The 288,358-nt window shown below is 41.0% G+C and overlaps 1 protein-coding gene and 1 non-coding gene across 3 annotated transcripts; one reads left to right on the top strand and one right to left on the bottom strand.

Annotated features, from left to right (window-relative positions):
* Window positions 1–2,265: 2,265 nt before the first annotated feature.
* LOC148043540 (U6 spliceosomal RNA) lies at window positions 2,266–2,373 on the top strand. The gene has a single exon (XR_015698127.1). It is a non-coding gene; the product is annotated as a U6 spliceosomal RNA (small nuclear RNA).
* Window positions 2,374–49,732: 47,359 nt separating this feature from the next.
* On the bottom strand, window positions 49,733–283,053 carry TBL1XR1 (TBL1X/Y related 1). Of its 2 annotated transcripts, none has more exons than XM_087725218.1 (16): window positions 282,933–283,053; window positions 172,117–172,180; window positions 93,899–94,001; window positions 78,158–78,303; window positions 71,809–72,031; window positions 68,967–69,099; window positions 68,016–68,157; window positions 66,106–66,169; window positions 65,889–65,986; window positions 65,301–65,361; window positions 62,948–63,069; window positions 61,314–61,388; window positions 58,906–59,033; window positions 56,375–56,540; window positions 55,374–55,475; window positions 49,733–53,216 (listed from the first exon to the last, which is right to left on the bottom strand). In XM_087725218.1, the coding sequence occupies exons 3-16, from the start codon at window positions 93,954–93,956 to the stop codon at window positions 53,190–53,192; spliced, it is 1,545 nt and encodes a 514-aa protein (XP_087581344.1). In that variant the 5' UTR covers window positions 93,957–94,001; window positions 172,117–172,180; window positions 282,933–283,053; the 3' UTR covers window positions 49,733–53,189. The 2 variants fall into 2 exon arrangements, with proteins under 2 accessions (XP_087581344.1, XP_087581345.1); XM_087725219.1 differs by lacking the exon at window positions 282,933–283,053 and adding an exon at window positions 282,039–282,201.
* Window positions 283,054–288,358: the final 5,305 nt, after the last annotated feature.

Here is a 288,358-nt window from a genome sequence, read left to right as displayed (position 1 = left end):
GTCACTGTGGGTCAGGGGGAAAGGTGGAAGAGCTCAATTATAACAACAAAGACCTGAGTATGAAACACATCAGGAATCACTCATGTTCAAGGTTTGAGCCAAATTCAAATGGAAGGTCAACCAGTTTCCATGATATGATCATAAGCATATATAAATCCTGATGTTCATCAGGGTTCACTTTGAAGACCTAAAGCTTGTCGGAATATTCATGAACTGGCAGAGACATGGTAACAAGGTCAGCCAACCAAATGGAACTAAGAGATAGAGAGGAAACGGAGCACTACAAGACATGGAATAGGTGATGTAATTGGCTTGAAAAGAGATGTAAAGTTAATGCATAATTAATACACAGAAAATATAATAAAAGGAGATGGTATATATTCAGAAAGTAATAGAGTGGTAAATATTGTATATACATGTATGTTGTGGCTCGACTGGAGCCTTTGGAGCTGTTATCAGACTCTGACAGCTAGGGGTCCTATGAGTCATGCATGGAAGAGGAGGAGGGCTCTGGACAGGGGTCTGACTCTGAGCAGGGCTGAGAGAGACTAGTTGGTCCCCAGGTAATGACTGAGCCTTGGATCAGTGGGGAGGAGGCAAGAGAGGCTGACAAAGAACCCTCCTATGAGTTGCTTCGGGATGCACATAGGAGAAGAGCTGACCGACGTAAGGAACAATTGTGGACTCATAGGAGGTGATACAAGCAGCTGTTGCTCGTTAGGGTCTTCTCCTGCGGATAAAAAGACTGATGGTGCCACGCCCTGGTTGCAGAAGTCAATGTTCTCCATTCGTGTGTAACCATTGAGGAAAGCATTTAGCTAAGTGTCTTGATTCACGTAATTCTGTTTGGTATTTAGTTTGAGTGAAGACTTTTTGCCAGAACCTATTATCTATGTTTATTTTGGGCTCGCAGCCAGCTCGAGCCAGGACTGATAAAGACATTCCTTTGCAAGCTTTGTGTGGCTGTAGTTTCTGAATGGGCTAAGTGGGGGCCAGAACACATGTACATATTATAAAAATGAGAAATTATGAAACAAAGAGGAATATGCATAAGACAATATGTTGTAGAATGGAAAACACTAAATTAGAAAAAAAAATACCGATAACGGAAAGCTGTAAAAGTGTAATTGTGATTTTAATGTTTGGAAAATGCTGAATAATTTTTTTTTAAAGGTCAGTCAATGTATAGGCGTGGCAAGGGATCAGCCAATGGGAATTATTTGGTGATTGAGAGCCATGCCAGATGGCTCAGAGTCTGGGCGCGGCTTAGAGCCGAGGTGGCGCAGTGGTTAGAGTGCAGTACTGCAGGCCACTTCAGCTGACTGCTATCTGCAGTTCGGCGATTCAAATCTCACCGGCTCAAGGTTGACTCAGCCTTCCATCCTTCCGAGGTGGGTGAAATGAGGACCCAGACTGTGGGGGCAATATGCTGACTCTGTAAACCTCTTAGAGAGGGCTGAAAGCCCTATGAAGCAGTATATAAGTCTAACTGCTATTGCTATTGCTATTAGGCTTAGCTTAACTTCTCTGTATAGAGAAGGTTCTCTTTGGCTGTATTAAGCTCTGAACTCTGAACTGAAAACTGTTCCTTCTCCCTGTGAACCAGCTGTTGGTATTGTATATTTACTTATGTGTTATATTGTATATAAGGAGAAGTTAATGAATCCTGCTGAATCAGTTACCTGTGTGTGCTTTCTGGATTTGATTTCTGCAACCAACTCTGATAAAGCTCATTGAGGGGAAATCAAAAGAAGTGTAGGATGAAATAAAAGAAGTATAAAATGTGGATGTGAAAAGAGACTGCCAAAGACCCAGAAACAGAAGAAAGCAAGCTGGATGTCAGAAAAAGAACAGAAGACAAATCATGGCCAAAAAAAAAAAAAAAGTTTCAAGAAAAAAACATAACAAAGAATTTCAGAGAGCTGTTAGAAGAAACAAGAAACAATATTATAGTGATATCTATAAAGGCACTGAAAGTGGGAACAGATATTGAAAAACAACGAAAGTCTTCCAAAAGATTTCTGAATTCAGGAAGAAGTTTCAACCTCCAATTGCATGTTATTTTATTTATTTATTTGAAAGATTTATATGGCTGCTCATGTTAAGCAGCTCTGAGCAACTCACAACAGCAAATCGAGATGACAAAACATGCCAATGTACAGATAGGAACTGATTCTATCAAACAAAAACGGAAGGAGTATACTAAAATACTGTACTGTGTATTCGCTTCGAATACACAGTACAGTATTTTATATTACTGTATATGTACTCGCTTCGGCAGCACATATACTAAAATTGGAACGATACAGAGAAGATTAGCATGGCCCCCTGCGCAAGGATGACACGCAAATTCGTGAAGCGTTCCATATTTTTCCCTCAGTTATTCTTGTTAGGTATAACTACTGATTGTACTGTTATAGAGACTAACTTGATTTTGTATGTAATAACGGCAGCAAGACTGTTGGTGGCGCAATACTGGAAGAAGGAAGATTTGCCTACTATTCAAGAATGGACATTAAAAGTAACAAACCTTGCAGAGATGGCTAAAATATCAGCATATCTCAAGGACCACTCAAATGAGAGATATAAACTGGAGTGGAGAAGGTGGATTGACTATACTCAAAATAAATATGGGACTAAGAAATTCCAGATAGTTTATGACTGAAGAAACAAGGAATGATTTAATCTGTTTAGAGTTAGCTTAGCAAAGAGGGGTTCCACCACAAAACCGTGCTTGACTAAACCGCGCCCGACTAAACCGTGTCGCTGATGTTATCAACAGGGCGACAACAGCGCGGAGACAGAAGCACGCTGTAAACCCTAAACCTAATCCTAACCCCCTAAACCTAATCCTAAACCTAACCCTAACCCTAACCCTAAACCTAACCCTTAACCTAACTCTTAACCTAACCATACACCTAACCCTAAACCTAACCCTAAACCTAACCCTTAACCTAACCCTAAACCTAATCCTAACCCTTAACCTAACCCTAAACCTAACACTAACCCTTAACCTAACACTAAACCTAACCCTTACCTTAACTTGAATCGGCTTGCTTTCAAAGCGCTATTTAAAGCGCCCTTCTTTCTCCGCGCTGGCTGTTGTCGCCCTGTTGATGATGTCAGCGACGCGGTTTAATCGGGCGCGGTTTAGTCGAGCGCGGTTTTGACGGGTCACGCCAAAGAGGAGTTAAAGCTCAAATGAAAGATGATACTAATTTTCTTTAAGTTTATTTTAGAACATCTTTGTTAAAGATTTATACCCTGTATTTGTTCTGGGAAGTCGGGGTGGGGGGTAGGTTGGGGGGGGGGGTTTAAGGGGGGAGGGCAGGGGGGAGGTAAATATTTGCAAAAGTTTTTTTTTTCTAAAAATTTTCAATAAAAATAAAATAAAATACTGTACTGCAAAGATATCAACCCTGACAGTATCTTAGAAATGACCTTCTCATACTAAAAGATGAAAATATGTTCAGTACTTTGCTCATTACCAAATAAAAAGGTTACAGGGATTGTTAGAGTATCTGCAAGAATATCAACAGAGTAGAAATCTCACACCCTCCCTTATTCATTCAACCTACATGCTGAATGTACTGTGTCTAGAGGGAAGCTCCACTGAAAGAGGATGGATATGATCTTAAAATTGGAGGAAGGAACATTAATAGCCTGCACTAATCTGATGACACTATTCTGATAGTTGAAAATGCAAAGGATCTTGCAAGGCCAAGTCATGAAAATCAAGGAGCAAAATAAAGATTAGCTATAATGAAGACCAAACTCACAATGACAGGCACAGCAGCAAGCCTTAGAATTCACAGGGAAGAAGAAATTGAAGTTGTGGACAGCTTCTGCCTTTCAGGATTCACTGTTAATGGTAAAGGTGGCAACAATCAATAACTATACGATAGACTAGCACTTGGTAGAATAGCAATGAAGGCATTGATAAAGATTTTCAAACGCTGTGAAGTACACTTACAAAGATCAGATTGTGCAGGCAACGGCTTCGCCTGTAATTCTGCATCGAAGGGAAGGTACCTTGAAGAAGCAGGATAGGAAACTGTTCTGACCCCTACCTTGTTCATTCACAAATGACAGGCAAACAGAACTTCAAAGGAAATACTTTTATCAGTCCCGGCTGTTGCTGGCTGCGAGCCTAAAATAAACATAGATAAATTCTCTGGCAAAAAGTTAAACAGCAAATGCAAAAACAAACCACTTCTCCAAGTTGGTTTCTTGGAATCATGAACACAAACAGGGAACCTTGACTAGAACAGGAACGGAACGGACTAACGAACAAACAAACGGAACGTTGACTTCAGCCACTAGGGCGTGGCACCATCAGTCTTTTATCCGCAGGAGGAGATCCTTAATGAGCCACAGCTGCTTGTTATCTTCTGTGAGCATCCTGAAACCACTCACAGGAGGTTTCTGTGTCAGAGTCTGATAGCAGCTCCAAAGGCTCCTACCGAGCCACAACAGGAAACTATGTCTCCCGCTCACAAGGAATGGCAAGCCAGGAATCATAGAGTCTAAAGCAGGGGTGTCAAACTGGATTTCTTCGAGGGCCGGATCAGCATTGCAGTTGTCCTCTGCAGGCCTGCAGTGGGGTGAGTGGGGTGGGGTTGGGAACACACCTTACAGAGGTGTGTTGCTACCGGTTCGGCCCGGTTTGGCCGAACAGGTGGCAACTTGGCAGCCTGGGTCGCTGGAACAGGCAGCGACCCAAGCCTGCCATGCCCCTGAACAGGTTCTCTCGGTGGTGCCATAGGCGCCATCTTGTCTTTGCCTTCCACGCATGCGCAGAGCAATTTTCATTGCACTGTGCATGCGCGCACAGCGCACAAGTGTGTGCTTATGCGTAGCGCATCCCTGAGTAAACTGGCAGTAGCAGCAGCTGGAACCTACCCCTGCTCCTGTAGCACCTTGCCAGCCAAAACGGGGCCCCCCTGCACCTTGTTTTCACCCTCTCTAGCCGCTTGCAGACTCTGCTGGCCATTTTTGGCCTGTTTTTGGCTTTATTTTCAGCCCTCAAAGTGTTGCAAGAGGCCATGGAGGGTGAAAATGAGGCATGGGGGGGATGCATGCAGCCCATTTTAGCCGCCAGAGGCACCGCGGGCCAGTCCTTTGATATCTCCCGATCTGGCCTGCGGGCCTTGAGTTTGACAACCCTGGCGCAGGGCGCAGGGCACCAAGGTGGCACAGTGGTTAGAGTGCAGTACTGCAGGCTACTTCAGCTGACTGCAGTTCAGCAGTTCGGCTGTTCAAATCTCACCGGCTCAGGGTTGACTCAGCCTTCCATCCTTCCGAGGTGGGTAAAATGAGGACCCAGATTGTTGTTGGGGGCAATATGCTGACTCTGTAAACCGCTTAGAGAGGGCTGAAAGCTCTATGAAGCGGTATATAAGTCTAACTGCTATTGCTATTGCTATTGCTATGGTCTAAAGAGAGTTTTACCCACTTCAACTCAACCTTTTCAGGAAGTTTTTTTCAACAATCTAATAAAGTTGCCATAGTATTCCAATAATATGGAATCTGGATCCATATTGTTATCCCTTGTGTTTTCGTTTCTGATATAAAGAAATAGATACATTTTTTTTTGTTTGACACTAATAGACTTACACAAAAATAGAGAAAGTAGGGTCCTTGGTGCTCTCCGAGCTTGTTTTCTTGCAGGCGTTTTGTTACCAACTAGATAACTTAATCAATTATCTTGAACAGACCCCACTTCCTTCTAGCACTGATGATGTTACCAAGTTGGGTAATGGAACATCTGCAGGAAGACAACCAAGCTCAGAGAGCATCAAGGACCTCACAATTCAAGTATGAACTGTCAATATTCTCTTCTGTTAATGGAGGAAGTATTCAGTTGTCCTTGGCTGATAAGTGTTCATCCTGGTTAGCACTTGAAAAGAATACCAGAAATCCCACAACTGTAGAATAGACAGCAAGTCAACGAAACATGTCAGAAGAAGATAATAATGTCAGGGTTCCAAGTAACACCCCCAACGAAAGAAGACTCTGAGACTTGAAGTTCCTCAATGTTCCATTTTCTTAGAGATGTCATATTGGCACATCTGAGAAAACCCGAATCTGAAAGCTTCCAGGTTTTCCCCACCCAAATGAAAGTACAGGTCCCTTCACCTGCACCCACATGTCCATCACATGATCCAATCAGGCACTGTCCAAAACTGGAGATGCCTCCCAGTCACACCAGAGCAACTGCAGGGCAAAGTGTCCTTGATTGTCTGAGAAAGTAATGTTATTTTGACTATATCACACACATACTCCATATAACCTCCCTCCTATTTTCCCACAGCAGAAAATGTGGCAGGCCTGTAAGCCCAATGTAAAAGATGGCTTTCAGGTCTGACAGGCTGCCCCCCTCAGCAGAAAATCGTGTCCTGTAATGAGAGTAATACAGGGAGTTAAAATCATATACCTAACCACCTCCCCCCGCCCCCCAGGGGGACTCTTTGGCTTATCAGGATACTTGCCATGAAACACTCTTTACTGTTGCTAAGAAAACTACATGGAGTCATAGCTTAAAGTAAGTAAGGAGTCAAACTTAAATCAACAGACATATGTTAGAGAAGGTAGAGATGTTTTTTAGGCCTACACTCCCAGAGTACCTTGTGAAATGCAAGGAGCAGCTCTTTGGAAATAGAGACGGGATATTGAGAACATGAGCAGATGGTGTTTTTCTCTCACTGCTAAACATTCAACATGCATTGCGTAGGTTTTATAATATCAATCTCTGATCTGAGACTTGGCTCAAAAACCATCACTGAAAATAAGCACGGAAGACACACGGTGCTGCAAAACGTGGAAAGGGAAAGAGAGAGAGAGAGAAGGCATAAAAACAAATATTCATGCCATTCGGTTCACACGTTTAGGCAGATTTTCGCATGCAGCTATGTATCACTTAAATTATTTGGCGAATCTCAGCTGAATGTGTGAAACTGATTTAACTGAAAATTGTTGTGGAGGTAGTGATGGGAAAACCACAGGAAGGTCACTTTGAAATGCTAGGGCTCTTCTTTTCAACTGTGACAGCAAAGTTTGCGGATCTTCATTCTGTCAGCCTTGCAACAGTTTTTATTTATTCATCTTACAGGTGCCTTTAGCCTAAAATAGCACACAGAATATAGAATAATAGTTGGAAGGGATTGTTCTGACCTAGGCTTCCTGAGAGCATGAAGCAAACTCTTTGTCCCGACAAAAAACCCTTTTATTAATTTACTGTGAATTCTGCTCATTCATATCCAGCAAAGGCTTTCAAGGGAGGATTTACAGTCACAGACCTTATCTGGCTTGGAGAGCTGCCAGGCCGATATCTGCAAAACTTTGCAAGGAGTCTCGGAGAGTCACAAACCAATTAAGCAAACTAATTGTTTCCTGCAAACTCCACTCCCCTTTTGCTCCTCTTTTATTTCCTCTGGGAGGGGCCATTCATCATCCACCTTACTCCCAAGTCGACCCCTGTTCTTTAGCTGTTCCCTTTGTCTGGGAACTCTTCGCATGCGCACACTGGAAACAGGCTTCAGCTGTTCTGCCTCACTGGTGTCTGACTCTGAAGGCAGCTGATAACTGTTAGATGGCCCTGACCCCCACTCCGCCTCCGACACAGAGCCCTTATCAGAGCTTTCCCCAGACTCCAGGACTGGCCCGTTTCTCCCCAACCTCCTCACTGTCCAAATCTGCTGGACATTGGCAGACCACAACAGGGATCTCGGAGGTCTTCTAGTCCAATCATCTGCTCTAGCAGAAGACCCTACATCATTTCAAACAAATGGTTGTTCAGTCTCTTTTTGAAAGTCTCCAGTGATGGAGCACCCACAACTTCTGAAGACAAACTATTCCATTGGTTAATTGCTTTCACCATTAGGAAATTTCTCCTTAGTGCTTTTCTCCTTAGTTACTTTCCAACCATTGTTTTTTGTCTTGCCTTTTGGTGCTTTGGAAAATAGTTTGATTTCCCCACTCATCTTTGTAAGAGTCCCTCAAGTATTGGAACAGTGCTACACCATGTCTCCTCCTCGTCCTTCCTTTCATTGGAATAGACATACCCAATTCTTATAAATATTCTTCATACATTTTAGCCTCCAGCCCCATCATATTCTATGTTTTAATGGTTTATAATTTTTATAACCCGCCTAACTTATATGTTTTAGGTTAAAGAAACAAGAAGCATGCTGGATTGGTTAAGTCCACCCAAGTATAGTGTTCAGATTTTGGCATCATATATTAAGAAGGATCCAGAAAAATCCGGAATAGGTCCGATGAAGGTTCAAAGGTACCAGAAACTCTTCTATGGATGGATCTGGGCAAACTTGTATTGAGAAGAGAGGACAAACCAGGTAAAGGGTAACAGTAATTGAAAGGAAGTGGCACAATAGAAGTTTCTTTATCATTCCAGAATGCAGGTCCTGAAATGATGGATATAAGATACAGGAAGGCAGATTCAAACTGAATATTATTTCCCTCTTGAAACCACTTTCCAAAATCCTAAAAGTGAAATTGTTTCAACAATAGAGCTAGTTAAGAGGTGATGGGTTCAAATGGAGGATAACCAGCCATCTGTTAGCGATAAACTATTCTCCAAGGCACCTGAGGGCAGAACAAGAAGCAATGGGTGGAAATTAATCAAGGAGAGAAGCAACTTAGAACTGAGGAGAAATTTCCTTAACAATTAATCAGTGGAACAACTTGCCTCCAGAAGTTGTGAATGTCCCAACACTGGAAGTCTTTAAGAAGATGTTGGATAGCCATTTGTCTGAAATGGTATAGGGTTTCCTGCCTAGGCAGGGGGTTGGACTAGAAGACCTCCAAGGCGTGGCACGACAAAACCGCGCTACGCAAAATAGCGGAGATTAAATTGCGTTGCTAAAGTCGCGACGTCATCACCGCGCGTCATCACCGCGGAGACAACAGCGCGGCGACAGAAGGGCGTTCTTTGCCTCCAAAGGTAGCCCTCCTCCTCCAGCTGACAGCGGCAGCGGGCACGGGGCAAAGCGGGCTGCCCAGCAGCAGCAGCCTGCGGGAAGGGTCCAGCACAGCCACGGGGGGCAGCAGGAAGCCCACGGGGGGCCCGAGCAGGGCCGCTGATGCTGGCGGCGGAGGAGGACGCAGCAGCGGCGGTGGCTGAGGCTCTCCCGGGGCCGGAGAAGCGGGCTTGCCTGGCAGAGGCAGGCCGCCCTCTTCTTCCTCAACAACATCTCCTTGGATGGGCGGCCGCCGCCACCGGGCAAGCCCGCTTCGCCGGCCCCGGGAGAGCCTCAGCCGCCGCCGCCGCCCGTCCTGCCACTTCCTCCGGGGGAGGCGCCGGCGGCGGAGGCTGCCCGTCCAAGGAGATGTTGTTGAGGAAGAAGAGGGCAGCCTGCCTCCACTGGGCAAGCCCGCTTCGCCGGCCCAGGAGAGCCTCAGCCGCTGCCGCTGCCGCGTCCTCCTCCGCTTCCTGCTGCCCCCCGCGGCTGAGCTGGACCCTTCCCGCGGGCTGCTGCTGCTGCTGGACAGCCCGCTTTGCCCCGTGCCCGCTGCCGCTGTCAGCTGGAGGAGGAGAGCTACCTTTGGAGGCAAAGAACGAAGCATGTAGAACGCCCTTCTGTCACCGCGCTGTTGTCGCGGCGGTAGGGTCGTTTTTTTCTTAGCGCTTCGGACGCCGCGGATTTGCCTCCGCACTTATGTCGGCGCGGATAAGGGCATCGCGGTTTTGTGGTGGAACCCCTCCAAGGTCCCTTCCAACTCTGCTATTGTAATGTATTGTATTGTATTGCATTAATTTAAACCTAAAAGCCGCTTCTGGACAAATTGATAAGCTTTCTAAATTTAAACTTTGGTAAATTTTATGGTCTGTGTAAATGAATATGGTTTAGTGGGTTGTGCAAATCCAGCACTAGTGTTATATTTAGGATCCAATGTTTTGTGTTGATCCAGTCAATGGGTGGATTTGGTAACAAAATGTAGTGCAGGCTCACAAATCCTGTAAGTGCAAATAGTGCCATATGTCTTGATGGTGAGAAGACCTTTTATCAATGAAATTGATAATAACAGGGAATAAAGCACAATCTCACAATCTCTATCTTTAAAGGTTTGACTTTATAAATGGTTAAAAATAAATGTGATGAATGGAGAAACATTAGTCCTACTGTGTTGTTGTTGTTAGTTATGATGTCGTGTTCCAACCCATCATGACCCCCATGGACAACATTCCTCCAGGCCTTCCTGTCCTCTACCATCCTCTGGAGTCCATTTAAGCTCACACCGACTGCTTCAGTGACTCCATCCAGCCACCTCATTCTCTGTCATCCCCTTCTTCTTTTGCCCTCTGTCTTTCCCAGTATTAGGCTATTCTCCAATGAGTCCTTCCTTCTCTTTAGGTGGCCGAAGTATTTGAGTTTCATCTTCAGGATCTGGCCTTCTAAAGAGCAGTCAGGGTTGGTCTCCTCTAGGACTGACCAGATTGATCGCCTTGCAGCACAAAGGACTCTCAGGACTTTTCTCCATCGTGTGTGTGTGTGTGTGTTTGTGTGTGTGTAAAAATAATCTATCAGCTTCCGATAGTTCTGAACCACCATTTGCCTCATTGCTTTAACAATATACACTTGCGCTAAAGGCGAAAGACAAGCAAGGAACCTTTTCACTCCTAACAATTCGTAGCCAGAGGTTAAATCCTCCATCAGCCTCTTGGGGGTTTCCCACAGGAACTGAACAATGCTCCCCAAAGTAATGAAGAACTAATGAAAGGATTCATAATAGCATAAACTAGCGAAGCCCTCTGCTGACTAAACCTATTAACAAAGGCAAAGCTAAATAAAGCATTGTGTATGGTTGTGAGAACTTGCTTCGTAGCCTGTGGGAGTCAGAACCACCATGGAATTAATTAAGCCCACAGAAAGCAGAATCCAGGAGTAAATGGCTTTTGTTAGCCATTTGTCAATGTGATGCTAATAGATGGATGAATGGATAAATAGGTAACCTTGCTTGCTTACTCTTTTTGAAAAGAAATGTACATGCAATTTTTATCCACAGATGGAATTTTGAGCATTACTTCATGCTAATTAAAATTTGGAGTGGAAAAAGCATTGTTGTATTATACATACCACCCAGAGTCCCTCTTTGAGGGAGATGGGTGATTTAGAAATGTGAAATATAAATAATTAAATAAAAGTCCTGATGGTGTAGTGGTTAGGATGCAGCAGTGTAGCCTGGCTCTGCCCACTGCTAGCAGTTCGATCTTGACTAGCTCAGGGTTGACGCAGCCTTTCATCCTTCCAAGGTTGGTAAAAGGAGGACCCAGAGAATAGGGGTGCAATATGCTGACTCTGTAAATCACTTGGAGACTTTGTAAAGCACTGTGAAACGCTTAGTATATAACAGTGATGGCTAACCTTTTCTGGATCACGTGCTAAAAATGAGATAAGTGCAGGGGGGGTCGTGCGCAGGCATGCCCACACCCATAATGCTATGCGTGTGGCCCCAGCGCGCATGCGTGCAAGACCCCAGCACTACCCCCAGCTTTTGGCATGCTTTTTTCACCCTCCCCTGGTTTCACAGGCTTTCTAGGAGCCTGGGGAGGGTGAAAACAGCCTCCCCACCCCCACGGTGGCCCTCTGGAGGATTCAGGAGCTTCCCTGAAGCCTCTGGAGTGTGAAAACCAGAACTTCAGGAATGGAATTCCGGTTTGCTCGTAGGGCCTTTTTTCACCCTCCAGAGCCTCCAGGGAAGCCTCCTGAAGGCTCCGGAGGATGAAAAACGCCCTACAGCCAAACTAGAAGTCACTTTCGGTTTGCTCATAGGGCCGTTTTTTCCCTCCGGAGGCTTCAAGGGAAAAACAGCCTTACCCGTAAGGCATGTGCACTGGAGCTGATAGGGCAATGGGTGCCCTAACAAATGGCTCCGCATGCCACCTCTGGCACATGTGCCATAGGTTCGCCATCACGAGTATATAAGCCTAAATTCTATTGCTATAGCCAAATAATACCAATATAATATAAATGAGATTGAAAAGAGCACTATGTAAAGTAATGTTTCTAATCTCAGTCATTGGAAGACCTGTGATCACTTCACAGATGATGAAAGCTGATCACCACCATCACCCCGGGACAAATGTCAAAGCTTGAGTGCCACCTTTGAGAAGGTTTTACCTATCTCTTATGCTGCAGATTGCTGAATTACAAAGTAGAGGAATTCAGGTAAAGTCATGTGAAGGGAGAAGACACTGAGCTGTTCTGGCCCCACTCCGTCCGATAATGAACACAGACACAGGCTTAGCTGTTTGCCACTCTTTATTCACAGCAATTATAATCCTGTTGGCTGAAAGCCCAGACACGACTCACTGGCAAGACGTTGGCAGCAACCCAGACTCCAACAGACACAGGAACACAAGGCAGACCTTCCTTCCTTCCTTCCTTCCTTCCTTCCTTCCTTCCTTCCTTCCTTCCTTCCTTCCTTCCTTCCTTCCTTCCTTCCTTCCTTGGATGCATGCATTAGAAACATCTTCCCCACCCTAAAACAGTTGCACCTGTCTCTGTCCTTCCTTGCCTTGATACAAAAAATGTTCCAAAGGACCTGATGTAGGCTAGTAGTTGAAGCTTAAAGGAGGGGTAAAAGTGGCCATCTTTTTTAAAAAAATGAGCAAGGGGGAAGATAAGGTACCACCTATCTCCTGTCTGCAATGCTGTCCTTTCAGCAGTTCCAAGAAGATTCCAACCAGTGGTGAGATTCAACTGGCATAACAACCGGTTCGCAGAGCATACACAGCCCGTTTGAAAACAGCTCTAAAACTTACCTTCTACTGCAGTCTCGGTGAGTAAAACAGCTGAGGCACGACAATCCGCTCTACCGCACCTATCAGCTGGGCTTCAAACAAAGGAAATATAGGACAGAGTAGCACAAGGGCGGGGGGGGGGACACTACTGGTGCCAGAACTACTGGTTCACCCGAACCGGTCTTAACCGGCTGAATCCCATCCCTGATTCCAACCCCATTTGTACTCTGATTAAGATGACTCTTAGGGCACAGATAAACCCCCACTTGGCCTCAAGAGCTCTCAGGGAGAGTGCTAATGACCAAGGAAATATGAGTGCTAATGACCAAGGAAATATGATCGTTCCAGCCACCTCCACCCCCCAATCCTATCAGAACTAATCCTTTCATCGCCTCCACCATTCTGCCAGGACCGATGGAGTTTCTTGGATGAGAAATCTTCTTCCTCATGGAAAAAACATAGTCCAGTTCCCTTTGGGGGCGAGGGAACAATCATGATCTGGATGACTGAGAATCTCCATAGACAATATGCTTTCCAAAGATAACTGTGCCATAGCAATCTGTAAGCTTCCTATCCAGGAGATTGGAAAAGGTCTGAGTGAATTAGAAGAGGAGACAGCTGGATTTTTCTTTGAACATCATTTTTGGACTGGCTTTTGGGGTTCTTTCATATTGTTTGGGATTCCCAGCAATGGTGGGACCATCAAGGGACCTCTTTGCTTGCTCCTGCCTCTCTGTTTAGTCAACTTTTCATGACAGCTAAGATGCAGGCTTTAAAGAAAGGTTCTTCAGCCTTGACATCTTCAAGTCTTGTGGACTTTGACTCAAATTCTGCAAGTTGAAGTCACAAGTCTCAAAGTTCCATAAAGTTGGAAGCCTCTGCTTCTTAGGGTCAGCCTTGTTGGCAAGAAACCATATCAACTGTATCACATTTTCTGCATGATCGTTGTCTGATTGAATCCTCATGACGGATGACAATTTAGGTAGCCAATCTCAACTGTGCCAAATGGAGAACTGAGATGAATAGGTCCATAGATGGTTCTTCATGGAAAAGGAACCAACTCATAATGAATGCATGATTTATTTTAAGGAAACTAGGTGGTTGCAAATAGACTAATAGCTAAGATCTGAATCAAGCATGTGAAACGGATCACTTTTCCTCCCTCTTTCCTTTCCAGGATTTTAAAAACTAATCTGACCAATGTTTGTAATCTTCTAGAGGTCAAGTAAAAAGAAATTGCAACTCTATTCAGTAGTTGATTTCAAGGATTCCATTGGTTTTAATCTCATTTTAAATATGAAATATTGTGATGTAGGACATCACTCGATAACACATGGGTCTAAATATGAGCTGGATAGCAAATCATGTCACTCATTTGCTATAGCTGAAGTCTAGTAGAAAAACATTGTCATACCTGAAGGCTGGCCAACCTGGGTCCTCAGTTGCTTTAGATTGCTGCTCCCATCATTCCCAGCCAGTATAACTAAGACAGGGACCTGTAAAAGACATGTGATAAACAGTTGATTAACAAAAGTACAGAAAAATCGAATCATCTTCCAAGGCATTTATTTAGAGGCAGAATCTCATCTTGATCATTATAAACCATTTCTGGTTTTGGAAAATTTGCTTCTTGAAAAACTACTGAATCCTCCAGATTGGCCAGATTGACATATTCTGGAAGAGGGAGGGGAGAATATTTCAGTTTCCCTGGAATGTTTTGTATTTAGAACAGTACCATGTATGCATCTTTAATGCATCCTTTTTGCAACTTTTGCTAATTAGTAAACATGGGAATAAAATTAATGGATACATGCACACACACAAGAGGGAAAGAGAAAGAGAGAGAGAGAGAGAGAGAGAGAAAGACAGAGAGAGGGGGGGGAGAGGGAGAGAGAGGGGAGAGAGAGAGAGAGAGAGAGAGAGAGAGAGAGAGAGAGAGAGAGAGAGAGAGAGAGAGAGAGGGAGGGAGAGAGAGAGAGAGAGAGAGACTCCAGTGTATCAGTTCTCAACATGTATTATTGTAATAAAAAATGTCCCTGAACCTTTCACTTTTCACCAACTCCTCAAAGGTACCAATTATAATGAAATGTCACCATTAAGCTGCCTTTTACTGAGAATATTTTTTATACGTTCCTTGCAAATCCATAAATATCTTCACATCAAAGTCTATTTCATGTGAATGGAGACTAAAAGAAGAAGAGGGGAGAAAAAAATCAGGGTAAATACACATTTTTTTATTCTCTTTATATTGGGTGCTGCCATTAGCTAGTCAGCCGTTAGAATGCTACTCCAGAGTGACAGCCCGTTGTCTGTAACAGCAAACTCACTAAAGTGAAAACAGACTTAATTTTCTCAAAGAGAGTGTTTCTTCTGAGATTTTTTTTTTTTTTAGTTACCCCAATCTAGTTTACTGTAGAGCTACGAGATTTGGCATGCAAAAATCTCAATGATTCAGAAGAGCCTAACTCATTCCTGTCATGTCACAATAATCCAGTGGTAAAATTAAAAAAAAATCCCTACTGGTTCTGTGGGCGTGGCTTGGTGGGGGTTCGTGTGACTGAATGGGAGTGGCCAACTTTTTTTTTTTTAAAAAATTTTTTTTGCATTTTTTATCTACAGGTTCTCCGAAACTAGTAGTAAAAAAACTGCTTTAAACGTTTTTTAAAAGTTCTGACGATCGCATGGCACACCTCATCGTCACAGCTGATTGTTGGAATCTTTTTAAAGCATCTATTCGCCTGAACTGGTAGTAAAAAAAAATGCTTAAAAAAGTTTTTTTAAAGTTCCAACGATCAGCTGTGTGACAATCAGCTGTGCCGCACGATCATCGGAACTTTTAAAAAACTTTTTAAAGCATTTTTTTACTACCGTTTCGGGTGAGCCCAGTAACATTTTTACTACCAGTTCAAGCGAACCAGCCCGAACTGGTAGCATTTCACCCCTGCAATAATCCAATTTTTTTCTAGATCCAACCAGGTAGCCTTTCTCCCCAGCCTTGAAATCCTCAGTGTTCACCCATTCAAATACAAACCAGCCCTGATCCAGCTTAGCTTTAGAGGCAGGTCTTTGCAAACTGAAAATAGCCAGACAACAGAAGGAGGGTATGAACCATGTCCATTTCATATCAAGATTTTTGCTTAAATAAGTGGACATAAATCACAAGCAGTCATGCTTAAGCAGAAGGACACTTCACCACTCAAAACTTTACTTCCAAGTTTTGAGTGCCTCCATCTCCACCTTCATCTTAGTATCCTAATTCTCAATTATTTATTCTAGGTCTACTGACCTCTCCCTTTAAAAAAAAATCAAAGCTCTTGGGAATTGGATAAGGCTTTTCTCTCAATTAAATCATAACAAGCTGCCCATAATGGCAATATCTATATATATAAAACACTCTCTCTCTCTCTCTCTCTCTCTCTCTCTCTCTCTCTCTCTCTCTCTCTCTCTCTCTCTCTCTCTCTCTGTGTGTGTGTGTGTGTGTGTGTGTGTGTTCCAGCATAACTCTGGAATGCCTCAAGCAATTTCAACCAAACTTGGTACACAGATGACTTACTCTCTGGAAACAAATACTGTAGGGGCAAGACATCTCTAACAGACATGTGCATGTTCGGTTAAGATACAGCCTGTTTTGCCTTACAATGGCTTCTACTGTGGTGCCTTAAAATAGCTTCTACTGTACAGCACAGTGGAGTTGCCATGGTAATGGCTTCACAGTACTCCACATGGGGGCTTCCTCTGGTAAGGGGGAAAATCCAACATTAGAAATTACGCTTCCGGGGGCACAGGGAAAACATTTTTAACTAATTTAACTGTCACCAAAATCAAGGCTGAGGGAGAAGTTGCTCTTGCAGGCTTCACAGTACTCCAACAAGGGAGCTCCCTCTGGTAAGGGGAAAAATCCAACAGTAGAAATTATGTTTGGTCCAGACATTTCCCCCCTATAAATAAATACCTGGGCAATGCCAGGTAATCGGCTAGTTTTTTTTTTTTTTATGTTTCAAAAGTTTTATTTCTTTTAAGGCAAACACTTCAACATTCCTCAATCAGTAAAACTTCAACATTCCTCAATCAGTAAAACATCGAAGTACAATTTCTTGTATATCAAAATAATTCTAGTTTACCACCAAATTCTTGTCTAGCCTAATATATACCCCTCCCCCCCTCCACCCTCTCCCCCAACCCCCCTCCACCTTCCCCCCCCCCCGACTTCCCAGAACCCGTACACGGTATGGATTTCTAACACAGTCTAAAATCTATTGAGAGAAAAAAAGAAATAAACAAAAAATTAATAACATTCTACATTGACCTTAGCTTCTTCTTGCTGAACCAACTTTAAACAATTTAAATCATTTCTGATCTTAAGCATAGGCTAACTGGAATTTCTTGGTCCCATATTTATTTTATATATAGTCAATCCATTTTTCCAGTCTCGTTTATATCTCTCGTTTGAGTGATCTTTAAGATATGCCGATATTTTTGCCATCTCGGCTAAGTTTGTAACTTTAAATGTCCATTCTTGAGTTGTAGGCAAATCTTCCTTCTTCCAGTATTGCGCCACCAACAGTCTTGTAATCGGCTAGTATTAAGTACGTTAAAGAAAGGTGAGGTTTCGGAAAGATTTCTCTCATCTGCACCAAACCTATCTGTGATATCTATCTCTGTCTTTTGATCAAAAACCAAGGACAGGGACTTTCGACTCAATCCGAGTATAGAATTAAAGTCCCTGGGCTGTTACAGAATCAGAGAGCAGCACTTTCTCATTTATCTGAACTGCCAGCAATCGTGTTGACAAGACAGAAGGAAGCCAGAGAAAAATCTAGTGACATGGCAGGCAATATATGTCAAGATTTGTTGTTTTTCCTTTTAGGCTTATGAAACGCTTGATTGACTCAAAAACTACCCAGAACTTTTAAAATGCTTTATGCCTAATGGATTCTAAACTGGACCTTTATAGCAGGCTGTAACTTTGAATATTAACCTTATTAATATTAACATTCCAAAAACAGCTTCCCTTTAGAGCCTTTGAAGTTAAAGAGAAATGTGCTTGGCTGGCTGTATCGGCTTGCTGAATTAAACTTCCTAGATCCAGGGAGCCTCTTGATTTGGGAAAACATCTTTTGTCCCTCTGTATGTAGTGATCACCTGCCTGAAAAAAATGAACTGGTAAAATGCACTGTCCTAACTTCTCAGGGTAAAGATGAACCCTCAAGTAAGCTGCAGAAGTATGTCTAGATCAATGCGGTGGGGCTCCCAATGATTTGTGTTAATAAATACAGTGGAACCTATTTCTCTGTAGAGACCTAAGGGATTGCAGTTTTAATCTTGGCTGTCAGTCAATCTGTCTCACTTCTATTATCTGAGATAAGAACCTGTCACTCAAGGGAAAGGTATCTGTGGCTCACTCCGTGCTTCTGGAGACTGCAGTTCAGCAACATGCATGAAGCCACAGATTTCCCAGCCCTGTTTAGCTGGAAATTAGAATCAGAAATTCCCACGACCTTCCATTCTTAACTCCCTTCACCCTCTGGGTTTCTTCTGATCTCCCTACATTATCCTCTGGTTCTTTTGATTTCAAAGAGCTGTTTTGAGGCACGGCTGGCTGCATGATTAGATTTGTCAAAGACCATGATTGGATTGCAGATCTATCTGACCAAGTGCAAAGATAAATCAGGGTAACCCCCTCCAATAGAATGCCTACAGCAGGTGTGTCAAACTGGCAACCCGCGGGCCGGATACATCATGCGCAGGCCACATCCATCCCAGCTCCGCGAAAGCAAAAAAACATCACTTAACATCAACGTGATGCAGAGAGTTTGACACCCGTAGAGGGAAAGATCATTACATATGTCATGACATCATCATACGAATAACACAAATATTGACACCAAGACAACTAGTCTTCTCATCAATCCTATCACCCATCTCCTCCTATTATGACTGCATGACTTTAACTTTGTTGCTTGTATCCTTACGATTTATATTGATATTGTTTCCTGATTGCTTACTTGTACGCTGTGACTATCATTAAGTGTTGTTACCATATGATTCTTGATTTATTTATTAATTAGACTTATATACCGCTTCATAGGGCTTTCAGCCCTCTCTAAGCGGTTTACAGATTTTTAGCAAATTGAGTCAGCAAATTGCCCCCACAGTCCGGGTCCTCATTTCACCCACCTTGGAAGGATGGAAGGCTGAGTCAACCTTGAGCTGGTGAGATTTGAACCACTGAACTGCAGATAACAGTCAGCTAAAGTGGCCTGCAGTACTGCACCCTAACCACTGCGCCACCTTGGCTCCTATATGACCTACCTATATGACCTACCTTGATGAAGGTATCTTGTCTTTTTATGTTCAGTGAGAGTATATATGCACCAAAGACAAATTCCTTGTGTGTCCAATCACACTTGGCCAATAAAGAATTCTTTCTATTCTATTCTATTCTATTCTATTCATCCTATCCTATCCTATCCTATCCTATTATAGTCTATTCTATTCTATGATATCTAAAGTGTCTTGCTCAACTTACGATCACAGTTGAACCCAACAGTTGAACTCAACATTTTTGTTGTTTATGTGAGACATTTGGTAAATGAATTTTGTCCCATTTTACGATCTCAGCTGTTAAGTGAATCACTACAATTGATAATTTAGTAATCTGGTGAATCTGGCTTTTCGGTTGACTTTGCTTGTCAGAAGGTCATCAAATGATCATCCAAACCAGGACTTCGGAGGAAGAATTGTAATTTCTGAGCTAGATCCTAAGAGTAATACGATGTGTGATTTCTACTCTAACACATGAATACAAAATAGAAACCACACCATGCCATATCATACCATACAAAAAAGAATAAAAATACAAATGTGAGTACGTGTAAAGCTCCCTCTAGTAGCTCATAATCTAGAAGGCAAGTTTCTCAAAGAATCAGAGTAGGGAATGTATTGCAATATGTAGGAAGTTAAGTTATATCCAAAATCCTGGCAATAGATACCTTGGCCTTTGTTTACCAGTAAGCATGTTAAGGCCAGGCCTCCCTGATGCCTTTGACTTTCCTTCTAACTGCTTAATGAGAAGCATGCAATTTCTTGTTTGAGGTCACAAAACACAGATGTCAAAATGCAGATTTGTTTTCTATCTCTAATAATTGAAAAAAGATCCTTCTTTAGTCCACGGGGTCAGAGAAACCCATCGCCCTCAGACTGGTTACAAAGGCAAGAGGTTGTGGCAGGAAAAGCTGAAACTGTATTTAGCAATAGCAGTAGCAGTTAGACTTATATACCGCTTCATGGGGCTTTCAGCCCTCTCTAAGCGGTTTACATAGTCAGCATATTGCCCGCAACAACAATCTGGGTCCTCATTTTACCCACCTCAGAAGGATGGAAGGCTGAGTCAACCCTGAGCCGGTGAGATTTGAACAGCCGAACTGCAGAACTGCAGTCAGCTGAAGTAGCCTGCAGTGCTGCATTTAACCACTGCGCCACCTCGGCTCTAATTAGGGGTGTGCAGTGTTTTTCTTTCATTTGCAAAAAAAAAAAAAAAAAGCCCTTCAAGATAAATGGAAGCACATACTGTAACAACACCCCCCCTCTCTGCAACTTCTTAAAATGGCTGCATCTTTTCTCATAAAAAGCTAACACAGTTCTAGGCTGCATAAACAGAAGGATAGACTCAAGATCACATGAAGTGTTAATACCACTTTATAAGGCCACACTTGGAAGACTGCATCCAGTTTTTGGTCACCACGATGTAAAAAAAAAAAAGTGTGGAGACTCTAGAAAGAGTGCAGAGAAGAGCAACAAAGATGATTAGGGGACTGGAGGCTAAAACATATGAAGAACGGTTGCAGGAATTGGGTATGTCTAGTTTAATGAAAAGAAGGACTAGGGGAGACATGATAGCAGTCTTCCAATATCTCAGAGGTTGCCATAAAGAAGGGGGAGTCAACCTATTCTCCAAAGCACCTGAAGACAGGACAAGAAGCAATGGGTAGAAACTAATCAAGGAGAGAAGCAGCTTAGAACTAAGGAGAAATTTCCTGACAGTGAGAACAATTAATCAGTGGAACAGCTTGCCTCCAGAAGTTGTGAATGATCAATACTGGAGCTTTTTAAGAAGCCATTTGTCTGAAGTGGTGTAGGGTTTCCTGCCTAAGCATGGGGTTGGACTAGAAGACCTTCAACGTCCCTTCCAACTCTGTTATTCTAAATCATAATGAACTGGGAGGGTGACTCCATTATCTCAAAAAAACCCATGCTGCTTCAAATAGTTCAAATAGTTGCATTCAGGTGCCAGTTTCCTAATGTTTGGACACTTAGCTGTGAGAAATTGTGCTAGTGTGCTTTCCCATGGAATTGAACAATAAGCACTAGAGCAGTGTTTCTCAACCTTGGCAACTTGAAGATTTCTGGACTTCAAGTCCCAGAATTCCCCAGCCAGGGAATTCTGGGAGTTGAAGTCCAGTCATCTTCAAGTTGCCAAGGTTGAGAAACACTGCACTAGAGTTTTAGTCTCAATGCAGATCCGATCTTTCTTGGATAGAATGAGCAAGACGCCGCTTGCATCTTATTAGCGTGCCTCATCAGGTTGTTTTCAAGCTGAAATGAGAAGAGGCATCAAGCGGTGCTCTTTGTCTGCAGTTCCTTGAAACCGGGGAAGTGAAATTGATAATATAAAACTGTGTCAAGGATTAAGTCGGCACTGGATCTGAATCCCCAGTAAAACCCCAGCCTCAGCCATGTCCCTTGGATACATACTTCTCCCCTCCCACCTCCCTACTGTGAAATTTCAGCAGGGGCAAATGAACCCGAAATATTAAAACATAATTTGCCAGATCTTTGACTTCGGGGTGAATGCTAAGATGCTTCCATCAGCCAGAAAATTTGTGATCTAATTTAGAAGCACTGAGGCATGCTACCTATTTTCTTTTCACGGCCTCTCTACGTGGCTGTGGAAAACAGCACATATATATGTATCTCTTGTAAAGTTTTTTTTTTCCTCCTTTAACACAATCAGCTTTATCCTTCTATACCAGTGTTTCTCAACCTTGGCCACTTGAAGATGTCTGGACTTCAACTTCCAGAATTCCCCAGCCAGCGAATGCTGGCTGGGGAATTCTGGGAGTTAAAGTCCAGACATCTTCAAGTGGCCAAGGTTGACAAACACTGTTCTATACGTTTAAACACTGGTCACATTGGATCAGACTAAGGGGCCATTGAAACCACCTCCTGGTTTACTCCAAAACTGAGTGCTTTTGAGGAGTTCACCAGATGAATTCTGTACTTCCACTTGGTACAACCACTTGCAGTAAACTCTTGAGTTATAAGAACAAAGGGGGAAGAGGGAGCTGTTGGGCACAGAAGCTGTTACTCGGTAACAGTTACTTACTTTAAGGCAGGCCAAAATGGCAGGACACAGACATTAAAATAGTGAACGGATTGTCTTCTTGGCATCAAAAATCCACTAAGTTTCAGAAAATTGAAGGTTTGGTGTAACCCAGTGTCTGTGGTTAAGGTCTCCATGGTTTTCCCAGTGGCAATGTATGGCTGTGAAGGTTGGACCATAAGAAAGGCTGAGCGCCAAAGAATTGAGGCCTTTGAATTATATTGCTGGAGAAGACTCCTGCGAGTCTCTTGGACTGCAAAGAGATCAAACCGGTCAGTCCTAGAGGAGATCAACCCTGACTGCTCTTTAGAAGGCCAAATCCTGAAGATGAAACTCAAATACTTTGGCCACCTAATGAGAAGGAAGGACTCACTGGAGAAGAGCCGAATGCTGGGAAAGATTGAGAGCAAAAGAAGAAGGAGATGACAGAGAATGAGGTGGCTGCATGGAGTAACTGAAGCAGTAGGCGTGAGCTTAAATGGACTCCAGAGGATGGTAAAGGACAGGAAGGCCTGGAGGAATGTTGTCCATGGGGTTGTGATGGGTCGGACGCAACTTCGCAACTAACAACAACAACAATAGGACTTGGATCTCAAATGATCAAAAACCATGAAGCACCTTCTATTAACAAGGACATCTTCAGCAAGAGGAACCAGCTGGTGTCATATGCATTGGGATAGTGTAAATAACATAAATTACTCAATTCACATCATTTGAGGGAATAGCATAATGCATATGACATCACCATAGCTTTCCAGCATGTTTCTACACTTATTAGTTGCCTGTTACATTGTCTGTGAATTTTCCTAGACAGAATTTGACTGCGTCTAACTATATTTAATTACATCCCAGTAACGTCTAATTTGCACTACAAAGTTTCACTCTTTGTGAAGTTGCTTTTATCAGCACTCCAGAATTCAGAGGTTATATTGCTAAGGAGGAATGGGTGGGAAAAAAAGTATATTTGCTTGTAACTTCAAGCAGTGCTAGTAAATTTCAGAGCTCAATCCAAATAGTGCATTTTAATCTTAGGACCTTACACCATGAATTCTTAAACCTTGCAATATTGCACCACCCTAACATGATAAATGAATCTTTCCAATACCTTCCAATGAATAAAAGATGTTTTCTGTGAGGTTTCTGAGACTGAGAAGAAACAGAATAACAGAATAATTGAGTTGGAGAGGACCTTGGAGGTCTTCTAGTCCAACCAACTGCTCAAGCAGGAGATCCTACATGACTTCAGACAAATGGTTGTCCAATTTCTTCTTAAACCCTCCAGTCATGGAGCACCTATAACTTCTGAAGGTAAGTCTTTCCACCGATGAATTGTTCTAACTGTCAGGAAATTTCTCTTTAGTTCTAGAAACCGCTTACCTTTAAGACTTATATTTTCATTTTTATATCGAGTAAACAATGGAACAACCTTACAACCAGTGGTGGGATTAAAAATTTTTTACTACTGGTTCTGTGGGCGTGGCTTTGTGGGCATGGCATGGCTTGGTGGGTGTGGCTTGGTGGGCGTGGCAGGGGAAGAATACTGTAAAATCTCCATTCTCTCCCCACTACAGGGGAAGTGTAAAAGTTCCATTTCCTTCCCCACTCCAGGGGAAGGTTACTGCAAAATCCCCATTTCCTCCCAATCAGCTGGGACTTGGGAGGCAGAGAATATATTGGCTGCGGGGCCAGTCAGAGGTGGTATTTACCGGTTCTCCGAACTACTCAAAATTTCTGCTACCGGTTCTCCAGAACTGGTCAGAACCTACTGAATGCCACCTCTGCTTACAACATATTTGCATCTGTAGTTTTAATTTGTTTCCAGAGGGCAGAATTTCAAAACACATAACCACATCCCAGAGACCTATTCTTCTCCATTTAAAAAAAAAATGTTTTTGAAACAAAAGGTATAGATATTTTTTTTTAGATATACTTAATTTTAGCCCACTATCTTTAGTTTTTCTCTTACTATCCAACATTTTCCCCCTACCTTTTGAAAAGGTAGAAATTTAAAACAATATCAAAGCAGTCATTTTACTGACCTGAACAGTTCTATAGGAAGTCCAAAGTGCATATAGTTATATTATTACATCTTGCATTGACAGAGATGTCAGAAATACACAAATATTTCTTTAAAAAAAAAAAAAAAGCTGAACTCAATGTTTTGTGATCAGCTTCAGGGCATCATCAATATAGTCTAGCGATGAAGAAATTTGGACCGACCACTTAGGCACAGAAGTATAACAGGTCATTTTGGTCCAATTCCCCTGTTATCTCAGCTCAAATATCATAAGATCCTCTCTCAGCCGACCTGACAGAATTGTTGTGGAAAATAGGAGTAACTAATGCTCCAGTCTGGTTCAGCCACCAGGACCAGAGGTTTTGTCTTCCGAATGTTCAAATTCTTGCTGGAGCACATCCTAGGAGAGCGATGGCAAACTTTTCTGGCAATGAGTGCCCAAACTGGAATATGTGCCATAGCACCAGAAACCAGAAGAGCAGCTGGCGATGGCACATGTGCCCACAGAGAGGGCTCTGCATGCCACCTCTGTTCACCATCAACGTCCTAAGAGAACTTCTCTTGTTTTCTTTGGGCTATTCTGTGTGTGGTATTTATATGGTGCCTGTTGTGTGTGGCTTTTTAGATGAAAATTGGGGTGTTGATGGCTGGCTATTAAATCCTTGGCCCTTGTTTCCTTGTAATGCTAAGCGCCCGCCTCCTAAGAACTTGATAAGCTGGGGGTAAATCAGCATTCCTGTTAATTGACGAGGGGCCCGTTTTCCTATCACTTCCCTGGCTGTTTTTCTGCCTGCTCGTCCGACAATCTTAGTAGCTTCAAAATTGAAGGTATGTTCTTGTTTATTGCGATATGAGGCTACCAATGAGTTTGGGTCTCCTCGTCTGATGGCTCACTTATGTTCTTGCAATCTGGTGGTTAGTCTCGTCCAGCGGTGTCATCCTTTGAAGTCTGCTACCAGTTTGGTGAGTCTGCTATCAACGATTCTACCTAATATAAATTGCACATGACAGCTGATCGGCACCCAGCTGATTGGCGGAAACACCGGTTCGCCCAAACTGGTAGCATTTTTTTACTACAGGTTTGGCAAACCGGTCCGAACCGGTAGCATTTCAACCTTGGTTTCTTCCCTATCTGTCCTACATAGCCACAATGGCAATGTTGTTGTTCAGTCACTAAGTCATGTCCAACTCTTTGTGACCCTAGCATGTCAGGCCACCCTGTCTTCCACTGTCTCCTGGAGTTTGTCCAAAGTGACACTCATTGATGCTAATTGGTGGCCTTTGAGAGAGAGGATAGGTTGGCATTGTAGGAAGTTAGCACCCACCCCTCTCCTAGAAGAATGAAATATCCTAGAAAATAATGAAAAGGCAGAATATTATATTTCCCTGGATAAGAAACAGAGAAACATATTTTTAGGTAGAAAATACTCTTAATAGCCCCCACCTTTGTCAATGGGCCGTTAAAATGCCTGAGCCAGTCTATTCTACATAACGAAGGTAGGATTAGCCTGCAAGAGAAACTCACCACATGGCATCTGGGAACTCAACAAAAGCTTGAGACTCAAAAGACACACAACCTACAAAGTTAGCTGAGACCCTCCCCCCCAACCCCTGGGAGTCTGACAACTATTCAGAATACATTTCTTACACAGGAACGGGAAACAGCAAGTATAAAAAAAACCCAGGTATTCTCAGCAAGTTCTTTTCCCCTCTCTTTTCTTCTTTACCCAACATTTGGAAGCATGTGATTCCCCTTTTCTGTTCAGGAGTTTAAGCCATATGATCCTGTCCACCAGGGGTGGGTTTCTCGCCCCATTCCAACCGGTTCGGTTGGAACGCGGCCGGCAGCGTCCTCGTGCACGCGTGCGGTGCACACATGCGTACTAGCGTCTGCGCGACGCTCCAGCTGCTCCTGGACGATCGCGCAGGCACTGTATGCGCCCTGCACATGCGCGGAAGCGCAGAACTCGTCAAAACCAGGTAAGGACCGCGGGCGGGCGCGCCCTTCGCCGTTCCCGGAATTTACTTACTTCCGGGTTCGGCGACCAACCGGTTCACAGGGACCGCCGCAAACCGGTTGAAACCCACCCCTGCTGTCCACCATTAAAACTATCTTTCCAAGCAGCCTCCATGTTCCCAGTGTCTTTTTCCTCACTTGGAACTGAACCCCCGAAGGACATTTCTTCCAACAGCATAAAACGGGAGAATAAGTATCTTATGTTTTACTTATATTTGTGATTGATGAACGCCATAGAAGTCAATGGAAATGACTCCAGGAAACACTACTTCCTTTAAAAAAAAAATTAACATTTTGCCATATGCTGAATAAATAAAATAAAACCCCACTTCCTTTCTCCAGACGCAGACCTCTTGTTTAGTATTGTATTGCACAAGATGAATGAAAGAACATTGGTTAGATAATCCCAATTAGCAAGCAGAACTGGGGAGGAGGCAGAAACCTGTGGCGAAACTGGAGGTGATGTGACACGAACGCCAGAAAGCAAATTGGAGGAGACACGCCATTTTTTTTCCGGCCCCTATAATTTAGAGACCCCTCGGTGTTCTCCAAGCCATTTTCTGCAGTTGTTGATTGTTCATAAGACATGTATATACAAAGCTATAAAGCTCTTTTCAAAACAGTATGTTCAGAGCTGCGTGCTAAAAGAAAACAGTAACAATTGTGTGTGTGTGTGTGTGTGTGTGTGCGTATGTCATATTGTACTTTTTTTTACTTCAAATTGTACTGATTAAAGTCTTTCAGAGATGCCTGCCCATTTAGCAGGGATAATTAGGTATAATAAAAGCTCTGATATTATAAAATAAATGCAACGTTTAAAAATAGAATGAAATAGCAAGTCAGCGGGGTAGACCTCCCCAACGCTACTTTTCAGGACAGGCTTATGACAGAACACAAGTGCCATCTAGTGGCTGGAAGGATCATGTGCAGCAGCAAAGAAAAAGCTCGTTCAAACAGAGTATGCTGTAAAACGTCTTCCGATGGTCGACACTTCAGTTAAACAACCATTGAACAAAAGAGTGGCTTCACATGCAGTCCTGTATTTCAGGGGTATTGCCGTGATTCGCTTCAAAACTGTGGCAAGAAAGGTCGTAAAATGGGGCAAAACCCACTTAACAAACATCTCGCAACAGAAATAATGGGTTCATTTTGTGGTTGTAAGCCGAGGACTCCCTCTATTCTGTAACAAAGTCCCACTCTTCTGTTCTCTAGAATGGGAAAAGACAATTAATGTTTTTTTTTTATGACCCATGCTTTTTACCGAGCAACATCGCATAGTGTTCGGAATAAATTGTGTTAATTTATCAACGGCATTCTGATCTGCCAATTAGCAGAATAGATCTTGTAAAACAACAGCAGCAGCAACAACAACAATAGAGGACAACTTTTTCAGGAGAAGCCTGAAAAAGAAAGAATTCTGGGAGTTGAAGTCCATACATCTGAAAAGCAACAAGGTTGAGAAACACTAGTCTGCAGCTGCATAAACAGAGAGATAGAATCAAGATAACGTGAAGTGTTAATACCACTTTATAATGCCTTGGTAAGGCCACACTTGGAATACGGCATTCAGTTTTGGTCGCCACGATGTCACTTATAAAGCCCTTCATGGTATTGGACCTGGGTACTTGAGAGACCGCCTGCTGCCAATCACCTCCACTAGACCGATTAGATCCCACAGATTAGGCCTCCTCCGAATTCCATCCGCCGGCCAGTGTCGACTGGTGACTACCCGGAGGAGAGCCTTCTCTGTGGCTGCTCCGACCCTCTGGAACAAGCTCCCCATGGAGATTCGAACCCTCACCACCCTCCAGGCCTTCCGCAAAGCCCTTAAAACCTGGCTGTTCCGACAGGCCTGGGGCTAAAGAGCTGTTGCTCCCGTCTCGAATGGTATGACTGTTGTGTGTTTTTAAATTATGCATTGTTATGTTTTGTTTTATTTTTTGTCTGTACCCCTCTTCCCTGATTTGAATTGTGAGCCGCCCTGAGTCCCCTTCGGGGGAAAAGGGCGGCATATAAATATAATCAAATCAAATCAATCAAATCAAATCAATCAAATCAAAAGATGTGGAGACTTTAGAAAGAGTGCAGAGAAGAGCAACAAAAATGATTAGGTGACTGGAGACTAAAACATATGAAGAATGGTTGCAAGAACTGGGTATGTCTAGTTTAATGAAAAGAAGGACTAGGGGAGACATGATAGCAGTGTTCCAATATCTCAGGGGCTGCCACAAAGAAGAGGGAGTCAAACTATTCTCCAAGGCACCTGAGGGTAGAACAAGAAGCAATGGGGGGAAACTAATCAAGGAGAGAAGCAACTTAGAACTGAGGAGAAATTTCCTGACAGTGAGAACGATTAATCAGTGGAACAGAAGTTGCCTCCAGAAGTTGTCAATGTTCCAACACTGGAAGTCTTTAAGAAGAGATTGGATAACCATTTGTCTGAAGTGGTGTAGGGTTTCCTGCCTAGGCAGGGGGCTGGACTAGAAGACCTCCAAGGTCCCTTCCAACTCTGTTACCATATTGTATTGTATAGTCCCAGGATGGTGAACCTATAGCACTCGTGCCCAAAGTGGCCCATGGAGCTGTGTCACCTGGCATGCGTGGCGTCACACGTTCCTCTTCTGAGTTTCTGGCACACCTGCGCACGGCCTTTGTGTGTGCAGCAGTGCTGGAAACCGAAAGAGCTGGTCTTCTGTTTTCCGCCGTGAGCATGCACGCCAGCCAGCTGATCGCTGTCTGCGCATCTGCGGCAGTAACTGGGAAACTTGCTGGCTGGCATGCATGTGCGTGCTATAAACTGGAAGTTCATTTTTCGGCATGTTGATGCCCCTCCCTGGGCAGCTCCTCCCTGGGCAGCTCCTCCCTGGGCAGCTCCTCTTCCTGGCCATGGCCCAGACGAGTAGGTGCATGTGAAGTGCTGGCTTTTTGGCACTTGGTGCCGAAAAGCTTCGCCATCACTTCACTGGTCTATGGTGAAAAAAACAGAATGGGGATGGAGAGAAAAATGGGGCCATTCTGTGGATTCTTTGGAGCTGACCATTGATGGTGAATGTGTCAGGGAGGGAGGGGGGAATCCTGATTATGAGCATAGCTGCACTTAATAAGAATTGAACACACCACAAAATATCTCACTTTAGAATTCAGAGGTTTATTAGAATTTAAAGCACAGCAAACATAAATCACTTACATTCCTCAGATTGCAAAGAGGGTCAATCAGACAAGCAGTTTTAACGCTTGAAGGCTTGAGGCAGATTGGCAACCTCCCATTATTCACCTTTGTCTTTTATACCTTGAAACCACAAGCCATGTGACTTTCGAGATCTGTCCATACTGTCCTAAACAACAGAGGAGTTTACTATTCCTTTAACCTCCATGTTACAACGTGATTATTTCTATGTGTGCTTTAAGCATAGAAATATGCTTATTAATAAATTTCCCCTCATCCTTATCCCCTCCCTCAGTCCAGAATATAGGGAACTGTTCTGACCCGCCCCTCGTTCCACACCAAAGCACACTCCGAGCCAAAGATAAGTTACGGCAATTAATTAACAGACAGGTAGGTCCTTGGCAGCAAACCGGCACAGACAACCTTGGGCAGCAATAAACACAGATAAGGCTTGGCAGCAATCCAGCCGGCCAAGCTCATAACAATGTTCTCCGACATTCGTTCCTGCGTTGACTTCTGCAAGAAGGGTGTGTGCACAAGTAGTCTTTTTATAGTCTGGAGAGGAGCCTAATGACCACCAGCTGAGTGCAATTACCTCCTGTAACTGTGCAACTGTTCCTGACGCCTATTAGCTCTTCAGTGCCATGCATCCAAGAACAACTCACTACTGGCATCCGGCTCACTCTCCCTTGTCTCCTCCCCACTGGTCCAAGGCTCAGGCGCCTCCTGGTGTCCAACCAGCCTCTCTGCGCCCTGTCGGAGTCGGAACCCTGTCCAGGGTCCTTTACATCCTCCAGAGCCGACTCATAGGGCCCCTCGCTGTCGGAGTCTGGTGGCAGCTCCAACGGCTCCTGCTGGGCCACAAGAGGGAACTATGGCAGTGGTGAAATTCATTTTTTTTTTACTACCGGTTCTGCGGGCATGGCTTGGTGGGCATGGCAAGGGAAGGATACTGCAAGATCCCCATTCCTACCCCACTCTAGGGCCATCCAGAGTTGGGTTTTGCCAGTTTTCCGAACTACTCAAAATTTCCGCTATCGGTTCTTCAGAACCTGTCAGAACCTGCTGAATGTCAGTTCATGTCAGCTACCATTTCATCAAATACCCATGCTGATTACAAGTTTTCTTTATACTTGCTTTGGGCAATTAATGTCAATATTGAACCCAATTCAGTCCACCCCCCGAACATTACTGTGCTAGAAGGATGTCCCCATTATTTCCCCCTTACGGAGGTGATCGTCTGATGGGTCCAGATTGCTAAACAGAAAACTGGTTTTCTGTGCCATCTCTCTTTGGCAATTTGATCACTAAGCAAATATGGCTTCCTACAAGCAAAGACAATGGGAAAAGCTAGATTTGCTTAACGGCTTCACAATTCACTTAATAACTGCAGTGATTCGCTCAACAAGAAACATCATAAAACAGGGAGGAACTCATTTAACAACTGCCTAGTTCAGCAATGGAAATTTGGGTCTCCATTTTGGTTGCGAGTGGAGCAGAGGTGGTATTCAGCCAGTTCTGATAGTTCTGGAGAACCCGTAGTGGAAATTTTGAGTAGTTCGGAGAACTGCCAAATAGGCTGGCCATGCCCCCGCTGCCTCCCAGCCGATCTTTTGTTGCCCTGAACAGGAGAACGGAGCTGGAAAGCAGGTTAGTTGGGTGGGGAGGGAATGGGGATTTTGCAGTATCCTTCTCCTGCCATACCCACCTTGTCACGCCCACAAAGCCATGCCATGCCATACCCACCAAGCCAGGCCCAAAGAACCAGTAGTAAAAAAAAATTGAATCCCACCCCTGGAGTGGAGGACTAGCTGCATATGTATTTTAAAGCAGCTGTTTAAAATTTCTCATTTATTTTAAAGATATATTTTATTGTTTTTATACTTCTGTGGACACCATCTTGGAGCTTCATTTGGTAATGAAGTAGAAATATTTAATTGGTAAAGCAATCGGTCAATTATAGCCACCCTCCTGAATCAACCAAACCGCTGAGATGTTAACTTGACCGAATTAAAGTGTTATCTTTTAACAGGTAGGGAGGCAGAAACAACTTGGTTGATGGCATTCTTGAAAGCATTTCAGCCACAGCCGAGATGTAAGATTTATTACATTGATAGAGTTGGTCTTACTCGGGAAGCAGATTAATCTGCCTGAGTGAGGTGGTTTAGAAAAAAATGGTCCACAATGAATGGAGTGCAGCTTCCTTTATTATTAGGCTGACTCTCTTCACGCTTAATTGGTCTGCCTGCAGTTGTTGACAACCAGAGTTACTTCATCAACAACATTATTTTAAACACACAAATAGTCCTCCAGTATGGTTATTGTTGAGGGGTGTGATGGCTCAGCAGTTAAAGATACAAAGCTCGTCAGCTGGAAAGCTGACAGCTTGGGTTCGAGGCCCGAGCTTCACATGACAGGGTGAGCTCCTGTTACCTGCCCACCTAGCAGTTCAAATGTCAGCTCCGGCACACTGAAGGGCCAACAGCTGCCATTTGGGAAGGCGCGCAGGCAGCGGTAATCGGGGCCCGGCGAATTCACCTCCTCTAGCTATAACGGCAATTGAGGCTGGCCTATAGGACCCGAACCTTACCTCCCGGCCATTTTCCAGGCACAGCATGGCCACACCGGGAAGACAGCCTGCCATATTCAAATGGATGTCAGGCCCTTTACCATGCTGGCTCAGCTGAAGAAAGTCCTGCCAGGCCCTAAGCCAGGCTGAGGAAAGCTCCAGGAACTCTTCGGTAGCCTTTAGGGTCCCAGTTCATCGTCCTCCACGGGTGTAAGCGAAGCCGAGTCGTGAGGAGTGGAGCTGCATACACACATAGGTGGGGTTGGGAGAAAAGCGCTTAAAAGGTGGTGGGGAGCACAGGCAAGCAGCCCTAACAAGGATTTCACCATGTATTGTGATTGTCAGTTTGTGTCTAGAGAAGTAGAAGTAACAAATCTTAATTGAGTTTGAAGTCTTTCCTACTTCCTTGGAACCTGACAGTTTGGTAAGGCTGCTTGCCCCAGCTCCCCACCACCCGTTAAGTGCTTTTCTCCCAACCCCACCCACTTGCGCGCTCAGCGGTGGGTTCTGGATCTAGTTGCATCCACCATGAACCAGCTCAGCGCATGCGCATGCACGTGCACTGCACGCGTGCCTATTTACCATCTGCGACACTCTGCGATGCCTCCGTGACGTTCCAGCTGCTCGGCGGAGCATCGCGCAGGCGCCATACGCTCCGTGCGCGTAAGCCCCGAAGAGCTCAAATACAGGCAAGGATGGCGGCAGATGGGCCCTCCGGAACACCGTACTGGAACGGTATCCAGTGCTCCCCGCAGGCACCGGTACACCCGTACCGGGGCATACTGGTCGTAACCCACCACTGGCTCTGCCCCATGTAAATGCAAATAGGTAAATAGGCACCCTTTTGGTGAAAAAGTGAGAGTATTTTGTCTACTTCAGCATATAGTTATGTCGGCCACATGACCATAGAAATGTCTTTGAAAAATGCTAGCTCTCTCTCTCAGCTAAGAAACAGAGATGAGAACTTCCCTCCTAGAGTCAGACACAACTGGACAGAAGAAACCTTTTCCTTTATGGTTACCGTAGACAATTTCTTGTTCATCTTTCTGCTCTGTGACCTGATAAGAGAAATGAGATAGAAGTCTCTTGAGGAATTGCACCACCAGTCTACCCTCAATCTGACACTGAGAATTCAGCAAGATCATTTTTTCAAATATTGTAAAGAAAAACATTACAAACTTTTTTTGCAAATATTGTGTGCTGTGTGTAGGGTTGGAATGCATAATTTGCTTAACTAGATCCAGCTTTTCACCCACCCATCCAGCCAGCCAGCCAGCCAGCCCTTTGCTAGTAGTAAGCCAGCTGGGAAGGTTACAAATGGTGACTACATGATCCCTGGACAATGCAAGTGTCATAAATACATACCAGCAGGCATGTGCCTGACTTCTGATTATGTGACCATGGGTTGCTATAATGGTCATAAGTGTGGAAAACGTTCATAAGTCAGTTTTTTCAGTGCTGTTCAAAAGGTGGCTAAAGAGCCGAGGTGGCACAGTGGTTAAATGCAGCACTGCAGGCTACTTCAGCTGACTGCAGTTCTGCAGTTCGGCTGTTCAAATCTCACTGGCTCAGGGTTGACTCAGCCTTCCATCCTTCCGAGGTGGGTAAAATGAGGACCCAGATTGTTGTTGGGGGCGATATGCTGACTCTGTAAACCGCTTAGAGAGGGCTGAAAGCCCTATGAAGCGGTATATAAGTCCAACTGCTAAATGGTCGTAAGTCAGGACTACCTGTATATAACCACCATATGTAAATAAGTTATAATCCATTCTATTTTGATATTTCAACAATCCACTTTTAATTGCTTATCTCTTGTGCCGGATGCAGGGATTAGAATAACCTTCTTCCGTTTGACCTTCTGAATGTTTGATACTGTGACTCCCTTCGTCTTTACATGCCCTGCATAAATTGGTTGGAGATAAAGACTGTTGTGGGAGGCGAAGCCAAAACAGAATACCAAATGTGGCCTGAGTTAGTTTTTGAGGAAACCTTGTCATTTTGGTAATGAACGAAGAATTTTAATTTTATACATGTCCAACAAGAATAATTTTACATGCTAAGATAGTCAGCGAAGGCTCTTATTTCAAAGCACCAACAGTCTGAAAAACGGGTGTTTAGGGACGATGTATAGTCAGTGGTAGGGGATGCGGTGGCTCAGTGGCCCCCAAATAGAATATTCTTTAAAAAAAATTATTTTATTAACAAACATGTAAAATACACAAACACAAAACTTAGACGGAGACCACATTTACATAATACAATACGAACAGGAGTGTCCTGTTCTTTCTAATAGCAATTATCAATTGATACCGCTCACCTTATATTATTTCCCCTTCTATTGTATTTCATTCGGATTTCACCATTCTTAACCCTCTTATTTCACTCATAACTATTATTTTTTGAGTTTTGTTATATTCCTTCATTGATTCTTGTTTCTTTCCTCCATCCACCTATACCATTTATCCCATATCTGGTAGAATTCAGATTCTTCTTTTCCCTGGATTTCTTTAGTTAATTTGTCCATTTCAGCACAATCCATAACCTTTCTTATTATTTCATCTTCACTTGGAGTTAATTTGTTTTTCCATTTCTGGGCAAAGGCAATCCTTGCCGCCGTAATTATATGTACTATTAAATACTGGATTTCTTGTTTGTATTTGGCAGACATTATTCCTAATAAAAAAACTTCAGGTTTCCATTCTCCAAATAGAATATTCTATAGGACACTTATATAGAGACGTGGTAGCTCAGTGGCTAAGACGCTGAGCTTGTCGATCAGAAAAGTCAGCAGTTCAGCGGTTCGAATCCTTAGCGCCATGTAACAAAGTGAGCTCCCGTTACTTGTCCCAGCTTCTGCCAAGCAGCAGTTCAAAAGCATGTAAAAATGCAAGTAGAAAAATAGGAACCATCTTTGGTGGGAAGGTAACAGCATTCTGTGTGCCTTTGGTATTTAGTGATGCTGGCCACATGACCACAGAGACAGTGCTGGCTCTTGGGCTTTGAAACGGAGATGAACACTGCCCCCTAGAGTCGGGAATGACTAACACATATGTGCGAGGGGAACCTTTACCTTTATAGTCAGTGGTAGCATCTCAAGTAGCATCTTAAGTAAAGACTTCTTTGATCTTTTGTTGGCATGATCTGCTGTCAACTTTATTTCACTTTATTGCTTCTAATCAGGGAGATGATAGCTCAGTGGTTAAAGACAATAATTTTGTCAGCTGGAAAGTTAACTGTGAAGAATTAAGCACTGGCAGCTACATGCCTCTTCGTTTCAATTTGTCATTAGAATTAAAAGGGGGAGGTGTTAATTACGAATGGATTAGTTGGAGAAATGGGTTCCACCACAAAACCGTGTTCGACTAAAGGGCGCTCGACGAAACCGCGTAGCTGATGTCATCACAGCGCGACAACAGTGCAGAGAAAAAAGCACGCTGTAAACACTAAACCTAAAATTAACCCCTAAACCTAACCCCCCTAAACCTAATCCTAAACCTAACCCTAAACCTAACCCTAAACCTAAACCTAACCCTTAACCTAACGCTAAACCTAATCCTAACCCTTAACCTAACCCTAAACCTAACCCTTAACCTAACCCTAAACCTAACCCTAACCCTTAACCTAACCCTAAACCTAACCCTTACCTTAACTTGAATCGGCTTGCTTTCAAAGCGCTATTTAAAGCGCCCTTCTTTCTCCACGCTCGCTGTTGTCGCCCTGTTGATGACGTCAGTGACGCGGTTTAATCGGGCGCGCTTTAATCGAGCGCGGTTTTGTCGTGCCACGGGAGAAATGAAACTTCTGCAGTTCCACTGAAACTCAAGAGAGTGTGGAAACCTTTCAAGAACGTATCAACAGGTGTGAAGAAGAAGGCAGATGGTTCCCATAACAAAGAGAACTTGTTTCCATGGTCTATGTAGATTCCTGGGGGCTGGGCTGGGAACTTCATTGTTTAATACTGTGAACTGCTGCCCTGAGAAATTCAGAGTTGGTTTTGCCTCACCATTACCATGCGATGTATTCAATCAACAATACGCTTTTATTTCGATATTCAAGCTGGATGTTGACACTGACAGCCCGGGTTCAAGACCTGAGTGCCACATCACAGGGTGAGCTCCTGTTATTTGCACCAGCTCCTTCCCACTTAGCAATTCGAAAGCATGCAAATGCAAGCAGATAAATAGATACCGCTTTGATGGAAAGGAAACAGCATTCTGTGTGCCTCAGCTTATAGTAATGCCAGCCACATGACCATGTAAGGGTCTTCGGACAATGCTGGCTAATCCCTTGGCTAAGAAACAGAGATGCCCTCTAGAATTGAACATGATTGGGCAGAGGAAACCATTACCTTCACATTGCATCTAATATTACGTTGCATTGGAAATCCAACTCATTTCTACCCTGTACCCTTAATTGCTTAGTGAGATGGGCAGCATATAAATTAAATATTAAAAACAGAAATATTCTGAAGAACGGTGGTTTTTGTTCTTAATTTATTGCACCATTTCTATTATTGTATTTTATTAATTTACTTTACGTTACTTTATTAACTTTTAAATATTTCCAATTACATTGATACTCTCTGCAAATACTAAATTGTCATTTCATGCTGTTTGTTGTAAATGTAGCTTGATTATACAGCGGTGTATAAACCCAATAACTGAATAGATATAATTTTTATGTACTTGTTTTCTTTGCCTCATTGCTGAAAAAAAAACAAGAGAATTGGACAAATCAAACCAAATGAGTTCCTGCCCATGCAGTGAATCTCATCAGACATAAACTTGATTGATTACCTTCTCAGAAAAAAGAAGTATTTAAGCTGAAATCTCTTGTCTATTTTTCCTGGGAATATCTCTTACTGAATTTAGTGGGACTTACTTCTAGGTGGATCACCATAGAATTTGTTGATTACAGTTCCCAGTGTAATTACAGCGCTGGAAGTGTTAGCTAGGAAATAGTAGTTGAGTAATACAGTATATTGAAAGCCACAAATTTCCCACTTCTGTTCTAATACATTGTACTAGATCAGAGTACAATGCAGGCTAGATCTGGCCTGTGGGGTGCTTAGATCTGGCCTGTGGGGGCATGCTGGAAACAGCAAAGGACTGGCCTGTGGTGCATCTGCCAGCAAAAACGGAGCTCAGGAGGGGCGCGGGCGGTCCTCCCGAGCTGTTTTTGCTGGGAGAGGATTGCAGGGAGCCATCGAAGCCTAAAAAAGAGCTCAGGCCACGGGTAGCCCTCCCGAGCTCCATTTTTGCTGGCAGAGGGTTGCAGGGAGCCATCGCAGCCTAAAACAGAGCTCAGGAGACCGTTTCGCTGTCAGAGTGTTTAGGTGCCCCCGACAAGTGAGGTCGAGCTGGCCATGCCCACATTGCCCCCCACCCCGAGGTCAAACACAACCCGGATGCGGCCCTCAATGAAATTCAGTTTCACACCCCTGTACCAGATCATCATTATCATCATCTTACTCACGGATCACATAAAGGTGGCCAAGTTCTAAGAAATTCCAATCCCTTCAGCTTTTTGTTCAGTGATCAAAGAATTAAAGTAGCAACATTGAACTCCATCTATCTTTAACTCTCTCTCTGTCTCTCTCTCTCTCTCTCTGATAGGGATAGCAATATCCTATTTAACACTAATCGCGTGTGCATTATTTATGTCTACATAAATAATTCAGTGGCTAATTAATCCAATTCTTTTATAATTACCTCCTAGAACACAGAGCCTAAATCTCCACATCTTAATTGCTACTTAATGGAGATATTTATGACACAGATTCTCACAAACGATATAGAAACTCTCACTTCATTTACACCGGGGTCTAAGATGAAAATTTCTGGATGTGGGTTTTGAATTTGGGGGCGGGGGGATGTGGTAGTGGGGGAAGAAAGGGGTAAGCTGATGTTTAAAGGTTTAAAGTCAACATCTGTAATTTTTCAACCTGGGTAACAGGTGTACAAGTCTTTGTGACTTTTTCTGCCACTTATGACTCGATACATAACATTTTCTCCACAGTGATCCATTCCTAACCTATTCTTTGAAGTCTCCCAATTTTTGCTATCACCACTATAACTGAAACTGTCCATCTTGCTACTGATGGTCCTTTTCTTCTCTTTTCTTCTACCTTTCCCAACTTTAGAGCCTCTTCCAAAGAGTTGGATCTTCACACCATGTGTCCAAAGTAGGATAATTCAAGTCTGGTCATTTATACCTTGAAGGAGAACTCTGGATTGATGTCTTTGGTGATCCATCATTTTGTTTCCTTGGCTGAGGTCTCCGAAGTCTTCTCTGTCATAGGAAAATTCCAATAGGAAACAAAGGCAACAACACAAGCAAAAATTCTTACTTTCAGATCAAAGGTTTATTGTTTGAAATTATTTGGAACATTAGAAATGAATAGATATAAAAAGATATAATGGCAGTAATACACTGCATTAACATATTAATGCAGAGGGCCAATGAGATATAGCAAGTCCTTCCAAGGACTGCTATAAATCAAAGAGCCCTGAGCTGATCTTGAACCCTATTTTTCATACTGTTCTTCTAACCACATACATGCTTCACAATCTCACTGTCACTATCCGTGAACACCTGTGTTCGTTACTTTCAATTCTTCATTTCCAACAGTTTAGGTTTAGGTTTATTGGATTTATACGCCGCCCTTCTCCCAAGGATTCAGGGCGGCGTACAACATTTAAAAAAAACATATATTACAAAAGTTTAAAAAAAATTAAATAGAATATCCAAAAAACAAACCCAGTTTAGATTGACAATAACATTTTTAAAAGAAATTTGATTAAAATTAACAATAATCAATAATTTGTTTTGTTTTGTTCAGGCCAGGCTGGCTTGCTAGAAAAGCCAACTTTTTAGGGCGCGTCGGAAGGACCAGAGGTCGGGGATTATACGAAGCTCCGAGGGCAGCTCATTCCAGAGGAAAGGCGCTCCCACAGAGAAGGCTCTCCCCCTAGGGGTCGCTAGCCGACACTGTCTGGCCGACAGCACCCTGAGGAGACCAACTCTATGGAATCGCACTGGACGGTGGAAGGCTACCGGTGGCAGTAGGTGGTCTCGCAGGTATCCTGGGCCTAAGCCATGGCGCGCTTTAAAGGTCATAATTAGTACCTTGAATCGCACCCGTTTCATTCTTCCTTTTTTAAACAAATCCATACAAGTGCATATTTTGCAAAAAAACATTTTTCATAGTAGCAACGGCTCAGCAGGATTACAAATATTTCTGGTAAATTTTGAAATCTTCCTAGCTGAAAACTTTGGTTCATATCTTTTTTCTTCTGGGGCCTGCTATCATCCATAGGACTCATTGAATCGAATAGATCAATAGCCTACATTTCTTGATTCTCATATCTCCAACAACAAAATTCAAAGGCATCAATACTTTTCCTATCCTGGAACATCTTAGTGAATGAAAGCTTGGCAAGAAGAAGCAATACTCTAGTACAGGAGTGTCAAACTCAAGGCCCGTGGGCTGAATCTGGGCTGCAGGGCCCACGGGACACCCTGGAAACAGCAAAGGACCGGTCCGTGGTGCCTCTTCAAGGAAAAATGAAGCTTGAGAGGACTGCGTGTGGCCTTCCTGAGCTCCATTTTCACTGGCAGAGGGTTGCAGGAGGCCATCACAACCAGAAATGGAGCTCACGAGGGCCGCACACAGCCCGCCCGGGCTCCATTTTCACTGGCAGAGGTTTGCAGGAGGCATCACAGCTGAAAACTGAGCTTGTGAGGGCTGTGTGCGGCCTCCCAGGCTCCACATTTGCTGGCAGAGGGTTGCAGGTAGCCATCACAGCCGGAAACGGATCCATTTTTGCTGGCAGAGCAGGAGGCCGTTGCAGCCGGAAGCAGAGCTCAGGAGCCTGTTTTCACGGGAAACGTACTCAGGCCATCACAGGTGCCCCCGACATTAATGACATCGAACTGACCACATGCCCCTGCCCCCCCCCCGGGGTCAAACACAACCCTGATGCGGCCCTTAATGAAATTGAATTTGACACCCCTGCTCTAGAAAAGAATGCTATGTACAAATGTAGAAATATACAGTTGGAAGGGAAAATAAGCTCAGGTTACTAAATTAGAAGGCTGCTAATGCATCCTTGAAGACTGCCATGCTTCTAGCCAAGACAGTCCACCAAACTAGGCATAACTAGGCAATCAACCAATCTTCAACTATAACACGGAAGAACACACGGAGAGAGACACCGCCCTCAAAGGGCCTCTCTTATATAGACAGCCTCTTAAAGTGAGAACCCTGCTGACTAATTCTCCTTGCATCATCTTGGTTTACAGCCTTACAGCAGGGGAAGAGATACTACCTAGGAAACAATCAGACAAGAGAAGGAGGAGCCTCCAATGCCTTAATGCAGTGGTCTCCAACCTTGGCAACTTTAAGACTTGTGGACTTCAACTCCTAGAGTTCCTCAGCCAGCTTTGCTGGCTGAGGAACTCTGGGAGTTGAAGTCCACAGGTCTTAAAGTTGCCAAGGTTGGAGACCACTGCCTTAATGGTTAGAGGAGAAACCTAGGAAAGGCCTCCTTGAATGGATCAATCGGATCAATCAATTAAAAGCAGCTGTGGGAGGTTTGGCCTTTCAGACTTGGGAGGATTCGATTAATGTAGCCTGACGGAAAAATAGAATTAGCTTCATCTTGTTGTATTTCCCTGCATCTAGTTCTGTTTCACTGCTGAACAGCAGGCACCGCCTGGGGGGTGGAATCAAGGGAGTCATCAGCCTAGAATCGTTATGTCCAATCGTCTATGTCCAACCTTTTTTTGATTTCTATTGACTTTTATCTAGCACCAATTTAGTGCTGACAATTAGTTGACAAGATTCGTGTTAAGTAGGATCAATAAATAAACTTAACTGGACTTTAATGCGTGATCCTGATTCTTCATAGGTGACAGTATCTTGCATCTTATTTATGTCCTTTTAAATCAGTCTTATACTTCCCTGCTGTGAGTGACCCAAAGGTGCTTTTTCAAGAGGGAACTGGGACTTTCTGAGTTGTTTTTTTTTAAAGACATTTTACTCTGTTGGAAGAAACGTCCTTCTAGGTTCAGCTCCAAGTGGCGAAAAAAGACACTGGAAACATGGTGGCTGTTTGGAAAAGATGGTTTTAATGGTGGACAGGATCACATGGTTTGAGGTCCTGGGGGGAAAAAGGCTCACATGTCTTGAAGATTTTGAAGAAAAAAGGAAGAGATGTTGAGAGTCCCTGGGTTTTAAGCCCTCTCTGGGCTTTGAACTTCCTGGCGCACAGGAAGAGTATTCTGATTGGTTGCTGTCAGAGATCATAGCTAGCCTGGTAGTTGTCTGTGTGCTAAGTTTGGTTGAAACTTGGTAGGTGGTGCAATGAAGGGCAATGGAAGGGCTCTGACTGAAGGGGGTAGATCTTTGTTATGTAGAATAGACTGGTCCGGGCTTTAATGGCCCATTAACGAAGGTGGGGCAGGGTTGATTTTCTGCCTGAGTTTCTACTTCTTTTTTAAGGGAAATATACTGTCTTTTTAATATTTCCTAAATATCTCCTTTTCCTAAGAGAGGGGTAGGTGCTAACTTCCTACAACTCCTCATCCGAGCTTCAGAGCTGAAGTCAGAGCTGAAGAAGCTTCTTGGATGAGAAGCGAAACATCTTCAAAGAAAAACCAGAAAGTCCAGTTGCCTCTTGAAAAAGCAACTTTGGGGCAATCATGACCTGGATGACTGAGAATCTTCATAGACATTCTGCTATGAGTGAGTTGTGTCTTTTTGAATACTTAAGCATAAGACATTCACCCCAAACCTTTAACCCAATTTCTCCTGCAGCTCCCTGACATTCTAATCCAGATGAATGAATGGTTTTTGGAAAAAAATATGGAAAATGTTCGGTCCTCAGGCAAGAGAGAATGGTGACTATACTGAAACAGCAGGAACTTCTGTCAAACTGACATCTATTCAAGCATAAAGTTTAAAATTACTCACCAGTTCATATGTCTACAACCCATTTTATGTGAAATGGATATTCAGTTAACAGCCGTCATAATATATATAAGCTCTATAAATGTATTTAACATTTAAAATTTAACATTTAAAATTCCACGGCAATTTCACACTCAACAATGCCTGATGGTACAAATTTCATTATTCAATCTGATTGAATATGGCCCATGCTTTTCAAAATGGGTTGCACGATAGATTTAAACGAACTCATTAGCACTTAATGCAGGAAAGCTCTTTCTAAATGCTAATGTTTGGCTGCCGTTGGCTTGTTAATTAATTTGAAGATTGTGTAATTATCAGAGATGTCGATTAGCATATGTCTAGCCTGCTTTATTATTATTATTATATTATTATTATTATCATCATCGCAACAACAGAATTGTATCACAGCTGTTGTTGCGATAATAATAATAATAATAATAATAATAATAATAATAATAATAATAATAAAGCAGGCTAGTCTTGCAAATCATTCTTTCTTAGCATAATCAAATTATATTCAAGCGTCACTTAGCTGTCAGCATTTCCTATGGAAGGGAACTGAAATGCTTGCTTAAGTATGGCTTATCTGTTTAATAGATCCATACCATCCAATTACAAATCAATACTAATGCTTGCACCCTTCACCTGCCTCAACAAATCCTAACAGACAATGCTGAGGATGCTTATGTAAGCTTATATGAGCAGAGAAATAAAAGTAAAGGTTTTCCTTAACTCTAGGGGGCAGTACTCATCTCCATTTCTTAGCCAAAGGAGCGAGCATTGTCTCAAGATGCTTCCATGGTCATGTGACTATATGCCGAGGTGCATGGAATGCTGTAACTTTCCCACTGAAGTGGTACCTATTTATCTACTCACATTTGCATGCTAAATAACTGCTAGATGGGCAGGAGCTGAGACAAGTAACGGGAGCTCACTGCATCGTGTAGTGCTTGGGTCTTGAATTCAAGCTGGCAAGCTTTCCAGCTGGCAAGCTCAGTGTCTTTAACCACTGAGCCACTGTGCCTTTGAAGCAGGGAAATATGCAAGAATTATCTGCAGAACTGAGGACATAGCAAATGTCAACTCCCGAAGCATTCCTGACCTGCTCTCGAGTTGCCATAGACAGAGGGATGGGGAACTGAGTCTCACAGCTGTGAGGAAATTGCATTTCAGTCAAAACAAAAGCACATTCCAGCTATTTCCACGTCAAGGCGATCTCCACAGAGACCCACAGTGGCCAGAGGCACTTCTACAACCCAAGAAATTGTTTAGTTGGAGAATGTGATTGATGACACACCTTGCGGAGAGGGGGAAACAGGGTCAGAGCCTGGATGTGAATCAAGTGAGGTCAGAGTTGGCTTCACTTGGAATGTGCCGACATGAAGCTCCTAATAACTGGATTTCTTTTGAAGCTTGGCTGGAGGCTCATGATTTAATTAGGGCACTGCTCAAAACTCTGACAGCAGGATTCCTTAAGCTCCTGGAACTCTAAGAGATGAAACATTACAGGTAACATCTGGCGAAATATGAGAAATGAGACAAAGAACAGTGGCTGAATAGGAGTTAAAACAGGTGGATATAAAAATTGCATGTTCAGGTTTTCACTTTTCAATTACAAGAATAACCTTGCAAATGAGAAATAGAGCGTACATAGCAGGACAATTCTGTTACATATGAAATTCTCTCCCTGCACAAGTGTGTGTTATTTATTGATTGATTTAATATCAATATTGCTTCCACAATATAAACAGTGACAACACGAGGAGCAAGGTATTTAAAGAACAAAGTCCTCACATTTCATTTTATCAAAATATTTATTTGGCCTCCCATATAAATACACAAGTTTAGCTTTGTCCAATCTAGTCATCTTGTTTGTACTGAGCCGTAATCCCTAAAATCCTTTCCTAGTGGGATTAATACGGATAGTATAGCGATAGCATTTACACTTATATACCGCTTCAGTGCTTTTCAGCCTTTCTAAGCGGTTTAGGCAGTCACCATATTGGCCCCACTAATCTGGATCTTCATTTTACCGACCTTGGAAGGTTGAGCCAACCTTGAGCTGATCAAGATCGAACTTCTGACAGTGGGTAGAGTTAGCCTGCAATTCTGCATTTTAACCACTGTGCCACCACGGCTCTTAATGTGCGACAGAAAACTTTATCAGCATTGACACAAACAGTCTCGCAGTTACTGAAACTTGCATTAACCTTACAATATTGAGCCATTAGCCTAGCATAGTGCGAACAAATGTTACTGGTACCTTGAAAATTATATTTGTATTGTAATCCAATGACTCTTGAGCAGAACCTGGTTTCCCATAACTTGGGGGGGGACGACGACGGAGGGTTTACCTGCAAATAATTGATGTATAAGTGATTATATGACTAATGAGAACCCAAAGGTGGATCTCATATACTTCAGAGCGACAGAACATCTTGTAAAAATTGCAGTAATAGCTTTGAAAGATAGACTGAGGCAGGAAGCCATCAGCGCCTGCTAATAATCTCCCGAGGCTTTCATTTTACAGAAAGGAACTTTCTACAGAATGAACTTCTGGCACACATTTCACTCAGAGGGTTTGCAGTGTGCAATAAAAAAAAAAGTTAGAAGATGGGATTGGTATATGCAAGCTGAATACAAATTCGAGAGGCATTTTTAAATGGGAAAGTAAATATAAAAAGCTTGAGAACCCTCAATGGTATTTAAAAGTATTATAAATGGGATTAAATCAAATCTTCCAGAGCAGGGATCCCCAACTCCTGGGTGGTGGCCTATTTGGAACCGGGTTGTGTGAGAAGCGGGCTGGCGCATGCAAACAGCTCCACTCTCCTGAATGGTGCCCCAAAGGCTTATCTTCTCTTGTGAATTTGAACATTACCGTATTTTTCGGAGTATAAGACGCACCAAGGTTTTGAAGAGGCAAATTAAAAAATAAAGGTTTTTTGCCCTGTGCAAACCTCCCAAAAACGGTCTGTTTTTCATGAAAACGGACCCGTTTCCCCCCCCTCCCCAAAAGGGCATTAAGAAGCTTATAGAGTGCTCCTGGGGGCTGGGCAAAATTGAGCATTTCTCGTTTCTGCCCTCTCCAGCCTCCAGGAGCTCTCTGAAAGTTTCCTACAGGCTCTGCACGGCCATATTGGTGAAGGGGGCGGTGCTTCAAGAGGCAAAAAATGCTGTATTCAGTGTATAAGATGCACCCAGATATTCAGCCTCTTTTTTGAGGGAAAAAGGTGCGTCTTATACTCTGAAAAATACAGTACATTTTTTTTGCTCCCAATGCTGAGATGGGCATGGCTGCTAGGCCATAGGGGGCTAACTTCTCATATTAAAAAGGGAAGGAAGGAAGGAAGGAAGGAAGGAAGGAAGGAAGGAAGGAAGGAAGGAAGGAAGGAAGGAAGGAAAGACAATGCAGCCTAAAGGGCCCACAGGGCATCAAAACACCCTTTGCATTACTCTCCTGGGCTGTATGAGATTGGCTTTACATTGTAAAAAAAGAAGAAAAACCACAAACAGCCCCTCTCTGAACTGGAACATGCCAAAATGTCTCTTTTCATTGCATTCCTGGACAGCTGATCGGTACGTGCACATGCGCACCGGAAACTGGAAGTTCATTTTCCACCAAGCGCATGCCCGTTGGGCAGCTCCTCTTCTGATCGTGGCCCAAGCGAGCGCGCATGAAGTGCTCCCTTTTTGGCACTCGGTACCGAAAATGTTCGCTGCCATCACTGCCCTGTACTGTATTCTTGTGTCACATCCATCTACACCCCTGTCTTGGGAAGCACGAAGCAGCCTCTGTGTTGTTCACTTGGGATCACATGGCCCAGAAGGAGAAAGATGTCTAGTTGACCCTCCCACAGGAATGAATTCATGAATTTCCCTGAACTCAAAAAGAAAAAGAAAAAGGACCATTCAACTGGCATCGTATCAAAATATATTTTATTCTGGACCTCTTTCAGATCTGATTCAAATTACACTTGTCAGAGCAATACAATGCAAAGGGAAACCTGCAACAGAAAAATGTGCCTGGAAAAAGGATTAAGAAAGAGAATTTTAAGGGTGGGTGGGAGGGGGAGAAAATCATTGTGATGTGGAACCAAAGTACATCATAAAAAGGTGTAATTAACATGGGTCCAGGACAGTATAGAACATCTATATCAGTCTTCTTTAGACAATAAATCATGAAAACTGAACGATAAAATCTTTCTGAACAAGTAGAAAAGCAAAGAGAAAAAAAAAAAAACCTCTCACATGGGCTGGTTTTACACTGGTATATGTTTGTAATTTAACTGGATATATATATCTCTCTCTCTCTTTGAAGAAATGGCGTAGACATTTTTTTATCCAGTGCTATAGAGATAGGATCACAAAGTAGACCCCCCCCCCAAAGATTTGTAACTCCAGATTCAACCTTTTTTTTTTTTTTACAACTACGTCAAAAGTCAGGAGAGAAGGAGAAAGTGTCGGCAGGAAGAAAGGAAAACAAAAAAAACGGAGACCACTTTTGAGTTCTAGATCACTGACCTGTTCACCGCAGCCTGTAGAGAAACAAGATTGCAAAGCATACTAGAGAAGCAGTTAAACGAAACAGAAGATTTTTCCTGAATTTATCCACAAATGGGAAGAAAGGGGGGGGGGGGGAGGAAAAAAAAGAAGAAGAAAGCAGCAGTCCAGGCGATGATTAAAAACCATTCTTTTGTTTGATAGACCTCAACGGAGAACGGAGACCTAACAGTTGTAATGGTTGCTGCACCACTCTTAACAGCATTGACATCTGTGGCTGTGATCATTTATGAGTTTGACCATGAGGCATCTGTCTGCATCTGGAGGAAATACCAGGAAAGCTGTAGGTTTTCCTCTGTAGAGTAGGTTTCAAAGCAGTTCATCTCAAAATAAAACAAAAACAAAACTTTGCTGCTGTCCGAATCTAGAGCTTTCTTTAGGTGTCTTCCTGCTCCCTTCTGTTCAACTTCTGGACATAAATCTTGACATATGGGAAGCCAAGGGAACAAATGTTTGAAAGGAGGCTATTTGAGAGAAGCAGGACAGCAGTGCAGCAGCTGACAGGAGGTGGTAAAGAGTCAAAATGCAATACAGAATAAAATCAACACAATGTGGGGCTCTTATGGTGCGCACTGGTCCTTCAGCATGTTTGCACATCAATCCTTTTAGACATAAAGCTAGGAAAGTTCTGTCACTGCTCATGTGCCACAATGCTGCCCCCTTCCTCCTTTGGGGAAAATTAAGAATCCTTTCCCTTTTTCTAATAGTTTTCTACTTTTCAAATCCACTCCCCAATACTGGGAATTCCAGATGCCCTTGCTTAGCCAATGTTACCTTTTGCTGACTGCTTCTTAGGAAACAAATCTGGGAGCTTCTCCTGCAGCTAAAATTGGAAAAGGGCATCTAAATATCAAAATACACTTTCTCTCTCCTTTGAAATTACATATTTCATGGAAAGTCTGTAGCTTTAAGGCTGAGATGGCCAACCTATGACACACATGCCAGAGGTGGCACACATGCCAGAGGTGGCACACAAAGTGGTCTTTGTAGGCATTGGAGAGCAGAAAACGGCCTGAAAACAGCCATTTTTCGAGCATGCGCACTGGCCTGCTGGTTTTTGGGATATTGCAATTTTGCAGCTTTCTGAAAACCAATCGACACAACATAAAAATTAAAATTGGTATAAACTTTTGGTCTTTTTCAATCTTACTTAGCTTACTATAAAAATCAACAGTCTTCAATTTGTTATAATTGGATGCAAGGTATTCTACTTTCACCCTACTTCCCAAACCACAGACTGATTTGGTACTAAGTTTCCAGAAAGAGGCTCACAGCTACGGGCCCCATTGTAAATTTAAAATACCTTTAACAACCAATCAATAAAGTAATGCTTTCGGAGGTAACAATAAAAACCTAAATTAGCCTTCCTTCAGCTGGTGGCCCCAATATTTATTAGAACTACAACTGCCCACTTTTTACTCTAACCATCTAGATGGCTACAAATTGTAGTTATTCAATTTATTGAATAAAGTTATTCCCACAACTTGGTAACCTAGGAATTAGATTGGGAAGGATGCCCTTAGTTTTAACCCAATAACCTAGGAAAATGGAGACAGACATTTTGTCATAACCACATCCTAATGGTCGTTATCTTATTTGACCGTAGTGGAAGTGGATTTTCACCCATTTTTAATACATCGCCCTTGTTGCCCAAAATCATTTTGTCTTAGGTTGTTAACAGATATCCCCACCCCACCCCCCGACTAACTTATCCAAAATAAGTTATCCAAAAGTAAAACACCAAACTACTTTAAAACAATCCAACCTTCAACCACTGTATTAATTGGTAAATATTACCTTCAAAACATTTTCTGGCAGTGTCATTTCAAGAATGAATGTTCATTTTATGCAGGCTGTTAAAACGGCCATGAAGCCCATTTCAATATGTGCTTCAGATTTTTCTCCAGAATAACGCCCATGAAGAAAATTAGCTTTCTTAAGTCTTGGCAAAATTCAATTTCTAGTCATGGTGATTGGGAATTCAGGGAGATGTAGATCAAAGGTCCTCAAACTTGGCAACTTTAAGACTTGTGGACTTCAACTCCGAGAATTCTCCAGCCAGCATGGCCGGCTGGAGAATTCTGGGAGTTGAAGTCCACAAGTCTTAAAGTTGCCAAGTTTGAAGACCTCTGATGTAGATCAATGATCTTAAGGGCAACAGATTGGGGAAGCCAGATCTAGACTTAGAACTAATATCAGGATGGAACCAAAGTATGGGAAAGTGCTATTATTAAAGCTGCATTGCTCAAGTCATATGAATGGAAGAACTCTTATAGGGGGAGACGACTTCGAATGAAGAGAGATGGGACCCCATCATCTTCACCAGTGCTCCCACTTCAACCAGAGTTCTGCTTTTAGCACATGCATGGGCACACAAGTTAAAAACAATGGTGGCAAAATGAATGACAAATTAAATAGCCAAGGAATACTGTGATATATCTCAAAAGTGCCCTGCTAGTGTTGAAAAAAAAAAAAACCAAACAAGGCTGAGAGGCCTTACACGTAAGTTAAATCTTGAAATGAGGAATGGCAGCTTTGAGGATTTCCCCATTCTGTTTATTCCACCTTGGGTATTTGAATTGCTCTTTTTATTGTGCTCATCTTCTCCCCACCCACTTCCATACCACATCCTCAAAAGTTTTGTCTTACTGAAAAGGAGAAGGAAGTCAGTTCACAAGTGGAACAGTACTGTGGCACATGGATGAAAAGACAGCAGTCAACAGTTGGGAGTTCCAAGCTTTTTCAGTTCAATGCCTATCACACAAACAACCACAATACACATCTGGCCCATTTCCCTACCGCAATATCTGTTTGGTTTTTTTAAGCTGTGCCGCTAACTCCTCTCCTCACTTTAACTTCCCCTCCCCAAATGACCCATGCTATGGGATGATAAAGGGCAGGGAAGCTGTGTGGGGGGAGAGAAGAAAAGTGTGGGGGGGAGAGAAGAAAAGATGGCACAGCACAAACAGATCTGATGAAAGAAAGAAAGAAAATCTCCAAAATACCTATCCTATTTCCTATAGAATACTCTTTTTAACAGCAATGGTTTATAATGGCATGAAACATAGAAAGCTTGGGAGGATCTGCAGGCCATGGGAATGAAGTTACTTTTTGCCAGGTGTGGGACTTGGGAATTTGGAATGTGGCTTGTAGAACTCAAGAGCAAGACTGAACATCTGGCCCACAAAAAATAATAATAACAGTCTTACTTGAATTGTTTTAAAAGCAAAATTATGTAGGAAGGAAGGGGGGAATCAGCCCAGGATTTTGGTTGATAACACAGCTGTGATAATGAAGCTTCAATAAAGTCTACATGCTATATCATACTTAAATGGCTAGAATCAAACAAACCAACCAACCAAAAGAACAAGAGCTAAACAGTTGCAAAACCAGAAATATGAACGTTGCTGTGGAAATCTTGCAGCTGTGTCAAAAGACTTCAAACACCATCTCGTTTTTTTATACACTTTTTTTTGAAGGAAGCTGAAACATCAGTTCAAGAGCTTGTATGAAAAACGAACAGACTGTCCATATCAAAATACAAAAGTACTATCAAGAATCACCTCTGACTTTTTTTTAAAAGATTTAAGTTCAGTGCAATTGACATTTGTGTTTGCTAAAGGAAAAGAAAATGCTGTTTAAATATACTCAAAATAAAAATCCCCAAAAAACACATTTGTGTCTATTCCTGGGAGCACAGTTTAAAATTATTGCACAGATTTTTTTTTACATATTTTAAACTTTTAAAAAATTATTTTTAATAATGACAGAGGTCAGCCACAGTCCTGGACCTCCAGCGGTAAAAAGCAAGGTTTTTCAAGTGCCAGATACTCAACAGGTTAAGTTTCTTACATACTATAATTTACAGGGGAAATTATTCTTAACCTCCTAAGCCTATTCTCAAACCTCCTAAGCCTATTCCCAAAATCAATGCAGAGGTATCATTGGATGGAACGACTGTCCTTATAGGTGTAAATCTTCCTTTTTTTCACTCGCAATCTGTGTGTAACTTTAAAATCACCCATTAAGAATAACCACGATGGTGTATTTACACATCAGCTAAAAATGGTTGTGGTTGCCTTATAATCTCGACTTACTTCAAGATCTGCTTTCTGGTTTGTACACAGAGGTGGCAGACGTCAATGCTGAAAGAATATACTTCACAAAGAGGGGAGAGGATAGGATGCAGTGCTCTGATTTAGCAAAAGCCACAATGGAATATAGAAGATTGAGCTAAGTCTTACAAAGAAAATGGTGTTACTGCAGAAGCAGCGTTTCCTCTCTTAGAATTTAGATCTTAAGCTGGATCTGTGCATTTCCTTGCCTGATGTTAAAAAGAAAGGAGGCATACACTGCAATGATGTATGGAAACACACACATTGTAAAAACAAAACATAACCACCCTCATTGGAAGGAGGGAAAGGAGAATTCAACACGGTGGCTAATTTACAAATAAAGGGGGGAATCGGTTTATATCTTCAAAAGGAAGAGATCCAAGCTTTGGGTTTATATGCTGCGCTGCCTATTGAAAGAAGTAGCAAAAATGGAAAAGATTAGAAATTTGGTATTTCTGCACTGTGTTGCTGTGACTAAAAAGGAGATCCAAAACGGAGGCTTCGGCAAAGCAAATGAGTACAAAGCATTCCTTTAGGTAAAAAAAAAAAATCAGATGAAACCTTAAAAACCCTGAACAACTCCTCTTTGTTTAGGAAGTTGGAAGCTGCAGAAGACACGAAGGATCAAACGAGAATGGAACAGGTCAGCCTTTACACTGAACTTTCACACGCACACATAAAAGTCCCACTGTTGCTATCGCTTGTGATCAAAGCACAAGTTCATGTGAAGGAAAAGCAAGACTTGATAGAAGAAACACAGACATTCCAAAGTAGTGATTGTATGTTTTCTCCTGGAAAAAACTTTTAGCAGCTTACACTTAAATCTAAATTTGAAGGGTGGTGTGATGTTAAGAGAAAGGAGACAAGCACACAGGAAAAAAAATAATAACGGGGGAGCAACAGGGAAAAATTAGTGCAAGACTATTTTCTAGTATGGAAGCTCAATCACTTGGTAGTTAAAGAAGCACGAAGCAAAGAGTTTTGCCAGGGGAGGTTCCTCCTTTGATTTTTAAAAAAAATATGAGGAGCCATTCATCACTGGGAACTTTTACCAGCCCAGTGGATCTTAACCCCCCGCTGCAAATATTGCTCAGTTCTCCCTCTTTTGTGGAGGGACGAGGAGAGGATTTCCAGTGAAACAGTATCGTGAAGGGAATAAACGACGTGACTTACTTCAGAAAAATCTTTAGCAAAGAGGCTTCAAATATGTTTTTGTAACGAAGAGATTAAAAAGAAAAAAAAAAAGAAATAAGCGCTTGTCCCACAAAGTCTGAAATACTTTCAACTGGGAATTTGGTTATACCGAGTAAAGAGGGGGGTGGGGGGAGATTCGTACAGAGGTTGTAGCAGAAATCTTTATCCAAACTGAGAATGACGCAAATCTTTTCTCTCTCTCTCGCCATTGCTTCAATTTTCACAGTGCGACTCAAATGGACGATGATCGTGATTTGGAAGAGAAAGAGGCTCCAATTCATCTGTTTTTCTTTAAGCTTGGTGTTGGGATTACCTAAGCTTACCTCCCATCAAAGTCTATCACCAAGATCTGACCACACAAAAACTCACCACCACCCCCATGCCATTAAAGCTCTCCAAACCAATGATACGATTCCCTACTGTGGGCATCCTATTTCAAGCCTCTCTGTCTTTGTTTAGGTGTCTTCTTGCAATTTTGTACACTCTTAAGATTTGGCAGAAAAGTCTCAAGATGGGGATTGTTGCTTTTTGGAACTGTCATCACCAATAAAACGACTAAGCGCAGCATCTGAGGAGCCTGTAAACTATTGGATCTGACGAAAAGAATAAAGGAATGTTGACCCTCATTGGTCAGGATGGGTTTTGTTTTCTTCCTCTTTGCCTAAACTGGAAGAAGATCTACACAACACTTTTCAGATGTCTATAAAGTTAAGGAAGAATTGAAAGAACTGCTGAAAAGGATTCCCCTCCCTCCAATTCTTAGTGAAAAGATGCACCACAACCTAGAAAAGAATGCCACATCCTGGCTTCAAGCATTAGTAAACCTTAAGAGCACAACGGGGAAAAGCAATGAACAAATCACTGTTGCAGGGATATATGCAAGTTTGTTTTCCCTACACATGAAAAAAAAAAACCACCTAGTCATTACCTATTGGGGTGGTGGGGAAGGATCAGAAAGGAGGGAAAACAAAAGTTTCATAAAGGACAAAAATAAAGAAAAGAGGACAAAGAAGATAGGGAAAAGAATAAGCCATACACAAGCTTTCCTCAATCTGATACTCTCAAACGGGCTCATTGCATATTTCGGTTCTCTTTCTCTCATGTCCTGTTTTTTTTTGTTTTTGTTTTAAATTTCCTCCCACTTCCAATCTTTTTTTGGGGGGTAGGGGAGTGGCTGCAGCAAATTCCAGCACTTGGTGAACAGGCTTCACAAGCTGTGACATCACTCTGTCATCTTCTTCAGGGTATAATTGTTTGCTTTTTTTAAAAAAAAGAAAATGTACAGTACATGTATTTAATTATTTCAGGTTTGGCTGTAGTGGACTGGCCATGGTTCAGTTGGGACAATAGCAGTACATGGGTCGTGGGGACAGTCATTTTGGCTATGTACACATTCATAGTCGGTCCATGGCTTCCAACTAGTAGCGCTATTTCCGTAGATCTAGTACGCAAACCTGCAGAGGAGGAGGAAGGGAAAAAAAAGGGGGGGGGAGGGGTTTCAGAAATTTTATTTATGCATTAGATTTGGACACCAACAACAAAAGAACAGGCATCCTACAATACTAGTGCACTATTATTATTACACTCATTACAATATGTGGGGCCCTTGGTGTTGTGGTCCGCCAGACTCGGACGATGAGGAGGTTGGGGAGTTACTTGGGCCAGTCCTGGAGTCTGGGGAAGGCTCTGTGTTGGAAACAAGAGATAGAGCCAGAGGTGTCCAATATTTCCCAGCTGCCTTCAGAGTTGGAGATAAGTGGGGAAGAAGAACAGATGGGGCCAGTTCCAGATGCGCGCATGCGCAGAGCTGTCAGGAGAGGAGAACAACTGAGGAATAGTCGCCGACTTGGGAAGAAAGGCACACATGGACGCTGAATGTCCCTTTCCTGGCTGGGGAATTAATAGATGCAAAAGAGGAGTGGTGGTTGCAGGAGACAACAGTTCGGATTTATTTCGGAATATTGTGATTCGTGTCTCAGACTGCTTGCCAGGAATTAAGTTATGGTTTTGCTACTGGAACTTCTCGGCCTGGCAATTATCCAAGGAACTGATGAGGTCTGTTACTGCAGTTAACCCTTGGGGGGATTATTGCTTGGACTTTTCTGTGTGTGAATGCCATGAATTCATAGTAGCTTAATAACGAAGGGTTTTTCGGGACAAGGAGTCTGTTTCTTGGTTCTGCTAAGGCTGGGTTGAACACTTGAGGCTCTCTGAGCTTGGTTGTTTCCTTGCAGACATTTCATTACCCAAACTAGGTAACATCATCAGTGCTAGTAGGGAGTGGGATTTGTTCTCAGTTTATATTCTAGTGTCTTGCCCTGTCAGTGTTGGTGGAGGTAGTCCAAAACTCAAGAGTGTGCCTTTTCAGTGGTAGATCTCTAATATCTTTGTAATATCCTCATCAGTAAATTATGCCTACTCCTGCATTTATTGCCTTTGCAACACAAGACAAAATCTTTTAATGGTATCTTGATTTTTTTTAAGAGGAATTTTGGTTCTTTGGGATGCATTCAAATGAAGGGGAATTTGCAAACCCTACTACAGGAAGTCCTTGACTTACGGCCATAATTGAACCCAAAATTTATGTTGTTAAGTGAGATACAGTAGAACCTCTGGTCACGACCATAATTCGTTCCATAACTTTGGTCACAACCTGATTTGGACATGATCTGAACCTAACCAAAATTAATGCAGGGGCCACTGTTGTAAACAAAGGACAGGAAGTTTGATGCTTACAAAAAAACCCTGATTTGGTCATGGTCAGAAGCGTTTGTGACCAGAGGTTCTACTCTATTTGTTAAGTGAGTTTTGTCCCACTTTACGACCTTTCTTGCCACAGTGAAGTGAATCACTGCAGTTGTTAAGTGAATCACTGCAGTGGATAAGTTAGTAACATGCTTGTTAAATAAATCTGGCTCCCCCACTGATTTTGCATGAGAGAGGGGCCCGCAGAAGTTGGTCACATGATCTTGGGACACAGCAACGGTCATAAGCATGAACCAGTTGCCAAGCATCTGAATTTTGATCACATGATCAAGGGGCTGCTACAAAGGTCGCAAGTGTGGGGAAATGGTCATAAGTCACTTTTTTCAGGGCTGCTGTAACTTTGAACAGTCACTAATTGAACTGTTGTTAAGTGGAGGACTACCTGTATTAGTTCTTTTAAGAAAGCACGGCAGGGGATTTTTCTTGAGTGAGGGATTTCGCGAGAAGTTTCCTTCAACCTTTCTCACTTCATCACGGGTCTGCCTCGCTTAAGTGCTATTGGCTTGATTGCTTAATATTTTATTTTTATTTTATTAGTTTATTTAAAAGTAATAAATAAATTGTAGGAGAAAAATTTTACAAACCCAAGTATACCCTACACCAGTGTTTCTCAACCTTGGCAACTTGAAGATGTCCGGACTTCAACTCCCAAAATTCCCCAGCCAGCGAATGCTGGCTGGGGAATTCTGGGAGTTGAAGTCCAGACATCTTCAAGTTGCCAAGGTTGAGAAACACTGCTCTATACTTTACAGAAATAAAGCAGGACCTAAGTATACCCAGCATATTTGGATGCCTGTGTCTGATAAAACGAATCAAGGAGTAGGATCTCATTTTGCTTTACTTACTGAACCATCTGAAGCACTCGCTCCAACTTTGTCTCCTGCTGCATTCCAGCAAACCTCAAAAATGCCTCCTGTCCCCCGATAACTATGCACCAGAGCACCCGTCTAGAAAAACATTAAAACCAAGAGGTTGGGATAGAATGCAATGACATTACAATGAAATATGAGCGCACCCCCATGTATGCGCCCTGCCTCCGCGCATGTACAACCTCGTGCATTCGCGCCACCCCCTGCGCATGCATGGAAGAGACCTGAAGACCAGCTGGCTGGCGTGACGTGCGCACATGTGCATTAGAAATGGGTTGGGGCGACGGCTGACACAGAGAGGGCTCTGCGTGGCACGTATGTCATGGTTATGTATCATTCCATAATGCTTTACAGTACTGTCTGGGCAGTTTACAAACCTCAGTACATTGCTTCAAACAATCTGGGATCACATTTTACTGACCACGAAACTGGTAAAGTCAACCCTGAGCCTGGTCAGGATAGAACTGCAGGCTATGTGCAGAATTTGCCTACAATACTGCATTCTAACCACTAGGATTCCTTTCCTGGTTGGCCAGAAAAAGGGCACAGCTTCTTGTGAGAACCACTGATAAGTATAGCAAGAACAACACTCCTAAAAGCCAGCTACTTTTGCTACTTTAGAACTGAATAAAGGGCAGAGAAAGTACAAAATATTTCTCACATTATTTACAGATGGCTTTGGTTTTTCCGGTGGGTGGTGAGAAGAGATGAAAATTGCAATAGTCAACTTTAAATGTTCAGAATGTGAGAAAAAGACAGGGACTGCCTTCACTGCCTAATCTGTAAAATGATCTGCATTGCCTCAAATCTGAGATATAACAAATTGCTTTTCTTTAATGGGAAGGAATAACAATGTCATCCTTCTGTCTTTCCCACTGAAGCTATCCTTTTAGTGTGATCTGATTAAGACCATGAGAAACCTTTAATAGGTAATGAAAAATAAGTAGATAAAATTACTAGTGCTCCAGGAGACATACCTGTGTATTCCAGATGTGTACACATTTGTCGAAAGAACCACTGGCCAGATATCTACCATCAGGACTGAAAGCTACACTGTACACAGGTTCTTGATGTTTCGTCAAGGTGTGGATGCAAATTCCTCGGTCTACGTCCCATAACCTGACTGTAGAATCAAAGGATGCACTACCAAAGGCAAGAGGAGAACAATGATTGTTAATTTAAACTGTAATTTATATATTTATTCATAAAATGTACCTCCCATTAAAATTGTCTGTGGAGATTCTCATCTTCCAGGTCATGGTTGTCCCAAAGGTGCTTTTTCGGGAGGCAACTGGACTTCCTTTTCTTTGAAGGTGTTTCGCTTCTTATCCAAGATGTTTCTTTAGGTCTGACAGGACAGTGGATATCCTTCCATTCTCCACAATTCTTTCCAAGCTGAAGAAGCTTCTTGGATAAGAAGTGAAATGTCTTCAAAGAAAAAACAAGAAAGCCCAGTTGTCTCCTGAAAAATCACCTTTGGGACTCCCGCTACAATTGTAAAAAGACTCTTGACTTCCAAATTGGACATCTTCTCTCATTCGGTGGTCACTATGCAACATTGGCTGTTATTCTCCATTTCTTAGAACTTCTGAGACATGGAAAAATGTGGAATACAGTTCACGAGTGGGATGGAAGTTCTGCCCATCTTGAATAAGAAAAGCAATTACATCTGGTCATTTTATATTAAGCAGCCACAATTTAGGTGACGTTGAGCAAGCAAAAGTGAACTTGGCTGTTGAAGAAGTCAACAATGAAGTGTGCCAGGAAAAGGACTTTGTGTTGTAACTTAAGTACATGATGCTGAATGCAGGTGCTATGTAATATATAAGCTTGCTACAAGGCTAGCTACATGATGATTGGGTATTAGAACCATCATTCAAAGCATGCTACTACAAGGCACCTCCTCTTTGCCTAGTTTATATTCGGGAAAGAGCTGGGAATTTAGGAGATATTAATGGATGCTTTGAAAGTCCTACTCCTAGGAACATCAGTCAGTGTAGCAGGAACGGTACCTGGTGCTCCCAGCAGGCTCTGGTCGTATCTCACTACTGGAGTATATGCTAAATAGCAGGATAAGTAGTGACTGGCAATCCATGTAAAATATTTACTATGATTCCTTTTCAGGTAAAAGCATATTTTAACCAATTTACTAGTAGACTTCAATTTATGACCCGTCATTTAATGACAATTCAGAGTTAAGATGGATGCCCCAAAACTATTTAGGACTCGTTTTTTAATTACAGTGATAACCCCTCCCCCTCAGCCATGTGATCACATTTTGGGCACTTGACAACTGACTCATGTTTACAGCTCTATGCAGCATCCTGTAGTCACAATCTACAATTTGCCAGGTTCCAGCAAAAGACACACATTGCTTAATGCCACGGGTTTCACTTAATAACTGCTGCAAAGTGTCTGTGTATATATCTATATATATCTATATAGATTTACATTTATATATTCTATATAGATTTAGATTCTATATAGATCTATCTATCTATCTATCTATCTATCTATCTATCTATCTATCTATCTATCATCTATCTATCTATCTATCTATCTATCTATCTATCTATCTATCATCTATCTATCTATCTATCTATCTATCTATCTATCATCTATCTATCTATCTATCTATCTATCTATCTATCTCTATATCTATATGAGAGTCCAGTCACATGATCCTTATGACCGCAATAACTTCACAATTTTGGGCTCATAAATTAAGCGGCACCTGTAATCTGATCTATAAAATTAGAACCCAATTACAGTTGATTTCAATGTATTTAATAAAAGTGAATGTGATCCCCTGATTAGGTTTAAAAAGGGAGTTGTTTTTCCTCAATATTCCATTTATTTATGCTACCTTATCTGTTAAAAAGCAATTAAAATATGAAAAAAATAAAATAAAAGAATTTCCAAATCAGAAAAGGGACTGATAATGGCAGAAAAACCACTACAGAGTTTCCCCCAAAATAAGACAGGATCTTATTTTCTTTTGACCCCTGAAATAAGTGCTTGGCCTTATTTTCGGGGAGGTCTTATTATTTTTGAAGTGCAGGAGGCGGTGAGCGTAGTCACTTCATAGCTGCTGTTGTGTTGCAATATTTTTTGGGAGGGATTGTTTTTAGGGGAGGGCTTATTTTAGCGCATGCACTCAAAAGCCAGATTAGACTTATTATCTGGGGAGGTTTTATTTTCAGGGCAACAGGGTATGTTCTTTAGAGGTCGTCTGAGTTAATGGAATTACACATTAAAATTCTGAAGGAAAAAAAGGAAAAGGAGGACAGGAACCCCACAAGGAGGTTATTATTTCCGCATATTTTCCATATTTTCATAGGAAAATCCTGAAGCACAGTTGTGGAACCATTTCTATATTCAAGAGGCAGAATAGTTGCCTGGTCTCCATATTTAATCTCAATAGAAGAGTTTCTAGACTAGCTCAGAAAAGTCACTGATCAAAATGATTGGCTTCATTTTTTCCCCCTACTACACAGCAAAACCTTACCTTGCTAACATTAGATTGGCGTTTGGATTGTTTGTTCCTGGCCCTGTAGGGCTCCATTTGATAGTATAAATTTCTTTGTTATGGGCCTGCAGATCATGAACGCAGTTATCTTGTTTCATACTCCAGATCTAATAGAAAAGTGAATAAAGAAAGCAATAATCCAGCTTTATTTAATTTCAGGTAAAGAGGTCCTCATCAATCTTGCAGGGTTTTAAAGCAAAACACAATAAAAGGGAGGGGGGAAGGAGCATTTTAATTTGTTTTTTTTTTTAAATACCTCAGGTATGAGATAGCAATACTCAAGAATGAAGTTGTATTTCTAAAACATGGGATTTTATTTAGATTCACATTATTGGAATAGAATAGAAATAGAAATAGAATAGAATTATTTATTGGCCAAGAGTGATTGGACACACAAGGAATTTGTCTTTGGTTCATATGCTCTCAGTGTACATAAAAAGACAAGATACATTTGTCAAGAATCATAAGGTACAACACTTAATGGTAGTCAAGGGGTACAAATAAGCAATCAAATCATACTAGGAAACAATCAATATAAATCATAAGGATACAAGCAACAAAGTTACAGTCCTGCAGTCATAAGCGGGAGGAGATGGATGATAGGAATGATGAGAAGATTAATAGTAATGCAGACTTAGTGAATAGTTTGACAGTGTTGAGGGAAATATTTGTTTAGCAGAGTGATAACATTTGGGGGGAAACCGTCATTGTGTCTTAACTTGTGTCTTGTGTCTTAAATATCAACTTATGGTAGCTTTAGAAAAATAGAACAAATGCCTTTTTTGTGATTGTATATAGCAATAGCAATTAGACTTATATACCGCTTCATAGGGCTTTCAGCCCTCTCTAAGCGGTTTACAGAGTCAGCATATTGCCCCCAACAACAATACGGGTCCTCATTTTACCCACCTCGGAAGGATGGAAGGCTGAGTCAACCCTGAACCGGTGAAATTTGAACAGCCGAACTGCAGAACTGCAGTCAGCTGAAGTAGCCTGCAGTGCTGCATTTAACCACTGCGCCACCTCGGCTCTAAAGAGTGCATATAATTTCTATAGGGAAGGATGCAGACTGATTTCAGATTTCACCCCTCACTCCAAGCAAGCTGATCTGACTTCCATATTGGTAGAAGACTCTACTTCAGTGATGGAAAATCTATGACACGCAGGTCAAAGGTGACATGCCTCAATGTTTTGGGTGATGTATCAGCTGTCACCAACACCCAACATTTATTCTCGACAGCACGCCTTCCTGCTCATGCCATCTTCAAAAGCTGCAGAGGCCATGTGAGAATGGGCTATGTTCTTGCACGGCTCCTGGAAATCATGGGGCAGAGGAACTTCCAAAGCTTGTTTGAGAATGGGGATGTGCCATCACGCAATCTTAGGAAGTCATGGAAGATGAATGAGGTGGACTCACATGCCTTGGGGAATGGCCTTCACAGTGGCAGTGGTAGCGCTAGGGCTGAAATCAATGCCCAGGCCTGTACTGCCACTTATCAGACTGACCTAAATTAGGGGCAGGGTTGGAAACATAGAACTTTTCTTTTTTATTTGGCTGTGTGTGACACAACAGCTGAATCAGGTTAGGCATTTTCTGAATTTTTGACATAGTGAGCTCAAAAGGTTCACCATCACTGCTCTACTTCCTGAAAACCTAGAGTAGAAACTGAGTGTTCATCTTCTTTCATAGGTAAAAGGTAAAGATTCTCCCGGTCATGTGTGCTAGTCGTTTCTGGCTCTAGGGGGCGGTGCTCATCTCCATTTCTAAGCCAAAGAGCCAGCGCTCTCCGAAGACCTCTCCGTGGTCATGTGGCTGGCATGACTAAATGATGCCAAAGGCGCACAGAACGCTGTTACCTTCCCACTAAAGTAGTCCCTATTTTTCTACTTGCGTTTTTACGTCCTTTCAAACTGCTAGGTTGGCAGAAGCTGGGACAAGTAATGGCAGCTCACTCCGTTACGCGACGCTAGGGATTCGAACCGCTGAGCTGCCACCTTCTGATTGAAAAACTCAGTGTCTTAGCCACTGAGCCACCGCGTCCCTTATCTTCTTTCATACTGTTGGACAAATACCACTGCTCCTTCTCCTCCATCATCATCAACATCCCCACCACCACCATCCTAGTTTTAGAAGCGTGCACTCTCTTACGGTCAAGAAAGCAATGAAGTCTTTTTGCACACTATCAACTTTTGCAAGTTTAGGAATGAGAGTCATATAGCAGCTGTAGGGCTCGAACAGATGCAGAGGCAGCTAGAACTACCACAGTGCAATCCAAGTAGATACAGAAATAAAGATTGAAACGACGAGGATGGATGGGAGGCAGCTGTTTTTCCAACGATTTCGCAATAGGAGTCCAAAATCACCCAATGCGGCAATGCACTTTTACCTTTAGAGTCATGTCATCGGAACAAGAAGCCAGAAGGTTACCAGTGGGATCCCATTTGATTGCATTTACTTCATTCTGAAAATAAGCAGCAAGAGAGATATTGGCATCTCGGTTTTCTTTATAAGGGAAACATCAGATTAAAGGTGTGTGTGTGGGGGGGGATGGTTTCCCAGATCAAGAAAAAAACAGGAAGGGGACAATATAGAAAATATAGAGTGAAAATGTTTGGCTAGTAGTAATCGAGGGACAGAAGACATACCTAGGAGAATTGACTGAAGTTTTTATGTTGGAACTTTACAGCAGGTTAAATCTCTTTTAAGAGGCCAGTATCACAAAACATACTTTTTTGTTTACTTTTTATTAAAAAGTAATTTGGAGTCCAGAAGGGCCTTCTCTGCTGTGGCTCCTGCTTTTGGAATAAGCTTATCTGTGGTGAGATTGATCTCCAACTCTTCTGACTTTTCAAAAGAGCCTTACAACATGGCTCTGCTGGATGACTTGGGGCCCAATGGAGGAGCTTTACACTAGAAAGGGTTGGTTAATTAAAACCTGATCCCATCTTCCCTCCCACCCCCAAGATCCCGCTCCCTCCTTTTACCATCTTGTGTGAATGATTTTATTTTATCTGCTTTGTTATCTGATGATTTTAATGGTTTTATGCTGCAAGCTGCCCAGAGTTGTTTTGATATGAGATGGGCAGCAAATACATTTCATAATAGATAGATAGATAGATAGATAGATAGATAGATAGATAGATAGATAGATAGATAGATAGATAGATAGATAGATAGATAGATAGATAGATAGATAGATAGATAAGTAGGTAGGTAGGTAGGTAGGTAGGTAGGTAGGTAGGTAGGTAGGTAGGTAGGTAGGTAGGTAGGTAGGTAGGTGTAGGAGATGACCAGGCTGAGCCCGAGGGAGGGGGGATCAAATGCATCATAAAGCACAAGTCCCTGCTCCCCCCTCCAAGAGATTTAAGGTCCATCCCATCTTGAATACCTCTCTTATACCCCGTCAGTTGATCAGATTCTTGTAGAGCTTAATAACTTTGCAATAAATATACTTATACTCATTTGAACTGCCTGGATCTCCTGATTTCCCTGGCACTCAACAAAAGAGTGCTTAGTACTTGGGACCTTCTCTTTATTCTACTTTAATTCCCCCCCCCACGCCCCAACCAAGAACATCCTCCAAATAATATTACCATAACACTACAACTTCCACAGCATACAGATACCCTTCATAAAGGGTATAAAAATTGAATGGCACCTAATCTTTACTCTCCCTGAAGACTAGCTGAATTCATTCTCGAAACATGTTCAATGTCTATAGAAAACTGATCACTTTTTTCCGTTGGGAACTGTGACTTTTGCTAAATTCTACCTAAGACAGCTCACATGCAGAGAAGACAAAATAGCAAAACTGTGCTTCAATCTTTGTTGTTATTGATGTCCTCCAAATAAGTTGAGGTTGAATTTTTGAAGAATCTGAAGATCGTGAATTATGGGAATTGTAACCCAACACATCCAGAGGGCGCACGTTGGGTTGGGATAGATTGGTTTGAACACAGTGTCTTCCCTTTGCTTCACATATATGCTACGTGGATAACAGCTAAAATAAAAATTACTTACTGTGTGGCCCTGGAAGGTTTTGATGGGTTTATCTTGACCTAATTTACAGACATGAATACACATATCTGTACTACAGGAGGCAAATGTGTTGTTGCTCTGCCAGTCAACATCTAACGCTGGTGCTATTGACAAAAAAAGAAAGAAAAAAGTTAGAAGAAATCAATCATTAACAAATTAAAATGATGAGATGACTGGCCAGTTTAGACAGGGGTGGGCTTCAAAAATTTTTGCAAGGGGTTCTCTGCTGGTTGCTGGGTGGGCGTGAGCATGGTGGGCGTGGCCTAGTAGGCTTCCTGCACTGGGGAGGACATTTTTTGCCCTTCCTGGGCTCCGGAGGCCTTGGTCAAGCCTCCGGGAGGGCGAAAACTGCCTCCCCAGGCTCCGGAGGCCAGAAACAGGCCTCCCTGAACTTGTAGTAGGCTCATTTTTCGCCCTCCCTGAGCCTCCCCAAACACCCTGCACTTATCTGCATCCAAAACAGGCTGTGTGGGAACTCCTGGGAGGGGCGGAGCCAGTCCAGAGTGGGATTTTGGAGGTTCTCCGAACTGCACAAAATCTTAGCTAGAGGTTTTCCTGAACCACTGCGAACCCCCAGCAGCCCACCACTGAGTTTAGAGGGAAAAGAATTTGGAATGCAAAGTATGATGCAGTTTTGGAAAGAGTCAAAGGGAGACTGTTTTATACTTGAAGAGGAGCTATGAATATGACAATTACCGTATTTTTCGGAGATAAGATGCACCTTTTACCCCCAAGATAGAGGGTGAAAATCTGGGTGCATCATATACATTGAATACAGCATTTTTGGCCTACCAAAACCCGCCCCCTTTCCAAAAATGGACATGCAGAAACTTTGGGAGACTTGCAAAGTGCTCCTGGGGGCTGGAAAGGGCAAAAATGAGCAACAAATGGGCAGTTTTTGTCCCCCGCAGCCCCCAAGAACATTCTACAAGTCTCCCAAAGCTCTGCATGCCCCCCATTTTTTGCAAGAAACAAGGTGTGCAGAGGGTTTGTGAGGCCTGCAGAGTGCAAAACCCTTTTTTTTAAAAAAAAAATACCTTTTCAAAATCATGTTGCGTCTTATACTCCGGTGCGTCATATAGTCCAAAAAATACAGTAATCAGAATTTGTAGTATCCAATTTGTCATATTTATATCCTGCTTTTGTCATATTTGTATCCTACTTTCCCTCCAACTCAAGAGTACATGGGAAATTCCTACGCTACAATCTTCTTACAAAATTATAACCTAAGAACAGGGGAAGTTGGACTGTGGTATAACCACAGGATATACCAATACCACACTGTTTACATTTTTACACATACAAGAAAAGTATCAGCGACAACATTTATTTCTGAAGGTCTCCAGACATTTTGGGACTCACTTGCATGAACTGGAAGATATGGATGTTGTTGCAGAGTGGCACAATGTTAAGAATGGGGCGAAGATGTTGCAGTGCATGCAAACAAAGAGAAGCAGGACGTGATGCATGTGAGTGAACAAGGAAGAAGTGTATAGTGTGTGTGAACACTGATCAATAATGAAGTGCGAACTGGAATCCAAATTTTATTCATTTGACTAGGGTGGGAGGGCACTGCAAAGGCCAGAACTTCAAGGACTAATTAGAGGTCTCTTTGTTCAGCACCACTGTAACTTGAAATGGTTGCTGGACAAATGCTGGACAAAGGTTGCTGGATGTTAAAACGAGGACTACCTGTATAATGAAATGTGAAGATTATAGCAATAGCACTTAGACTTATATACCGCTTCACAGTGCTTTACAGCTGTCCCTAAGTGGTTCACAGAGTCAGCATATTGCCCCCAACAATCTGGGTCCTCATTTTACCAACCTTGGATGGATGGAAGGCTGAGTCAACTTTGAGCTTGGTGGAATTTGAACTGCCAAATTGCAGGCACCCAGGAGTCAGAAGTAGTAGCCTGCAGTACTGCACTGGAACCACTGGGCCACCGAGGCTCAGTCTAAATCATTATTTTAAGCAAAATCCAATCAAGAATCAAGAAAGCAGTCTACTCTAATATGTTGCTGGTAGCAATGCAAATTAGAAGTTGAACTGAATCAAGAGAAAGTAAATTAAACCAGTTTCCCTTTTCTGCCGATAGGATGAAATCTGAACCAAGGTAGACATTTTATTTTTAAAAGAGCCTGTAATTTTCCCACAGCTGATCTAGCTGGAATATCAATCAGTAGTGCTGTTGGAAATATGTGCTAACTGTAAACGCTCATGCACTCAAGCACACACACAAAAAAACCCACAAAAAAAAACTATTATTAACTAAGTCACAAAACATTGGTTTATGAGCTGTTTCTTCTTTAATCTAAAAGAGAAAATACATACCAGAATGGAAAGGAAACTGCTGTTTGGCTTCTCCAGTATGTGCATCCCAAATTATTGTGGTCTGAATTCAAAAATGGAACAAAAAGAATAAAATGGTTTTACAATTTGGAGTATGTTTAAATTTACCAAATCAATTGAAACAATATTTAAGACTATATTTTCTAAAGAATGGATTCCCTTCTAAAGGCTAATGTTCTAGGTTTCTTCTCTCCTTGATTAGTTTCCACCCATTGCTTCCTGTTCTGCCCTCAGGTGCCTTGGAGAATAGTTTGACTCCCTCTTCTTTGTGGCAACCCCGGAGATATTGGAACACTGCTGTCATGTCTCCCCATGTCCTTCTTTTCATTAAACTAGACATTCTCAGTTCCTGCAACTGTTCTTCATATGTTTTAACCTCCAGTCCCCTAATCATCTTTGTTGCTCTTTTCTGAAGTGTGTGATGTATCACGTGACATATTGCGATGTTTTTTGCGTGGCCTGCAAGTGATGCATCCAGCCCGTGGGCTGCCAGTTTGACACCACTGTCCTAAACCATCTTCATAATTTTATCTGCAGCAATGTATTTCAAGTAAACCAATGCCGCCTTACCTTGTCCACACCTGCACTTAAAATGAAGTTCCCCTTCTTATTCCATTTTAATGCAAATATGGGACCTTTATGCTGTCCTAATGTGCTGGCAAGATTACCTAAAAATAAAAAGGACACCAGTTATATTTGGCCTGATTTACCAAAAAGTATTTGAAATACTTCTTCCTGTCATATTTAATCTTTAAAAAGGAAAAGAGGAAAGTAATGTTGCTCTCACCATCTTTAGTCCATATCCTTGCAAAACCATCATAGGACCCCGTTGCTAGGAGCGTACCTTCACTCTGGAATACAAAGTATAAACATTATTCTATTACTATGTGTTCTAAAAATCTGTATTCTTCAAATGGAGTATGCTTCCTCTGGTTTAGAGACAAGCAAAGTGTGAATTATACACATCCCCCTCTCAAAGCTTTTGTGTTTCATGAAATTTTCTTTTAACTTGGTCGTGTGATCACATCTTCCCAAGCAAGAAAAATCATTTGTTTGAAGAACTGCTAGACATAAGAGGTCTGCAAAATGTTTCAACCGGAAATGATCATTTTTGGGCTTCTCATAAGATCACAACAAAGCAGACCAGCTCATTTCTGAATCATTTGGGCCAACTCTAAACCTCAAAAGTGTATTTAATGAGTCCTGTTATAAATACCTTTCCACAGCCTCTCTCGGGAATTAGTGGCTGGCCATTTCAACATAGAAACTTTTTAAAGAATATCTCATTCCACAGGGATCTTCTTGCAAATCTATCATTTCTTCGTATCCTTCCTTTATTGAACTTTTGAGAGTTGTTCCCTAAACTTCTCTTGTGAAAGACTTTTTGATGGTTGAGTTAATTCATTTTGATTTGACTCTAGGGGGAGTTTTTTTGCTGCACAAAGATTCAATTGCGGGTGAACGTTTCTGGTTTCTTCTTGTTTCTGTTAAGATTATCCGGAAAGATTGCTTTTGTTCCCTCATACAAATGCTGCTGTTCCACATTTGCTTCACATTCTCTGCAGCCACATTTTCAGGCACAACTGCTGTTTCCTAACTCCAATATACTATAGTCCCAAAGGTGCTTTTTCAAGAGGCGACTTGTTTAAAAGTCTAAAAGTTTAAAAGTTGCCTCTTGTAAAAGGATCTTTCGGACAACCATGACCTGGATGACTGAGAATCTCCATAGACACATACAGTGCAGTACAGTAAAAAAAAACACCAATTTGCAAAGACTGCGCTGAGTTTTGAAAGCTTTTTGAAAAACTGGGGATATACCGTATTTTTTGGAGTACAAGATGCTCCGAAGTATAAGACACACCTAGCTTTGGGGGAGGAAAACAAGAACAAAAAATCTGCCTCTGCCTCCCAGCATTTTGCCTCCTTGGAGCAAACAGCACGTTTCCATTTCAGTACAGCCTGATTAGCACAAGCAGCTGATTCTTGGGCCTCCTGTTTCTTGGGCCTCCTCCTCAGCTGTTTCAGGATGCAGGGATGCAGGCGTATTGCCACCTTCACGTGCTCCAATTTCGGCATCCCGTTTTCAGTCTCTGCATGCCCCATTTTTGGGCTCTGCGTGACCCATTTTCTGCCCGTTCAGGGCGGCGGGGATTAGAACAAGTGGAAAATGGGGCACACAGAGCAAAAAATGGGATGCGGAAGACGAAAATGGGATATGTGGAGGAGGCAATACTCCTCCCTGCAGCCTAAAACAGCTGATTGTTGGGAGACCAATCCAACCGACAATCAGCTGCTTGTGCTAATCAGGCTGTGCTGAAGCTGAAACAGGCTGTTTGCTGTTTGCTGCAAGGAGCCAACTGCTGGGAGGCAGAAGGTAGGGGCCAGCAGGTGGGTGGGGCTAAATTCAGTGTATAAGACGCACCCAACTTTTAACCCTCTTTTTAGGGGGGGAAAAAGTATGTCTTATATTCTGAAAAATACGGCATGCCTAGATTAATGAATGTGTATACTTAATTTCCCTGGTACACCCTACACTGAAACTTTAGCAGAAGACCTATTGGGCTTGGTTCTATCACCAGAAGAATAAAACAAATATCTATAGCGCTTATGGAAATCTCGAAGTGGTCACCTCCAAGAATGCATGTATTTGAAGCTCAAAGTATGACTAGTAATTTGAACATGGGAATTTCTGCTCACATTCCAATCCAGAGATGTTACATCTTTGTTACTTGGTACGTCTTGCCCTCCTTCTCGTATACAGTGCCGAAGCACCAGCTGCGTAGATCCGCTGGTACTGTTTTCACTAAGATTCCAGATTCTTGCCGTTGAATCTCCAGATCTGCAAAATAAACAGCCTCTTTAAAACAAAATACAATTCTTTTCAGTCAAGCTCACCAAAGACTTAAAAGAGAGGAATATGGAGTGTTCTTGAAAAGCATCAAGATGTACTACCATACAATTGAATATAACTATTCAGTTATAAGTAGACCTCGACTTACAACTAGTCGCTTAGTAATCGTTTTGAAGTTCCAATGGATCTCCCTGTGGGTTACTTATGACCCGGATTTGAAGTTCTGATGATTGGGGAGTCCCTCTGGTCACATGACCACAATCCAAGCGCTAGGTGATTGGATTGCGTTTATGGATATTTATAGCATCCCAGTCACTTGACTGTGTTTTATAATGAAAATTGGCACTTAATTATGGTTTTCACCAAAATTGGTCCATAGCAAACCTTTGGTTCACCTAACAACCAAAGCAATAAGGTCATAAAATCAGGTCAGTTATGTGACCAGCGAGCTTTCGACCATCACAACTTTCAACCATAATTGAAAGCTCCATTATGGTCATAACTCGAGACTTGCCTATGCAATCATCCTCTACCTAGATTCCATAACAAGATTCAAACTCCTTGGACTTTAGGCAGATAACCTGATTGTCTCTATTCAACCAACTAAACTAGAAGAGCATTGTCTTACATTCCCCTCCTCATACAAGTGTCTTATGTGCTACTAATCAGACTCAAAGTCTTTTGTTTCCTACATTTCCAATTCAACAAGTTAGGAAGATATGGAAATGAAGAAGTTTTCTTTAGGATTAAAGCTGGAAAAGAGAGGTTACATTTTCAACTTCTTTAGGAAAGCATACCCTGAGGCCAAAAGATCACTGACAGGGTTCCAGGCGCAGATGAAAACTTCAGATTCGTGACCCCGCAGCACCACTGCTTTGTTAGGAGGGATTTCAACATCACCATCCACTTCCATCATATCTGTATGATTATCTATCCAAAAGAAACCATAAGGAAAGGGGAGGTATGTTGCCATTAAATTATTGTTGTTTTGTTATTATTAATTCATTCATGCCCTACGTCTAGCTTATGGGATACCTAAGGACATCATCACGTTTATTACAGGTAGTCCTCAACTTACGACAGCTCCTTCAGTGACTGCTCAAAATTACAATGGCACTCAAAAAAAGTGACAGGATCGTTTTTCACACTCACGATCCTTGTGGCATCTCTATGGCTTTGTGATCCAAATTCAGACGCTTGGCAACTGATTCATATTTATGACAGTTGCCGTGCCCCAGGGTCATGTGATTCCCTCCTTTTGTGATCTTTGAGGAGCAAAATGAACAGGGAAGCCAGATTTGCTTAACTACTGTGTTACTAATTTAACAGCTGCAGTGATTCACTTAACAACTGTGGCAAGAAAAGTTGCAAAATGGGGCAAAAACCCATTTAACATGTCTCAGTAGAAACGTAGGCTCAATTGTGTTCTTAAGTTGAGGACCACCTGTATTTGATTCACTCTTTTTACTCTCGTAGATATGTTGTTAATGTGCTATCTCACACCTGTACTAGAATTCTTCTTAGTAAGAGTCCATACTCTTTTTTAATTGAATATTAAAAAGGAAATAAGACCCCATATACTAGCCATTGATTGTGCCTACATTTTAGTCCTAAAGTAAAAGTGTCCTTTGATAATTTTGGACTACCGTTCCCATCAACTCAAATCCATGGAGCTTGAGTCAAAAATAATAGGACACATAATAGCCTTAATATTCAGGAAGTTCCAATTTGGAGAAGTTGTAGTAGATTCATACGTTGGTCTTTAAGGAGGGAGGTGGTGATTTAAATTCCCCACTTGACCAGATTAGAATGATCTTAGCTTAATAATTGTTCTATAAAGGTAAAGGTTCCACTCGCACATATGTGCTAGTCATTTCTGAATCTAGGGGGCGGTGCTCATCTCTGTTTCAAAGCTGAAGAGCCAGCACTGTCCGAAGATATCTCCATGGTCATGTGGCCGTCATGACTAAACGCTGAAGGCGCACGGAGCACTTTTACCTTCCCACCAAAGGTGGTTCCTATTTTTCTACTTGCATTTTTATGTGCTTTTGAACTGCTAGGTTGGCAGAAGCTGGGACAAGTAATGGGAGCTCACTCTCTTACGTGGCATTAGGGATTCAAACCGCCAAACTGCCCATTTTTCTGATCGACGAGCTCAATGTCTTAGCCACTGAGCCACCACGTCCCTATATAATTGTTCTATAGAATATTCTATTTGGGGGGAAGGGAGGAGGCTAAGAAGACAAATGGATTTAAAAAAATACACAAAATTCTTTCAATCATTGCCTTATTTTTAAAAATGGATAAATCGCACATGAGGATATAATTCAGTAATAAAGGGAATAACTGGTCTTACTTAAAATAAAGCCAAAACGGTTTTAAAATCTATCCAGGGCATGTTCCTTTATACATGTGTGGTTCTTCCACCCCTCCTCCATGATAAAAATTGCATATGATCCAAGAGGAGAATATTAACTGGTAAATGGTAAGGTTTCCAACCTCCCCCCCCCACCTGTTTTATATAAAGTTTCTTGGCTCTCAAAAACAGATTGTCAGTAGTTTTATCACATTCATCTAACTTGAGTTGAATATACAGTCAATCAGTGGCTATGATTCAATAATATATTTGTTTGGCAAGAAAAGACTTATTAAGCACATATTTCTCAGTAAACAAGACCAGATGATTTACCAAAAACAGCTTTATTGTGAGCTAGCCTCAAAATCCTTTAAAAAAAAAATCAAATTAAAATGCTGAAAGGTTATGTTTGGATTACAAGAGCAGAAGTTGAAAACAATCACGTAAGTTCATTTTCCATGAAATAGAGAGCCATGTTAAGCATAGCCTTTAGATCTCTGGCAAACTAATTTAAGAAGATCCTTCTACTCCTGGGTGGAACAGTAGTCCTAGGAGACAGGAGGACTTTGTGTGCTCACGTACATTTAATACATGGGCTTGGGTGTGTGAAAGAGACCGAATTAGCTATTCCAGCACAACTGGCAATTGAAAGGAGCAGCTGGATATATTCACTTCTAGGAAGACAACAGGGCCTCTAGCATTTGCCTGTTTCGCCAGCAGGGGGGGCTCCCTCACCACAATCTCCTTAGATCAATGTTTCTTAAGGTTGGCCACTTTGAGAGAGATAGACTTCATCTCCCAGAAATCCCTAGCCAGCTGCTGCTAAAGTTGAGAAATACTGCCTTAGATCAGGGGTGTCAAACTGGTGGTCCGCGGGCCGGAGGCGTCACGCACAGGCCAAGCCCACCTCAGCTCCACAAAGGGGAAAAAACATCGCGAAAGGCCACGTGAGCGAGTTTGACACCCGTGCTTTAGATCAACATTTTGGATTTCCAGCAGAAACGGCCCAGAGGGGCTTCCAAATGCAAACAAGAAAAGGCAGAGACAATGGTGACTTAAAATAAATCTGTATGTTGTAAAACTAATCCCAAATAATAGCTACGTAAAGTGGGGGGTGTTTCCCCTCTGCTTTTGGCTTTTCTTTATTTAATCTTCTCATCCATCTGGCTAGGTGGTTTTGTATGCAGAAGGTGGAATAACTGAGGTTTTTTTTAAATACACAAGCACATATTTCAGGCTGCCTACCAAGCCATTCGCAATCCATTAATTGCATCTCCACTCACTTGCTATAGTGTGGGCTCCATTCTCCTCTCCGTTTGCAGTGTTTTCACCATTTTTCGTAGATCCTTGCTGATTTGTTGAAGCCGCTGCGGCTGCGGCCGCGGCTGCCTGCTGCTGAGCAAGTTTGTCTCTGTACGCCTGCTGCCTTGTTTGCACCACATCGGGCATCACGGCGTCTATCAGCGAGAGAGACTCTATCGGCCGGCCATCAAACAAAGTACCGTCCTAAAAACACAGGGGTAGAAAGCAAGAGACACAGTGGAAAAGGAAAAGGGGAAAAAATATTTCATTAGCGACAGGTAAGCAATCTGCAATGGAAGTTAGAAAACATAACACAGACCCTGAATGTGCATCAATTATCCAGAGCATTGATTATTAACCCCGTTTACTGAAAATCACACTAGTTAAGACATTAGGGTTTATTTATAGTTGTCCAATTGCAACTGTCACAGAATACGTATTTTTCCAGTATTGTATTGAGATTCCTACAGGTGAGAATGTGATTAGAAAATATTAGAATGTGTGGAAATGAATAGGTTAGCGCTTGCAACAACTGAATATTATACTATATGGGAACTATTCTACCAATGGCTAGAGAATACATATGAAAGTTAGAAATGAAAGTAGATTAGTGAAATATAGAAAATACATCAATAGAATTAAATAAGTTTAAGAAGAGGATTGTTATAGTATGAGATATGTTATGTATATCAGTCTTAAGTTATCAGTAGATAAAAAATATGGCTGTAAATTCTAATTGCTATTGCAGAAGACATTTGTACCCAGATGACGCACTATTTAATGGAAGATGGATTGTTTGTATTAAACTAAAATAAAAAGTTTGTAAAAAAAATACGTCTTTTTCCGGTGAGAATGGTCTATCAGAGCAACCTGGTCCAACCAAATATGGGACAGAGCACACTCATTATACTTTCGCCTTTCAGCCCCAATCCAGGAACCTCCACAGACAGCCGCTTCTGCGACAAAGGGAAGTAGCTATACTAGTCTCCTTTTATTTATTTCTTGGTAAATTTAAATTTAACATAGAATAGTTTGTTGCAGAAGCAGCTGCCTGCGAAGGCTCCTGGATTGGAGCTGAAAGGTGAAAGCAGAATGCACCATCCCATATTTGGTAGACCAGGTTGCCCTGATTGACCGGTTTCATTGGAAAAACACTTAATCTCCCCCGCTGGTAGAGCCAACAAAGCGAGGGGAGCCCCTAGCCTAGAGATTAATACATCTGCCTAATATGCAGGCAAGCAAGAGACGTGGTGGCTCAGTGGCTAAGACGCTGAGCTTGTCGATCAGAAAGGTCAACAGTTTGGCGGTTCGAATCCCTAGCACCGTATAACGGAGTGAGCTCCCATTAGTTGTCCAGCTTCTGCCAACCTAGCAGAAAACATGTAAAAATGCAAGTAGAAAAAATAGGAACCACCTTTGGTGGGAAGGTAACAGCGTTTGGTGCCTTTGCTGTTTAGTCATGCTGGCCACAGGACCCCGGAGATGTCTTCAGATAATACTGGCTCAACCCTGAATGCAACTGTAATTCTCTAAGAAAAAGTTAGGTAAAGGCAAAGATAAAGATTCCCCTCGCACATATGAGCTAGTCGTTCCCGACTCTAGGGGGCGGTGCTCATCTCCATTTCAAAGCCAAAGAGCCTGCGCTGTCTGAAGAAATCTCCATGGCCATGTGGCCGGCATGACTAAACGCCACAGGCGCACAGAACGCTGTTACCTTCCCACCAAAGGTGGTTCCTATTTTTCTTCTTGCATTTTTACATGCTTTTGAACTGCTAGGTTGGCAGAAGCTGGGACAAGTAACGGGAGCTCACTCCGTTACGCGGTTGCTAGGGATTCGAACCACCAAACTTTCTGATCGACAAGCTCAGCGTATTAGTCACTGAGTCATCGTATCCCTAAGAAAAAGTTATAACCAGCTAATTGAAAATCTAGCAGGAAGGTACCAAATGCTGAATCAGGTCATTTGGTTTGGTTCTTTACACTGAACAACAGTGGCTATTTGTGGTTTTAGTGAGACGTCCCACATCTTCCATATGGAAAGCAGTGCATTGGTCACTGAGCTTCACCCCAATACTCTGATATGAAGTCATGTCGTCTGTAGTAATACAGTTAGTCCTGATTTCACGACCATAACCGAGGCCAGTTTATAGTTGCGGTCGTAAGCTGGGTCACCACATGACCAGGCTTGATTTTATGACCATTTTACGGTGGTTGTTATCACCACGGTCATTAAGCAAATCATGTGGGTGTAAATCTGAATCTGACGTATCTGATAAGTAGTGAGGGGTTGCCAGAAAACGGCAAAAAAAAACCCACAGAAGATGTGATCATGTGACTGTGGGTTGTTTCAGCCAGTCGTAAATAAGACTCAGTTGCCAAGTGTCCAAAATCTGATCATGTGACTATTCTGGAGGACTGGTTGTACATAACTTTATTTTCAAGTCTGTCCCTAATGTAAGTGACCAGTCATTAAGTCAAATACCATCTTCGCTCTGCTATTCCTTTTAGCAAAAATGATGTAATGAAAAGTTCAAGTTGAGTTATTTCTTATTTTTATTTTTGTTTATTTGGCAACTATCGCTTTTTATCTGCCGGTTTTGCAAGGAATCCAGGCTAGGAGTTAGCTCTCTTTCTCCTGTGTTGCTGGCGGAGAAGAGCAGCTCAGCCTATAAAATAATGATTTGCTTTAAACTGAACCATTTCCATAACCCATCCAAAGAGGCCTTTAGGGATTGGCAGCCAATAAGGGCACCGGAGTGTGAGGGTCAAATTCTGACTATTCAAGGTGTCCTCACAAGTATAATAATGGGTTCAGCTCAAAACTATTCCCAGATCGGTGGAAGCCGTCAAATTGACTATTTCTCAGTGGCCTTCAAGCACTGGATTTATTTCTGGATCCTGCCAGTAATTAAAAACAAGAGATTTCCTGTTGTACTGGATACAAATGTTGACGAGGTCATCCATTTTTAAAGATGAGGCAGTGATGAAACCTCTGCTTGTCACTTCTTAGACACTGGGGAAAAGCCAATATAAAATCAATAAGCTACAGTCCGTACCTCTAGGATAAAGGTTGGCTACACGGCATTTGCAGTACCACTAGATGGCATCCGTTCACTTATTTAGAAAATCAAGTGGGTTTTTTTTTTAAAAAAAAGCTGATAACAACAGTAATAATAAGCAAACACAATACCAAGAATGATAGGTGCCTTGGGTGCAATCCCAAAACATCTGTAGTACCTCTTGAACATCATTAGCACTGACAGAATCACTACCAAATGCAAAAAGTGGGTTTACTTGGAAGAGTTTACAATCTGTGATGATATCTCTAATGCCGACAAATATTTTATTTATAGATTTATACACATATACGTGTGTGTGTGTATATGTGTGTGTGAGAGAGTGTGTGTGTCTGTGAGCATGTGTATGAACATTTGCCTATCTGAGGTCCTTGAGAAGGACTCGATAGGTTGATAAAAATGCCAAAACCAGTTTAATCTGACTCAACTACGTTAAAGGTAAAGGTTCCCCTCGGACATATGTGCTAGTCGTACCCAACTCTAGGGGGCGGTGCACATCTCTGTTTCAAAGCCGAAGAGCCAGCGTTGTCTGAAGACATCTCCGTGGTCATGTGGCCGGCATGACTAAACTCTGAAGGCGCATGGGATGCTGTTACCTTCCCACCAAAGGTGGTTCCTATTTTTCTACTTGCATTGTTTACCTGCTTTCGACTGCTAGGTTGGCAGAAGCTGGGACAAGTAATGGGAGCTCATTCCGTTATGTGGCACTAGGGATTTGAACCGCCAAACTGCCGATCTTTCTAATTGACAAGGTCAGCGTCTTAGCCACTGAGCCAACACATCTCTAAAAAAAGTTCATAGACTAGAAGCAAAAGAATTGAAGATGACTAGAAAGTATCAAAGTTGAAAGATTTTGGCATAAATTGTATATGATGGTCCCAGTGATTATTGGCACTCTGTGACAAGTGTTGTCGACTTAGCAAAACTGAGAGGGGGGGGGGAGAGTGCAAACTGAAAATCCAAGTTAAAGGGGTTTTCAGAAAATTATTTCAATTTTCAAAGGAAGTTCTCCTTCTAAATAAATCATTTGTTTAGTGACCATTTGAAGTTACAACAGCACTAAACTGCAGCAAAGAAATCATAAAATGGGCCAACACTTACTTAACAATGAACCTGCTTAGCAAGGGAAATTTTGGGCTCACTTGTGGTTGTAAGTCAAGCACTACTCGTACTAATTTTTATGGGAATTTCCTCTGATGGGAATTCTTCCTAATTTATCTTCATTACTAGTTCTGATCTGTCTCACACACAGCATGGATTCCTTCCCCTCCAACAATGAAAACTGTGAAGAGTTTCTCAAAGGACAAATGACGGATATTCAAAGCTGATGGAAATAAAACATCGTTTGCCACTCAACCACAATTGAGGTATCAAAAAGATTTCTTATTGTGAAACCATAAAGAACAAGGCAGCATTAAGGGACCTAATAAAAATTTGGTTGGGGACCCAAAGCAGCAACTTAAAATTCTCATATCATGTGACAGGAAACTGGGAATTTAGAACATAGAATATCAGAATTGGAAAGGACCTTGGAGGTCTTTAAGTTCAATTCTTTGTCCAAGCAGCAGACCCTATGCCACTCGGGGCAAATGGCTGTTCAATCTCTTCTTCTTAAAAACTTCCATTTAATGAATATCATTGCCTAAAAAAAACCAATTCCATGTTTGATGATAGAAATCAAGGAGAAGGACAACAACACCATCAAGCCCCTCAAAATTGTGATGTTGAAAGGTTGTTGCCACTCACTACCATTTTAGCTGGAAATTAAGTATGAAAGAAGAGGCATGGTGGCTCAGTGGCTATGATGTCGACCTTGTCAAACAGAAGGTCGGCAGTTCAGTGGTTCAAATCCCTAGCGCCACGTAACGGAGTGAGCTCCCTTTACTTGTCCCAGCTTCTGCCAACCTAGCAGTCTGAAAGCATATAAAAATGCAAGTAGAAAAATAAGTAGAACCACCTTTGGTGGGAAGGTAACAGCGTTCTATGCGCCTGCGGCATTTAGTCATGCCAGCCACATGACCACAGAGACGTCTTCAGAGACAGTGCTGGCTCTTCGGCTTTGAAATGGAGATGAGCCCCACGCCCTGGAGTCAGAAACGAGTAGCGAGGGGAACCTTTATCTATACCTTAAGTATGAAAGAGGTTGCAATCTTTAACTTATGATAGTATTTTAAACCTAAAAATATTACAAAACCCAAGCAAACTGATGAATCTTACTAAAAATCTATCGACAGTTCAGCACTGTGGCAATAACAGGAATAGTATTAGAAGTACTACTCCTACTAATGCTAATACTAATAATAGTAATGGCAGTGTATCTTCAGATTTCTTAAAATTGTTTTTTACTGGGTAAAAATATACATTTCCTCTTTTCACGAGGGAGACACTATTAAATTATGCTTCATCTTTGTAAGTACTGTAAAATCTTTGAACTTTTAGAGCCTTAATATTTGATAAGTATATAACCAACACTATTAAGCCGGGAACGAGGCATTTGGTAAGTGTACACCAGAGTGTAAGCTCTACAAGCCAAAACTATATAAACTATATAAAGAGTAAGTGACCTGAACTGAGCCCCCCCAAATGTTTGAAATGCTCCAGTCTTATTTAATAAGGAAGACATAAAGAGGAGGGTGTCTAATACAATAATGCCAGCACACAAACAAGGCAGAATAAGGAAAGGTAAGTATAGCTTAGATCTGTGATGGCGAACCTGTGGCACACAGAGCCCTCTCTGCGGGCATGCGAGCCATCGCCCCAACTCAGCTGCACCATGCATGCGCATCCTGCCAGCCAGCTGATTTTCGGGTCTCTGCCACGCATACATGGGGGGCAAGGTGCACGCGGGAGACACGAGCAGATGTGGGGGGGATCACACGTGCATGGCGGGGGCAGTGCCCTTCATCCCCATGGCCTGTTTTTGGTCCCAGGAGGCTGCAGGGAACCTGCTAGGCCCAAAACAGGGCACAGGGAGGAGGGTGTGGCGCGCCTGCCCCAGAGCCCGTTTTTGGTCCCAGGAGGCTACAGGGAGGCCTACTAGGTCCAAAATGAGGTGCAGTGGGAGCATGTGTAGGGGTGCGGGAAGGGCACAGGGGTGTCGCACGTGAATTCATAGGCATAATTGCATTATGGGTGCGGATGCGTGGGCTTTTGGCCCGCAACAACAAAAAAGTTAGCCATCACTGTCTTAGATAGTCCAGAATATTGGAAGAAAAATATCCCAATGGTCCTGTAGATTTAGGAAATGTCTTACCTCATTAATACTGACTTCCGCCTCCACATACTGCAGGCCTTTTTGAATTATTGAAATCAAAGCAGCTGGGGGCACCAGAGCACCGTTGATGTTGGACTGGCTGATATGGCTCTCGATACCGAAGGTAAATGCTGAATGAGAAAACCCTAAAGGCAAGGGAGAAATTACAGAGATGTTTTCATTTGCAGAAAGAGCACGCTGTCAAATCACAAGCAGCAACAACAACATCCCCTGGAGAACCATATGGAAGAAGATTTGAGTGATCAAAGACTCCATGCTTTATTTTACTCTATCCTTAAAGCGTTACTTTACTCCTATGTTCCGTTTCTGGATTAGCAATGGGAAAGGGATAATATTGGGTGCTATTTTAAGAAATACATTCATGGAATTCAGTGAATTCAAACTTTATTTAAAATCTTTCTATCTCCTTCTTTCTGATTTCCTTTTGACAGAAACTAGCAGGGCACTCCTGCAAGCCCAAAACAGAATTAGCCCCAAATAACCTTGTAATAACAACTCGGAAATGCTATTGCCATTCTTCTTAAATGTTCAATCCGAGTTAAAGGATGGCCAAAGAATTCTGATTGCTCCTATATCCTCTCAAATCATGTTTACCAAGCCCATAGTGTGCTATCTTTCTTTAGAAGCACCAGGTTAGATCAATCTCCAGGTAATGGATACCTTGATTCAATATTACACTTCCATTTAAATTTTGCATTAGCTATTTCTTTTTATGTATCAAATTATATATCTCAGACACCAGAAAAACAAACTCATATGGTTAATAATAAAAGCCCAAGAAAGAACAGGAAAATGTCAATCAAGACTATATCAAGTATTGTCAAGCAATTAAAAACAACAGAAACCAGAATGCAGCCTGAGAAGCAAAAAGCTACTTGATTGATCATATGTCATCAAGTCAGTGTGAACCGACATGGAGTTTTTCCTCCATAATGTTGAAAAGAATAACACATAAATGTAAGTTTAAAGTTCTGCTTTAAAATAGAACAATAAGGAGGCATATTTAACATTAGTTAATATTAACCAATCCACTGTTTTAAATAGGTGTAAATTAGGTCACAGCCAAGAACATTTAAGATATAATCATTCAATGCTCCGCAGTCTCAATGGATTACTGGATTGTTATTGAAATTTTCAGTCAAACCTTCCATATAAATTTATGTCCAATAGTTTGGAAATGGACCATTAGGTTCCTTGTAATACACCTAAAACATGCTACTGATATGAAAAGAAACAAGCTTCCAAATGTCAACAACCCATCATGCATCAAAGGAGCCTAGGAAAAAAATCTTAAAACTTTTGAAGAAGTTATGTGTGTGGTTGTTTTGGTGCCTTCAAATCGGTGTTGTTGCCTGACAAAACTGGCTGGACCAAACCCTGCAAGATTCTTGGTAAGATTGCCACTGTTTCCTTCCTAAGGTTGAGAGAGAATGACTGGCTCAAGGTCACCCATCTGGCATTGGGCCTAAGGAAAGATTTGGAATTCACAGACTACAAGTTTCTAGCCTGGTGTTCCAACCATTACTGTATTTTTCAGAGTATAAGATGCACTGGAGTATAAGATGCACCTTACATTTTGGGGAGGAAAATAGGGGGGGGGAAATACTGCCTACCAGGTATTCATCTGGACAGTATCCTTAGTCTGGTCAGCTTCAGCACATAGGTTTGCTGGTTTTGAGTGCACACACACTTTTTATCCCCTAGTTGGGTATAAAAACAGCTTCTAAAGCACAGCTGATTGTCAGAGAGAGAAGCAATGAGAAAAGCAGCGGAAGCCGGGAAGATGCTTCACCCGCTAGCGCTCCATTAAGGTTGAAAAACAGCTTCTAAAGCACAGCTGATCGTCAGAGGGAGCAGCATTGAGAAAAGCAGGCAAAGCACGGAAGATCACTTCGCTCATTAGCGCCTCATCAGAGCTGAAAAAAAGTTTTGAAAAAGCTACATTCAGAGTATAAGACGCACCCTAATTTTCAGCCTCTTTTTTGGGGGGGGGATTGCTTTGTATATTCCAAAAAATATGGTATATTACTATGATTAAATCTAGAGGGAAGAGTTAGTTCAATACATGTCTATGGTGATTATTAGTTATCTAGGTCATGGTTGTCCCAAAGGTGCTTTTTCAAGAGGCAACTGAACTTTCTGTTTTTTCTTTGAAGATGTTTCACTTCTCACCCAGAAGCTTCTTGGATGAGAAGCGAAATGTCTTCAAAGAAAAGCCAGAAAGTCCCGTTGTGTGTTTAAAAGACACATTTGGGAGTTAGTTTAACACTTGATACTAAAATGAAAATTATATTGGGAAAGTGTGTTGTGTGTTTGTGGGAAACATTTTCCACTTGATTGCCACAGCTTAGAAATTTTCTTCTGCGTCTCCACATATTGTTCTGTTTTCAATGGTGAGGCACTGAAGCATACCCTTATAAAATCTTAATTCTCAGGCAGCTTTATTCAGGAAAGAAGTGCAGCTTCATATATTGAATACGCTTTAGAGTTCATAAGCACTGCTGCTACTGGATTCCAGAGCAGTATACAATCCAACATCTGCATTTTGCATTAGATGAAGCTTCCAAGTCACCATCCCAGACATTTCCACATACAGCTTGAATAGTTTGACTGAGAAAAGCCTTTCTCAGATGAGTGGTCTCTTCTGCACAATACACATTTCACTCCCTCGCTAGAGAAGGAAAAAGTAATCCAACTGCTTCTATTTCATTAGCTGCTATGTGGAAAGAAAGCTCGCAGATGTGTTGGCAATATGGGCATGGAGAAAGACGTTAACAGCAGATAAAGTAAGCCTTTAAATGAAACTGTCATTCCTTATAAAACAAATCTCCTATTTCACAAAACTGGCTACTTATTATACATGGGCCTATCAAGACTATAACTTCAAGGAAGCTATCAGATCTCTCTCACATTTGAGATCAATTCCCTCTATCGAGATAATTATGGAAAGGAGTCACATGCCCCCCAAATCCTGTCAAAACAGAATTACTGTATTCTTCGGAGTGTAAGACGCACCTTTCCCCCCCAAAAAAGAGGGTGAAAACCTGGGTGTGTCTTATACACTGAATACAGCATTTTTGGCCTCCCAAACCCTGCTTGAAAAATGGACATGCATAGGCTTTGGGAGGCCTGCAAAGTGCTCCTGGGGGTTGGGGAGGACAAAAACAAGCAAAAAAAAAGGGCTGCTTTTGCCCCCCCCCCTCGAGGAACACTTTACAAACCTCTCAAAGCATATGCATGCCCCCCCTTTTTTTTTTTGCAAAATACGAGGCATGCAAAAGGTTTGGGAGGCCTGCAGAATGCAAAAACATTTTTTTAAAAAAATTTACCTCTTCAAAATCTTGGGGTGTCTTATACTACGGTGCGTCTTACAGTCTGAAAAATACAGTATAATTCATATTTGTGTCAGGTGCTGAAGCTGATAAACCAGTATTAGCCTATGTACACGGAGCTTTTATTACAGATTGTCCTCGACGTACAGTGGCAATTGATCCCAAAATTTCCACTGCTAAGCAAGGAAGTTATTAAGTGACTTTTGCCTCACTTTATGACCTTTTTGCTGCAGTTGTTCAGTGAAAGACTGCAGTTATTAGGTTAGTAACAATGATGTATGTAGAGATTCTCAGTCATCCAGGCCATGGTTGTCCCAAAGGTGCTTTTTCAGGAGGCAACTGGACTTTGTTTTTTTCTTTTGAAGAGGTTTTGCTTCTCATCCAAGAAGCTTCTTCATCTCTGACAGAACTGAAGAAGCTTCTTGGGTAAGAAGCGAAACCTCTTCAAAAGAAAAAAAACAAGGAAAGTCCAATTGCCTCCTGAATTAGTAACATAGATGTTAAGTGAATCTGGCTTCCCCACTGACTTCGCTTGTCGAAAGATGATCATATGACCTGGGACACTGCAACCCTCATAAATATATGCCAGTTACCAAGCATCTGAATTTTGATCCCATGGCCCACAGGGGCAAGTGTTGCAAGTGTGAAGAACAATCATAATTCACTTTTTTCAGTGCCATTTTAACTTTGAATGGTCATTGCAAGTCAAGAACTACCTATAGCTCCACACCTCATTAAATCACAAGCTAAATCTCACCCCAGACACAAATGAATAACAGCAAGCTATAAGATGGGGTTTATGTTTATCGTGTTTCCCCGAAAATAAGGTAGTCTTATTTTCTTTTGACCCCCGAAATAAGCACTTGACCTTATTTTCGGGGAGGTCTTATTATTTTTGAGGTGCAGGACGGGGCAAGGGTGGTCACACCTCATGGCTGCTGCTGTGTTGCAATATTTTGGGGGGGAGGGCTTATTTTAGCACATGCACTCAAAACCCCAATTTGGCTTATTATTTGGGGAGGTCTTATTTTCGGGAAAACAGGGTAGAATGTCTTCATTTTCAGAATGTGAGGAAGCAAGCATAAAAGATGAAGCAGTTCTAGCTTTTCTATATAAGGGAGTTATTCGAAAATATTGTTCCCATCCGCCTTATCAATGTACTGCTGATTTTATTTTTTTAATTGTAGAATTTGCTGATAGTTTATTTTCAAGTCACTTAACTGAAGGCAGTAGAAAAAGCACTCACTGTTCTTGTTATTTATATTTAATTCCCACTTTTGGAAACAATCTATTTCTTTTATAAACATTGGTTAAATATACCAATCCTAAAACAAGGGGTGAGGCATGAGATGCATTTGCTAATTATTTCTTTTCTGTCTTCATTTCTTTTTTAAATTGTATTGGACAAGGGAGAATATGCCTATACAAGGAAGGATTAAGCATGATAAAACATTTTAATTGTATGTGCATGCCATCACTAGGCATGCATTATTTCTGCATGCCCTTTCAAGAACAGCATAATTAACATTTTGCAAAGCAGGAAAATTAGGATTAATGGATCTAAATGCATTATTTGCTTTGCCCTGAAAAAGTTAAATCCATCATGAGGAAGAGATTCGACTTAAGCCATTCATACGTAATTAGTAATTGTTCCCTATTGGGACCTTGATATATATATATATATATATATATATATATATATATATATATATATGTATATGTATATGTATATGTATATGTATATGTATATGTATATGTATATGTATATGTATATGTATATGTATATGTATATGTATATGTATATGTATATGTATATGTATATGTATATGTATATGTATATGTATATGTATATGTATATATGTATATATGTATATATGTATATATGTATATATGTATATATGTATATATGTATATATGTATATATGTATATATGTATATATGTATATATGTATATATATGTGTGTGTGTGTGTGTGTGTGTGTGTGTGTGTGTGTGTGTGTAATGCACACATAGCAGAAAATAGAAAACAGTTTATTTTATAAATATGCTAACTGCATGGCAAAGATCCTGATGAGACAATACAGATAAGAAGCTGATTTTGAATAAAAAATATACAGTATATTTGATGGTGGTGGAGATAAAGAGATGGAATTGCTTTTGCGGGGGGAGGGGAAATAAAGGTAACATATTTTTTGGTGTATAAGACACTCCAAAGTATAAAACACACCTAGCTTTTGGGGAGGAAAACAAATGGAAAAAAATCTGCCCCTGCCTCCCAGCAATTAGTCCATTTCAGTTTCAGTCCAGCCTGATTAGCACAAGCAGCTGATTATGGGTTGGATTGGCCTCCGACATTTAACTGTTTCAGGCTGCAGGGATTGCCATAGTCTATTGCTGCCTCTGCGTGCCCCATTTTCTGCCTGTTCTGGGTGGCGGGGATTGCAATGGGTGAAAAATGGGGCGTGCAGAGACGGCAATAGGTAATGGCAATCCCTACAGCCTGAAACAACTGATAATCGGGAGGCCGATCCAACCAACAATCAGTTGCTTGTGCTAATCAGGCTGTGCTGAAGCTGAAACAGGCTGTATGCTGTTTGCTGCAAGGAGGCAAATTGCTGGGAGGAAGGGGCCAAAGGGTGGGGGCTGGCAGGTGGGTGTACATTCGATGTATAAGATGCACCCATATTTTCACCCTCTTTTAGTTGGGGAAGTGCATCTTATACTCCAAAAAATATAATACTTATCAACTTAAAACCATTTGTTTAGTGACTGAAGTTACAATGGCATTGAACAAAAGTGACTATTTTTCACACTTACAACCACTGCATGCAGCATCCCCATGGTCGTGTGATCACAATTTGAACACTTGGTAACAACCATGCATTTATGATGGTTGCAGTTTCCAAGGGCAAAGTTATCATCACTTCCCATCTCACTTCTGACAAACAAACCCAGATTCATTCAACAACTGTGTTACTAACTTAACAACTGCAGGGATTCACTTAACAACTGTGGCAAAAAAAGATCATAAAATGGAACACAATTCACCTGGCTTGCTTAGTAAAAGAAATGTTGGCCTCTATTGTGGTCATAAATCAATCAAATACTACCTGTATAAATGCCATCAATTCTTTCAAGTTTTGAATGCCACATTTTATGGTGGTGTAGAAATTGAAGGGGGAAAGCTGAGTGAGAGATAATCCTCTATCACAAGTTTATGACTTGCAATTATGCCACACATCTTCTCATTTACCTTTAAATGATAAGGGGGGACATAAATCTGTGCTTGAAAGAAGCACAACCTCGAAATGGAAAGGTTGAGATTAAAGCCAGAAATACAGTCCCATGTGCACTCGATCTCCAAGCAATATCCCACTTGTTAAATGCCAAAGCACCCAGAAGTCGGTGCTTATTTAGGAAGCATTCCATTCTGTTTAGGATCTATAACAGCTTTGAATGGTTCTGTTTCTCGAAGAGGAAGAATTTGAGGTGTTTTCTTTTTAAATCTGGATTTTGTAAGTGGTATTTATAAAAATATTGTATCATGTTGATTTTATGTACTATTTTAAAAATAACCCCCCCCCTCAAACTTAGGATCTGCTGCAAGACCTTCAAGAGACTCAAATTATATGTATACCACAAAATGGACATAGATGTAAGATCAAATGATTAACAATCACTTAGTGACCGCTTTAAGTTACGCTGGACCTCCCTGAGGCCTCTGCACAGATGACAGACAGATACAGAGCATGTGCAAGGTTACTAAAGAATCTTACAGATGGCAAGGCAGTGAGGATCACACACATGCCATCATGGCATTAATGTGTCTGTTCAGCTCTTTTTTGGATCCTACTCTTCCTCATATAAGGAGCAATCATTAGCTGGAATGATAATTGACTTATCACATAGTAGTCTCTCCTGCCCACTGATCCAGAAATGTGCTTCTCTGAATAATCATTTCTTTTTATGCCCCAAGAACATAAGATGCCTTTAAAATTATCCAGTTTCAGTCTGTGATGGCGAACTTATAGCACGTGTGCCCGAAGTGGCATGCAGAGCCATGTTGCCTGGCACGCAAGTTGTCGCCCCAGTTCAGCTCCATCGTGCATATGTGCACCTCCCGATGCCAGCAGATTTTCGGGTCTCTGCCACGCATGCTTAGGGGGTGGAGCACATGCGGGAGACACGAACGCATGTGCAGGGGGCAAGGAGAGGCACACACATACACATTTCCAATCCATCAATGAAGTTGGTAAGTGATCTGCCACAAACTACCTGAAGTGTATTCTCATAAGAACCACAGGGTGCACCCTTTCCCCATCCTTTTTGAAATGGACTGCCTATTGTCAGTTTCTCTTGCTACCCTGGTTACTGGTCAATGTTTTCAAAACAATTATCTCTGGTCCAGGCTCCTTATTTCCCATCTAAATAGCTCCAGCTGTCACAAGGTGAAAGGTTAGAAACTCTTTGAGACAGATGCTGGATCTGCAAAAGGTTAATCCTATAAATTAATACAGACACCCACACTCATACACACGAACCAGAAGGACAGACTTCTAGTCCATTTCCAAGCATATTTAAAGCAGTGATATTTGGTATATAAGTCTTTAATGAATTCTAACCCAAAGTATTCGGGTTAATCGTTATTACAAATAAGTCTGTTGGGCGGAGGCAGAAAATTAAGAATTCCTGTTATATATTTAACAGTGAAAAGACCAGATTCTTCTTTTTTTTTAAAAAAAAAAAGCAAAATAAAAAAGATTCTTTGTGTCTGTATCAGAGTTCCCCAATTTCTCCAGCTTTGCGGATCAATTGGGGGGGGGGGGAGAGAGATGGTTCCATGCGAGTGGTGGGCAAGCATGTGCACGCACAGCTCCATTTGCGTAGCAGTGGGCACCCACCCACTGCTCATGCAAATGGAACAATGCACGCACACGCTTGGCTGCTGCTCACATGTTGGATGTGCATGCTCACCCGGGCTTCAGGTGGCCCAGTTCTGAACAGCTCATGGCTGGTAGTGAACATGGACCGAGGGTTGGAGACCCCTGGTCTATATCTATGGATGACATTCTTGGGAGGGGGGGGGGAAGAACCTAGCGGTTCCACCACAAAAGCGCGTAGGACAAAATCGCGCTCGACAAAAGCGCGCTGTGACGTCATCACAGCGCGACGAAAAAGATCGAAAAAATGTAAAAATAAAGCTAAAACCTTCCCCTAACCCCCCCAAACCTAACCCTAACCCTAACCCTAACCCTAACTCTTAACCTAACCCTAAACCTAACCCTAAACCTAACCGTTAAAGTAACGAAAAACGTAACGCTAACCCTTATCCTAACCCTAACGCTAACGCTAACGCTCTAAAGCTAACCCGAACCCTTACCCTTACCCTAACCCTAACCCTAACCCTAACCCTTACCTTTATGTGAATCGGCTTGCTTTAATTTAATTTTTATTAATTTTTATTTGAATTTTTCGATCTTTTTCGTCGCGCTGTGATGACGTCAAAGGCGCGATTTTGTCGATCGCGCTTTTGCCGTCCGCGCTTTTGACGGGTCACGGAACCTAGCACTTGACTATTCAGTTTAGAATCCAAGGATGTCACAACTTCATTGAAGTTTAACATTTGCCTGGAGGCACTTATTATCACTAAGGCTGCATTACTATTAATATTAGTCTTCTCATCGTTCTTATCACCCATCTCCTCCCACTTATGACTGCATGACTGTAACTTTGTTGTTTGTATCCTTATGATTTATATTGATATTGATTGTTTCCTGATTGCTTATTTGTATCCTTTGTTTATCATTAAGTGTTGTATCTTATGATTCTTGACAAATGTATGTTCTCTTTCTACGTACACTGAGAGTATATGCACCAGTGGTGGGTTGCAGGTGGTACGCCCCGGTACGGGCATACTGGAGCCTGCCCAGAGCACTGGGTACCGTTCCGGTATGGTGCTCTGGTGGGCTCACCCTCCTGCCCTCCTTACCTGTCTTTAAACTCTTTGGCGCTTCCGTGCCCGCGCATGGTGTGTACAGGGCCTGCGCAATGCTCCGCCGAGCATCTGGAGCAATGCGGAGGCTCGCGGGGGCGTTGCTGGATGGTAAGATGCAATTTGGAGGATGCCAGGCCCCGTTGCAACTGTACTGGTTGCAACCGGAATCCACCACTGATATGCACCCAAGACAAATTCCTTGTGTGTCCAATCACACTTGGCCAATGAAGAATTCTGTTTTGTTCTATTCTGTTCTATTCTATTCCATTTCCCAGAACTCAACTCTATTTAGAACAAGGAGAATATATTTGCAGCCAGAACGTTTTCTGCGATTAGTACTCTGAATTTTATCTACAGACACATTAAACTATCATGGGCTCTCCTGTTTTCGATGCCAGATAAAAGCAATTTTCATCAATACTTGTTTTACCATAAATTCTATCTGGCCATATTACTGTTATAGTGTTATTATGTATTAAACGTCATCAATATTACTCATTCTTTCTTCAGATAACGTTCCTGGAACATAAAATATAACCTAAGTAAGAAATAAAATGAAAGATTAAATGATTTTGATGATCCATGCATGATCGCAGGTCAGACTCTTAAGAATTGATACTTGCCAGCTCAGAGGTGTTTTTCTTCCCTACATCTGAAATTTTTATGTGGCCAGAACATACATGGTAACTCCATCTGTTAAGTCTTGGCTTCCTATTGCAGTTCAAGTTTTCTGAATTGTCTGGAAATTTAATCCCAAAAGTTATTTTTAATATCTGCTTTTCCCATCTTGGCATAAAGTCATTTTTGTGTTCGGCTTTCAGAGTAATGGTCCCTCAGCAGCGATGTCTTCAGCAAATGACAATGACACAGTAATGATGCATTTAACTATCACCATGTCAATCCTGCTATTACATTCTAGTTCCTCAACAGCTGACGCAAAGTTTTAAGTTATGTTATTTGTGTAATAATGAACCATACATGTTTCATCTCTCATCTCCTCTTGTGACACCCACATCTTTCAGTTATCTATTCAAAAGGGCAGAATCACAATGCTCTCCCAAATTAATCACAAGTTGCAGAACTTAATATAGCTGAAATGTCTGCTTTGGCTGTTCTGCTGCTCCAGGGAACAAATCAGCTAGGAAACTGAAAATTTAAACACGATATGAGGTCATTTATTTATGCTAGTTATCCTGCCCAGGCAGAAGGGAGGAGGGTGGGAAGCACAAAGGGAGGGGAGCAGAAATAACACAGTAATAGTAGCCGAAAGAGACCAAGAAAGGAATTGGTGGAAATGAATGTAGTAGATCAAAGTCCTTCACATCTTATGCCAATTCTTGTCTAGTTAAAAAAGCATCACCCTCAAAAAATGATGGCAGTGACAGCATGCTCAAGGGAATCCCGAGTTTCCCAGAAATATACACTAAAAATACTTAGAGAACGGAAAATGAAAAGAGCAACGATCTTCTGGAATACTGAGTATCTTGTTAAAAAAAATGGAAGGGAGATGAGAGAGAAAGGGTGAAGGAAACAAAAAGACAGTTTTGAAAGCACCCAAGCCAAATGTAAATACCATCTCAGAAGTCAGGTTTACCCTCAAATTGGCAAAACATTTTCATTGCTCTATACCAGGGGAGGGCAATTAATTTTCCCACAGTTCCACATGAGATACTGGGATTGTTAACAGTAGTGGGGTTCAAAATAATTTACCAGTTCTGTGGCATGGCTTGGTGGCAGTGGCAGGGGAAGGATACTGCAAAATCTCCATTCCCTCCCGATCAGTTGGGACTCAGGAGGCAAAGAATAGATGGGGGCAGGGCCAGTCAGAGGCGGTATTTACCGATTCTCCGAACTACTCAAACTTTCCACTACCAGTTCTTCAGAACTGGTCAGAACCTGTTGAATACCACCTCTGGATTGTTACTGAGGGCTACATTTCCCCCCCCCACACACACACACACTGTGGGCCAGACAGGGACAATCAAACCTGGCATTTTCTGCAGCCAGAAAATGCCAGGTCTGCTATTTAGAGATGCGTGTTTCTCCCTGTATTATTTCAGTTCACATTAATCCTTAGTATTCAGCTTTTCACACAATACAAACATTTGATCTCTGTGGATTTTCATTCAATTCATTGGAGAAGAGAATCCTTCCACATTAAGCCAGGGACAATTTAGGCAAGAGATCCTTTTGTTGGGACTGGGTACCAGAAAGTATTAGTGGAATCCTCAGGTATCCTGGTGCCCGATTAAAAGGAAATATGAAATTGCTGTTTCCTGCATTAAAGATAACCTACTTACATTAATTCCCACAATGAGTTATGTCAGAGCCATTCTCCTAAAATGACTTTCCTGTCTACTGGAACAATGAATTCATACAGCATCCAGATATGAAAACAAAAGGGATTCAGAGCTCTTTACTCCTGTTTTCTTGACCTTTAGTTGTATCAAGTTTGTTTAAATAAATATAAGGATGAAAAATAATGGCAGAGATAAGGGAGAGAGAGGGGGGGAGGGAGGGAGGGAGGGAGGGAGGGAGGGAGGGAGGGAGGGAGGGAGATTTTAGATATTTAAATAAACAATTATATGTTGATGAATTTCCAACAGGCAAAAAATTTCCTGATCACACTGACAAAAATTAAAAGAAATGCAAATCAGACTGCCTCCAACTAGCATCTCCCCCCCCCCCAATTACATATAAAATATATATCAAACTTTGCAAGAAAAAAGTCTTTCAGATCCTTCCAGCTGAATGTATACTCAAGCATGGTATCCAAGAATTAAACCGCTGTCTGTAACAGTGTTTTTCAGCCTTAGCAACTTTAAATTGTCTGGATTTCAAATCCCAGAATTCCCCAGCCAGCATGCTGTCAAAATTGAGAAACACTGGTCTATAAACCTGATGAATACTGTCTTGGACAGAGATAATTTTACTCTTTCTTGCATTTTCTACATAGAACGGGGAATATAAGGTCAGCTAGCACAATCATACAGCCGGGCATGGTTAAAAAGGAGGCATGCTTGGAATTACAGTTAAGCAACATCTGCATAGCCATACGTTTCCCATTTTGCTATGTCATGTCAAATAAAAAGTCTCTGTTTCATCTGTAAATTGAACGTGTGCCATTACTTTCAACTAAAATAAAACAAAACATAAATCAACTTTTAGCCAGATGACCAAGAAATACCAATTAATAGCCCTTAAAGAACAGAGGAATAAAGAAACGAACACAACATCATATATTGATCAACCAGTAGCGTTGCTCACCAAAAAGATATTCAATCAAGGAAGAATTAGGAAATGTGGTTTTGATTAGGATTGCCATTCCTAAAGATGTAGTGGTGAAGCACAATGTCACGTTTCCGCATCCTTTAGCACAGGGGTTTCAAACACAAGGCTCGTGGGCTGGATTTGGCCCACAGGATGCTTAGATCAGACCTGCGGGGCCATCCCGGAAACAATGAAGGATCGGCTCACAGTCTGCCAGCAAAAATGGAGCTCGGGAGGGCTATGTGCGGCCCTCCCAAACTCTGTTTTCAATCCTCCCAAGCTCTGTTTTCGCTGGCAGAGCACTTGGGCGACCATAGGCACCCAGAACATGAGTGATGTCATGCTGGCCATGCTCCCTGGCCATACACCCCCAGGTCAAACACAACCCTGATGCAGACCTCAATGAAATTGAGTTTGACACCCTGACTTAGCAACAAAGAATCACAGCTTCTGTTGTAACCCCAAGATGTGAGGGTTATTAGATAGGAAACAATGGGGACCCCAAACAAAAAATGTGGGGGATGCATTTGAGCCTGAGGGAGAGATGCCGCAGCACTCCATGAGTGCAGGAAAGCCAGAGGGACTTGCTGCTAGTTTTCCCATTGACTTTGCTTATGGGAAACTGGCAAGAAAAAGTTGCAAATGGCGACCAGAAGACTGCAGGACGCTGCAACCAACATAAATGCTTGCCAAGCACCTGAATTGCAATCACGTGTCTGCGGGGATGCTATGATAGCTGGAACTTTAAGGGCCAGTTTTAAGAACCATTCATTCAGCACTGTCATAACTTCAAATGATTGCTAAACATTGATAAATGATTGGGCTGCGGTGGTACATACAGTGGTTAGAGGCAAGTACTGCAGGCTACTTCTGCTGCCAGCAGTTTGGCAGATCGAATCTCACTAGGCTCAAGGTTGACTCAGCCTTCCCTCCTTCGGAGGTCAGTAAAATGAGGACCCAGATTGTTGGAGGCAATATGCTGACTCTGTAAACCATTTAAGTCTAAGTGCTATTGCTAAATGAGGACTATCTGTAAATGGAACATAATAGGAATTACATTTGACGAATTCTGTAGCATCACTACTTCGATTTGTTGATTTGTTTTAAAAAGAGGATCAATGCAGCGGTCAGCCAACCACACACCAAAAATCAGTCAGTTTATTTAAACAGTCTACAGATCATAAAAACACATATTGTTTTAAAATCTAAGAATACATAATTTTCTTAAAAATATAACCCTCAACGTCCTTACACAAGTTAACATAAATTTACTTAACACCAAACAGGAGCTTTGCTGAAGTCCCTTTAGGAATCTGATCACAGATATTTAACGTAAAATTGATTTGAAATCCAGAAAAAAAGTGTTGAAAATATGATTTACTGATTTGCATTATGGAGATGTTTTATGGAAGTATATAAATTTAAACCTCAGTTCAGGCTAAAATTGTGTTGCTGTTACTGTTGTTTTTCTGTATCACTCTTCTACTCAGAGAAGGAAAAAAACAGTTTACAACAAAACAGTAGTAAGAGTTACAATGGGGGGGAGGGGGGTTTGCCACAGAGAAGGCTTTCTTCCTGTAAATCATATCTAGCAATAGCAATAGCACTTAGACTTATATACCAGTTCACAGTGCTTTACAGCCCTCTATGCGGTTTACAGAATCAGCATATTTCCCCCAACAATCTGGGGCCTCATTTTACCAACCTCAGAAGAAGGATGAGTGAGCCTAGTGAGATTTGAACTGCCAAATTGCAGGCAGCCGGCAGGCAGCAGAAGTAGCCTGCAGTATTGCACTCTAAACATTGCGCCACTGTGGCCAATGAGATACACATGGTGGGCCCCTAACTCTTCCCACCCAATCTTTATTAAATTTATATCCCATCTTTTAAAAAGGCGCTAAAGGCAACATATATGCTTATCCTCCTACATATCCCCATAGCAATTAGGGGTGTAGTAGGAAGGGTGGGAGAGGAGAGTGTGTGAGTATCTTCCATGAGATTATGTGGCTGAAGTTCTTCTAGAAATAGCTTAACTTGTTGTAAGCTATCCAGAGTTGTTTGTTCTATGTGGTGGGAGGTCATATAAATTAGATCAATCAATCAATCAAACAAACAAACAAACAAATTAATCTTTCTGCTTTCCTAAACTAGTTCAACAATTTAACAGCTTTAACTCCTTAGTTATATTCCTATAACACTTTGGCTCTATTCTCTATTCCAGCTGCCATTTTTGGATTACTGCTTGGACAGACGTCACATAAATTAATCTAACAAGGAGGCTATTAGGGAGTTTCTAGGGCAGTGATGGCTAACCTTTTTGTCCTCGCGTGCCGAAATCGCACATGCCCCCCCCCCGCCCCCCATGGCCCGTTTTGGGCCTAGCAGGCCCCCCTGAAGCCTCCTTGGATGAAAAACGGGGCACAGTAGGGTGCCCCACACCACCGTGGCCGTTTTGGGCCTAGCAAACTTTCCTGAAGCCTCCTGGGCCTCGGGTGCCGGCAGAGAGGGCTCTGTGTGCCACCTGTGGCAAGCGTGCCATAGGCTCGCCATTACAGTTCTAGGTATTCTGGTCCAGATAGTGCATAAGCCATGGGATACAAGCATTTCTTGTCCCTAAGGCCCAATTTTGCCAGAAATGTTACCTCTTCCAGGAGAGGATAATTCCCAGGCCTGAGCAGCAACTAACTTTAAGGAACTCCATTTCTTTTTATTCCATTTCCTCCAGACAACTGCCAAATATCTGCATAGCTATTTTTGACTCTGGTGGAAACCAATGCTAGGTTAAGTGACCAGCCAACTGGTCACTCTGTACTCCAGATATCCAATGGCAGCCCTCAGCAACTGAGGCAACATAAAACCCTAAATGACCCCAGAACGCAACTGCTCTTGGGTTACAAATTTACAAGTAAGAATGGAAACACTGCACTGTCTTTCCAATTTTCACCTCTTTAAGCCATTCCACCAGTATATATGAAGAAAGGCAATGGGGAAATCACTGTGAATCAACACAATAGTACTTTTTTTCTCTTTAATCCTGCCAGATAGGATGTATTTCAATTTTTTTTATACATTTAATCTTAATTCTTAGTTTCAAAATGAATTCCTCAGAGAAATATTACTCACCGGACTCTTGCAAATATCTATATACGAGGAAGTTAACCTCATCACTGCTTATACTCATCTTTATTCCCGCTTAAACCATGAGGTCACGATGAAGGATATAACCCTAAAAAATATAAAAAAATAATACAGCATGTTAGGAATATGCGGTAACTCGATTTCTGTCCCAAAAAATGGATTCATTACTCATAATGTAGTTGGGTCTAAAAATGGACAATTTTCAAATCTAAGATAATAGTTAGGAGGCATTGAAGTAATGAATGTGCATAAAACAAAACAAATTAAAACAAAAACAAAACAACCATTTACTACTTAATCTAGACTTAATCTGTTTTCTTCAGTGAACGATTACAAGCATATGAATAATCATTAATAATAGATGAATTTCTGTTCAGTAAAAAGTTTCACATTACATATATGAGGGATCATCATATCCATAAACGTCCATGGGTATCTATAACCTTCCTAGCCTTAACCAAATGTTGTTGTAGTTGTAGTTGTTAATGATGATGATGATGATGATAATTTGAGCAAAATCTCATGAGATTTATGACAAGACTTCAGGGGTAAGATTGCTGAAATCCTGCAAACATTTTATAGGATTTGGGATAGCTTAAAAAAACAAAATGAAAAATATGTCAGTGTCCCCTGGATAGCAATGGAAATCTGCTTCCCACAAACATACAGCTATACATAAAATTATAAAAACACGTTTAGAAGATGTTTCTAATCAATCTATGGAGGAATGGATAAATAGGTCAAAATATGAAAACTGCTGGAGTGGAAATAATTCAGCCTCACACCTGTACTGCAAAGTTTTCTGTGAGCTTCTAGGTACAATTCAAGAAGCTGGTTTTCATTTATAAAGCCCTAGATGGATTAGCTTCCAAATATCTTCAAGATCATTGTTTTCCAGTTGGGACTGGCCTGACCTATGCATTTATCCTGGATGAAATATTCACCATTCCCTGCACACCTAAGACTGTGAGCTGCTACTGAAGATAGTATTTATTTATCCTTGATAGTATTTATCCAACACTGTGTGACAACAGCCTCCCAGAGAGGCAAGGCTCCACCAGAGTCCTGCCATCTTCTCTGGCTAAAGCAGAACACTTTCAAAACACCTTCCAGTTCCAATTCGCTGCCATGTGGATAGCAATAGCAATAGCAGTAGACTTATATACCGCTTCATAGGCCTTTCAGGCCTCTCTAAGCGGTTTTACAGAGAGTCAGCATATTGCCCCCAACAATCTGGGTCCTCATTTTACCCACCTCGGAAGGATGGAAGGCTGAGTCAACCCTGAGCCGGTGAGATTTGAACCGCTGACCTGCTGATCTAGCAGTAGCCTGCAGTGCTGCATTTAACCACTGCGCCACCTTGGCTCTTTGATGAAGCTTTAGCGACAAGTATCATTATTATGATCCTACAAAACATTACTGTTTGATTTCACTGGATTTCTAGTTTGATTTATACTGTAAATTGTTGTCAACTGGTTCAATTCAGTGGCATACAAGTATAAAAATACTGAGGGTCTGTAGGAAGAAGGATTTGAGTGGGTAAGTGGAAAAGTTAGAATACAAGTGTGGGAGATGGAAAAACAAGCAGAGAGAACATGTCTGGTTTCCTAACAGCTGTTTACACTGTATGTGTACACACACATACATACAATATATGTGTGCATACTTGGGAAATCCTAGCAATGATTTGACCAGCTTGGTTGGTGGCTGTTTCCAGCCCATTTTGCTTGAACTCGAAATGCTAAACAGGATCTGGTTCATACCTGGATGGGAAACCACAAGCAAATTCCAATTATTTGGGGCTAGAATAAGAAATTAAAATAAAATAAAAAATCACAGATGAAGGCAATGACAAAGCACTTGTGCTCTATTGCCAAAAATGCTACGTGGCTGAATCCAGGCTCATAAAGTCTCTAGAACTCAAATTCAGTTCAAAGAGGTTTTTTTTTTTCTTTTTACCTTTCAACCATGTTTTGATTTGTATTCCAGCTATGGCAAATAACTCCTCGCTCAACCAATATTTTTGCAGTTGCAAGAATATAAGCACCACAGTCGCCCCAAAAGTGGGAAAGGGGAAGGAATCAGCAAAACCAAGATGTGTAACTTAAAGCACTGAAGTATGTTCTATGGTTGATGTATGGGAATTAATTATTTATTCATCAAAGATTAAATTCGCAGTGACAGGCTGGGGATTTGGATGAAACCAACATTTTAAATAAACAGCAGTCTGAAGGAAATCACACTCAACTAGTAGGTGATTTAAAAAAAAAATCTTCCAAAATGGTTGTTAAAATAAGCCATATTTTTTTTGTCTTTTAGTTATACCAAGGGGATTTTATTTACTAAAACTTGTTTTTTAACAAAGGTCAAGAGCTCTGCTAATCACCCAGCCTCAAAATGTTTTCCAAAGGTAGATCAAAGTGTTTTCTTTCAAGAGAAAAAGGGAATGAGAGAAATAAAATTGTATTATGAATATACATAAGAGGCTTCCATCAGAATGGACATGAGAGGGCAGTATGACATAAGTATTAGAAACAGCCAACAGCGAATGACAAATCAAAGGAAGCTTGTGAACTAAATGGGGATTATTTTTTCCAGTGAGAGTATCACAGACTAACCTGATTAGAAAGGCCTAATCTACAGGTACTGATTATTTCAAGAGACATCCAAAATAAGCATGCCTGCCTTTGTCCACTGTGATCCTTTCATCTTTCGCACGCCTGAAGCACCAAGGCACAGCAGAAATTCTTGCTTTACCACAAGGTATATCGCCCGGACTCCAGTCTTAATTAAAATCTTACCCAAATGCTACCTCAATTTTGGCCAAGAAAGGAGAATCGGGATTCTTCACAAAGAACAAAAAAGCCCAGAAATATAAAATGTGTTGTTTCAAGAATAGAAACCCCCACGTGGCACCCTGGATAGCAAGAAACCCAGAAACACCTCTCTTGATGCCAGCTTTTTTTCTTAAAAGACTGATTTAATTTTAAATCAAACTTTAAAAAGAAGGTGGCAGGCCATAACGTAAGGCCCTAGCTTCCAAAATTGGCTGTTATTTTCAGTTGTCTTAAATTCCACAGATTCCATAGGGTAGCTTCCCACCACCACCCAAAAGGCTGAAAGGGATCAAAGCTCTGCAAAAACGTGAACACGGCTAGAGTGAAAAGGGGGCAAAATAATACATTTAATTTAATTAATAAAATATAGTTCCTATATCCATCATTTCCCCCTTCTTAAAAAAAATGGAGGAATTCATAGAAGGCAGCAGCCTATGGCTTTCACATTATGCACTAGTTGTAAACATTTTTAGAAATAGAAGTGGCGATCACTGTAGCCCAGTCCTTTGTTTATAATGACACCTATCTGTCTAAAAATAGTGTTAAAGGCGTACTTGATTGTTAGGATGCATCCAGGGAAAGTAGATAAGGCAAAAAAAAAATTGCCATCAATCCCTAATGTTTTGTGATTGGCAGCCATTTTGTGAATGGGCAAAGCCAGGGTGGCAGCCATTTTGAGGATGGGCATGTCCATTCTTACACCAGTCAGTTTAATTTTTTTAAACTGTCAAATGTTACCCTGGCCCAGTTTGGGGCCAATTGCCTCAGGGACTTTTCAGAGACAGGTGTTTTCTTAAGAGAGACAACCTTTCCTTTTCCACTCTGGATTTTATACCTGTAATTTTCATCAGAAAACATCCTGTAGCCTTAGACTCATTGCAGAATTAATTTGTAGCCTCCAGCCAGGCAGGAATTGTCTATGTCTAATTTTGGGTCATGTCAAAATCTGATTAATTTGTTGAATAACAGGTTTATCACCCATAGATACATTAAACCACAACCATCCAGAAATCTGATCAGGTGGGAATATGTCAGAACACAAGCAATCAAATCCTTACTAAAAAGGCATGTTTCATTCTTACAGTATTTTATAATAATGGAGATTGGACACACTCTCTCTCTCTTCTGAAATCCTATGTTGCAATGGTCTTAAAAAGGAGAAGCAGCTGCTGCACTTATCCTAATTGCCTTAGCAAGATCCACTTCTAGATTTCAGCCATTTCTTGCAAAACTAAGAAAGTCAAAGCGATGCAATCCAATCCTCTGCTTTCTATGGTGTTTACTTAATTCTAAAAATTTCCCAAGAGAATTTTTTAAGGAACCGCCAAAGAATAGACAAGAATGAGGCTGTGTGGTCTGGTTGATGAGAAAAGAGAAAATGGTGCAATTAGGAAATGCACCTCCCAAATGCCTTTATATTTGAATTAAGAGTTGGTCTCTCCTTGCTTTTCTCCTCAATGGGGGCTTTGATTTACATGGGCTGCCTACTTGCTCTTCATTGCTGTTGGATTATAAATAAGCCCCTGTGTTTATCCAGCCAGAGCCTAACCTCTGCCAAAAATGCTTTTCTCTTCTCCCTCCCCGTTTTTGTTGGTATGAATCAGGTTCTACTGTACTCAGATTGCAGTAAGAGTCAAAGGGAGACCAGTGTTTGAATAAACAATGTACAAAGTCTCGGTACTAATGAATATGCATCGGTACAGAATGAGTTCAAATTCCAGGCCTCTTATGTTGAGGCTATCAAACCACACATATTGGAATGATCATACTTGGAACACAATTGTTCATGGTCCATATACACCCACACACACACACACACTCTTAGTTTTTGGCTGCTCCTTAAAAAATAATCATGTCTGTAGCCACCATGAAAAAAATGTTTGAAGCTGGGAGACAGTGCCCAGCCAGATTTATAAAGGAATCTTCTTGTAACCGAAGTGGCCACTGAAACATGACCTCCCCAATCCAAATTTAAACATCCTGGCTGCCCAAGGATGAGGGCATGACACACAGCAGCAATGCTGGCTGATCATGTCACAGTTTCACATCAACAGTTACTTCAGATTTCCAATGCTGATGCCAAGTTTCAAATCTTGGATGGATTTTATGGCCACATTATAAATACCTAATACATAACAGGGGAATGAAGCAGAAATGCTGACCTAACCTTCTACCGTATCTTATGGGCTATGCCTCAGTGTTGATATTAACTTTACTGATGTGAAAGTTACAGCTGTGAAGTAATTTGTACATGTCTCACAACACATTCACAAACTTTAGGAAAACAATCTCTTTCAACATCCAGCCAAAAAAATGGTATTTGCAACAATGTCCTTCAGTTCTTTTCTTGCAGACACAGATAACAAGAACACAAACAAAGAAGTCAAAGTAGGCAAGGACAATTTGAGCAAGCTAAATTGAGACTGGCAATAAAACCTATTTTAAGTGATACTTCTTGAATATATTCCCGTTCATTCTGATGCTCAAAAAGATAACGTGCATCTGGCAGATTAGAAAAAGCAAATTTTTGATAGTGTATTTATATAAATATATCAAACCAGTAGCATGAAAAACATATTAAGAATCCATGTCAGGGGAACAATACAGACGTTATGCTGACTCCGACAGAGGTCATTCAAAGTCAAGATCAAGGTCACAAATCATCCTGTTAAAAGGCCTGCTCAAAGAGGGTTGGAGTTGAAGATAGTGCGATTGTGGTCAAAATTTAGGGGCAGACACACAGGAGTTCCATCTCTAAGATATTACTCCTTTAACAATGGGACCTGGAACATGCTAATTCCATCTGATCTCAACAATTAAGGAGATAGTAAGAGAAATCAGAGAAAGGTATTCCTACAGGGATATATGAATGATTTTACAGTTGACAACTTGGAAATGTATCTTAAAGCTCTCCTCTGTATCAGTGGAACTTATAAAGGACAGTTCTGTAGAAGGCAAGTAGTAGTAGGATTTGGCCATAATTACTTGCTTTCTCTCATTCTAGACTAGTTGTAGATTTGAGAGCAAGTCATGGGTATGTTCAGAAAAAAAAAAATTAAGTCTGACCCCCAAACTCACTAACCCTACAAGATCACCTTCAGCTTCCCAACTCCCAAACAAACCATTAGACTGCAGTTACTCAACTTTTTTATAGGTGAGTGCCCAAATCCTTTTAGGAAATAAAGATAATATGCCAGAACCTGACATTATACTTTGCAGACAGTCTGGTTCTGCCTTTTATTCTTGAAAATAAAGCATTAAAGCATCTTGGAATAGTGGTGTCTACAGACTTCATAATATGTAACACCAACAGTATCTCAAAACTAAAGTGGAAGGCTGTAGTAGAATAGGTAATTGCACTGAATCCCATCTTTAAAGTCAAAATTAATAACAATAGAGTTCTACTGGACTGTATTTCCTTACTTTGTTGATAAACATTCAAAAATATGTAAGTCGTGGGGAAAATATTCTCCACACCAAAAAAAAAAGCAATTTAATGCAGTAAGCGTATTTTCTCCTTTTACTAACTTAAATTCACTTTGCTATTTTAGAAACAGACCACGAAATACCTATAACTTGAATCTGCTACACAATTATCATGTTTGGTGTGTGTGTGTCTTCTCCAATAACTAACTGTTTAAAGCTGAAGAATTCTAAAAAGCCAGGAAGTCTCAATGTTCTCTGTTTGGTAAATAAACCAGCCAGCAATGAAATAAATCAATCACATCCAGTGAGACCCAGTCGTAAGAGATGCACCAGTCTTTAGATTTAAAAAAAAAATCAGCAACAGACAACCCATGTCAATCCACTAAGGTATACCAATCTAGGTGCCAGAGTTATAAATGCTAATATGCCTTTCTTATAAGGTTATAGTAACAGAATTGTGCAAATCTGAAAGTGTCTCCCCTCCCCTTTATCATCATGACAACTAAAGAGAGTCATATATCTCAGATGCTTATTCATTTTTATTTTTATTTTGCATTTCTGTTAGATTTGTTATCTGACCGTTGACTTAATTGCAGCTCTTCCGTTCCTCAGGGTTCATCCAACTGCCCATTACAACCAACAAGAAGATCAGGACTCAATTCACCATACTTCTTTAATGAAAATGACAGTGTTTCCCAGTACAACTCATCCAAAGGGCTGCTGCTGGGGGGGGGGGGGGGGGAATGGGAGAAGAGACAGTATATTGAGCTATTTAATCAAAAGAGGAAATGGTGACTGATTGATTGATTGATTGATTGCTGCCATCTGTACAAATGGATTACAGTACTCTGACACTCAAAACAGTCCCTATTATGAATGAAAAGAAAACATTTTGGAAATATAAAGAATAGCAATAGTTCAGCATCTTTTTTTACTGTGTTCATTATTTTATAAATAAAGCATTTCACTAGAGTTTTGTAAATATTTCACTCTTTGATTCTCAGAAAAGCAAAAGATCTGATTTTTAAAAAATGCATTTAAAAAAAAGAAATTAAGGCCATCACATCTTTATCTATTATTTTTAGTATTCTGCCTCCAGGGTTGCCATTGCACTATTCTATCCATATTTCCCAGCAAATATGATAGCACTGAATTATTCTTCCCCAAGTTTCTGTATTCACCCTTGCCATTAGGTAGGTGTCTCAGCTGCAATTTAACCAAAGAGGGGATCAAAGCTTTGTCCTGATTTATCCATGAAATATTATACATTATGCCAAGTTTCATATAGTTTATGCAAAATGATAATTTCCAATGAGCCTCCCCTAAGATTCAATAAACTGCCCTAGCATAACTCAAAGGAGAAATGAAGCTGGGTGAAGAGTCATTCATTTAAAAGTCATTACAGAAGCAAATTCGTATAATGAATAGGTAGCTCATACATTCTAAATGCATTATGTCTTTTATCAAGCAGTATTTATTAGGTATTAATTTGAATTAACTCTGATATTTCTCTAGTGTGCAAACCTTCTTCTGAGTACTTAAATATTGCCCCCTGCAGAAAGTTACTGATCTACCTCTGTAACTCGGCAAATTTCTAGACTTTTGTGGGCGTAATCATATTAATTTTAGGAGCAGGTTTTTTTCAAGTTGACCAGCAAAAACGTCTCTACAATTGCATGATATACCTAAATTTGCTTTTTCCTTAAAGATAGTTTTCACAAATTACAGATATTAGGGATTGCCTGAAACCTTTTTTTCCCAATTATACTTTACTTGAACTAATCTTTTAAAATTCAGCATTCTTACTCAAGGCTCTTGTTTAAGAGTTGCAGTTGACTATGATTAGAAATCTAAATTATAAATAAGTATCATTTACCTATTTCAATATTTGTTGAATAGGTGCCTACACTATGTGTATAATGTTGCATAAGGAAACCCACTATCTGAAAAAGAACGTTTTTCCTACATAAGAAGCAAGAAAGTAATTTTTTTTCTATCAAGGGCTGTACTCCTGTGGAATTAACGTTGCAGCAAGCTACATCTGCAGGGTAAGTAGAGCCAGAATCAAAACTGAACATATCTCTTTTCTAATGTTCTGCTGAAACTCCAAATCAATTTCGTGCAGAGGTATTTTTGAAATTTGGCTGCCAGTTGTGCATATCTGCTCTAAATATATTTTTCTTCAATTACAAAAGAAGCTTTTCTACATGTCAACGAAATTAGCTTAATTTTGCAAGCTGCTTCAGTGCAGTACTGAATGAGATGAGACTTACGATTAAAAAAAAATAGGGATCACAATGGACTAGATATTTTATTCTTGACTAATCAGTCTAAATCACATTATTAAATAGGAATTTCCCTTCAAATCTTAAGAAGGCATCAGGCTAGGAAGTATGGAAAAGGGCGTTGGTACTTACCTGATACGCCTCTTCTCATAGTGGGGGGAGGAGTATCCAGGATGGGTGTTGACTTTGTCCTCTCATGATTGGATGAGTCAGATAAGCTCTTTGGGTAACGCCCCCTGGCCAGCAGGACTACCCATTCTTTTGACGAAGAGCTCCATCCGACTCGTTGCACCATTCACTCCAGACTCTTAATTCAGTTCTTAGCTTTTATCGTCTTCAACATCAATATTTATATAACTTCATAAAACTGTGAACATAAAACTTAGTCATACAAACATAGTCAGGGAGGGACTGGATACTCCTCCCCCCACTATGAGAAGAGGCGTATCAGGTAAGTACCAACGCCCTTTCTCCATAGTGAGGGGGGAGGAGTATCCAGGATGGGACGTACCAAAGCCTGCACGTCCCTAGGGAGGGAGACCCCAGAGGCCCCATGTTCCCCGCTTGTGCCAGTTGAGGCGTGGGCTCCGCCCTGTGAACCACCTGCAACGCCCTGCGTCCAAGAGGCCCTGCGTCCAAGAGGCTTTTGCCCTGCGGGGTAAAAGAGTCCAGTTTATGGTTCCTAGCAAAGGGAGAGGGGGAAGCCCACGTGGCTGCCCTGCAGATTCCGGCCAGGGCTGTCTGCGTGGCCCAGGCCCTGGATGTGGCTGCGCTCCGCGTGGAGTGAGCTGTGATATGATTGGTGTCTGAAAGCCCTGTGATTGGTATGCAGTGGCAACGCAGGTTTGCAACCACCTACCTATTGTGGTGGAAGTCACCCTGTTACCCAGGCCCCTATTGGAAGGAAACAAACAGAGCTTCGGATTTCCTGACTGGCCTGGTTCTCCTGAGATAATCCTCAGGGCCCTCCTTATGCCCAGAGTGAGCCCCTTCTTTTCCCCCCCGTCTGGACAGAAGTTGGGCAAATCAGTTCCTGGGTTTGATGGAAGCAGAAGCCCACCTTGGGATGAAGGGCGTAACCCCACTCTGTCTTAGTGGGGGAAGCAGAGACCCTCCCCGGTGGAGAGCTTGCAGTTCATATATCTGCCTGGCGGGGGGGGGATGGCCACCAGAAAGGCCACCGTGAGAATCAGGAACTTAAGGGAAGCTGTTCGTAAAGGCTCAGATGGAGCACCTATTGGAGCGTCCCCTACCCTGTGTAAGTCCCAGGAATGGTACTTGAACACTGCGTGCGGTTTGGGGTTGGAAGCCCCCTTGAGGAATTGTCTGACCACAGGAAGGTGAGTCAAGCTCTGGTTCCTGCCACGCAGGACAACTGGCGAGAAGTCTGGGACCTGTCTCCTAATTGTGTTAGAAGCTAACCCTCTGTCCCGGCCTGCCTGGAAGAGGTCCAGAATCTGAGGCACTGAGGCCTGGCTAGGATTGTGCCCCAGGGAATTACACCATGAGGCAGAGGCCTGCCACATGGAGCCATATATACGCTCTGTGGAAGGTGTGCGGGCAGTCTGGATAGTCTGCATCACCCTGGGGGGGGGGGGGGGGGGAGGGTCTTTCCCCAGGATGCTCCGTTCCAAGAGCTAAGCGGTCAGCTGGAGCCATTGACGGTCTGGGTGCTCCAGCGACCCCTGGTTAAGGGATATTCCCTCCAGGGGGAATCTCCATGGCCTCTCCGTTGAAGGCGACTGGAGCTCTGCAACCACAGTCTCCGGGGCCAGAGAGGCACCAAGAGAACCCCTTCTGCCCCCTCCCGAAGGGTTTCCCATATGACCCTGGGGATCAGGGGTAAGGGCGGAAGGCATACCGACAACCCCTGGTCCAGGGGCTTCGCAGATCGTCCGCCCCTTCTGCCCCCCCCATGTCTGGTACCTGGAGATGACCCTCAGGAGCTGAGCGTTGAGGGCGTGGCGGATAAGTCGATCTCCGGGTGTCCGAAGCACTCTGCCATTTCCTTGAAGATTGCTGGCTGCAGCTTCCGCTCCAAACTGTCCCCTTGGTCCGGCTGAGCCAGTCGGCTCTGATGTATCCCACCCCTGCTATATGTTCTGCCCTCAGCGAAAGTTGTCTAAATTCATAGGCTATCTGAGGTGCTTCTGCGATCTCTCATAGTCGGGCATCCCATTCTGAGTTTGTGGTGGGTTCTGGCATGGGGACCAGCCTATCTGACCCTTTTTTCCCCCCCGGCCATAAGGGTGCTATGATTCTATGGCTAGGATTAGCGCAGAGATATTCTGAATGTAAACACCGATGGAGTTTAATGGGCGGCCACTAGAGTGTGTGTAACGATGAAGAGAGGGAAGCTAAGGCTCACAATAAAGGCCTGCCACAAAGGTAAAATAATAATAATAACAAGAATCACAACAACAATAATAATAATAAAATAAAATACAAAAAGGGGGGGCATCTTCCCGCCTGATAAAACCAAGAAAGATTAAGGAAACAATTGGTCCCTTGCTGGGAGAAAGTGGCCCGAAGGTGACAGGCAGCAGGGGTAGAGCCGAACTATTTAACTCGTGCTTGGCATCTGTCTTTACCAGCAGGGATAAACTATCCAACCTATCAAAAACAGCACCCCAAATTCAGATTAGGGACCCAAGATGAGATAGGGAAGAAATGGTAGCCTGTCTATCTTAGGCAAGGTCCAATTCCCAGGACCGGGTTACACCCCAGGGATCTGAAGGCGCTGGCGGATGAGATCTCCAAACAACTGAAACTATATCTATCAGAGCTCCTGGAGTACCGGAGAACCACTATAGAATTGCTGATGTGATTCCCCCCCTTCAGAAAGTGAGAAAACCGGCTCGAGAGCCCAAAGCCAACATGGGTTTGTCAAAAACAGATCATACTAGACTATCCATAATGAATGTTGTGTTTTATAGTTAATTTTTTATTCACGTTTCTTTTATGTCTTGTTTTGCACTCCCTTCCCCCATTGTTGTAAGCCGCCCTGAGTCCCCTCAGGGAAAAGGGCGGCCTATAAATGTTCAATAAATCTAAATCTACAAATCTTCTTAGATTACAGTGACAACCCTAGTGGACCATAGGAATGCCATTGATATAGTTAACTTGGACTTCAGCAAGTCCTGATAAGGTAGACCATAACCTACTACTAGATAAAGTAGAAGACTGAGGATTAGACCTAGTCACACCAGGTGCCTTGGTAACTGGTGCACACACCTATACTCCTCAATGGGACTGCCTCTTCATGGAGGGAAGAGTGCAGTGAGTCCCCCAAGGCTCAGGTTGAGCCCAGTACTCTTCAACATCTTCATCAGTGATTTGAATGAGGGTGTTAGGTGTGTAAGCTAACATTTGGGATAGCAAAATAAATGCCATGATAGTAGTACTGTTTCTTTAAGAACTGCTGTTATCTCAAGTGGTCATGAGAAGGAGCCAGAATGACTGTTAGCTCTCTGTTTGTTAAATGCTGATGGGGGGGGGGGGGGGGGTCATCAGGTTAGCAGGTAACCCCAAGCTGGCAGGAATAGCCAACACTTCAGAATACAGGCTAAAGATACAGAAGGATCTTGGTACCCTTGAACATTGGGCACTACCTAGGGAAATGGGATTCAAAGAGGTAAGGTTCTACCTTTAGGCAACGAAGGTGAAGTGCACAGGTACAGAATACCTTGCTCCACAGTAGTAACTGTGAAGGGGATCTTGGAGTCCTGGTGGACCACCCTTTAATATGAGCCAGCGGTGTGCAATAGCTGCCAGAAAACCTAACACAGTTTTTGGCTGCATAAACAGAGGAATAGAATCAAGCTCCCGTGAAGTGTTCATTCCACCTTATAAGGCCTTGGAAAGGCCAGATTGGAATTCTGCATTCAATTTGGTCACCATGATGTAGAAAGGATGTGGGGGTTCTAGGGAGAGTGCAGAGAAGAGCAACAGAGGGATCAGGCTGGAGGCTAAGGCCTATGAAGAACGGTTGCAGGAATTGGGCAGGTCTAGTTTACTGAAAGGAAAGACTAGTGGAGACGTGATAGTAGTGTTCCAATATCTCAGGGGTTGCCACAGGGAAGAGGCAACCTGATTATCCTCCAAGGCATCTGAGTGCAGAATTAGAAGTAATGGGTGGAATCTAATAAGGAGAGAAGCAACTTAGAACTGGGGAGAAATTTCCTGACAGTTAGACAATTAATCAGTGGAACAACCTGCCTCCGGACGTTGTGAATGCCCCAACAGTGGAAGATTTTTAAGCAGCTGTTGGATGGTAATAGCAATAGCAGTTAGAATTATATACTGCTTCATAGGTCTTTCAGCCCTCTCTAAGTGGTTTACAGAGTCAGCTGTTAACCATTGAGCTACAGGGCTGACTAGTAATGATAGCCATTTGTCTGAAATGGTGTAGGAATTTCTGCTTAGGCGAGGGGTTGGGCTAGAAGACCTACAAGGTTCCTGCCCCCTCTGCTATTGTATTGCATAGTATTGTATTGTATAGCATTTGCTCTTTGCCTATTCACCCCCACCCTTGGAAAGCCTTGGGGGAGGGGGGTAATCTCTAACCTGATTGGAGGTTCTTCTGTCTCTCCCTGGGGGCTGAATACTCTTCCTTGGCTTGGCCACGTGGGGCCCCTCCCCCCTTCTTTCCAAATGGTTTTGCAAGGCAATTGCCATCGCCCCGCCCTCAGAACTTAGCCACAAAAAACAGCTTTTGTTTTGCCTCCTACTCAGGGACTTCCCGCCCCTCCCCCCTCCTTCTCCTACTCAAGGAGAATTTTCTTAAGGGTGAAGGAGACTTAGCCCCCCCCAAAAAACACAGCTCTTGCTGGAAGCCTTTTTCTGATGGCATTCTCGCCAAGTCTCTTTCTCCTCCTTAAAGGAGAGTGTCCTTAAGGGTGGGGGGGGCTTTTCCTGTTACTATGCAGTTAGAAAGGGAGAGAACGGGCTTTTAGGCAGGATTTCTGAAGCACCAAGCCGAAGGGAATCCTCCTCTGGGAGGTGAGGAGTTCTCAGGTTGGGGGGGGGGGTTTCGTGCAGTCTTGATTCATCTAGGAAGTAGGGGGGGAGATCCACCGCCTGCCTCTAACTCCCTTAACAAGCCTCCTGTTGGCCCTTTGCTGCATCCCCCGCCCTTGGCTAATGCCTCTGCGATGGTTTCTCACCTTTCAAGGGCTCCACAAGCCTCCGGTTGTGGCTGGAGGGCTGAGAGTTGAGGCTCTGAGCTGCTGGGGGCAGCCATCTTGGACCATGTGGTTTCAAGATGGCCCCGGCTCCAAATTCAAACGGCTCCTCCTTGCTGGAGCACATGGAAATGGCTTTTGCCTTTGCAGGCTTGCCATGGCTGCAGCTCTCTCCCCTGTCTTCCGCAGCTCTTTTTAAGCCTTTCCGGCTCTCACCTTGTCGGCTGCCAGCACAGGTGTTCCAGGGTATTTTAGCCAGCTTCGTGGCTCAACCCGAGGGGAGCAGAGGAGCGCTTCTGCTCCTGATTAGCCTCTGCATCAAGGGCTGCTTCTAGGAAGCATATTGCCCTCTCCTCCTGCCTGCCCGGCAATTGTCCTCCCTGAGTGACTCCGTCTCACTCAGTGGCCAGGGCAGCGTGCCGCCCCAGGGGGCTTGTGGCAGTCCAGTCCTTGCAGGAGGAGGCTGTGTTCGATGAAGGGAGGCAGGATTCGCCGGATCCAAGTTTATTTTCCTTACTCCTTTGTAAATTACTGGAGTTACTGAGTAGTGCAACTTTTCCTTGAGGAGATGAGTCAGAAGAATGGGTAGTCCTGCTGGCCAGGGGGCGTTACCCAAAGAGCTTATCTGACTCATCCAATCATGAGAGGACAAAGTCAACACCCATCCTGGATACTCCTCCCCCCTCACTATGGAGAAGTAGTAGTTTTCAAACTTTCTTGATTCATAAAATGAATGAATGTGCCCGTGCACACACATACAGGACTGGGTTCTGGCAGGCACTATTGCTGGTTCACTGGTGGGCGCACTGCTCATGCTTGATGCACTGTACACGCATGCGCAGTTCAATAAAAATTGTTCTGCGCATGTGCAGAACCCAAAAAACAATATAGTGCCGCCTACGGCGCAATCCGGAGAACCGGTTCAGGGGCGTGGCAAGCCTGGGTTGCTGCTGGTTCCAGTGACCCAGGCTGTTAAACCACTACCAGTTCGGCTGAACAGGTCCGAACCAATAGGAACCCACTACTGATATACACACACAATGTTAAAAGGTTTAAACGCTTCCCTACATGATATCTGAAATAAAAAGAATACCGGGAAGTGAAATGTAATATTCTGAAATCTACATGAAGAATAAAAAACTGGAGCAGAGAACAAAACAAATATAGGAAACCTTTTTCGTATGGGTAGTTCTTGACTTACGACCATAATTGGGCAAAAAATTCTGTTGCTAAGCAAGACAGTTCTTAAGTGAGTTTTGCCCATTTGATGACCTTTCTTGTCACAGTTGTCAAGTGAATCACTGCAGTTGTTAAATTAGTAATATAGTTGTTAAGTGAATATGGCTGTTAGGTATATAATCTAACGGTTGAGTTGGCAATATATAAATTATGTAACAATGCTATAAATCATACTATAAAATGTGATTGGTTGCTGTTTCCTCAATTGGCCGTAAGAGGGAGCCAGAATGACTGTTAGCTCTCTGTTAGATGCTGGGCTGATCTGAGTGTTTTGGAAGCTGGCTGTTAGCAAGTGAACTATTGTAAGTTTTACAACTGCTAGCAAATTTTGAGTACTGAATTGATTATATGATTATGGATTGTGTTATTTGGATTATCCCTTAACTGAAATACATTGATGACTTACTGTCTTATCCGTGTATGACTTGGACTGTTTGATGGACTCCCTTTACCCCTATTTCCACGAAAGTAAAAGCCTACTTAAACTACAGTGTCTCTGTATGCTGGTTTGTGTGTTCTCCAACACAACTCTCCCAACGCTTCTCTGAACGCACTTGCTCTCCCAACGGGGAGCTAACCTAACAATGGCTTCCCTGCCAACTTTGCTAGTCAGAAGGTTGAAAAAGGTCATCACATGACCCCAGATACTGCAACCATCCTAAATACGAGTCAGCTACCAAGTGTCAGAATATTGATTATCTGGCCATGGTGATGTTGCAACGGTTATAAGTGTGCAAAACAATGATGTCACTTTTTTCAGCACCATTGTAATGTCAAAATATCAGTAAAGGAACTGTTGTAAGTCAAGGACTATCTGTATCCTCCCCCCCAAAAAAACAATTATAACCCTTTAAAAAACCACAAAAGAGTAAAATGATTTAAGATGAAATATTATATTGTAAATAGAATGAAGCAGAATAGCAACAAAAAGGGTGAAATTGTGATATTCACGTGTCTCATACCTTCTATCTGACTGGCAGAGAATAGATATGGCTTCTTTAAGGCACCCCCTTCCACGTTCACCAGGTGTGCTCCTCTAGGGCAGGGGTCGGCAACCTTAAACACTCAAAGAGCCACTAAGGTCTTAACCAGAAGCCCCTCATTCAATCCCGGAGTCAACCAGAAGTTCGGTTCCCTCACCATAGAGTCTCCTCCTAGCATGGCACTCTTTTTCTTCTGCCAACCAAAAGTCTGGTTCCCCCACCATAGAGTCTCTCCGAGTGCGGTGTCCTTTTTCCTTTTACCAACCAGCAACAGAGAGCCGCCAACAGAGGGATGAAAAGAGCCACATATGGCTCCAGAGCCATGGGTTGCCGACCCCTGCTCTGGGGTCTAAACCAGGAGTGTCAAACTCATGCCATCACGTCATGTGACGTATCAGAACTCCCCCCCCCCTTCGCTAAACCAGCATAGGCGTGGCCAGCGTGTGACGCATCTGGCCCTGGGCTGGGAGTTTGACAGTTTTGGTCTAAACAATTTTTCCTGCTTCAGCTCTGAATACTGCCTACCTCTGAAAATCACTGCATTAATTACTGACAGCTTGAGCTACTTTAAAGGTTTGAGAAATTCTCTGATGAACTAGGTTATGCAAGGCTATTATAATCCTTGGTATGAGTCTGCCTGGCAGCTGAGATCTTTGGCCCCCAAAGCAAGCTATCCCATTGGCCTACTCCTGTCATGTCCTTGTCAGAGAAAGCTGTTGTTCTTTGAATTTGGGGTATCTTTGTGTATTCTCCTGTAGCTCCTATCTCATATTTTTCCTGCAAAATTCTCACATTCCTTTTACCTTTTCCACCAATGTGATGCCTGATGATGGGCAAATGTTTACTTGCTTAGCCTTTTAAGATTTAGTGACCTAATTTAAGGCAGCCAAGTCTATCTGTCGAGGTAAAAGTGAACAGAAAAAGCAAATCAGGTGACACAGCCAGTTTGGAATTTTCTAAGGAAAGAAAAGTATGGGGTTTTGTTTATTGTTTTAAAGAGCTGGAGAGAGATTAGTGTAGCAGAAAACAAATGCTAAAATGATAGTTACATTCTCACAGAACTGCTAGACTAAGTATAATGCTCAAAATAGTTGCACACATACAATAGGTCGGCTGTCCTAAAGGTGCTTTTTCAAGAGGCAACTGGACTTTCTGTCCAGAGCCGAGGTGGCACAGTGGTTAGGGTGCAGTACTGCAGGCCACTTCAGCTGACTGTTATCTGCAGTTCAGCGGTTCTAATCTCACCGTCTCAAGGTTGACTCAGCCTTCCATCCTTCCGAGGTGGGTGAAATGAGGACCCAGACTGTGGGGGCGGTATGCTGACTCTGTAAACCGCTTAGAGAGGTATGAAGCGGTATATAAGTCTAACTGCTATTGCTATATTGCTATTTTTTTTTCTTTGACAACATTTCGCTTCTCATCCAAGGTTATTTAAAGCGAATGTATGAATTATGGAAAGAACAATATCCAGATTCAAATGTTAGTGAACAACGACTAGCAGATCAAAGGCGATTTATTGTACGGAATAAAGTGTTTAGTGAAGTTGAACTTGAGGAAATTCAGGCAAATTGCAAAACCAAAAAAACAATATCACAAGCAGAAATAACTGATATTCAAGACACAACTAAAGACATTATAGTAGAACTCCCAGAAGAAGCTCTCGGGGAGGAAATAACACCACCACCACTAGAACCAGTTATCACTGAACCAACTGATGAACTAACTCAAAAACAGAAGAATTGAAGGATAAGATCATGGAGCATTTTCTGCTTAATGAGGAAAGGCAACGTTTACCATCACTAAAAACTGTGCCTAAGAAAAGTTTGGCCCCTATCATGAAAATGGTTAATGCAGTGTTTTCAACAATTGAATCGGGATCCATCTTGGAAACGAACCAGTTAATGTACAGCGCAGCTGTAATAGTCACTAATGAACTAGGCATTGAAATCAAAGTACCTAGTCACACAACAGAAAAAGCATCAAAGCCAAAGTGGAAAATCCGATTAGAACAAAAAGTCAAAAAATTAAGGACAGATGCTAGTAACTTAAAGAACATGCATGAGCAACGGCTTAAAAACAAGAAAATCATAGATCAGCTAATCAGAAGATATAGATTGGATACAAGAAACATCAATGAAGCTGTAGAGATTGTAAAAGAGCGGATAACAGCAACAGCTAGAAAAATTGAAAGATATGAGGAACGAATCATCCAATATAAACAAAATCAGCAATTTCGATCAGACCAACGGCGTTTTTATCAAAGTCTTAATGTGAAAAATTATAATATTAAAACAGCAACAAACTTGTGGGAACATCAGCCTGAAAAAGTCACCGAAAATCAGATGGTCAAGATCTTGTGGGATTTCCGTATACAAACGGACAAAATACTGGCGCATAATACACCAGACATCATACTGGTTGAGAAAAATAAGGTCACAATCACAGACATCGCAATACCAGGTGATAGCAGGGTCACCGAGAAGGAACATGAAAAAATCGCAAAATACCAGGACTTAAAAATCGAAATTCAACGACTATGGCACAAACCAGCAGTGGTAATTCCAGTGGTAATTGGCACACTGGGTGCTATTCCAAAAGCACTGGAATTACATTTAAAACAGTTAAAAATTGACAAAATCACCATCAGTCAAATGCAAAAAGCCGCACTGCTTGGATCTGCACACATATTACGAAAATACGTTACAACGTCCTAGGCCCCTGGAAGGTGCCTGACTAGTAACCAATGCCAAATCCGGCGAAAAAACTGGCCGCTGTGATACAATTGTATAATAATAATAATAATAATAATAATAACAACAACAACAATGCCAATGCAGACTTTGCAAAGAAGCTGATGAAACTGTTGATCATATACTAAGTTGCTGTAAAAAAATCGTGCAGACTGATTATAAATTGCGGCACAATTCAGTAGCACAAATGATCCATTGGAATTTGTGCAAAAATTATAATATTAAAACAGCAACAAACTGGTGGGAACATCAGCCTGAAAAAGTCACCGAAAATCAGATGATCAAGATCTTGTGGGATTTCCGTGTACAAACCGACAAAATACTGGCGCATAATACACCAGACATCACACTGGTTGAGAAAAATAAGGTCACAATCATAGACATCGCAATACCAGGTGATAGCAGGGTCGCCGAGAAGGAACATGAAAAAATTGCAAGATACCAGGACTTAAAAATCGAAATTCAACTATTATGGCACAGACCAGCAGTGGTTAATTCCAGTGGTAATCGGCACACTGGGTGCTATTCCAAAAGCACTGGAATTAAATTTAAAACAGTTAAAAATGGACAAAATCACCATCAGTCAAATGCAAAAAGTCGCACTGCTTGGATCCGCACGCATATTACGAAAATACGTTAAGACGTCCTAGGCCCCTGGGTGGGGGCCGACTAGTAATCGATGCCAAATCCGACGAAACAACTGGCCGCTGTGATACAATTCTGTTGTTGTGATAATAATAACAACAACAACAGCCAGGAAGAAGGCAATAACAAGTCATTTCTATATTGATCCAAGAAAAACTACAGGGAAATGACCAAAACGCCACCACAATTGATCTCTTTAAGCAGTTATAAGCTATACAACCTGAGTTTTTTGCTATTAAATAACAATGTAGAACAGTATAGCAATCATGTTGAAGCTTTTCTAGTTTAAAACAGGTTGTTCCATCTATTTTAAACCATAATATCCGTTTTGAGTTTGGAACACTTCCAGAATAGTTGGAACGATCCACTTCAAATAAAAGTATTATTTCAACCTTGAAACATTTTAAATCCAGAAGATTTTGCAACCTCCTATGCTTAATCCAAGGATATAGAGCATCATTTTCTTCCTGAAGTATAATTTTTGACAACCAAATACCGGATGGCAGTCTTAGGAAGAATAATGTAACTAGTTCTTCTGTAAGCTCATCATGATCAAAAAACACAATTGCTAGGAGAAGAAATTCCTCCACGCTAGATCTTTATTTATATAATGAGCAGGGGTAGGATTCAGCCGGTTTGGACCAGTTCGGGCAAACGACGATCAGCTGAGAGTGAACCAGTTCGCTCCGACGATCAGGTTGGCCCGTTCACCAGCTCTTGCGCTTTCCTTATCTATATCTGCTCAGCTGATTGCCGCATCTCAATTGTGTTACTCAACAAGAAGTAATTTGAAAGGTATGTTTTGGTAAAACTGCATGCAATTCTCTGGTTAATGACACAGTCATAAGTTGAAAAACCAGACAGCTTGGGGATGACAGTTTTGGTTGCTGAGAGTATGTGGGCTGTTATATGATAATCTCATGACTTATGACTGTAACTTATGACTTCCTGCTGGTTTCCCCAATGATTTTGCTTGTGGAAAGCCAGTAAGGAAGACTGCAAATCATGACCATATGATTGGAAAGATACTGTGACAGCTGTAAGTTTTGGTTGTAACTATTTTTTCAGTACTATCATAAGTATTCAGTCACTGAAGATGTGGTTGTTAAAATAGGATCACGTGTATTTATACAATTTATAGGTTGTGAAATACTCAACAACTCTTAATATCTTATAATTTAAAGTATTAATGAAAGCATGTGTACAATTTTTGAGATATTGTTTTCTCCTGGTGTTCCTAGATTTATTTTTCTGTAATAAACTGTCTCACCTAGGTAAAATGGCCGAGGTATCTCCCCTTCTAGTGGTTTATTTTGGGTCACATGCTACTTTCATGCAGGCCTTAATTAACCTGGAGATCACAGCCTGGCTGTCCAATGAGTACTATGAGATTATTCAAAATGCTGAATCCCCATTCTGTTCTGTTCAGAAATATCTTGATGACTCATGTAATGCCCAACTTGTGCCAGTCCTTCCCTAATCTGGGACAGAAAGAAGAAATAAATGCTTCAAGTCTCTAATATAACATCCACTTCTTCTTAATCAGAAAGTTTTGTTCCACATGCACAATGATAGTACCCAGGTGGACAATGCAGAATTCCTTGGAGGAATGATATATGTTTCTGATCCCGGCTTGGCTGAAGTGACAGCTACCAGAAACAGCATTTTCCTAATCAGATGTTTCAGGTTTCTAAATGCTATTTACTCAATCCTTATCTTTCACCAGTAAGTATCTTAGTAATTTAATTCCACATAATACATAAATAACATGGAAAACACAGTAAATACAATTCTCATTCAAGTTTCTTTAATGGTTAAAGGCTACCATGCTAAAAATATCCTTTTAATGACTTTATATTAAGGTATTTATTTAAATGGCTTATTGAAGCCAGAGGTTAATAAGATACTGCTCTATATTAATCAGCAGATTCCCATAAGCCTATAGTTACTCTTAAAAGTTATAAAAAGATCTGCTTTATATGCAACTATCTTGTCCAGCAGTACTCCTACAGAATATTAAGCACAATTTTTAAGTATAAATTTCTTGTCGTAACATTAGTAAGCTAAGGTAAAGATCCCTTGAGTTGAATTTGACCCATGGTGACAGAATCCATGCAACTTTCCTGGCAGTATTAAGGAATGAGTTTGCCACTAACTGCTTCAAGCATGTATTTTCAACTCTTCATTGTAGACAATAGCTCTGTGAGAAATAATCGGAAGAGCTAGCAATTCTCAGGACAGGCATCAGTTATGTCAACTGCCAGGAAATGCTCAGCTTCAGTGAAGCATACAACCACTGGAACATGAGAAGCAGCAGCAACATATTTGGAATATTGTGGATAAATGTAAAGGTTCCCCTCGCACATATATGCTGGTCGTTCCCGACTCTAGGGGGTGGTGCTCAACTCTGTTTCGAAGCTGAAGAGCCAGTGCTGTCCAAAGAAGTCTTTGTGGTCATGTGGTCAGCATGACTAAAAGCTGAAGGCACATGGAACGGTGGCCCCTATTTTTCTACTTGCATTTTTGCATTTTAAAATGCTTTCAAACTGCTAGGTTGGCAGAAGCTGGAACAAGTAATGGGAGCTCACTCCATTACACAGGTGCTAGGGATTCAAACTGCCGAACTGCCAACCTTTCTGATCGACAAGCTTAGCATCTTAGCCACTCATATTGTGGATATAAGGGGGTAAACTGTAGCATCATATTGATGTGGACGAGCAATTGTCCAATATAACAATTCTAATTTTTAATCGACTCTTATCTAGTTAGGCTATGCCAGAGTTACTATAGCTAACCCCAAACCTAGTAGTCAAATTAATCTGTGTGAAGTCAGGAGATTGAAATTTACTGCCAAGTCCTGTTCAGAATAAAATGTTAAACCCTGGAATTTCCAAGTGGTCTCCTGGTAATAAGCAGGATGGTCTCACATTGTTTTTAATACCAGCCAACAAAAACACATCTGGTTTTATTTTCAAACAATTATGAAAGCACCCAAAATATTATTTATTCATTTCATCCTGTGACTCAGGTTTCATTTAATACCAATTATCTTCAGTTACAATTATATTTTGCCACATTTGAGTGTGCATGTTTGTGATATAGTGAATTGTGTGATCACTGGGAACTCTTGCCTTCCCCCTCAAAAAAACCACCACAAAACAGCAACAGAACATTAAACAAAAGTTATTGTACATTCTCCTCCCTCTGTTGCATGTTTTGAGTTAAGCTAACCAAAGTGTCAACAATGATAGTTTTTCTTTTTAAATTCAACTTGAGAGCCTTTTTTTGACTCTAATACTAAGACATTCCAAGTTCATTCCCTCAACCACTCTACAGTTTGAGATAAAGTTAACTTAAGACACTAAGTAAAACAAAAAAAAAACCTTAATTTCAGCTTTCTCCAACTTTTCAATATCATTTTTAGTAGACAAAGGAGCAAGACCATCATGAAGGCAGAGATATAGTAACTTTCATAAAGGTTCTTAGATCCATATCTTGGGTTCCTTAGAGAAATAGATGTCAAAATATTTGTCAATGATAAAGGTGATTGTATATCAACCCCCACAATCATATGTTATCTATAATTTAAGATAAAGAAGATCTATGGTTTGGTCTTTCTAGTAAAACTTATTTCAGTAAGATCAATCCACTTGAAAAATGTTAAAAGGTTAAGATGACAAATCCTCTAAGCCAGGGCTGTTAAACTCCCGGCCCGCAGGCCGAATGTGTCACGCCCTGGCCACGCCCATGCCCCGTTTAGTGAAGGGGGGAAAGTCCCAACACGTCACCTGATGTCACCATGACATGAATTTGACACCCCTGCTCTAAGCACATATATCAATAGTCAAGTGATGATCAGTTTTACAATACTTATCTTTCTCCATAAACTCAATGGGTTTTGAAAATATGTATTCATATTAATATCAATGTGGAAACAACAAACATATTTACATCCTGACAAACCATTTCCATGGTAAGCTATTTTTTTAAAAAATCCAAACAAACAAACAATGTAATTTTTATAGGTTTTCATAGCTACCTGATTATGGAAAGTATATCACTTATTCAAATTAATTCAGTAACATCATAATTCTCTAAGTCATTGTACTACATAAAAACATTTTGGTATTTCGCGATTATCAATAAGCCGCAGACCAAAATTACAATTTGAATTCATCCACAACTGCTCCTATAGTTCCACAGAATAGAGGCTCTGGCAGACAAGACATTTCTTAGCATGTCCTTTGATTGCCTATTAAGACAGGCCAATAGTTCGGTTCCCATTTTAAATTAAATAGAAGATAAAGGACATCTTTGACAAACTGCATAAGTCATTTTAATAAAGGGAGGAAATAAGTGAGGCTCTGCTCAGCTACTCATGCCCATGTGGCATCTTGTTTGGATTACTGCAATATGTTTAACCAGGGTTGGGCTTGAAAAGTATTTGGAAGCTTTAGCTGGTGCAAAAGGCAGCTGCATGAATAGTAAATGTTGTTGGATATTTGACACATGTAACAACATTACTGCAATGAGCTGCACTGATTGCATGTGTGTTTCTGGATGCAATTCAGGGTACTGGTCTCCCTTAAAGCCCTTCATGGTTTGGGACTGTTGTGGTCCTCCAACTGACAGAAGAGCTGGAGACAGATTCGAACAGTGAGGAGGTTAGGGAGGAACGTGGGCCAGTCCTGGAATCTGGGGAAGGTTCTGATGAGGGCTCTGTGTCAGAGGCAGAGAGGGGGCCAGGGCCGTATGCCAGTTATCAGCTGCCTTTGGAGTCAGACATTAGTGAAGCAGACAAACAGCTGGAGCCTGTTCCCAGTGTGTGCATGCATGTTGTCAGAAGAAGGGAGCAGCTAAAGAACAGGAGTTGACTTGGGAGTAAGGCCACAGTTGGACGATGAATGGCCCCTTCCAGAGAAAAAAGAGGACTGAAAGGGGAGTAGAGTTTGAAGGAGACAATTAGTTTGCTTAATTGGTTCGTGATTCTCTGAGACTCCTTGCCAAATTTTGCAGATATCGGCCTGGCAGCTCTCCAAGCCAGTTAAGGTCTGTGACTGTAAATCCTCCCTTGAAAGACTTTGCTGGATGTGAATGAGTAGAATTCACAGTAAATTAATAAAAAGGGTTTTTTATCAGTACCAGGAGTTTGGGAAGCCTAGGTTAGAACAGGGACCAGGTTACCTACTCTATACCTTCTCTTTCTCCCAGTGATTTCTACTCACCTCAGTAGGTGAAATATGCTACAGGTCCCATCAGCAATGTTTATTATTATTATCAGCAATGTCAGCTGTCCAATGACTAGAAGAAATGTATTCGAGAGCTGAGGTGGCGCAGTGGTTAAATGCAGCACTGCAGGCTACTGCTAGATCAGCAGTTCAGCGGTTCAAATCTCACCGGCTCAGGGTTGACTCAGCCTTCCATCCTTCCGAGGTGGGTAAAATGAGGACCCGGATTGTTGGGGGCAATATGCTGACTCTCTGTAAACCGCTTAGAGAGGGCTGAAAGCCCTATGAAGCGGTATATAAGTCTACTGCTATTGCTAAGTCTACTGCTATATTCTCTGCCAGAACCTTTACCCTATAGAACCTGGATGGCGAACCTGTGGCATGCGGAGCCATTTGTCAGGGCCTGCGAGGTACTGCCCTGTCAGCTGGCCAGCGTGCATGCTGAGTTCACCCTTTTTTAAAACCATTTTTTGCCCTCCCCAGACTCCAGAGGCTTTAAAGTCTGGGGAGGGCGAAAAAAGGATGCAGAAAATGGGGGGGGGTGTAGCTTCGCGCCTGTAGTGAGCGCATGTGCACTGGGGGATGTTGTGCATTGCATTATAGGTGCGGCACACCTGTGGACGACCCCCCTGCGCTCCCCCCACTTATGGCACGTGAGCCAAAAAAGGTTCGCTATCGCTGCTATAGAACATTCTTCCTTCAGAAATAATGATGACCTAAACCATTGTTGGCCTTGAAGACCTAATTTTGTGTCTAGGCCTGGAATCCTAGCTGTGTGAAGGGCTCCATATCTGGCTGCATTGACATCTACGATGAGATTATTCTTCTTTGCTGTTATATATCTAATTTTGCACTACATTGTAGCTGTTTTTCATTCTTTTATAATTGTTAACATCCAAGGTCACTTGTATGATGACTATAGAAAGTGAATAAATAAATAAAATAAAACTCCATTTACAAAAATCCCATCTGAAGGGTCACAATGTTCTATTTTGATTCACTTATTCCTTACTTGACCAAAAATTGCTCCAAATATTTATTAAGTTGAACAATGATTTAAAAATTTTTATCAAGTAACTGGTTAAACACAAATCTGCAATGCATAGGAAAGAAGTGAGATCTGCTGAAATGTAAAAAGAAAAAAGAGGGGAACAAATAATAAATGATTTCGTATATCATAAGAACAACCATAGGTCAAATAAAGAAATATATCAAGTTTATTTAAATTTAGAAAAATTGTGGTTCCTGCTACATTTTGTGGAATATGATTGAAAAAGCTTTGCTAATTTTATAAAATCACATAGCATTACTGATGCATTAAATCACTGTCATATAGATTGGGTTGAGTATCCTTAGTAGTAGAAATATTATTATTTGTTGCTGTTGTTGAGGGGACAGTAACTTACCAGGTTTTTCCCATCATTCTAAACAATTTTGCTCTACATAATTCAATAAATATTCTGCCTGAAATACAAACAGTGAGATTGCATTTGAATTTAGTAGCCCGAATACTTCATATAATTTCTGTATGCGTTGTTCTGCATGTGTCCTCCAACCTTTCTTCAACTTATTTTTCAAATGTTTATATTTTTGACTCATCTTTTTCCATGAAGCTATGCAAAATGTGAGCACAATTACATGCCTTGAAGAGATCCCAAACACCATGAAGTTTCCAACGTCTATTTAAAAAATAATCTTTAAAATCTAGCTTCATCTATTTATAAAAGTGAATTCTATACTGGTGTATTAAAATATCATCTTGGGGGGGGGGGGGGAACCTTTTAAAATAACAAGTTATTGGTATTGCAGCGCTGAGGTAAAAAGTATACCCGGTGTAGCTTTTTATCTATGTGGACATATTAATATTTCTTCTTCATTCATCAATATATAAAGATAAAACTTTGCAATCATTTATTCAAAACAAAAAAAAATCTGATATATCATTTCCTTCTCTGGAAAATGTAAGGATACCCATGATTCTGTACCAAAAACAACCTCAAGTAAGCATTTCTTATAATACGCTGAGCGTGTCGATCAGAAAGGTCAGCAGTTCAAATCCTTAGCACTGCGTAACAGAGTGAGCTCCCATTACTTGTCCCAGCTTCTGCCAACCTAGCAATTCAAAAGCATGTAAAAATGCAAATAGAAAAAGAGACCACGTTTGTTGGGAAGGTAAACAGCCACATGACCACGGAGACCTCTTCGGACAGCACTGGCTCTTCGGCTTTGAAACAGAGTTAAACATCGCCCCCTAGAGACAGGAACGACTAGCACATATGTGCGAGGAGAACCTTTATCTTTTACTATATGTGATGTATGAAGGATTTCTTGCATGCCCAACATATTTCAAATCATTCCACCGCATTTGTGGCCATGTAGGCTGCATTATGGCTATGAGCTTGCTTGAAATCCCTCGACTCCCAGACATTCAACTCATGAGTCAACTGGAAAAATAACCCAACTTAATTCCTGAAATGTACTCATGGGGAACAACTCTACGGAGTGCAAGTGGGTGATCTCATTATCTATGCAGAAAAACTGCACCAGCCAGCATTTTCTGTCTAGTTGACAAACACTATCACAAAGCCATCCCCACCTCCTTCAGGGACATCTAGTCTGCCATAAATCTTCATTTGGAAGCCATACGGATGTTGAGCTTTTCCTCAAAAAGGAAGTTAATTGAAGGCCATCAAGCAAAATTGTGGCTTTTAAAAATATTATCATAATACTGGTGGGTTTTTCTGTATGGTATGAAAATGGAAACCCTCATAATTTCAATTTCCACTTTATACTCCAGTTACAATAAAAATAACTTTTTTCCCCTTAAATAATGTTTCCTGTTTGAATGGTTTTTTTTAATGATGAAAGTTATTTAAAATAAAATTTTAAAATAAAACTTTAAACTAAATAGTTTTAAAATAAAAACTACCCTTAGAAAATTCATGGAAGTTCTTTTGGATGACTGTTGTCGTATTTATGACAATTTTTGATGACTTTATTGTCATACTTATGAACAATCCAGACACACGGTTCTCACCTTGGCATGTTGAGTATTGCATACACTTTGGATCAGTCACTCTTATTTACTCCAACACACCTCACAGGATTATTGTTGGAAAAAGAGGTGGAAGGAAGAGTATGATGTATGTTGGCTGCCTTGATTTACTTATGAGGTAACAAAAGTTGGATAAAAATTCTAATACATGAATGAATGAATAAAGAAATGGATTCCAACTTTTTAAAAAAAGATGATAGATAGATAGATAGATAGATAGATAGATAGATAGATAGATAGATAGATAGATAGATAGATAGATAGATCTGATATACAACAGTCTGTAGTTTTTCACCAAGAATTTCTTAAGTCTCCTATACTGGAGTAGAATTTATATAAGCAGAATATGTGGAACAAGCAATCAGCTATCCTAAGAAATAGTAATCAATTTTTTCACCCATTGAACATAATTTCAACAATATTCACTTTATCTAATCGTTTTTTTTTCCATTACTCTGCTAGCCCACAAGATACACAAAAATTAAGATGTAAGTCAGGGTTCAAGATTTAGCGAAAACAAATAATAAATGTATGAATCACATGTGTGTGTTGCTTTTTTCTTTGGTAAATAAGAGTGCATACCAACTTGATGTTACCACAATGTTAAGATATTTTAAAAATTATTTAAAGTTTATTGCTATTGCATGCATGTATTGTTTTAATGCTGTTATGCATCTTTATTATTTATTGAGGTCAACCAGGAACAGTGGGACGTAAATATATTAAAACCACAAGCTGTTTATAATTGAATAATGATTTTATATCATTTGGAAAGAACTTTAAGCAATGCAACCCGCATGCCTTTTTCATTAGATATTTTATCTGCAAAGATTTAAAAATAAAATCTGGCAAAAGGCAATAGCACACCCTCTCTGCATGTAGTCAACAAGAATCCAACTCTCTTCAAAGAAATTTTGTTTGTTTTTAATTCCTAGAAGACACCAGGGGAAGGCTAGTTAGGACAATGTCATCATAAGGCAAAGGAAGTTAGAAAGTAAAAATGAGAACACTGTTTTTGTTCTTGTTGTTATCATACTTTTACATTCCATTTAGTTAATTGCTCCTAAAATAAGTAACACTATCAGCCATTCCATGGGCAGGCCACAGTGATACTAATGAACAGATTTAGTAGAGCTGGAAGGGATCTTGCAGGTCATCTAGTCCAACCCCCTGCCCAAGCAGGAGATCCTACATCTGCCTAGGATCAAACTCACAACCTTCTGATTGTGAGGCAAGAGCTCCACCTTTAGGCCACCGCAGCTGTTTACAGAGTCAGCATACTGTTGCCAACAACCTGGGTCTTCATTTTACCGACAACCTCAGAAGGATAGAAGACTGAATCAACACACAAACAACATATTAGGTGGAAAAAGTCTGAGGTTCTGTAAATTTTGGTAGGTGTTGCCAAATTTGATTCTCCTCCTCATTCACAGCCAAAGAAACGAAACAAAACTAGCCAATTAGCAAACATGAATATTTTTAATTTCCCTTAAAAAATTAATTAAGCGCAATCCTTGTTTAGCGACCACAATTGGAATCAACTCTGTTGCTAAGCAAAGTGGTTGCTAAATAAGAAAACATGGCACTGGGACTTGTGTTTTCCTTTCCTCGTTCCCCAATTTTGGAATGCTCACCCTGCTGGCATTGGGATAATCTTAAAATTTAGATGACAAGATTAAATCAGTTTCACACCTTCCACTGTTGTTTGCCCCCAACCACTTCCTCACTCTTTGGAATGTTCACCCTCTTTGGAGAGAAAGGGATTAAGAGAATAAGCAGGCATACGTGCCAGACTCTGCATAATGCACTCAAGGCTGCCAGCACCAGCGCACTGCTTTCAGTATGAATTCCTCATGGTGTCTGCTTACTCTATTGTAATCCCTTTTCCTCTACTCTGCAAGGGGGAGTGAGTAAAGCAACAGATCTGGAACAGAACAATATTAAATTACTATAACGAAGATCACATAACGGAAAGATCTTACAAAGGTCCTTAATGTAAGCACAAGTTTAGCTTTGAATGGTGACCAAATGAGGCAGTCAGTAAGTGAGGACTACCTATACAGTGTACACTTGATGGAAGTGTCTTTCATGGAAATATATTCAGGAGAAATCTACCAAATCTACACAGCTTCTATGTAATTTAGCAAGTCCCACCTCAACTTGAAATGCAGTTGGCTTCTGGGACACTCGCATTTGTTTCAAGAAAGCTAGATCACTGGATTACAATAACCCCATCTTCTATTTTACAGACTTGTCAAGATTCCTACTAATATAATTATTTTGTTGAAAAGCTCTTCCGGCACCTGGGCAGGAAGAATGCCGAAGAGGCAATTGCTCGGAGAGAAAATAAAACGGGCAGTATCTGGATGTCTCCATTTACAATGATGCATGGCGCGTGCACGCATGTGAGTACTGTCTGTGCTACGTGCAAAATAAAATCAATGTGCTTCTTGGTATTAAGCTTGATTTTTGCCTATAGCCGCTTATTCTCAAGGGGTGGAGGGGGAGACACTATGGATTTTATTAGCTAAGGCAGTTTGGGAATTGCAATCCATTTTTCAGAATTTCTCTGCCGAGTGCATGAAAGCTGACAAATGTTTCCCGAGGCAGGTGTTTTGCTGAATACTAACTAGTCTCGGAAAGAAAGAAGGAAGGGTGAAATGCAACAGCCTTCTGAGAAAACGCCATAATGGAAGCAAACACAGAGGAAGGAGGTGACACATCAATTTGCTGCCACTGACTCAATGTTCCCTGCTTGAAAAATTAATGTATAATAAAAATCAGGAGTTATTTCCACATTGTTATAAATAAGTGGGGCAAGCATTTTTGCCTATTCTTTAAACATTGAGATTAAGCGACCTAGAAACTACTTGGGGTGCAGAATAGCTAAACAGGCCTATGCAGTCCAATATCTCTACTACCCTTTTTTTCCTGAAAATTAGAGCTCCACAGATAATAAGCCCAATCTGACACCACAAATGGCAGAAGATTGTTTTGCTAGTGACTTCCGGTTTGCTCGAAGGGTCGTTTTTGACTGCTTCCAAGGCTTCACGAAATATGTGACCGGTTGTTAAACCAGTGGCAAAGAGCTCTCTCGCAAGCTCAACTAGAATTTGATTGGTTCATGATCTCCCCGCTCACCGACCGTTTTTAAAAAAAAAAAATTTCACAAGCCAAGCCGGTAGGTTAAGACGCCGGCGGTGTTGGGGGGCAGGCAATTAAGCGATGCGCGCCCCTCTCCTGGGAGGAAGGCGGTGATTGGAGGGGAGGGTGGTGACGTTGCTTAAAAGGAAACCTGCAGCTATTTCCAGGTTTGTTTGGGTAATTTCGTCCTTCTGCCCGCGCCGATGGGCTTCAAAAAGCCAACACATTATCTTTTTTTTCTCGCCAATTAGTGCCTCCGTGCCGCCCCCCCCTTGCCTCTTAGCATCCCCCTAAGTCATCCTACTGCCCTCCAGGGGGCGGTACCGCGCCCCTTCTCTTAATGGCGGCCACAAAAAGAGCGACAGGTCCAGCAATGCTAGGGCTGACAAGAATGTGCCAGAAATAGAGAGAACTTTCTGCCCTCTCTGGATCAGCTGATCTGCGGGCCATGAGCAGAGGTTAAGGGTCTCCTTCACCTCAAAAATAATAAGACCTCCCAAAAATAAGGCCAAGTGCTTATTTTTTGGGGGGGAGAAAATAAAACCCTGTCTTATTTTCAGGAGAAACAGTATTCCCTTCTATTGGATGAGCTGTGATTTAAGCGCCATTTTAGATTTTGTGTTAATGAAGATGGAGAAAAACATTTAATAATGAACTATTTGCTTTATGCTCTTTCCAATTTAACTCTTACCTCCTGCTCACTGCTCTTTTCTCTACATTGTACAACCCATGATATAAGTATGGCCAACATCACTGCCAATAAAAAATGGCAAAAAAACTATTTTTATCAGCTGTATGGAAATTATTTCAAGGGTTCCTCTAAGGTAGAAAAGTGCTTTCAGTGTAACTTTCCGCATACACTTTTTCCTTATTTCTGCCTACATACAGTAGGCATTCCTCATTTAACAGCCACAACTGGTCTGGGATTTTGGTTGTAAGATGTTGCAGCCATTAAGCTGATCACCATATAACCTGATTAAATTTTATAACCATTTTTATGTTGTGAATCACCACAATTAATTGAATTATGTGATCATTAAGCAGATCACATAGCAACATCAATAGCACTTAAGACTTATATACCACTTCACAGTGCTTTTTCAGTCTCTCTATAGAGAGAGCATATATAGATGACTGTTCCTCAAAGTATCAAGCTACTAATTAAAATAAAAATCACAAAAAGAAAAATGTTCACGCCACTAAAATAAGGTTTAATTTAATCTGACAGGCAACCTTCACCCATATGCTTTCAGACTGTTTAGAAATTGTAACAGGAGCAAAGAATTAAAATTCATAGCTTCAATGTTGTTAGCTTAAAATGTCAAAGGGGGGAAAATAAAAGCAGCGAGTTAGCATTAATACTCCACAGGATTATGCAGAAACTGAGAAGTTATATAAAAGTCAGGTATGTCAAACTCATATAGATTCAGCACGTTTGAAAATTAATTACTCATCAACAATGTAAGAAAGATTGGAACAACTCAACTTCCCAAAATGAATTAAATCGCTATTTTTACCAAAACCGAAAATGAGGTTTCCACTTTTTCATTACTGGCAAGAATTCCATGCTTTTAGTATTTGGATGAAGATGAAAAATTAACAGGATCATACTGTTCCTGGCATGAAGATGCCAGTTCTTACAAGACTTATTTGCTTATTGTGAAATTTACAAAGTGTTTTTCAGCCAAGAAGACCGTAACGGTGATTTATATTTTAAAATTATTGAAAACTCAAAAAGAGAACAAGAGGCAATAGAGCAGATAAAATCTCAATAATTAAAAACAGGAAAATAATAAGAAATTAATTGATCGGATCATACCCCCTTTCTAGACAGACTTCCAACTAGGAAATATGTTGTTTCTGACTTTGGCAGCCTTCTGATGGGTAATGACACAATAACAATACTAATAAAGGTAGTATTTGTGTAGAAAAAATGGATAATTCAACAGGATTCACAAATTTTTAAGCATCACTTTAAGAACTAGTTTACAGCTTTCCTGAAAAGAGGGGGCGGGGAGGCAATGGTATTCTGAAAATGTTTAAATAAATATGTTTGTTACAGTGTTTTACATCCTTGTATGATTGTTTTGTTAACATGCATGTTTGTTTAGTGGCTATCCGACTGAAAGATATCGCTGAAGGAACAGCTGCTGATTTCACTTCTATTCCAGTTTAGCATGGCTCTTGTTTTATTGGGATTCGTTTGTTTTGCAGTGTTTTGTGCTTTTTACAACAACTTTGAGTCACTTGCAAATCTGGCATAAAATGCAGTAAACAATAAATACATTTTACAAATGGGCATGATGCCATCATAATTTTTATTTCTACTTCTATTTATCATGGACATGGCATAATTGTAATAGTCACAGATGTAATACATAAAAGGAATGAAAAACAACCCTATAACAATGATTAGAGCAAGTCAATAATTCTAAAAAAATTACGAATGGAGCAACAAAAACTATTAACAGACTCAAGTCTTTCCCACACTTAAATATTGTTCAGAACCGCTGGACTTCAGTTCCCATTACCTTTCGCTAAATTGGCTTGGCACTTGAATTGAACTTCAGCATTCGAAGAAAATGAACTAGAATGAAACAAATCCTCTATTAAATCCAAAGGGAATAAACTATCATCACCTGAAGTTGAAAAAAATGCCAAGTAAGCAATACTTCTATATCTAGGTTGATATCCTAGAGAGATGCCGTCCAACTAGGTTAATGCCTTCTAAAGAGCTACAGGGCTTGAGTTTGTTTTTTCTATTAGAAACATGCATTACAGAAATACCTGGATATTACCTGGTGCAGAACTCTTAAATAGGACTCTTAAAAGAGTAGAGTCCTATTTTTCCCCACAATACTTTCTTTAATTATGCAAGATGGCATGAGTGCCTTGAATTATATCTCTGTTTGGGAAAAACAGGAAGTCATCAATATTGCATCTCATGTACTCAATACCAATCAATCCTGGGTAAAGGCTCTGAAAACGTTTTTCACTGGATCAGCATATTGAGGAAGAACACAGCTATGTACAATGCCTACTCTGGAACAGTGAAGACGTGACTCTGTTATGATCATCTCTATATCCAAAAAGAGGCAGAATTAGAAACTGGTGGAAAGTGGTATTTGTGCCATGGATGTCCCTCGAGTAAAAGTGGCATCACAAACACAAAACAAAAAAGAAGAACATTTGCCTTAGGTCCAGGCTTCACCAAGAAGAAAAGTAATTTCTCATTAATTACCATCTGAGCCACGCACCTGGTTGTCAACTCCCAAGACGGTGAACATCCGACGTGCCGTCTCAAGATTGCCATACATGAGGAGGAGGTGACCCCACGAGTGGAACTGGATCCCTGACGGTTGGGTGGGTTTTCCTACTCACGAGGAATACACACACGAGGTGTGTGTGAAAGTGGTGGGATACGACCGGTACGCCAGTATTCCCCAGTACGGGCATATCGGTGCTTGCTGGAAGCATTAGGTACCGTTCTGGTACGGTGCTCCGGGGGGCCCATCCGCCTGCCCGCTTCCCTCACTGCTATTTGAGCCATTTGGGGCTTTCGTGCATGCACATGGAGCTTAAGGTGCCTGCGCGATGCAGGCAGGAAATACGCATGTGTGCACTGCACACGTTCACGTGGTGGACACCAGGCCCTGTTGCAGCGTACCAGTTGCAATGGGATCCGGAACCCACCACTGCTGTGTGAGACCATCACGGCCCGAGCATAGGAATTCCAGATGGGAAGACAGAGCTGCTAGCAGGCAGGATTCCCGGCATCCAGAAGCAGCTGGAGAGAGGTGGAGATTTCTGACCTTTTAAAAATCAGCTGTGTGGCATTAGCGAGTAGCGCTGACTTAGATCCCAGTTCACTCTGTACTGAGATTCTAGCCTTTTTTAAAGCATTTCACTCACGGACTATGTGACGTGCTGTTTTTAAGCCAGATAGCTTGGAATGGCAACGCCGGTATAGATAGCCTTCAACTTCCAACAGTTCACTTACTGACTGTTTGAAGTTACACTACCTCAGGAACAAAGTGACTTATGACCACTTTTCACACTGATGATTATTGTAGCATCTTCATGGTTACTTGATCAAAATTCAGAAGCCAAGTCAATGGGGAAACCACTTGACAACCAATTTAACAATTTAAGTGATTCACTTAACCACTGTGGCAATGAGTGATAAAATGGAGCAAAATTTACTTAACAACTAACCCTCTTAGCAAAAGAAATTTTGGGCTCAATCATGGTCGTTAAGTCAAGGACCACCTGCACTGTTTAAAATGTCAAGAAAATCAAGGTAGCACCGAATCATACTGCTGCATCACCTTTACCTCTAAGCACAAAAATGGTATATAAGATTGTCCTTATTTTTTCTTTCTTATTTAGATTAGGTGGGATAATGAAGAGACACATAAATCACTGGGGTAAAAGCACCTCTGAACTGCCCCTGCCTCCAAGTACCTTCTGTGTGTAAGGTAATTACAGTAACTATCTTGTTTTAGTTTGTTCTTAAAGCTTCTTATTGTAAGATAACTTTTCAAATATAGTTGATTTTCCATATAAGCTTAACTCACTTCAGGTATTCATTGACCAATTGATTATATGTCGTCAAGCCAGTGTTGACATTTAGAAACCACACAGATTGATTTTTTTCCAGAATCACAGATTGATCATCTGGTATTCAGGTCTTTCTGTAAATGAAAGAAAGTTCTTTCTATTTTGAGTGCTTGGAATATTATCATAAAAAAATACATATTTATAAACCAACATGGCTTATCTGTTGAGATTCTTTGACCAGTTCGGAGTTTGCAGAACAAGCAACAATACTGAAATGGAGAAAGCATTGGAAAATGTAAAATTCCAATTTTCAAGTTCTTTCTAGAAAAATTGTAGAACAATAATTCAAGTGATTCATTGGCTACCCCTTCCGGAAAAAGGCTAATACAGTGTAAAACATACTACTGAGACATGTAAACATATAAGGTTTTATGAAGGGGTGCGGTGGCTCAGTGGCTAAGACGCTGAGATTGTTGATCAGAAAGGTCAGCAGTTCGGCGGTTTGAATCCCTACTGCCGTGTAACAGAGTGAACTCCCGTTGCTTGTCCCAGTTTCTGCCAACCTACCAGTTCGAAAGCATGTAAAAATGCAAGTAGAAAAATAGGAGCCACCTTGGTGGGAAGGTAACAACGTTCCGTGCACCTTCGGCGTTTAGTCATGCTGGCCACATGACCACGGAGATGTCTTCAGACAGCGCTGGCTCTTCAACTTTGAAACAGAGATGAGCACCACTCCCTAGAGTCGGGAACGATTAGCAACATATGCGAGGGAAACCTTTTCCTTTACCTAAGGTTCTATATCAGAGGAACACTCTAAAACTTCTGAAGGCAAAAATAAATTCCCCCTTAAAGGAATAAACAACCATTGCTTTTGCTTTGACATCCTTACTTTAAAATATAATTCCTTTTATTGATGTGATCTGAATCCTATTCACTTAACTGCCCCTTTCAGCAATGGAGAGCTGATTAAAGTCACTGGAAACATTTGGACAAAGTATTTTGTTATATAACCATACAAACGGTCATAATCTTTTTTTGAAAGATCTTGTTACTACGGGTGCTTTCATTATTTCTCAAACTTACTAATCCTATGTGACGCAAAAGGGAGCAACACATAGGATATGATCTGATAAATTTCTAAAAGCAAAATAAAGTTTTTAAGAACTCTTCCTTGTCTTGTAAGAACATTTTGAAATTTTTCTAAGAATACCTAGCAGCTATTATGCCAACATATTAGTAAAATAGAAAAAAAGCAAGCCAAATATAATAATATAATAACAACAACAACTAGACAATCCATGACCCATTGGATCATCATTTCAGAGATATTTCCTAACATACACAAAGAAAAAGAACAACTATAGATGGGCAAAAAAATAGTGGAATTAGGAGCTTTTTACTAGCTTCCCATTGACTTTGCTTGTTGGAGGCTAATAGGAAACATTGGAAATTAAGATTGTGGCTTACCGTGGCGTATTGATAACACTGAAGCAGCCACAACTTTGCCAAATGTCAATCTCATGTGAGTCATGGATCTTTCATTTTGGATGCATTTTGTAAGTTAGCCCGTTTGAGGTACATTGATCCAAAAATTCTTGCTCTGTGCATCATGTTTTTGCCCAAGAAACAGACAGACATTAAGAGTTTTAGCAGTGTACAAATAATAAACCTTAACTATAAGAAACAATACATAACACACATAGTTAGAAATTGATAACTATGTCCCCACTTACACGCCATGAGTCTTATGACTTACTGTACTCTCCCCACAGAACAGGGGAGTAGAGTAGGCCAGAAGTAAGATAAGAAGGTGAAGCCTCACCCTGCATTTAACATTACATTATCATTGAGTATCAAAGTGTGGGCAGGGGGTGATAGCATTACCTATATCTGCATGGGAGACCACCAGCAACATCTATATACAATGCCTTGAATTCCACGGTAGAAAGTATTAATACCATCCATAAACATACAAAAGCTTTTACTTTTATCATACACGGTGCTAAATATTCTGGGAGCCTTACCCCTCTCTCTTCATAGAAAATTTCCAAGATCAATGGTCCCGTGCTGCGATAAAATACCAACTTGAAGTTATTTGATGGCACTTACCCTGTTGTCATCTGCACTCGGCCCTTCTCTTCTTCTAAAATTTGTGACATACCTATTGTTCATCTTTTTAGACAGCAATTGACTTCTGACTAGGCCTTTCCTGCATTAATTTTGGACAACTGGTTCTTTAAAAGAAATCCAACATTTTGATCCTTTATATTTTAGCCGCACGGCATTGCATTTGTGTAGGATAAAACACATACTGTTAGCACGCTGGTATATTTATAGAAAACAGCAGTTATGGTGGCCATGACATTTTCTATCAGTGAATGTCACCAGTTTTTGAATTAGTAATCGTTGAAGAGAAAAAAATTGTTGGTTTTAATATTTTCATTTAAGGACTTCCAGATATCAAGAGTGTTTTATACATTTAATAGGAACAAAATGAAACATGTGCTTGCGCAGAAAATCTTGAGTGTATCAACAAGAATGCAGGCCAGAGCAGTGATTACTTAAAGCTTCTTAAGAATCATCAGTGAGTAAAAATTGCCTCCAGGCAACCAGACAGAGAAGTGTTACAAATGCTTCCTTTTAAGGTCATTATGTGATTGACACATCAAACGTTTTATGACTAATAACATTTACTGTCTTACCTATAACATGGGATTATCAACCATAGGAAAGAAATAAAAGGCTTGGCTAATTCAGTACTGTCTTCATAAACGTTCTGCAGCGTCCTGGTCTTCAAAAATGTACAGCTCCCAAACAGTTTGAGGACGAAGTAGAAGGCTCAAGATATATGTGTGAGACCATTTGATCTGTCTAGCATTTGATCTTTGAAGACCCCCCCAACAGAAGACTTTTCAAAATCTAAAGATCCGAGGGAATTGAACTTGGAGCCCTTTTCATTCAATGCTGCACCATTAAGCTACAAACCAGCAGACATTGTTAAAGCATAGTTTTACAAACTGTACATTTACACTTTAAATCATCTCCACGGAATGTTTTATACAGACCAATCCAAAACATAAAAGAAGACTAAATTGAGGATCTTCGTATACCATTTTGGAACACACAGTTTGTTTAGAGCAGTAGTCAGCAACTGGTCGTCCGTGAGAAAATTTTGGTGGTTTGCAGAAAAAATTATTTGCATTTTTTATATTGAACCAAATCAGGGGTTCTCAAACTACGGGCCCTGGAACGGGGACGTGCAATGAACGTTTGTGATGCTGCAGAGAGTCTCCCCCTTCAGGGTCTTTTTGTGCAAGGCAGAGGGGGGTAGAAATTCCATCCTGGGGTTTGTTTCAGCCTCCTGGTGTGGGGCTTTGGGCAAAGGCTGGAGGGAAGTGCCACTGGTGGCAAAGAGCTGGAGGACCTCATTCCAGTGGGACTGCATCATGACCTCGAACTGGCTGACCATCTCAGCCCGCTGAGCCTCCAGGCGCCGGTACCTGGCCTTGCACTCCCACAGGTCTTCCCTCTGCTCATAATCCTCAGTGAGGTGCTTCTGCTGAGCCTCCTTCTCAGTCAGATCCAATGTGAACTGATCCAGCTGTTTTGCCAATTCTTTCTCATGGTGGCTGCTTAGCTCCAGCAACAGCTTCCCTTTGGAGCCCTAAAGAGCCCGGGCAGGCAAGTAAGGAGTGGCTGGGAGAGGAAGGCAAGTAGAGGCCAGCAAGGCGCCCCACTACATGAGTGACATCAGTGTTGGCCACACCCACCCAGTCACATGACCACCTAGCCACACCCATGATCATTAAGCAGATCATATTAGTGGTCCGCAGGATTTAAAATGATGAATTTAGTGGTCCCGGAGGTCCAAAAGGTTGGGAACCCCTGTTGTTAGCAACAATCTAACAAACATCTGGTCATAGAAAACACATTGTTAGAGCAATCTTCGAAAGAATGTATTCAGTATTATTGCAAGATCAAATCTCACTTGGTCACCAGGAGCAGAGATTTACTGCATGTAAGTATTATGTATATTTTCTTTTTTCTGCCACTGTTCCATCCTCAACAGTTAATTTCATTCAAGGATAAAAATAAAGATTTGGGTGAGATTCCCATGATGCTGTTTTAGACCAATATTTTTCTCACAGTGGCTGAGTAAATGCTTGAGAATGCTCACAAGCAGATTTAGAAGTATGTTCTTCCTCTCTTCTATTTGTATACAATCGGTATTTAGAAGCATAACGCTTCCAACCCAGAAGTTTCCAGGGACCTCGGCTCCTCTGGGTTGAGTTCCCTCTCCTGTGAACACTGGAGTAAGCAGATTGTTTTCCTGCTGTCGAAGGGAGAATCCAAGGAAGGGAACTCTCTCAACTCTGTAAATTTGGAAGGTGGGAGCTAATCTATAAACGTCTGTTGAGCATAAGACTGAGTAAAAAACTGGGGACGCAGACGCGAGAGGCATGGCTACAAAAGACTGTCAGAATCAGTCTAATAAGCACAAAGGCAGAGTTAACTCATTCCTTGGATTCCCCTCAGCACATTGGAGAACAATATTTTTACTACAGTAAGCCCTCAATTTAACAAACATCAATTCAGCAGACCTTAGATGCAAAATACACATTTTTTGCTCACACACCATCCACCATGCTGTATATCAGCACTCCCCAACCTTTGTGGCTCAGTAGCCCAGCTGGAGAGGGGAGAAGGAACTGGGACACATGAACGGCGTACTGGCGTGTATGAACACATAGTCTTTGCACAAGAGCCAACACACACAAGAGCCAACAATTTGTGTAACTGGCAAGCTGGTGCGCATGCATGCAATAGCCCATCAGCCCACTACTTGCAAAAGTAGAGCTGCACAAACACACACACACATGTGCACTCCAGCCAGCCACTTGCCCAGCCAAATTCCAAGTAGGCTACAGCCCGGTAGTGCATGGCCCATGCATATGATATATAGACAGATTTAATAGGCTTAATATTCTATAAACTTGACAAATAAAATAAATGTTAAACTGAAGGTTTGCTCCACTATCATGCACTATTCTTGTTGGTTCTTGAGGGAAGTACTTAAAAGGCCTATACAATAATTGGAATAATTCAAAATGTATAGAAACATACTTTAGACATTCTCATCTATCTATATACTAACTACAGTAGCATTGAATGGTCTCACCAGAACCATTCTCTGAAATCCTACACAATTGTGATGTGGAGGTACTATGGTCTTTAGTTTTATTCTACCTCAAATCTCTTACAATCTACTTTGTCCTGAGGTTGAGGGGAATTTACTTCCTAAATGATGGTGCAGAAAATTTAATTGCTTGTTTACTACATTTTACTTTGAAGTTTTCCACAACTGTAACAATAGCTCATTATACATTATGTTTCTTTCTTTTTTTTAAAAAAGCACATTGTACTGACACAGAAGGCTAGTTATTGGTGTTCATGTAAATGTTTTGGCTATTAACCTTTTGGATCTTTTCTATGTTCATTTACTTCTCTCTAGTTTTGTAAAGGGGAAAAAAAAGAAAGGCAGGTTCACACACATTTGTCTATGTCTTATGTTTCGTTGAATAAATTGTAACTGCCTAGGCTGGAAGCACAAGTTAACTCAATGTGCACCAACTTGACATATTGGAACCTTGTATGATGTGTAAAATAATTCAGTTTCCTTTTCAAGTTCTGAAAAAAATCCAAAAGACAGGAATCTTTTTCAATGTTTCTATGATGCAATTACATTTAATATAAAATAGTATTTTATATTCAAGAGGAAAAGAGAACCCCCCCGCCTAGAATTGGGCGCAGTAGATAAATATGTTCGCAGAGTTGTCTAAAAGGCTACGGTAAAGGTAAAAGTTCCCCCCGCACATGTGTGGTAGTCAGTGGTTGGTTCAGTGGCTAAGATGCGGAACTTGTTGATCAGAAAGGTCGGCAATTCGGCGGTTCAAATCCCTAGCGCCACGTAATGGAATGAGCTCCCGTTACTTGTCCCAGCTTCTGCCAACCTAGCAGTTCACAAGCATGTAAAAATGCAAGTAGAAAAATAGGAACCACCTTTGGTGGGAAGGTGTTCCGTGCGCCTTCGGCATTTAGTCATGCCAGCCACATGACTACAGACACATCTTCGGACAGCACTGGCTCTTCAGTTTTGAAACGGAGATGAGTACCAGTCACTAGCATCGGGAGCAACTACCACAGATGTGCGAGGGGAACCTTTTCCTTTAAGTCATGCCAGTTGTTAAGTGGGGCATTATGGGACCATGTTTGATTAGTGAACCCAATGTTTGCAAAAGGTAATTGCTGATTTCCAACAAAAAAGGTCATAAATTATGGTCACGTAGCCTTGGGATGCTGCAAACAGCTGTTAAGTGTGGGCTGGTTACTACCAAGAATCCAAAACGTGATCACAGGACTTCAAATGCAAAACCAGGAAGGTTCATAGCTTCTGAATTCTTTGTGCCATTAGATTGGTTTTCACTTGTCCAACAACAAAGTACGTGGTAGAAATAAACTGCATTAAGAAGGGAAGAGGATTCCCATTATTTGACTTTTCATTGTATATTGTAACAAATTTATTTCCACGTGGAAACTGAATTCTTCAGGTGTGTTACAGAAACCAAAAGGGCTTTCTTTGGAGAATACATAAGTAAAAGAATTAGATTTGATCTTATTTCAGGACCAAAAACAGGAACTTACTTGCCTATACTATGAAATAATGTCGGCACAAGCAACTTTCCACAGGGGTTTCCCCTCCTTATTGGATCATTCCCTTCAGAGATTTAACGTTTTAATTGTTGTTTTACCAAGCTCTGTAATTATTTTTAATCAGCTGAGGGGGAAAAATATGTTAACCCGAATACTTTCTTCTCGGTGCCATAGATGCTTGCAGCAAAACTGTTCACAAACAGTTCTACGCAATAATAAATAGAACGGCAGTGCGGTCCTGTCACTTAGTTAGGTTTTTAAGATCTCCCACTTCAAATCTTAAGACCAAAGTTCAAATCAATCCCTAGCCACAAAACTTTCCTGGGTGATTTGGAGCCAGTCAATCTTTCTATCCTAAGAGATAATTTACAAAATGCTGGACTAGGAGAAGATTCTAGTCCCTGTAAAGTCCACTGGACGCTTTGGGACATTCAAGTCTCTCAACTGAGATGCCTCCACAGCACAGTGGTTATGGCAAAGTACTGGAGGATCGAGCCATCTGAACCCCTAGATCCGTGATGGTGAACCTATGGCATGCGTGCCACAGGTGGCACATAGAGCCCTCTTTGTGGGCAAGTGGACCGTCACCAACTGCTCTTCCAGATATTCACGCATGGCGGAGCCCCAGAAACCCGAAGATCAGCAGGTCCTTGGGTTTCTGGCGCTCCGGGATGCGCCAAGACCAGCTGAATGGCGCAGCTGCCGGAAACCCAAAGACCAGGTGGCCAGCATGCACAGAACTGGTTTTCCAGCTTCCGGGACTCCGGCGCACACACGCACGTTCTGGTTTGGGAACTCAGTGCTGAAAAGTTTCGCCATCACTGGTCTAGAAGCATGATGGCGAAACTATGGCAAGCGTGCCAGAGGTGGCATGCAGTGCCCTCTCTGATGGCACGCAAGCCATCGTCCCAGTTCAGCTCTGGCATGCACACACACGGGCCTCCCACCAGCTAGCTAGACTTCAGGTCTCTCCCATGCATGGGGGGAGGGGTGTCGGGGCTTGTGTGCGTGTGTGTGTGGGTGTAACATGCACATGCATGAGGGCCCTCCCTGAGTGAATGGGGTAACATGTGGGGGTACACACATTGCATTTTGGGGATTCGGGAGGCGCTTTGGGCACTCGGTCCAGAAAAGGTAGCCATCCCTGTCCTAGATCAAAGACATGGTATAAATTTAACATATAAATAATAATTATTTGCCTATAGCTAAGCTTCTGTTAGTTGAAGAGACTGATTTTGAGTGCAGGGCCATGACCCACCCTAAGGGTAGACTGTTAAAAGAAATTCTGTTCTCTTTGGTTGTAAAGCTTGATGCACAAAGTCCCTTCCAAGTTCACAAAGGAGGTGCCCAAAGGAGTCACAGATCAAGCAAGAAAGTTCATGCTAACAAGCAATGGTAGATATTGGACCTAACGCAGGGGTGTCAAACTCATGGCCCATGGGCCGGATGCATCAGAAGCTGGCCACGCCCAGTTTAGCAAAGGGGAAAAAGTTGATATGTCACATGACGATACCATGACGACGTGAGCTTGACACCCCTGACCTAATGCGACTGACTAAATACCTCCCCCCCCCCCCGGTCTCTCCGAGAGACAAATTGATTTAATCAGTAGCACCAAGTTCAATATTGCTTGATAGCATGAACTTTCTTGCTATCTGTGATACCTTTTGGCATTTCCATGTGTGACTGTTTGTGTGTGTGTGTGAGAGAGAGAGAGACACACACACACAGGGAAAGAGAGAGACATACAGAGATAGAATTTGAAATTTGATGATCTGTGCGTCACACCCGTTACAACTTCATTACATAATTCAATGATTGGAAGATCTGCCATCTGAGAATATCTGGAATTTGCTGACTGGTAACCTTGTCAGCCCATCGTGACACGAATATATAACAATTCATATTGCTGCTAGTTACAATGACAAGTAAATGTCAATCTGCACGAAAATCATCGAGACAAGTACATACTGAAGGGAGCTGAAACTATGAAGACATGTTCCTGACATCTTGGTGAGCCATCACTAATCCAAGGTAACAGCCTAGTGGGCCACATCTCTTAAGTTTTCTATAATGTATGGCAAAGCCCATTTCACTCATGCTATGGAACTGAGTGTGCAATGTAAACACAGTGGCAGATACTACCGTATTTTTCAGAGTATAAGACGCACCAAGATTTTGAAGAGGCAAATTTTTAAAAAACGTTTTTGCACTCTGCAGACCTCCCAAAAATTGTTTTATCATGGAAACGGGCCCGTTTGTTTCGTTTCCCACCCCCCAAAAAAGGGCATGGATAGCCTTTAGGAGGTTTGTAGAGTGCTCCGGGGGGGGGGGGAAGCAAAAAACAGCCCATTTTTTACAAAAACTGACAAACTTGTCAAAAAAAGGGCATGCATAACCTTTAGGAGGCCTATAGAGTGCTCCTGGGGGCGGGGGGGGGGGAATAGAGCAAAAAACGGCCCGTTTTTTGCTCATTTCTGCCATCCTCAGCCCCCAGGAAAGCCTCCTAAAGGCTATGCAGGGTCATTTTGGTGAAGGAGCAGGGTTTCAGGAGGCAAAAAAAATGCTGTATTCAGTGTATAAGATGCACCCAGATTTTCAGCCTTTTTTTTTTTGAGGGAAAAAAGGTACGTCTTATACTCTGAAAAATACAGTAATTGCTTAGAAGAATCATTCAAATGTTTATGGTAATAGACTTCGTCTAGTGTGGGAGCTACTTAGAAGACCATTTTGAATCAATGTCAATGATATCTACAGGGCAACACAAAGCATTCAAAAGAAGAGCATCAAAACAAGTTAGTGCACATAAAGCACCTCTTAAAACATTTAAGTGCTCTTTGCTCAGTTGCTTCGAACGCTGTCCTTGGTTATCTATCCAAACACACACCTTTGCTGCCACAACTCACAAAGAAAAGTGAGCGTACAGCAGTAGTGTTTTCCGGATCCTGTTGCAACCGGTATGGTTGCAATGGGGCCCGGCCTTCTCCACTGAACATGCGCAGCGCGCCCGCGTACCTACACATGCGTCTTACCGTCCAGCGACACCTCTGCAATGCTCCAGCTGATTGGTGGAGCATCACGCAGGCACTGTAGGTGCCGTGTGTGTGCGCAGAAGCGCCCAAGAGTTTAAAGACAAGGAGTGTGGGCGGGCAAGTGGGCCAACCGGAGCACTGTACCGGAATAGTACCCGGTGCTTCGGGCAGGCACCAATATGCCTGTACCGGGGTGCACCGCCTGCAACCCACCACTGGCATGCACACAAATTTCTGGAAAACCTTGTCAATTTTCTGGGAATCTCATATGACTACACTGGCTGATTGGACCTAACGCAGGGGTTAAGGAGGTGTCAATTTAAACCACCAAACCTAGATAGAAATCGTAAGCAAATGCTTTCTACTGAATTTGGAGAAATGTTCTTTTTATTCACAAGTCTTGAATTCTTAAAAATACAGGTAGTATATATTCAAATAAATGGTCACTTAGCAACCATTTGAAATTACGAGAGACCCTCCCCAAAATGTATTACAATCCCGTTTTGAATTTATAACTACTCTCCTTAGTCCCATGATCAAAATTTGGGTGCTTGGCAACTGGCAACTGCATTCATGGCCATTCGCAGAGTCCCACAATGACATGGCTAAAATTTATTATGGGTTTGCCAAAACCCAGTGTTTTATTTCTGGTATACAGCAAAAATGCCCATAGGGAATAATGGGTTTGCTTAATGACTGGGGATTCACTCAATGACCGTGATGATTCACTTAACACGCACTGCAAAAAGTTTATAAAGCAGCGATGACCTGTTTTACGATCATTATGACTTACAATTGTAATTGGGCAGGTTTCATTACAGTTGTTAAGTTGAGAACTATTTTTTCTTCCATATTCAGCCTTTCCATTATGATTTTATAGCATTTAAGCTGTTGCACTTTTAATACTTTATTAAAAGTTGATGCATTTTATGTGCCCATAATAGAAACCATAACGGCCACTAATTGCTTTTCAAACCCTATTACAAAATTATGTTCAAAATAAACATTATTTTATTAATCAAAGCAAATCTAAGGCAATGTTTATAACTGGTAGCAATGGCTGTCAAAAAGTGTAGCTTCATTTAAAGGTTTGAAACGACCTAAATATTGTAAGGTTCTTTGTATTAGACGTGCAAATGTTTTATTTTTATTTTTTCTAAAGCAATTTGGGATGAAAGCTAAAGTTGGCATTTGCTCACAAGTCAGTCAAAACTTTTTTTATTGTCATGTCATACATATATATTGTATTTAATCAGTTATAATTTCAAATACAGTGCAAGCTGCAATCTAAAACTCCTTGAAGGTACTAGGACAGAGGTCTTCAAACTTGGCAACTTGAAGACTTGAAGACTTCAATTTCCAGAATTCTCCAGCCAGCATAGCTGGCTGGAGAATTCTGGGAGTTGAAGTCCACAAGTCGTAAAGTTGCCAAGTTTGAGGAGCCCTGTACTAGGATAAGGAAGGGTAACTTTATAAGAGAGCCCCCTGTTGAATAGAGTACCCTAGCTCAGTAATGGCTAAACTTTTTCTAAAGGTGTGTCAAAACTGTGTACGTGCGCACTATCGTGTGCATGTCTGTGTTGCCCATCCACCTGCACAAGGACCCCCCATGGGGGGGGGGATTTTCACCCTCCCCAGGCTCCGGAGGCTGTTTTGGAACCTGGGGAGATTGAACACGGCCTCCCCTGGCCTTCCAGTGGGGCAGGGCAGGTTGTTTTCACCCTATGATTCGGCAAAGCTCTGGAGTCTGGGGACGATGAAAAATAGGCCCAATGGGCCAACCAGAAGTTCGGGAGTTCCGTTAGTGCCGTTGGGCCTGTTTTTCGCCCTCTCTGGGATCTGGAGGCTTTCTTGAAGCCTGGGAAGGGCGAAAACTGCCTCGGCCCGCCAGAAGGTTGAAAATCCGGAGCTGAGGGCAGCCGAGGGCTGCCGTGCTGGCAAATATGGCTCCGTGTGGCACCTTCGCCATCACAGCCCTAGCTCAACAAGAGTTATCTGGCTTCAGCTTGGAACAAGTTAAATGTTGTTGGTATTTAAGAAGCTACCAAAGGGACGTGGTTGCTCAGTGGCTAAGACGGTGAGCTTGTCAATCAGAAAGGTCGGCAGTTAGGCAGTTCGAATCCCTAGCACCACATAACAGGGTGAGCTGCCATTACTTGTCCCAGCTTCTGCCACTTCTGCAGTTCGAAAGCATGAAAAAAAGCAAGTAGAAAAATAGGGACCACCTTTGGTGGGAAGGTAACAGTGTTCTGTGCGCCTTCGGCATTTAGTCATGCTGGCCACATGACCATGAAGACATCTTCGGACAGCGCTGGCTCTTCAGCTTTGGAACGGAGATGAGCACTGGCTGTCCCCTAGAATCAGGAACAACTAGCACATATGTATGAGGGGAACCTTTACTTTTAAGCTACTAACTTATAATGATTGGGTTTGCCACTTCAAAAGAACCATGCCATCTGAGCTCATATTTAGTTAGAATAAAATACTTCCTCTTTAATCTCAAAGCAGATGAAGAAATAAAATCCAGCTCTATGCATATAAAAAACTAGTTATATTCACACATCACATTAAGTCAAAAGTAAGTTGCTTTGCCCTTAACATGTTTTCAAAATCCAGCTAGCTCTTCTTGCTTAGTCAATAATAATTTGTTTTTAGCATTCTATGTGAACTCAGTCAATTATGATTTATTCAACAGTCCACATATTAATGTAGTATCCGAAGCAGTCTACATATGTAATAATTTATGTTTTTAGCATTCTATGTGAACTCAGTCAATTAAGATTTAAACTATTATCGTTCAAGAGCTTTTTAAACAATACATTAAGGCATTCTAAGAAATATATGATTAATTATGTAAAGCACTGATCTTCAATAAGTGAACTGCAATTGTTAACATATAGATCATTTACTCTCCTTTTCCTGCTATAAAATCATCCTCTGGATCTTCTCAAAAACACACATTTTCCATATCAAACATTCTTCCTCACTGAAACTAACCATAAGAAATTAGTTTATTCTATAGTAAACAGAGATCAAAATACCACGTTTCCCCAAAAATAAGACAAGGTCTTATTTTCTTTTAACCCCCGAAATAAGCACTTGGCCTTATTTTTTTGGGAGATGTTATTATTTTTGAGATGTAAGAGGCAGAGAGCGTGGTCACCTCATGGCTGCTGCTGTGTTGCAATATTTTTTTTTGAGGAGGGGGCTTATTTTCCCACATGTGATTAAAAGCCAAACTGGGCTTATTATCCGGGGGGGGGGGTGTCTTATTTTCAGGAAAACAGGGTATAAAGATTCCTGCTGGGGGAAAAGTGTTGTTGAATGTTTGAATTAGGGAAATTGCTCTTGGAGTGCTTTGATTGGAATTATTTAATTAGAAGTTAATAATAACAGACTAGCAAAAAGGAATGGGAAGCCATCTTTAAAATGTATACTGCGTGCACAAACATTCCGGTTTCCAATAAACTACCGATATTAGATCGACGCATGATGTACAATGTATGATCTCAACCATATTTCCTATGGATTCTGAAGCTGATACTTATAGGAAAAGGAACTATGGCTAAGTTGAAAACCTAGGCTGCATTTACAATTCAGTCAACTCACTGTATTACTTCTTGCCATCATCTTGCAAAGAGGACCTGGGTTAATCTGGGCTCTTAGTGAAAAAGAAGAAAACTTTTCAATGACAAGGGTTCACTTAGAACTGAGAAGGATGCTGAGCACTTGCATCAGGCCACAAACTATGGACATTAAGACAGTTTAGAACAGGAATGTCAAACTGGTGGCCCGCGGGCCAGATGTGTCACACACAGGCCACGCCCACCCGTTCCGCAAATGGGGGAAATGTTGCAATAGGTCATGTGACGGCAACGTGACGTTACAAGTTTGATACCCATTTAGAATATGTAATCGTGGATAAGTTAAGTCTTTTTATACTAGCCAATGGAAACTAGGAAAAAGAAGAAATAGAACTTAGTTCAGTGTAACGGTATATGATTGGTTCATGTAAAATCCAAGGCTCAGTCCCTGATATCTGGAGATAAAACTGAGCTATAAAACTATCTGAATCAAGATTATTTCACAAGACTTCAATCTGGTCCTTTCAAAAGGCTTAGACTGAAATCCTCATAATTGCTTGAAAGCATGGCCACTGCAAACAGCAATCAAGCGCTGTTCCAAGTTGCTTGGAAATAACTCCTTCTCTCTTTCCAGCTGCCAATTACTCAGGTTGAGACCTCCAGAGAGTGGAAAGAAATAATCCCTCCAGCTTTGTTTAGCTCCAGTTCTGCCATCTGCTGAATTACTGAAATATGAAGGTCTCTGCAAAAAAGAAGCTATCAAAATGGTTCAACCATATCTGAAAGGTGTGCTGTCGTTATGGTTCCACTGTCATAATGGAGTTTCCTAGACCACGGCTTTTCAAACGTTTTCAGACTGCAGAATCTGTTAAATATCTATATCTATATCTATAGCTATATCTATATCATCTATCTAGCTACAGTATCTATCTACAGTATCTATCTATCTATCTATCTATCTATCTATCTATCTATCTATCTATCTACCTACCTACCTACCTACCTACCTACCTACCTACCTACCTACCTACCTACCTACCCTGAAGTCTCTGAGTAAGTTACCAAGCTCTGGGGATAAAAAATTAGCTGCATTCCAGGTTGTCCCCTCTAAGCAATCTCTCACAAAACCCTATCAATATCTGGTGGAATACAATCATTCCAAAGAACACATCTTATAAACCCAGTTCTAGACTGATGCATTAGATCACTTTGGGAAGCACAGGGTTCGGCTTGGGTGGGCATCTGAAGTGAATACAAAAGAAACAGTATTTTGATTTAGTGAACTTCTGATGTGCTAGGATTACAGTACAATTCTAGAAGAAGCTTGGCATTCTGGGAATTACAGTTTTAACATGTGCCGAGAGCACTGTGTTGAGAAAGGTAGGGTAAAATTATGATTCTTTGAATGGGCTTCAACCAGAGATTCAAATTGAGTTCCTAAAACCACTTGGAACACAATGTGTCTATGTCTATGTGTGTATATGTCTGTCCTCGGATTCAAATATTTTATTTATCAAAATATAGAAGTCTGGAACAGATTTTATGACTGGTATAAGACAAGGTGACAAGACTGGAACAAACTGTATATATGGAGATTGGACAGAAGGATTGATGATGTATTAAGTAGGCTAATTGTCAATGGTTGAGACTAGATGTATATAATATGAATGTATGGTCACTTCGATTTCGCGGTGCTGCATTGTTTTAAATGTAAAAATAATAAAAATATATTGGGGGGAAAAAGAAAAATATGTAAAATACAGAAGTAACAAAGAAAAATGAAAATAAGGGAAAATAAGGGAGGAAAAGGGGAAGAGAAAAAAAGTGTAGGATAAGGGAAAAAAGAAAAAGAAACACATTGACTTCTGGCTCCTTTTGACGCAACAGAATAAGGTAATAATATTAAACGACAACCTTTACTTCGTATAATAATATATACTAGCCTTTTCTATAATAAACATATCTAAGCAGTAAAAACAGAAATTGAAGTTTAATTTTTTTCCACCACAAGCACAAAGTGGTTTCCAAGTAGAAACAAAATTAATTGTGTTCTTTTCTTTAATCAAAGCAGTCCATGTTGCCATCTCTATCAACTTTTACAGCCATTTGTAGTGTGGGAATCAAAGTATCCTTTCATTTTTGTAGACAACTAATGTTCCATTGCTGTGGTTGTGAAATTTGGACCATAAGGAAGGCTGGGCGCCAAAGAATTTAGGCCTTTGAACTCTGGTGCTGGAGAAGACTCTTGTGAGTCCCTTGGACTGCAAGGCGATCAAACCGGTCAGTCCTAGAGAAGACCAACCTTTTTATTACAAACGTCTCTTTCTGTTGAAGACTGAATCAAACTGGAAGTCAGTCAGGAGAAGCATGGCTGAAAACTTTAATGGATTAACCCTTTAAAGGAAGAAGGCGGAATTAACCCATACTTTGGATTTTCACGAAAGCACATTGGAGAAGGAGGTGGCTGGATGGAGTCACTGAAGCAGTCGGAGTGAACTTAAATGGACTCTGGAGGATGGTACAGGACAGGAAGACCTGGAGGAACGTTGTCCATGGGGTTGCAATGGTTCTGATACGACTTCATGACTAGCAACAACAATGTTCTGATTCTGCTTAAGGCAACTTTCTGTATTTGGGTTCACATGTTGATGCTACATCCATTTGCTCTGCTATATATTCTATTGAGTTTTGGGACATATTGGCGGCACTTCCAAGAATAGCTACAATTTTTCCTTTAAAAGTGTAATTCAAATGATATGGGATGATGGCGAACCTATGGCACGTGTGCCACAGGTGGCATGCAGAGCCCTTTCTGTGAGCACGTGAACCATCGCCCTAGTTCAACTCTACTGTGCATGCGTACACGCGTCTCCCACCAGACAGCTGGTCGTCTGATCTCTGCCATGCATGCACGGGGGGGTGTATGTTGGGAGGCGCATGCACATTTGCAGGTGACACAGGCATGTGGGGAATGCATGTGAATGCACAGGGGCGGGTCGCGTGCACGGGGGCCGTGTGAGCATTGCATCTTGGGTGTTCTGGTGCATGCACATGTGTGCACATTCAACACAGGTGCAAGCTTTAGGCACTCGGTCCAGAAAAGGTTAGCCATCACTGATATAGGGAAAGAAAAAATAGGATTATTTGATGACCAAAGTGGCACACACTCGTAACAACAAATGCTGTTTGAAGAGCTGTAGGGCTGGTTTATATGTTGTTACTATCTAATGAAAATCCTGCAATCCAACTTCAAACATATGCTAAGGGTTGTGTAGCCCCCAGAAGCTGCTCCTTTTGAATTCTTAAATAGACAGAATTGGGAAAATTAAAAAGGAAAAGGTTGAAACATATATTCTGCTTCTTTGAGAGCAAATAATTTCAAGTAGCACATCAAAAAGCAACCACCACAGCTTATGTCGCCCACCAAATTCTAGTTAGTCACACAATCTGCCAAGTTAAGTCGTTTAACTTTGGGCCTGGGGGCGCCTGCAGGATTTAAACCTAAAGTGCCCACGGCTCTTGTCAAAGTTTTAAACTTGCTAAAACCATTTCAGAGAAACCAACTGTCCAAGGAAACCTTGAGACAGAAGGGTCAAGGCAAGTACAGCAGAATGAACAATGTGTCAAGATAGTTAATGCATCTTTCTATAAAATTATCAGAGAAGAAAAAAAGCTCGTATTTTTCTTGCTCCGTTCTCCATCCTTTTCAAAGAAAACTGAAATTGTTCTTCTTCTTTTTTTTTTTTCCGTAGCCATGAAATTCTATGAACCAAATTCAAAGAAAATGCCTCTGGGGTTGGCAACAGAGAAGGGCATCAAAGGTCATCCCAATAGGGGTGCGGCTGTTCTTTAAAAGCACAGAAAATTAAGAACTATGCACTTCACAGACCGTTCTGTGAAAGCACAAAAAATTAAGAACTATGCACATCCTTACCCATTTACTACATTCATTAAAAGTCGATTCTGCTACTGAAATGTTGGCATGCTAGCCACAAAAAAACAATGGAGTCTACATCATGTGGAAGGAATCACCTCTAGGGGAACAAACATGCCTTGTGGAAGGATTGGGATATTTAATGTAGGACCGCAAGAAATAATTGAACTGTATAAATAACTCAAAATATACTGCATTTGACAGCATATATACAGCATCAAAAGGGATGTACTGGCTACTAAGCCAGCGCATCCCTTTTGATGGTGTATATGTGCTATCAAATGCCTAAGACGCTGAGCTTGTTGATCAGAAAGATTGGCGGTTCGGCAGTTCAAATACCTAGCCCAATGTCAGTGGTGGGTTTCAAAAATTGTTGGAACCTACTCTGTGGGTGTGGTCTCCTTTGTGGGAGTGGCTTGCCACCCATGTGACCAGATGGGAGTGGCTTGCCACCCATGTGACTAGATATGAAATTATGAATTAGTACTTAAGTCGGTCCAAGTAGCTATTCAGAAACTCTGGCATTGAAGCATGCAAGTCTTAAAGCTGTCAAGTTACAAGATCCTTGCTAGTGGTGGGTTTCAAAAAAATTTGGAACCTCTTCTGTAGGTGTGGCCTGCTTTCCGGGTCCACTGGTGGAACCTCTTCTAACTGGTTCGGTAGATTTGACGAACCGGTTCTACCGAATAGGTGTGAACTGGTAGGAACCCACCTCTGCGCCAAGTAAAGGAGAGAACTTCCGTTACTTGTCCCATCCTAGCAATCAGAAAGCACGTAAAAAATGCAAGTAGAAAAATAGGTACCACCTTTGGTGGGAAGGTAACAGCATTTGGTGCACCTATGGCGTTTAGTCATGCCGGCCACATGAATATGGAGATGCCTTCAGACAGCGCTGGCTCTTTGAAACGGAGATGAGCACCGCACCCTAGAATCATTCCCGACTAGCACGTATGTGCAAGGGGAACATTTACCTTTTATACACCATCAAAGGGGTGAGAAAGTGAAGGGACATATCAGCAACAATAAGCAGCAACTTTTGCAATCTTTGTTACTTTTGTAGCTCCAGATTTCTCGCAAAAAATTCAATTCTTTACATTTTGTCAGACCAAAAGACAGAATCTATTAATCACTAAAGCCCAGCCATATCTCTCCACTGTAATTCTTGTGATCTCACTCTCTGTCCTTACTTTCCACTATCAGCCATTGTAGAAAGAAGGTGTAATAGTACAAAGAATCAGTAGTATAAAGAAACATTGCTTAGCAATAACACAGAAGACTGAAGGTAGGTGATGGATGATTTCATTCGAAGTTGGATGAAAGATACACGGCAATGGAAAGGTTAGGTATTTTAAGGGGAGAAACAATTACAGTCATCACCAGTCTCAAATTGGCAACGTACATCAATTTCTTATTTACAGAAATGTCCTACCTAGAACTGGAAATGAAACAGAAAACATAACAAGAATAAAAGGCCTACAGACACACAATCAGCTCCAGAGGAAAAGCAATACAAAACAAAGAATTTTAAAGATTTCTCTAATATCTCTCATTGAAGCTAAGGCTATCTATTTGAAATTGCCATGGTGTCGCAAAAAAAAAAAAATAACTCAAAAAAAAAAAAAAAAGGAAAGGAAAATCCATCAGAAAATCTATGAGCCACAAAAGCAACCCCAGGGGGAAAGTCATTTGGGTTTTTAAGGAGATAAAATATGTTGTTTACTTCTTTACAACAGAAGTATAGCTTCTGGAAAGGCATAATCTTGGGTAGCTCTAAGGGGCCAACTCTAAGGAAACACAATTCAAACTGCAGTATTCTTCAAAAGGCACAAACATTTGATGCAACCAAGGTACATTCTCATAATATAAGATGATCCCTACTAGCCAACATTTGATAGCACATATATACCATCAAAAGGGACGCGATGGCTCAGTGGCTAAGACGCTGAGCTTGTTGATCAGAAACGTCAGCAGTTCGGCGGTTCAAATCCCTATTCGCTACGTAATGGAGTGAGCCCTTGTAATTTGTCCCATCCAAGCAGTTGGGAAGCATGTAAAAATGCAAGTAGAAAAAAAAGGAACCACCTTTGGTGGGAAGGTAACAGCATTCCATGTGTTCCATGCGCCTTCGGGCGTTTAGTCATGCCGGCCACATGACCACGGAGACATCTTCGGACAGCGCGTCCCGTGCCTCTGATGACAGACAGAAAACCTTGTTTTCTCCAAAAGAGAGACAAGCCATGACAGCTCCTCTTTTTCCCATTTCCTGATTTTCAACCTATGCACAGCTAGCCTTTTGTTACAATTCCTTTGCCCATTCATCTGACCATAACCATTGTTTACTGGATTATTCATAAGACCTCTTCATGAATGGCCGACTGCTATTGAATGGCGCAGCTGCCTCTGGAGGCTGAAGCTTATCTATTGCAGTAGGGCCAAACTCTGGCCAACCAGAGTTTAGCTTTGTGAAAGAAACAATACCAAACATAAGTAGATTTTGGATTTCACACTAAGATATATATATCAGTTTTTACATATGGCAAGTAGTCATGATGAAGAAAACGTCAACAATACACTGGATACTAAATTAACTACATTAGGGGACTGGAGGCTAAAACACACAAAAAATGGTTGCTGGAATTGGGTATGTCTAGTTCAGTGTTTTTCAACCTTTTTTGTGCAAAGGCACACTTTTTTCATGAAAAAAATCACGAGGCACACCACCATTAGAAAATGTTAAAAAATTTTAACTCTGTGCCTATATTGACTATATATAAAGTAATTTTCCCACGGCACACCTTACACTATGTCACGGCACACTAGTGTGCCGCGGCACAGTGGTTGAAAAACACTGGTCTAGTTTAATGAAAAGGACTAAGCCATTGCCACAAAGAAGATGAAGCAATGGATGGAAACTAATCAAGGGGGGATCCAACAGTAATGAGAACAATTACTTAGTAGATTCTCTAGAAGTCATGGATGCACCAACACTGGAAGATTTTAATTAGAGATTGGACAACTATTTCTCTGAAATGGTATAAGGGTTTTTCCCTGAGCAGGAGGTTGGACTAGAAGTCCTTCAAGGTCCCTTCCAACTCTATTATTCTGTTATTCTGTTAAATAGACTGTATTTTCAAAAGACTCCAAACCAACAAATGACCCCAAACAATGATCAACATTTATCACATTTAACATGTTATGTACATATAATGAATGCCCATGCAACTACTGTGTTTCCCCGAATTTTCTTTTGACCCCCCCAAATAAGCGCTTGGCCTTATTTTCGGGGAGGTCTTATTATTTTTGAGGTGCAGGAGACCCTTTAACCTCGACCCACAGCCTGTGGATCAGCTGATCCATAGAGGGCCAGAGGTTCTGTCTCTGTTTCTAAAACACTCTTGTCAGCCCTAGCGTCGCCTATAAGAAAAGGGGTGTGATAGCCAGGGTTTGCGGGAGCGGCCTCTGTGAGGCCGTTTCGTGTGGGTGGCAGGTACATGTGGAGCACATGGGCATATTCCCCCCTTTCCCCCAGGAACTGACGGCAAACAGCTGCACATACATTTAAATATTTTAGGGAAGGGCTTATTTTAGCGCATGCGCTAAAAAGCCGATTGGGCTTAAGATCCGGGAGGGGGGTTATTTTTATTATTAAAAATAATAATAATTATTTATTATTATTTATTTGGGGAAAATAGGGTAGCCTACATTGAAATATATTATATGGGGGAAGGGTTTTAAAGGAGGGTGGGTTTGGTGGAAGTATTGGTAGAACTGCAGACTCCTCTCTTCAAAAGCATTTCCAAAGCAGAAATGCATTGGTTTCGTCCTACCCCCAAAAGAATGCTGTGTATATTGGAGAGGGAGGTAAAAGGTTTTATACGCATGTAGAGATAATAATATTGGGTTATGTTGCACTGGTATGTGGGGGACATTTCCTCTGATTTCTGAAAGATTCATGTGTTTACATTTTATTGTTATTATATGTAACCAATTTAATTGAGCAGCAGCAGAGGTAACTGCTGGATTTGGGGAACAGTTTTATTATCAGTCTAGTGTTTTCTGCTCCTTCTACTTCATCAGCAATTGACATTTTGCTAGTGGGAGGCTAATTGCTAATCCAAATGGAAATAAACCATAGATCATAGACTGGTAACAAATTGGTATTTAAGCATATGTTGGGCATTCATTTTCTCTGCTCATTTGAAGGACATTCTAATTTATTCTAGCTGTGCAGAAAGGTTTAATCCCCCCAATAAACTTAATCAGTATGTTGCTAATGTTGCAAGTATTAGAATTTCAGTCCTGTTGTTATAAAAGCTCAGATGCCGAAGGCAAAAGCCTTTCAAGTGATCATTCTGAAGAAACAGAAATTTCCAAATGAGTGGTTTAAAACAAAAATGGTATTTGGAGTCTCAATGGGTATATAGAATCATTGATTGATTGATTGACTGATTGATTGATTTACAGGGCTTGCAGGCCACTCCAATCAGAAGCAGAATCTAATATAGATGTTCACAACTCGCATGCTAAAGTTGATGATGGAGGTGAAATGAAAATCAGAGAAAACCCCTACTATAGATAAAAGGTAATGGTAAAGGGACGCGGTGGGTCAGTGGCTAAGACACTGAGCTTGTCGATCAGAAAGGTTAAGCAGTTTGAATCCGTAGTGCTGTGTAACGGAGTGAGCTCCTGTTACTTGTCCCAGTTTCTGCCAACCTTGCAGTTCGAAAGCACATAAAAATACAAGTAGAAAAATAGGAAACACCTTTGGTGGGAAGGTAACAGTGTTCCGTGCGCCTTAGGCATTTAGTCATGCCGGCCACATGACACGGAGACATCTTCAGACAGCGCTGGCTCTTCAGCTTTGAAACGGAGATGAGCAACGCCCCCTAGAGTCAGGAATGACTAGCACATATGTTCGAGGGGAACCTTTACCTTTATCTTTTTTTAATTTTTTTTATTTACAAACATACAAAATACATACACACAGAACTTAGATGTACACTACATTTACACAATACATTGGAACTTCCTGTTCCTTCTAATAGCAGTTTCAAATCGGTACAATTCTCCTTAAGTTATTTCCCCTTCTAATATATTTCATTTGAGTTTCACCATTTTAACCCTCTTATTTTACTTACCTATCTGATATATTGGCTGATACACACACACACACACACACACACACACACACACACACATACCATTTTTTCCATATCTAATAATATTCTGTTTCTTCCTTTCCCTGGATTTCTTTTGTTAATTTGTCCATTTCGGCACAGTCCATGACCTTTCTTATTATTTCATCTTCGCTTTAAAGGTAAGTTTCCCCTCGCACATATGTGCTATAGATACAAGAGTCTTAATGCCTTGTGTATGGAATACAACCTAGTAATTACATGAGGAACGACTACTCAAGCAGTACTACTGAACGGTTTATTTAGATAGTAAGAGGGCCACTATTCTTAGAATAGAGAATAAAATATCAAGAGAGACAGGTAAATAGCATGAGACTATGAGAAAATGAACTAGGCATCAGTGAATCTGTCCAGAAGAAATTTTGAAACGAATTGAGAAAATACACAGGTGTTGTTTAGAAGACAAGGGCAGGAGAAAAGCAAGAAATCTCTCTGGGGAAAAAATTTATTATTAGACTTTCTGCAAAAGTAGGACCAAAGATCATCAGACCATGCATTTAGGAAAGTTTGTGCCAATTCATCCTGAGCACAGGAAACAAGGAAATTCAACTGCTGTTTGATAGGGCAGGGTTTAAATGAATGCAGGTAGGAAGATTAAAAAATTAACAGCTGATCTACAAGAAAACAGTCAATACAGCCTTCTTAGAAAGAGGCAGCAAAGTGTAAACATTAATAGTATACGTAGTCCTTGACACTGCCCATTATGATCATATATTGAAACGGCCATAAAGTGGATCGTCGCCCCCAATTTTATGGCCATTTTTGTAGCAATTCTTAAGTGAACGATTCTTATGTAAATCTGGGGTTGTTAAACGAAACCACTGTTCACTCTTTTTTTTTTTTTTTTGCCAAAAACTGGAAGTAAATGCCAGTTTTCTCCCAAAAATGTTTTAAATAAGTGCAGGTTGGTTGCTGAGTGCCTGAAATGTGGTCATTGGAATTTTGTAACCTGGTCATAAGTACCTTTTGGGGGATCCGCTGAATAGTCGGTAAGGGTATCAGCCATGCGTTGAGGACTATATTTATTTCATGGAAATGTGCTAACAGTTCTTTCATTCCACAGAAAATAAATACATTTAGACCTCACCCTTCCTGGTGATAGAAATGTATTTTTTTAAAAAAAAAATATTTTTTTTGCAGACTCGTGTTATGACAGAGGTGAGCAACACGGGGCTTTACAGATGGTGTTGAGTAGCACCTCCCAACATCTCTCATCACTGCCCATCAACATCTGGAAGGGGCAATTTACCCATCACTGATTTATCAGGTAGCAGAAACACAGAGAGAACACCGATTCTGTATCCAGGTCTCAGTGAAAAACAATGCAATAAATAACTTTCAAGACTCTTCGCTCAACAGTTTCGATCCCCTCAGACTCAAGACATCCTAGCAACTGAGACCTCTTGGGAGGGTGTGAAGATCTACTTGGGCAATGCTCATTTGGTACACAGCAACAGGCTCCCTCGCCCTCCCTGCAAGTGAAAGGACCGCTTGTTAGTCCAGGCCCAAAAGTTATGATCTGTCAACACTTGAATTGCCCAGGGCAATGTTATTTTAGTCAATTCAGCTGTTCAACAGCTGACAGCAATGGAACACCAATGCCCTTCGAAGCTCGGAAAAGCCAGTAAGTGCTAGATTAGTCTGATTCCATTTAAGTTGTTCCCATTATGCCACCGTTAATGACTGCAGACCCCACCTTTTCCCTAAAGCTAATTCTATAGAGCTGTGATGGCAAACCTATGGCACACATGCCAGAAGTGGCACACAGAGCCATCTCTCCAGGCACACCAGCCATCACCCATTGCTCTTCCGTGTTCTGGCGCATGTGTGCACTGGCCAGTTTGAGGCGTGTGCATGCCTGCCGGACAGCTGGTCTTCTCTCACAAATGTGTGCCAGAAATCGGAAGACCAGGTAACCGGCATGCATGCACAAAGCGGAAACCTGAAGCTCAGCTTCTCGGTTTCTAGTGCTCCCGTGCCTGCACTTCAGGGAGCTGCTCTTCTGGTCTCCAGTGATTCCCAGAGTGCACCCTCCCGTTTTGGCACTCGTTGCTGAAAAGATTCACCAATACTGCTGTAGAGTCTCTTCTGCCATCATTCATCACTTTCTTCCTCTGAGTCTTAAAGCGAATATTAGAGAATAAATTTTTCCACCCACCGCAGGTATCCCAGCTGTTGAAATTAAACCAAAGTGAATGGGATAAGAATGTGTAAGGGAAAATAGAAGTTCGGCATAAGCAAATGGGCAGTTTCCATGTTATAAACATGAAACGATGCTCAGGCTAGGGAAACAAATTTTCTCTCCTGCGAGGCCCTTGTACGTCTTACTCAATCAGATCATTTTATTGCATTCCTGAGGAGGCAAACAGATTCTGATTTGACACACTGTGGCTCGCCACTCCTGACTGTATTATCACATCACCATAATAAGGCCTTAGCTGGAAATTAAACAGATGATTTGGCACTTATATCTTCAAAATTTGGTATTTGGTATTTGGTATTTTATTATTTGTATGCCGCCCTTCTCCGGGAGGACTCAGGGCGGCGAACAATTCAAAGGGGGAAAAAAGGGGGAACATAAAAGACAAAATACAAATAATAAAAGTAGACAACAGTCGCACAACCATACATGTCGAGAGGGGAGGGAACTCATCACCCCCAGGCCTGCCGGCAAAGCCAGGTTTTGACGGCTTTTCGGAAGGCCTGGAGAGAGGTGAGGGTTCGAATCCCTGCGGGAAGTTCATTCCAGAGGGCCGGAGCTGCCACAGAGAAGGCCCTCCCCCGGGTAATAGCCAGGTGGCATTGGCTGGTAGATGGCACCCGGAGGAGGCCAACCCTGTGAGATCTAATGGGTCTGTGGGAGGTAATTGGCAGCAGGCGGTCTCTCAAGTACCCAGATCCAATACCATGAAGGGCTTTATAAGTTACGACTAGCACCTTGAAGCGTATCCGGAGACTGATCGGTAACCAGTGCAGCTCGCGGAGGATAGGTGTAACGTGGGTGTACCGAGGTGCACCCACAATCGCTCGCGCGGCTGCGTTCTGGACGAGTTGAAATTACATAGCCAAAGTTTTTTACTTCCATTACTGCACGACTAAAGTATCTCCACAGATGATCATAAGATATGTATATAGTATCTCTTATGCTCCACATAGGAGGCACACCACTCGTTACAGAGATAATAGGTAGATGCAGCTATTTCTTGACTTACAACCAGTATCAAAGTGCTAAAAGCAACTTATGACCTGGGTTCAAAATTCTGACACACACATTCCACATTTGGCAGTGCTTGGCAATTGGGCTACATTTATAGCTGTTTGCAGCATCCCATGGTCTAGTGACCTCATTTTATTAAAGTTTTGCCGAAAACTGACTTTTACTTGCGGTTTCTGGCAAAACCAGCCCACAGTGAACCACTGGTTTCCTTAGCAACTATATTTGCCTAACCGCAAAAAAAGGTCATAAAATCAGGCCACTCGTGTGAGTGACCCTATTTATGACAAGACTTACATCTTTATTACTATCGTAATTCAAGGATTACTGTGTATTAATGTTCCATACTCTTAAGAGCACTGATATATGTTCAGACAGAGAGGTTGAGTCAGTAAATCATGGACTGTCCATTGTACCAACCATGAAGTCTGGCAGTCATAACCAAATTGTCAGAAGTTGTAATTGTCTGTCTGAGTAACCACCTCTTATAAAATCAAATATGGACAACTACCGAGCATGATTGCAGGAAACTACCAAGCATGATTGCAAGATTATCAAATCTGTTTGCTCTCCAACTACTTTTAATGACTCGATGTAGCTCACAACTCGAACAAAGAAAATACAAGAATAACCTGTTTGAAAGTAACACAGGTAAGGTAAGAATGACAAACTGGATAAGATTGAAGCAAAGGATCTTCACTCTCTCTCACACACACCAAGGAACTGTTCAAACATCTACGTTTTCACAACTCTTTTAAACAGAAGTAGAGGCCATCTGGATATCAGGGGGAACCTCATTCCAGAGGCCAGGCACTTCTATTTTCAATGTTCAGCAAAAATCAAGGACACAAGAACCAAGCTGTTTTATAAATCCAAATGCTGCAACCGACAGAAGGGAAGTTCAAAAGGTAATGTTAGAAAGTATTATATCACAGAAAGAATAGTAAAAGCTCGGAACCAACTTCCTGCAGAGGCAGTGGTCAATCATCACTAATTGAGTTTAAACATGCTTAGGATAAACATATGTCCATCATCCAAACAAAAATTGAAAGTAAAAAAAATATTGATAAAAATATAAAAAACAACAAGTAAATACCCTGTTTCCCTGAAAATAAGACCTCTCCGAATAATAAGCCCAATAGGCTTTTGAGTGCATGCGCTAAACTAAATCCTCCCCTGAATATATTGCAACACAGCAGCAACCATGAGGTGACCATGCTCGCCGCCTCCTGCACCTCAAAAATAATAAGACCTCCCTGAAAATAAGGCCAAGGGCTTTTGCAGGGGTTTAAAAAAATAAGACCCTGTCTTATTTTTGGGGAAACACAGTAAATAAAAAAGAACAAACTCAAAGGGCAGACCACTGATGGACTTTTTCTAGTATTTTTATGGCTCTATGTTTCCACATAAGTGCATTTCTGGGCTTCTTGGTAGACAACATTTTTTAAAAAAAATAGTTATTAAACAAATTTATACACAGTAGCTGCCGAATTCATCCATAGGTGACTCCGGGGAAGCTTCCAAATTTTTTTTTTTTAAAAAACCACCATGTAATAAAAACCAAATAAAAAAGCCATACTCTACACGTTGCGGCAGCAACAACACACTCAAGTAAGTAACTTGATCAGTTCCATCTTCATTCATGTCATGATAGCAATAGCAATAGCAGTTAGACTTATATACCGCTTCATAGGGCTTTCAGCCCTCTCTAAGCGGTTTACAGAGTCAGCATATCGCCCCCACAATCCGGGTCCTCATTTTACCCACCTCGGAAGGATGGAAGGCTGAGTCAACCTTGAGCCGGTGAGATTTGAACCGCTGAACTGCAGATAACAGTCAGCTGAAGTGGCCTGCAGTACTGCACCCTAACCACTGCGCCACCTCGGCTCTTCAAAACCGTGTTTAGGTCCTTTCTGAAGAGTAAAAGGATCATTTCTCGAGATCCATAAAGAAGGGGACACCACTTAGAAAGCCCTTTTCCATGATCCTATATATGCTTGATCAATGGGACTCGTAATATGCTTTTTCCCTCTTCCTGGTGGGCTGGGTAGATGTAATAGGAGGCAGTCCTTCAAATAATCCAAAGTTGTCAAGTCCTAACCAACTGCTATCACTTGTAAGAGTCAATTGAAACCTCCCTTTCTTTACTATTTCAGGCTTGGTTTTCCTGTACTTTGAAGTACTGTATTTGTGTTTAACTGGTGTGAGGTAATACATGCAGGCAGGCACATATAAGGAAAAGAATGAACTAATGTGAGAATTGCAGGAGAAAACAAACCTTTTGAGAGATTCTTAAAGAGCGAGGGACAAGAAATCCTAATATGTCTTCAGTGAATGGGAGTCCCTCGCCGGTCATTTAAATTTTACTTCAACATGTCTATGTTTACCAGCCTGTTTTTATTGTGTATAACAAATTGCTTTTCGTTGTTTTTGTTTACGTTATGGATTTAATTTTATAAGTTTTTAAATCATCCAAGCGGTGTATAGACGCAAGAAAAACTCCCCTATTGCCAGGAATACGTCAATAAATTAAACTTAGATGGGTTTCAGAGGATCTGAATGGCTGAGATGATCTTAGGAAAAGCACCACAATTTTGTGTAATGTTTTCTGACACAGCCACTTATACAATATTAGGGCTGGAAACCGAAGGCTGAAACTGCCCTTTTTCATTCATTTCCCAAATCTCTTTCTATTAATTTTATTTACTATAATGATTTGTAGAGCCCTTCATATCGTCAGCTGTGAGTTTGATAAGCCTAAGGATTGGCTTGGCTTGTTTCCATTGCTCTCAGCCTTTATCGCTGAAAATTAGATTCAGATGCTTCAAATATAACACAGGAAGGTGACCTTATTTTCCTCAAACTCATTACTTAAGATTCTGCTTAGGAAAATCGTACATGACGCTTTGACAATAATCAGTCACTAATCAATTGCTGAGAGCTGAATGTGAAATTAGCATCTAATTCAGTGGATCAACGGTGAAACATTTCACGAGACCCCTTTCTTTTTCTCACTCATCCTGTCTCCTTGTTCAACACATGCCAGCTATAGCAACACCCAGAACCCTGTTTGGGAAATATATCATCTTCCGCTATACATCTAATCTTCTGTGACATTTTTCTTCCAATAGTCAATTGTTGCTGCCTCTCACGCAGCCTCATCCATTATTCACCCTAAAGCTTCTTTGACTTGTTATTAGCCAGAAGAATTCCTCCACCGTTGCTGGCTTCCATATCCACTGTGAAGGCTTGCATGTAACACAGATTTGCAACTTTGCAATCAAGGTGGAATCCCCCACATTCTCAAAGACAATTTCCTATGTGGAAAAAATAACTTCCACTTCACTGGATTATTTCTCTGCTTAGGCTATCCGTAAACAGTAGTTTAGTATGATGCGCTGTTCCATTCAATTGCTCAGTTGAATTACTTGAACTTCTGATGAACTGCACTAAAAGGAGGAGGGAAATTAACGAATGCCTCATTTGATCTTGTGACTATTCAAGCTTATATTCTCATTCCTTTTTAGCCTTCTCTATCTACTCTTCTCTTTAATTTATATGTTATGTATCTGATACTTCTGTGAATGTTTCCTTTGTTGTTTGCCATGAACAAGAATAACTCAGGAAGTTTTTTTCGTTATCTCCTATATAATTTTCTAAAATAATCACTCAAACAGTATTTAAAATTTCCCACACCCTCCACCCCCACATCTGCACAATCGGTAAACACACAGCTGCTTTCAATGTTCACAGAAACCCAGAAAGGAATATTAGAAAATCGGAAGACAAGGTATTTATAATAAACACCCTAGGAAGACAACTTCCTTAATTCAGGTTTCTTAGAAGCTGTAAAAAAAAAAGAGTACATTTGCACTGTCCATCTGCTTCTTTAGTTAAGCTGTTTTATAAATCCAAATGCTCCAATTCAACTGACCCATTTCTCATACTATCATCATCCATACAACTTTAATAATCTTATCAGTGTGCTTTGAATTCTATCTACTCTGGCGATTCTTGTGGGGTTTTTTTGGCCTTTACATGCTTTGGTTCCTTCAAACCTTACTATTATTTCTGCATAATGCCATTTTTCTACCTCACAAAATTCAATCCAATATTTAGATAATCAGAAACAAGGAAAAACATGGATCCTTTCAGTTCACCATCATGTAGATTTAGTGGCAATGGAACCCCAGAAGCTCAGAAAAGAGGAATTTCCAAAATCATGAAGTTTAAATGAGCTAACATATCTCCACCTTTCAGAAGACGTGCCCTAAACAGTTTGCATGTGAGATGTATGTGTGCACCTATGGTGTCACGTACATAAATTGTCTTTAAATTCTCCCAACATCCTGCAGCAGAATTTTCTCCACAAATAAGAACTAATTGCTGGTGATTCAGTGTTAGACCAATAATACACAATGCCCGCTCATTGCATCACTGAAAATCTGCTATCTTCTGGGTATTATCATCATTATCTGGATTCCAAGCAGTTACATCCGGTGGATTCTGTACAGCATCCCATAAACCTTCCCTATGGAGGAATAGATTGCATTTCATCGACCAGGAAACATAGTTTGTTCCATCCAACCGGGTTATCATCGATAGGCTTGTTGATGGGTCGCTCGCCGTCTTCTCCAGGATAGTAACAATCACTAACGAAACAGCTGTCTGTATGCGATATTGCGTATCAACACCAACTCTCCTTTAGCTACATCTGGTATAACCTGGGCCCATAACCAGTGTTAGGTAAGCTCACCGTTGGGAGAGCGAGTACATTCAGAGAAGCGTTGTGAGTGTGTTGTTGGAGAACACACAAACCAGCTTACAGTTTAAGTAGGCTTTTACTTTTGTGGAAATAGAGGTATCAGAGTCCATCAAACAGTCCATGTCATACACGGATAGGACAGTCAGTCATCAATGTCTTTCAGTTAAGGGATAATCCAAATAACATAGTCCATAATCATATAAACAGTCCGGTACTCAAAGTTTGCTAGCAGTTGCAAAACTTACAATAGCTCACGGCACTTTCTAACAGCCAGCTTCCAAAACACTCAGATCAGATTAGCCCAGCATCTAACAAACAGAGAGCTAACAGTCATTCTGGCTCCCTCTTATGGCCGATTGAAGAAACAGCAACCAATCACATTTTACAGTATGGTTTAAAGAAAGAGGTTGTTTCATGATTTATATATTGCCAACCCAACCGTTAGATTATATTCCTAACAATCAGTGTGATCAGTTGAGAACATAGTGGAAGGTCAAGATAATGAGGAGGGTCATAACAGCAGTGGCCTGCATTAGGCAAGAGGTGGGCATGTTGAGTTGGCAGAAAGGCAGGTAGGACAGGGCAGAAAAGGGTAGAGAGCAAATAGGGATGGAGGTGAACCAAAGACTCTTTTGTCCTTTTGCATTGTTCCTTCTGCTCTTCTTTTGGAGGTTGTTCTTCAACGTCAAAAGCATAAGCGGGAAACAGCACCTCCTTACTCAAGCACCTCCTGGAGGTGCTTGGGGTGGTTATTTTCATCCCCTTACCCTAAAAACCTTGTTTTAATTTGTGCACCTTAATTAGACGTCCAGTTTAAGAGATGGTCAAGAATAAGGGGATTCTTTGTACCAACTAAACTATTAAAATAAGATTTTACTGTTCCTACATTTCACTTATATAATTATCCATCCATGAGACACAAAGTAGTGCAATGATTATGGTATTGGACTAGGAATGGGGAGAGCCAGTTCTGGTCTAACCTCACATAACAGAAGATACCTGGATGATTTTGAGACAGTCATTTTTTTCAGACATGGACTAGGAAGTTAAAAAAAAAATCTACCTATCAATGTACAGGGAAACCAACATGGCAGCCAATAATCTCCTATTTTCATTGAAGAGAGATTCATAAGATTGTTTTGGGTTGATATTACACGTTATCTCAAAAGATTATTGTGCTTGCTCAGACACACAAAGTATATCTTTTAGTCACATCCATCTTATCTTATATTCATCGCTTAATTGCATTTATCCATTCAACCATCTTCTGTTTCTGCTATTTTAAGAAACATATCATAATTAACAGCCAGTAAAACAGAGTAAAATACCAGTCGATTTAGCAGAAATGAAATTAGTCGCCTTCCTATAACATTTACACAGTGAATGTCTGTACTAAAAACTTCCATTTCATTTGTGCTTGACATATTCGGTTTCAAAACGTAGAGAAAAATTTTGATCTTTAACTTCTAAATTAGAAATCTATTTCCCTGCTACAAAAATCTGTGCTCACATCTTAGTTTAAAAACCAGAAGTATTTTTTTAAAAAAAAATGGGTATCAAAGTTCTTTCTACATGTTTTCAAAATATAGCAATACTCTTAGAGTGTGACTTCTAAATTAGGACACGTTTATAATTTGTTGATGATAGCAATAGCACTTAGACTTATATACCACTTCATAGTGCTTTTACAGCCCTCTGTAAGCAGTTTACAGAGTCAGAATATTGCCCCCAACAATCTGGGTCCTCATTTTACCCACCTCGGAAGAATGGAAGGCTGAATCAATCATGAGCCGGTGAGATTTGAACTACTGAACTGCAGCTAGTAGCCTACAGTACTGCACTTTAACCACTGCGCCACCTCGGCTCTTATGATAACTGGGGTTCTGATCGTTCATTAATATATATATGGGGCAATGAACCATATTTTTCTGATCTGTATTTCACTACTGCTATGACAGCATGAAATGTATGATTCTCCACCTCAGGGGTGTTTATTTTGAAAGAAACAAGGTAGAATGCAACACTAGAGGGGATATGTAGAACCAGTGGAAAGCGAAATCTCCCAGCTGTTTCCCCTTGGTCTCCAAGGAGCAAGTAAGACTCCAATCTAAAGATATGCCATGATCTCATCCCTGTCCTTCTGGTTTCCCCAAACTCAGAAAAAAACAGCAGATGTAGTGAAACAGGCTTGGAGATGCTCTCAGGGCTATGACATGGCCTCACACATTTTTTCTATTACTAGAATTTAGCAAAGAAATTGTTAGCTTTCATGTAAGCCAGCTTATCTCCTATAGTTTCTGTCCTGGCCTTGATGTGAACTCATATTATCTATTTTTCCCCCTTATTCATTTATTTTTAAAAGAGCACAAGAAATACCAGAACATTTTTTTTTTCTGTAATAATGGAGGGAAGGGAAAGAATTGTCTGCAGATTATTTGCTTTCAGAGTTTACGACTTGTTTTCATAGACAAACATTTCCTTCTTTAGCCATATCTGGAAACTGGGTTTCACAGTGCATAATACTGTACCATTACAAGAACAAAGAAGAAGGTTTTGTTATGATGAAAGTCATAGTTGGCTAATGAGACAAGCCTGGACTGAGGGATTGTAACAATTCTTATGTTCTCATCCTGAATCGAATATTTTTCACATTGTCTTCAGCGGTTTCCACATACAAGATTTGATGGGGTGAAATCACTAAATATGAAACTGAAGAAAGTTTGGGGGATTTTGCAAGGATTCCCAAACAGGTCAGAAAGACACGTCACAGTTAGTTGAACAGTACCATAAATTTTGCAAGAGATGAGAGATAAGATTAAGCTGTTGAGCTCTGCGTTAAGAAAGTCTCTAAATCCATTTGTTATAAAGTCATTTCTATATTCATTGACAGTTTTCCTTTACCTGGATTCTGCTTGGGAAATTAAAGGGGAGCCTCAGGTGAGATTTTTATGGTTGTAATTTCTGTATTACCATTCTGTCATTTTAAAATGAGACCCCAGGGGAGACACTGAGCTCCCTGCATTTTCACCCGAACAACCATTTCCTCTTTCACTTAAAATAAAAGGGCAAATGTTCAGATCACCCTGCACACTGATCCCCAAATCAGGATCAACAAAATACAATTGTTATGGTCATGTGGCATGCTACGCTCAAACAAATGAAAGGCACAATTGCGTACGGTGTTGATCTATTTATACTGTTACTGTAAACAGTTAGTGGTCTCTCACTGCACACTGAATTACAAATTAATCCAATTCAATATTAATTCGGTTTTACGGTATTGTAGAAACGCCCCAAAATTGCAACCTTTATCGAAACAATACACTTAAACCTTCCGGCTGAATAGAATATACAATATTGTCCATTATCTTCAAACCAAGCAATCCTTTGCAGTTCATTAGCAATACTGACAATGTCCTTGAAAGAAAAATATTATTCTGATTTTTTTTTTATTACCCTTTGAGAGACTCTCATTCTTTCCTATCTTTTCCATCTTCTTTCCTAGAAGATGTAGCATAGATGGGAGTATCACTGGAAGTCAAAGGAGGTATCTTTATGATGATTTTTCACCAGCCTTCGGAGTATCCCTGCAACCCTGTTTTCCTGAAATAAGACCTCACGGATAATAAGCCCAATTGGCCTTTTCAGCGCATGCCATAAAATAAATCCTGCCCCCCAAAATAAGCCCTCCTCTAAAATATTTAACCACATGCACAGCTGGTCCCCGACATTTCCGGGGGAGGGGACATGCCCCACACGTGCCACATGCATCTGCCAAGCACGCGGAATGCTATTGCGGAGGCCACTCCTGCAAATCCTAGCTACCATGCACCTTCTCTTAGTGGCAGTAGCAAAAAGAGTGGCAGGCCCAGAGACACTAGGGAGGGCAAGTGTGCCAGAAACAGAGGCAGAACATCCGGCCCCCTCTGAATCAGCTGATCCATGGGCCACGGGCCGAGATTAAGGGGCCTCCTGCACCTCAAAAATATTAAGACCTCCCCAAAAATAAGTGCAAGAGTTTATTTTGGGAGTGAAAAGAAAATAAGACCCTGTGTTATTTTGGGGGGGAACCCGGTATATCACAGTAATTTGAGGAAGAATTTGAAAAACAGAGACACAAAAATTGATATGTTTCTAGATTCTTTGTACCCCCAATTACCCCCCCCCCCCCACCATTGAACAAAACAAAAAAGAACACTTGAAGGACCAAATACTGTCTATTCCAAGAATAGGCTATGCACCCAGGAGCCCAGTAATTACAGGACCATTCAACTCCCTGGATAACATTTAACTCATTTTCCAAATGTCGGACTAACCTAAAGATGCTTGCTCCTGGGGAGGAAAGCTATGGAAAAAGTAAGTAAAGCAACAAAACCTACAAAGTTTTGTCAGTATAGTCAAGGCTATGGTTTTCCCAGTTGCAATGAATGGCTGTGAAGGTTGGAGCATAAGAAAAGCTAAGCGCCAAAGAATGGAGGCCTTTGAACTCTGGGGCTGGAGAAGACTCCTGCGAGTCCCTTGGGCTGCAAGGCGATCAAAATGGTCCATCCTAGAGGAGATCAAACCTGACTGCTCTTTAGAAGGCCAGATCCTGAAGAGGAAATTCAAATACTTTGGCCACCTAATGAGCAGGAAGGACTCACTAGAGAAGAGCCTAATGCTGGGAAAGATTGAGGGCAAAAGAAGAAGGAGACGAGAATGAGGTGGCTGCATGGAGTCAGCGAAGCAGTTGGCATGAGCTTAAATGGACTCCAGAGGATGGTAGAGGACAGGAAGGCCTGGAGGAACATTGTCCATGGGGTCCCGATGGGTTGGACACAACTTCGCAACTAACAACAACAACAACAACAGCCTAACCTATCCTGCGGAATGTGAATAAAATTTCTGCGGGGGGGGGGGGGGTATTACTATATGTTACTAACCTCCAAGAGTGATAAAGTAACCATGTCAAATGTTATATGGCAACAATTGCTGCCTAATGAAAGTCATCAAGGAAACAATCAAGCTGGATGAAAGACTAAGATCTTTTGTAAACTCAGTCCAAACAAAACCTCATGCATCGTATCATACAATATGATATATAAATCTGCCCATTTATGCCTCGCCTGATCTTACAAAATGCACCCATGCCAAGAAGATGGAAAACCCAGAACATTTTCCTACATCCTTCCTTCTGATAAATACACAATCATCTCTCAATCAATTTGCTGACTTCCTGTATTCCAAAACAAACATGGATTTGCTAATGCATTCCTGATGGCAATACTCATGAGTGTAAAGTGGGGGGGAGGGGATATTTTTTGGGCAGTCCATTAATGGTATCAAAGGGGGAAAAAACATGGAGCAGTAACATGTTTCTGATAGGCCACTTCAAAGGCCAAGTAGTTATCGTATTTTTGGAGTATAAGATGCATCTTCCCCCCCCCCTCCAAAGAGGGTGAAAAATTGGGTGTGTCTTATACACTGAATGTAGCCCCTGAATGTGGCCCTCACTCTTTGGCCTCTGCCTCCTAGCAATTTACCTCCTTGCAGCAAATGGGAAAATGGAGCTTGCGCAGGTGGCAATAGGCTATGGCAATCCCTGCAGCCTGAAACAGCTGATCATTGTGGGAGGTGGGGTGGGGGTCCCTGCTGAAACTGAAATTGAAAGTGAAACAGGATGTTTGCTGCAAGGAGGCAAATTGCTGGGAGGCAGAGACAGATTTTATTTTCTTCTAATCAGCCCAATCTGAAACAGGCTACTTGCTGTTTGCTGCAAGGAGGTAAGTCAATAACTATAAATGTTTTTTAAACAAATGCTTGATCTGAAGAGGCCCAGTGCTTTTGTATCTTCTTTTAAATAGCAGAGAATAAGGTATATTTCCAGAAAGCCACATCAATTTTAACAGCATCTGTACAAGTATAGTCTGAAATATAACACCAGAAACAATGTATATTGTCTGAACTGTTTGCTGCAAGGAAGAAAATTGCTGGGAGGCAGAGGCAGATTCGTTTTCCCTTGTTTTCCTCCCCAAAAGCTAGATGAGTCTTATACTTCGGAGCATCTTATACTCCGAAAAATATGGTAAGTAAAAAAAGGCCAGTGTTGGGGTTTTTTTAACGAGCTATAAATATCCACAATTACCTTAAAGGAAACTCTTCATTCCCTTGAGTAAATGAACCCAACAGCCAAGCAGAAATACAGCAAAATGGAAACTGCATGGAATGTGATACTATTTATAGATTTAGTCCCACAGACAGAAATATGGATAAAGGCACAAATTGACAGTAATTTAGCCACACATAATTGGATATTTAATATGATAATTTGGGGTTATTAGAGCACTCTGTGTGGACCAATCACACAAAGGTTATTGGCTTGATCACAATGCTTGCCCAAACATGAATTGTGTTGGCCTTTGTTATGAATCAGGATTCAAACATTTTTAAAAATTCTATTAATTACTCGCATTTGCAATCTTTGAACTAGGGTATCACACACCATTGCTTCAAAATAAACCAGGACAGAAAACGGTTTAGGTTATCACCATATCATGTGCCCAATGAAGGCAACCCACAACATTCAAGTTACATCTATGTTTCAGGGGTTCAGGATATTGAAATGTTATTTTTGTAATGACTACTTTTTAGGAAGTTGTCGGAATGGATGATTAAATGTAAAGGATTTCATAGGATGAAGCATATAAACGACACTTGCATCACTCCACTACCATCATTTGAGCGCAAGGAAGTTCTTAATTTCTCCTTTTCAAAATGACATGGCATAATTCAGTTCCATAAAATGCAATGAACTTTGGTTGCATAGATAGTTTCAAAAGCCACTCTTGGAACACAAACTATGCAATAAATCCCAAGTAATTCACCACAAGGCTCTCCTCTGATGAGCAATCCCTCGCACAAAGTTACCTGGACTGTTCTTTTTTTATATCTATGGGTTTTTTTCAGTTTTTTCTTTTACATCCATAGGTGCTTGGTGGACAAAGTACTGTCTGGTTCACTATATTTTATGCACAGTAGTAATAGTAGTAATATTGTTTAAATATACATAATCATCATCTTTCAACTTCTAACATTTGTGTATACTTACCATGTTTGTCTGAAAATCAGGCAGGGTCTTATTTTCTTTTGACCTCCGAAATAAGCGCTTGGCCTTATTTTCGGGAAGGTCTTATTATTTTTGAGGTGCAGGAAGCAGCGAGCATGGTCACCTCATGGCTGTGCTGTGTTGCAATATTTTTTCAGGGAGGGCTTATTTTGGGGGAAAGGCTTATTTTAGCACATGCGCTCAAAAGCCCGATTGTGCTTATTATTCGGGGAGGTCTTATTTTCAGGGAAAATAGGTAGTAGTTATAACGTATTCTATATCAATATACATAATACTATTTTCCCAATTTCTAACTTCTAGCTTTTTTTTCTTAATATGATAGCCACCCCATTAAGAAGTATTCTATACCTATCCATTATCTCTTGCCTTTTTTAGAATTCCAACTCTTATTGACATTTTAGTAAAAATTTTCATACTTCTCCTTTGGGATCTTGTAGCTCCTTACATCACATTTATTTAATCTTAGTATTTCATCTGCCACAACACCTATCTCTTGGGCTGTCCTTACGTTACATGTCATGAATTGCATACAGTCAAATTTTAAGAGCCAACAGGGAGATATTCTAAGAATTGGGTTTCAAAGCCCTGAATATTCCCTATCACTCCTTCTCCAAATTTTTGCTACAATACATTACTGTGGTTATTGGAGGGCCTCTGTCAACTTAAGGATGCAACTATTTAAGTCAGTATTACATATAGTCTTTCAACTTACAACCAGTTGCTCAGCAACTGTTCAAAATGATGATGGATATCCCCAGAGCTACAGTACTTATGACCCTGTATCAAAATTCCAACAACCCCATCACCACACTCTTAGTGGGCTCACATTCCGGGTGTTTTTATAGCCATTTGCAGCCACCTACAGTAAGAAGATTGTGAATTTATGGCCAGCATTTGCTTCCAGGTTCACTTAACAACCACAGTGTTCACTTATTGACCGCAACAAAAAAAAGATTGCAAAATTGGATATGATCCCTTAATGATTGACATGACTAACCACCATAATTCCGGGCTTATTTATGGTCCTAAATCAAGGACTATCCGTAACTGCAAAGCTGTCAGCAGCTCTACAGGGTTTTTCCTTTAAAAAGGGTTCTAAAAATGGATGAGATTCTTGTGACACTGCACAATTGATCCAGCATTATATTTTGTGCATGTTTCACCTGAGAGTATATTTTGAGTTACTCCGTCATAAAATGCCCTCTGCTTTATTTATTTTTATACTCCACTTCTTACAATAGTGACTTTTCTAAGAGATTTTCCTTCTACAAAGCATGCTGTAAGCCACAATTAAAGATCCATTTTTGCTTTTCTAAGTAACTAGTCTGCAACTCTGCAAATGCTTATTTGGGGGTGGCAATTAGAACAAAATGCAGTACGACAACAGATTCTTCCGAATATTTTAAAATTTAATTGAGCTGATCGTACTTTATGATGCAGTGAGTCATTTTTTTTTTAATAAGCAGTAATGTGAAAAGGTCCTGAACTCTTGACTGAAGTATGAAGTCATGTATACTTTATTCTGGCTGATGGGAAAAGCAATTTGTGAAAGTTGAAAAGTTTTAAGTAAAGCAGGTGGTTTTTTTTGTTTTTGCTTTTTCATTTTACTGGACGTGTATTTTAACACCCTGTTTTAGCAAAAGGCACGCACAGAAGAGAGTCATATTATAATATTTATGAACTGCCTTTAAGGTGGAGCTTGAGTCGAGGAAGGAGGTTGGGTTAATTATTGCTGTTGTTTAGCAATAGCAATAGCATTTAGACTTATATACCACTTTACAGTATTTTACCGTGGCACGACAAAACCACGCTCGACTAAGCCGCACCCGATTAAACCACGTCGCTGATGTCATCAACAGGGCGACAACAGCGAGCGCAGAGAAAGAAGGGAGCTTTAAATAGCGCTTTGAAAGCAAGCTGATTCAACTTAAGGTAAGGGTTAGGGTTAGGGTTAGGTTAAGGGTTAGGGTTAGGTTAAGGGTTAGGGTTAGGTTAAGGGTTAGGATTAGGGTTAGGTTAAGGGTTAGGTTTAGGGTTAGGTTTAGGGTTTAGTTAAGGGTTAGGTTTAGGGTTAGGTTTAGGGGGGTTAGGGTTAGGTTTAGGGGTTAATTTTAGGTTTAGCGTTTACAGTGTGCTTCTGTCTCCACGCTGTTGTCGCCCTGTTGATGATGTCAGCTACGCGGTTTCGTCGAGCGCAGTTTAGTCGAACGCGGTTTTGTGGTGGAACCGTGCTTTACACCCCCCCCCAAGCGGTTTACAAAGTCAGCATATTGCCCCCCAACAACCTGGGTCCTCATTTTACTGACCTCAGAAGGATGGAAGGCTGATTCAACATTGAGCCTGGTGAGATGTGAACTGCCACATTGCAGGCAGCTGGCAGGCAGCAGAAGTAGCCTGCAGTACTGCACTCTAACCGTTGCACCACTCTGGCTCATGTTTAAATGTTACAAAAACATGTTTAAACAAACTTTAAAAGGCAAAGCATTTTTCTCCCATTTGTTTATTCTGTTTTATGAAACTGCAATTGAAAGCAGGGGGAACAAAGAACATTGGACTAGATCAGTGTTTTTCAACCTTTTTTGTGCAAAGGCACACTTTTTTCATGAAAAAAATCACGAGGCACACCACCATTAGAAAATGTTTAAAAAATTTAACTCTATGCGTATATTCAATATAGGCGGGTGTTTTTCCCACGGCACACCTTACACTATGTCATGGCACACTAGTGTGCCGCGGCACAGTGGTTGAAAAACACTGGACTAGATACAGGTTTAGATACTTGACTTACTACCCTCCATTTAGTGACCATTTAAAGTTACGAAGACACTGAAAAAAGTGACCTATGGCTGGTTTTCCCCCTTATGACCTTTGCAGCATCCCCATGGACACAAGATCAAAATTTGGGTACCGGGTGACTGGTCTGTATTTATGACAGTTGCCCTGTCCTGAGGTCATGGGATCATCTTTTGTACCTTTCCAGCTGGTTTCCGACACGCAAATTCAACAGGGGAAGCCAAACTGGCTTAATGACTGCATGATTCTTTTAACAACTGCAGGGGTTCATTTAACAACGGCTGCAATGAAGGTTATAAAATGGGGGAAAATTCACTTAACAACTGCTTTGCTTAGCAATGGAAAGTTTGGTTTCAGTTGTGATCGTAAGTCGAGAACTACTTGTATCTGCGAATACTACGATTAATCCACCATTGATCCATCTACTCAAATGAGGAAAAGACCTACCTTCTCTTTGAGTATATCTATGGCAGAAAGGCAGTGAAGGGCCTAAGGGCTAGGAAGATGACTTTCACATCACTTTTGATAATATAGGCAGTTCTCCTACCACCAATACTCATAAAGCATAGTTTCAAACACCAGGAGAAATTATCTTTCTGTTTTCTACAAGAGATAAACCAACATCTCCTTGATAAGCAAGTTAAGCCTTCGCTCCTGAATTTTCCCAGACAACAGAATCACTGCTGAGAATCCAAGAAGATGCAAAGGTACATCTCAAAGTAGCAAAAGGTTGAGAAAACAAAGGGAAACGGAAAGATGTAGATTAGTACAACCTTTAAAACTGAATTGCTTTAGAAAGATCCAACTCATGTTCCATTTTGCAAAGGTCCGATTGGTATATAACAATTTGAAATTATAAACAAAATACGGGATAACTTTGGCGCTATTTACATCACAGATCTCACTTGACTTACGACTGGGACCGAAATTGCAGTCATTAAGTCATGATCATTGTAAAATCAAGGGACCCATGGGACCAGACCCATTTTTACAACTGGTCTTATGATGTTGTTAAACAAATCAGGTGGTCATAAATATGAACCTGCTCTCCCTAAGTGGTGGGTTTTTTGTTGTAAGTCGCAAAAAAAAATGCCATATGCTAGGGAAAAATCAAATGACTATGGGATAAATGAGAGTGGTTTGCCAAGTGTGGTCATGTGACCACAGGGATAGAGTGGGGACACACCCAATATTTTACAACTGCCAGAGATGCTTTTATGGACCATTGAACATCTTTTCCAAGGTTGATGCAAGTTGAGGAGTACTCATACTGATAAATCTTTTGGTCATTCGCATTGTCTGGGATTGGAAAATCATTCCTAGCTATGCTCTCTAAAACCAGGAAATAGTATTGAAGCACTTGCTAATCAGCCCACTGCCGGATCATATTAAACCAAGGCCCCATTAAATCCAAGCATAGTAGCAATTGAAAAATCAGAACACTGTTGCTGATCTAGGGGAGGCACACTGTTACACAGCACTGTTTGTTTCAAAGAATGTATTTTTATTTCTCCACTCAACTCTGATTGAGGCCAATGTGACTTGTTTGTTAGCCTCCAGCAATAACACTACCTAACCAATCCTTGTATCTTTCTGTTTATTGTACTATGAAGATAGGCAACAATGGCCATGTATTGCAAGCAGAGAACATGTGAGGCTACAAGGAGAGGCATCTTCAAAAGCTTAAACCAAAGCAAAACATTCTCTACTTTTGTAAGAAAACATGAAAGGCCACTGTCCAGAAAAGTTCTTTTAAAAGGACTTGAACACGCTCTTTCTTACACCCTCAAATAGCTAAAAGCATAAGGACGGAGCACAAGAGTGTGAAAATATGTTGCATCCTGTTCTTTAAAAAGTGAGATCATTGTTTAGCCTTTTCATGTGAAAGATCACATTTTAAATTTTACTGAGACTATATTATTTATACTGAAATTAATTCTCTTCCCACAGGCACACAAATAAATCTCCTATCCTTATCACAGTGCCTTGCTTCTGGGCATATTTTAAGAACAATGAGATTTAAAATATCATAGTCAGACATCCTTTACTAGACTAGGAAAAATGTAATGATTGTTAGCAGGGGTGGGCATTAAAAGAATGGAGTAAGCTAGGGGGCAAGAAAATACAGCAGCAATCGAAGTGTTGGAGCAGCTTTTGAGAAAGAATAGCTGGATAAAAACATAAGTATTTAAGACAAATATTGCAATATATTTAATTCTACTTTTAATAAACCATTCACAATAAAACCATTCCATTTTACCACCTATTCTAATTTCCATTTCCACCAATACTAGAGAAAAAGAGGATGGATGGATGGATGGATGGATGGATGGATGGATGGATGGATGGATGGATGGATGGATCAATTAATCATAAACCTAACCAATATAAACCACAGTTCTGGTTACTTTTTGAGTGCCATCATGACTTTGAACAGCCACTAAATAGGGCAGTTATTAAGTGAGGACTATCTATAAAGCCAATTTTATTTAAAACAACTTCAAACACACAAAAAAGCCACATTTGGCGACTTACCATTGGTCGTGCATTGATAGGTAGAAGTTTCCTCTCAGGAGCCTCCTATCACAGGAAGATAGTACTGAAATATGAAGAGTAAACGCAAGGTTTAATTTGGGACAATGAGGAGAATAAATGTTCAGACAGATTTTAAAGAGTAAGGCTGACATTTTTAACTTTCGAATTTTTAAAAGAAGAAAATGCTTGTGTCGGTTTTCAAATGAAAAGAGAAGGAACTGCTGATTTACAAAGTTTTGTTTGGAACCGGCTTATTTCCATATTAAAATTGCCTATAGAGATGGTGATGACAGTTCAGGGGCCCATATTTCAAGTGTATTAAAGATTTTTGTCGCAATTGCATTAGCTATTTTACTCAGAGGTGGGCTGCTGCTGGTTCGGACTAGTTCTGGCAAACTGGTAGTTCCAGCCAGTGCGTGTGCCTGCTCCCGCCCCGGGGCACTATCCCTGGCATTGTGTTTATTTATTTATTTTGTTGCATTTTTAAGCTGTGTCTGTTCAAAGAGGAAAACAGAACTCTGCTGCAAGATCACCCAGGCTGACTACAAACAACAGCATGACAAAGTAGCAACAATGGTGCATTGGAATATCTGCAAGAAATAGCACATTGTCTGCAAGCGAGGAGTGGTGGGGCCACAAAATAGGCAAGTCATAGAAAATGCTCTGGGACTTTAGAATTCAAACAGACAGGCATCTGACACATAACACCCCAAGTCAAAAAGTCTGGATAGTGGAGAGAAAGAAATGGAGGAAAAATCACAAAATGCAAAAACCTGCAAATAAAAGTAAAACGACTGTTGCAAAAGAAGGCAAAGATGGTACCACACAAGTAATACCTTCGTTTCCCCGGATAATAAGCCCAATTGGACTTTTGAGCATATGCACTAAAATAAGACCTCCCCAAACATATTGCAACACAGAGCAGCCATGAAGTGACCATGCTCGCCACTTCCTGCACCTCAAATAATATTGCCCCCAAAATAAGGTCACGTGCTTATTTCGGGCGCCAAAAGAAAATAAGACCCTGTCTTATTTTCGGGAAAACATGGTAGGTGTCTTACATTCAATCCCAAAACATCTGGAGTACCACTTGGTTACTATATTGGCATTGACAAAATCACCACAAATCAATTTCAGAAGGTAACTTTATTTGGGACAATGACGAAACCTTTAATATATAATGTCGTCTATCTAATCCAGGTACTTTTTAGGAAATTGATAGGTGGATAAAAATGCAAAATCAGCCTAAACTGCTGACTGTGTAACTAACCATAATATCCTAGGTCTACAACCACACGGTCAATGCCATAAAGACAGGAAGTGGGGAACTATCAGACAGGGCAATTGTGGTCACAGATATGTCTCCAAGGGCCCATAAGATGACATAACTAACAGGATAGAAGGACAAAATTTAACTGAATAGTCTGGCAGATAACTGAAGCCAATGTTTTATAGATGATACCTAACACTTTGAATTATCTTATCCAATGAATTGCTAGATAACACTGCTACCTTCAGAAAAATGCAGCCCTCTGAAAGATTTCCTATCCCATGGTTTCAGAAGGCAAAATATATATTTATATGTAATGTAATGTAATGCAGTATGTTATTACATGTTTTATGGTGTTGCTACATTATGTTATGTGATGTATGTTACCTGTTGTGATATATGTTATGTAGTATGCGATTGTGATATGTGATATGTCCTGATACTGTACTGAGTAATAAGGGATGTGGTGAAAGAATAAAATATCTATATATTTAATCTATGAAATAAATACTTAACAGTAAAAACTATTTTCCAACATTGGACAACCATATGTTTTCAAAGATCCAGAAGTATGTCAGCGCCTTAATATACAAAAGACAACATGCTCCCATATCTATTTATCATAACTGTTTTTTTAAAAAACTAAAATAATTAGAAGGAATCATAAGCAATTTTCTGTTAAATAATAAATCCAACTCAATTTCTCATTAAACTCAGCTGTAGAAAAAAAATCCACTTAAAATGTAAACAAATTGACTTCAAAATATTTCTGAAGATCAGTTGTAAAAGTATGTTTCCTGTTTATTTTTCATGTTCTATTTCTGTTTGTGTGTGTGTATTCCCATACTCTTAGTCTTCAAGGTCTGGTGGTTAATACTACTCCCTGGGGTTTTTATTCAGGGAGGGGGGTGATGACTAAGGAGGTGAAGATCAGATCAAAGTTGAATGCGACTTAAAAAACCTCTATGGAGCTGAACTCAATTCCTTCTAATGCAGTTGAGTTATTTTCTTAGCAGTATTGTGAAAGTGTCTTCACCAGGATATTTTGTGGGGGTTTTGACAGTCCGGTCCACCCTAAAAATCCTACGATATCTAGAAGGTGATTCTCCATCACTGACCTGACAGATGTAAGTTTTAACCAATGAGAACAATTAGCACAATTATGTGCCAATAGACATAGACGCGGTGGCTCAGTGGCTAAGATACTTAAGAAGTAGGAAGTCATTTAAAGTCAGCTTGGGCATGTATTGCTGAAATTGTCAAATGCAAGTCTCTATCTGCATAATAGAGGGACGCGGTGGCTCATTGGCTAAGAGGCTGAGCTTGTCGACCGGAAAGGTCAGCAGTTCTGCAGTTTGAATCCCTAGCACCGCGTAACGGAGTGAGTTCCTGTTACTTGTCCCAGCTTCTGCCAACCTAGCAGTTCGAAAGCATGTAAAAATGCAAGTAGAAAAATAGGAACCACCTTTGGTGGGAAGGTAACAGCGTTCCGTGCGCCTTTGGCATTTAGTCACACCGGCCACATGACCACGGCGCTCACTCTTCAGCTTTGAAACGGAGATGAGCACTGCCCGCTAGAGTCGCGAACGACTAGCACATATGTGCAAGGGGAACCTTTACCTTTAGAAATAGACTGGATAATTGGATGGTGACCTGATACAGATAGTCTTCACTTAAGAACGGTAGTTGGGACAGCAATTCTGTTATAAGCAATACAGCTGTTAACTGAAACATTACATGATCATGCTGACTTATGACATCCGTTCTACTGCAATTGTTAAGCAGATCAACAACGTTCATAAATGTGACTTCACATGACCATGGCTTATTTCCAGCTTCCTCGTTGACTTTGCTTGTTGGAAGTTGGATATGAAGTTTGCAAATGGCGTTCATATGATCATGGGATGCTGCGACTGTCCTAAATGCCCCCCAGTGTTGAAGCACCCAAAATCACACTCTCACAACCACAGAGAATCTGAGACAGCCACAAGATTGAGGACAGGCTGCAGATCTTTTTCAGCACCATCGCAAGAGGCAGTTGTTAAAACTACAAACTACCTGAAAAGGAATCAAATTTACACCTGCAGAATCCCTGCCTCATCTTTATACACTGCCTTCTTTATCTTGACCTTGTAAATTTCCCTTTCAGCAGAGGGAAGGGAAAAACACTGAATTGATTTCTTGTAACAGTAGGAAAAGAACGCAGAAGAGAGAGAAATGACTGTGGTATTAGCATTGCAGATAGTGGCCAATTCAGCATTCATACAGAATTATCTTATCTGACAAGTGTTACTGACTTAATATAAAATATCATGATCCTTTGTGCTAAGTGTATGCTAATTTATTTATTTTTGCCAATTTACTCATTCAATTATTGAGGCACCCTAAGTAGTTGTGTTCAGCTTTCGTTGGAGGATACCCAGATGCTCATTATCTTGTGTTTTTTTTTAAAAAAAAAGCAAAAAACAAAGTTTCAATGTGACTACACAATAAGAATTGCCATCAGCTGAAGCTGCAAAGCCACAAAAAAGAAATAATCGGAAGGCCACGCAGCCAAAAAAAACCAAAACATAACAGCTGGAATAGCTTTGTCTGGATAAATACCGCAAATTCTTCTCACATGAACTAATATAATACAATAAAACAGAACCACAAAGCTGTTTATCTAAACAGGACAGCAGGACATGAAATGACATTGTTGTCTGATCTCTTACAGGTAGTCTTTTACTCACAACAATTCGTTTACCCTGTATCCCTGAAAATAAGACCTCCCCGGATAATAAGCTCAATCAGGCTTTTGAGTGAATACACTAAAATAAGCTCTCCCCAAAAATATTGCAACACAGCAGCAGCCTCCTGCACCCCAAACATAATAACACCTCATCGAAAATAAGGCCAAGGGGTGGGGGTGGGGTCAAAAGAAAATAAGAACATGTCTCTTTGAAGTTATCACATTGAAAAAAGTGATTTACAGCCACTTTTGTTGCAGTGCAATCAGTCACCATGACCAAAATTCAGCATCTTGGCAACTGGCATGTATTTACAATGGTAGCAGCATCCAAGGCACACATGTTCGTGATTTCTTCCAGGCTAGCTTCCAACAGGCAAAGTCAATGGGGAAAGCAGGATTCCCTTAACGACTGTGTGATTCACTTAACAACTACAACCATAGCAAAAAAAAAAAGCCGTAAAATTTGGCATGGCATACTTAACAAGTACTCATTACTTAGCAATAGAAAGTCTGGTTCCAATCATAGTTGTAAGTAATACATTATACATATTATACATCACGTCATGCAATATCTATTAAGAGCCATGGTGACACCATAAACTGGAAAACTGATAATAAACACAAGAGGTAAATTGCTTAGTCTATCATATTTAACATTTAATACAAACTAGTGAGATTTTGTCTATTTTGAAGATGATTTAGCTAATACCACTAATACATGAAATACAACAGTTTGTCTAAGTAACTTACAAATGTAATTAACTTGATTGAATTGCACTCAATCATTATCCATCATCAGCACTCAATCATCATCAGGACTAAAACGGTGCCTGAGTTCTATTCTAAATGTCATGCTCAGTATCTCAAAATAAGTTCGTCCAGCATCCTGAGAAAAAATGTGTACCTGTCCAATAGCAGAATTAAGTGCACAGTCTTTTTTGCCACAAAGTACATGTAATCAAAGTGCGGTGTACATGATATTGATATGGCCTGAACAATTACTTCGCTAGAATTCACACCGAAGTCTTTTCTTCTCTTCCAAACTGGGAGATGGCAAGACCAGTATTAGAGGAGTACTTTGCATTCCGTTCTGGACAAATGACACAATTCTCGGAAAAATTGTGACTTTGGGGCACTTCCAAATTCCCAGTTAACTTCTAGATAGGCAAGTGCAAGTTGTGGTGATGGTGGGTGTTTGTCCAGCATTTTCTGTGTGCCAGGTGTAATATTATAAGGAACAAGATGGCCTTGAAGCAGTATCTCATGCCCTCGTTACTACCTGCTTGGGTACAAGATATTCAACATGGAGCTGGCTTTAAAGATTATTCAGAATCCAGAACCGATCCAGTAAATAGCCTGGTTGTTGGTGTATATTGTGTACTGAATAATGTACACTGTAGATGAATATATTATAGCAATAGCACTTAGACTTATATATCACTTCACAGTGTTTTATAGTCCTATTTAAGCAGTTTACAAAGGCAGCATATTGCCCCCAACAATATGAATCATTTTATCAACCTTGGAAGGATGGAAAGCTGAGTCAACCGTGAAACGGGGAGACTCGAACTGCCAAACTGCAGGCAGCCAGCAGGCAGCAGCAGAAGTAGCCTGCAGTACTGCATTCTGACCACTGCGCCACCTGTGCTTCAGATCCTGCACTGACATTATTAGCTTCCTGGTACAATCCAGATGTTTTTGCTAGTTTTGTTCTTTAGACTAAAGATAACTTAACACTAAGGTACTTTCATCAATGCCTTTACAGGTGTCGGCCCACCTGTTCAAAAGTCTCTGGACAATTTATTGTGACATTCTCTCCTTTTTTTATGTCTCTGGGAGAGACTCGTAACTTTTCTGTGATGATCCACAGGAAAACTGGGGTTCCTCCAGAGACTTACAGAGATGGGCTGATGCTAACAGGCTGACTGATTATTATTATTGTGTGATCCTTTGTTTGTTTTTTTATTCTTGTATTTCTATTGTTTTGCCATAGATTTTACTATATTTAAATAAACATGGTACATAGTATCACTCTATTAAACAAGTCCAATAATGAAATAAATCAAAAAGTAAATATGTTTCTAATACAGATCCCAATAAGTCAAATGGGGGTTATTGGGTTAGAAATATCAATAATTCTAAGCACATAGTGCCTAAGAGAAAGCTGAGTAAACATTCATGGTCTTCCTAAATTAAACACTTCTTTAAAATGTATGGGCTTTTTTTTTTTTTAGAAAGCTTGTGTTTTAAGGCAATGTGACATAAACTTGCAAGATTTCGGGCATTTTTAATTCACAAAATATATACCTGAAAATATTGTCATCTCACAAACACAATAGATAATTTAGCAGTGCAAATTTGTTTCTTGCAAGATTTGCAATACACAGGAGAAGAAACATAAGTGGATGGACAGCAGTAATCATGTCCTTTTGTACCTAACTTACCTTATGGCAGGTGATACATTTTTTAAATTAATATACGGAACAATTTTGTCAATACAGCACCATGTTTAACATGCTATATTTACCCATGAATCGTCATAGAAAAAGATGACTTTGAGCCTTATATATACAATAAAAGAAAACTGTGTAGCTAAGGAAGCAGATATTTAAATTTACAACTTCTCCCTATGTACCAGGATGAGCCCACCAGAATTTTGCAAGCTTGATGCAAAAAAATAAAAAATGCAGCTTAGAATCATTTCCATATTTCCATCATTATCCAGTGCTATATTCTAATTCTTTCTTTGCTGTATACAAGCCACTCATCTCATTGAACATTCATTCTATAAAATTTGAGCCAAAGATTTCTCCCTTTTCTGCTGTTTTTCAAGAGCTCTTTAAGGAGAGCTTGGACAGTTAGACAGGTTGCACTCTGACTAATTTACAGGGACCCAAGACCTACAAAACTAAACAGTAAATCTTAATAGCAGCAGAAACTTGAGAAAATACCTAGTTTTGGTATACCCCTTTTCTGTCTTTTACGCAGGATGTTAATACAAATGAGGTCGTTCAATCATTTTTTTAAAGAGTACTACAAAGACCAGTTTCAACATAATACATGTTAAAGATCTAGCTGTGCATAAGTGCCACATGCAAATTGTATTTAGTTTTAACCATAGTTATTTAACTTAATGTGTGATTGAGTACATGGTGTGAATTCAGGCATACTATCGCAATAATTCTAAGATCCCCAAAGTGATATTCACCCTTGCAAGTCTCACTTGATGGCCTTTAGATGGCCCATCCCACAAATATTTAGAAACCAAGTGTAAAACAAGGGATAACCTTCCATAATAATCTTTTTCCTAAAAAATGTGCTTGGATTCCGTAAGGATCTCATGTATTAGAAAATCTAGTACAGCAGCATGGATATGCTCCAGGTCATGTCAGTCACTTAGCTTTTCAATCATTGTGTCCACCCTATGAAACTTTCTCCCACTGGAAGTTAAGATGGTTCCAACTTGCTGGTCATTGTTCGGTGGCCAGATCTGGGGACCCCTCCCCACCCCACCCAGTGTGTAAAGGGAACTCTCTCCTGGTTATGCTAGCAACTGTTGATTGTGATATCTTCCTCAGCTGTTGTGCATTGTAATTTTTGCATCTGTTATTGGAATTGTTTTTAATTTATTTTAAGATTGTTTGCACCCAGAGTAATTTGTTTAGTTGGGTATCCATACAAATTGAATGACTAGGTAAGATGAGTCAAATCAAGTCTAATCAATGGATTATTTATAAATGTGTCTACTTCTTTCAAAAAGGCAGGAAACACCAGGGGTGTCAAACTCAATTTCATTGAGGGCCGCATCAGGGCTGTGGTTGACCTCAGGGTGGGGGAGGGCCAGCTGGGTGTGGCCAACTGGATGGGCATGGCCAAAGCTACGTTGGCATGATGTTTCCTCTCTGCATTGGGCAGACCAGGACGGTCCCGTGGGCCGGATCCAACCATATTGTGGGCCAGATCTGGTTTGCAGGTCTTGAGTTTGATACCCCCGTCCTACATGCTAGAGAAGATGGTTATTGGACAAATGTCAGTGGTGGGTTGCAGACGGTACACCCCGGTATGGGCGTACCAGAGCCTGCCCGGAGCATGGGATCCCATTCTGGTATGGTGCATCGGAGGGCCCACCTGCCCAGCCGAGCGCATTACCGGTCTTTTAAGTCTTCGGGGCTTCCATGCACGCACATAGTGCGTACAGCGCCTGCGCAACCTCCGCTGAGCAGCTGGAGTGTTGCAGAGGCTCGTGGAGGCCTAAGACGCATGCATGCACTGCACGCGTCCATGTGGACGCCACCGGGCCTGTTCCATCTGTACTGGCTGGAACGGGATCTGGAACCTACCACTGACAAACGTATACAGTTGCCTTCTATAAAGAACGGCTTTTTGTGAACAGCTAAGCTCTGCAAACAATGCTTTTCTTTAAACTAACATGATTAATTCTCGAAATGTTCAAAAGATGGAAAAAACAAAAACATTGGGAAATGTCACTGTAATGCTGAAGGTTCTTGCTTTTAAGCGGCATGTAGTCAAAAGGTGCACTTTGAAAAGAGCTCAAAAAGCTTCAAGATTGCCTCGAATCAAGCAGAGGAAGCCATTCTGGCTACATATAAAGCGTAGAGATCTGAAATTTTAAAAAGATATTTTTCAGGAAAATATTGAATGGAAGACAAGTCACTAAGCAAGAGTACTGGTATCTAGTCCAGAAGTATAGAGATGGGATCAGAAAAATAAAACTCGGGACTAGTTGGGGCTTAGGAAGGTTACCAAATAGCCTAAAAAATTGCTTTTTCGGATTTGTTCAAAATCAGAATTCAGACAGCAGTTACTCAGTGACAGCAACAAAAAGCGAACAAGAAGGGAAAAGAAAACTGAAAAGAGCTATTGCCGTGACATGTCCAACAAGAAAGTGTTGGTAGTCTGGTAGATGTATTCTACCAGAACAACGTGAGACCAACAGCTACATAGTCAGGGACTACTTCTGTTCTTTGAGTTAGCATGTCTCCTAAATCTATTGAAATACCAGCTGGAAGGACCTTGGAGGTCTTCTGGTCCAACTCCATGCTCAAGCAGGAGATTCTACACCATTTCAGACAAGTGATTGTCCAGTCTTTTCCTAAAAACCTCCTGTAGTGAAGCATCAACCTCTAATGGCAAGTTGTTCCACTGGTTAATTGTCCTCACTGTTAGGAAGTTTTTCCTTAATTCCAAATTGCTTCTCTCCTTGGTTAGTTAAATTAACTGCACCCTAATTCCCTGATGGGATGCGGTGGCTCAGTGGCCAAGACACTGAGCTTGTTAATCAGAAAGGCTGGCAGTTTGGTGGTTTGAATCCTAGCGTCGTGTAACTGGGTGAGCTCCCGTTACTTGTCTCAGCTTCTGCCAACCTAGCAGTTCGAAAGCATGTAAAAATGCAAGTAGAAAAATAGGGACATCTATGGGGAAACATCTTCGGACAGTTCCGTCTCTTCGGCTTTGAAACGGAGATGAGCACTGCCCCCTAGAGTCAGGCATGACTAGCACATATGTACAGGGGAAACTTTACCTTTACGTTTAATTTCCTGAAATAGCTAACTCGTGGGTTCACTGTATTTCTTTGCTTCTGTTAAAACCAGGTGGGCTGGATGGCATGGCAATTATGAGTATAAATATCAGACCTAAATAGCAATCTTGCAAAAGAGACTGTGCAATATTTGGATTTCTCCACTGAGTAAGCATTTGGATTCAGTTAATTAAATGGCCACTTCTCCTGCATGATTCTATGTTAAATCAGCCCAATGAACTGGGCTATAGTGGATTATTTAAAGTTAATTCTTATAAAAGATACCTTACGAACGTAAAAGCAGCATTTGTTTTCTTAGGACATCGTGTAATTTACAGAAGTCTTCCCTAAAAATGCACAATGTGTGTGTGGAACTGCAGAATTTCTGGCTGACAGCTTTTTTCCACATGGCTATTTAAAAACTCTTTTAACTTTTCTCCGAGTAGCAAGCACGGACCAGGAATTTCGCCAGAAGTTAACTACTGAAATGTCATAATTCCCCTTCTTTCCTATTCTTTCAGTCTGACTGTACAGAAGGGTGGGCGGGAGGACCGGGGGGGGGGGGGAGAGATAATGAGATTTCTATAGTCTCCAAAGACAGAAAAGGATTTCAATCAAAAGATCTGGGGTACAGTTTCTTTTTCTATTTCGTCTAACTCAGGTTCAACTAAGGCTCTGAAGAGACCTACTCATTTCTAATTACATTTGACTTTGGCAATCACGGTAAGGAAATAATGACTTTGAAAAAAGTTATTTAGTTACAACTTTATGCATTTTCCACCAATGGTGATTTGGGTTGTGAGTTGTAATTCAGCAGCCTCTTGGTTGATTTCTCATCCCTAAAGCTAAGTCAGAATCCAATCTTCATTTGCAGGCATCGAAATGGGAGTGATGTTTTCATTATACTCAGGAGTGAAGAAACAGATTTTAGTGACTGATATATTCCTTCTCTCTAGGCTATTTTTCAGACTATGCTATTTCATCACCCCCCAAAAATGAAGGGAAGTGGCACTTCATTTTTCTTCAAAATACTCCTCAAAATAATGTGTTCAGGCAAACCTAGGTTTGTTTGTTTTGCTTGTGTTAAATCCAGGCTGGTATCCCCCAGGTGCACAGGCAGTCTTCAACTTATGACCAAAATTGGGATCATAATTTCCACTGCTAAGCAAGGCGGCTGTTAACTGAGTTGTGCACAATTGTGTAACCTTTTTTGTCACAAACATTAAATAAATCACTGCAATTAAGTGAATCATGCAGATCTTAAGCTTCCCCATTGAATTTGCTTGTCAGAAGTGGGCTAGGAAGATTGCAAAACAGCAAACAAGTGACCTCAGGATGCTGCAATTATAGATGTCAAGTGACAAGAGCCCAAATTTTGATCTTGTGACCTTTAGGATGCCGCACCCTTGTTCCAGAAGCTGGGACAAGTAACGGAAACTCACTCCGTTACGCGGTGCTAGGGATTCGAACCTTTCTGATCGACAAGCTCAGCATCTTAGCTACTGAGCAGCCACATCCCAAAATATACTCCTCCAAAATATACTCCTCCAAAGATTTTCATCTCTCTTATTCTTCTACTCAACCCTAGAGAAAAGAAATTCATCTAGGCAGAGAAGAGGTGACACTTTTAGAAATACTGCTAGAGGTCAACGACAACTGTTATTCTGTTAGTACTTATAAATTCACTGGATCCCTTGCAACGCAAAGATATATGATTAGAGCAAACAATAGCATTAGTGATCCTGCAATTCTCTTTTCTGACCAATCACACTATCTCTGCACAACAGGGGCATATGAATGCAAATATTTAATTACAGCCGGTCATTTCTTCAACCCTTCCAAGTTTCAATAATGGAGGCCACTCCAACTCATCTCTTGCCTCTTCCTGACATCCAGATCTTTCACAAATATTACCAGGAGTCCCCCCCCCCACCAAGGGATCAAAATGTTTATTTAAAATAACACTGATTTCAGGAATTGGGAAGTCATGCCCAACTTCGAATGATTTTTGCACTCTTAAAATACAGTGTGAATGGGAGTGGTCGGCTTCAAAACTGAAAGGCAGAAGAAAGGGCAATTCCCAGGGAAGAAAAACACTGCAAGGGAAGGGGAAATTGTTCCTTCAACAATATTTTTTTTCACATAATGTAGATGTAATTATTTGCTATGGAGAAGGCTCAAACAAAGGCCAACCTTTGGGAACTAAAAATAAACCATAGTATTAATTGGTTCAACCATTTCAATAGGTTTTTAACTTTGAAGCTACCACATACGTACAAACGATGCTGATACATTAAAAATTAAAAATAATAATTAAAAATAAGAAAACAAAAACAAATGAAAACTCATAGGGCAGACTCAATGTAACCCTGGATCTTTTTCTGTTGTCAGTTTTCTGTGTTTCTATAACAACCAAGTTCTAACATATATATTGGGTTTCCAGCGGTCCGGCGCGTGCACATGCACACATATTACGGTTTGGGGACTCGGTGCCAAAAAGGTTCACCATCATTGTCCTAGTATCACAAACAATTCTCTTGAAACTATGGAGATGCCATCCCAAGAAACACGGCATTTTTGTGCTGCCTCTGCAACCTTCAAAAATTGCAAGAAAACAAGGTGCGCTTTTAAGAATAATTGTGTCACCCCCAAACATGGCAAACCTTTTTCGGCTCGGGTGCGAAAAGCACGTGCGTGCTATCGTGCACGCTTGCGTGCCCACCCCATAATTTAATGCCCCCCACGCCATGCCCCCTGCATATGTGTGACTGACACCACCACCCGGCTGCCCCGCACATACACATACGGCTTTGATACAAGCGTCGTAGTGTTAAACTAAGGATCAGATATTCATCTTAAATACCGAAACTACTCAGATCAAACTACTCCACAAATTTCACAACTCCACAAATGAAAATTGGAGGGTGTGTTATGTATGCTGCCTTGAGTTCATAGAGGAAAGCTAATATATAAATCTGTTCATGAAATGTGCATTTATATGTATATACCCACACATTTTAAAAGCCAATTAGTTCTTCACAAATTAACTTAAAACATTCACAAGTAAATTAGAGTACTATGTTCCATCCTGTTTTCAATTGCCACCCAGCACCCTAATTTCTTAAAAATACAATGCTATTTTTTATTATCTTATGTTTTCCTCTTCTACTTCTCCATCCCTATTCCAGAGAAACATACTAGGCTTTTCACACTGATATATTCTAGAATTATTCCCTTAAAATAATGGAGAACCCTGGAGGAGGTAGCAATACAAGAACTTTTGAATAAAGCATTATATTGATTCAGAATGGCAACGTGGATTTAGCTAAGGATAACTTTTCTTACATAAATACAATGAATATCCTCAAGCTGCTGTCACCAGAATTAAAAGCCAGGAATTGTAAAGACTATATATGGAAACTTAACAAACAAAATGGGATGCCAAGCAAATATTAATTTTCCTTCCTCTTATATTTCAGTGGGGCCCAGAAGCAAATGATGCACTTGGGTGAAGACCCAGCTCATGCTCAAGAGCGGCAGTCTAAAATGTAAATAGTTACAACTAGGAATCTACTCCTGGGCACAACGGAGTAGTGCAGTGATGGCAAACTTTTTACGTCTCGGGTGCGAAAAGCACGTGTGTGCTGTCGTGCACTCTCGCATGCCCACCCCCATAATTTAATGCCCCACACACCATGCCCCCTGCATATGTGTGACTGACACTACCACCACCACCCGGCTGCCCCGCGCATGCACAGCTTTCTTGAAGCCTGTGGAGGGCAACACCCCCCCCCCGGAGGCCATAAATGGCCCATTTTCCGACTTCCATTGGCCCAGCAGGTCCATTTTTCACGCTCTCCAGGCTCCAGAGGCTTTCTAGGAGCCTGGGGAGGGCAAAAAAACAGCCCAACATGCAAACCTTAAGTTCGGGAATGGACTTCCAAGTTGCCCGTTGGGCTGTTTTTCTCCCTCTGGAAGGCAAGAAACAACCCAAAACACATTGCGCATTGGGCAGAAAACGACCGAAAATCAGGTGGCCAGTTTTCTGAGGTGGTTGGATTTGGGGTTTTCATGAGCTGTAAGCCATAATCATCACAATTGTGACACATCACAGCTTGAACTATCTTGCTTTGCATGTAATGAGCCTATCTCATATATTAGTTTCACCTTTTATTGCATTACTGAAATAAATGAACTTTTGCACGATATTCTAATTTTTTTGAGTTTCACCTGTAAGCTACTCAGAGTTGCTTTGCGGCGAGATGGAGAGCAAACAAATTTAATTTTTAATAAATAAAAATTAAAAATAATTACTTTGAAAAAGCAACAGAAGGAATGCTTACCAAATTTGCAGCTGGCAAAATTAAATGGGATAATGAACAGTCTGGAACAAAAAATAAATAAAATAAAATTCAAAACTATCTTGGTATATTAGAGAAATGAGCTAAAAATTGCAGAATAAAATCCAAAATAGCTCATTTAAAAAACAAAAACTGAACCACATAGTGCAGGAGATGGAAGCCTGGCTTGCTGAGAGTATTTGTACAAAGATCTCAGAATAATTGTGAACTGCAAATAGAATTAGCAGTATCATACAGCTGCAAAAAAGAACAAATGTAATTTTAGACTGCACCAACAGTAGTGTACTTTGCAAAGCATAGGAAGGAATAGTTTGCTTTAATGAGGCTCTATCTAAAGTGTCTACTTCTGGATTGACTTTGCTTGTGGGAAGCTGGCAGAGAATGTTGGAAATTATGATCATGCGACCACAACTGACTGTGGTGACATTTGAAGTGCCCACAATTTTGCCAAATTTCAATCCCACAGGAGTAAATAGGTGCTAGATTTTGGATGCATTTTTTAACTTACTCTGTTTGAGGTATGTTGAAACTATGAGATATTATTCATCCAATTGAAGGTTACAAACAGAGCGAAGAGTGTGTTTGCGTGTATTTAACAAAAATACTTTTGTTGCCAGCAGTTTAGACATTAATGGCTGTGTGTTGCATTATTTTGAGGGCACGTTTACACTGTTATACTCTTACTCTATAAGCTGTATACTCACTACTTTACATTGTAGCCAAGTATCATTTCTTCAGTGTTGTCACCTGAAAAGATATACTTAAATATTTACAAAATGTGAAGGGGTGTATTCACTTCTGTGATATATTGTGTATGTGTGTGCGCATGTATGTATGGAGAGAGAGAGGGAGGGAGGGAGGAAGGGAGGGGGAGAGAGGGAGAGGGGGGAGGTGTGTATATACAAAGTTTATAATACCATACGAATCTTTAGGTGGAAGATTTTAGAAAACAAGCTGTTAGGTTCAAAATAAAACAAGCTACTTGAAGAAGTCTGGTCTGGGAGAGGGGGACCAATTAGAAGTTTAAAACAAACTGTAAAAGAAACATGGATTTCATCACAGTAAGACTTACAAGATGAAAGAACATGGCTTGATCACTTTCATTGACTTCTGAGCTCTGCAAATAATCAGGCTCATCTGCAGCGTATTTATTAACTCTAATTTCAAAGATTATTATTAATACCGTGTGCGTGTGTGTATACCACTATGCATGATGTATTTCTTGGTTTGAAAAACTGAACAAAACAGAAGTTAATATTTAAATTATGTGAGAAATAAAGATGTGTTGAGATGGTGATAACCATGCAGAAAATTTTACAAAAAGGATTGAAAACTTAATGGAATCAATCCAGTTTGTTCTTAAACCAATTTTCATTCAAAAATGTGTATTTAATGTAGGAAAGGGAGGGGTTAATCCTGTCAGATGTCTGTGTCTGAACATGCATTCAATGATATAATTACAACCCTGCCACTCAGATTTTACAGGATGTTTCCAGCAAATATTGGCCTACGTACAGTAAATATTCATCACCAAAGCCTCACACCTACAAGAAGGAATTGGCAGTTCATTAATTGAGAGATGAGCGTTTCATCCTATATAATGTCACCATGGTAACTCAACAGCTTGATCCCCCTCACTTTCTCACCTTGCTCGGTTTCTATTCTGGTTTCCATAGAGTAGTTCATCAGAGAGAGAATTACGCAACCTTTTTTTCCTGCTCTGATGGATCTTCCTTCAGCTAATTGACAGAAATCGTATCAGGTGGTACCAAGAGGGACATTCTGTTTTTATAAACTCATGTAACCCATAATTAACATAATGACTAACCTTAGATTTGCCACATTCCAAAGTCTCCAAGAAAAGCAAAATATAAGGATGACAACCCAGAGGCGGCAGCAAAGAGCTCGCATCCAGCAAAATATCTGGCACAACACGTTTTCAAAAATCAGCTTGTCGGGCATACAATTTTACAGTGATAATCACTCAGAGCAGTGGTTCTCAACCTGTGGGTCAGGACCCCTTTGGGGGTCGAACGACCCTTTCACAGGGGTCGCCTAAGACCATCGGAAAACACATATTTTCAAAAAAATATGGAAAACATAAAATAATTTTATGGCTGGGGGTCACCACAACATGAGGAACTGTATTAAAGGGTCGCGGCATTAGGAAGGTTGAGACCCACTGATTTAGAGGAAGACAGAAATATAAATCAATACATATAAACCCCTAGGCCAGCGAGGGCAAACCTTTTCAGCACTGAATGCCCAAACCAGAATGTGCATTCATGTGCATGCGCCACAGCGCCAGGAACCTGAAGACCAGCTGGCCAGCACACGCATGCCTGGTTTTTGGGGCATTTTTCAGGCTGTTTTCAGGCCATTTTCTGGTACTCCAGTACCCGCGAATACCAGCTGGTGACAGCACGGGTACCCACAGAGAGAGCTCTGTGTGCCACCTCTGGCACGCTTGCCATAGGTTCGCCATCACAGCCCTAGGCTGAGCCAAGGTGGCGCAGTGGTTAAATGCAGCACTGCAGGCTACTGCTAGATCAGCAGTTCAGCGGTTCAAATCTCACCGGCTCAGGGTTGACTCAGCCTTCCATCCTTCCGAGGTGGGTAAAATGAGGACCCAGATTGTTAGGGGCAATATGCTGACTCTCTGTAAACCGCTTAGAGAGGGCTGAAAGCCCTATGAAGCGGTATATAAGTCTACTGCTATTGCTATTGCTATTGTCGTGTCCCCCCCCCCAAAAAAAATGCTTAGCAAAAACAAAAACAAATGCTATTTAAAAATATCTGAAGGACAAAGAAAAGGAAATGAACCAGAAATCAATTAAAAGAAGCGTAGAAAACACATAGCCCGCTAACCCTGCATTCAATGGCTTGAGGAGATTTAGTCTTATTGGATAGTTTCACAATAAGCTCTAAAAAAAAAAAAATGTGACGCTCCAGAAGTTGCTGAAATGTATCTCCTATCAGTAGTATTGGCTGGAGATACCAGAAACCGCATTTAATAGGCTCCCCATTCAGGGATAATATGTTACAGAAAAAGTAGAAATACTTCACACTGCAAAAACTATTACAGATAATCCTCGATTTACAATCATTCGTTTAGTGAATGTTCGAACTTACAATGACACTGAAAAAGTGACTTAAGATCATTTTTACATTTACAAACGTTGCAGCACAAAATTTAGTATCAACTGGCTCATATTTATGACGGTTGCAGAGCCCACGGGAGTACTGCAACCGTCATGAATGAGAAAAATGGTCATAAGTCATTTTCTTCGGTGCCACTTTAATTTCAAAGTCACCAAATGAATGATTTTAAGTTGAGGGCTACATGTATAGGTAACCAACACAGTGAGATAAACGGCAAACAAATTTAATTATAAAGTATGAAAGTATAATAAAAACAGGAGCCTATAAAGCTTATGAGAAGCATGTGTAATTTTTCCTAAAAATTTATGGTGGAACACTTTTTCTTCTTAAATCCCCTTCCTTAAATGCTAACAGACACATTATTAGGATGGTTGGAGATTAAGTATGGATGCTTATTTATGCTTATGACGTCTTATTGCTGAATGAGCATACAAATTATTTGCAACCAATTTTAGATATAAGTGTACTTTCTGTTTTAGAAGTAGAAGTGGTTTATAGTGGTTTCACTGAATTAAAGTAACTTGTGCATCTTATGGTTATGTCCTACTTTTCACTAAAAAAAAATCCTTCTAAGCAGATTGTATGTCTGCAAGTGAAGATTAATGGATGGCTAAGTTTACATTTTGCTATCTTCTTTTATTGTGAAATTAAAATATGGTACATATCCAAGCACAGATGTCTGAGTGCTATGTGAAGGAATTTTAAAAAGAATCTTGTCAAAATATCTCATATATCTCATCAGTGTTCTGAATAACATTATCAGAATACCTATCCATCTCTAAGGTATTTCACTAAAACTGAATGCAATTCTAGGCTAGATCTATTTTCCTAATTTCACTTAATAATGCACATGGAAATCTTATTTATGTATTTGCTTTGCATTGGTTTCTCCGCAGCTCCATTCTTCCTTTTATTGCTTTGAGTTTTGCAGTTTCAGAAATTGAAGGAGTGATTTTATAAAAACACAGTTTAGCCTTTTAGTGAATCTAGTTCTTAGGGGTTTTTTTAAATAAAGGTTTTATTTCTACTTAAGAATAAATTTAACATTAATAAATACTTATTTCTAAGCAGAAGTGCTTAAAATGTAAAAGTATCTTATACTGCAATCGGTTTGTTTTTAACCTACAGCTTGCTCTTTAATTTAGTTTCATAAAAATATCCTATGTATCATGATACAGGTAGTTCTTGGCTTACAACAGTTCATTTAGTGACAATTCAAAGCAGTGGTGAGTTCCGGCATCGCCCACATGGACGCGCGCATGCGTTGTAGCTGCCAGCAACGCTTCCGCAAGCCTCCGCGACACTCCAGCTGCTCGGCGGAGCGTTGCGCAGGCGCTGTACGCGACATGCACATGAGCAGAAGGCTTTAAAGGACAGATAAGGAGCTCGGGCGGGTGGGTGGGCCCTCCGGAGAATCGTACTGGAACGGTACCCGGTGCTCCGGGCAGGCTCATCTTCCTTCAGAATAACAAACTTGGGAAAGGATCTTGGAGGTCTGGTAGTCCAACGCCCTGCTCAAGAAACCTCCTGTCACACTGCTCAGGAAATCCTATACCCGTGATGGTGAACCTATGGCACGTGTGCCAGAGCTGGCATGCAGAGCCCCCTGTGGGCACTTGCGCTGTCGCCAGCTGCTTTTCAGGTTTCCGGTCAGCTGCTCTGCATGGGCTCCGGGATGCCGGAAAAATGGCCTGAAAACAGTCTGAAAAACTGTTAAAAACCAGGCATGTGCATGCTGGCCAACTGGTCTTCAGATTTCCAGTGCTAGGGCGCACACGAAGACCAGCTGGCCACACGTGCATATGCGTTCTGGTTTGGGCACTCGATGTCGAAAAGGTTCGCCATCACTGTCCTATACCATTTCAGACAAAATGGTTGTTCAATCTCCTCTTTAAAACTTCCAGTGTTCACAACTTCTGGAGGCAAGCTTAATTGATTAATTTTTCTAGCAGTCAGGAAATTTCTCCTTATTCTCTCCTTCATTAGTTTCCTTCCATTGCTTCTTGTCCTGCCTTCGGATGCTTTGGAGAATTGCTTGACTTCATCATCTTTGTGGCAAAGAAATACTGGAACACCGCTAATCATATACATATATACATATATGCATATATGCATATATACACATATACACATATACACATGTACATGTACATGTATATATATATGTGTGTTTGTGTTTGTGTGTGTGCGAGCGCGCACATGCTTTGAAACCCAATTCCATTCTATCTGAATGACCAAACCACTTCAACATACTATATTTTTCCAACTATAAGATATACTGGATTATAATGATTTTGAAGAGGTAAATTTTTAAAAAAAGTTTTTTCACTCTGCAGGCCTCCCAAATCCTCTGCATGCCTCTTTTTTTTGCAAAAAAAAAAAAAACGGTGGGGGGCATGCAGAGGCTTTGGGAGGCTTGAAAACTGCTCCTGGGGGGCTGGGAAGGTCAAAAATGAGCAAAAACATGCTTTTTTTTTGCTCTTTTTTGCCCTCCCCAGCCCCCAGGAGCGCTTTGAAAGCGTCCCAAACCCTCTGCATGTCAATTTTTGTAAAGTGGGCCAAAAATGCTGTATTCGGTGTATAAGACGCACCCAGATTTTCACCCTCTTTTTTGGGAGAAAAAGGTGCGTCTTACACTCCGAAAAATATGATACTTCTTTTTTAATTGGTCACTAATTTTGGTAATAAATCTGTTATTAATTCAGGAAATATTTGCTCTTAATGGCTTTCTATCTCTTCTTATTTTAATATATACTTCTTAAAAATTGCATCTTCACTGCATTTAACTTAACTTAAAAAGTTAACATTTAACTTTTATTTCTTCCTATGTAAACAATTCTCACTTCTACATAATACAGTGGGCGCAGAATAGGTTTACGAATAACCATTTTTTCTTTCTCCAACAAACATTACTTCCTCACCACATTCTACATAATACTGTCCACCTGTCTATTATTTGCATGTCCTTTTTCTTCTATTTTCCCATTTTTGATGAACACTTTATGAAGGGACGCAGGTCTATCTACGTGTTCCAGTTTTCAGTCACTTAAATGTAACTTGCAATCCACTCCCTCCATTTCCCTTATCAAGCACAACTGCCTTGGTCTTTGATACATTAATTTTCAGAACAATTCCCTTGTTGCATCATACAAGGTAATTAACACTTGCTGCAAATCATTTATATTCTCATTCAACAGTAAGACATCATGAGTATAAATAGGGCACGTACATTTATGCCTCCAATCAACACACTGCTTTTGTGCCTACCAATACTCCAAATATATTTATCACTAAAAATATTAACCAATGAAAGGGAATTATTCCTTGCTTAGTGAAATTAGGCTTCAACTGGTCCAGAATGCGGCTGTGCGGGTTATCATGGGGGCACCTAGGTGCTCCCATGTTACACCCCTTTTAGGCCGCCTGCACTGGTTGCCGGTTGTCTTCCGGGTGCGATTCAAGGTACTAATTTTGACCTTTAAAGCGCTCCATGGCTTAGGCCCAGGGTACCTGCCACCGGTAGCCTCCCATCATCCAGTGCGATCCCACAGAGTTGGCCTCCTCAGGGTGTCATCGGCCAGACAGCGTCGGCTAGCAATCCCCAGGGGAAGAGCCTTCTCTGTGGGAGCACCTTCCCTCTGGAATGAGCTGCCCCCAGAGCTTCGTAAATCCCCGACCTCCGATCCTTCCGACGCAGCCTAAAAAGTTGGCTTTTCCAGCAAGCCAGCCTGGCCTGAACAAAACAAAATAAATTATTGATCATTGTTAATTTTAATTCAATTTTTTTTAAAAAAAAAATGTTGTTGTCAATTCTTATTGGATTTGTTTGGAATATTCCATTTAATTTTTTTAAACTTTTGTATTATACGTTTCTCTGAATGTTGTACGCCGCCGAGTCCTTGGGAGAAGGACGGCATATAAATCTAATAAACCTAAACCTAAACCTAGTTTTAAGGCATTTTCTATTTTTTGTCAAATATGCTTTTATCTCCATCAAAAAATTATTTTACCCCAATGCGCAACCGCAAGTAGCCCTCAACGTATATTCACTTGTTCCACAACTGTTCAAAAGTTATGCCGGAGTTGAATGAACCAACTTACAACCTACACCCAAAGCTATGGCCATTGTAACACCTTTTATGGGCATAGAGGATGAAGTAGAAGCCTGGGGACTTCAGTAGTCCCAGCAAACGTCTACTACCCACAAAATCTCAACTTCGACCCTAACACCCCACTTCCACTGAGAAGTGTCACCCATAATAGCGTGGAAGTGGATCAAGAAAAAAGCCTGATATGGCCAGGAGTTCCCCATAGATAACTTCTGCAACAGGAAAAAGCAGCTGAAGGTATGTGGCACATGACCTATCCTATGGAGCATAGAGCTGTCGTGGCAATTGGAACCAGGCAAACTGGTGGCTAGCTGTGGTGTGGGAGATGGCCAGCATTTCTCAGAAGCTGTGGGCTGGGGCTGAAATCGAAGGCCTGGAAGAAGTATCTGGTTGAGACTGAAGATCCAGAGCCTATACTTCATCCCCAGCACTGCTGCCAATAAGTGCCACCATGCAGGACAATTTTAATGCCACCCACCCATTAATGCCACTTAACAGGATTTTTTAAACTGAACCCCCCTGGAATGTACAATTATTTAAACCATTTTACTTCTTCCTCTCTCTGGTTCTTCTCTGTTCACCATTCACTGGAACTTTACATGCAACAATCCCCAAACAGAGTTGTTATTTTTATACGCATCCCACACCAACCTAGGTGACACTAATTCATAATGAGACACATTTCTGCCTTTAAATCATAATTAATATATACTAAATTTTCATCAACTTCCTCTCACAATTTTTCTGCTTTTCTTTCATTTCTTCAACAATTTAATTCATATTGAACTCTGTTACCTATCTTAGCTTTGGCAATTCGAGCGTTTCACCTCATTATTTTTTGTAACAAAGGCACAGTACAGACTGGTTTATCACCCATACTCATCACATACCCCATTACTTGCAAACAATAATAAAAGCACCAAATGGATTTGGCACCTTTAGGTTAATATGCCACAAGTACAACCAAATCCCATTTTTGCCCAAAGCACACATGACATTATGTAATATCTGGGATCTTTAATCTTGGAGGCCAACTTGCCACTCGCTGCCTGATTCGTATCAATTAGGAGCATGTACGATATAGAGATGCACACTCAGTAATTTTTTAAGTGTGTGTGTGTATGTATGTGTGTATGTACGTACATACATACACACACACATATACACAATCATTATTAAAAGCAAAGGTTTTGAAATCAAATGGTGCATAAAAAAACAATGGAAAATTTCTGTGCGTTAATTTTTTTCTACCATAGTTAGTTTGATGTTAATTTTCATGAAAATGCAATAATAACTAGTGTTCTTTTGGAATCTTCATTAGATCTGTGCAGAATCTAGATGCAGCCACACACAAAATGATTATTTATGAGACACTTTTAAAGCAGAAACACCCAGTCTTTTGTTCCTGAGGTCCACTGCAGCAGTGAAGGATTCGTTATTCCACAAATCGAGTTTCTACAGTTTGCAGGAAAGAAAGCAACATCTGTATAGCAATGACAACATGAAGGAAACGCTTTGCTGCCTATGCAACGGATCAACAAACTCCCCAGGGTAGGAAAGGCAGGTAGTCTTTTAATTAAATCAATCTTCCCCAATCTGTTGGCTAGCAAAACAAACAAGACCACGTTAGATTGGTGCTTCAAGCCTTCATTAGCTCCCTATCAGGTCCCAAGTGCAATTCAACTCACTGGTTTTAACCTTTTGTAGCATTTCATGGCTTGGCATCAAATTGCCTGAAGGTCTTCTCTAGCTGGAATTGATCTATCCAATTTGCACATCCAAGGATAAAGTGTTTGCGGTCCCTTACTGTTCTGAAGACAGGAAGATTGAGGCCCACAGGTACTTCCCAGTGAGGTATCTCTATTACAGGGCAAAGCTTTTCACTGTCAATCAGTTTAGCCTTGATACAGTATTTTATGGTTTTCCATAAGCTTTTAAAATTAAACGGCTAAGGGGAGCTTACAGTAATTTAAATGATGCTGCTGGTTTATCAATATTGATTTACTGGTATTTTACTATTTGTTTTATAATATGGATGCTTTATTGTGTTTTATCCTTAATTTGCTGCATTGGTGATTTCTATTGGATTACTGTTAACTGGTGAGGATCTGTCATAGCAATGAGTATCCCTTTAGTAAATGATCTGCTGCCCTTCAATTGTTTTAATTTTCCAGTCCTTTCACCACTAACCCCTATGGTGTTTGTTTTCGAAGAAAGCTGATTATTTTCTGCAGTTCCGCATATTTGAACAGGACAACACCGAAGAAGACAGTCCTTGCAGTGTTATTTGAATAAATGGAACAACACCTGCATAATGAGATGCACATAAAAATCATAGTATCCATTTCTGGGGGTGGGGGGAGGCAAACTGAGATGAAAGGAAGCATTTAAGGGATCAAGTCCAACCTTCAGCTCAGCGTAGGCATCCAAAGTAAAGCATCTCTGACAAATGGCTGTCGGGCGTCTACTCAAATACATCTAGTGAAAAGGAGCCCACCACTTCTCTGTATAATTGGTTCCACTGTCAACTGCTCCTACTGCTATGATACTTTTTTCAACATGCAATCACAAGCCGCCTTCCTATAACTAACGTCATTATTGAATGTCTTACTCTGTGACCTCCTTCTGGGTGACATCCTTTCAAATACTTGAACAGCGGTGTTCTGGCCTAGGCTTCCCCAGCAGCACGAAGCGAGTCCTAGTCCCAATAAACCCCCTTTATTTAATTTACAGTGAATTCCTCTCCAGCAAAGTCCTGGCCCACAGTCTTTCAAGATAGTTCACAATTACCGACCTTTATCAGGTTTGGAGAGTGGCCAGGCCATTATCTTTCAGACGCATGGTATCTTTCATACATGGCAAGAGTGCAGGAATGAACTAAGTGTCTCCTGCAAACACCCCTCCCCTTTCGCTCCTCTTTTATTTCGTCTGGGAGGGGCCATTCACCGTCCACCTGTGGCCTTACTCCCAAGTCAATCCTTGTTCCTTGCCTGTTCCTTTTGTCTGGCAATTATGTGCATGTGCACACTGGGAACAGGCTCCAGCTGTTCATCTGCCTCACTGATGTCTGACTCCGAAGGCAGCTAATAACTGCCAGACAATCCTAGCCCCATCTCTACTTCCGATGCAGCGCACTCGTCAGAGTCTTCCCCAGACTCCAGGACTGGGCCATGTTCCTCCCTAACCTCCTTGTTGTCTGAATTTGCAGCCAGCTCCACTGGCGGGCCACAACAAGTGGTAATCCACCCTCCACCCATTCTTTTCAACTATAAATATTCCCCGATAATTCAATTTCCCTTTCATTCTAGCCTCCTGAGTACCTTCATTTCACTTCTGATCTAGCTTAAGAGATGAGAGGTCCTTGATGCTCCCTGAGCTTGGCTGTGTTCTTGCAGTTTATTAAATCAAATAAGAAGGCTTAATGGCCAATCTTAAACCAAGTGTTATTCTAATACAACAAACTGGCTTTTAGGAGGCCACAACATTATAATTGAGACTCACATTAAAACTCTTAAGTTTATCTACTTGCATGTATGTACATATGGGTAAAAATTGTTCTCATTGTGGTTTCATCAATCAGAACCTCTGATTGGCTTCTTGATACTGCTGAATGAAACCCGCACTTGTATAACTTAATAAAGATTTGGGAAGTGTATCCTGCATCTCCCAATTCACACCCAATACAAAAATTTAAGAGGTTTGTGTCTCTCAAGTGTTCAGACAGATCATCAAAAAATAGCTGTCAGGTAGAAGAAGGTAACATTACTTCCTGCACTGTCCTATAAGCTACACATCACCCCTGCACCTACGGTAGTTTATTAAATCAGCTAGTAGAGTTCAACTTTAAGCATCCATATGCAAGAGAGGTTTTTATCAATTAAGATTAAAAACTTTATATTTCATCAATCTAGAATCTGAGAAGGTATTTCTTTGTCTCAATGTTTGATAAATCCACTACACATCTTCTATAATCACTTCACATCTAGAACTAGGTAGTCATTTTAGTGACTACCTAGTCACTAGAATAGAACTTGTCGATCAGAAAGGCCGGCAGTTCGGCCTTTCTGATCGACAAGTTCGGCGGTTCGAATCCCTAGTGCCGTGTAATGAAGTGAGCTCCCGTTATTTGTCCCATCCTAGCAGTTGGAAAGCATGTAAAAATGCAAGCAGACAAATAGGAACCACCTCTGGTAGGAAGGTAACAGTGTTCCATGCGCCTTCGGTGTTTAGTCATGCTGGCCACATGACCACAGAGACATCTTTGGACAGCGCTGGCTCTTCGGCTTTGAAATGGAGATGAGCACCGCCCCCTACAGTCGGGAATGACTAGCACGCATGTGTGAGGGGGAACCTTTACCGTTAGTCATTCTCAATATGCAGTAACTTAGTATTTATGTACATAAATAAACTATGTATAAATTGTAACTATGTAATAATTTGAAGTGATTTGTTTAGACATGGACTAACAATATTGATTAATAAGAATAAAACACACAGCTCAGTGTTTTTTACAAGAGTTCAGGAAGTCAAGCTTTTATGCCTCTGAAGTTCATTGTACTGTGTTAAAAGAGGCAAATCCTGAAAATCTAACTGCAGTGTAGCTGGCACAAAAGCTATTATAAAAGAATCTTTTGCCTCCCGTTTCTGCTCTAAATCCTTGATTTATTTGGGGAGACAGAGAACAGACTGAAAAGCTGCCATGTTAAATACTCCAGACAGCATAAGTACAATATAGGTCACCCTATCACTGCCTGCCATTTACTGAGGGAGGACTAAGGAAAAGACATGTGTCATCGGGCAATTTACACCTGCGCAATTTTTCCTAATATAAATATGACCTTTGGGAGACTTCAAAGGAGATTTTTCCATAGCACCTTTTCTGGATCAGTCTATAGGAAGATGCAAAATTGGAAGCCCTCAAATGAGAAAATTTGGAAAAAGGATTTGAAAAGCAAGTCTGCTGACCGAGTCGTGTACAATTCACTGCTAGAAAGAGAGCCCATGAAAAACATCAGTGTGTATGCACTCAGGTGGTTATGTAAAGCTAATTACTCACACTGATATCTATGCAATCTTTACACCTCTCTCATCTTATAATGATTAGTTGAGCCTGGCTTCTAAAATTGTGTTTATGGAAAAATAAAAATAAAAACCATGTCCTATTTCTTTTCAAAATATCTTTCTAACCACCTAATATCTTTTTAATGAATTTGCTATTATGATTCTGTAATGATACCATTTCCCCAAAAATAAGACCTCCCCTGATAATAAGCCCAATCGGGCTTTTGAGTGCATGCGCTAAAATAAGCCCTCCCCCGAAAATACTGCGACGCAGCAGCAGCCATGAGGTGAGCAGGCTCATTGCCTCCTGCACCTCAAAAATAATAAGACATCTCCAAAAATAAGGCCAAGTGCTTATTTCAGGGGTCAAAATTAAACCAGACCCTGTCTTATTTTTGGGTAAACATGGTACTTTCTTTTCATTCTTTTCTATCATTTGCTTACTTTTCAAATATTTCTTTAGGTTTCTGTCGTTATATCTGCTCTAACGTCATCTTTGTGGAGGGGAGCTTTTTTAAAAAAATAAACAATGGTATATAAGTGTTTTGAAATAGGAAGTTAAAGATCAGAAAAGAGAAAAATATGCAAAAAAACAAAAATATTTACTTGACAACATAAAACCTTTGTTCACATTCCAAAGGTATTATTAGGTGCTGAGTTAACAATTCTAACAAACTCACAACCTGATATCTTCTAGATTTCTTGTAATTGTTCCCACCACACTTACGTGTGTTCTGAAAGTTGCCCATATCACACCCAAATTGAAGTCAACCCCACTCCAAAAAGAAAACAGACAAAGATAACACTAACATCACTATAGTAAGGTAAAGGTAAAAGTTCCCCTCGTGCATGTGTGCTAATCGTTCCTGACTCTAGGGGGCAGTGTTCATTTCCGTTTCAAAGCCGAAGAGATAGTGCTGTCCGAAGATGTCTCCATGGTCATGTGGCCGGCATGACTAAATGCCAAAAGTACACGGAACACTGTTATCTTCCCCACTAAAGGTGGTTCTTATTTTTCTACTTGCATTTTTACATGCTTTTGAACTGCTAGATTGGCAAAAGCTGGGACAAGTAACGGGAGCTCACTCCGTTACGCAGCGCTAGGGATTCAAACCGCTCAACAGCCGACCTTCTGATTAACAAACTCAGCAATTAGCCACTGAGCCACCACGTCCCTTTATCATTATTGTAAAGCCTTATAATAAATTTGTGTTACTGCATACCCAATGCGTTCTGGCAGATTGGGTCATTCCAGGTTGCCTATATTAAATATTGTCATCTTGTGGACAGCCAAGAAACCATGCTTTGCCTATTGTGGACCTTACCCTTTGGAATAGCATCCGCCAAAGCACAACGTCCTCACTCCTAGGTTCTAAAAAGCCTGAAAACCTGTCTTTGGGCCCAAACTTGGTGTTGATGCATTATCATTTCTCTCTGGCCTGTGTTTTATTATATTTCTGTGCCTTTAAGATTATTTCGGTCTGGGCTGTCCATTTCATTTGATGTTTTTATTTGTTTTTATAGTTTTCTAGTTCCTTATGCCAAATAATAAAATAGAACATCATAAAATAAAACTGCTGGATGCATCTGAAATGTTAAGAACCCTCTGCAAGATAATGAATATCATAAAATGGCTGGTATGGGAGGGAGAGGCAAACACTTATTAAATATTTTCAATAATAATATCGTAAGGACAAATAATACCAGGTGATCATCAAGAAAGGAACTATGGAGCACCATGTTCTTAAGCTGAGTCACTCTCAGTGAACCTTGACCCAATACCAAAAGAATCCATCCAGAAAATACACAAAGAAAATAATCAATAATAAGTCAGCGTTAAGCTTCTTTCTTCAAAGTCTATTTTTGATCAACGAATCCACACATCGTTATCATGAGCTACCATAGTTCTCCTCCAATGTCAAAAATGGAAAAGTAATTGATCTGACAGCCACCCCATATTCAATTTAGAGCAGTGGTTCTCAACCTTCCCTATGCCGCGACCCTTTAATACAGTTCCTCATGTTGTGGTGACCCCCAAACATAAAATTATTTTTGTTGCTACTTCATAACTGTAATTCAGTTCAGTGCCCGCTGGGAAGCCACCAACTTTCCCATGCCAAGGCCGCCGCCTACCCGGCTACTTTGCTCGCTACCTTTACGACCGGCTAAAGGGTGAGTGGCGCCAAGCTTTCAGACAGCGACTCTCCAGTGGCTGCATCCTCCCCAGTGACGTCCTCAAGGGCTCCCGCTTCTTCTCATGCTCCCTCCTCTTCTTCCAACTGGGCAAAGCAGACCTGCTTCTTCGCGCCCCCCGCCACCATTACACCCAAGGGCCGCCACTGCAGAGCCAGGTAGGCAATCCGTGACCGACTAATCCCGGATTAGTGGCATCTTGACAGGCAAAAGGAGCACCTTAAGACCACACTTCTCAGAAAGCACTGGAAACCAGCTGTTTACGGTGCAGAGGCTGTCACTGCAAAACACCTCCCTTTCCACATAGAGGTTGGAGAATGCGCCCCTTGGCTAACATCAGGTGAACTAATTCCCCTCTCCGGTTATTGACTCTAGGCTCTAGAGCAGTGGGTCTCAGCCTTCCTAATGCCGCGACCCTTTAAAACAGTTCCTCATGTTGTGGTGACCCCCAACCATAAAATTATTTTATGTTTTCCGTATTTTTTAAAAAAAATATGTGTTTTCCGATGAAGTTAGGCGACCCCTGTAAAAGGGTCGTTCAACCCCCCCAAAGGGGTCCCGATCCACAGGTTGAGAACCGCTGATCTAGAGAAAGTCCATTTTGATACTTATACACTGGCAATCTTTCCTGTTCATTAATTGGCCAGTCTATCCTTCCCCACACCAAGCTTTTGCAATATGCTACAACAATCTAGAAATGTAAATGAATATGTGCAAATCTCCCAAACCCGCCATGTATAAAGCTAATGAGACTAGAATTACAATTAGGAAGAAATATAACTGTTACTTTTAATAAATAAATGTTAAAATTTCATTATTTCACAAAACATTTAAGTGGAATGAACAAGATTGCTTATTTTGAATCATGCATAAAAACATGGGTTTTATTTTCAGGACAGCTACTCTTGTTTCTTATTTCCCATTTATTTTGATCCTCTTCAGAGCAGCAACTATAAAAAAAAAATACTGATTCACAGTTTTGGAATGTTACAAATCGAATTACTGCACACAGAACCTTCTCGCTTGGGTTTTGTTTTTTTACTCATTTTTCACACTTATCCAAAATTTAGGGACACACACTTTTGTAAGTGCCAGAAAATACATAATGAATTGCTTCTTCTTGATAACAATGAGTATTCCACCTATCAGCTTAGCATCAATTCATTCACTGAAATGCACATTTCTACACACACTCCAAAAGACTATGAAATTATTAATACATGGCCTTCTAACAGGGATGCTAGAAAAGCACAAACATTTCTACTCATGGTGGTGCAGTGCTTAGAAAGAGTACTGCAGGCTAACTCACTACTTACTCAAGGAGTTTGATTCTGACCGGCTCAAGGTTGACTCAGTCTTCCATCCTTCCAAGATTGGTAAAATGAAGACCAGATTGTTGGGGGCAATGTGCTGACTCTGTAAATCACTTATAGAGAGCTATGAAGCACTATGAAGCAGTATATAAATCTAAGTGCTATTGCTATTTCTAGGAGAAGCCAAACACAACTATTTGTAGTCAGTCACTAGATCACCAATATCCAAAAAAGTGTACTACTCTGTTTCCCTGAAAATAAGACTTCCCCGGATGAGCCCAATCAGGCTTTTGACTGCATGCGCTAAAATAAGCCCTCCCCCGAAAATATTGCAACACAGTAGCAGCCATGAGGTGACCACGCTCACCGCCTCCTACACCTCAAAAATAATAAGACCTCCGTGAAAATAAGGCCAAGTGTTTATTTCGGGCATCAAATCTAAAATAAGACCCTGTCTTATTTTCGGGTAGGAAAGGTACATAATCAAGAAATGACAGCTGCTGTAATAGGAATAGGTGTTTTGTCTATTTCAACTGAATTAAAAAACTTACCGCAAAAATAATTTCGCAATGCTATTTTTTAAAAAGGACAAAGTTAATAGAAAGGCAAGCATAGTAAGTGGCATAGGAGGCATAGTAGGTGGCAATAGCATAATGTTTTTGCTGCCAAATTGTGGGCATCAAGATTTTTCTACCCCGAATCAAGTAGCTCTAAGACAGACTTCTTTAATTTAACAGAATTAAAAGAATAATAGAATAGGAAGGGACCTTGGAGGTCTTCTAGTCCAACCCCCTGATCAAGCAGGACATCCTGTACCATTTCAGACAAATGGCTGCTTCTTCTTAAAAGCCTCCAGTGATGGAACACCCACATCTTCTGGAGGCAAGTTGTTCCACTGATCAATTGTTCTCACACTGTTAGGAAATTTCTCCTTAGTTCTCAGTTGCTTCATTTGGATGACTCTATTGAAGAGCAAGCTAGATTCATTGGTCGAAATCACTCCCTTTAGCTCTAATTTTCTATTATTCAACCAAAATTTCACTGCATTTAATAATACTTAAATTGAGCATATGGTTGTAGCAATTAAAAATGGACTTAGTTTGCTTTAAGTTAGGTCATGTTTCTCTAGAATTTCTACATATGATCTGCTATTTTCACAATCTTCAATAATGTTAAACCAAAGTTATCCATTTAATATAAAAGGTTATATCTTGGTTTCTTTCCTTTTCATAACAGAGCAGTCTTATTATTTTAACCAGCTTGTAGTCTATGGTAATACAAAACAACTATTAGCAAAATAATTTGTGACATCCTAGCAACTATTTTCTTGCTATGGTCAAACCTCTTAAAATGTGCATAATATCAAATTAGAAGTAAGCTAACAAGAAGCAGATGGTAGAACAGCATGCACTAGGGTACTACTGTTGGTAAAGAGTACTACTTGAAATATAGGACCATATCGAATAATCATAATTATTATACAGTAAAAAGCAATGTGCTTCCAAACTGGTCTAAACCTGAACATTTCTTCCAGATTTTTATACTAATTTATGCTAATTTCACACCTTCAAAATAGACGTAGTAGCTAAATAAAAAAACACATGTATGTTATTTGTATATTTGGGAAAAAAATCAGTTCTCAAAAATCTCTAGTATATTTATCAATAATCAGATTTAAAAATGCAATCAATAATTGAGAAAACGCCTTCAAAACCAAACACTTAGAAAAAACTAATGGCAGAAAAAGAATTAGGGATGAGTTATATCTTAGGAGAAACAGGTGAGAAAATGGAAAGGTTTTTGTTGTTGTTGTTATTATTCATTTCATTTGTGCAACCGAAGTCTGAAACACAGTTCAAAAAAAGGGGGGGGGAGAAATTTACAACACTATGCTGTTGTTAACACTGGAAGGATATCACTGAATCCAAGTAAAGAACTACACAGTTTTTTTGATTATTGATATGTGTGGAGGAGAAACCAGCATATGTCAGGCCAGACAGTACTATTATATTAACAATGAATCACATGTTTATAATTCTCAAAGCTGACGGCCCAAAATCTAATGACTTTTAACAGGTGAGAAAGAAAGGTTTAGAATGTAAATCCCGGAACAGATAAGCATATTAGGTTTCATTTTTGTTCTGCAGTCAGCAGATCTTTTATGTTTATATGATTTCTTTGTAATCTGCGATAAAGCAACTTCTGGAAAGTCAAAATTTATTGACATGTCTGGTGTGAAGCCTGACAGGTGGAATATAAACCAAATAAATAATATGAAATGGCCAGACAGAACACGTTCTAAGAATAATGGCGATTTCTATTCTGCAGGAGCACAAAACAAATACTGCCACAGAATTCAGATTCCAAATAAAACATTTTTTTTTCTTTAAGACTAATGAATTCATGCTCCATTAGATTATCATTTAAGAAATATTTCCTTACGTAAACAGAGAAACAGAATGACCAAAGGTAGGCAAAAAAGCAGTAGGAGCAGGAGCATTTTTTGACTTCCTGCTGGCTTCCCCATCGAAAACTCTAAACACAATGCTATCTAGCATCAAAGATGTCATAATCCTGGAAACAATGGGCCCCAAAATCCATAGCCGCTCCATTTTTACAGGGGTTCAGCTGAATTTTTCAGTTTTGAAACAATGTTCCAGTTATGGTGGGGGGAAAAATGGAGAAAAGAATTATATCTATGTTATCCAAAGCAACCTGAAAGAGAAGTATGGTACGAAACTGAACGAGTAGAATAAATAATAAGAGTAATAATTTATGTGGTGCACTAATGATGAAAACAGGACCACAAAGAAATCCACGCTGCTATCTATGCATCAGTTCTTTTTTTTCCTGACATTGAAACTTAGATAACCTTCCATTACGTTTTTTTGTTTTAAAAAGTCTGTTGTTGTTGTTGTTTTAAAAAAAGCTTACTTGTGTTTTGCAGACTTTTAAATAGCTGGCTCATATACATTCTTATCTAAGACTGAAGTTTGCAATGAACCCCTTTCTGTGTTTTCAGATAGCTGACTCAATACATAATTCTATTCTAGTATAATTTTTAAACCAAGTAAGAATGCTGAATATTATTAGTCCACTGCCAGGACAGTCTCTATTGCTGTATCAGCCAAGCCGATGTAGACAGGAAAAAAAAAATCCCTAAGAAAAAATGTGGCTGAAATGTTCCCCCGAGAGAGGAGCCAGATTGAAATTGCCATTCTGGCTCAATCAAGGCACAGTTGGGGAACCACTTTTATCCGACTCAATGCCTGAGAATTTCCAAACAATGCTGAAGTCATCCGCCAAGCGTTTATAATGCCAACATCACCAACATGGCATGGTTACCGGACCGCCTGCAACTGTTATTGGACCGGGCATCACCGTGGAAAGAAAAAAGGGAGGCCTCTGGAAACATCTCATCGGGGCATCCAAAGTCCTTTGCTTGCAGAAAAGCCTTGGGCCATGGTTTCAGAATGAGCTACCGGGGTAGAAATAATCAGCTCCAAACAAACACAGATAATGCCCCGAAACATGCGATTACAACGGGGAGATAAATGAGCACCGTCACAGAGAGTTGGAGGCAAGACTCAAGGACATTCATTTTGTGGCGTCACAAAATGGAAGCGCTGAATCGATAGGCTGTTTGCCATAGATAAGCAGTTTGGACAGGGATTGAAAAATCTTATTTCCATGAACTCAAATCGGGATCTGTACACAAAAGGTCATAAAACACAACTGAACCCATTATGATTTCTGGATTCCTTTCTGCAAATCGGTAGACCCTACCTTCAGGATAGCTAGATTTTGAGATTAAAAATGTAATCTTCGTTTTCATGTGAGTGATCTTCTGACATCATTTAAAATTTCCAGTTAAAAAACAAAGTCTTATCCATTTTTATATCATTTTCCATACCACGAGTGGTATTTCAATATGAAACAAGAGATTATTTAGCCAGTCATGTTTTACTACCTAAACAGATAATGATCATTTTTTTAAAAAAAATTGAATTTCTCAAATTTGTAGACAAGGTAGGAAATGCCTGACTGAAGGCAATATAGAAGATCCTCAACATACAACTGGGAATGAATTTTGCCCCATTTTACGACCCTTCTTGCCACAGTTGTTAAGGGAATCACGGTAGTTGTTAAGTGACATGTTTGTTAAGTGAATCACTGACTTTGCTTGCCAGGAGGTTACAAATGGTGATCACATGACTCAAGAACACTGCAACCCACCATAAACATGGGTCAATTGCCAAGCATCTGAATTTTTATCATATGCCCATGGGGATGCTGCAATGGTCGTTAAGTGTGAAAACTTAACTGCCATTGTAACTTTCAACGGTCACTAAATGAACTGCGGTAAGTCAAGATTAGTATACCATGTCAAAATTTGCAATCATAGTTGCAGCCATGCGGTTTTTCATTTATCAACTGCTTCGCTGTATAGCCAAGTAAGCCAGTCCCAATTACAGTCGTTAAACAAGGACTACCTGTAGCAAATTTATTATTTTAAACTGATTCTGTTCATTTTATGAGCATTTTATGAACATGTTCTTCAATCAACAATTCTATTAACCCAAAAGGCTTGGAGCCAAATATCAAAAGCACTTAGACGATCGGTCTCCGGATACACTTCAAAGTGCTAGTCGTAACTTATAAAGCCCTTCATGGTATTGGACCTGGGTACTTGAGAGACCGCCTGCTGCCAATTACCTCCCAAAGACCCGTCAGATCTCACAGGGTCGGCCTCCTCCGGGTTCCGTCCACCAGCCAATGCCATCTGGCTACTACCCGGGGGAGGGCCTTCTCTGTAGCAGCTCCGGCCCTTTGGAATGAACTCCCCGCGGAGATCCGGACCCTCACCTCTCTCCAGGCCTTCCGGAAAGCCGTCAAAACCTGGCTGTGCCGGCAGGCCTGGGGTTGATGAGCTCCCCTCCCCTCTCGACTGGTACGGCTGTGTGGTTTTCGTGCATTTTAATTATGTGTACTGTTGTTTATGTTCCCTTTCCCCTTTGAGTTGTTTGCCGCCCTGAGTCCCTCCTGGAGAAGGGCGGCATACAAATAAACCAAATACAATACAATACAATACAATATCCCGCTTCACAATGCTTTAAAGGCCCTCTCTAAGCCATTTACAGAGTCAGCATATTGCCCCCAACAATCTGGGTCCTCATTTTACCGACCTTGGAAGGATGGAAGGATGACTCAACCTTGAGCCTGGTGAGATTCGAACTGCGAAATAGCGGGCAGCCAGCAGTCAGCAGAAGTAGCTTGCAGTGCTGCATTCTAACCAGTGCGCCACCATGGTTTATTACATTAACTCATTTTCCTATATTGTATCTTTACTGAAATAAAAAAAAATGGTGATTAAAGGCCCTAGCAAGGTGTCATGGAAACGTTAAGCAGACTGGCACAGATTAGGTTGCAGATTCTCACGTATTTAGGAAACAAGGCAAGGTGATGGCTTGAGAAGAAGCTCTAACAAAACATCACTTCTTGATGTATCCCTTGATCAGTATTCAGAACACAACCTGATATAAAATCTATAGTAACCCTCTGGGAAACAGAATACGCACAGTAGCAAGACTACAAAAAAAAAGAAGAACTGCATTGCTATGCCATTTGCTTGTGTCAAGGGAGGGTAACAATGGCTTCTTGGTAAGAAATTTTCAAGGCGGGAAGAGAAAAAGCAAAGGCATTAGAGCAAAAGGTATTATGTAACCACAATTCTGTGCTGCTTTGTTTTCCCCAGCATCACAGCTGCTACACAGACTAGAAGGGTTTAGCTACACTAAAAATACAAACAATGCTTGCTTTTAAAAGGCTGAATTCCTTAAAAAAAGAAGCTTGAATATGGTATATAGATGATTATGCATTCATACCAAGCTGGGGAGAAATGAAAAATGACTTTATTTTCTGAGCAAACTAAACGAACTGAACACGGAAAGATCTGCTTGTTTTCCCGTCTTTTCCCTTTGAAATATGTTGGATTTCCAACTCTGAAAATTACATTTCTTCAATCGTGCTAGAAAGTGCCAGGTGGGGAAAATGAGGTATAGGGATTAAAGGAAGAATAAACTGCAAAAGGGTCAAGGTCTTTTTTTTAATTTAAAAACTTTTTTTTACAGGAATCCATTTTTAATATGGATTTACATACTAAATGCAAAAACATCGTATGATTGTTTGAGCATATTCAGCCACTGTGGTCTAGAAACCATGATTTGTGTTTAATGTGCTGGGTTAATTCTGGAAATTGTTAATTTTAGCAAAAAAAGAGAAACTACTGGCTCGCAAAACTATCGTATTTTTCGGAGTATAAGATGTACCAGAGTATAAGACGCACCAAGGTTTTGAAGAGGCAAATTAAAAAAAAAAGTTCTTGCACTCTACAAACCTTCCAAAAATGGTCAATTTTTCACAAAAATGGGCCTGTGTGTTGTTGTTTTTTAAAAAGGGCATGAATAGCCCTTAGGGGGGGCTTGCAGAGTGTTCCTGGGAGGGCAAAAATGAGCAAAAAACGGCCCATTTTTCACAAAAAACGGCCCATTTTTCACAAAAAGGGGCCCATTTTTTTCAAAAAAAAGAGCATTAGGAAGCTTATAGAGTGCTCCTGGGAGCTGGGGGGGGAGGAAATTGAGCAAAAAAACTGCCCATTTTTTGCCCATTTCTACCCTCAGCTCCCAGTAGCTCTCTGAAAGTCTCCTACAAGCTATGCACTGCCATTTTGGTGAAGGGGGCGGGGTTTCGGGAGGCAAAAAATGCGGTGTATAAGATGCACCCAGATTTTCAGCCTCTTTCTTGAGCGAAAAAGGTGCATCTTATACTCCAAAAAATACAGTATGTGTGAATGAAGCCTGATCGGGACTGATCACTCTAGCAATTATTTCTTAACATTTTACACCAAGTCAATTCAACTGGATTTTAGGCATGCAAACCACATCTCCAATGCTCTACATTTTCCAGTCATTTCCAAATAAGGTGTTGCAAAATTTGTTTCTTTGGCTTACGACAATGACAGAGTTCCCACATTTCTTTAAGTACTTTAAAGTAATACTTTAAGTAATAACTTACAGGTAATCTTCAATTTACAACTGTTCAATGTACAAAGCGGCTGAAAAAAAAAGAGACTTGCGTCTGGTTCTCGTATTTATGACTGTTGGAGTTCCTCTGCAGTGATGTGATTACGATTCAGACCCTTGGCAACGGGTATGAATTTACAACAGTTGCAGGGTCCGGAATCATTAAGTGCCATTTTCCAACATGCAAAATCAGGGGAGGAGACCTGGATTTCCTTAACGACCATGTGACTTGCTTAACAACCACAGCCAAAAAGATTCTAAAATTGAGTGATGTGATGAATCATTTAATGACAGCATTGCTTAACAGCCAAAGTTCTGTTCCCAACCGTGGTCATAAGCTTAGGGAGAAACCAACGATAATTCAGACGTAACAGCTGAGTTCAGAGAAGTGCAACTCCCTCTCCTTTTTGATAACTGTTCAAAAAGATTTAGACTGGAAGAGCTCTCCCTTTAGTTGTCTATTTTCTAAAGTAGGAAGTTAACACTCACCCCTCTCCTAGAAGAATGAAATATTCTAGGAAATATTAAAAAGGCAGAATACTATATTTCCCTGGATGAGAAATGGAGGAACATGTTTTTTAGGCAGGAAGCAGACTCACTCTTAATAGCCCCCACCCTCCTCAATAGCCCACAGCAGATGTCAGCACTTACGAGATAAAGAGATAGTTAGGTCTATTCATAGGCAAATACCCTCACCCAAGATCCAACAAAGCCCTCTACCCATCTAGCAACAGAACTCAACACATGGCACCTGGGGAGATTACATCACCCAGCAAGATTAAACCAAGCTTGGGACTCAAGACACTACAAAGTTACCTCTGAATGGCCCCATGGGAGTCTGACAAACAATCAGAATACATTTCTTACACAGGAACAGGAAGCTCCAAGGCGGGGCCAAGAGAGGGTATAAATCTATCTCTCTCACACACCCATGTGCTTTTTCTTTGCCCAGAACCAAAAAACCCATGTGATCCTGTCCACCCTTAAACCATCTTTCCAAGCAGTTTCTGTGTTTCCAGTGTTTTTCTACCTACTTGGAAGTTGGAAGTGAACCCAGATGGACATTTCTTCCAACGCTACAGTAGGGGTTCATAACCCGGTTTCTAGCATTTCTCAAGCTAAGCCTCATCCGTGGGATGCAGGCAGCATGCAAAACCATGCCCCCTTCGGTCCACGGGAAAACCTCTCTCTAGGGAAGAGGTCCTGGTGCCCAAAAGGTTGGGGGCTTGCTGGGATCCTTGGACCATTTTTCCAAAGGCTCCAGACTCTTCACTATCCTGCCAGGTCTCCTCTAAACGGGCTCTAAATGAGCGAGCTCCCGTTACTCGTCCCAGCTTCTGTCAACAGCAGTTCGAAAGCATGTAAAAAATGCAAGTAGAAAAATAGGGACCACCTTGCTGGGGAGGTAACAGCTTTCCATGTGCCTTCGGTGTTTAGTCATGCTGGCCACATGACCATGGAGACGACTTTGGACAGCGCTGGCTCTTCAGCTTAGAAACGGAGATGAGCACCGCATCCCCAAGAGTTGGCAACAACTAGCATGTATGTGTAAAGCGAACCTTTACCTTTACTTTACCTTAATCACAAAAGAGGATAGTAAATTGTTGGATCTGTGACTCTTGATAAAGAGTTAGATATCCTAAGATGTCAGAATAACTGGAATATCCCATAAACACTACTGAACACCTCTTTGAAATACTGATCATCTGATCTAAATAAGACCTTAGTTGTGTCTACTATTTGTACAAAAGTCTACAATAAACTACCACAGCAATTGCTGTTTCTTTCTTGCTGTTATTCTTAGCCAGATAATTTCAATAAGGTTTCCATGCTCTCCTTGGGTTGTTCTTTTTTTTAAAGGGGGGGGGGGGAGGAATTGAAATCTTCCAATATTATGTGCTAATCATGTGTATCATCTAGCCAGGCTTCAATGGTGCCTATCAAATTATATTTGTTTTTGTCAGTTAAGGTCTTTCATTCTTCTTATTTACTTCCCATTCTCTGTCCAGAAATGGAATTGTTCAGCTGAGAAACACAATGTAAGTTTGCAATTTTACATGATCCAAGCAAACAACAATCGTGACTGAAATTTTAAAAATAAAAGTTTCTGATCGTACATAACACAATTCCAATCCTTTTATTTTAAAAAAACTGCAAAAAAAACCTCCTAGAAAATATGCATGTATAAATAAAAAAAGATGTCAAAAACCTTATATTTACTTCAACCCTTTAGAATATCAGTATACAACCTCTTTTAATTGCTTGCCTTAATTGTATGCAACACATTCCCAAAAGTTCTGTTAATTGGGTGTCTTAAAAACAGAAACTTGTAAAATCTGTTCAAGCACTTACATATATATGAGGTTTAGCTAAAATCCAATTACAAGGATTTGACATGCATATCTGTGTTGAACATTTTAATATATGGGGCAAATATTACTGGACGCTAACAGTAATTGCTGTATCAACTATTCTGTTCATCTGTATTTTTTTTTCAAAAACCTTAGTCTTTAAGTATTAGTCTGGAGGATATGTAGGCCGAACTCATTCATTTGCAACAATAAGCTTAACTACTGTTTGGCTGTGGACTAGAATCAGGAAAAGCTTTCAATTATTCCACTATAACTAAGAAACTGCAAGAATGCTCAAAGTTTAGGCTATGCATTGCAACTGATCTATGTGCGGAAAATATTTCTGCAAGATTGCCATCAATTTTTTTATAACAGAAATATTCAAATATTGTGAAAGGAAACATGAGAGGATTTGGCACAATTTTTTGTGTGATTTCCCCCCACCCACCCCCCACTTCCAATTGTGCTGGATTCATACATGAAGCAAGCCAAATCGCAATATCCTTCTTTAACACATTGTGGTTTATGTGAACCTACTTCAACTAACTATGGGGAAGGAAAACATAATCTATGTAGGCGGGCGAAGGAATGCAACAGTGTCAATGTGTGTGAGGCTGTGTGTTTGAATGCAATAGCGTCACAAGAAAAATGAACCATGGTGGATGGAGATGGAGGTCTGCTTATTTCTGTGGAGTAGCAATTGCTAGAGCGTGGTTCTAACCTACACAATTGGCCTATAGAGAATTATTTTGCTATAATAATGAAAGCTACCACAGGTCTCAATCTAGAGGCATTTTACCCATCTGCTTTTTCTTTTCTTATCTTTGCACAATTACCAATTCAGAAACACATCATGATAACTTCAAATGAATATAAACATATTCAAACCTTCCCCCATCCTCAAATTAACAAACTCCTGCTGTTAAACCTAATAGAGAAGAAAACTATTTAGAAGCAGTGTCTCTGTAGTGAGGCTATTATGTTAGATTTACCAAATGGAAAATGTTGATCCAATAACAGTAATTTGCTCCAATCACTCTATGTTTCTTGTATCATCAAAGAAACAAGAGGCTTTCATTTTAGTCAATACCAGAGCAAATCAGCAATGGCATCTTAGTATTTGTGGGATTTGTTTTGCATGCGAGGGTTTTATTCAGCCAATGTAAACAAAATTTGTACTACGATGTCAGAAAGAACAACATACAAAGGTCATCTAGCCTATTGATTTTCAAGTTAAAATTGCAAAGCATAAATGGGACCTTATCAACAACGTTCTAATCAAGATTGTAATAAGGTGGCAGGAAAGGAAGAAAAAAAGAAAAAAAATTGGGGGAATTCAAGGAAAGACAAAAAAAAAAACTGAACTGAAGATTGGGACCCATTCAAAGTTATAACAGCACAACAAAAAACTGACTTATGACCATTTTTCACACTTATGAAAAAAACATGACTAAGGGTCATGTGATCAAAATTCATATGTTTTTCCATTGATTCATATTTATGGCGGTTACCAATATCCAGGGGTCATGTGATCACTTTTGGCGATCTTCTGACAAGCAAAGTCAATAGGGAAGCCAGATTCACTTAACCGTGTCACTAACTTAACAATTGCAGTGATTCCCATAACAACTGTGGCAAGAAAGATTGTAAAATGGGGCAAAACTCACTTAGCAATTGTCGTATCTTTACTGAAATGTACGAACAAGTAGAAATTGGAAACAATTGTTATAAAACCCAACCTTGTGAAATTTAGTGTTTAAATGTGTTGGCCATTGTTCACCAGAATATCTGTAGTATCCAAAATATTTTTAAGTGAAAATTAAAACTTGATCCGTTCCATTTGGAAATGACTGCAGCTCGGAAGTAGCAGACCTTGAGTTGAGAATAGAACAATTTCAAGGTCAAGATATTTCCAGGGTAATTAAACAGAGCATTCCAAATCTGAGAGAGATTAAAAGCAGCACTTAAATTTTGGAGGGCAAATAAGCAAACATGAAAAAAAAATTACGCCGGAAAATTCTAGACATCTGATTATTTCAGTATCTGGATAATAAAAAATATATATTTAATTTCTGAATAAACCTCTCAGCCCTATGAAGCAGATGAGACTAGGAAAGGCATGCAGGCCTATACAACTTTTCTTACGAAAATGTAATAACAGAATCTTGCAAGTCTAAATATTCTTCCCCCTTCCTTTATCTTTGGTTAACTAGTTAGGATCTCATATGAGAGTTTTCTTAGGTTTTCTCAGTTTTAGCCTTAGACCTAGATTACTTTTATCCGATTATTATTGTTTTAGTAGCAGTTCTTCCTCCTATCCCTCCTCAAGGCCATTCCTCTAACCCAGGGCTGTCAAACTCACAGCCCGAGGGCCCGATGCATCACTCGCTGGCCACACCCACACCCGGTTTAGCAAAAGGGGGGGAAGTTGCAATACGTCACGTGATGCCACTGTGATGATGCAAGTTTGTCACCCCTGCTCTAACCACTTCAGAACCAGAATTTTTATGGGCGACCTTAAAAAAATGTCATTCTTGTAGCTAAAACTGTAAAGCTCCAACCAAGTCAGCCTTATACGCTTTCAAAAACATTAGCTTTTCACCACCACTGTTAACTAAACATACCATATTCAACAAAAAATATTTGCTAGATACTTATGTACACATGACCAGGAGAGGCAGTCCTACCACCTAATAGGTAACTGGCATATTTCCATTTTAGTTTTGGCTCATTTAATCTGCATCAAAATCATTTTTTGTCAAATTCAAGTAAATTGGTCAATATCCAATTGCTTTCAAGAGCCGAGGTGGCGCAGTGGTTAAATGCAGCACTGCAGGCTACTGCTAGATCAGCAGTTCAGCGGTTCAAATCTCACCGGCTCAAGGTTGACTCAGCCTTCCATCCTTCCAAGGTGGGTAAAATGAGGACCCAGATTGTTGGGGGCAATATGCTGACTCTCTGTAAACCGCTTAGAGAGGCCTGGAAGGCCTATGAAGCGGTATATAAGTCTACTGCTATTGCTATTGCTTTCCTCAGTCTAATCTGTCCTTCAAAGTGTTTTGCTACTATACCTTGTTGGTTATCAACATTTTGAGACACTAGTCACTAATTCTTTCTGAGTCAACGAAGAGTTAATTCCACTTTACAATGTCTTGGTAAGACCACACTTGGAATATTCCATCCAGTTTTGCTCACCATGACATAAAAAGGTGCTGAGACTCTAGAAAGAGTACAGAGAAGAACAACAAAGATGATTAGGGGACTAACGATTAAAACATATGAAGAACAGTTATCACATCTTCCTTTTCTAGGCCATATTCTGATGCAAGAATAAGGTTGGATATCGCTTTCTAAAAATACTTTCAACAGTTTCCTTCCCAATTTTCCTATGCAATTTTCTCTGGTTATATGTCTGAAATAAGTAAGTTCCTCCATCACTGTACAACAAAAATAAGCTCCACACAGCAAATGCCAATGTTTTGTTCCGGCAACATGTCCTAGCGCCCTATTCCAACTAAGATTGTGAAGATTAAGGAAGCAGATTAATTGCAGAGAATTAAGAAGCCCTAGCAAGAAGTTCTGGTTTCGAAAAAGGTTGTTTTCTGGAATGATAATAAGAATCAAATTCCCAATTCACCAGGTTCAGTAGGAGGCTGAGCCACTGAAGTGTCAGCTTCATCAATCAGGCAAGAGACAGAGGAAGAAGGATTAGAAAAAGAGAAAAAAAGAATTGGGCTGCGATCAGTCTTCACATCAAGTCATAAGCTATGGCTTACAAACCAGTGGATGAATTCACATGACACTAGACAAGAAATGTATATTATAATTTGGCACAAACTTCCAAATATTGGTGCCTTCCAAAGCTGTGAAAATCAGCTATTAGAACACTTAGAAATATTGATGTTGTTAATGTTTACTTCTTGTGCCTGTTGAGAAGAAACTGGTTTGGCTTGATGTGCGAATTGAGCCAAACCAAAGTTCTCTCTTTGGGGGAAGGGGAAGATCCAATAAACACTCAGTTCCCTGCAGAGATAACCAAATATGGACACTAAAGAAATAAAAGGCTTCAATAAGACTTTAAGGGAATCCGGTAGACCAGGGATGGGCAATTAATTTTCCTATGAGAAACCGGTACCATGGAAGACCGACTTAATAAGGCTGTAAAGGTGCACAGGCACGGAACACATGCATGTACATGCGTAAATTGAAAAATGGAGTTGCCTTCAAAATAAAAACAATGCAGTTCTATTGTATGCATGCTGTACCCTTATTTACATTTGATTCCTAATTTCCTACTGACCTCACACAGGTCAGACAGGGACAAGTCAAATGGACGAATGTGGCCTGGGAGTTATAACATGCCCAGGTCTGCGGTAGAGTATGGGAATTTAATCTTGGGAGTAAAAAAAAACTTTAAAAAATTAATGGGATGTACATAGCTGCCCAACTCATTTGAATGTGACTCTGGGTGGTTCTGCAAATAAAACAAAGAACAGTCCACATAATAAATAAAATAGAGCATTCAGATTCCTTCATCCTTGCCATTTAAAAAAAAAAAACCATATTGGTCGTGCTGAGGATTAAGAAGTCTTGTATGCAATATCCAAGGGCACTAACTAGGGCAGTGATAGCTAATCTTTTTGTCGTCACATACCAAAAGTGTGTGCGCGCGCATGTGCATGACCCCCACACACGCCCTGGCTCTCCGTATGTGCACGTGCGACCCCCGTGTGTGCCCCATTTTGGGCTAATAGGCCTCCCTGCAGCCTCCTGGGAGCAAAAATGGGCCACATGGGGGCCACGCTGCCTCCCGCCCCCCTCTACGCAGACACTGGCCCTTGAGTTTGATACTCCTGTTGTATAGGGAAGCACAATCAGGAACAGTGTCTAGCTCCATTTTGTTTCTGTGAATAAGGTCTTGGAGCAGAGAACTGTACTTTATGATTCCTGACTGAAAGCCATTTGGATGTATCTGTAGAGTTTTGCGATCGGCAATGCAGAAATCTGGATGACTACTATATAGCAGCAAGGAGCTAAAATGTCTCTTTGCAGATCACCCAAGTTTTGGCAGACTGAATATGTGGTAGGTTTATTATTTGTATTAAATGTAACTGGGGCAGCTGAATGAGTGCACCTATTCACATCCAAAGCTCCTGTGATTTTGCAAAGTGGTTCAAATAATGCTGTCACCCAAGTTGTAGAGGTTTTATCCCATGGGGATAAAATCATTGTTTAAAATAAGTTGGTTCTTTGTGTTCTTGAAAGTATCCCTCCGTGAGCTTTCATGTCTACGCTTTGCTTTGCATTACTTTGGAGAAGAGGGACTCAACCCAACTGTTTGAAAGACGCATTGTCTCTGTGAGGAAATTCAGTGTAAGAAGTGGAATGAAAATTATTAATTCCCTAGTTCCGTGATGGTGAACCTATAGCATGGGTGCCACAGACTAAGCCTTCTCTGCAGGCATGCAAAGCATTGCCCCAGCTCAGCTCCAGTAAACACAACTAATGCGTCCCTCAATGAAATCGAATTTGACACCTCTGCTATACAACTAATGGGGATTTTACAGTTTCCTTCAAAGGATTGTTTAGACTTCTACCTCGTTCGCATCAGTCTTGCCAAAATTTTCTCAGTCAACATAAAACACACCTATTCACCATTCTATTCCCTTTTAGAATAAGCTGTCAAAACTGTCCATACCTTTAGCAGGAAAAGTTGCAGATATTGTACAACTACAATTGGTGACCTAATCCATGCCTTCTATATTCCCCCCCCCCAAAAAAAATAAGATGATAGCCTCGAAGTTAGGATGGGCAGAAGTGATCACTATTTATGGATATGATTGTGACACCAGCAGTGAATAAATCAAAATATCTGTTCAGATATTTCATGCTTATTTCTACTTTTCATGCTAGATGTTAATTTCATTAGTTTCATATCATTTTCTACAGATGTTCAAGGTGGTATACATATTAGTTATTCCTATATGTTTTTTTCTCCAGAGTAACAACTTGTTACGCAAGTTGGAATGATTATGACCTGTTCAAAGTCACTCAATAAGGTTCCATTCTATCCTGTCATACCACAAATGCAAAAACTACACTGCTTTATTGATAACCAGCTTTATTAGAGTCAAGAGAGAATAAATCTATGTGAGAGCAAATACATTCTCTCTTCTAGCTATTGTTTCATTTATTTACTATATTTATATGTAATCTTTCAATACACTTCCAATATAAATAAGGACAGCAATAGATGGAAAATAGGACACAACTATGATTATTTCACTGCACACCACTGTACCGGTTACGGCCGGTACGGCCCAGTACGGGCATACCGGTACCTGCTGGGAGCACCAAGTACCATTCCAGTACGGTGCTTCAGACGGCCGTGCCATCCATCCGTCTTACTTACCTGTATTTGACCCAAACGTGCCATTTGCGCACGTGCACGGAGCATATGGCACCTGCGCGACACTCTGTCGAGCAGCTGGAGAGTCGCAGGCGGTGGGTGCGCATGCACGTGCAGCACACGTACACGTGGTGGATGCCTGGCCCCATTGCAGTGTACCGGTAGCAACGGGATGCGGAACCCACCACTGCTACACACTGAAATAGAACTTGATCGTGGCATCTCTTTAAAATGTTACAAGTGGAATCCATGTCTCCTGAGATTGCTGAACTATAACTCCCAGTAATCCCAGCTTGCAAGGCAAATAGGAAATGATACTGAGCAGCTATTTCAGCAACCTCTGGAGCAGGAGTGGGTATCTGTGGTTCCTGTGGACTTCAACTCCCAGAATTCCTGAGCATGGCTAGCTCAGGAATTCTGGGAGTTGTAGTCCACAGGTCATAAAGGGGCCAGAGTTACCCACCCCTGCTCAGGAGGTTCACAGGTTCTCCACTTGTTTTATTGTTAAAACACTTCTGGTTGTTTTTCCAGTAGCAAAGTGACTGAACAGAAAAGAAAGAAATGCAACATGCCATATATGATATTCAAATTTAAGGCCTTTCTTATATCTGCTGTAAATAATCGCACCAACAAAACAAACATAGCAAAAACTTTCATTGGAGATACATATATAGGCTGGGAAATGCATGTCCAAATTATATAGCATGTGAAGAGAGGCAAGGAAGTTGTGGTCAACACTGCAGAGCCACAAACACTGTGAAGCTAACTTGTTAGTTGCGAAATAGACGCTTATCTGTTAGAACAAAAGGAAGTGCCTCATTAAATCTGTTACAGAGAAACCTAAGTTAACAGCTGCAGCATTCAGGCTGTGGACAAGAAGATGATTTACAAGTGACCAAAGCAGCTGAAATTATTCTGTTTACAGTTCTCAATGCCAGTTACATTTATTACAAGTCAGTGGATAAGCTTTTGCCTACATGTTTTTAATAAGTGAAAGCTGAAGACCAAGCAAAACCACACGACTGAGCACAGAACAAATCTACCTACCCTTCTTTGTACTAAATCAGAAAACAGGTAGAAGCACATTTCAATAGAGGCAGGAAGGGCCTATGACCGCGATGGTGAAGCTGTGGCACGCAGAGCCCTCTCTGTGGGCATGCAAGCCGTTGCCCCAGCTCAGCTCCACCGTGCATGCGCACAAGCCTCCTCCCAGCCAGCTATTTTTTGAGTCTCTGCCACACATGTGATACGTGTGCATGCATGGGGGCATGGGGGAACATGGGGGCGTGCATGGATCCGCATGTAGGGGCGCACAGCGGGGTTGCGCATGGACGCAAGAGGACACACACATATGCGTAGGGGGTGGGGCGTGGGGGAGGTTGCACGGGCACTGCATTACGGGTGCACATACGCACGCTTTCGGCATGCAGCAACGAAAAGGTTAGCCGTCACTCACCGTGGCCAACTCGCCATGGCCAACTTGCTGCAGCCAACACACCACATCAACTCGCTGCAGGACAATTCGCCACCGAGCAAGTTACACTAATATTGAGGGAAATAGTCAAATAGAATCATTAAAGAAAGGATGCCAAAGGAGGGAGGGTCAAAATAAAAGATGGCTGGAAAAAGTTGAAATATCTTTTTAATTATTAAAGAAAACTAAATTACAGTTTTGTAATTTAGAGAGTTGGCCCATGGAGAGTTGGCCATTGTGAGTTGGCTGCGGGGAGCTGTCCCATTCTGAGGCGGGAAGGCCCGACACTATAGCTGCAGTCACAAATAGTCACTATTAGAAAGAAATGTGTATGCAAATACAATGCACACTGCTTAAATGTTTCCAATTGGTTATTCCTGGCAGGGAATACTGCTAATCAAAGTGAAACACCTCCCATGTGTTTAACATCAGTTATTTTCTAGGAAACTCTGGTTGCTCTTCTCAATTCCTGGCTTACGGCACTTGCCTGTCTGGACAGAAACAACCCATTGGCTACAATTCACTCTTGCTGCTAACGCCAAGCAAAGTGAAGCACAACATTATACATTTGGTTGGAAGGAATAAGCAGGGATAGTACTACACTTAGCTACTACGTATACTCTGCACACTTTGATCAAGGTGTGCTTTGGATCATAAGTAAGCACAGCCCCTCCCTATGCATTAAAGCAGCATCTTTAAAAAAAACTGTTTGCAGAACCCCCCCCCCCGGCCCCAAATCTCATTTTGATTTACAAATGCACCTTAGCAGCAGTGGTGGGATACGACTGGTGCACCCAGGTACTGGCGTACCGGTGCCTGCTGGAAGCACCAGTTACCGTTCCAGTACGGTGCTCCAGAGGGCCCACCCACCCGCCCGCACTCCCTATTTCACCTGTTCCGGGCTTACAGGCACAGAGTGTACGGTGCCTGCGCGATGCTCCGCCAAGCAGCTGGAGTGTCGCAGGTGGTAAGTACGGATGTGCATGCTTCGCGTGCATGCTTCATACATTAATGTGATGGACGCCCGGTCCCGTTGCACCGTACTGGTTGCAACGGGATCAGGAACCCACCACTGCTTAGCAGGCTTTCTGCTAAACAAAAGTGTGTATAGTCAAAGCTATGGTTTTCCCAGATGCAATGTATGGCTGTGAAGGCTGGACCATAAGAAAGGCTGAGCACTAAAGAATTGAGGCCTTTGAACGATGGTGCTGGAGAAGATTCTTGCAAGTCCCTTGGACTGCAAGACGATCAAACCAGTCAGTCCTAGAGGAGATCAACTCTGACTGCTCTTTAGAAGGCCAGATCCTGAAGATGAAACTCAAATACTTTGGCCACCTAATGAGAAGGAAGGACTCACTGGAGAAGAGCCTAATGCTGGGAAACAGTGAGGGCAAAAGCAGAATGGGATGACAGAGAATGAGGTGGATGTATGGAGACACCAAAGCAGTGGGCGTGAGCGTATATGGATTCCAGGGGATGGTAGAGGACAGGAAGGGCTGGAGGAATGTTGTCCATGGGGTCGCAATGGGTCGGACACGACTTTGCAACTAACAACAACAACATGCTTTCTTCTTGGTGAAGATAACAGCTTCAGAGAAAAGGCCTCCTCAATGATGATTTCACTCCTACAGGGATTTGTTCCCAGGGGTATCTATGTGATTGCTATCTTCATGGTATTTTTACAACTAAACAAGTCACTTAAAAACAGTTCTTAGGCTTTTAATCTCTTGTATCTTGCTTTAATGACACTATTTATTTTTAAAATTCTTTTGACTATTCTCATCCTCGTCCTCATCACCCCCAATCCCGTTTTTGGTTTAGTCCAGGGCTTTTGTGTTTTGCTTTCTTCTAACTTCTTGTATGTGTTTCTTCTAAGCTTGTATGTCTATTTTAATGTCTCGTACACTGTTGTCAAGCAAGATATAAATCAAAATAAATTAAACCAAAACCTAAATGAGAGAAATAAGTTGTCTACTTCAGGACAAGCATATGGACTAGATAATCTTGAAGTGGTTTAAAATTAATTATAATTAGTACTGTTTTATAGTCAATGAATGTCCGTTTTCCTCTTAATCAAAAGGTGAGTTATTTTAGAAATTAATTCCTAATTCTTAAGTCAGAAAAGACATGAATGATGAACGAGTTTCACACTATCGTATTATGCTTGTTCATTTACAAATGAAGAATAGAAATGTCTTTTTTTTTTAAATGAAAAATCAGAGAAATAACTGCTTGGAGTTATCCTGAAATAATAGTTACTGGTGTTTGATTCTCTTTCTCTTCAAGAAATTCAAAAGCTGTTTTCAACTTCAACAAAATTAATATTTGTCAGAGCTGTAAGGATAGTTTACAAAACAACATTACTTTAGCCATTCCACCAACCATCACATAATTACGTCAGCTAAACTACAGAGGCACAACAGCGTACAGACAAATTATACAGATGTTATTCTGCAGGAGCAAACAAAATCAGCATTGTTAAATTGCATAATTAAGTTTAAAACTCTAAGTATGCTATCTAAATTACACTATATTAAAAGAATTCCTACAACTGGAATACAGACACATGCAGAGCTACATATTCCTATATGCCTTTACAGAGAAAAAAAAAAGTCATGTGCTTCAAGACAACGTAATCAAAAGTAGGATTATTGTATGTGCTTTCTTTAAATATCAAGGATCACCGCTCCTAACTCAGCAAATTAGATGCCCCACATAATAGGAAAGTATTTGGAGAAAATCAAATTTAATAGAGTCATGTTTACCGTGTTTCTCCGAAAATAAGACAGGGTCTTAATTTCTTTTGACACCCAAAATAAGCACTTGGCTCTTATTTTCGGAGAGGTCTTGTTATTTTTGAGGTGCAGGAGGCAGCAAGCGTGGTCATCTCATGGCTGTTGCTGTGTTGCAATATTTTCGGGGAGAGCTTATTTTAGGGGGTTTATTTTTGTGCATCAACTCAAAAGCCTGATTGGGCTTATTATCTGGGGAGGTCTTATTTTGGGGAAAACAGGGTAGAAATAGGCAAGATTAGATAGATAGATAGATAGATAGATAGATAGATAGATAGATAGATAGATAGATAGATAGATAGATAGATAGATAGATAGATAGATAGATAGATAGATAGATAGATAGAGATAGATAGATAGATAGATAGATAGATAGATAGAGATATACAGATACAGATACAGATACATAGATACATAGATAGATACAGATATATAGATGATATAGATATAGAGATAGAGATAGAGATAGAGATAGAGACATATAGATATAGATATAGATATAGATATAGATATAGATATAGATATATAGATATAGATATAGATATAGATATAGATATAGATATAGATATAGATATAGATATAGATATAGATATAGATATAGATATATAGATATATAGATATATAGATATATAGATATAGATATATAGATATATAGATATATAGATATAGATATATAGATACATAGATATAGCAGAAGTACTAAGAAAACAGGAATTTTCATCTATCTACAATGTATATTTGCAGGAGTGATTCCCAATGTGACAAAAAGAGACCGAGTTTGTGCATTTTGCTAGATTAGGCTAAAATGTGGTTAGTACTTTTGTGTTGTAACATATAACAGGAAACCAGTCACTGCTGAGCAAATGGCCGCTTACCATCGGATGCATTTTTTGTACCAACCAGAGACTGCTTTGTTAAACTGGCTTCAGAACTGAGCACGCTGTTTACTCAGCCATTTCCAGTTATTATGCATGAAATAGCTGGTGCATAAAGGCAGACTTTCCAGCAAATATTACTAAGGAGTTTAATTCCCCAGAAATAAGGACGTCAAATAATATTTGCTGATCTTTCTATCTTACTTGACCCAAATGAAAACCCAATGCATATGCAGCTACTTTCCACATGGTCAGGAAATCTGACTGAATATTGCTCCTGAACACGTAGAGCAGCTGTGTCCAGATCATCCTGATTACTAGTAAAGCCGAAACAATTGACCATAATACTCAAGTTTAGTTACATCAATCCAATATCAGCTACGTCTTCTCAACATTGCATCCCAATTCACAAGAACAGAACTACACTTACACTGCTGAAGCTTTGCCCAAAGATTTTCAAAAAGCTACAAATGACCTTATCATTTTTCCTAATAGATGTAGAGTTTACAAACTATGAAAATACAGTAATAATTAAGATATGTGCAGATGGTCTCAGAACATTACTCACAATCTGATTCCCATTTGCCTAGAACTAATGTATACTGGTAGATTTTCCTGGTTGTTTGGGTCTTCACCAAAGGGTCAACTAGACAGCAGTTTTGCAAATTACAAAATTAACTGTTCTCAATTGTTAGTAAACTATGCAGAAAAGGCTCCCATAAGACATGCCAACTCTTTCCAGCTTGCATTACATAGAGTTCGAAATTATAGTTTTTCAAAATAATACTTATCTACTGAAGACTCATCTCGTGTTACCCTACTTACTTAAAAAGAAAAAGGCAGGCAGTTTAAGACATGAATATTGTTAACTAAATTAAATTCTGCATTTCCTAGAAGGTTAAAGGGATACATACACAGCAGGTATTATCAGATAATGGACTTCATCATATTGTGAACTCCCCCATATCTGTTATTTCACTGACATTATTTACTGCAGCAAAACCTCAAAAGGAAATAGGTGGAGCAGTTCAGTCTGAGGCTCAAAACGGAGTTCCTCATATACAATGACAACATTTTCTGTGCTTTTCTGATCAATTTGCAAGGCTGCAAAAATGCAGCACAACCTTTAATTCTCACTAAAGTTTAAATATTTGGACTTGACAAATACTATAGGGAGGGGTATTGCTCCATAATGATGACACATGATTGCATGTATAACATTTCAGTAAAAACATGCCTGTTACGTAACAAGTAGCTTAGGGCTGGGAAGGTCATGGAAAGGAATGGGGGAGGGTTGGTGTGGCACTCCAACTGCTGGAGGAAGGGAGAGTGGGAGCGACATGCACCAACCTTCCTTGTCTTGCCCCCTTGGGATTTTGTTTCATCTGAACCCCAGAATAACTGGTGCCAGGTATGATTCCTGCAAAACTATGTCCTCAAACACTATACAATTCAATGCAAGGAAAAGGACAGCCATATCTCCAGGAAGTGCTCATAGAAGCAGAAGATCCTAAATTCTCAATTGTTTGACATTCTATTTTAAAAATGGAAAAGGCTCTTCCACTCGGAAGAATCTCACAGGTGCAAACAGCCTTGGTGACGCAGTAGTTAGAATACAGTATTGCAGGCACATAGCCTGGAGTTTGATCCTGACAGTTGACTCATCCTTCCATCATTCCAAGATCAGTAAAATGAAGACCCAGATAGTTGGGGGCAATATTTAAATAATGTTTCAACATTATAAACTAGCGGTCACCAACTGGTGGTCCATGAGAAAATTTTGGTGGTCCGCAGAAACATTTGCATTTTTTATATTGCACTAAATCAGGGGTCCTCAAACTATGCCCTTCGGTTGGATACATGCAATGAACATTTGTGTTGCTGCAGAGAGTCTCTCCCTTCGGGGTCTTTTTGTGCAGGTCGGATGAGGGCAGGAATTCTGACTTGGGGTCTGCTTCAGCCTCCTGGTGTGGGGCTCTGGGTGAAGACTGGAGGGAAGTGCCGGAGAGCCTTGTTCCAGTGGGACTGCATCATGGCCTGGAACTGGCTGACCAACTCAGCCCGCTGAGTGTCCAGTGGTGGTACCTAGCTTTGCACTCCCACAGGGAAAGCCTATGCTCGTAGTCCTCAGTGAGATACTTCTGCTGAACATCCTTCTTTGTCAGATCCAATCTGAACTGAACCAGTTGTTTTTCCAACTCTTTCTCGTGGTGACTGCTTAGCTCCAGCAACTGCTTCCTGTTGGGGCCCTGGTGGGCAGGTGAGGAGTGGCTGGGAGGGGAGGGACAAGTGGAGGCTGGTGAGGTGCACCTTGACGTGAGTGACATCAAGTTGGCCACGCCCATCCAGTCACATGACCACCTAGCCACGCCCATCCAGCCAGTAGCAATAGCAATAGCAGTAGACTTATATACCGCTTCATAGGGCTTTCAGCCCTTTCTAAGCGGTTTACAGAGAGTCAGCATATTGCCCCCAACAATCTGGGTCCTCATTTTACCCACCTCGGAAGGATGGAAGGCTGAGTCAACCCTGAGCCGGTGGGATTTGAACCGCTGAACTGCTGATCTAGCAGTAGCTTGCAGTGCTGCATTTAACCACTGCGCCACCTTGGCTCTTGGCATTAGGCAGATCATTTTAGTGGTTGGCAGGATTTAAAATTATTAATTTAGTGGTCCCTGAGGTCTGAAAATTCAGTGATCCCTGTTATAAGCCATCCAGAGAATGACATAAATTCTATGGGTGAGTATATTAGTCTAAATGCTATCAGTATATCTTCTATCATCTTTCAAATTTTGTAACATTTTTGAAGGAGAGACTTGAAAGTATATTTCAAGGTGGCGCAGTGGTTAGAGTGCAGTACTGCAGGCCACTTCAGCTGACTGCTAGCTGAAGTTCGGCGGTTCAAATCTCACCGGCTCAAGGTTGACTCAGCCTTCCATCCTTCCGAGGTGGGTAAAATGAGGACCCGGATTGTTGGGGGCAATATGCTGACTCTGTAAACCGCTTAGAGAGGGCTGAAAGCCCTATGAAGCGGTATATAAGTCTAACTTGCTAACTTGCTATTTCAATTTTCAAGTTTTATTTCTTTGATGAAAAGTTACTTAAAAAAATGCCGAACTACAAAAAGTAGACTAAGAACGAAAAACACAAAACCTGTGCACAAAAATAAAAAACAGAAAAACATAATTAATAACAAACAATAGTAAACAAAAGAAAGGATTATGGACCACTGAGGCATCTGTCTATCACGTACTAAACAGAATGCAAAAATTTCCAATTAAAAAAAAAATCCTCTAGTCTTGTAGAATTTCATGACATCTGTGCCAAACAGAAACATATTGTATCCTTTTTGTTTTTAGTTTCAAAAAATCATCTTTCCAAAAATGGATAAATTATACACGTATTGAATTTAATCCTTAATGTCTGGAATAATAGGGGTTGTCCAATTTCTCAAAATAATTCTGTTACCAATTTCCCATAACCTAAGTTCCTTTAGTAGAAACTCTACTTTTTTCGGGCATAATTCAACATAACATTTGTATCTTTATCAGTAGATTGTCCCATACATTTACTTGTCAATGTTATATTATGTTGCATTATTATATTTCACTAAATTCCACCACACTGAACAACAAATGAATTTGATGGAGCACAAACACGTGGTCAAACTCAGCTCTACTCTCTATTGACAACAAAGTATAGTTAACACTGCTAATTGGAGCCAAGAACTCCCTCTTTAAGCAACAGCTCAAGTGTCACATCACAAATCACACCAACTTACAAATGGCAATTCTAGTTATGGTCCTTAAGCAAGATGTCATATGGTCAACAATTTGCAACTTGTTAGTTTCTCCATGGAATTTGCTGGCTGGAGTAAATGATGATCACTTAACCATGGAATACTGCGACCATCATAACTACGAGCCAATTGTCAAGCACTCAAATCACAATCACATGATTGCAGGGACATTGCAACAGCCATAACTTGGAAGATCGGCTGTTAAGTCTCCTTGTTCAGGGCCATCATAATTTCAAACGATCGTTGAGCAAATGACCATTCACTGAGGACTATCTTACTTCTCCTTTCTTACTGCTTCAGCAAATCATCTACTGCAGCGCCACCAACTGGTCGCCCGTGGACCACTGGTGGTCCGTGAGAAAATTTTGGTGGTCTGCAAAAAAAAATTTGCATTTTTTATATTGCACTAAATCAGGAGTCCTCAAACTACGGCCCCTGGGTCGGATACAAGCAATGAACACTTGTGTTGCTGCAGAGTCTCCTCCTCTGGGATCTTTTTGTGCGGGTCTTGGGGGGGGAGAAATTCCAACTTGGGCTCTGCTTCCGCCTCGTGGTGCAGGGCTTTGGGTGAAGGCTGGAGGGAACACCGCTGGTGGCAAAGAGCCAGAGGGCCTTGTTCCCGTGGGACTGCATCATGGCCTGGTACTGGCTGACCATCTCAGCCCGCTGAGCCTCCAGGTGCCGGTACCTGGCCTTGCACTCCCACAGGTCTTCCCCTCTGCTTGGAAAGCCTATGCTCATAATCCTCAATGAGGTGTTTCTGCTGAGACTCCTTCTCAGTCAGATCCAATTTGAACTAAGCCAGCTGTTTTGCCAACTCTTTTTCGTGGTGGTTGCTTAGCTCCAACAGCTGCTTCCTGTTGGACCCCTAAGGAGCCCCGGCAGGCAGGGGAGGAGTGGCTGGGAGGGGAGAGGTGAGTAGCGGCCGGTGAGGCGTCCCTTGATGTGAGAGGCATCAAGTTGACCACACCCACCCAGTCACATGACCACCTAGCCACGCCGACCCAGCCGGTCATTAGGCAGATCATATTGGTGGTCCGCAGGATTTAAAATTATGAATGTAGTGGTCCCTGAGGTCCAAGAGGTTGTTGACCCCTGATCTAGTGGACTTTTTTCAGAAGTCAAATTACCATTTGGGTAAGGCCATCTTGTTAACTTATCACTAATTTCTCTATGAGGAGAGAGGTGTGCTGGGAGGAAGCTGCTGTTGGCGATATTTCTGGAATGATCTCCCACTGAAGATCTATTTGCCTCCAACACTCTGTCTTTCCAAAAAGGGCTAGAGACAAAACTTCTGAGGCCAGATTTCACTTACTTTCTTTGGGCTTTCCTTTTTTATATATTAATTGTATTTTCATACCTCATTAGTTGCCAAGAGTCTTGTGATTACAGTAGCAAGCTAATTTGGTAAACAAATACGCATAAGATTACTACTTCAAAAAAAGATGGTAATAAGATCAAATCATACAAATGAATGGCCCTCAGAATTTTAGATCAGCTGTAAAGATAATTTATTTAATGTCATTTAGGAATCTTTTCTGGATTGACAGAGAGAACTCAAACAAGTAAAACCAAGTTCTGAAAACTTACACATGGGGCCAAAAACACTGTTCTCTGATTTAATATCCCCCAGAAATTTTGGCAGTTATCTTTGAAAATACCAGACATTATGCTTGCTGGTGAGCGCAAGATAAATTTTCCACTGCAAAATGAATTTTTAACAAATAAATTCTGTGAACTTTTTGGTTTGGACATGTGGCAAACTTCCCCTACCAAAAAGACATAGTTGTTTGAAAAAGTTGCAGATTAAGTACATACTTCGTACATACACTAAACATTTTGAAAGTAAACTCAAAACTGAAGTTTTAGCCTTTGCCAATATTTCTTATTCCATTCTTTTCATTTTTAAAGCATTTCATTCTATGCCATTGATAACTTCATATTATATTCATTTATGGATATTATGATACAGCAGCCTCTATCTCTAGCAGTGAATTCAACCAGGTGATTAAGATATTCCCTTATCGGCACTACATTTCCCAACAACTTCCACAAAGATACCTTAACACCTCTGGTCCTCTTCCAGGACTTCCCCAATTAATAGTCAGAAAACCAACTTTAAAGTCATAGACGCATGATGGCGAACCTGTGGCACGCAAGCTGTCATTCCAGCTCAGCTCCACTGCGCATGCGTGCACGCCTCCCACGGGTCAGCTGATTTTCGGGTCTCTCCCGCGCATGCGGGGGAGTGCATGCGAGAGACGCACACACATGGGGGGGTTGCACATGCATGCATGGGAGCGGATGGAGTGCAGGTTGGCAGCACACACATCCCTGCGGTGCATTTTTGGTCGCAAGAGGCTGCAGGGAGGCCTGCTAGGCCGAAAACGGGGCGCGGGGTGTTACATGTGCATGCGCGGGGGGTTGGGGGCAGGGAAGGGGGGTTGTCACGCATGCATTGCAATATGGGTTCAGCACAAGGTTAGCCATCACTGTCATAGACAATATCCAACAAAGAAACGAAAAAGTAAAAAGGATTCTAAACATGCAATTACAGATAATCCGTGACTTGCAATCTTTCATTTAGTGATCACTCAAAGTTACAAAGGCACGGAAAAAAGTGATTTATGACCGTATTTCACATTTATGACTGTTGTAATATCCCCATGGTCACATCATCAAAATTCAGATGCTTAGCAATTGGCATGTATTTATAATACTAGCAGTGTCTCAAGGCCATGTGATCACCTTTTGTTACCTTCTGACAAGCTAAGGCCAGATTCACTTAATTACTAATATAAAAACTGTAGCAATTCACTTAACAACTGCAGCAAGCAAGGTAGTAAAATAGGGCAAAGCTCACTTAAAAATTGTCCCACTTAGCAACAGAAATTTGGGGCACCTTACAGTCATAAGGTGAGGATTACCTTATACATTTGAAATTGGAAGATTCACTGAACACAAGAGCCCTCGCTTCTCTGTGCCTGCATATATAGTATTCTATTAAGCAAATTTCAGATCTTTGGCAGCCTACAGAGCTAGGAAAATAATTCTGAAAATGGTCTGAACTCCCAATTATTACTTCTAACGGGATACTTTACAGATCACCCAATACTGGAAATTGCATAAGCCAGTGATGGCGAACCTATGGCACGAGTGCCACGTGACCCCGTTCTCAGCTGTTACCCCAGCTCAGCTCCACTGCACATGCCTGTGCGCCTCCTGCCAGCCACCTGATTTGGGGGTCTCTGTTGTGCATGCCTAAGGGGCTGGGTGCCTGCGGGAGACACATGCGCATGTGCAGGAGATACACACACGTGTGCGGGGGGAAACACATGTACGGGGAACCCCACACACACCCCTGCACAGCCTGCTTTTGGTCCCAGGAGGCTGCAGGGAAGCCTTCTAGGCCCAAAACTGGGCACGGGGGGGGGGGGGGGGGGGAGTACTGAGCGCACATGAATGGGGGGAGCACAAGGAGTGTTGCATGCACATTGCAATATAGGTGCAGGCATGTGTGTGCTAATGCGCACACACACGCTTTTGGCATTCGACCACAAAAAGGTTACCCATCACTGTCATAAGCCATTTCTTTTTTCTTTTTTTTAAACCCTCTAAAATCTTGGGGATGGGAATGGAAAGTAGGAAACGAGAAATCTGGACAGCTTGTCCAGGCTACTTCCTACCTAAACTACATAATGGGTTCAGATTTAAGCTCTACTGTGCCTCAAATCACTAGAGAGTGGTAAAAACATCAGGGATCCTACATATCTGTAATGGAAGCAGCAATCGGCAGCACATTCATTAATGATCTGTGTAGTCGAAACAGGCAAATGCATATAAATGCCTTACTTAACTTGATTATACTTCAGCAACTCACCCGTTCCAATTAGTTCTTGCTTCTCTTTAAACTCTACACATGCATGCACTTGTATGCACTTCCATGCATTTTTGCAAAAAAAAAAAAAAAAGATGGCTGAATTCTATCTAACTTTCCGTAGAGCCGAGGTGGCGCAGTGGTTAAATGCAGCACTGCAGGCTACTTCAGCTGATTGCAGTTCTGCAGTTCGGCTGTTCAAATCTCACCGGCTCAGGGTTGACTCAGCCTTCCATCCTTCCGAGGTGGGTAAAATGAGGACCCGGATTGTTGTTGGGGGCAATATGCTGACTATGTAAACCGCTTAGAGAGGGCTGAAAGCCCTATGAAGCGGTATATAAGTCTAACTGCTATTGCTATGGCTATTCTATCTTCCCACAGAATAAACGTATCCAAATACGCATCCTGTATACAGTTACTTAGGAACTGACGGTGTTTTATATAAAGGTTTGAGAGTATTTCCAATAGCTAAATTGGAGAGAAGCAGGCAAACGTATCTGGGGAAATGAATTAGTAAAATACAACTCACTACTCAAGTTAGCTTTCTACATGTACTTTAGGTACGTGAACTTAAATGCTCAGTATTTCCAAGCCAGTATTTCCAAGGGTTCAGTGACTAAGACACTGAGCTTGTCAATCAGAAAGGTCAATAGCAATAGCAATAGCAATAGCAGTAGACTTATATACCGCTTCATAGGCCTTTCAGGCCTCTCTAAGCGGTTTACAGAGAGTCAGCATATTGCCCCCAACAATCTGGGTCCTCATTTTACCCACCTCGGAAGGATGGAAGGCTGAGTCAACCCTGAGCCGGTGAGATTTGAACCGCTGACCTGCTGATCTAGCAGTAGCCTGCAGTGCTGCATTTAACCACTGCGCCACCTTGGCTCTTGGAGCCAAGTAGAAAACTAGAGACCACTTTTGTTGGGAAGGTAAGAGTATTTCATGCACTTTTGGTGTTTAGTCATTCAGGCCACATGACCACGGAGACCTTTTCCGACAGTGCTGGCTCTTCGGCTTTGAAACAGAGATGAGCACGCCCTCTAGAGTCAGGAACAACTAGCACATGTGTGTGAGGGGAACCTTTTCCTCTATTTCCAAGCCAACACAGTCAATGCTGAATTTGGAATTGATGCATAGACTCTCAGAAGTGTGTGCTCAGGTTGAGGGAAACTATTGCAAATTACTGTTCACAAGAAAAATGTCCCATTATCATTTTTTTAACACTTCACTGAGCCACAGCTGTCAAGAAACAGAACTGGAAATAATATTGTTAGAAAAGGAAGTTTACGTGCTAAATTTCAAACCACTATAACAGTGTTATTTTGATTAATATGGTCTCACACTTCCTACAATTTTAGTATCTCTCCTCCCCCATGCCTAGCCTCCCCTTCTCTTTTTGAGTTTCATTTTATCTGTCTTTTCTTACTTTCAGATGTATTTTTATCAGAGAGCTTTAACTTTAAAGGGCAAAAAAGACCCAAGGCTGTCTTGAAACTAGAGAGGGATTGGCTAGATGTCTTTAAACAGATGTTGGACAGTCATCTGTCAAGGAAGCTTTGGTTTCAATTCTTGTGTGGGGCAGAATTTGGGACTGTCTCTATGGAGATTCTCAATCATTCAGGTGATAGTTGTTGTGAAAGTGGTTCCACCCCCACCCCCACCCCCCAAAAAAGGGGCAACTGGATTTCCTTGTTTGAAAAAACAAACTGGTACTAAAATTCAAGCGATTCTATTCTGGAGTTCAGCTCGGCGATTGTGCTGTTTTTTCACTAAAGCATTGAAATGTTTTACCAATGTTTACTGTTTACTGTTTATTAGGATTTGTATGCCGCCCACTCTCGAGAGACTCAGGGCGGCTTACAGATAAAGGCAGAAAGGGGGAACATATAAAAATTAAAAAACAGACATTAAAATTTCACAACATTCATATAGCTTAGAATGGGGCTGGATAAATCAACATGTCAACATCAAAATGTCTTCTTCAAGAAGCTTTTTTCATTCCCAAATCAGGTCCATAGCCTAGGGATGTCCTGATGTTTTGACCATCTGGGTTTTAACTAGGTACAACCTTGGTTAGCTTTTTTTCAAAATAAGGCAACAAAAATCCCACCCCATGTTTTTTTTAAAAAATAAATAAATAAATAAAAGTGACCTCCTAGATTTGGGATGCTTGATAAAAATTCTGTAGAACACAAATAACATTTTTGGCTAGGACATGTTGCAGAATCCTGCTACCCAAAAACCAGTATTGCTTTAAAACTTCATCAGTGGTTATTATGCTTAAGTTCCTACACTCTCCAAAGCATTTTGAAAGCGAACCCAAAACACTGCACAGCTTTAGTCTTTGTCAACCTTTCCTATTCTAATCTCTATTTCTAAAGTATTTCATTCTATGCCACTGATGCCTCCGTATTGTATCTATTTATAGGCATTAATGATACAGCAGTCTCTATTTATCTAGAAGCAGTGAATTCAATCAGAGAGAACATAACCGTATCACACTCCCACACAACTTAGGCCAAGATACATTTATGACACTGGCCACCCACCCCATGATTTCCCCATTTAACAGGAAAACACTATCCCCTTTAAAGAAATGTAAAAGGGAAAACCTTGGCATGATACAATTCCCATTCATTTTATGTTACTACTTCAATAAATGTAACCCCAAAATACCAAAACGATGCCTGAACTCTGGATACGAGAAGTTGAATTTCAAGGATGCCAGGAAAGACAGAAGGCGATTTGTTTCATTAATCTTTGCAGAACAAGAACCTGCAATGCTCCCTGAGTGGTGAGCCCTTCAGCCAATTCTAGGTACATTGAGGATGTTATCTAGTTTGGTAATGAAATGTCTGTAAGAAAAACATCAAACTCAGATAACACCGAGGACCCCATACCTTAGTCAATTCTGCTGCCAACCGAAAATGTGTACTTATCAACCTCTATGATATAATGGCTGGAATTGAGAACTTGACTTAAAAATATCCTACAACGGTTTCCTGGCAACACCAATATCCACTTATGGTTATTAGCTTTGGCAAACCCAGAAAATATTCGAGGTTTTTTCAGGTGACCTTAGCAACATTTCAAAAAGTACTGTATTTTTCAGAGTATAAGATGCACCAAAGTATAAGACACATCTTAGTTTTTGCGGAAAAAAAATAGGAAAGTTCTGCCTACCAGATATTCATTTGGCTAGTGTCCTTAATCACATAGGTTTGCTGGTTTTGAGCATGCACACGTGTGCTTTTTATCCCCTGGTTGGGAATAAAAAACAGCTTCTAAAGCACAGCTGATCGTTGGAGAGAGAAGCAATGAGAAAAGTAGGCAAAGCAGGGAATATCGCTTCACTTGTTAGCGCCTCATTACAGCTGAAAAAAAGCTTTGAAAAAGCTATATTTGGAGTATAAGACATACCCAAATTTTCAGCCTCTTTTGGGGAGGAGAGTGCGTCTTATACTCCGAAAAATATGGTAAATAAAATAAGAGTGATCGTGGTCAAACCACAAAGGATTTTGATAACCTCCCTCATGAAATCATGTATTTTCACCTGATATTTAGCAAGATTAGGGCCATTTCATAACCTCAGGCTTTCCAAGTACTATGCTGAAAAGGGGAAATACTGAAAGTGGACTTCCAGCACAAACAATATAAGTCCCGAAATCAAGCAGTTGCTAATTTTTCTTTACTCAAAAATGAAGAGACAAGTAAAATGTTGTTGTGTAAGTCTTTATCACCTACTGCAATAGTGGAAGTGCTTTCTTCCACTATTCCTTCGCAGAATTACAGCAGGTTTTTCCTACCAAGCTTAGTAATTACAGGGACTGAACCTGGGCTAATTCCAGAAATGGGAATAACGTTAAGTAGCAGATGCTGACTGGCATCCACGATTATTAATTTAAGAACACTAGTAGGGTGCATCACAGGACCTGCTATATGGTTGGCACTACACCCTTACTGCTGCACGAGGCAATCTTTCAAAGCAAACCTACGCGTTCAGCTAAGCCTTCAAACTTAATGTGGTTTGTTGGCAGTGGCCTCACAGCTATAAAATGCATCATCACGGCTGTGGAATCTCAGTGTGTGCTTTATCCCTGAGAGAAAAGTGTAGAGAGTGAGAAAACAGATGGTACCAACCACATGAGGATGTCATGGGAAATGCTATCCCAGTGTAAAATCCTGCTTCGCCCTTAAATATTTAAGAAAATTAAAGGCAATATAAATGATACAGTGGAGTGACAATATTCAAAATTGGAACAGTAATCTGAAAGCCCCAGCAGGAGGGAGGGAAGGGAAGGGAAGGGAAAAGAGGAGAGGAGGAGGAGAGGAGAGGGGAGAGGAAATTTAAATGTGTATTAATTTGACAATAAAAAGCGCTCATTGTTGCAATTTTTCCTATTCTTTCACAATCATATTTAGTTAAAATCTTCTCCAAGCCCTTAAGGCGGTGTTTCTCAACCTTGGCAACTTGAAGATGTTCGGACTTCAGCGAATGCTGGCTGGGGAATTCTGGGAGTTGAAGTCCGGACAAGTTGCCAAGGTTGAGAAACACTGCCTTAAGGACCTTATCAAACACTTTTAATGGATCATTACAATCAAGCACAAAGCACAAAGACTTTTAATAGGTCATCATAGTCAAGCGCAATCCATCTTTGGAGTAAGGCCTCAGGACATGACTATCGACATAATTGTGAGTCTGAATGCTACTTGCTTTGGGAGTGACAACTGTTTTCCGAACACCCAGAACCATTTAAAAGGGTTTTTAGACACTGTTGTGTGCAGCTTTCGAGCAGTTGAGTTATGCTCCATTTTACGACCTTTCTCGCCACAGTTGATAAGTGAATCACTGCAGCTGTTAAGTCAGTAACATGGCTGCTAAGTGAATCTGGCTTCCCCATTCTGACTTTGCTTGTCAAAAGGTCGCAAAAGATGACCACTTGACCCCAGGACACTGCAACCATCATAAATATGAACCAATTGCCATGAACCCAAATTCTGATCACATAACTATGGGGATGTTGCAACAGTTTTAAGTCTGAAAAATGCTCATAGGTCACTTTTTTCAATGCCATTGAAACTTTGAATAGTGACTGAAATGTTTGCAAGTTAATGACTACCTATAGTGTTATCCAGCTTACCAATTTCCAGAATTTGGTTTTCTCTCCGTTCCACCACAATAAGTACACTTCGTAATTAAGCCAGCTGTTAAATGCTTCTAAACAAATACCTGACCTGGGGAGAGGAAATAATTAACATTAATGCCAGCTAAGAATCCTGATAAACATTGGGATGTTTTAGGTTTTTCTCTCCCTCCAAAAAATATAGCTTTTTAGCTTAGCAGAGAATAATGAAGGCACATAAAAACTATAACTACATTAATTCAAAATTAATTGTCACATTTCTGGAGGCTCTGAAATGGACTTTCATCTCTATTATAAAATGCCCTTCATAGAATACGAGTATCTTTTTAAAAGCACTATGAACCGTAACAGCTTAAATAAGGTTTTTGTTCCTTTATCTTTGAAGAGTTGCACTATATTCCAATTAGTCATATTTGTTGCTAATCCAACACTTTGGGCCACTTTAAATGCCATAAGAGAAACACACTTATCCTTTCCCAGTCGTGGGAAAGTGGTTTTTTCCCCCAAGCTGTGAATCAAATCACAACTGGTGTTCTGTCCCCTTATCTCCTCAAATTCCACTTATGCCACAGAACATAACCATGCATTTATTAGGAAACCATTTTATGATATGGCTTTTGGGGGATAAGGTTGCATTTGTCCAGGAAGTACAATTTAGGATTGTACAATTCTTGATGCCAGCTGCTCCTGGATTTGAAACAGCAAGTGTAGTACAGGACACATTTATACCGCTATCTCTAATCTTGGTATTTAATAAGTCTGCAAAGTAAGATAACTTACAAATACATAATAATACAATACAAATAAATAATACATTTCCAATGCTTAAGATATCAGATCCGAGAAGGATTTATCTGGGATCAATCTTTCATCAGAAGAGGAGGAAGCAGCTGAAGACTAGCTATGAAATGGTGCAGTTGTACAAAACAATCCCAAGGTGATCCTGCAAACGCAATTCAGCCTATGCAGAAGTGTCAAACTGGATTTCTTTGCCAGCCAGCCTGCGGGGGTGGGTGGGTTTAGAAATAGCAAAGGCCCGGCCCGAGGGTGCACACACACACCCCGTGCCACGTTTTCAGCCTGTACAGCCACTTGCCGTACTTTGCTGGCCAAAATAGTGTGTGGGAGATGCAGGTGGAAATAACACGCCCCCTTTACAAATAAACTAAATAAACTAAATCTAATCTAATCTTTTGGCCAGCAGAATGGTGCAGGAGACCATCCAGGCCGAAAACGGGGAGCGGTAGGGCCGCACCACGGGCCGGTCCTTTGGTATTTCCAGGCCAGCCCTGTGGGCCAGATTTAAGCATCTGCGGGACGGATCCAGCCCATGGGCCTTGAGTTTGACACTTAGTGAGTTTGGCTTAGTGCATGATATTATAGCAAACTCATGCAAACTGTGGCATCACGTTTTTCCCTTCACGGAGCTGGTGTGGGCATAGCCTGCACCAGCTCCATGATGCATCCGGCCCATGGGCCGCCAGTTTGCATTACAGAGATGTTGGTCTGAAAATAACACTGGAACCATGGATTCCTTAACTACAAGAGCCGAGTTGGCGCAGTGGTTAGGGTGCAGTACTGCAGGCCACTTCAGCTGACTGTGATCTGCAGTTCAGCGGTTCAAATCTCACCGGCTCAAGGTCGACTCAGCCTTCCATCCTTCCGAGGTGGGTGAGGACCCAGACTGTGGGGGCAAGTTGCTGACTCAATTTGCTAAAAAAATTGTAAACCGCTTAGAGGGGGCTGAAAGCCCTATGAAGCGGTATATAAGTCTAATAAATAAATACATACATACATACATACATACATACATACATACATACATACATACATACATCCCATTCCTAAAGGTCAGAAGTGCATTTATTTGAAATTTCAAATTCAACATTTATTTGAAAATAAATTTGTGCAGGAACGTAGTGTATCTCAAAGCAAAGCTCTTCTTACGAGACTCCTCCATTCTTTTGCTAAAGCACATTAATTAGAAACATCAGACAATTTTCACAAACAACAAGCAAAACCTCCCACTGAGATGGGCTGACTTTTATCGAAATAATCCGATCCTAATTTAAAACGACTGTAGGATCCTGTCTTCATTTGCTAAACAAATGCCTAAACTGTGCAGTGAAATGAAAAGGTGCCACAGAGGTGGCATTTAGGCTTGATTAAGTTGACTTCCAGTCAAATACTTTACAAAAAGCTACACCATTTAGAGTTTTGTATATCGCCCACTCCTAACTGCTCACAGTGGATTACTGAAATGCAATTAAAAGAGAAGAACATAATTAAAGCAAACCTTAAAACATTATTAAAATACAGTTTTAAATAATTAAAGTGTTAAAACTTTAAACGTCAAATGAAAGAACTGAAAAGCTGAGTTACCTCTTATAAGCTGCAAGAAGAATGCTTTGGATTTCAACCCCATTAGCAATCTCTTCCACAACATGGTCCCTGCTATTAAGACAGCAGTATGGATGTGAAAGCTATCTACATCAAAATCCACAATAGGTGGGTGTCCCCTTGATAATTTAACAACGCAGGGAGGACCACTTGGGAGTAGGTGATTTTATAAGTAGCTTGGATGTGAAGCCAAGTCAACCATTCTACCCTATTGAAAACAATATGAACTGGGCTTACAGGGCAACTGATGAAATATTTTCTGTGAGGGAATTACATATGACATTCCTGAGTTATCGTTCAACACCTTTGAAATTGCATTCTTAATCAAGATATAATTTCTGGACTAGCTTCAAATTATTCTACAGACAGTTCATTGTAATCTAATTTGACGTTATCAGCTGCATGGCGGAGCTGATAAATAAAAATAAATGGATAAATCAGCACAGATGACCCTGAAATCAAGCATCCTGCTTTAAAAAAAGGAGTACTTCTCACAGATGTTGCAAAACTATTCGAGGTTCAACTGACAGCAAACTGCCCTCCTTACTAGCACGGATCACGTTACCTAGTTTGGGTAATGAAACATCTGCAAGAAAACAAGCATCAAGAGAGCATCAAGAACTGCTAATATTTAACATCAATGTTAGATCCCAAAGGCCTCGCAGATCATACACCTGCTTGTTTTTAACAACATGTAAAATACACACACACAAAACCTAGACGTACACCACATTTACACAATACAATACGAACAGCAGCTTCCTGTTCTTTCTAATAGCAATTATCAATCGATACCGCTCACCTTATATTATTTCCCCTTCTATTGTATTTCATTCGGATTTCACCATTCTTAACCCTCTTATTTTACTCATAACTACTATTTTTTGAGTTTTATTATATTCCTTCATTGATTCTTGTTTCTTTCCTCCATCCACCTATACCATTTATCCCATATCTGGTAGAATTCTGATTCTTCGTTTCCCTGGATTTCTTTAGTTAGTTTGTCCATTTCAGCACAATCCATAACCTTTCTTATTATTTCATCTTCGCTTGGAATTAATTTTTTTTTCCATTTCTGGGCAAAGGCAATCTTTGCCGCCGTAATTATATGTACTATTATATACTGGATTTCTTTTTTTTATTTTGCAGACATTATTCCTAATTTAAAAAAACTTCGTTTCCATTCTATTTTAACCCGTTATTGCCTCCAGCCAATTTTTGATCCTTTTCCAAAAAATTTTAGCCTCCTCACAGGTCCACCATAAATGGTAATATGTTCCGTGTATTGATTCGCATTTCCAACATTTTGGGGAGGTATTTGTTAAGATTTTAGCTAACCTTTTTGGTGCCAGGTGCCATCTGTAAAACATTTTGTACTGGTTTTCCTTGTATGCAACCGATAGTGTCATTTTTAAGTTTGTTCCCCCAAATTTTTCCCATTTGTCTAATTCAATATTATAGCCAAAGTTCTGCGCCCATTTTATCATTTGTTCTTTCACAATTTCCTCTTCCATTTTATACTTCAGGAAGAATTTATATATTCTACCTATCATCTTTCTATCTGAGCTTTGAATAATTTTATCCAATTCGTGTGGTTCTGTTTCGATGTCATATCATTTAGTATCTTTATTGTATTTAGTTTTGATTTGGAGGTAAGTTAGCCAGTCAAGTTTCATGTTCTGATCTGCCAATTCTTCAATTGTTTTTAAATTTCCCTGTCTATCAATTAAGTCTCTGTATCTTAGCATTTTATTCAAATCTATAAAATTTGGGTGAGTCGTCCTTTCTGTTGGTGATAGCTAATTCAGGATTTTCACATAGTGGATTTTTTTTTTGAGCCATTTTTGCAAGAACTGCTCATATTTAACATCAATGTTGGATCCCAAAGGCCTCTCAGATCATACACCTGCTCTTTAAGCAAGAGGGTATATCTCCACCCAGATAAGGTATTTCAACTTTCTGCAACTACTCAAGAGGAAGGAATATTATTTATACAGCAAAAATGACCAGATTTTTTCAACATTGGCTCATACTTGCAACTGAGAACTTCTATGTATTTTTTCTACTAGAATTTTAAAAAATATTAAGCTGACTTGTATAGTGTTGCATGATTTCTTAGCTTTGTCCATTTCTCTCTTTTTTTTTTAGTATGTTTGGATAAAAGGTCTCTTTTTAATGCTTTATTATGCTGACATTCAGGTCATTTAAATGTATTTTCTGAAGCTTCTTTGAAAAGAATTGCCCTATAAAGATGGTATATAAAACATTTAAATGAATAAAAAATCTAAAATTAGCTATGTTCATTGGGTAGTGCAATAGTTTTCAACTCTTATTAGTACCCAAGTCTGCAGTGAATAGCATAATAATTAATGCATTTTTAACAACGTTTCTCAATATAAGTTAGCCCTCCTTATTATGAAGGCCCACCAAATTTATGGACTTCAGTTCCAAGATGTTCCAAATACTCTCATAAACCTTTTCCAAGTCAATTATTAGAATAATGGCATCCCATCTGATATCATTCTAATGCTACTCACAGTGTCTACCAAATTCATGACAACAGACAGGCCCCAAATCCTAATAGTTGTATTCCACTAATTGCATTCCATTGTCTAATAAACCAATCAAATGCTATACAAAGATTGGTTTATTGGCCCAACACATGCTGTATTTGAAGACTTTTTATACGTCATTATTAAAATTAATAACAATGTTATAACAAAATTAAAATTAAAGAGTTAATATTTAACAGATAAATGATTTTTTTTAAAAAAAGGGCCACAAAATTAGAAGAGCATTTTACTTGGATCATTTAGTTCCGGCTTGGTTGAGCAGTGGACGGGGAAGAGGGGAGGGTTCCATGTGAATAGCAGTGCCCACCACTCACATAAATGGAGCTTCACTTGCGTAAATGTAGCAGTGTGCACAAGTGTCCGTCTTTCGTACACATGCGGCTTACCTGCCACTTCCTTGGCCCAGTTCCAAACAAGCCCGCAAGAGTGGTCCGCAGCCCTGATTTAGTTGGCAGCATTTTTCACCACCACATCACCAATTGTTAGTTTTATTACTGAGTTGGTATATTATATATTCTTCAAGATCATTGCTGGGATGCTTTAAATGTAGGAAACCCACTCCACCAACAGTAAACAAAATCTCTCAATGTCCCTCCCTCTTCTTGCAGGGGAGGAAGAAAAGTTCCTTTCCTTAGTGTCTTTTTGCTTCTTATATTTCCTTGCCTCGCTTCTCTTCTTCTTCCTCTGCCTAACAAAGAACGTGATAACAAAGTTTTTCTTGCTTGTAAGAACATAAGAGGAGCCAGATTTGCCAAGCATCAGGGAATCCAGGCAGTTCAAATGGGTGTAAAGATTTATTGCAAGCTTAAGTTCTCTACAAGAATCTGAACTACTAATGGTCCAAGCAAATCAGCAATAGATAAGAGTCAAGGTGGGGTAGCCTTAAGATCTCCTGTGGGTGGAAAGGGACTTAAGACCGATGACACGTTTGACTCCTCCCTCTGGCTCAGCCTCATCATCTCCTACAATACCCTTCCTTGTATGTCTCCTCATTCCCTCCAACAGGAGGCTCAAAAGGGCGTTGGTACTTACCTGATACGCCTCTTCTCATAGTGGGGGGAGGAGTATCCAGGATGGGTGTTGACTTTGTCCTCTCATGATTGGATGAGTCAGATAAGCTCTTTGGGTAACGCCCCCTGGCCAGCCGGACTACCCATTCTTTTGACGAAGAGCTCCATCCGACTCGTTGCACCGTTCACTCCAGACTCTTAATTCAGTTCTTAGCTTTTATCGTCTTCAACATCAATATTTATATAACTTCATAAAACTGTGAACATAAAACTTAGTCGTACAAACATAGTCAGGGAGGGACTGGATACTCCTCCCCCCACTATGAGAAGAGGCGTATCAGGTAAGTACCAACGCCCTTTCTCCATAGTGAGGGGGGAGGAGTATCCAGGATGGGACGTACCAAAGCCTGCACGTCCCTAGGGAGGGAGACCCCAGAGGCCCCATGTCCCCCGCTTGTGCCAGTTGAGGCGTGGGCTCCGCCCTGTGAACCACCTGCAACGCCCTGCGTCCAAGAGGCCCTGCGTCCAAGAGGCTTTTGCCCCGCGGGGTAAAAGAGTCCAGTTTATGGTTCCTAGCAAAGGGAGAGGGGGAAGCCCACGTGGCTGCCCTGCAGATTCCGGCCAGGGCTGTCTGCGTGGCCCAGGCCCTGGATGTGGCTGCGCTCCGCGTGGAGTGAGCTGTGATATGATTGGTGTCTGTAAGCCCTGTGATTGGTATGCAGTGGCAACGCAGGTTTGCAACCACCTACCTATTGTGGTGGAAGTCACCCTGTTACCCAGGCCCCTATTTGGAAGGAAACAAAACAGAGCTTCGGATTTCCTGACTGGCCTGGTTCTCCTGAGATAATCCTCAGGGCCCTCCTTATGCCCAGAGTGAGCCCCTTCTTTCCCCCCCGTCTGGACAGAAGTTGGGCAAATCAGTTCCTGGGTTTGATGGAAGCAGAAGCCCACCTTGGGATGAAGGGCGTAACCCCACTCTGTCTTAGTGGGGGAAGCAGAGACCCTCCCCGGTGGAGAGCTTGCAGTTCATATATCTGCCTGGCGGGGGGGATGGCCACCAGAAAGGCCACCGTGAGAATCAGTAACTTAAGGGAAGCTGTTCGTAAAGGCTCAGATGGAGCACCTATTGGAGCGTCCCCTACCCTGTGTAAGTCCCGGGAATGGTACTTGAACGCTGCGTGCGGTTTGGGGTTGGAAGCCCCCTTGAGGAATTGTCTGACCACAGGAAGGTGAGTCAAGCTCTGGTTCCTGCCACGCAGGACAACTGGCGAGAAGTCTGGGACCTGTCTCCTAATTGTGTTAGAAGCTAACCCTCTGTCCCGGCCTGCCTGGAAGAGGTCCAGAATCTGAGGCACTGAGGCCTGGCTAGGATTGTGCCCCAGGGAATTACACCATGAGGCAGAGGCCTGCCACATGGAGCCATATATACGCTCTGTGGAAGGTGTGCGGGCAGTCTGGATAGTCTGCATCACCCTGGGGGGGGGGGGGGGGAGGGTCTTTCCCCAGGATGCTCCGTTCCAAGAGCTAAGCGGTCAGCTGGAGCCATTGACGGTCTGGGTGCTCCAGCGACCCCTGGTTAAGGGATATTCCCTCCAGGGGGAATCTCCATGGCCTCTCCGTTGAAGGCGACTGGAGCTCTGCAACCACAGCCTCCGGGGCCAGAGAGGCGCCAAGAGAACCCCTTCTGCCCCCTCCCGAAGGGTTTCCCATATGACCCTGGGGATCAGGGGTAAGGGCGGAAGGCATACCGACAACCCCTGGTCCAGGGGCTTCGCAGATCGTCCGCCCCTTCTGCCCCCCCCCCCCCATGTCTGGTACCTGGAGATGACCCTCAGGAGCTGAGCGTTGAGAGCGTGGCGGATAAGTCGATCTCCGGGTGTCCGAAGCACTCTGCCATTTCCTTGAAGATTGCTGGCTGCAGCTTCCGCTCCAAACTGTCCCCTTGGTCCGGCTGAGCCAGTCGGCTCTGATGTATCCCACCCCTGCTATATGTTCTGCCCTCAGCGAAAGTTGTCTAAATTCATAGGCTATCTGAGGTGCTTCTGCGATCTCTCGTAGTCGGGCATCCCATTCTGAGTTTGTGGTGGGTTCTGGCATGGGGACCAGCCTATCAGACCCTTTTTCCCCCCGGCCATAAGGGTGCTATGATTCTATGGCTAGGATTAGCGCAGAGATATTCTGAATGTAAACACCGACGGAGTTTAATGGGCGGCCACTAGAGTGTGTGTAACGATGAGGAGAGGGAAGCTAAGGCTCACAATAAAGGCCTGCCACAAAGGTAAAATAATAATAATAACAAGAATCACAACAACAATAATAATAATAAAATAAAATACAAAAAGGGGGGCATCTTCCCGCCTGATAAAACCAAGAAGATTAAGGAAACAATTGGTCCCTTGCTGGGAGAAAGTGGCCCGAAGGTGACAGGCAGCAGGGGTAGAGCCGAACTATTTAACTCGTGCTTGGCATCTGTCTTTACCAGCAGGGATAAACTATCCAACCTATCAAAAACAGCACCCCAAATTCAGATTAGGGACCCAAGATGAGATAGGGAAGAAATGGTAGCCTGTCTATCTTAGGCAAGGTCCAATTCCCAGGACCGGGTTACACCCCAGGGATCTGAAGGAGCTGGCGGATGAGATCTCCAAACAACTGAAACTATATCTGTCAGAGCTCCTGGAGTACCGGAGAACCACTATAGAATTGCTGATGTGATTCCCCCCCTTCAGAAAGTGAGAAAACCGGCTCGAGAGCCCAAAGCCAACATGGGTTTGTCAAAAACAGATCATACTAGACTAGCCATAATGAATGTTGTGTTTTATAGTTAATTTTTTATTCACGTTTCTTTTATGTCTTGTTTTGCACTCCCTTCCCCCATTGTTGTAAGCCGCCCTGAGTCCCCTCAGGGAAAAGGGCGGCCTATAAATGTTCAATAAATCTAAATCTACAAATCTTCTTAGATTACGATGACAACCCTAGTGGACCATAGGAATGCCATTGATATAGTTAACTTGGACTTCAGCAAGTCCTGATAAGGTAGACCATAACCTACTACTAGATAAAGTAGAGGACTGAGGATTAGACCTAGTCACACCAGGTGCCTTGGTAACTGGTGCACACCCTGTACTCCTCAATGGGACTGCCTCTTCATGGAGGGAAGAGTGCAGTGAGTCCCCCAAGGCTCAGTGTTGAGCCCAGTACTCTTCAACATCTTCATCAGTGATTTGAATGAGGGTGTTAGGTGTGTAAGCTAACATTTGGGATAGCAGAATAAATGCCATGATAGTAGTACTGTTTCTTTAAGAACTGCTGTTATCTCAAGCGGTCATGAGAAGGAGCCAGAATGACTGTTAGCTCTCTGTTTGTTAAATGCTGATGGGGGGGGGGGGGTCATCAGGTTAGCAGGTGACCCCAAGCTGGCAGGAATGGCCAACACTTCAGAATACAGGCTAAAGATACAGAAGGATCTTGGTACCCTTGAACATTGGGCACTACCTAGGGAAATGGGATTCAAAGAGGTAAGGTTCTACCTTTAGGCAACGAAGGTGAAGTGCACAGGTACAGAATACCTTGCTCCACAGTAGTAACTGTGAAGGGGATCTTGGAGTCCTGGTGGACCACCCTTTAATATGAGCCAGCGGTGTGCAATAGCTGCCAGAAAACCTACACAGTTTTTGGCTGCATAAACAGAGGAATAGAATCAAGCTCCCGTGAAGTGTTCATTCCACCTTATAAGGCCTTGGAAAGGCCAGATTGGAATTCTGCATTCAATTTGGTCACCATGATGTAGAAAGGATGTGGGGGTTCTAGGGAGAGTGCAGAGAAGAGCAACAGAGGGATCAGGCTGGAGGCTAAAGCCTATGAAGAACGGTTGCAGGAATTGGGCAGGTCTAGTTTACTGAAAGGAAAGACTAGTGGAGACGTGATAGCAGTGTTCCAATATCTCAGGGGTTGCCACAGGGAAGAGGCAACCTGATTATCCTCCAAGGCATCTGAGTGCAGAATTAGAAGTAAAGGGTGGAATCTAATAAGGAGAGAAGCAACTTAGAACTGGGGAGAAATTTCCTGACAGTTAGACAATTAATCAGTGGAACAACCTGCCTCCGGACGTTGTGAATGCCCCAACAGTGGAAGATTTTTAAGCAGCTGTTGGATGGTAATAGCAATAGCAGTTAGAATTATATACTGCTTCATAGGGCTTTCAGCCCTCTCTAAGTGGTTTACAGAGTCAGCTGTTAATCATTGAGCTACAGGGCTGACTAGTAATGATAGCCATTTGTCTGAAATGGTGTAGGAATTTCTGCTTAGGCGAGGGGTTGGGCTAGAAGACCTACAAGGTTCCTGCCCCCTCTGCTATTGTATTGCATAGTATTGTATTGTATAGCATTTACTCTTTGCCTATTCACCCCCACCCTTGGAAAGCCTTGGGGGAGGGGGGTAATCTCTAACCTGATTGGAGGTTCTTCTGTCTCTCCCTGGGGGCTGAATACTCTTCCTTGGCTTGGCCACGTGGGGCCCCTCCCCCCTTCTTTCCAAATGGTTTTGCAAGGCAATTGCCCTCAGAACTTAGCCACAAAAAACAGCTTTTGTTTTGCCTCCTACTCAGGGACTTCCCGCCCCTCCCCCCTCCTTCTCCTACTCAAGGAGAATTTTCTTAAGGGTGAAGGAGACTTAGCCCCCCCCCAAAAAACGCAGCTCTTGCTGGAAGCCTTTTTCTGATGGCATTCTCGCCAAGTCTCTTTCTCCTCCTTAAAGGAGAGTGTCCTTAAGGGGGGGGGCTTTTCCTGTTACTATGCAGTTAGAAAGGGAGAGAACGGGCTTTTAGGCAGGATTTCTGAAGCACCAAGCCGAAGGGAATCCTCCTCTGGGAGGTGAGGAGTTCTCAGGTTGGGGGGGGGGGTCGTGCAGTCTTGATTCATCTAGGAAGTAGGGGGGGGAGATCCACCGCCTGCCTCTAACTCCCTTAACAAGCCTCCTGTTGGCCCTTTGCTGCATCCCCCGCCCTTGGCTAATGCCTCTGCGATGGTTTCTCACCTTTCAAGGGCTCCACAAGCCTCCGGTTGTGGCTGGAGGGCTGAGAGTTGAGGCTCTGCCTGCCTCCTCTGAGCTGCTGGGGGCAGCCATCTTAGACCATGTGGTTTCAAGATGGTCCCGGCTCCAAATTCAAACGGCTCCTCCTTGCTGGAGCACATGGAAATGGCTTTTGCCTTTGCAGGCTTGCCATGGCTGCAGCTCTCTCCCCTGTCTCCCAGGCAGCTCTTTCTAAGCCTTTCCGGCTCTCACCTTGTCGGCTGCCAGCACAGGTGTTCCAGGGTATTTTAGCCAGCTTCGTGGCTCAACCCGAGGGGAGCAGAGGAGCGCTTCTGCTCCTGATTAGCCTCTGCATCAAGGGCTGCTTCTAGGAAGCATATTGCCCTCTCCTCCTGCCTGCCCGGCAATTGTCCTCCCTGAGTGACTCCGTCTCACTCAGTGGCCAGGGCAGCGTGCCGCCCCAGGGGGCTTGTGGCAGTCCAGTCCTTGCAGGAGGAGGCTGTGTTCGATGAAGGGAGGCAGGATTCGCCGGATCCAAGTTTATTTTCCTTACTCCTTTGTAAATTACTGGAGTTACTGAGTAGTGCAACTTTTTCCTTGAGGAGATGAGTCAGAAGAATGGGTAGTCCGGCTGGCCAGGGGGCGTTACCCAAAGAGCTTATCTGACTCATCCAATCATGAGAGGACAAAGTCAACACCCATCCTGGATACTCCTCCCCCCTCACTATGGAGAACTTCATGTTCTCAAGCTAACATTCACCCACTTGTTTCTTCTGCCTGGAAAGCTCATCACCTCTTTTGAAACAGTGGCTGCCATGGAGGACAACACCTATCAGGAATTTCCATAATGTGGTATTGCTTAGTGTTAGAGGCTTCAAAACACCAGTTGTATAGTCCAACTAACTGGACTTCACAATATTATTTCCAGACAGTCAAACCCAAACAAGTTGGGAGTTCGTTACCACTAGACAATTCCTCTCTCTGGAGAACTTCTCATGGCTGCAGAGCATAGTTACACACTCACAAACACAAACTATGCTAAGCAAGAAAGCATAGTAGTCCTCTAAGTCATTTTGTACAACTTCAAAACCCACCCAGTATTATCGCAGGATGCAGAAAGTGATTTAAATAGCCATAGGAGACCCAGATTCCAAAGTTTTGATCTATGATCTAGCCCAGCATTTCTTGGCCATTTTAAGATGTCTCGACTTCAAATCCCAGTACTCCCCAGCCAGTGAGGTGTTTGGGGAATTCTGAGGGTTTAACTCCATGCATCTTAAAATAAGTCAGGTGAAGAAACAAAGATTTAGATCAGCGATGTCAAAATGGTGGCTGGTGAGCTGGATGCGTCACATTCAGGCCACGCCCACACCAGCTCCACAAAGGCGGAAAATGTCACTAAGCATCATGTGACGGCAATGTGACACAGTGAGTTTGACACCCATTATTTAAACCAAGGAGGTTCTTTATTACACAGTGATTCTGCTGGAGGATACCATGCAGATACCATGAAAAAATGGAGTACTCTGTACAGAACAGTGAATTTTGTAGTATTTAATTTCTCTGGTGAAAATTTTCCATTCCATAAATTCATTAATAATAATGAAAGAATGCCCACTACAAATAGAATAGTATGCAAGGGTAGCACTTCAAAGTTTAATTTAAGCTTTTCAAGTAATTATCTCTATAAAGAGTGTGAAAGAAGTTCCTCATTGATCGGAAAACTGATCGATGCAAACTGGGAACTCTCTATGCAAATTATGCTGTGGAAATCACCCTTCATTTGTGTAAGATTTTTCCTCAATTCAAAACCACCTGGGGAAACTATATGGCAAGTGAAAAATTGAATACATATATACACTTATAAAAAGAAAACCCCTTTGAGAATGCTATTTGGAATTATTTACCATAAGAAGCAAAAGAAATATAAGTGTTGCAAGTTGTAAAGGAAAGAAAAGGTATTTCTGATTTCTGAAATACTACATCACACCACATTTGCAACAAATGTGAGAAACTTGAAGCGCATCAACTGAGCTGACTGAATTGAAAAAAAACTGGAGACTGGTCAGCACCAGAGGCGTGGCTAAAAGTTTCAATTCAGTCCTGGGCAGATTGGCTGTATTTAACCCATACTTGGACTCTCCAAGCAGCGCCAGGAAAATAAAACATATTGCAAAAGAGTAAAGATAGCAGTGTTTGGAATTTCCCAATTTTCAACTAAGTAGAAAACGTTTATCTAATCACATACACTTAAAAAACCAGAATACTGCAACTGATGAAATTGGATGCCAATTGAACAATGAAAAAAATGAATTTATGCATCATTACATATTTAAACTATAATGGAATTATAGAGAGATTTTTTTCAGAATTTTAAATCATGACAGTTATAATTATTATTTAATCTATATAAATAATACAAATCATTCCAAAGAGATGTTTAGGAACGTACAGGAATATATATATAAAGCAGGTTTTTACAAACTGTTCAATCAATCACATCCTTTTCCAGGTTGGTTAGAGCGCAGTACTACAGGCTACTTCTGCTGACTGCAATTTGGCAGTTCAAATCTCAGCAGGCTCAAGTTGAGTATGCTGGGCAGCTTCAGTAGCAATGATGAATGGCCATGAAAACATCCCTAAATTTAAGTTAATTTCCCTCCCTCCGGGAAAGGATAGATGGTAACAATTATAAATATGGACAAAAATCTTAGGTGATGTCAAGTTTCCTTGTCCTTTGAATTTACACCAGCCAAACCCTGATGAAACATAACAAATCTTCCCCCTCCTCACACTTGGAAAGCACCAGGTTGGGGAAGGCTGCCATGGTGGTGCAGTGGCTAATTCTGCCCACTGCCAGGAGTTTGATCCTCACTAGCTGAAGGTTGACTCAGCCTTCCATCCTTCCAAGGTGGGTAAAATGAGGACCCAAATTGTCAAAGGGCAATATGCGGACTCTGTAATTGGCTTAGAGGGCTGTAAAGCAGTATATAAGTCAAAGTGAAAGAAAGGTGCTTCTGAAGGCATGTGCCTAAAAGCCATGTCATTCCCAATGTTACCAATGCCCAGCCTGGAAAAAGTTATGGCTGCTTTTATAGTGCAAAAAAAGGTATCTCCTAAATATTGCTCTGTATTCCAAACCACTTCATTTGGTGATTTGCACATGGAGGGACATGGTGGCTCAGTGGCTAAGAGGCTAACCTTGTCAATCAGAAAGGTCAGCAGTGCGGCAGTTCAAATCCCTAGCACCTCATAACAGAGTGAGCTCCCGTTACTTGTCCCAGCCTCTGTCAACCTAGCAGTTCGAAAGCATATAAAAATACAAGTAGAAAAATAGGGACCACCTTGGTAGAAAGGTAACAGTGTTCTGTGTGCCTTCAGCATTTAATCATGCCAGCCACATGACCACGGAGACGTCTTCGGACAGCACTGGCTCTTCAGCTTTGAAACCGAGATGAGCACCAGCCCCTAGAGTCGGGAACGACTAGCACATATGTGCGAGGGGCAAACATGGGCTGCTTCCATTCAAATCAATGTATTAAATCCTGTCAACTAGTAACCTAATCAAATCTTATTACAAGTAGACCTACAAATGTGCAATCAGACTCAATACATCAAAAGCTCCCATTTATGGAAAAAAGAATCCTGCCAACCTCCTTCCGAAGAAGCTTCTTATCCCACAAGATACTGCAGGGACAGAAGAGCATTGACAAAGCTCAGGACTTTACCATGAGCAGGGTAAGATGAGGATACAAGCACGCAGTTCACATATGTGCAATGACATCATGGTACACACAATGCCACTGTGGGTTCCAGAGCACAATGGTAGACATCATTGTCCCTGTCCCCATTCGTCAGTCAAAAAGCAGCAGCATGGAAAAGTAATGGGAGAATTTTTAAAAGGGGGGAAGGGGCGTTTCAAATTTCCAATTCATTTAAAAAAAAACCTTTGCAACCTGCAGGAGACTAGCCCTCCCCAACAGCTCCTAATCTCTCTCTCTCTCTCTCTCTCTCTCTCTCTCTCTCTCTCTCTCTCTCCCCCTCCCTCCCCCTCCCTTTTTCAAAATATCTAAGGGTTTCTCCAACTATGTTGGAGTGACCAATGACAATTTGCAAACAATAAGTGACCAAACAGGCAAGGAAACGTGAGGATGGTAGAACTGTGGCAGTGAATTCTGAAATTCCTGCTTTTTAAAGCTGCCTTGTGAGCCTCACCCATTTCATAGGAAACTGAATAGGTGCAACAGGATAACCACCCATTTTTTTCACTGGGTTATGGCATCTGAACTCCAGGATTTTTGTGGTTAAAACTGCTCTTCCTAACTTCATGGCTTATTGAGTTTAGGTCTTCACTGCACCCACATTTAAGACAGCCGTGCAACAGAGCCATTAATTTCATTTTTTTTTCCTTTAAAAAGGAAAAGATATGCAGACTTGTGTGCATTAGTCCTCTTTAAACATTCCTACCTGCTCTTCCAGCATTATTAAACTTATTCAAATAATGTGAAAAACTAACCTAACTAAATGGAGTAGGTAGCGCAAAATAAAGAAACATATGCAAATACAAACTGCTATACACACTGAGCTTTAAATTAAATTAGATTCCCATTCCAGGGCACAGAATGAAAAGAATGAAATCATGTTTATTTGCTGGATAGGGAAACCCTAAAATACTGGATTTTGATGGAGTCAATTAAATACCCATTGTTTTTATAAAATTTGCATTATTTGCATAATAGAATTGAATTGAATTAAATTTATTGCATTTATATGCCGCCCTTTTCCCCAAAGGGGACTCAGGGCGGCTCACAATCCAAGTCAGGGAAGGGGGTACAGATAAGGGATAAAAAGACGAACAGAACAATACACAATTTAAAAGCACATAATAACCATACCATTCGAGGGGGGGGGGGGCAAAAGCTCTTTAGCCCCAGGCCTGTCAGAACAGCCAGGTTTTAAGGGCTTGCGGAAGGTCTGGAGGGTGGTGAGGGTTCGAATCTCCACGGGGAGCTCGTTCCAGAGGGTCGGAGCAGCCACAGAGAAGGCTCTCCTCCAGGTAGTCGCCAGTCGGCATTGGCCGGCGGATGGAATTCGGAGGAGGCCTAATCTGTGGGATCTAATCGGTCTATTGGAGGTAATTGGCAGCAGGGCGGTCTCTCAAGATTCACCTTGGATGACATTTTCTCCAATTTAATGGACAGTTAGAAACATTGATGATATAAATCAAGGTTTCACTATATATCTCTTTGAAACAAAAATTCCAATATTGGAATTCACCTGAATTTTATGTACCCTTGTTCATCATACTGACATATTTGTAGGTTGCTTAGGCATAGAAATGTACTGCAAAATACCCAAATAAAACTACAACTATTTTCAGCAACAGTTGTAACTTGTTCTTAAAGAGGCTCTTTAATATAATTAAATATTTTTAAGTCAGGTATTTCTCGGAAGATAGATTGTTTTTCGTATTGGAATTTATTAATCCATCATGTCCACTGCCAGGTTTTCTATTTAATTTAGAATAAGAAACTACTTTAAAAATGAAGCAACTTTTATTTGGATTTAATTACTTAAAACAGGATTAAATCTAATGCATCTCCAAAAAGCTTGTTAAATAATCTCAGCGGTGGGATGAACCATACAAAATAATGTCAGCTATAAGGAAAAAAGATTTCTATCTACTATAAATAAGTCTTTTTATTTATAAATTAATCAGGCCACCCAATTCAATGATGATTGTGATATATATCGAAAATAAGACCTCTCCAGATAATAAGCGCAATTGGGCTTTTGAGCACATGCGTTGAAATAAGCCCTCCCCAAAAATAAGACCTTCCCAAAAATAAGACCTCCTCCAAAATATTGCCACACACCAGCAACATCCATGAGATGACCATGCTCGCCGCCTCCTGTGCTTATTTCGGGGATCAAAAGAAAATAGGATTCTGTCTTATTTTTGGGGAAACGGGGTATTTCTTAGACTACATCCAGCCACTTAGCATTTTGCAACATTTTTGCTGAAAGCCGGTATTAATTTCCAGTTTTCAGCAGCAATGGGTTCACTTTACAACTGCCGCAAAAATGGTCATAAAATTGGATCAGTTACGTAGGTATCCCGTTTTACAACCCTTACAACTGTAATGGGCAAGTTCCATAACAATCATAGGATGAGAGCTAACTGTACTATTTTTCTTCACTAGTTCTGGTCACAAAAACCAGTTCTGATCATAAACTGATGGCATTAGATTCAATTACCTGATGAAGAGCTTGACATTCACCAACATATCCACAGTATCCTGCCACCTCATGGGATAAAACTCTGCTCCAATGCTAGAATCTTATATAAAAATACTCAACAGGAGTTATTTGTAAAATGTTTATTTTTGTGTGCTATGTATGTGCTTATCTGGGTGTAAACTACCCTATAATAGATCGGATTTGTCCATAAATATAAGCAGAATTGCTCTATGTGTTTCACAAAATTGGCAACAGGACAACGCACATATTTTATTTATTAATCCTTATATATACTCCGAGCTCCAGGCAGTTTATAATGAATTTTTTTAAAAAATAAAAGAAATAAGCCAATTCATTTCAACTCTCTATAGTAAACAACAATACTGTGGCAGCCCGTTTACAACAATTCACTAAGCACGTAGAAATCATCTGCAAATGGCCAACTAAAAAATACAGTCTTTGAAATCTTGTAAAAATACCTGCAGAAAAAGCACAAAATACAGCATCACTTGATTTAAGGGAGAGGCATAAAACTGGAGGCCCATGGGATGGATGCATCATGCACAGGCCATGCCCACCCCGGTTCCACGAAGATAAAAAAACATTACAATACATCACCTGACATCACGTGACACAATCAAGTTTGACACCTATGGTTTAAGGCAATGGTCCCCAATCCCCAGGCCACAGCCTGCTCACAACCGGGCTGCACAACTACTGGGCAAGCTTCCTTTCTGCGACCAACAAGCACCTGTGTGTTTTGCACACACACACCTCCCAAATGCATGAAACTATCCTTCCCCCCCTCCCCCCCAGCCACCAGTCCACCAAGACAGAAAGGTTGGGGACTACTGGTTTAAGGTATGAACCACCATAGAAAAAGATGATCCAAAAACACAGGGACAGAATCCTAAGCCTTCAGCCCAAATATGTACCCCATTGTCAAGCAAATTCTACCTGGGGAAAAAACAATCCCTAATAAAGCCAAGTTATGTATGATTTTATTAGTCAAAAGCAGCACTTTAAACTGGATTCAGAAACTTAATGAGAAGCATCGAAGCAGCATGAACGTATCAGTTACATTACAGTAGCAGAGCTAATACTGCATATATTCAACTTTATCTGAAACCTATCCTACCTCTTGGAAAAAAATGTCATTTTTCAATGGCTTCACAATTTTTGGATATTTTATACCTGTCAGTCAGACATTTTAAAATATGCACCTAAGGGAGAATAAGCGCTATTTAATTGCTAATGCACACGTCGTAATTGCTAGAGCCTCAATTAATGTTGCACTCTTGTTCAGAAAATATACAAATTAAGAGAAAATGTGCCTTGATTTAAAATCAATTCGCCCTGTAACTATTGTCTAAAATTTTACATGACCCATCTGGATGGATAAAAATCATGAATTATTTAAACCAGCGGGGTTTTTTTATTGTTTTGAAAAAAAAATCAATCAATTTCTCTTGATCTAGGGTAATCCCTCTACATGCAAATTTACTTTCACAGAAAATTAAACTCAGACCATCTAGCTCTTGAGGCTAAACATTATGAAGGTCTGCTGAAATGCTGAAATTAATTTTCTGTATACTTTGTAAGGGAGAAAGATCACCACTTATCTCAAATGAGACTGATATTGCTGTGCTATGCTATGGTCCATGACAGGGGTATCAAACTGGCAGCCCGCGGGGCAGATGCCTCACGCGTAGGCCACGGCCACCCCAGCTCTGCAAATGGGAAAAACATTGTGAAATATCGCAGGGTGCTAATGTGACGTGGTGAGTTTGACACTCATGGTCCATGGGATCACAAAGTTAAACACAACTTAGCGATTGAACAACAAGCATCAATGCTAATTTTAACAGATAATCAAATCAAATTGTTTAATCAATATCCACCAAAGGTTCGTGTGAAAATGGGCATTGGTCTTACCTGAGACGCCTGTTCTCTGGGCGGTGGAGATAGCATCCAGGAATAGGTTAACTCCATCTATTATCCAATAGGACTGAGTCTGCAATCTTTAATGTCATGCCTCCTCTGGTAGCTCCTGCCAGCTTTTGACGAAGTTGGTGCTACAGACTTGACGTGTGATGTGTAGCAAGTCTCTCACTGATGCTGGACTGAACTCCCAACAGGGTGGGGCTGGATGCTATCTCTGCCGCCCAGAGAATGTGTGTCTCAGGTAAGACCAATGCCCATTCTCCATAGCTGGTGGAGATAACATCCAGGAACAGGACATACCAAAGCCTGGCCTGTCCTCACGGGTGGGCTGATGTCCAGGCTGAAGTTTGCTGACCTGTTGCAAAACCTGCCTGTCGAAAGCAGCGTCCGCCAATGCGCAACTGTCCAATCTGTAATGGTGGATAAATGGGGATGGAGAGGCCCAGGTGGCCGCCCGACAGACCTCAAGGGATGCCTGTGTTGTCCATGCCGCTGATGTGGTTGCACTCCTGGTGGAATGAGCCATGATATTCCTAGGTGGCGGAATGCACTGTGTTTCATAAGCTTTTGCTATACATGCCTGAATCCAATGACCTAGTGAAGAAGATGCTTTGCTACCTATCGTGGCCGGCTGGAATGATATAAACAAAGCCTCCGTGTGACAAATTGATGCAGTCCATCTGTGTAAATGCGAAGTGCTTGTCGGACATCCAAGAAATGCCATTTCTGTTCAAGATGGTGAACCGGATCGAGACAAAAGTTCTGAAGGACCAGCTCCTGAGACCTGTGGAACCATGTGTTGACTTTCAGAACAAAGGACAAATTGAGTCTCAACACAACTCTGTCTGAATGGAAAATACAGAGGTCCAGTCTTACCGACAGTGCTGCGAGTTCCAACACACTCCTAGCCAATGTGATGGCTACTAAAAATGCCACCTTCAAAGAAAGATAGCGGAGACTGGTGGATCACAGGGACTCAAAGAGGGGCCCAGTGAGGGAGTACAGTACTTTTGTCAGATCCCACTTTGGGAATCTGTGGACGACCAGATTGGGAGGCATCTCAGCAAAGGGATGAGGACTGATCTGCTCCGAGCAGCGTTAGTCTGAGATTCTCCTGGTTGCTTCCTTCTGATCCTTTGCAAATTCTCAATCCAGGGCTCTTTGGAGCCTACCATCTGCCTTCTCCAAGGTCTTGGAAGATGTTTTTGAATGCCCCTTGGCTCATGAGGGGGGGCCACCTACTTCCTAGTGGGCCTTAAGCCCAAAGTCTCAGCAATGGCCACTTGCTGAGAGGGAGAGGACTGGGCATCTTCTCCTGGTGTGCCTGAATGTCCCAAAATGGTGTCTGCCATTGCTTTTATGCCTCAGGGCAAGGAATCTGCCCCTGAATACCTCCACTGGTCTCAGGAAGGAGGAATAGCCGTGGGCACTGTTGGGAGGAAAGGCACTGCTCAACCTGTCCCAACGGGCTAGGGCACTCAGCTGGGTCCCACTGTGCAGTTTCATGGCCGTTGGTGTCTCAAAATGGCGCCCGCTGCTTTTGTGCCCTCTCAAAATAGTGCCGGCACCCACGATGTCTACAAAATGGCAGCCGCACTTGTAGGAGATCTGGGCTCTTGCTTCGGGGTAAACAGATTAAGATTTAATGGATTTGTATGTCGCCCAATCACGAAGGATTCCGGGCGGCTTACATAAAAACAAATTAAAAATATTAAAAGGATTTAAAACACAAAGACAAAGCAGTTAAAAGAACACAACATGCACTCGGCTCCAGTTGCCTTATGGGACCACTCCAAGGCTTCTTCCATACTCCGGGGCTATCATTCCGGATCGCTCTTGTGGTCGCTGCCCCGTGCCAGTCCTTGGCTAAATTGACGCCTCGCAGCCTTCAGCGCCCTGGGACAGAAGCCTCAGTCGCTGGAGCGAAAGGCTGCTCAACCTGATCAAAAAGGAAACAAGCCTGAAGCTGTAGGGGAAAAAGGGCGCTGGTACTTACCAGGATACGCCACTTCTCATAGTGGGGGAGGAGTATCCAGGATGGGTTGATCTTATCCTCTCGTTGATTGGACTGAGTCAGATAGGTTTTTGGGACACGCCCCGGTCCACCAGGTACCGCCCAGTTATCGGCGAAGAACTCTATCCGACTCATTGTGCCATCCACTCTAGACCTCTATTATAGTTTCAAACTTTTATTGAGTTATACCTTTAACATAATCGTGCAATAACCAACATAACGCCTGCTACATTACCATGTCAGGAAGGGGCTGGATACTGTCCCCCACTATGAGAAGAGGCATATCAGGTAAGTACCAACGTCCTTTCTCCATAGTGAGGGGAGTATCCAGGATGGGACGTACTAAAGCCTACACGACCCTAGGGAGGGTAACATATGAAAGGAGCATGGCCAAACTAATCCTGATGGGGTGTGTCCCCTGCCCTATGACCCGCCTGTAACACCCTGCGACCAAACGAAGTCTCCGCCGAGGCAAAGGAATCCAACTTTTAGTTCCTCACGAAGGGTGATGGGGAAGACTGCCCTACAGATCTTGGTCAATGACCCCTGCGTGGCCCAGGCCACAGTGGTGGCCACGTTTCGTGTGAAGTGTGCTGTGATGGGGCTCGGTGAATGTATACCCTGAGATTGGTAGGCCGTAGCAATGCAGGTCCGCAACCACCTGCCTATGGTAGTGGAAGTCGCCTCATTGCCCAGAGACCCAGGTTGGAATGAGACAAACAGGGCTTCGGATTTCCTGTTCGGTCAGGTTCTTCTGAGGTAAATCCTCAGAGCCCTCCTTACATCTAAGGTGTGCCACTTTCTCTCTCCAGTGGGCGAGAAGGGTCTGGACAAAAGTTGGGCAATATCAGCTCCTGTGACCGGTGGAAGCAGGAACACACCTTGGGTATGAAGGAAGGGTCCAACCGTAGCACCACTCTGTCCTGGTGAAAGATGCAGAGGTCCTCCCTGGTGGACAGGGCCTGCAGTTCGGATATCCATCTGGCAGATGTGATGGCCACCAGAAACACCACCTTAAGGGTTAAAAACTTTAGTGACACTATTCATAATGGTTCAAACAGGGCTCCTGTCAGAGCGTCCAACACCTTGTGCAAGTCCGAGGAGGAACTACCAACCATACTTTTACATTCCTTGAAGAAATATAAAAGATACTTAAGAAGTAGGAAGTCATTTAAAATCAGCTTCAGCATGTATTACTGAAATTGTCAAATGCAAGTCTCTATCTGCATAATAGAGGGACGCGGTGGCTCATTGGCTAAGAGGCTGAGCTTGTCGATCAGAAAGGTCAGGTCAGCGGTTCGAATCCCTAGCACCGCGTAACAGAGTGAGCTCCCATTACTTGTCCCAGCTTCTGCCAAGCTAACCATTTGTAAGCATGTAAAAATGCAAGTAGAAAAATAGGAACCACCTTCAGTGGGAAGGTAACAACACTCCGTGTGCCTTCAGCATTTAGTCATGCGGGCCACATGACCTCAGAGACGTATTCGGACAATGCTGGCTCTTCGGTTTTGAAACAGAGATGAGCACCGCTTCCTAGAGTCGGGAACGACTAGCACATATGTGCAAGGGGAACCTTTACATTTGTCTGCATAATGTGGTTTAAAAGGGCCTGCCACAGAACTTCAGAAACCCCAGGATAATTTGAGTAATAAAATTCTAGGTAATTGAATCAAAACTCTTGAGCAAATAATTAAAAGTGAGGGACAGGGGAACCATTATACATTTCCTTGCCAGCCAGAGTTCTACTGCCACCTCCTTTTCAATCATGCATTTTCATGGCACGTTATACTTGTACAATTAACACACCTCTACAACTAACCATTAATGTTCTCCTCTCCTCTGTATCATCACATAGTGACCAGCAGATCTTCTGCACACTTGTCACCACATCTTCTTTCCATATAGATAGGAAAGTAAAACCATTTTTGCTTTAAAAAAAACCCCACAAAACTGCTACTTCCGTTAAACATCTTTTTACAGCCATGTTCACTCGGCTGCAAAATGGAAGAGGGGAAAACAATAACAACAGATTAAAGGTAAAATGTCAAGCCACAGAGCAGTGGGGTATTCTTTTATATGCACAACTTCCTGGAAAGATATGCCCTAGAATATGTAATTCATCAAAGATCACAAACTACAATTAGCAAGCCCTGGGTACTGTAAATGTCTATCACATTTTCAAAATAAAAAGGTGCTATTTTCCAACAAGCCCTGCTTTCGTAACTCACAGAGCAAAAAATAAAGTCACAAGAAGCAGCCACATAACACCTATGTTCACACACGCGTGCACGCACACACTCATCACAGAGAAATGTCAAACTTGCTTTGGAGGAGGAAACACATATTTTGGATGTGTAAAGTTCAAGGTACAAAGCCTGGCTTATCCAGTTAAAAAAAGGTAAATTTTGGTTTAGGATTTCAAGGAACCATGATTAATTATTTGAAGTTAACTGCCTAAACCAGGGAGGTCAGCAACCTTAAACAGTTGGAGCCGCAAAGGTCCTAACTGGAAGCCCCCCCCCCTTCCAATTCTGGAGCAAAGCAGAAGTCCACTTCCCCCACCGTAGTTTCCTCCTAGCGCAGCATCCTTTTTCCTCTACCTGTCTTAACCAAAAGCCTTGTCAATTGTGGAGCCGACTGGCGTCAGGGAGCCACATGTGGCTCCAGAGCCACGGGTTGCTGCCCCTGGCATAAACCAAGGAAGATACACTATATATAATCAGATTATTGATCTAATTCATTCATCTGTTCATAAGTACTTTAGATACAAAGGCATTTTGGAATCTGCAAGTATGCAAACCACTGAAACTTAAGCTCACCTTTTCCTAGGATTGAAAGACTAATTTAAGAAGTTAAAGATAAATCCAAATCCGAGCTCCACACAAACCTGAATATCTTGCATAATCTTACTATTTACTCTAGTACTTTCAACACTGATTTCTACCTTTTCACACAAAATCCTTCTCAATTCTTTATAAAGAGGGCAAGAATTCAGTCTGGGACACTGCACGCAGTTCATGTATTCTACTAACAAACAAATTTACATTTAGAAAGTTGTTTATACATAAACAATGCTACGAGCATCTACAAAATCCACTAATACTTGTTCTTGGAACAAAGCAGGTTTTTCCCCTTTGGGGGGGGAATGGGTATATGTTCACATTTGTTTCCTCTATTAAGCAATGTACACATATCTCCCATGGCCATAGAAATTACCCTGGTTCAGCCTACCAATTTCAGCACTTAATCATTCCCCATTTTGTTCCAACTACTCACATCCCATCATGCTAGGATTTGTTCCTTCCCATGCTGTCTTATTAAAGTTACATGAGTCAGAAGAATGATGCTTTTTAATATAAGCTATGTTTAATAAAACTATTTCCTGGAAAGATGTTTCCATTTAATCCTCATAAACTATCTCTAAAAGTTTATCTCCAGCTTCATTACATGGTTCCAACCCTTAGATCTTCCAACACTAAATTATAATTAGCAACAGGATGTTGCTGAAATTTATAATGCCACTATAATTAGGGCTGGATAATTCCTTGCACAAAGAAAGGAAGCTTTAGCTCTTCCAAAGGGAAGAATCCAAACTTTGAAGGGGGGGGGGGAGTGGGAGGGAGATATTAAATTGATATTATCCAGGCCAACCCAACAGTACTACAAGAAGATTGCTTGACAGTAGTTTAGATCCATCCAAAAAATCTAGCTAACATTACGGAAAATGATCTGTCCCAATTTGGACAATGTAAGAATTTTGCTCAAGAATAAAAACACTTTGGCTAACCCTCTAACCTAACCCTAACCCTAATCAATACAAACTGCTTTCTACCAGAACTGTCTAAACATATGAACACCTTTGACAAACCCAAATCATAAATTTCCCAAACGGTTCAATGAACATGTATTATCTTTGTACTTGGATTTCTAGAAGCATCTTTTATAAAACAATTCAACAATCAATGCTCAAAACATAGTAGTGCTTTAAGTACTAAATATTTAGTTCTTAAATATTAAATCAGACATTAAATTACTATATCTTGACTGCAACATTCCCGGTTACTAGAAGGCAGAAAAAACAGAAATGTCTACCTCTTTGCTGCATCCATCTGGATTATTTCAGGATATAAACAGTAGCCCTATACCAAGAACTCAAAGCCCAGGGGCCGGATCTGACCCAAGGCCACAGCAGCAAAGAACTGGCCCTTGGTGCCTCTGCCAGCAAAGACGGAGCTCAAGAGGGCCGTGTGTGGCCCTCCCAGGCTCAATTTTCAGCTGCAAAGGCCACCTGACATCCTCTGCCTGTGAAAACAGAGCTCATGGGGGGCTGCATTGCGAAAATGCATGGTGTAAGGCAGATGTGTCAAACTCAAGGCCCGCGGGCCGAATCTGGCCCACGGGGTGCTTAAATCTGCCCCAAGAGGATGGCCTGGAAATAGCAAAGGACTGGCCCGCGGTGCCTCTGGCAGCCAAAATGGGGGGGTGGGGGAGTCATGTATGCCCCCTGTACCATTTTGGCCAGCTGCGTGCTGCAGGAGGCATCCATCCCATCTCCCCCTCCCACCGGCTGGCCCACAGAGAACTACAATGCTGATCCGGCCCTCGAAGAAATCCAGTTTGACACCCCTGACATAAGGTGAGAAAATATATTATAGTTGCATCTATTTTAAACCAGCTCTGTTTCTGTTCTTGCAAATTTCCCAGATCTATGCACCCCTTCACAAATTGCCTCTTTTTCTTTAAACTACTCACTTGTTTTTGAGACCACTTTTTTGGTCTTCTTTCTTTTACTAATATTTGTTTTACAATTCAAGCCTCCTTCATTTTCTGTACATTTGGGCAAACATGTCAATGAACATTTTTTTCCTACTGGCCACTTTTGCACTCAATCCAAATTCCTCCAGGGCTATTCATTGGTGACCTTTATTATTCACACTTGTAACTCAAATATATAAATAAAACAAAAATCCAATCATACAAGAGAGCTGTACTCATGATATGCTCCCCAGGACTGAATAATTCATATTTGCTGTAATTATTAGTTACCTGGATTCTCCAGAATACATAAAACGTGAATTAGCCACACAACTTGTACAGTATTTGCACAATATAAATTGTCTATGGTTTGGCATATATGTGATTAATATATCCCAGAAAATGTTATCTTATGTTAAATTACTGGGCTAGTCCATAGTGGTTGGCTTGTAGTTCCCACCCATCAGTCATTTTGCTTCCGGACATAATGCAAAATGTACACATCTACCAGGGTGGATAAAAATTGATGTTTTTTAAAAAAAAATTAAAAAATCATTTTTTATTTAAATTGATTTTAATTTAAATCAATTTTTTATCAAATTTATTTTCATAAAATGCTTCTGGAGGAAAAATCTATCTAAAGATAGTTTTCTATTTAAGATACATTAATAATTTAGTTTATTCAGCATGAAATAGAGCTCAGTTATGTAGCATGTGGCTGTATATTCTGCAATATTGGGACTGTCGATGAGTCAACAGCCAGTCAGAGGAGGAGCTGCTACAGGACAGAGATGACAGTTGCTCCTTAAACATTATGATTTAAATCGAGTTGATTTAAATCGAGCCTTTTTACTAGGGATTCAAATGATTTAAGCCATGATTTAAATCGACTTGATTCAACTCAAATCCACCCTGACAATAGCAATAGCAATAGCAAGAGCAGTTAGACTTAAATACCGCTTCATAGGGCTTTCAGCCCTCTCTAAGCAGTTTACAGAGTCAGCATATTAACCCAACAACAATCCGGGTCCTCATTTTACCCACCTCGGAAGGATGGAAGGCTGAGTCAACCCTGAGACGGTGAGATTTGAACAGCCGAACTGCAGAACTGCAGTCAGCTGAAGTAGCCTGCAGTGCTGCATTTAACCACTGCGCCACCTCAGCTCTACTTCCCCCTCCCCTCAAATTTCCCAGCGTATTTTATATTTATTTTGAATTTTAAAAACTGTCAAAGGAGATCCGAGGTGGCTAATATTTTTCCTTGTAGTTAAGATTATATTTTTAGTCATTCGCCAATACTCCAGAAGCTAATCCTCCATTCATTATTCATAATTTGCTATTACCCATTGGAATATAATCCCAGTGAATAATAAACTCAATTAGTACACTATTCTAAAATATGCTGTAGTTTGTGTAGGTCAGTATACTGGTAGCTTAATATATTATTGGCCAGGTAACAGCATTTTATCTGGGTCTACACAATATATTTAATTAAGTAAATTTTGGGCTTAGTAGCTGCATTCATGTAGCATGCTAAACATAACTGCTTTTAACCTAAGTTTATTGTGAGCTGGTGTGCAATTAGAGGATTGAATCTGATGTGTTGGATCCTCAATTCCACAGAGAACGTATAAAATTTTAGCTCAGTTTATTTGCTCTAGTCACTGATGATTTTTCAGTTGCAATCTGCCATTAGCCAGAGAGAATGAAGCCCACAGAAATTCTAAATAAATACATCTGCTGAATCTATAAAAAATAATGGAGGATACTGCACACATTTCCCCATAGAGCATACAGTAATTTCTGCTTTTAGATAGATCTTTAAAGAAAGCATTGAAAGCGGACTGTGGTAACAAATAAGAGAAACAGCAGGAAAGACTCATCCTTTGTATTTGGTCCCGTCTTATTCTCACAAAGGAATAATGGCCAACACTGACAAAAGAGGTGAGGTCACCAACAAGTGATAAAAAGAACCTTCTGGAAGAAATATAAAGAATAAACTAAGCCTCTATCATACAAAAAAGCAGAGGCTGCTATAACTGATAACTGAAGTTCAGAGTAGAAGTTGGAGGCCAAAAATATTGAAAAAAAATGTGTTGTTTCTGTATTATTAATTTATATTCTTCTACTATTCTTCCTCCCAAAGGTTAAAGCTAACACACCAATTACCGATACTCTGAATTATCTTAAAATGGTATACTAATTATATCTGTTTATTAGACTAACATTTTATTAGAACCTAAACAGATACCTTTTCATTCAATTGTACACACTTATTTGATTAATCAAAAATAAACCAGGCTTCATGGTTATGTGAGGATCTCTATTTTTAATGTTATAAATCTTAAATATTTATTTAGCATTACAAAAGGTCAACCACAAAAAAATTGCATCCAATTGGATGTCAGGCATATGGAGTACTAAATACACAACTTAACAATATTACAAGCCAATGTTATCAAGAAATAAAATGAGTCTGCTATAGCTCATGCCAACAGTGCGTTGAATCCAGCATTTTGTAACACAAGAGTAGCTGGCCAAATAAATCCAGAACCAAGCAGAAAGATAGAAAGATGGTGATGATCCTTTTATTTTATTTTATTTTGCTCCTAAAAATGTATAGGGCAGTGCTTCTCAACCTTGGCAACTTGAAGATGTCCTGACTTCAACTCCCAGAATTCCCCAGCCAGCATTTGCTGGCTGGGGAATTCTGGGAGTTGAAGTCCGGACATCTTCAAGTTGCCAAGGTTGAGAAACAGTGGTATAGGGGGTGGTGCTCATCTCCTTTTCAAAGCCGAAGATCCAGCGCTGTCCAAAGACGTCTCCATGGTCATGTGGTGGGTATGCCTAAACGTCGAAGGCAAACGGAACGGTTACCTTCCCATCAAGAGTGGTTCCTATTTTTCTACTCGCATATTTAACGTGCTTTCAGACAGCTAGGTTGGCAGAAGCTGGGACAAGAAATGGGAGCTCTCCGCTATGTGGCACTAGGCATTCGAGCCACCGACCTGCCAACCTTTCTGATTGACAAGCTCAGCACTGAGCCACCGTGTCCCTGTATATTTAGGGTATGTGCCTATAATTGCAAAGATTTGAACCAGCTACTGTAATTAAAAGTCATTGATACCCCATTCTCCATAAATTTGCTAATCTCCACTGAAAATTGGTAGCCATCTTCAAATCTGCTGGCAGTAAATTTCCAGATGATGATGATGATGATGATGATGATGATGATGATGATGATGATGATGAAAGGGAGGAGGAGTCCATTCAGTCATTCCAACTCTTGGTGATTCTCTGAACCAGATCTCTCCACATCTTCCAATCTTGCACGGCTTGAGTTTTTCTATGCCTAGCATAGCTGGTGTTAGCTTTTATGGTATCCAGCCACTGTATTTTTTGACAGCCTGGTTTTCTTTAACCACTAACTCTTTAAACATTAATTGCTTTCTCTAGTGAATTCCCCCACATGACATGGCCAAATTTATAGCTAGCTACGACTATGATCAATTGCATCTATAATAATTAGCTTCAACATATAATTTACATTTTTCATGAGATTAATTATGCTATATTTACATACCTCTATAAAAGGGGTGTCAAGCTTGATTTCATTGAGGGCCACATCAGGGCTATGTTGGGGGGGAGCTTGGAGGGGGAGAGACAGGGGGCCCTGACCAGGGAATGGCTGGCCAGCTTGATGTCACTCGTCAGAGCCACCTCTGGTGGCCCAAGTGGACTCCCGAGCTCAGTTTTCGGCTGCGATGGCCTCTTGCAAACCCTCTGCCAGCGAAAATGGAGCTTAGGAGGGCCACAGACCGCCCTCCCAAGCTCTGTTTTTGCTGGCAGAGGCACCGTGGGCCAGTTCTTGCTGTTTCCAGAGTGACACCACAGGCCATATCTAAGCACCCTGCAAGCCGGATCTGGCTCCTGGGCCTTGAGTTTTATACCCCTATATAGCTCTATAATGGCCCAATTTAACTAATTTCTACAGGATCTGTAAGTGCAGTAATGAGAAACGGACACAGCTTTCTGTTACTTTCAGTTGTTTTCCTGTTTTGCATTGCACAATGGGATAATATTTTTCACAATGGATGACTATTTTAACCATTCATTCTGATTTCTATGACTCCTCCAGTCAATCTTTCCACATTTAGACCCCTTTTCAAATGTATATTTGAAGCTTGGATATTTTGTTCTTGATTACGCTCCAATTTGCAGAGGGTGTTTTGCAAGTTTCTGAATTGAATTTCTGTGTCCAATCAGGAAAAACTGCATTTTATATGTATATTTATATGTTCACTGGCATACAAGTTAAACCAAAGTATAAATCTACAGGAAGAACAAGATACATTTTGAATTCAAAACAAGCACACATAGTTCTCAACTCATAACCACAACTCAGATTAGTATTTCTGTCGGGAGTCAGTGCAAGTCATCAAGCCAGTCATCACATGACTGGGCCCAATTTTCCCACCATTTTCACCACAGTTATTAAGGGAATCACACAGTTAAGGCAATCATGTAAGACTGGGGTATCAAACTCGTGGCCCATGGGCCGGATGCGTCACGCACTGGCCACACCCCTGCCCGATTTAGCAAAGGGGGGAGAAGTTCATCACGTGACGACGCTGTGACGACACGAGTTTGACACCCCTGGTGTAAGAAATAGGCTCTTAAATTGACTGCTTGTTGGAAGCCAACAGGGAAGTCACAAATTGTGATCATTTCACTGTAATTCTGCAACCTTCCTAAATACGAGCCAGTTGCTAAGCACTTGAATTGAGATCATGTGACAGCAGAGAATGGGTCATCGCTTTTTATGAGGTTACCATAATTCTGAACCATAGTTCAATGGATTTAAGTCGACAACTACCTATATATAGACTACAGGTAATCCTCGACTTACGACTACAATTGAGCCCAAAATTTATCTTTTAAGTGAGTTTAGCCCCATTTTATGACTTTTCTTGCCACTGTTGTTAAGTCAATCACTGTAATTGTTAAAGTTAATAACACAGGTGTTAAGGGAATCTGGATTCCCTATTGATTTTGCTTGTCAGAAGGTCGCAAAAGCTAGTCACATAACCCGGGACATGTCATAAATATAAGTGAGTTGCCAAGCATCCAAATTTGTTTTTTTTTTTTTAAGAGAGCTTTTTTATTTTTCTTTAAAAAAAAAAAACACAAACATGTCATCATTTGTCAATCATTAAAACATTGAAGTACAATTTTTTTTTTGTTGTTGTGTATACCCCTCCCTCCCTCCACCCCCCCATCCCCCCTCCTCCTTCCCCCCCCCGACTTCCCAGAACCCGTACACGGTATGGATTTTTAACTAGCACAGTCTAAAATCTATTGAGAAAAAAGAAATAAAGAAATTAATGACATTCTAGATTGAACTTAGCTTCTTCTTACTGAACTGACTTTTAACAGTTTAAATCATTTCTGATCTTAAGCATAGGCTAACTGGAATTTCTTAGTCCCGTATTTATTTTGTATATAGTCAATCCATTTTTTCCAGTCTCGTTTATATCTCTCATTTGAATGATCTTTGAGATATGCCGATATTTTAGCCATTTCAGCTAAGTTTGTTACTTTCAATGTCCATTCTTGGATTGTAGGCAAGTCTTCCTTCTTCCAATATTGCGCCACCAACAGTCTTGCTGCAGTTATCAGGTGCAGAATCAAATTGGTCTCTACCACTGTAAAATCAGTACATATACCTAGTAAAAATAACTGAGGAATAAACTTTATCCTTCTTTTAAAAACATTTTGCATGACCCACCATATTTTTATCCAAAATGCCTTAACCTTTTGGCAGGTCCACCATATATGATAATACGTAGCATCGAGAGAACCACACCTCCAACATTTAGGCTGTACATTCGGATACATAGAAGCCAACTTTTTAGGATCTAAATGCCATCTGTAGAACATCTTGTAAAAATTTTCTCTCAGATTTTGAGCTTGTGTAAATTTCACATTTCTTACCCAAATTCTTTCCCATGTATCCAACATTATTGGTTCCTCAATATTTTGAGCCCATTTTATCATACAATCTTTAACTAATTCTGTTTCCGAATCCATCTGTATTAATACATTATATATCCTCTTTATATGCATTAAGCTTTGATCTCTTATTTGTCTAAACAGATTATCCTCAACTTGAATAAAACCAATTTTTTGATCTATTTTCCACCTAGCCTGTAATTGCCCATACTGGAACCATGTTTGAATTACCTTCTCCTCTTTTAATACCTCTAAAGATTTTAATTGTAATACCCCCCTTTCCGAGGTAAGAAGCTGTCTGTAAGTGAATCTGTCCTGTTTTTGTGCTGTATTCATATTTTCAATTGCATGTCTAGGAATTGCCCACATGGGTATCTTGTCATTTAATTTATATTGGTATTTCTTCCAAACCCGCAATAAAGCATTTCTTAAAATATGACTTTTAAAGTTCTTATCCAATTTTTTGTTGAATAACAGGTAAGCGTGCCAACCAAATACCAGATCGTGTCCCTCAATGTTCAATATTCTATCATTGGTTAAATGAATCCAATCACTAATTACAGATAATACCACTGCATCATAATATAGTTTTAAATTAGGTAGTTTCAGTCCTCCTCTCTCACGTGCATCTTGCATTATTTTCATCTTTACCCTCGGCTTCTTTCCTGCCCACACAAATTTGTTGATACCCTTCTGCCATTCTAAAAGGTTCGCATCTTTTTTAAGTATAGGTAACATTTGGAAAAGAAATAAAAATTTTGGTAAAATGTTCATTTTCACTGCCGCTATCCTGCCCAGCAAAGATAAGTGCAATTTCTCCCATTTTTTCATCTCTGTCTGTATGCTATGCCAAAGTGGTTCATAATTATGCTTATATAACTTCCCATTTGAAGTTAAAATGTTGACTCCAAGATATTTGACTTTTTTAACTACCTCACATCCTAGCATCACTCCTAATTCTTCCTTTTGTTTAATATTCATATTTATAGCTAATGTTTTGGTTTTTCCTAAGTTTATTTTAAAGCCAGACACTTGACCATATTGATTAATCGTATTCATTAAAACCATACTGGATTCCTGCGGTTGTTCCAATATTATGACCAAATCATCCGCAAAAGCGCGGACTCTATATTCTTGCTGCCTAATCTTGATCCCTTTTAAACCATCCAAGCCCCGTATTTTATTCAACAATACTTCCAAAGTTATAATAAACAATAATGGGGACAAAGGACAACCCTGTCTTGTACCTTTTCCAATTTGAATAGAGTCTGTTAAACTTCCATTGACTATGATTTGTGCTGTTTGCTGTTGGTATATTGCTTTAATTGACTGTAAAAAATTATCTCCTATCTGCATTTTTTGCAATATCTTCAGCAGAAATTGCCAGTTAACTCGATCAAAGGCCTTCTCAGCATCCAAAAATATAAACGCAGCAGGGATCTGGTTGTTCTTTCCCAAATATTCTAATGCATTAATAATTAATCTGACATTACTTTTCATCTGTCTCCCTTGTATAAAACCTGTTTGGTCCGTATGTATCAATTGTTGAATGACCAACATTAACCTATTTGCTAATATTTTAGTAAAAATTTTATAATCTACATTCAGTAATGAAATGGGTCTATAATTTTTGGGTTGAGTAGTATCTTGATCTTCTTTGGGTATCAAAGATATAAACGCTGTCTTCCAAGATGGAGGGACTTTACCTTCCGTTTGAATCATATTAAATAATTCTCTAAGAGGTTCTACCATTTCTAACTGTAAGTTTTTATAGTAAACCGCTGTCAAGCCATCTGTACCTGGTGCTTTCCCTGGCTTTAATTGCTTAATTACCTGCAGGATTTCCCCCGAGGTTATTGGTTGATTCAATTTTTGCCTGTGTTCTTCTCTAACTGAAGGTATTTTCTCCTTGTCTAAATATTTGTCTATGTCTAAACCATTAATTTTATCCCCTTTATACAGTTCTGTAAAAAATTCCCAGAAAGCCTTTTGAATCTCTTCCTGTTGGAACACCTCCTTCCCTCTGTAAATCAGTTTAGATATATTTCGAGTTTTCCTTTTTTTCCTAATCTGATAAGCTAACCATCTGCCAGGTTTGTTTGCATTACAAAAAGTATTGTGTTTTGCATATAATAAATTAGTAGCTACCTGGTCAGAGATCAACATGTCAAATTGAGATTTTAATATGTTAATAGTTTCCTTAACCTTTGTATCGTCTGGTTTCCTTGTTAACTCGAGCTCTTTTCTCTTAATTTCCTCTTCCAGTTCTGTTCGTTTTAACCCTTGCTTATTTCTATGTGTTTTATTTATATTCATCAAAACTCCTCTCATATACGCTTTGCTTGCATCCCATACAAATTCCATAGATGTACCCTTATTCATATTCAAAACAAAATATTCAGATAGTAATTTTTTACAATCATTAATATAGTTTTCATATCTAAATAAATTTTCATTCAGTCTCCAAAACCTTCTTGCCTGCACTACCCTTCCCAACTCCATCCAAACTGGGTTATGGTCCGAAAGGACTCTAGCTGCAATCTTTGTTTTCTTGACCCTAGAAAGCAAATCATTAGTGGTTAGAATAAAATCAATCCTTGAAAGGGATTGATGCCTGTCCGAGAAGAAAGTGAAGTCGTATTCCTCTGCATTTCTTTCTCGCCAGATATCTCTCAATTCAAAATCATCCATAATGTCAAAGAAGGATTTGGGTAACTTTGCTCGCATCTTGGTATTTAGGCGGGAAATCTTCTTATCTCTCTTAGTGTCTATCACTCCATTCCAGTCACCCAATAGTATACAGGAACTATAGTCCCACTGTACTAATTTAGCATGAAGATTTCTATAGAATCTATCTTGCTGTTGATTGGGTGCATAAATTCCCAAAAGTAATGTCTTTTTCCCTTCTAAGATTAAGTCTAAAGCAATATATCTTCCGAAGGGATCTGCTTCTATTAATTCAGCTTTCATATCTTTTCTTAAGTATACAACTATACCATTCTTCTTTTCCATAGCAGAAGCTGCAAAATGTTGACCAAGTTTTGAGTTGATCAAATATTTTTGATCAGTTGACTTGATATGAGTTTCTTGCAAACAAATTACATCGTTCTTAAACTGTTTAAGATAATGAAATATTTTCTTCCTCTTCTGTGGAGAGTTCAGTCCGTTGACATTCCATGTTAAAATCTTAGTTGTCATCTTTGGTTGGTTGAAGCATTTTTAGAGCTTCCTGCACGGCCTGTTTAACCTTAGGTTTAGCTCCTCCCACTGCTTCCAGATTTGTTGTTGTAGTTCCTTGATCGATGGCCGATGATTGTTGATACTGTTGCTTCTTAGCTTGTTTCTCCATACGTCTAGTAGTCATGCGGCTAGGTCTTGGTTCCATAGCACCTTGCACTTCTAGAGAGGAGAGATGCTCCATCTTGTCTGGTGGTTGTGTAGTTTGCTGTCTATCCTGTCCTTCATCCAAGCATCCAAATTTGGATTGTGTGACAAGTGGGATGCTGCAGTAGTTATAAGTGTGAAACATGGTCATAAATCAGCACCATTACAACTGAATGGTCACTAAATGAGCTATTTTTAAGTCGAGGACAATCTGTACTCATCTGTGATTCAACCCTTTTTCTATAAAATTTCTTCTCCTGAACACTGGTTAAAACCTTGGTGTACAATTTTTTTTTTATCCTATTTACTGGACCCTAAATAATGTTATATGATTAACGTATTTTACCATGAGTATGATAATGATCTATCACTATTGCTGTATGTACACTGAGAGCTTATGAACCGGAGACAAATTTCTTGTGTGTCTAATCACACTTGGCCAATAAAGAATTCTAATTCTAAATATTGCTGAGGTAAAATCTACATAAATGTATAAATACCCTCCCCTTCTCTAAAGTATTCAAGGTAGTGTGGTGCATATAACGACTCTTTTCGCTTTTTATTACTTATGTCCATTATCATATACCAGATGCCATAAAAGCATAAACCAGGACTAAGCTAAATGAATTTACATCCTTCAAATTATATTTCAGCACACAAGTGTTACATTTTCAGATTTCTAGAGAACAGGAAAAAAATGGCTTAACCTCCCTTTCCTCTGTTCAGCTCACAATGGTTTTGAAGAACAAATAGAACAGTTATATCAATCCTTACCTAACCATGAAAAATTGACTAATATATATGGATTCACTTTAGGGACTAACTGTACTGCCAAGCCTCATTTTTCAAATATCAGGTCAATGTGTTTCTCAAATTACTGTTCACTGGTTTCCAAAAGCATTCAAAGTAGCTAAATAATAATTATCAATCAAGGGAGCAATGGAAGCATTCAAGGGTTCTTTTAGGTACTCCAAAAAGGTTTGGGGGATTTTTTTTTAAGTAACGGGGAATATCTTTAACAAAAAAACTCTGCTCAAAAAACCTCTTCCTGATGAAAAAAACCTTTTGCAGAATTAAATACTCTACCTAATACTTTCTATAAACTTCTAGTATGCCAATAAAAAGGAGGCAATGAACTGTTCAGCAAGGATACATAAAACAACATAGTTACACAATGCTCATGCAGGCAACTATTACTTAACTTCACAAACACCAACCTTGCATTACCTTCTTTTCCACCCTCCACAAACCCATTCATACCATTTAGTCACCTCTGTCTTGGTTTGGTAAGACACAAATTTCTTTCAAAAAAGAAAGCTAAGAAATTAAAATGCTGAAGCTTGCCAAATAAAGGGAAAAATGAAATGGGCCAAATAAAAATCCTCATCTCAACCTTATGTGCTTAATGTTTTAGAAGTTTTGAGATTAGGAGGTGAGCTAGATAAGGTGTAAATTACTTTAAGGAAAATAAAATTATTCATTGCTGAGATGGATTGAGAAAACAGCATGGTCAGCTCTAAATCCTGCTGAAACAGACTTTTTCCGTCAAGAGAAGTCCTACATTTCAGAAATAATGTGTTGCATTGTAGAAAAAGTCCAAAATTGTAATCACAATTTAATTCTGACCATGAATTATATTGTACTAAAACATGACATGGACTGTTGGTTTTAGCATTTTTGCAAATCCAGATACAATGGTGCGGAAATTAAAGTATAGCTTATTTTTTTTATTAATAGATAATTTATTAAACCATGGTCTAATGCAATGGGAGAATCGTGACACAATTTAACTATTTATTACACAGATTCTAAGCACTGGGCCAGTTCTAAATAATTTGCTTGTATAAAATATAATATTGATCCTGTTCACGAAGCAACATAGTTATAATAAGCAAGAAAAAAATTAAGCTGCATCCCAACTTTTAACCTCAGAAACTGCTACGGCTTACAAATAAAAGCTCCATAATTCCTCAACATTTTGTCCACTTAGTTTTAAAACCACTTTTTCTGAATATATTCTAAAAGAAAAAGACTATCCTATTTTCCCCCAAAAAAATCACTTGCAGTAAAATATAGGTACTCAACATGCCTACAATTGAGCCCAAATTTCTGTTGTTAAGTGAGATGGTTATATGACTGTTGTCCCATTTTATGACCTTTCTTGCCACAGTTAAGAAAATCACTGCAATTGTTAAATTAGTAACATGTTTATTAAGCGAATCTGGCTTCCCTATTGACTTTGCTTGTCAGAAGGTCCCAAAAGGTGATCAAGTGACCCTGGGACACTGCAACCGTCATAAATATGAAATAGTTGCCAAATAGTTGCTGAATTTTGATCATGTGACCATGGGGATGCTGCAACAGTCGTGTGAAAAATGGTCATAAGTCACTTTTTTCTGTGCCTTTGTAACTTTACAGTCACTAAGTGAACTGTTGTGAGTTGAAAACTATCTGCAGTGCAGGCTAAACTGCCCCTTTGAAAAAGATGCCTAGAAACTGCACATTTGTGCTTAAAATCTACCGTATTTTTCAGAGTATAAGACACACCAGAGTATAAGGCGCACCAAGGTTTTGAAGAGGCAATTTTTAAAAAAAAAAAAAGTGTTTGCACTCTGCAAACCTCGCAAAAACGGGCCTGCTTTTTTTTTTCAAAAAAAAAAAGAAGATATAAATAGCCTTTAGGAGGCTTGTAGAGTGCTCCTGGGAGGTGGGGGGGGGGACGAGCAAAAAATGGCTTGTTTTCTATTCATTCTGCCCTCCCCAGCCCCCAGGAGTTCTCTGAAAGCCTCCTAAAAGCTATGCATGGCCATTTTGATGAAGGAGGCGGGGTTTCAGGAGGCAAAAATGCTGTATTCAGTGTATAAGACACACCCAAATTTTCAGCCTCTTTTTTGAGGGGAAAAGGTGCATCTTATACTCTGAAAAATATGGTACATTTGATACCTGATAAAGATATAAATTATCTGTGAAGTTATTGAGTTTTCTTTCATGTCTGTTCTTCCCAGGAAATGTTATAATAGAATTAGTTTTTATATTTTAAAAAAATGCTATTATTGCGCCACTTTTCATGTAATTCATGGAAACAGAGGGATGAATTAGAATTGCTTATTATAATTTGTGAAAGCTAAAATTTAAAAACACTTACACTTACTTACAAGGCTACTCAATGCAGATGCCAAAATATCTTTTGCATCATCTACATCATTATGTTTATTCTGATCCTTGTTTTATTTATGAATCACCTTTTTCTAAGTAGCCAAGTGCTAGGCAAAGATAAATTTTCCGAAGAACCCTGCATGTATTCAGAAGACTGAAATAAAATTTAAACTAATAAATCATTATTATTTGGCTTCCTAAATGGAGAAAAATGTGTAATGTTTTTCCTTAATTGTACTGCCTTTAGTGAAAAGGCCCTGCCCTTATTTCATAACACAACAGCAAAACAGCTAACTGACTGTGTTTATTTATACATCCCCTGCAACTACTGTCTGATAACAGCAGAATGCAGCGCTAACATAGGCTTAATTCCAGTATTTCTGATGTAAAATAATATATCAAGGTAAGAATTCTGCACAAATGTACTCTTCTTTAAGAAAGAATTGGATGTTCTTTAGGTTTTCCTTGCAAATGAAATAATAGAGTTCATTAAAAAGAATGTTAAAACATGCACAGACTGGTTTTTAATTTTCAATCCACCATATTTTGCTAGGATTCTCAACAACTGAGTCCCCTTCGGGGAAAAGGGCGGCATAGAAATATAATAAATCAATCAAAAAAATAAAATAAATCAAACAATCAATAAGCCTAGATTTTTTTTCTTTTTATGACCCTTTTTTCCCTTTCCTTCCGGATGGAGTTGGGGTGACTGAGTGGAGCTGAGCATTTACTGGCCAGAAGCCCTTCCTGATGCCTACATGGAGATCGCAGCAGATATTTTCTCTTTGTGCCCTGACAACTGTCGCTGCCTAGGATAGAACTCTTAACCTTCCAAATGGGATACAAGTGTCTTCACCTTTACGTCACCATGCAGCTCAGTCAATAAGCCTAGATAACATAAAATATCCATCATACAGGTAGTCCTCATTTAGCAATCACAATTGCAGCAGGCAACTCAGTCATCAATTGCAGTAGTCATTAAGTCAAACTGCAACCTTGACTCTGATTTCATTTGAGCAAGGAATGGTTATAAAAGTTATTTTATCATACTGCAGTCACTAAACAAGGCAGTCATTCAATGAGGACTTTCAGTAATTATAATGTATCAATACATTAAAAATCCCCAACCTAGATAGAATACCATTTTCATTTGACTTAAATTGTTGACTGAACCAAAACATGGTAATAGACCACCATTTATGCTTTCCATGTTGTGCAAACTTGCCATTTGTGACTCAGCCAAAACAATGTTTGAACAATGGCTTAGCATTAGTCCAAATGAGTCAGAATGCCTGACTTTGCACAGCCTGCCTAGATATGATTTGCTTATCTTGAATAAACAATTGGCTGGGTTCAGACATAACATCTAAAATATGTATTTGCAAAGTATCTAGGGAAATGCATTTAAAATTCTCTTTTTCCCTGGTATAAATGCTTGCAGGCCATCCTGACTAAGTTCACACAACATATGGAGTCAAAGTGAGCCACCCACATTTCAGCTTAACATGACCCTAGCACTATTTTTTATGAATTCTCCTAATTATCACTTGAGGTAAAAATTACAGGAATTCCTACAGTCCCACAAGCTAAATTTTAAAGCATTTTGCATTTGGATTTTAGCATTTCAAAGAACCAAACAAGTATTCATTGTTACTGGAACCTGAAAGAAACTATTAACTTCTGAAACAACTTATCAAATAACCAAGGGGTTGAAGCACGTCATGTAAGCAGAGTCACCTGGTGTTCAAGCTAACTTCCCTATAACTGACAAATACTCACCTTTTTCGTTACAAGCAATTCAGCTGGGAATGAATACATTCATCTGAATCAAACAGCCATCAAAACATGCCTATTAATAGTTTCCTTACCTCCACCTACCCTTTAGAAGGAAGTAGCAAATGTATCACAGGTGCTCACAATTATTACATGGGATAAAAGTCCTGGCATTTCCTGATTGGTAAGGCATCTCTACGAATTTGACTTTTATAGATCCAGCCTTAACATATCTCCAACTTGTGTTGAATGAATAGGAAGCACACAAATGTAGGTGCAGAAAACAAAACCACTTCGAATAATCCTTGAAACTTTTAAATAATGGGGATAAATCTGAGGGGGAAAATATAACTGAAGGTTTTGCTTTGTTTTGACAGAGGTTGAATACCACATATCAAGTTAAACTATGGTCTGCAAATTAAATCACGCTTAATTCATGCAACACAACACGGTAAGACCTAAGATTAAGGCGGTGTTTTGTACCTACTCATCATGTTAAAAGTGACAATATATGCTTCAAAAATCCCCGAACAAATGAGTAGCCTATGATCATTTTAATGCATATCAATTTTATCAGAGGTTTAGGAATCACTCCAAGTTCCAAACTGCCAAAATTTGCAACCTACAATATAGTTAATGCATATTCACAACTTCAAAAAACAAATCCAAAATGGTGGCCAATCTATTTGTTAAGCTGCATACATATAGAAACAAGTAAAATGGCATGTGCACACTTGTTAACCAAAGTCTTTATTAACATGCCATGCAAATACAGCCTACACTATGGGAACTCAATGACTGTCATTTAGAAAGTATGATTTACAGCTTTGTGTAAGGTAGAAAACCAACTAACAAGCCATGTGCTAGCATAGTGTGTGAACCCAAAGTATAAGTTAAGCATTAGTTTTCTTTGGTGGGTAGTTAAGATTTAAATTCAATAAATAATTATTAACTCCAGTTCTATTCTAAGTTTAATGTCTTGCACGAGGAAGCCTTTTGCTATTTTTGTTCTATTTTATATATTTAACTTATAATAACCAGATTTTTAAAAGGAAACCTATGAACACTGTAAGATTTTTTTTTACTGTGCTGTTACATCACAATAGAAGCTGTTTTCACAGTCCTTAACCCAGTTAACTGAATCAACTCATTTTCTGGGTTCATGCTATGATAAATACTCAATCATGTTAGCCAAATGAGCTAAATCTGCACAATATACACTGAGTTGCCAAAACAACAAGCCACAGTTGGTGTACACAAAGGCATTTGCCAGTTCTTTATGTGACCTTGTAGGTGAACAATCAAAAGTGGCTGTACATGCATCTGCAGATGCCTCGGTATAGATAAAAATATCATTTGTAGTGTATCTCCTAAGAGCAGCATGCTGGGATGTGTGTTCAAAACAGGCAAGACTGCAATTTCACCACTGCAAATATCGTATTTGGAGTATAAGACGCACCTTTTTCCCTCAAAAAAGAGGCTGAAAATCTGGGTGCATCTTATATACTGAATACAGCATTTTTTGCCTCCTGAAACCCCCACCCCCTTCACCAAAATGGCCGTGCAAGTCTTTCAGAGAGCTCCTGGAGGTTGGGAAACACAGAAATGAGTGAAAAACGGGCCTTTTTTTGCTTAATTTTGCCCCCCTCCAGCCCCCAAGAGTACTCTATAAGCCTCCTAAAGGCTATGCATGCAATTTCTTTGAAATTATAATATTAAAACAGCAACTAACTGGTGGGAACATAAGCCTGAAAAAGTCACCGAAAATCAGATGGTCAAGATCTTGTGGGATTTTCACATACAAACGGACAAAATACTGGCGCATAATACACCAGACATCACAAGGGTTGAGAAAAACAAGGTTGCAATCATATATATTGCAATACCAGGTGATAGCAGGGTCGATGAGATGGAATATCAAAAAACTGCGAAATACCAGGACTTAAAAATCGAAATTCAACGATTATGGCACAAACCAGCAGTGGTAATTCCAGTGGTAATTGGCACACTGGGTGCTATTCCAAAAACACTGGAATTACATTTAAAACAGTTAAAAATTGACAAAATCACCATCAGTCAAATGCAAAAAGCCGCACTGCTTGGATCTGCACGCATATTACGAAAATACGTTACAACGTCCTAGGCCCCTGGGTGAGGCCCGACTAGTAACCAATGCCAAATCCGGCCAAACAACTGGCCGCTGTGATACAATTGTATAATAATAATAATAATACCAGGTGATAGCAGGGTTGACAGAAGAAACATGAAAAAAATCACGAAATACCAGGATTTAAAAATTGAAATTCAACAATTATGGCACAAACCAGCAGTGGTAATTCCAGTGGTAATCGGCACACTGGTGCTATTTCAAAAGCATTTGAATTACATTTAAAACAGTTAAAAATTGACAAAATCACCATCAGTCAAATGCAAAAAGCCGCACAGCTTGGATCCGCACACATATTACAAAAATACGTTACGACATCCTAGGTCCCTGGGTGGGGCCCGACTAGTAATCAATGCCAAATCCAGCGAAACAACTGGCCGCTGTGATACAATTCTGTTGTTGCTGATAATAATAATAATTAATTCAGTAGCACAAATGATCCATTGTAATTTGTGCAAAAATTATAATATTAAAACAGCAACAAACTGGTGGGAACATAAGCCTGAAAAAGTCACCGAAAATCAGATGGTCAAGATGGTCATTTTCGCATACAAACGGACAAAATCCTGGAGCATAATACACCAGAAATCACACTGGTTGAGAAAAACAAGCTTACAATCATAGACATTGCAATACCAGGTGATAGCAGGGTCGATGAGAAGGAATATGAAGGAATATGAAAAAATCATGAAATACCAGGACTTAAAAATCGAAATTCAACGATTATGGCACAAACCAGCAGTGGTAATTCCAGTGGTAATTGGCACACTGGGTGCTATTCCAAAAGCAGTGGAATTACATTTAAAACAGTTAAAAATTGACAAAATCTCCATCAGTCAAATGCAAAAAGCCGCACTGCTTGGATCTGCACGCATATTACGTTATAAAGTCCTAGGCCCCTGGGTGGGGCCTGACTAGTAATCAATGTCAAATCCAGCGAAACAACTGGCCGCTGTGATACAATTGTATAATAATAATTCCCCTTTTATTCAAGGACTCTGTTAAAAACCTACAAGATGGCAGTCATGCCATTATGAGTATGACCACCATCTTGTTCGTTTTCTGATCTCAAATACATCCTACATCTCTACAAGAAATATTATTTAACCAATCTATTCCTATTTTCTTGGTTAAATGTTGGGCTATAATTCCTTCAGCTGCCACTCAAGTCAGCCAATGGAACATTAGCCATCAATTATGAGAATTGTAACTCAGAAGACTTGGGTATTATCAGAAAAGTTATATTTAGTTCTCACAGCTTATAGTTATTGGCAGACATCTCCCATAAGTGGGTCAATTATTTAAAATATTCAAATCCTTTCATCTCTCACCCACAAGAATTTTACAGGAATCACAACTGCATCTACTGAAGGATAGGTGTGAAAAATCTTCCATTAAGGAAGGTCCATAATCTATCATCTCTGTTCATATAATTTATATACCAAAAACCACTCTACCATTGACTAGAATTCTCCCATGAGTAAAGAACTACTATAGCAGTGAGTCCATACACAATGTAGCGGTCAACAACATATTTTCTAGTTGTGAAATATGTAAATTCATTATAAATTGTAGAAAAAAATCCCCTTTTCCCCCCTTCATAAATGTACTGCCATTAAAGTCTCCATTGCAAAATATTATTGAATTACAAAGAAAATCAATAGAAATATCAACACTTGGGGTTTGCCCTTCACACTTCTATGTCTACTGTTCCATTCGGTTGTTCATGATTTATAAAATGTGTTATAGTACATGTTGTGGGAAGACAGCCAACTCAGTTTCAGGCCAAAACATAGTTTAACAAACATGGTTTATAGAATTAAGGGATGATTCAAGACTCTATGACCATGTACTCTACTTACGACCACAATTTAGCCCAAAATTTCTGTTGCTAAGCAAGGAAGGTGAGTTTTGCCCCATTATACAACCTTTTTGCCACAGTTCAAAAATTATTGCAGTTCTTAAGTGAATCTGGGTCCCACACCCACAGTGACTTTGCTTGTCACAAGCCAGTTGGGAAAGTTACAAAATGGTGATCTATAAACCCCAGGTAAGTGCAACCATAATAAATTCATGACAGTTGCCTGAATTTTGATCATGTGACCATGGAGATACTGCAACAATCCCAAGCATGAAAACCAATCATAAAAGTCACATTTTTCGGTGCAGCGGTAACTTCGGTCACCAAACAAATTGTTGTAAATCAAGGACTATCAGTAAAATCCAATGTTTTTTTTAAAAAAAATTGCAACATCTACCTGTAAGAATGTTATAACAGTCTAAACGCCAACATGTTATTTGTCCATATTGGTTTTTCAAACCTTTCCTTCTCAATCATATCCATATTTAGAGGGGAAAGAAGTTTTGCTGTTTTCCTAGTATTTTTGAGTCCCACCACAAAGGGGAAAAATATGGAATACTTCTATATAGGTGAAAATTTAAAAGCAAGTTTAGACACTCCATGAAACCATGTATGCTCTCTATATATATTTGCCTAATCTTACAATTTCTCACTGGTTCAGTGTGGCATGCCATCTGAGGAAACTGGGTTAATCCACAAAGCCATGTTTTGGTGAAGAATGGGTACTCAGATTCTGCAAACACATCTACTTTTATCAACCTTACTCTGTTATCAACAAAACTCCCACGTTTGAGGCCTAGTCCAAGTCCACAACTCTTTCCCCAAATTTTTGAATAAAATGTGCTTTTAAGAGGAGAGAGAATATCATGTTCAGGCAGTAAATAAGTAAAACACAATTGAGATACAAGGCCAAAACAGATTACATACCACAAGTTTCTGTATTATTCCTGTTCATGAATCAAAACTGAACTTCTACTTAAGTCTGACTGAAAAAGAAACCCCAAACTACACTATTGAGGTTAAATAGAATACCTTCCTCCTACTCACTCCCCCAAATCCCAGACTGATTAAAAAAAAATGAGATTTCTACAATGCCTCATATAAATGAAAATGCAACTCCCTTTACACCAGCAAAAAAAAAAAAAAAAAAAGAGGAGGAAGGAAGTGAAGCACATGTAGGAGTCAGAAATTCCAGGCAATTCAGGGACACCCTTTAATAGACATTTTGTCCAACCACTATATACCAAGCAAAGTTCAGGGTTTGTTTTTAAAACAACTTCCACACTCCAGAAAATCCACAGCCACGGTTGTTTTTCTAGTTTGGTCTCTCTCTCTTCCCCTGGTTTCCCTTCAGCCATTGAATAATCCGCCTCTTTTTCCACTAAAGATCCAAAAGGATAATAAAGTGAATTAACATTTACCATGGCAGGTAGATGATTAACCAGATCTAGCTCTGCACTGCAAATATATATCCTTCTTTCAAAGCACACCATTAAAAGAAGAAAAAGAAAAGAAATTGCACCGTTCACTGATACGATCTTGAGACTTTTTACACGTGGAAGGGAGAACAGGGTAAAGCCACCCTGATTTCAAAACTAGGCCTTTATGGACATGCAACTCTTGAATTTTGCACCATTGTTTTCCCAGGGACCAAAGTTCATTCCACAACTTGGCTATTAGAATATAGTTTACGATTCTGCCCCTGGAACAGTTTTTAAAAAAGGTTTTATTTTGCTCCAATTTCCAAAACAGCGTCCACAAAAACAAATTATTATCCTCCCAGAAGATGTAACAGCCTAGATTTTAAAGGGGGGGTGCAAAGAAGCCATCAAAAGCCCTCCCCCCCCTTTATTATTTTCCAAAGACACAGCAAAAGCCACTGCTAAGCTCTTCCCCCTCCCCCACCGGTGTGAGTTCACTCTGCCACATTCCTCCCCCACCCCCACACCGCTTGCAAACAAGACATTTAAGGCGCAAAACCTCATCCAACAAAACTTTTCTTTCAACCCACACTTTAAATACCAATCATTGGGGGGGGTGAAAAAATAAATTCTACTGACCTTTTCTCTTTTGGGGGGGCAAAAAAAGGAAAAAAAAACAACCCTGCACGAACAAGCAAAACACACTTCCGAACTTGGATCTCTCTTTTTTTTTTATAAGACACCTCTCCGTGTGTGCGTGCGTTTCCTTCCAGCGAGAATATTATATATACATATATGCATATATAACCGCCGATGCAAAATATATATATATTTTTTTTTAAAAAAAAAAAAACTCCTCTGGCCCAAATCGTCTAAAAATAGGCAATCAAACCAGCTTGCTTCATAATGGCTGCTGGCTTTGCATTTATTAGTGCAAAGGCTTCTCTTCTCCTCCCCCACCTCCCCACCCCCCACCCCGCCACACTTTCCAAAAACGCGATGAATCAACACTTTCCCCTCCCCACCACCAACGTTAATTTTTTTAATTAATTAAAAAGATCAAAAGAGAGTGAGTGGGGGGTGGGTGGGTTGAAAACACCTCCGGAAAGATGAGCCCCCAAATAATAATAACAATAATAATAAAAGAGGTCGAAAAAGATTAAAGTTAAAAGACACTGTCTTTCCCAAAGGGAGGGGGGGGCAATGCTTGTTACACTTCTGCCCCTCCCCCACGCGTCGCTTCCTCCAACTAGCTACAAACACAGGCGCCCCTCCCCCCCAGCCCTCCCCCCCCTCTTTTCCCTCAATTCCCTTTCCAGCAACGCCCTCCCTGAACTCTCCCCCCCCCACGCGAAATAACCCCTTAAAATACACTTTAGGGGCGCCTGGGATTATTTCCTAGCTTGCCACTGGATATTGCACTGCGCAGAGGGTACAAGGCAAACATGCACAAACATGGGAAAGGGGGAAAGCGGAGAGTGGGGGAGGGGGAGGTTTAAGAGAAACACTTTTTTTAAAAAAAAAAAATCTTACCTTGCAATTGATGGGCTCAGTATGGCTCTCCGCCCCCCCTCCTTTTGCAATGGAGGCAAAAGAGGAGGAAAAAGCCCCCCACGCTGACACACATAGAGCTATATTTCATGCAGCTTCCTCCTTCTTCTTAAGAGGTATAATATATGGGTTTGCAATTGCGGGTGCAGCCCAAAGGGGGGGGGGGAAGGGAAGAAGGGGGAGAAAGAAAGGGGGGGGGGAAGACTTCAAGTAGCCACCGGGAAAATGGGGGGGGAGGGGAAGGTTGGAAATGCAATGTATTCAATTATGACCCGAGTCTGGGTGAGGGGTGTGAGTGTATGTGTGTGTGTGTGTTTGTGTGTGTTGAGAGAGAGAGAGAGAGAGATGGTGCTGCTGGAGGAGGGGGATGGGAAGCGAGAAGCGGTGGGGGGAAATTATAGATTAAGTCCCAAGGAAGGAGGAGGAGGCAATCAAAGGAGAAAAGGGGGGGGAGTAATGCTTTATGTGTGTGTGCGTGTGTGTGATTTCGATTGAAGAGGAATTGAGGCAGAATGTAAAAGCTGTTACTAAGGGAAGGAGCCAAAACCGCTCTGAACAGCCAACGGCGCTCAGCAACTGGGGAGAGGAAAGGTGGCCGGCCGTGCAGAAATGAGCAGGGAGAAAAAAGAGAGGCGCTCTTGCACACATACACACACACATAAAAGCACGCACACATAGACACAGGGAAGGGGGGAAGGCGGGCAGGCTGCCGAGGCCCGGCCTCCTTCCTCCCTTCGCTCGCCTTCTTTTCGCCTACTTCCTGCGAAAACAAACCAGATTGGATTCCAAAGGAGGAGGAGGAAGGTTGGAGGCAGGGCGCAGAAAAACACATCTGGATTCGCAAATAACATTTAAGGGGGGGGAGGGTAACCGGAGCCGTGCAATAAATAAATAAATGGAATTGATTTAATTTAGGCAGGGCGCTAAAATTGCAAAGTGCTGCAAATGGGGGAAGGGTAGAAAATGGGTGGGTGGGGGCAGCTTCTTTCTCTGCTCTTCGGGAATTTCCCTGGAATGGTGTGTGTGTGTGTGCACACACACCTACATACACATACATCTACATACACACACACACACATATATACATATACATACATACATGGGTGTGTGTGTACAGAAGGAGTCATTTTAGGTTTTGTGTGGTGGGGTTTGTTGTTATTTTTAATGTTGATGAGGTTTGGTGGATTAATAGATGGGTTTGTTTGGGGGAGGCGGGTGGGCGGCCTTTTGGAAGCGGTGGACCGAATAGGAAAGAAGGATAAATCAAATAAGCATTATGACACAGAGAGAGAGAGAGAGAGAGAGAAAGAGGTTGCCACGCTCCAAAAAGGGTGGGCTGGCCACGCAAAGCTGGTGGGTGATTCGGGTTCATTGAGGGATGCCATGAGAAACGTGGGAACCGGATCGCCACGCTATAAACCATTAGATGGCTTGGGTTACATGATGTCAGCCCAGGATGCGTGGCTTCTAATTTGCAAGCTTTGCAAAGGGCTTACAAGCACATTAGGGGCTTCCCCCCCCCCCAAAAAAATGCATCAATAGAAAGGGATACGCAGGCATTTTCAGGGCGGGGGGCGAAGAGAAAACATGTTGTGCAGGCATAAGAGGGGTCTCCGTGTCCCCCATCCCAGTGAAAAGAGAGAGAGGAAGGAAGAGATGCATCCTGGTGCTCAGCCCTGCCATAAGCAGGCAACAGTGTAGCACAAACCCAGCCCTAGATCTGAGCTGTGGGGTTTCCTGCACTATTTGCAGAGAAATAAAGAGAAAATGACAGGGTAAAAACACGACGATGAACATCCCGAGGGCCAGATCCTTTATTTATGCAATAAATATGCAATCCAGATCCCAGGCGTTGGTTGGAAACAAAAACAACTAGTTACCAATGCTGCAAGGGGGGAGGCGAGGAAAATGTGGGGGAGGCGGGGGAAAAGAGGCGGCCAGACAGGAAGTTGCATAAGCAGAGCAAATCATTTGCTGCGCTTTCCGTTTGAAATTAAACACACAGAAAGGAAAGAAAGCAGCATGTAACAGAGCAGAAAAGAGAGAGAGAGAAATAAGCATGAGGAAGGAGGGAGCGCTAAGACGAGGGACACACCCTATTGCTAAAATGCTCTCAGAAAACCAGCTACACACAGAAAGAGACCATGATTGGGGGATGTGGGCCTCCTTTACGGCAGTATCGAATTAGGGCAAAATTGTGGGGGGCAGGGACGCTAAGTCGGAAGAGGAGATGCTCTTTTTAATAGCCGCACCAGAGGTGGCTTCCGACCGGTTCAACCAAACCAGTAATGGTTTGTGGCCTGGGTCGCCGTAATCGGCAGCGGCCCAGACTTGCCAGGCCTCCAAATCATTTCCCTGGTCGGTGCGGCCTATTTCTTTCCCCATTTTTTAATGTTCTGTGCATGCACAGGCTTATTTATGGGCAATTGTGCATGAGCATCGAGCGTGCATCAGGCATGCACACAAGTGAGCGCATGCACGCAAAATTGCACGTGCACCAAGCCAGCAGTAATGCTGGCAGCAACCCACCCCTGAGCCCCGCCAACTAATTGACAAAAATAATAATAATATTGATTGCAATTTGTACATGTACACCAGGGGTGGGATTCATTTACTTTCCTTACCAGCAAATATGAGCATGCATACATGCACTTTGCTCGCATGTGCCTCATGTGTGCATGCACACCGCCTTTTGGGCATGCACAATGCTGGCATATTATGTTGGGGCAGGTGGGTGGAGCCTCTCACAGTCATTGCTACCAGTTGTTCACCCAACAACTGAGAAATGGCTCAATACCACCTGTGATGTACACGTCCCGCCCCTGCGCATGCACGGCAAAGACCCGAAGACCAGCTGAACTGGGGCAACAGCTCATGTGCTTCGTGCCACCTCTGCCACACGTGCCATAGGGTCGCCATCATAGGTCTAGTGGTTAAGACACCAGGCTAAAAACCAGGAAAGCCACTCATTCTCTCTCTCTCTCTCTCTTAGCCCAACTCATCTCACAGGGTTTCTTCTTGTGGGGAAAATAGGAAGAAAAAGGTATATTAGGTCCTTCGCTGCAATAGAGAGAGAGAGATGTATAGATATATAGATATATGTGTTGCATTTGTGCTGATAAATAAATAAATAAAGGGAGACTAGTATAGATCTATTTCAAGCTATTTAGCTCTCATCAGTTAGCCGTACCCTTACTGGGATTTGAACCTGTGCTGTATTACATAATAGGCAGTTGTGCTAGCCACTAAGCCACAGGCTCTCCTCCTTTATCATAGATATCACTATAGATAGATAGATGATAGATAGATAGATAGATAGATAGATAGATAGATAGATAGATAGATAGATAGATAGATAGTTCCCCTCCCTCCAGGCATGAAATGATGTAATCTTCGCTACCAGTTAGGAACCGGGAGTATGCGTGCTTGCTTTGTGCCTGCATGGTGCTTCTGCGCATGCACAGAGCATCTGTGATGATGTCTGGGTGGGTGGGCAGAAACCGGAAGAAAACCATCTCTGCCTCCCTTCCCCCAGTTGCATTCCTGAAGTTGGGTTCCTCTGGAAGCCACATTTGAGTGCCCATCCCTGCACTGTCTGAATGACTGTCTGTTTCTAACCCAACTGATTAACTGATGGCTATTCGTTCTGAATAACAGAACGAATAGCCTTGTTGATCAGCTACCTAGTCACAGTTTTTTCTTGTTATAATGAGATGGATTGTATTTCTATTTCAATTGTAAACATCGGTTTTTTTAAAAAAAAAACATGCATAGGAATTGGTGCATGCAAAATGTATGCAAATCAAAGTCCTTTCCCCCCCTACCCCCATATATAGGATAGATTTCTTCTTTTTCAAAGAACGATTGACCAATCTATTCCCAAATTCTCTTAGAAAGTCAATGACAGTTAAGTCAGCCTAAAGGCCTAGCTGTATAATATGTTCAAAGGTTCTGTTCAGTGATTTATTTCAGTGGAAACTTTTTTTTAAAAAAATAGCACATTTGAAATACGTGTACCCTGATTTAAAGGACTTCTTGAAATCTGAACAGAGAAAAGCAGAGGGATAGAGGGTTTTGATGATGGAATGGAGATCCTTCATATTTTGGAGTCAGTGTTTGGAATTTGGAAAGCTTGCTGCTTGCTATGGTAGATAGCAATAGCAATAGCAATGGTTAGACTTATATACCGCTTCATAGGGCTTTCAGCCCTCTCTAAGCGGTTTACAGAGTCAGCATATTGCCCCCAACAACAATCCGGGTTCTCATTTTACCCACCTCGGAAGGATGGAAGGCTGAGTCAACCCTGACCCGGTGAGATTTGAACAGCCGAACTGCAGAACTGCAGTTGGCTGAAATAGCCTGCAGTGCTGCATTTAACCACTGCGCCACCTCGGATGTGATTAGACACAATAACCTATTTATCGGAATAATGCCCTGCAGCCTCTCAAGATGTTCTCTTCCTCCAATTACTTAATTGATGCTCCTAAAAGAGTTACTATTTCAAGCAAATCCCAGTGTTGTTTGCAGTGTTAGGTCAATCCTGGTGATTTCCTGCTCTTCCCCATGTTCTACCGCCCCAAGCATACGAAAAGAACAATTATTTACTTTCAAGCACCGAGTATATTTGTGTCTCTTGAGCTCAAATGCCAACTTCCTTCAGCACCTAAGAAAAGCGCATTTTATCATTGGTTCCTGTTCTGGAGTGTGGTGTTAATTACTAATGCACAGGTGAAATAATTACAAGCTTATAAAGGTGAAGATTGGGATGTTGATAATATGGGAGTTTGCTTCTGAACGCATCCTAACATCCCTCTCAATGTGCCATGAAGATTTCCTGATACAGATAGTCCTTAAAGGAGACAAATTTGAGACTGTGAGGGTGTCCAAATTTATAATCTGTTCTTGCTGTGGTTATTAAGCAACTACCACTGTTGTTGAATCGGTTCCACCACAAATCCGCGCTCGACTAAACCGCGTCCGACTAAACCGCGTAGCTGACGTCATCAACAAGGCGACAACAGCGCGGAGAGAGAAGCACGCTGTAAACCCTAAACCTAAAATTAACCCCTAAACCTAAACCTAACCCCCCTAAACCTAATCCTAAACCTAATCCTAAACCTAACCCCTAACCTAACCCTAAACCTAATCCTAACCCTTAACGTAACCCTAAACCTAACCCTAACCCTAAACCTAACCCTAACCCTTAACTTAACCCTAAACCTAACCCTAAACCTAACCCTAAACCTTAAGTTGAATCGGCTTGCTTTCAAAGCACTATTTAAAACGGCCTTCTTTCTCCGCGCTGGCTGTTGTCGCCCTGTTGATGACGTCAGTGACGCGGTTTAATCGGGCGCGGCTTAGTCGAGCGCGGTTTTGACAGGTCACGGTTGAATCAATGCTGCTGCAGT

This window comes from Thamnophis sirtalis, unplaced genomic scaffold (assembly GCF_051295495.1).
Source record: "Thamnophis sirtalis isolate CommonGarterSnake01/CBP01778 unplaced genomic scaffold, rThaSir2_p1.2 scaffold_11, whole genome shotgun sequence".
Lineage (NCBI taxonomy): Eukaryota > Metazoa > Chordata > Lepidosauria > Squamata > Natricidae > Thamnophis > Thamnophis sirtalis.
The sequence above is the reverse complement of the archived record's forward strand: the minus strand, read 5'-3'. Positions and strand labels throughout refer to the sequence as shown.

Bases quoted from the DNA above. Each gene is read 5' to 3' on its own strand.
- TBL1XR1 (XM_087725218.1), bottom strand. From the start codon at position 93,956: ATGAGTATAAGCAGTGATGAGGTTAACTTCCTCGTATATAGATATTTG. The intron at 61,389-62,947 runs GTAAGTAATTTT...GCTTATTTTCAG, and splicing joins AAACCTTCCAGGGCCACACA to AATGAAGTAAATGCAATCAA. The intron at 56,541-58,905 runs GTAAGGTTTTGC...TGCCTTTGGTAG, and splicing joins GCCAATCTAATGTTAGCAAG to TGCATCCTTTGATTCTACAG.